The sequence below is a fragment of the Halichoeres trimaculatus genome, unplaced genomic scaffold (assembly GCF_033239565.1).
Source record: "Halichoeres trimaculatus isolate MK-OKI-2021-1 unplaced genomic scaffold, fHalTri1.1 fHalTri1_scaffold_7, whole genome shotgun sequence".
Taxonomy (NCBI): domain Eukaryota; kingdom Metazoa; phylum Chordata; class Actinopteri; order Labriformes; family Labridae; genus Halichoeres; species Halichoeres trimaculatus.
In genome coordinates, this window is record NW_027437185.1 from 502,501 (window position 1) to 772,500 (window position 270,000).

The following is a 270,000-nucleotide window of genomic DNA, read 5'->3' on the forward strand; positions in this document are numbered from 1 at the left end:
TGAGTACAACTATTTACAACTACTAACAGACTATCTACACAATTATATCCATATAATTACACAAACAACTTACAACTACAAAACTATTCAAACTAATAAACTTTTAACTATAACATTTTAATTCTGGACCTAGGGATAACCCGGCCTCCCCTCCTAGCTGGTGCATGTTTGAGATGGTCAGCAATGTGTTGTTTAATGCCCCCCCAGTGGCGCTGGCCTGAGCCTTCATGACAGCTGTTAGAGGAAAAATAAAAGTGTGCATACTCATCGTTTCTCTGTCACAAAGACACAGAACATGTTAGGCCAAATTGAAAGGATTGAAAGATTGACTGTTTTTTGTTAACATGAAATACTCAGTGATCCTACCTCACAGCCTGGTAGCATTTTGTTTTTCCAAGGCCATCTTTTCGTGTCTTCCCTTCCCTCTCTAAGATTGAACTTTGTCATCAAGCCATTGGTAAGAAGCCTAAAATTGGACTGTAAACATGTGAGTGATACACTGGGTATTTTAATTTAATATGGATAAAATAAGATAAATCAAAAAGCCATGGCAAAAAAAAAAAACAAGAAGAGCCAACCTCAGCTCATCGTGTGTTACAAACTGTCCCAAAATTGTGTTGAAACATACCTGTTAAGAACTTTGTGGACACAGTCCTTTGTGTCCCTCTCCCCAATCCTTGACAGGTGCAGGACCTGGAAAAAGTGAGAAGTCTATTTTTGAAATTTTGGGATACCAAAAACAACATTAGAATGAGTAGAGGGGTTTTCATTCATATTCTAACTCATCTTTTCTAATCTTATAGAATTCACGAGGGCATTAAAAGCCTCTTCATCACTGAGACGCTGTTCTTTTCTTTGGAAGTCCTCCATAGTCTCCATCATCTCCACCCTGGCTAAGGTAGCGGAGAACAAAGCCAATTCGCCCCGTCCAATTCGCCGAACCTCACTTCTGATGTCAATCAGAAGGTTCAGCACCCTCCTCTGATAGGAGGTAAACCAAAAATATTAGTCCGTAGTAGTCTGTCTGTTTTTCCTCAGTTCAGTTTTAGTCCAAAGGCTAGAAATATGTAAAATGTTCCCATCAGTTTACTTGGCCCCAACATGTACTCAGAATCTACCTCCTGTTGGTGAACTAATGATGATGCATGTGGTTAAGAACTTGACTAACTTTGAGAAACAAACACTTCGATAAACTGACTTTTAGAACTCGCCATGTCTTGAGCTCTCGCTGCTCCGCTCCTCGTGTCTCCCCTGGGCCAATCGTGAGCCACTAGGAGATCTGCTTCTGGACCCAGGCCACTTCACACAGAACAAGAAAAACCACTGATGTCTCCAAAATTTGCCCAATGACATGCTTCCTCTGTTAATGTTTCAACAGCCCTACACACAGACTTACTCAAACTATGGACCATACATATTTGATCTGAAGACCAAATGGCAGAAATTAGTTGATACAATATGCTGTGCCATAACCTAACACTGTACCTAGAGCGATGAGCATGCCTGGTTTGAGGTACAGCCTTGCTTGAGCCTAGAAATAGAGAATGTTTTAGACTCTAAATATTAATGTTCCTAAAAAAAAAAGGGTGGCATTTTTTCTTTGCTCTATCCGACGGGAGAAGTCGGGGGGAAAAAGAATACATTAAAAAAAATCTGATCATCAGTTCATGTATACGCACTGCGTTTAGACGTAATTTTTTCAGGGCAGTTGCACCGGGCTTGCATGTTGAGAAGATCCTGATAAATGGTTATTCTCAGATGAAAAACTTGTTATTTTAAATAAAGGTGTCAGTTCAGAGTGGCTGCACACTTACTGGGTGTTGCCTTCTCTGTGCCACGCTCCATTGGCCGTGGAAAGTCTGGAAGTTTGGAAGAGCCATTACTGTTAGTGCATCTATGCTTACTGGACGCAGACTTTGCTTGCATGTTTAGAGGATCCTGATGAAGGATTAATTTCAGATTAAAAACGTATTTTCCTCGCGGGGGGTCCGCCATATTAAGGGCCCAAACTGATCTGTAGGGGGGAGTAGTGGGCTATAAAACCCTCCACAAGTGAGTCTGCACAGATGCCGACCATAGACTGCGCAAAACATGGACGTAGCCTCCGCGACATCACCCGTGTGTTCCTAAAGCTGTAAAATTAAGTCAATCCATGGACACAGCCACATTCGCTATGACGCTGGCTGTGAGTTTTTCTTTGAGCAGCTACAGGGCTCCCGGCCATCACGTGACCTGAGCTGTGTCTCTGATTGGAAAAACAAATGATCCTAATTACTTCTTTACAGCAGTGATAGAGAAAAATTCACCCCCCAGTCCAGTGTGTGCTGGTAGAGAAATCAGTGTTTCAGACCCAAGCTGTTTTTGAACCAGGCTGTAAATGTGATTTTAATGCTGTAAAAGTCTGTTTCTTTGGTTGGGTGTGGACGTGACTTCCAGTCTTTCTGCAGCCAGACTCAAGAGGATTCTCGACGAGCCATGTGTCAGCCATGGAGGAAGCAACAGACAAATGTAAGTCACAGTTGGTGTTTATTTGAGTAAGTGTTATACTTTTACAGGGACTGTCACAAAAACCAAAAAAAATTGATTCAAGCAAGAGTGAAACATGAAAAGCTCTTTAATAAAAAACTAAATGCAGACAAAGAAGTGTGGGAGGAAGTCTCTTTTGTCTTTTGTTTATTTTATATCCTTTTTTTCTTTGTATATCTGAAGGCTCAGGCCTGCTGTGGATTGAGTGTAATGAGGCTGCCACCTCATGCTGTTTCTCTTATCAAGCCTATGAATAGTGGTCACAAGTCTCAAATACTCGCTTTTCAGTTGATGGTTTATCAAGGCCAGAACTGCCAAGATGCTGCTGTGTAGCCATGGCAACATCCACTTATGGTTTCCACATGAGAGAGGGAAGTTTCTGTCCCAAAGCTGTATTTATACCCGACACCTTGATGAAGTGAACTTTATTCAGTTGTGAGTGTGCAGTGAGAGTGCACTCCGTCATAGAGGGGGAGTGTGTAGGGGGCGGTTTGGACAGGCCCTTACAGTGGGAGCAGAGCAGTGCAGCGCTGACAAAAATACAAATGTTATTGGGGCTAGTCGCCATAATATGGGACCGATAGGGATGACTTAATAATTTCCTGTTAATGACCTGAAATTATCATATATAGCATGCCCACAGTCTGACAGCAGCACTGCACCTGAAGCTGCTATTTTTATTTACCTTCTTGACAGTGGAGGCACTCTGAGAGTCCAGGCTGCAGTGGAAGGGACCTGACAGTGGAGAACTACAGCCAGCAACTCTTGCTTTCGCTCACATTGCTTCCAAGCAGGAAGAGGTGATACGAGTGGTTCATCAGAAAGAGTGCCGTGGTCTGAGCTCCAAGTACGATCAAACACAACATTAGATTCCCCCTGTCGTCAAGGACGGTGTCTGTAAGATACTACAACCCCCCACCCCCACCCCATATGACAAATATTTTCTTGTAGGTACCACTGTAAAAATTGTACCTTTGGCGTACAACTATGGGACCCCTCTTTCTCTGTGTGTAGAGAAAATTAATGTCACTGACTAAGGACAAAATATCATGGCTCAGAAAGCTGACAGCAAAACAATAAAGGTGCATTTAGAAACATGAAGTGGTTCATTTGAATTTTGAGCAAACTCACTTTTAGTGTGAACTTGCACACCTGCAGTAGCTCTACATGAAATATAGACAGCTCAAAAAACCTCAAGTCTGAAAAACTTTACATTAGCTGCTGTCTCTCAAAGGTCCCCACAACACAAATCCCCCTGATTGGCAAGCCCTCTAGAAATAGTAAAGTTAGAAAAATTTAGAACAATGTGGGAGCAGTTATTACCGCCTTTATCATCACCATCACCAAAGAAAACCACACAATCATCTTCATCTCTAATGTACACCATTTGGGACACAGCTCTTTACCTTGTTCCTGATATTGAAGTTCAGGTTGCCCAGGTGTTTGGTCTGCTCTATCAGAGCTCCTAAGGGAAGCTGTGGATCCTCCAGCAGGGGGCACTGCTGGACACTTACTACTGCAGCCTTGTAGTTTTTCAGGAATGAGATGTCTCCAGCTCTCAGCTGGTCCTCTGTGGCTCTGACTGAGGACCAGCTGACTGACCAGCTGGCTCTGACTGAAAGAGCTGCTACCTCTTTGCTCAGATCCTCCATCTGCTCCTTCATCCTCTGACTCCTCTGCTCCTCTTCCTCCCTGGATTCTGGAATCTGGATTCCAGTTCCAGATATCCTCTCAGAAGGACAGATGGGAAGAGGTCCACTTCCCTGATAGAGACCGTGTGAGATAGTGGTTCAACAGTTTGATAATAGTGTTCTTCAGAGTACTCTGAGAAAAAATGCATTTATCATCTACACAACATTGTTTCATTAAAATATTCAGAGAGACCTCTGAACAGAAGGGACAAGGACCAAAACCAAGACTGGATGGATGCACAGGCAGAACTGCATCAAAACAAAACGTGATGGTGGTCACGTGATGGCTTTGGGAGAGCCCTGCACCCATCTTATACAGTACGATACAGTTTTCTCCTCCACTGCTGATACAGTAGTTGTAGTTTCTGGACAAATAGAACAATGACAGTGTCCTACTCAGAGGGCAAAAGTGTGGTAGATCAAGAGAACAGGTCACCACCACGTCTACAGTACATAATTAGACAGTGGCATCGATGTGAACATGAAGAAGCTGATGACCAGATTAAGCTTTTACCCAGAGTGGCTGAGGCATTCAAACTAGTGAGACAAAACAATGGTGGCCTCATAGGCGTAGGAACTGGAGGAGCTGGGTGGGACCCCCCCAATATTAGAGACAGGTGCATTTGTCCCCCCAAAAAATTAAACTGCAGAGGAGGAAAATATGTGATAAATAACTCACTTGCTTTTACTTTGAAAGCTCAACACAGCGTTGTGTCACTGGGACGCCCCCTCCCTCATCGTCTCTCTCCCTCTGAGTGTTTGAGAGGCGGGTGACAGCAGTGTGAAGGCAGTAAAACTGGCTGTCAGAAAATCTCGGAATGAGGTAAAACAGCCTGTAGAGAACTTTGCCCTTGGGTGGCTGTCAACAAAATCCACTACTTTGCTAAAACAGTCTTCTTGCAACAAATGAAAAAGGGATAATGACTGACTGGATGAGGTAGAAACGAGGCCGCAAAAACAGCTAACCAGCCCTAGGATGCTGGCCTTTGAGAAGAAAGTTGAACTTCTCACAGACCACACCGATGAGCTTGGAAACACAGTGGTGAAACAACATACAGATCTCTAACACTCCAGAGAACATGGAGGGAACGCTGGCTTCCAAAGTTCCTGGACATTCAAAACCAAATCGGAATCTTATATCTTATCTTAAAGATATTAGCACTGCAACTGGAGAGGGTTTTACTTTCCACCAAGAAGAGCAGACTGGTTTTATATTAAAGATAGACACTCCTGTCACAACATCAGGAGACTCCTGAACATTATTCACCTCTGCCAAACACAAGAAACTGTCACTAGATGCAGACAAGGCTTTGGATGATGTTGAATAGAACTATTTGTTCTATTCTTATCACAAATTAAATCTTGGGGTAAATTGTGTAAAATGGATTTCATCATGATATGACATTTGAAAACACTTACAGACACCAAATCCAATGAATCCAAGTCTCTGACTTAGGGCGTATTCAGACCTGGACTGTTTGGTCCACTTTAAACAGACCAGGGTTCGTTTCCCACGCTGGTGCGGACTTTTCATGCAGGTGTGAATAGACACAAACCAACCCTGGTGCGGACCAAACAACCGGACCTAGACCCACTTTTTGAGGTGGTCTCGGTCCGCTTCCAAACAAACTCTGGGGTGGTTCGTGGTTCTCCAGTGCAGGTCTGAATACAAACCAAGGTCCATCTGAACTAACTACAGGATACATGCTCCTTTTGGGCCTATAGAGCCACTGTAACCTAACCGTCTTTGGTTCATACCTGATCCTCCGTCTTCTGTTTAGCCACGCTGTTGCTAGCATGTTGTGGGTCAGGACACACAGAGCATAGCGCCTCCTTGCTGCGATCATTCGTCTTTGCTGTTCCAAAATTGTAAACAGTGTTGTTAAGCCTGCTTTGAAGGAGCTGCTCTTGAAACTGAAAATGATTTAGCAGCTCTAATAAGAGCACAAACACACATGTTTACCTCCATTTCCAGGTCTGTACTCTGTGTGCCGCCCTTTGTCAGTGCTGTCCAATGAGAGCACTGATCGTCACACACGTGGATGTGTTTACAGAATAAAGTCCACTTGCAAAAAGTACAATCTGAATACGAACCGCACCAAACAAAAAGAATAAGGTCCGCTTTTGGTCCGGACCAAACAAGTGGACCAAAGGACTTTTCTGGTCTGAATACAGCCAGAGTGTGTGCCAGTTATAGCTGGCTGAATGTTTGAATCCCTGCTGTGGGGTCAAAACAGGATATGACTTGAAGCTGTCTCAGGTCAGAAAATGGTTACTGGCATGGTTCTTGTCAGTTACCTCCAACATCGAGATCTCTTTGTGGGGGTCCCCTGGAGCTGGACTCCCTTCCTCAGTGGTAATAAGAGCTGCACTGAGCAGGTTCAGGTCCTGTGCATGTTTGTAACCCTGCACCCCCTGGAGAGCTGGAAATAACTACTCACCTGCATCAGGGTTGAGACACTGTCACCTAGTGTGGCCTGGAGTGAAACAGCCAGCATGTTGACATGCTGCTGAGGGGCCCCTTTAGTCCGTGTTCATGCTCCTGCTTGTGTTAGGCTTCCCAAACTTAATAACAAGGTCGGTCAGCCAGCAAGACCCTGCAGTCCTCCACGTGTCTGTCTCACAGAGGCTGCTGCTCACTTTCAAGGTGGCCAATACAGTCGCTGTGTGTGTGTGTGTGTGTGTGTGTGTGTGTGTGTGTGTGTGTGTGTGTGTGTGTGTGTGTGTGTGTGTGTGTGTGTGTGTGTGTGTGTGTGTGTGTGTGTTTCAGTCTGTGGGTGAATTAATAGTGTGGGTGAGGGGTTATTCAACCTGAGAGTGCAAGCTGTAATTTAAAACAACTAGAGCAAATCTCTCTCTCTCTCTCTCTCTCTCTCTCTCTCTCTCTCTTTATTACACACACTAGCAGGCATCTGATTGGTGGAGATTACTAAAACATCCTGCCTGTCTCAGCAGCACCCTGCCTACCCCATGACAGGGCTAGTGTGTGTTCATGTTTGTAAGTGTGTGTAGTTGGGGGTCAGTCATGCTCCATCACACAAAGTGACCACAGGGAGTTTGTCCCCCCCGTTCCTCCATTTTCATTCGCTTTTCCTCCTCAATGAATCGTCTCTTCTTCTTCCGTCTCCTTCCTCTGCCGTCTCATTCCTCTCTCTCAGGAACAAAGAGCAACAAAGACTCCACAATCCTTCGGATGTTTTTTATGGGTTTAGGGGTTGGGGATGGGACATTTCAAGCTTGATGTAGCTGTATGATCACTAACGTAAACTACTGATGGAGTGTCAAACATCTCACTTTCTGTATATCTTGTTACGGTCTTGGATTTTGGTTGTTTCTTTCTGTCTCTGTCTTCTCAGTGTTGTGCATCAGGAGGTGTGGCAGCAGGTTTTCCCCTGTCCCCTCTGAGGCAGCAGCTGTGACACACCTGTCTCCCATCACCTTAATCGACCTTCTCTGTACAGCTCTGGTCAAGACCTCATCCTCTGCCAGATGATTCTGTCTCATTTGGTCAGTGACTGTGATTTTCTGCAGGGCTTTCAGTCCCAAGGCTTTTCTGGTCTTTTTGTTTTGAACTTTGGTTCAGTGCTAACTGTGCTAACTGTTTTTTTTCTCTGGTTTTTGCAGTCTTTTTCCTGCTGCACCTTCGGCCATTTTGTTTCCTGCCCACCAGTCTGCCTGCTGCTTCCTTTTTTGCCACCATCTTGTTTTTTCTTCCTGGATTTATTACAACTCCAGACTGTTTCTTTGGTTTGCTTCTTGGCTCCTGCTCTAGCGGTCCCCTGGTTCAGATCCATAACATGTCTTGAAGTGGCAGATTTGAAACTTAAATGAAACATTGGATTAGATGAAAAGCATCCACAGGCAGTTTGTCACCAGGTCACCAACTTTGTGACAATAAAGTGTGTGATGAAGTCTGCGCACCTCAGCTGTCAAGAATATCCTTCATCATAGCAGATGGGGCATCGTTCATAGGCCAGACAAGGAGTGAGGACGAGTAATTCAAAGCACTTCCAGTTCATGGACACAGCTAAAAATTTGGACTGTTAGGGCGTGGTCACACTGGCCATCCAAGCACGATTGCCCCCCGCTGCAGCACTGTTCCCAACTGAAGAGTACAGCCAGCGGTCACACAACTCCAATATGAACCAGACTTTAGCAGGTATCACACACGTATGGCCCGCTTTTGTCATCGGGAAGTGTCTGTTTACATGAAGTGTGATCTCATCAGAGTCAGCACAATGAGACACAGAGAGCACTGCTACAACTTTAGAGACTTTTGGACTTATGGTAGGTCGTTTTGGCCACAGCCCTCTAACACCCTGCTTTGTTTAAAATGATTGAGAAGTGAATCATGCTCAAGCACGGCACGGTTGCGGTCACACTGGCCATTGGACACGTGCTTTAGGGCTGAAGCATGCCAGAGCACAGCACAGTTTGCCAGAGTGAATGCGTCCTCTGTCAGTGTTTTGGATAGGGGAGGGACTCACACACACTGACCATTGAGGAGAACACAACACACTTTACCTCAGATCCTCCAAACCCCTGAAAAGTCGCAAGAATTGACGTCTTTAGAAAATCTTGCCAAAGGGGTCTGAAAAGTCACTAAATGTGGTGACAAAGTCTCCTAGTTGGCAACGCCCAGTCACGTTTTTTCCTCCACTTTCTCACCGCCGTCATCAGAGCTCACACTGAATCTAGTGCTCCGTGACAGCAGAACGCTGCAACGCCACAGGTATACCCTTTAACTCTTCTTTGCTCGTCATGTACACAACACACACATTAAATATTTATCCTCCAAGAATAATTTGATGAATAATTGTAAGTATATTTGTTAGTATATATAACTAGAGTAGGTTGCATGCTTAAGGCAGGCAACTTCTGGCAGTCTAAGTCTGTAACAGTCTCAGTTTACAGAAGAATAACTAAGAGCTGGTCCAGGCCTAATCCAGCTCCAACTGTAAGCTTTATCATCAAAGGAAGATTTAGGTCTGCAGTTAAAAGTGCAGCATGTGTCTGCCTCCCAGACTCTGACCAATAGATGATTAATAAGAAGATCTGATCCAAGGTGATCACTGAAGGCTCCACTTCCCAGACTACTATTAGTAACCGTGACGAACAGGCTGCATGCTGGGAGCTCAGAGATCTGAAGCACTATGAGTTCTCTAAAACTGGATAGTGCATTACCATAAAAAGAGCTGAAGGTTTGAGGGAAGACCATTCTCTCTCTCTCTCTCTCTCTCTCTCTCTCTCTCTCCTGTGTTAGAGTTGACCCCTACATTAAACACCAATCTGTAATCATGGACTAAACTAAGTCATCCATCATCTGCTTGGCTGTGACACAGCTGTAACCTCAGCATAGCTTCAAACACACACACACACACACACACACACACACACACACACACACACACACACACACACACACACACACACACACACACACACACACCAAACCCTGAACCCCTGAAGAATGAAACCTCCTTGCAAAGCAGTAAAGTGGAAATCCAGTTGAACAAAGAATGTAAAGCTGTGTATGTCTGAACGTGTGTGTGTGTGTGTGTGTGTGTGTGTGTGTGTGTGTGTGTGTGTGTGTGTGTGTGTGTGTGTGAGTGTGTGTGTGTGTGTGTGTGTGTGTGTGTGTGTGTGTGTGTGTGTGTGTGTGTGTGTGTGAGAGTGTGTGTGTGTGTGTGTGTGTGTGTGTGTGTGTGTGTGTGTGTGTGTGTGTGTGTGTGTGTGTGTCTGGAAAAGCAACATCTGTCTGATTGCTGTAAAAGTCACCAGCCACCCCCACTGTGTGCCTTTGGTCTTTACTAAACTTCATGCATGCTTAGGGCAGTGCTACTGAAGGGTATTTGGTTCAAGTCTTTGGCCTGGCAGAAAAATGATGCATGTCTTCTCTACAGGACTACATGCAGACTTGACTCTGTGGCCTTCACGTCACCACTCTTCATTTCTCCCTATGAGCTATTGACCGACCACCTATCGATCTCCAAACAGTGTATCTCACAAATCATCTGTATGTCGATCAATAGAGAAATCTCCCGGAAAATTCATATTGAGAAGAGGTGTCTGCTCATTGCTGAACTGCTGAATGGGAGATATTGAATGTTTAGTTGATTAATCGGACTTGTTTGAATTTGGCCATGGAGCGCTCTATTTAAACTGTGGCTGGAGTAAATCAAGATGCTGCCATTTGTGATTGAAATAAGCTGAGCTGAGCACACGCTCTTCAAGGATGAATCAGTGGGCGGGTTTTCTATTTCCACTGGCAGTAATAACTTGTGATAACTGGAGGAGAATCTGACAAACCAAGGTCTCTGTTAGGAAGGATCATTTAGATTAGACTGAGTGGATATGATAGGAGTGTTTTGTTTTGAATCAGGACTGGGGACACTTCCTTCAGCTGTGAAACATCATTTCTGTGTTGAATAGATGGTTAAAACACCTCACTCTACTTCATGTGAAAAGTCTGATTTGAGGAACAGGATGTGCTTCACTTTGTTTGTCCACCTATGGTTTGATGTTAATGAACCAGTTTGACCAATTATGTTTTTATTGAACAGATCAATACAACACAGATTGCCTATGGCCCACCCTTAACCTGGATTGATTTCAGACAGTCTGTACGTGGATTAAATATTGTTTATTTCAAATCTATAAAAGACTAAACTTTTTGCACCTATCCAAGAAGGGAGATATTAAACCTGTTTTTTTCATAAATAATCTGATCATATTAAGGCTTTTTGACCTCATTCTGATAAAACAGTTGTTTAAAATAATAAATCAAAAAATTACTATACCAGAAATAGATCAAGTAATTTGGTCCTATTTTTATGGACAAAGCTTTCAGCACACAAAAAGTGAGCTAGCTCTAAGTTCAGTTTACACCAAAATGAATAAGTTCATGTTCATGGTTAATTAAAAAAAAAATTAAACTTAGTTTAGGGCCCAAAAAATGAACTAGTTGACATTAATTTATTTTGCTCAAAGTTCTCTTTTTCTGTGGAGCCATCCATGTTTTAATCCATGTCCCTTGAGCTCATTTCTAAAATATAAGAACCTCTGTATGCTGTTATAGTGCCACAGACAGAAAAAGGGTCACATACTGTGTGAACTGTCTGCAGGATATGCCATGCTGTATGCCTTTCAGTGTGTCTCAGATTGTGAGATGCTCACTGCCTCAGGAGTGAACTTCATTTACGTTCCCTTTTAATGAGTTATAAACTGAGCGCTGTTTGATGCCTATAGACTGTATAATAAATATAATCTCAAAGTACATCAACATAGTTTCATTTCTCAACTTGATAATACGAGTTTTGTTGTACTGAGCATGTCAGTATGCCACAGACACTGATGTTTTCTCTCTGATCAGTCGGTTTAAGTCATTTAAAATGTCATCATTCACTGTGTAATAGACTGATAAAATCACATTTACAGCAACTTTTAGCCCAATACCAGATTTTATCATTAGTAACATTGGTTACAGCAATTGACATTGTCAGCTGTTGACTGAACTCAGCACACTAAAGGTGGAACTTTTTCAGGCCCACAGATTATGAAATAAGACAACCCAGTCCTTTGTATGAGCTCCGCCTCTCTCTGACAATATTTAGTCTGACACTTATAGAATGAGTAATATATCATATAATGTCATATCATATCATATCATAAATGATTTTAATATATATTGTATCATGTCATGTCAAATCATGACATGATTCAACTACTATCAGATACTATACAATTACTAAGGGGGGGAATATAGTTAATTGTCCTCTGGAGAAAATGTTGGTTGGACTCTGGTGGTGCTCACACTTAAATGCCTCCAACCTGTCCCCAGCTGAGTGTAGTGGTTATCTGAGGGACACATCAGGAGAAAGTTATGCAATAATAAAACAATATCTTAAGAACCACATGCCGTAGACTCACTACAGGCCTTTACGAGTTTGAGATTTTCTTTTGTTTACGTCAGAGAATGTCATCCATTTATTTCTTTTTGATTTTAAAGACAAAAACAAAAAAACAAAACTCTAAAACATTATAGATCAGAACCTCTTGCTGCACAGTGGCTGGTTAGCACTGCTGCCTCACAGCAAGATGGTCACTAGCTTGAATCCTGATTCTGGCAAGAAGTTTGCATGTTAGCCCCATGCATGCGTGGGTTCTCAGAGTGCTCCTCCCACAGTCCAAACACATGCTCACTAGGTTAACTGGTGATTCTGAATTGCCTGTAGGTGTGGTTGTGTGTCTGTGTGCATCAGCTCTGTGATTGGCTGGCGACTAGTCCAGGGTGTACCCTGCCTTTTGCCCTAAATCAGCTGTGATAGGCTCCAACCACCTGTGACCCTGAACAGGATAAGCGGTAGAAGATAAATGAATGAAGGAGAGAATAAATAATTTTGATTTATATCTAAGTCCTGCTCCTTCAGTAAACCAAACACAAACACATTTTTGACTTGTTGAAATGAATGCCAAAGCCCCTTCAGGTGTGCCCAGTCCACAGCAAAACAGTTGCTTGGGCGAGGTGAAAGCAGACACTCAGGGCTGTGTAAAGTTAAATGATTCTTGTCTTAGTCTTTGTGTTTCCTCCCAAGGTTCTTCCCATACTCTAATAACCTGGTGCTACTACAATAATCTCATTGGCCAAAAGAGCTGCCGATCCTGATACCAGTACTCCTTGTTTTAAAGCAAAATAACAAGTTAAAACAATCTGCTTAGAAAAATGAACACTAGGACATGAATACACATGACAAATGTGTTAAATGACAGGGATACAAAAGTGCTGTTGCACTTCAACTTTTCAGTAACACTGAACTTAAAGAAGGATTGGTATATATGTAGTCACCTGGGCACCATGCTCTGAAGGAGTATGGACCTGAGTAAAGTTTTAGCCTGACCTATGTAGCAACCTTAGATGATGAAAAATAAGTCAATTAAAAGTCAAACTCCTCCCCAGTCTAATTAATTAATAAAGTTAGGTTAAGTTGAAAAGAGTACTAAAGCGGAGGTTGTGTCCTGCCAAACAAGTTCAGAGGCATCCCCCAGAAGTACCTATGGTGTCCAAGAAACCACCACAGTGGTACCTAGGAGCTCTTTGGAGCATAACTTCAACATCAACAACATCAAACAGGATTACTGTTATACACATTTTCTCCAAGAAACAAACAAAATTTTACTAGAGCAACTTTTATTTTTCTGTCATTTTATAAAATGTTAAATACTGACTATAGAAGCCATATAAAACTACAAGAAAACAAGATGCTTTATTCATCAATGCACATGTTTCAGAGCAACAAAATAACATTTCAGTTTCATTCCACCCAAGAAACATATAAGACAGCGACATATAACAGGGGGAAGACAGAGCGGGAGAAACCAATTGTTCACCATTGAGAGTTTTTCCCAGCCACTCTTCTCAGTCATGGAATTGTAATGGTGCCGGGAATGAACCACTTAATCCTGGACTTGTGTACCAGAACCTCCAGAACCAGCTCTGCCTAAGAGTGAGTATCAGGAGTGAGTGCATCTCCCAAGATAATGCAAATGTCTCTTGCGCCATCCCAGCAGCAGCAGAGCAGACAGCAGCAACGGGGCACACTGGCCAGGTGTGCCCGATCAGCCTGTCAGCTTGGCCCCGCCCACAGGAACTTGCACAGACAGAACAGAGAAGCAAGAACCACAAAACAAAAGACAGCTCTGGAGCTGTCAGTCACCACGCTGACATCAGAGCAGAGAAGCAGAGGAGCAGAGGAGCAGAGGAGGAGGCAGTGAGCTCCATTAATGACCTTAAGATTTATTCAATAAACCACTTGGCTCTTAATTAATGCTCTAATTAGACTTCCTTCCTCTGCCACATGCACACACTCAGATTCACAGACACAGACACAGACACACACACACACACACACACACACACACACACACACACACACACACACACACACACACACACACACACATTGACTTTAACCGTTGACTGTGCAGGTGTTTCTCCCTCTGCAGTAGTGCCATCCACGATGACTCAGATTGAATTTATCCAACAGTGGCTCAGCCCACACTGCCATAATGACCACTGAGAATTAATTAAAGGGTTTGAGGAGGGGGAGACCTCAAGGGGGGAAGATACAGAGAAACCAACCGTGACAGAAGGGGTCAAAGGTTTAGAAATCAGAGGAAAAAAACTGTTATAAAAATATACTGACTGAATGTCTTACTGGAGGTGTTTAGCAGACATAGAGTATAGTGCTTCATACCGTCATCCTGTCTACTGGCCAGCAGAGGGTGGAATAGGTCAGATTGCATAGAGTTGTATGAGAAATGAACCTGCTCCTCTCTTTACTTATTCAAATAGGACAAAATAGGTCTATGCACAGGCAAGTATGATGCATGATGTTAAATATCAAGTTGCATGTAAACTTCCAGTTACCACAGAGCGCTGTACTACTGTATAACAACAGTGAATGCTTGATGTAGAATCATTCAAAACAGCTATTTTTTGACATTGCTGTGTGGTTAATGGCTATGATGATGTTTTTAATTGTGGCCATTAATTTTGGCCCTTTTCTTTCAGCTATTTCCGCACTGCTGTTGTGTGGTTAAGGAGAGCGATATCATGTTCAATGGGTTGAAAATGAACTTCTTGTGAGGAATTTATGTCAATTTTTGTGTGTTCATTGATGAAAGTTGATATTCTGCTGGACAAATGAAGTTTTATCAATGTATGCTAACTGCTAGCATATCAATGCAATTTCCACTGGATGTTGGCATCAAGCTAGTGCCAAGTGCGCTATCATTTTTGGTACATTAAGAGCCATATAATGTGTAGAATGGATCAACAATGACCCTCTTGTGGGAGAGTATTACACTTCCCTGTATGTTCTGTGATGAAAATTGAACATTTTCTTGAAAACCAAAGTTTTATTGTTGAATGCTAGCGGCTAGCATATCAATGCAGTTTCCCTTTGTACCTTAGCGTAGTGCTAGGTTTTTATATTGGGGCTCCCAATGTACCAAAAATGATATAAAACCTATATCTAGATGTCTAACATGTTGAATGCCTGGGATAGGAATCTCTTGTCAGAGAGTTTTGTATCAGTGGCTCTCGGGGAGATCTCTAGTTGTCCTTTTTTTAGCTGATGCTTTGATAAAAGTACAAACACATGAAGTGAGAGGTATATACCCATAGTTAAACTTACTTTAAAATGTGATTGACCTGAAGCTCCTAACTTTGAACCAGAAAGCAAGTCTTTCAGCTCAGGCTGGTGATCGCAAATTACCTTCAAAGCGCCCAAAAAATAAAGACACTTACATTTTAAAGGCTTTATACAGTTTGCTGCATGGTGTTGTACTAGATAACTGGACAATTCTCCATATATCAGGCTCTTTAGGCAACTCCAGCAAGCACCGTATTCATTTAATCTCTGCCATCATAATACCATCTACTGTCACTTTCTAATATTTCTTTTGGTATTTAGAAATGCCCAAGCAACTTCACACCCTGCAGAAGTGATCTGTGCTTAGAGCCTATAAGCTAACAGTCTCTGTCTTTAAACATGAAGAAATGGTTCAGCACTTTTTGATTGATTACTGGTTTGTTTTTTGAGGTGTGGTTGTATGAGGCATTTTTCATGCTAAGTGTGTTACTCAAGGGATCGCTTCTCTTTGTTTGTATCTATCCATCTGGAACAAAAATTAGGCTACAAACAGAGTTACAGGCAACATAGTTTTTTTGTTTGTTTGTTTGTTTTTTAATTTAAATATAACTCAAAGTGAGATGCAGAAGTATCAAAATTTCAAATAACTGTGTGCTGGCTCAAAGTCAAACTGGTTTGTCGGGTCACTACACACAGGGTCACTATGAACTGGGAGACATGAAGGCAGTCCTGCTCTGCTGCAATGTTTCTGTTCTGTTATGAATTTACCTTTATCAGTATATTTATAAGTGTGTTGTATTCATAATGTATCCCTCCATGCCCCTGGTTGTAAACTGCTGTAACAAGTGCATTTCCCACAAAGCCAAATCAATGCAATATATCTTATCTTGTGTGTATGGTGTATGTCAGGCCTCATCTTGTGATGAACTTTTCTCACAATGCCAAGATTACAATTTTGTAGGTACCCAATTCAAACTGTTTTATTCATACTTTTAGCACTTAGACCGTAATACTGAGAGAAATATCTTATTTAAAAAGATAAAATAAAACAAAGTGTTTAAAATGATAATAATAATAATAATAATAATAATAATAATAATAATAATAATAATAATAATAAAAGTAAAAATAATAATAATAATAATAATAATAATAATAATAATAATAATAATAATAATAATTTGAAGTGAATGCAGCACACCCCAGTACTCAGAATCAAAAATAGCAAGTTTGTCCTGTCCTGGGTATCTTGTTGAGGTCTTTATGTAACACAGTCGAGTGCTGCCACCTAGTGGATCTCAAGAATGTTCAAACAAAAAAGATCAAAATAATAAAAGGTGTCACACTATAACTGTGAGTATAGCGGTAAAAATGTGTGTGTGTGTGTGTGTGTGTGTGTGTGTGTGTGTGTGTGTGTGTGTGTGTGTGTGTGTGTGTGTGTGTGTGTGTGTGTGCGCGCGTGCGTGCGTGCGTGCGTGTGTGTGTGTGTGTGTGTTTGTGTGTGTGTGTGCGTGTGTGTGTGTGTGTGTGTGTGTGTGTGTGTGTGTGTGTGTGTGTGTGTGTGTGTGCAGCGTTGTAGAAGTCCAGAATATAATTGATCAAATTGCATCTTTAACGTATGAACTGGCATGATTTTATTTTAGCAGCTTACCATTAGTAACCCTAACCTAACCCTAACCCACAACGACAACTTTAAAGTCAAAGCCTTAAAACCTAGGGCCTAAGGGCTTCACTTACAGCTGTAGGGCACCGTCACTCACTTGACCTGATGAGTGATAGTGAAATAAGTGATTTAAACCGGGGACGTTTTTTAAACAAGGCTTAAAATAGGTTAATTTCTGCTTTGAAAACTGCTTTTTTTGACTTGGTGTGTTTGTGAATTCCGGAGCCAGCCTCAAGCGGACACTCAAGAAACAGCAGATTTAGGCACTTCCACATTGTCTCATAATCTTAGACCTGACGTTGCCACTTGGTCCTTGCATGCCGCAGGAATCCTAACGTTTCTCGATGAAAGTGAAACTGGACAGAGGGATATTTTGGTGTGTGAGGTATGATCTTACTTTCATCAGGATCTTATTTTTCTGTGGTGAGCAGTGTTTCTGTTATAAAGGCTTGTCAAATTAGACCAACTGCAAAAAGCTGCAGTGAAGTTCCTGGCTTTCATAGACGGTGCTGTTTCACAAAAGGCAGGAATCCGGTGGAGAGTTAGAGCAGAAGAAGGACAATAGCAACAATTAAGAAATTAGGTCGTACATTGTGTTCTTTACTTTAAAAGAATTAGAAGATGCAGTGCAGCCTGGAGCAAATACCAGTCTGAACCAAGATGGAATAAGCTATGAAATGCTTGAGCTTTTAGATGATTCAGTATTTATGAGAACCTTACCCTCTGTAATTATGTTGAAATGCTGACTCAGCATTTCAACATATTGTTCTCCTGTGACTTTATTCTTTTGCTTCTTCTTCTTCTTCTTCTTCTTCTTCTTCTTCTTCTTCTTCTTATTCTTCCGTACGTTTTTTGGTTCGCTAAAACTCCTTCAAATTTTGTCCGATTTTCACCATTCAATTTTTAATCTATTCAGCTTCTTCTGGAGAAGCGTGCTATGACTCTTCTCATATGTAACCCTTAAACTTTTTGAATTATTCAGCTTTTTATGAAAATTATACTCCATCTGAAATGCATTGGAAACTTCAGCTTCTCTTGAAAAATCTCCTTCAACTTTCAGAAGTTCTAGCCTCCTCATACTTCCACTTACAGACTTCATTTAAACTTTAAAATATTCAGCTATCTTTTCACTCTTCAGGTTTTTGTCTGCTCTTAAATATCTTTTACAGTTTTTGAGATTTCACTGTTCAAGCAACATAAACTTTTCCCACGTTGCCCTAAAATCTCAGCTTCCTAGAGTGCAATCATCGTTAGCTAGAGTGCGACACACTCTTGCAGAAAGGTTGCTGCTGTCTTTGAAAGAATTGTCATAACTTCTGAAATATTCACAGTAGAAACTTAAAAAATACATCTAACAGTTGCTAGTCTTGTGCTGCTTCTGACAAAGTGGTTTTTAAAGCAAAAACATCAAGCACTTTATCACAAAATGACCAGCTGTCATGAGGTTTTTACACCCTGAAGCCATCTCCTCCAATGTTAATTCCTGAGGAGTTTTCTCAAAGATCAGTAGAATTTCCCTCATTTGCAAACTGCTCTCAATGACACAGTTCTGCATCTTCATACATGAAAGTTGCACCTTCAGCTTCCCCAGGATCTTGTGGTTCTTATGGTGTGTTTATTTTTATTCTAGCCCTCACGGTTTTGGCAAGATGACAGAAGATTCAGACTCTTGCTTCACCACAAAATGCCCAGAGTAACACATGAGCAGGGCAAAGTTCTGCAGCTGCAGCTTAATTGCATGTCTCCTTGACAACCTTTGATCTCATGCAGCTGTTTTTTACTAAGTAATCAAAACATCCAGGAACAAAGACACACATGTACTTCAGTTACTTATAAGACCATACCTCCCCCTTTGACTTAATCTACATGCTCCACTATTCAAACAACTTTTTCCCACACCTTATGATTCTCAAACTGCTACTTTTTCTTCTATTACTAGTGCTACATTAATCTCTGTACTGTTTTTTCCCCTATTTCTCCTACTTCTTCTCTCCATTCCACATTTTCAGCTCTGGTTCACATCTTAACCCCCCTTTTTTTAACTTTTAAATGGTTAAACTTTATTTAAAACATTTTACCAACAAAAACACAGACTCAAATAATCTCCTGATCCACTGCAACTCCTTCAACTTCAACTGCTTCTACCTTCTGCAGACTTTGACTTAAAGACCTCATTAACACATTAAACTGGTCCTATTACCCTTAATCCTATTTACACATTAGTCATAGATTTCTGCTTTCTTCTACATTTTTGAAGATTTCACTTTTTGATCTTTCTCTTATTTTTTTTCTTTTATTTTAACTCTTTTAGGATGATTTACATTTCCACTATATCTATTAAACCTTTCATCTCATGCAGCTGTTTATACTAACTCATCAAAACATTCAGGAACAAAGACACACATGTGTGTGTGCTCTTTCTGTCCCTCACACATCCCAGACCTTTACATGCAGTGATATTTCCATCTCTACTTCAGTTACTTAAAATACCATACCTCCCCCTTTGACTTAATCCTCATGCTCCACTATTCACACAATTTATTCCACAGCTTTAACTTGTCAAACTTCTGCTTCTTCTCCTAATATTAGTGCTTCATAAACCTCTGTATTTTTTCCTATTTCTGCTAATTGTTAATCTGTCCATTCCACATTTTCAGCTCTGCTTCACATCTATAGCCTTTTTAAACTTTATTTAAACAATTTTACCAACAAAGACAGACACTAAAATAATCTTCTGATCCACTGCAACTCCTTCAACTTCAACTGCTTCTACCTTCTGCAGACTTTGACTTAAGACTCTATTCACACATGAAACTGGCCCTATTATCCTTTATGCTATTTACACATTAGTCATAGATTTCTGATTACTAACGTCTGAATTACTACTCCTTCTTCTAATACTAGTGCTACATCAACCTCTGTACTTCCCCCCCCCCCTATTTCTGCTACTTCTTCTTCTCTCAATGCCACATTTTCAGCTCTGGTTCACATCTCAATATTTTTCTTTACATTTAAATGATTTAACTTTATTAAAAACATTTTACCATCAAAAGCAGATCCTGAAATAATCTGCTGATCCACTAAATTAGGGTTGCCCAATCCTGGTCCTGGGGACCCCCTGCCCTGCATATTTCAAATGTTACCCCTCTGCAGCACACCTGATTCAAATGAATGGCTCGTTATCAGGCTTGAGCAGAGCTTGATGACGAGCAGAGCTTGATGACGAGCTGATCATTTGAATCAGGTGTGTTGGAGTCAGGAACATAAAAAACATGCAGGGCAGGGGGTCCCCAGGACCAGGATTGGCAAACACTGCACTAATAGTCCTTCAACTTGAACTGCTTCTACCTTCTGCAGACTTTGATTTGAGACTCTGTTTACACATTAAACTGGTCCTATTATCCTTTATGCTATTTACACATTAGTCATAGATTTCTGATTTCTCTTTTTGAATTACTACTTCTTCTCCTAATATTAGTGCTACATTAACCTCTGTACTTTTTTTCTGCTACTTCTAATTCTCTCAATTTCCACATTTTCAGCTCTGCATCACATCTATAGCCATTTTAACCTTTAAAGCATTAAACTTTATTTAAACAATTTTACCAGCAAAGACAGACACTAAAATAATCTGCTGATCCACTGCAACTCCTTCAACTTCAACTGCTTCTACCTTTTGCAGACCTTGACTTAAGACTCTGTTCACACATTAAACTGGCCCTATTATCCTTTATGCTATTTACACATTAGTCATGGATTTCTGCTTACTTCTACATAATTGGAGATTTCACTGTTTGATCTTTCTCTCTTTTTTTATTTATTCATTTATTTAAACTTTTATAGGCTTATTTATATTTTCCGCTGTATCCACTGTATCCACTTTGTCTTCACTTCATTTTTCTTACCTATTCTTTCTTCACTTTCTCTCCACTTTTCTTTTACTTTCTTTCTCACTTTGTCCTCTTCTGCCTTTCTTCTTCACTTCTACATCACTTTTACCTCTCCTTTTTTCTTTACTCCTTCTTTACTCTGTCTACAGTATTTGTTCCCTTCCTCTTCCCTCCATCTACACTCCAAATTTTCAGTTCATACTTTGTTCAACTATTTAGCTGTTTTCTTTCAAATTTTCAGCTTTTTCCAATAGCATTTTCATTTCTTCAGCTTCAGCATTTCAACGCATTTCCTGCAAGGAAATGCAACTTCTCTAGTTATATTTGGGAGGCTGGTTATGGGGCGCTGATTGTTGCACACGCTACAAAAAATAACAACATTTTTCACATTTAGCCCTAAAACATCTCTTTTTATGCAGATTTATAGAAATATTTGTGAAATATGTTTGTCAGGTATTATATATAAATGTTGAATGTTTTATCTAAATGTTAAATTGGCTGTATAAATGTTATAAATAAATGTCTTGATTCTAAATACTGAGTTAAATTTCTAATCATTAAGTTTTCATTCTAGATATTTGGTTGAGATTTCTAAATATTTAGCTAAGACTAATTATTTATCTAGGATTTCTGAATCTTGAGGTACAATTTCTAAATATTTAGCCAATATGCGTTCACATTCCCGCCCTAGCACTAATATAATAAGCACTAATATAAAAGTTTGAGGAAGCAACCAAGCCAAGTGGGATTTTGAGAATGTCAAACCATAGACTGTACATAGAGTGGACAGCGTGACTCCACCGTTTACCGCTGTACGGTTTTGATGTCAAAATTCCCCCGTCACAGGCGCAGCCATTGGTAGCAGTTGTGGAGCAAGAGTCTGCACAGTAAAGACTGTGAGGGATTCTGGGAGAATCTGAGTGGAGCTGGGTGAAAAAAAATGTTAATATTAAAAGGATAAAAGGCTTGTTACTATTTTTATTGTTGTTAAATGTGACATAAAGCTTTGTTTTTAACCCCGTACAACTAATGAAAACTAAACTTTTCAGAAAAGAGAGAACTTGAATACAGGCAGTTAAATGTTATCTTCAAATCACCACAAAAATCAGACCTGAGAAACATTTGTACCAGGAGTATTTATTTTTTTAAAGCTTGATGACAGCCCATCTGGAATGACTGCAGAGCCAGATTTTTTGACCTGCAGACCTGATCAAAATCTTAAGACCAGTTGAAAAACTGCTAGAATTTACCTTTTGCACGTTTGGATCTCAATGAGGTTTTAAGCAGATCTACAATATGCAAAAGCAAGAAGGGGGAGTGTAACAAAAAGCACTTTGAAAAAGTTGTTCATTGAAAACAACAAGTAAACTGAAATAGGCTGTTTATCAGTTGATCAAAAGTTAAAGACCCTTACTGAAAAAATTACAAAAAACTCTTCAAACCAGAAAAAAATGTTCTCAGTAGGACTCAGTAATGAGTGGCTCCACCGTTCTTGTTAATCACTTCAAAATTTGTTTGGGCATGCTTGATGTGAGTGTTTCCAGGAAGTTTTTGGGAACATTGCTCCAAGTGGTGAAGATGGCTTCACAAAGGGCATCAACTGTCTGGAACTGACAGCCATTTTTATAAACTTCACTTGCCATCCATCCCCAAATGTTCTCTATTAGATTTAAATCAGGGGAACATGTGGGATGGTGTCATTTTTTTGGGTCTACCACTTGACTTTTCTGGTCCATAATGCTCAGGATCTTTCATGTTGGGCCCATTACTGAAAAAAAGTAATACATTACTCATTACTTGTTACTCTGTCTAAAAGTAATTTTATTACTTTACTTATTACTCCTAGTCAAAAATAATATATTACAGTACTGATTATATTACTTTTATTTACACCCCACAAAATTGGTCAGTGTGTCCTTTCTCCTCATGATTCTGAGTTTTTACAGGGCCTCTGTGTGAATGTTATAAGGAAAATTGCAGGCAGGTGCGTTTCTGCAGTCATGAAGGCATCAATTTACATTCTATATGAAATACACATGTGGTTAAACTAAGGATGAGAGACAATTTTCAAAACATCTTTTTTTTCAATAAAGCATTTATTGGTTTTTGTCAACAATAAAACCTGTAATAGGGCTTCTGACTGGCACTTTGTCAAGAATCTGTCTGAAAGATGGAGATTCGACCGTAGAGATAGGCAACATTTCGTACACCACATACTCAGCCACGAGTTTTATTAGTTCCTTTTTGTCATCAAGCTCTGCTGGAGCCTGATAACAAGCCATTCATTTGAATCAGGTGTGTTGGAGTGGGGTAACATCTAAAACATGCAGGGCAGGGGTCCTCCAGGACCAGGATTGGGTAACACTGATTTAGAATATAAACAAAATGTTTTGAAAGTAGCTAAATAGGCTATTTAGAGTCAGGACATTTATATGTAACATTTAGCATTAAGATGAAACATTAAACATCATTCATTTTCTGAACCGCTTATCCTATTCAGGGTTGTGGTTGGCTGGAGCCTATCCCTGCTGTCATTGGGCGAGAGGCGGGGTACGCCCTGGCCAATCGCAGGGCTAACACAGAGACAGACAACCAATCACGCACACTCACACCTAGGGACAACTTAGAGCAGGGATGTCAAACTCGTGCCATGGAGGGCCAAGAAGCTGCAGGTTTTCCTTCCAACCAAGAACTCCACCAGCTGATTCCACTGATTACCTCACCTTCAAGCAGAGCGCAGGGACTAATCAGTGAAATCAGCTGGTGAAGTTCTTGGTTGGATAGAAAACCTGCAGCCTCTTGGCCCTCCATGGCACGAGTTTGACACCTGTGACTTAGAGTGTCCAATTAACGTGATGAGCATGTTTTTGGACTGTGGAAGGAAGCAAGAGGACCTGGAGAGAACCCAAGCATGCACGGGGAGAACATGCAAACTCCACACAGAAAGGCCCACTGGCCAAGCTGGGAATCAAACTGGTGACCTTCCTGCTGTGAGAATGCAGCGCCACCCGTCGTGCCACCGTGCAGCCCAAACATTAATCATTTAATATAAAAGTTGTATTTTGCAAATATATCTTTAAATCTGTATAAAAAGTGATGTTTTAGGGCTAAATGGCGAAATGTTGTTGTTGTTATTTGTTGTGTGTGCAACTTTAGGAAGTACAGTAGATTCTATTGCGATCCTGGACCAGGATATGAGAAAGCAATGATAAACAAAGAAGCTGTGCTAGCAGTGTTTTTAGACATTGAAAAAGTATATATGACTCTATGTGGAAGGAGGGTGTGCTTTTTAAACTCCTTGATGCAGGTATTGAGAGAAGAATGTTTTATTGGATAAAAGGCTTACTTGATCACAGGTCAATTCAGGTGTGGATTGGGAGAGTTTATTCAGCAATAGCTGACATTGAAAATGGAATGCCCCACGGTTCAGTAATCAGTTTTTAATATCATGATACATGGTATATTTTTCAGAATCCCTCATGGCTTCGGCACATCCCTGTTTGCGGATGTTGGCACCATCTGGAGGCAAGGGAAAAACATGTAGCGGTCATTTGTGCAAACTCAGAAGGCTCTGGAGCATGTAGAGTAGTGTAGAGTAGTGGGCAGATAGGTGGGGCTTCAGGATCTCTGCAGCTAAGACTACACTGATGCTGATTTAAATCAGCTACTGCATGACTGTCCCTTGGAAAGGGTTAATGTGTCCAATTTTCTTGGAGTATGGTTTGAATAAAGGCTTACTTGGAAAACGTGTTGAAAAAAGTCGTCTGTAAATGTGGGAAAGTAAATATCATCCTCAGAAGCCTAGCAGGGAGTGATTGGGGATCTGAGAGGTGGACCTTGTATATGATCTATCAAGCCATTATAAGGTCTACACTGCATGATGGATGTGTTGTGAGGGGTCAGCTGCTAAAACAGTCCTGAGCAAGTTGGATAGAGTCCATTTGAGGGCCCTGACAATTTGCTGTGGGGCTTTTAAAACAACATCTATCCCAGCTTTGCTGGTGAAAATAGGGGAATTCAATCTGGAAATCTGAAGAAATAAAGTGGTGATCCATTAGTGGAGTAAATTAAGTGGATATAAGTACGGGTCAGCAGCTAAGTGTCTCTTGGAAGATAGTTGGGAACTCATCGATCAGGAGAGTCAAACTTTTTGCCACTGCAGACATTGGGCTTGAGCAAGACGAGTGTCTGGGTTTATTTGGTCGCTATGTGCCTTTCTGGTTTTTCCAGAACTGAGATTGATCTTTCCTTGCTTGAATAGAAGCAAACTAATATTGTCTCTGGGAGTTTAGGCGAGTATGTATGTCAGTTGAAGGGTGACTATATGCAGATTTTTACAGATGTGTCCAAGGATCCAGTCTCAGGGATTGGAATGTATGTTGTGAATCTTCAGATTTGTCAGAGTATCCGCATTTCTGATTATGTGTCTGTTTCTACCTTTGAGCTCTTGGCAATTTTATGGGCAATATGGTGTGTTGTGGAAGTGCAATCTTCAAATAATTTAGTCTGCTTGTACTCAACAGCTGGAGTAGGGGCATCAGTATCTCAGTCTGATTTGGCTCAGGAGATCATCTGTGGCTTACCTCAGGCTGATTAGCTGGGGTGCCGGATTAAGTTTCCATGGGTACCCGGCCATTGGGGGATTGAAGGGAATGAAGTTCCTGTGAAGCTTGCAAAGGAAGGAAGAGGGGTACATCACATTTTTATTTATTTGATTATTTTATTTATTTATTTTAATTATTTTATTACTATTTTTTATATTTTTATATTATACACATTTTTTCATTGCCAAGCGCTACCCAAGTAGCTGCCTGTTGCAGCAGCTCTCTCTTCTTTGTCCGTTTCTTGTAATTTTTTTTGTCTCTTTTTCGTCATCTTTGTATTTGGAGTGGATCATTACTTTGTATGGTTCATTCAACACCAAACTTTTTGTGGCTTCAGCGATATTTTTGCTACTTTTCTCCTGTGTTTGTCAGGAGATCCTACATGTAACCATGGCTGCATTGTTTACACGTGAAATTAGCTGTTAGCAGCCTGTAGCATGTCAATGCTAACTAGTGTAAGGCTTGATGATTTCCCTCGAGGTGAGGAGGAGGAGGTGAGGATGACGTGCTGGTTCTCAGGTGTGAGCTGGATTATACAGCCACGGATGTGTGAAGTAATTTTTGTTTTTAGACTGAAGAGGGCGGCATTGCACTCAACAGTGCACAGCCTGCCGGGACTCAACAGAAGAAGAAGAAGCAGCAAAAGAAGGAGAGGAAAACCATAGCAACCAGCAACGGTCAAACAAATATGGCTTCTGTAGCTGCAGTGTGGTGGTCCCCCTCGAACCTATTTAGTGCTTTTCTACTGCTATCTACCGTCACTGCCCAGGAAAATACGACCATCTTTGACTTTAATACCACTGCGTTTAACGACAGGAACGTAACATTTGACGCTGCCCAGGAAAATGTTTCTTCTACGCAGCCGACAGAGGTGGACTCAACTACACCGACACCGACCCCCATCAGCCCCGAAGAGCCTTTTCTGCCGACCCTGCTCCCTGAGCCCCTGCCTGTCAACGGCCACCTGCCCATCCCTGTCACCTCCGGTAATCTGTCATCACAGCCTCTTCACCATAAACCTGATTCTATTTTTGATGTGAAGTAAAACGCTTAGACGATCTGTTCCCCACAGGTAAGGCACCAAGGCCTTGAGACTTAGCAGTTCGTGTTTTAATCACCTATCAAAGTTCAGCCAAGTGCCACACAGCACTTAAAAACCTCCCATTTTGTTATAGGGTGTCAATAAGTGATTCATATCAAATCTAACAATCAGTGAAATTATTCCGAGAAAACTTTCATGAACAAGATAAATTACATTTCCTCTGAGCAAATGCGTTGAAATGCTGAAGCTACAGAGAGAAAATGTGAAATAAAAACCCTTAACATACCCTTGCTGTAATACTCTGTTGCCCAATGGAATCTGATCAGCCTTTAACCCCAGATCTCAAGTTGTGTTCTCTTCAACTGAATGGAGAGGAAGGGTCACTGGAAATGTCCTCCTTGTTGTCTGTGATTTTGGCACACTTCTGACAGACAGAGATGATCTCATAAGACTTTTTGATAAGCAACTTCTTTTTGCAGATGAATTGAAAACAGTAGATATGTGTTTGATCACATGTGGGATCAGGTTTTCCTCAGTAGAAGTGATAACCCTCATCACAGGGATAACCCTCATTTGATTGGTCAAATCAAAATCAATACTCAATAAAACCAAATAAAGACAGCTGGGTAGTGAGAATAATCCCTACCAGCCCATATACAGCTTCTCTGATACAGTTTGATGGGTTTGCTGTTGAATCCTACATGAAAATAATCTATCCTTTTGGATTTCATTCAGTAAAAATATCTAAAAGATGGTCTCATGAGAGCTTTAATGAGTCAATTGGTCCATAACAGTTAAAACATATACACATGACTCAGTGCATATGGACAGTTATGAACAACTGTTTCAAACACTCCTGTGCACATAGTGAAATTTTAAAATCCTGTTCTGCTCTGTAGTTTCATTCATTTATGTCACACAAGGAGACACTTGAGGAGGTTTCAGAAAAAAATGTTTGTTTCCCTTTTAAGATGGTGTCCTTGATCTGAGCTGTGTTTCTGCTTCAGTCCACAGGTTGTGTCCCTGTGACAAACACAGAGAGATGTGTGACATTAACTGCTGCTGTGACAGAGACTGTGGAGAGGAGGTGGCTCTGTTCACCAGCTGCTCATTTCAGACTGTCAGGCAAGCATGGCTCCTTGTTTCCCATCCCCTGAACTTTGACCCATAATAATAACATAATCCAATTAAGGACCATGTTGTTTAACCCTCTAGGATGATTTTATGCAAACATGCACTGTCATTTTTGTTTTGAGATGATTAAGTAAACTTGATAGCGCTTCTCACAGACAGATGTCAAGTGCTTCACAGTAATAAAACAGTATACGAATATATAAAAGTATATAAAATATATAAAAGATAGGTAAAATAAATAAAATATGTAAGAGTATGTAGAAGAATTATAGTTAAAAGAACAGGTTTCACGTATCAATAAAAGGTACAACAAAGTGCAGTGCTGAAACGTCTAGAACGGACGAAATAAATGGGTTTTAAGTTGCTTTTTAAAAACATCTACTGAGAACGCAGCTCTAGAGGAAGATGGTTCTAAAGGCAGGGTCCAGTGGCCATGAAAGAATGGTCCCCCCGGGTCTTAAAGTAGATTCTGCCCAGCTGACCTCAGGCTACGTGTTGAGCTGTGGACATTATCACGGATAAAAAAAAAATGTATGTGATGGAAGGTAATAAATCTTTTATTTCTGATCACATGAGCACACAGCAGAGTGATGTTGTCTAAAAGTCAGCTGGGTTATATCATGCGCAGAGGTCTCAGAACATTAGTGAGCTGGAGGAGCTTCTGTTGGAGGGGCAATATTTGGCAGCAAAAAAAATGTAATGACTGAAAAAAACCAACATATTCTGCAGGATCTTTTATCAGGTAGACAGACGTTTTTTTGGTACCTGTGTTAACGCAGGGTGTCCGCGGGGTCTTCAAAAGTATTAAAAGTTGATAAATCAATTTTGGGAAAATTAAGGCCCTTAAAAAGTATTAAAAAGTCTTAATTGTGGTTTTATGAGGCATTAAATTTTATAGGTATTCCAGCTTTGACTCCAGAAATATCCATGAATAATATTTCCTCCTTGCCACTGTCCCCTGATTGGGACGTTAAACATTCGGCCAATAAAATTATAAAACAGAATAGAATAGAATTACTTTACTCACTTAGAGTCAGTAGAAAAATACAAAAATTAAAAAGATAAAATAAAATTAATACATAAAAAATTTCAGTTACAATAAGATACAACAAAAGAGATTGTGAGAGGTATATACTCCAGCTATTAATCAACGTCACTACGAGTTTTAAAAAGAGAAAATAAATACAACAATAAAACAAATCACACAATCTCAGGCCCATGTCCTAAATTTTGACAATGATGAAATAATTTCTTGTTCCGTTTTTTTTTTTTTTTTTTGCAAGTTGGCCTTGAATAAGTCTTGTTACTTGTGGGAGTGTCAATAAACCTGCCTTAAGTTTCATTTATTCTTTCAAGCCTCATTTCTTCCCAGCTTACATAATTTCTGTAAAAATGCAAACTACAGCTGTTAAAGATGGGTTGCCAACAACAACTCAAAGTCACGAGGTATTAAAATTAACCTCAGGATTTTAGCATATACCCTGTAACAAATGAGGTCACAGCTTTTGTAAAAGCCGTATTAAAAGAGAGCGTGTATCATGGTGTATTAAAAGAGAGGTTGAGATCATAAGCTAATGCATGCAACAGAGAATATACTTTTTTTGCACAGAATTCTCCCTTGTATAACTAAGCTAGTGCACTACTCAACCACATAAAGAGACAGATATTCATTGAAACCTCTGATGTTTTTTCTTGCAGTGAAAACAAGAAGCTGTGCAGTCCAAATGTAGCATCGTACTTTTTACAGAGTACAATAGAAGGATTCTCAGACATACAGTCATCTATCAGAGAGGAGACAAATTATGACATTTTCTGCATACACTCACAGAACCGTAAGTGTGACATTGTGTTCCCATTGATGAAGTCCTTTAAGATCATTAAATCGTTACATTTTCCAGTTATTGTGTCTTCTAGACACATAAGGGTTGTTTTCAGGTTTCTGTCTGCCACAGTAACAGAGAACTAATGAGACATTTTTTTCTTTCTCTACAGGTGTTAATGCATTCTCTCATCCCTCACCTGCTCTTGCAACTGACAGCAACTTTAACTCCCTGTTTAAAGATTTTACTCACTTTATTTTTGGCTCAAATGAGAGAAGTGGTGATCTGTCTGCTGCAGAGCTCCAGGCCTCGTCTGGATACCAGGCGAGTCTCTGTTTACCTCAAGGCTCAACGTAGACGTGAAGTTGTTCTTATTTACGTGTAGTTCTCCTCAGATCAGTGATCTCATCTGCTCTGTTGGTTCATGGTTTCAGTATGGAGGTGTAATGATGACGGCAGCACAGGGTGGACAGAAAGAGGTGTTCATGCTGCCAGCTCCAGGAGTCACTGCTGACTGTGTGGACAGTCCAGCAGGTAACAACACTTCACAGGGATGTGGGCCTGAAGCATCTGTGATGACATAAAGCCTACTGATAATAGCTAAAATATATACTAAGTATGTAGAGCCTTTGCCTTAGTGACTGACAGTGTGGCCATGGTGTCCATAACACACCATAACACATAGCACTGTTCTTGCTTAGCCCAACATCAATATATTTTCACAAAACAGCATCTGCTTGGCAGAGGCCCTAAAGAGCCTAAACACAACTATCTTTGAAATTCTTTTTTAAAAAACAACCTACTGGCTGACAATGTGGAGTTACTGCTTCATGCAAACAATTTTGAATTCCCCCTGGTTAGCTAAATTCCCTTTCAAACATTTTGATACATCCTAAGACCCTCCCCTACCGTCCAAAGAGCACAGTGTCAGTGAAGAACACTGTTGTTGCAATGGATGTTCAAAAATTTAATGGCCATATTGGTACAAACATTTACGCAGTATGGGCTTTGAAATGCACTCACCCAACACAGAACCTGCCCACCTTTGACACTCTCAGAAATACAGTGTTCATTAAACAATGGTGTGCTGTAACTTCATACTTTACTGCTTTTAGTATCTTTAGTAGCTTGAAGATCTTAACTGATATTGAACAGAGTCAACTCTGTAGTCAATAAACCCTCACACTGGCTTCAAGAATTCAGGCACAAAATGCAGTGAATTTGTTTTCTGGGAGGTTTAAGCAAAATAAGTACACAAAGCTTTAGCCGAGTCAAAGACAGACCACATTTCAGACAACATGATGAACAAAAAGCAACATTTCTTTACTTCTTATGTCAGTTTACTAATTCTAACAACACAAGTCAGAGAGTTAAACTGATGATAGGACATGCAGAAATTAGTCATGGACCAGTCACCTGACTGATGTCATGGTGCATCCAAACCATGACCAACACTGTCTGAAGTGAAATAGTGAAGTGTGATGGTTAAGACTTACACCTTGTACCACTGAGACAGCACACTACTAGGAGGGGGGGGGCAGTGAAGATCCAATGACAGTCATTCTGAAAAAAAGGCCTCAGTTAATTTTACTCTGTTAATCCTTTTACACATCTTTCAAATTGCAGCTTTCCTCTCTTACTGTTTACAACATCTGATGCCTCTTTATCATGTGGTATCTGGTTAATCATTCATTTGAAGCAGTTTTTTCTTTCTTTGTTTTTCCTCCAGCATTCCTAAAGGATCAGAGCAGCCGGTGTTCCCGGCAGCTGGTCCTGGATCAGGACTGTGGTCTTCTGCCAGCCCTCAGTCTGGACACCTATACAACCATTCAGCTCTTATCTGTGAGTCCAACTATTAAGCTTTCTCATGCTGCTAGCACTGGAACATTCTTTCATTTCATTTTTACAGTCTATAAACCAAGGTAACTCAGGTGTTTAAAGAAGAGCATCACAGGAGGCATGATTATCTTAAAGAATTCAAGACACACAGAAACTCCCTGACAAACTTTATTTCTTCCTACTATTTACAGGGAGGGAGTGAGGATGCAGCAGTGAGTATGCCTCTTTGTTTTATCATTTATCTGAAGCAGGTAAGTTGTAAAATTGGCATCCTTTGCTCTTACAGAGACTTAATCATGAACATTTTGTATACATTCTTAACTGCCTCAGACAAAGTCCTGTCAGTTTCCAGTTTGTTTCAAAGTGATATTTCCTACCTTACACTGAGCTTCATTTTTCAGAAGAGGGAAGTTGTCACTGCACTTTTACTTTAAAGCACTACAAACTTATCAGCACCAACAAGCCTTTTTTAGATTTCTTCTGAGGTTTATTTCCACGTTTCACTAACATACCTTTATTTTCCATTTTATCAATTCAGAAGGGACACAAAACTTAAAAATCCAGCGTTTTTTTTTTTTTTTTTTTTTTAAGATATATCTGCTTTGAAACGTAGTTGTTGTACAGTGTAACTTTTTTTTAGTGACTTTATGTTATATCTATCCTGCACACTGCCTGGAGTAAAAGTCTGGTTGCTTTGAGAGAAAGAAGACAAACCCAGTACAGCCTTTTGAAAGTAGACAGTGCCTTTTAGTTCTACAAGTTCTGCCTTACAAACGACCAACCTCTGTAGTCGTTCTCTGATGTTTACAGCTTTCATAAGTAAGTGTGTCTGTAGAGAAGTCTGCAGGGTATCTTTCACTGGATTCATCTCATTCAACAGTCTTGATCTCTCCTTGTAAATACAGTGTGATGTTCAGACATTTTGTTCCCCCTTAGAATTAATCAGACAAAAGTCAGAAGTCCTCTGTTGATTTTTTATCATGGGCATTTTTAGAAGAAGAATAACGAAATGTCTCTGAAACATAGCAGCTGCTGGCTAAGACATGTTTGATTTGTTATAAGTCTGAACAGATTGATGTGGTGTTTCTTGTGTTTCTGGAGGTTGTTCCTGTGGAGGTGGCTTCACTCATCCTGCAGTCTGTCAATGGAACCCAGTCGGAGCTTCAGATTAGCAGTGGTGAAAACTTCAGCCCAGTTCTGCTGAGTCCAACCCTCTGTTCTAATGTGGTCCTGAAGGTGAGACTTCCCCTTCACTGGCCCTCATTTATCAAACGTGCATACACCTAAAGAATGGGTGTACGCTCTTTTCCACCCACAGATCGGCATTTATCATTCTGAAATGGGCGTCAGGTACGCTCAAATCCCACGCCAGGTCTGAGTTCATGTACGGAAGTTTCATGTCAGTGGAGAGCGGGGTGCGGCGAGGGAAATTCGTCTGTGGAGGAGAGTTATAAGATCATATGAGCACAAAACATTTTCAGAAATATAAACTGGTCTTCTTAGATATTTAGATCCTTGAATTACACCAAGAATGTTTCTAACATTTCACTGTTCTGCCAATTTATACAATCCTTTGAAAGAGCAGCGCGAGCTGTCAGCTGATTTCTATGTTTAAAAAATATGTTTCCTCTATCGGTTTACTATAAAAACAAAAAAAAGTAAAGAGGCGGTTATCAGTTCTTCATACACTCCCATGTCCATGATACTGTCTCCACAGAGAACATTCAGAGGACATTGGATCAAACTTTTAGCCTGGATTATTTTTAAGGAAGCTGTATTGATTACAGGATTTACTGTGAAGATGATTATTTCACTCCCAATATCATCATATAAACGTGAACTCTGTACGAAAAAGTGACAATTTTATAACAAAGGATGTTCATTTAAACACAAGATCACAACCTATGTGCTCGTCTTGTGGTACGAATAATCATAAACTCTGGTCTACCCGTGTGTAATTGCGCACAATCGACACTTCAGCTCCACTCCCTCCTCAGTCTGTGACAGGTTCAGGCTGGAGTCTGCAGCTTCTTTCAGAGCTCACACACATTTTTAAAAGACAACTTTCTACGTTTCTGGGCCTGAACGGAAACAATTAATAATATTCTAATAGTCAGACATCACGGATGAATTAATCAAGGTGTAAACGAAGGATGTGTAAATTAGGCTAAAGGGTTAAAGCTCTGCTGTATTTCACTTTGTCACATCCACGCTGCTGAATCACTGCAGTGATTTCTTGCAGGTGAGTTCTTTCTGATTCGCTCTACTTTCCCGCCAGTCAAACAACACAGTGTCATTTTCTCTCTGTTGCTATGGCGTTGTCGATTACCAGCATGGAGAAGTTCCCTTTTTCCTGTAATGCGTCCCTCCATGTCTTAGATTCAGTGGGTTTGGCCAGCTGAACCTAGAATATTTAGGGGCATGTTATATAGATTACGATTGTTTTCAGCCGCCACATTTATCAACAGCTGATCAGGCGTACGCCCTGATTGGCCCTGGTACGCACATTTCATAAATCACATGTGAACGTTGCCGTAGGATCGTTTTTATACCCAGATCTGCGCCAATTCCCACAAGACTGATAAATGAGGGCCAATGAATGTGGACATCTGTGGCATTAGAATTAGTTTGCCGATAACTGTCCCACTTTAATACAGAAATGATCTTGACCAAATGTTGGTGAGTCATGTTGGGATCATTAAGCTCACTGTCTCTTCAGGTCATCTACACAGTGAGGTACAGCCCATCTGGCAAGATCACCAATGTGACTGTTGCTCTGGTGCTTGGATTTGTCAGTGGAGCTGTGCTGAGCCTGGAGCAGGAGTTTCAAGTTGTGTTTGTCCAGGTAGGTCTTAAAAACACATCTGGAGTCCTGACCTGCTTGTAGAATATGTCCCTGAAGTTGAGTCAGACTTAACTTTAAACTGTGTTCAAAATGTGAACTTGGCTACTTTGAGGACTGTCTTGAGGGCTGCAAATGACAACATGTACATATTGTATGTAATTGTGTGTATATATGTACAATATGTATTACAATATAACAATTACCTCTATGTCATCAATGCACCTGAACTTATGGCAGCTATTTTGCACTTTGCACTGTTTTGCACTGACTGAAAGGCTTTTGCACTTTCGTTGTCAATCAATCAATCAATCAATCAATCAATCAATCAATCAATCAATCAATCAATCAATCAATCAATCAGCTTTACTTATTGAGCACTTTAAATACAAACAGAGTTTGAGCCAAAGTGCTGAACAGCGAGGAAAACCCAACAAGAGCCAAGAGCAGATATAAAACACCAAATGATAAGATAAAAACGAAGACAAGCGAACAGAATAAAACACTGTTGTGTCAGGGCAGCACAAACACATTACACACAGACTTCCATAGCCATTATTAGATGGAGTCATGGCCATCAACGCAAACAACCACAGGCAGCAGCCAACAGCACACACTCATAAACAGACATACACAGATGCATACATACACACAAGTTCTTCTACAGGAAGACATCATAATTCTGAGAGGAAATAAACTCATGAGAACGCAAGAGAATAAAAGTGAGTTTTAAGATGTTATTTAGAACAGTCCAGGGAGGTTGTACTTTGTCGCAATGACAAATAAAGTTCTATTCTATTCTATTCTATTCTATTCTATTCTATTCTATTCTTTTCTATTCTATTCTATTCTATTCTATTCTAAATAATCATTGGGAGATGAGCCAACCTTTAACTCCTAAGCCAACACCTGTATTGGACTAGGTGGGCAAGAAAGCTTGTGTAATGTTCATCAGTCACAGGCCTGTCTGGGGCCTTTACATTATATGCACCAGCAACAGGCTTTATTAATTAGCTGAAGATTGGAAAGCTGCATGGATTAGCATTAGTTTGCTCTTTTCAGCAACAAAGTAACTCTAAGTGCTGCACACATGGGGACCATGACCAAACAGGAAAAGACAAGAGTATTTTTACGACTCATCGCCACAATCTGGTGTCTGAGATACTGTGATGAAACGTTTCATTCCCTCACAAAGCACCTGAGATAACGAACAAACCTCTTAGACCTGTGGACCAACCAGCAGCCACAGGAGAGCAGTCCTGTTCAAATCTTCATCAAACTTCTCCCACAGCTGTATGCAGCTCAAAACATGTCTGCTGTCAGCACATTTTCACACTGGTGAAACACAAAGCAGCTGAGATCTGTGCTCATGTCGCTGGCTGAGTTAGCCTGGCTGAGTTAGCCTGGATGGTTAGAGGAAAGTTTTAAAAATGACAGCATTGCATACTCATAACAATGAAGGGAATCTTACCACCATAAAGAACCACAACTGGTCAAACTCTAGATGTAATAATTGTCAGTACCACTGAGGCTTTATTCACACTAAGTGTTTCCTGTGTGTGAACAGGAGGACCAAGAGGAGGCTGCTGTCCCCTCCAGTGGGAATCCAGGTTACGTTTTGGGACTTCCTCTGGTGTCTGGAACAAAAGTGGCAGAATATCCTTCACCTGCTTCATCTTTATTTTCCCTCACATTCAACACTAACCACTTTGAGCTACAGAAACGAAAGTATTTGATGGTATACGGAATAAAGATGATATGAAGTGTCATCACACACTCTGACAGATTGACCAAACATCCTGCACCACAGCTGTGCATAAAGAACAACAATGATGAAGACAGACAAACAAAACTGAAGGCACAGATGGACTGATTATATACTTCATCATAGTCATACTTCAGGGTCAGATTGAATTGGGTAGATTGTGTTGTGTAAACATCCTACGTGATCTCACTGACAGCTGATGTTAAGTTTCTCTGAATAAATACAGTCATTTTCTACTGTAACAGATTGGCAGGATGTCACCAAAAGAGAAAGATGATTAAAAGTATCTATCTTAACACCTGAGGCATGATGCCACTTAACCACAGAGTCACATTTCAGCACCTTAAGCCTAGTTGTTTGATTATATGCCAGTGATTCTTCTCAGTCTTTAAGCTTTAGTAGTCTCTTTGACTTCCTGTTGACTTCTTGCCTATCTGTAAAGCCAAACCCAAACAGCGTTTTCCCATTTCCCTGCTAGTATCCTGTCCCCTTCGTGTCTATCCTCTTCAAAGGCAACAAGCCTTTGATTAAGTTCAGGATTGCCCCTTGACAGCGGCCGTCACTTCGATCTCCAGGAGCATGGATCCAAGAGACACCCTGTCTCTCCTGTACAGCCCTCAGGACCAGGACTGTTTGCAAGGACGCCATCAGCGCTCTCCAGTCCTGTTCGGTCTGGACTCTGCGTCAGGCTGCACATTAAGGCATGGTGTCCTCACACTCACCATGCCTCATCCATGTTTCTCATAACACTGATTCCTGAGTAAATCTGTCATTGTCTCATCCCCACAGACTGGAGGACGCTGCAAACTGCTCCCAGATCTCCCAGGTGCTTCTGGACATCCTCCGAGGACCAAACTACCCTCAGTATGTGGCTTCATTTGGAAACTCCCCCTTAGACTCTCCACTGGACTGGGTGGAGGTCAGGAGCAACTTCAACCCTGGGGTGAGTTCAGATTAAAACAGGGTCAGAATGAAAGTTATGTTTACTGCACAGTGAAAGTCAGCACGCTGCTTTCCTTTGTGCATGAAAAGACGGCCATAAGTATACAATGAACGAGTCACATATGCAGCACAAGCTACAGAGAAATTTATAGCAGATGTAGCTCCCTATGGGAAGATTAAGTGTATAAGGTCTGACAACGGTACAGAATTTACCGGGCAGGAGTTCCAGTCCTTACTCGGGAGTAATGGGATAAGGCACGAGACGAGTGCACCCTACTCACCTCATCAGAACGGAACTGCTGAAAGGGGATGGAGAACCTTATTTGAGATGACACAATGCATGCTGTTGGAGAGCAACCTCTCAAAGCATTTGTGGACCGATGCAGTGCAAATTGCTGCTCAGATCCGCAACAGGTTTTGCAGTAAGCGCTCCCATGGACTGTGAGGATTATATTGAGGTCAATTCAAGAGCAGTTGAACACCTTGGGCTCTAATTTCGTGGCGCAGCGCAGGGGGCACAAGTCTGGCGCACCCCACGCAGTGTTCATTTCGTGCGCTGCACCGCCTTGTGCTGCCAATTTGACCAATATTTTGGTCTTTCCAGCACACTTTCCGCGGTGCTGTGGATCAGTCAGACCAATCAGACGCTGCGCCTCGGCCGCAGGGCATTTAAAGGCGAGGAGAGGCGCTCATTTGATCGGTGAAAACAGGGCTCGGCTGTGTTAAACCCACTCACGGCTCTTCGCCTCCCTCTCTGCCATTTGCACGGAGGGAGGCATGGACGCGCAGCTCTGCGCTCCTCTGCCCTTGACTGCGCCTCTCTTGGCACTGCAGGAAACTTGCAAAGTGCGCCAGTCACACCCTGTCCGCGCGGCGAAGGCCGGGCGCAGGGCAGGTGCGCCTGCGCTTGCGCCTGGTCTGTGAAATTAGAGCCCCTTGTGTGTAAACTCAACAAATCATTGTATGGGTTGAAACAGTCTGGTCGTAACTGGAATATGTTACTGCATGATCACCTTACAGAGAATGGTTTTGTGCAAAATGATGCTGACCACTGTGTCTACACCAGAAAACCTGGGGATGAGAAAGTTATACTGCTAGTGTGGGTTGATGATTTAACCATAGCCGCAAGTAACAACGCCATACTCAGAGCTGTGGAAGAAATACTGAGGAGAAGGTTTAAAATGAAGGATATGGGTCCATTTTAACACTTCCTAGGTTTTGATTTCGACTACAGTGATGGAGAAATCAAAATGACACAAAAGAGACACATTGAGAATATGTTAGCAAGATTTGGAATGTCTGAATGTAAACCCAGGTCTACCCCATCTGAGCAGAAATTACATTTTGACAATGATGGTGATGTCATTGATTCAACATGTTACAGAGAGATAGTGGGTAGCTTGATATATATCACGACATGTACCAGACCCGACTTGAGTTGGATAGTGAGTAAGCTATCACAACACCTGGCAGAACCAACGCAACAGCACTGGACTGCTGCAAAACACGTATTGAGGTACTTAAAGGGTACTATGCAACAGGAACTACACTACCAGAAATGTGAGAAACGCTTACAGTTCCAGGGGCGTAGTGACGCTGTTTGGGCAGCTGACAAGAATGACAGGAGAAGCACCACTGGATATTGTTCCAGTTTAACTGAGAATGGTGCAGTGATATCATGGAAGAGCAAGAAGCAGCCAACAGTGGCATTATCCAGCTGTGAAGCAGAGTATATGGCTCTAGCAGCCACTACTTATTTTTATTTCTATGTGTTTAAATGTATTTTAATGAATACAGACTTTTACTTATGTTTTAGATATTGTAAGCCATATGTGTTGTTTGTGTTTGTACAGCACTTTGGTCAACCTCAGTTGTTTTAAATGTGCTCTATAAATAAACTTTGAGTTGAGTTGAGACCCAAGCCGTTTGTTGAACCAGGCTGTAAATATGTTTTTTAATGCAGTAAAAGTCTGTTATTTTGGCTGGGGGTCTACGTGACTTCTGGTCTTTCTGCAGCCAGCCTAAAGCAGATTCTCGAAGAACAGCGACTTTTAGCACTTCCGCATAGGCTTCATTTTTACTAACCAGATGTTGCCCCTTGGTGTTGAGTCATATGACCGCTGCCGTATTGAAAAATTAGCGGCAGAATTTAGTTGACACCATTGAGTTCTTCTAGTGAGAATACATTCATTTCTATGTTTGGAACACTGACACTTCTGCTCATTCAAATTTTATCCAGAAAACTATTTTTTTGGCAGTCCAGAAGGCAGACATCTTGAATTTTCAGGTGGATAATGTATTTTTCTTTAAAAGCACATCTTTGACATCATTTGTGCCAAATTTGGTGCTTGTATGATGAAGTGAATGACTCCCCCAAAAATGTTGACTTAATCTGCTTCACTAAAATCAGAGAAAATAAACATGAGTCTCAAAACAAAACTATAAAAGCAACTTCAAAAATTTGTAAACATTTCACAAACACTTTGTTTTCAGCGGCAGCTTTAAAAAGGCAGATCAATGCTGAAGTTATGGTAGAATTGATTTCTTTTGGTTTTAGCTTGAAGACTTAATTCACTGTATGATCTTTGCCTTTGTCAATATTTTGATATCATTGTCATCTTATTCAATGTTTTATCTTTTTCTCTCTACATTTGTATTGCTCTGTGTTTACTCATTTCATTTTTCTTGACTTTAGTATTTAGTTTAAATTTTCTCAGCGTTCAGTCGACCCTGTGCATGTTTCAAAACTAAGGACACATGAAGTAATGTGTCTGTGTTCTTTCATTTTGTGTGTTCATGCTTCACAGGAAACCCAGAGTTGCAGCATTCCATTGTCTCGGCATTTAGAAATTGAATGGACTAAATATGGATCGTTGGTGAACCCTCAAGTTCAGATTGTGGGAGTCAGAGAAATCATCCAGACCAACAGCAGCAGTTTGGTGAGAGACAGGCTTTTTCTCAAACCTCTTCTTTTATCAGTTTACCAACAAAGAAACCTTCATCAGCTTCCAGAAGCCTCAGTTGAACTCTGAGACTCATATTAGATTTTCAGGACCTGCTGGCTGTTCTGACAATCAAAGAGTTAAAACTTTTTCTCCCTGGAAAGGGTTTTAGTTCAATGTTTCCCCTACTGTTACGTTAGCCGGACCCCCACCTCACCTGGAAGTCAAGTTAATTTGATATCCTTTATAGCGCCAGATCACAGCAGAAGTACATTAGGGTTACCTCTCAAAGAGGAGACAGATCTTAGTGAGGAGGTGTGGTTGACCCTGTTGCTAGGTAAGACGCAGTCTGCTAAAAGCTGTGATTGGTTGGTACTGAAGGGGAAAAGATGAGGGGAAAAAGTGCTCTGTGCTCCTAGTGATGAATGGACAGTAAAATCAACGCATCACTCTGACTGTTTTAGGAAATGTGTGATGGTGACATTAATTTTATATCACGATGATGAAACTCAGCTAAATTAAATTAATTGTGATTCAGCTTCAAAACGTTTGAACGTACCTGATTCACATGCCCAGTGTTTTGATTAGCTTATTGTTGTGTTCACAGCCCATGCTGCTCAAGTTACTATTTAATGTGTTTGTTATTAATGGTAGACGCAGCCTCAACTGTCAGCACTTCCTGTGATTAATGGCGTCCTTTTAAAAAGTGGTTTGATTTGGCGGAACTACCAAACAACAAACGCCATGGATAAAAAACAGAACTAGACAGAGCCTGCTGTTAGCTCAGCTTGTGGTGGAGAATAAAAAAGCATTAAAAGCGACACTGGGTCCCAGGATCACTGCACATGAGAAGAGGAAGACTTGGGAGCTCATTGCCCAACAAATCAATGTGTCAATCCCTCTCCTTGCACACACAAGAGTGTTACAGTGTTGTAGGCTACCATTCAGGTTGTGGCAGCTGACATTGGTTTCTTTAATATAAATAACTGTTACAGAACTTCATCTGTTCATCAACTGGACTGTTTAGGGGATGAATCGCCGTCTAAACAGCTGTCTCGGGTGGCAGAAACTGTTTTTTGGAAGTCTGACACCAGTATAAAGCTTCTTCCTCAGGATTCTTTAAGTCCTCCTCCCTACTCTTTTTCACTTCAGGGGCAGGGTTGAAAGCTAGACCCACATGTCTATGTTTGGTAGTTATTAAGTGCATAACCAAAGGGGAACCATCAGATCACTTGGTGTCTCTGTTCCATTACTTCATGTCCATTCCTAGCTTTGCTCTCTCAGCTAACACTGCTGTCTTTGAACACTTTGGATCAAATATACAACTGTAGATCTCAAAGTTTCACCACCTTTGACCCTTTCTGTACTGACTACCTTTTGTTATAATATTAGAAGTACTGACAGTACAACTCCTGGCAAAAACTATGGAATCACTAGTCTTGGAGGATGTTCATTCCGTTGTTTAGTTTTGTAGAAAAAAAAGCAGATCACAGACGTGACACAAATCAAAAAAAATTAAAGCTGCAAGCAGCGATAAGCGGGCTCTCGCCCATCAGTGCTTCCGTCAGGTTTGTTGCAGCCTTCCCATAGGAAGCAATATCTGGCTCACAAAGAAGTTATATTTGCAGCAGGTTGCAGTACTGGTTTTGACCAGAATTTATGGATATGACTTAAATATAATTATCATTGTCAGTATTATGGGTCAGAGATCTTCAGAGAGTGTGTAGGAGTGAAAGCATGCTCAAAGGTGTTAATTGAAGTAATTATCACTTGTGACCAACAGGTGGCGCTTTACCTATAACTGTATAACTGTAATGCATGTGTATACGAGTCCAGAGTGGGATTGTGATCATGTGTGTTAAATTTGGAACAGATTGGACAATATTCAAGGAAGAAAGTACCACTCCTTTCCAGGGGGTGGCACTACTGCAGTAGCAGAGATTTGAGGATGCAGATGTGTTGGTGGACCTTGATGATGTCTGTGAAATTTGAAGCAGATTGAACCTAAAGGTACAGTGGCCCTGAAAGCTCTCAGTGCAGCAACATAAGAAAGCACATGCTAAAAGACAAAACACAAGCAAATTAAGAAAACATCTTTATCGACGTGACATGTGCGCAGCATTTAGAAAACCCGCTGCAAAGAGCACATCACAACACATTCCAAAAACGTGCTGCAAAGAGCACATCACAACACATTCCAAAAACGTGCTGCAAAGAGCACATCACAACACATTCCAAAAACGTGCTGCAAAGAGCACATCACAACACATTCCAAAAACGTGCTGCAAAGAGCACATCACAACACATTCCAAAAACATGCTGCAAAGACCATAAAACAACAGAAGTGTTTCCAGAGGACTCTTAAAACTGATGCACATCTGCCGACACGCTTGTTGTTGCCGGGGATTTACAGTCACAGCTGAATGTTTGTCGTCATCATCCGAGACAGTGCATCTTCGTTGCTGTGTTGTTAATCTTGATAGTTATGTTGATGTTTTAAAATACGGCTTATTTTTTTACGCGCTGAAGGAGATTTGGTGTGATTGTACATAAGTGTCCTTTTAAAGACGGAATAACAGCTCTTCCAGCCTTCTCCACACCACTGTTGTGTGGAGTAGGAGAGATATAACATGCTGAATGGATTAACAATGAATCTCTTGTGATAAAGTTAAACATTTATTTGTTCAATAATGAAAGTTGATATTTTGCTGGAAAAACAGCTTAATCAATTTATGCTTACCGGTAGCATATTAATGCACTTTCCAATGTATGTAAGCATCAAGCTGGCGCCAAGTGCTCTATAGCGTGTTGTTAGATTAAGAGCTATAGAATATGTTGAAGGTATTAAATAGGAATCTCATGTGTGAGAGTTTTGTATTAAGCAGTTATGGGGCTTTAAGGGAGATCTCTAATAGCCCCATTTCTACCCTTTATTTTTATAAAAGTACAAAAACATTAAGTGAGAGGTATATACACATGATTTAACTGAAGCTTTTGAATTTTAACACAAAAGCAGGTCTCCTAGCTCAGGCTAGTCTCATCACATTACCTTCAAAGCTCCAAAGAAATAAAAACACAAACATTTTAAAGCCTTTATACGACTTGCTACATGGTGTTGTACTAGATACCTGGATGATCCTCTGTATATCATTGTCAGACACTTTAGGCCTCTCCAGCAAGCATCTTATTTATTTCAACTCGGTCACCATAACACAGTCTACTGTCCCCTTCTACTCTTTTTTACGGTAACTGGAAATGCCAAAGCCACCTTGCGTTAATGTGGAGCGATCCGTGCATATACTGTAATACATGTGTTGAATGTTAAATAAATCAAAAACACACACGTTTCCAATAAAACTGATGGAAAGATAACCATAATAGAGCTGACTGAAAATCCCCAGCAACAACAAGCATGTCAACAGATGTGCATCACTTTGAGTGTCCTCTGGAAACGTTGTGTTGTAGTGTATTTGCAACACGCTTACCTTATGTGTTTCTAAAGTGATTTAGAAAAAGGAGGAGCTTTTAATCACTGAATAAAACATTTGACTTTGTGTTGACAGTAGGGGGTGCCCAACTTTAATCTTAAAAAGAGCATATGGATGCATTGAGGGTGTGACACTGAACATATGTGTGAATTTTTGTCCTGAAGCAAGAATGCAGAAGATTGCTATTAAGGTTATCCTGATTTAGAAAAATGGTCAACTTTGGCAGCTGGTTGTGGCCACACTCGCTGAGTTGCAAAAAATCTCTTATTAACTTTTCATCCTAAATGTGTGTAGTATACACAAGCCGAGTTTGGAGTTGATGAGATGAAAAAGCTAGGGCTCGTTTGTTGAAATACATACCCAAAACTGTTATAACTTCCTGTCCCCATTTGGGGGCGCTGTACTTTCAGGAAAAATAATGACATAGATGCATCAGGGCTGTAACGCTGAACACACGTGTCCATTTCGTGCAGATCAGACAAAGTTGAAAAAATGCTGAACTTTGAGCCCTTGTCCTGGCCGTGCCCATTGAGTTGTGAAAATTCTTTTAATAACTTTGTATCTTTAATGTGTTGAGTATACACAAGCCAAGTTTGAAGTTGATTTGTTAAAAGAATACCTCCAACTAGTTAGTTCAAAAATACGTCCCCTATAAATCGTCAAATCCAATGTTAAAGTCCAAATTACAAATTTCCTGTTGGGAATTTACCATGGTCATAGGTGACTTTTTTGTAGGTCTAGGCATGATAGTTCTGGCCAAAAAATATTTCAGGGCTGTAGCTTAAAGTAGCCCGAGGGGCTGCAGTTTTTAGCCTTTAGGGTGCACTATAGAGTATATTTTTTTGCGCAAACACTGGATTCATAAATTTTTTTGCGCAAACACTGGATTCATAAATTTTTTTGCCATGACTGAATTTTGGGGCTAGGTGCATACGCGTTTATCTGAACAGGGCCTTCATCGCACCTGCGGTTAGTGGGCTCTGGCCCTAAATACTGTGGTAGTCATTAACGGTTTCCCTTATCAATCTCTGTAAATGTTCATTCCTAAAACTAACACAAGCATCAGATTGGATCCTCTCTTTAGTCTGCAGTTAAAAAGGAGTGCACACACTTTGGAGAACTGCTGCACAAAGTGAACTGACGTGAATCATGGCTCCAACACCAGCGATGTCAACTGAAGTAAAGGAGAGGATTATTAACTTCTCAAGAAGGTAAATCATCACACAATGTTGCAAAAGATGTTAGTTATTTACAGTCAGCTGTGTCTAAAATATGGGCCAAGTACAAACAACATGGGATGGTTGTTTAAGGCAAGCATACTGGTAGATCAAGGAAGACATCAAAGCATCAAGACAGAAAAGTTAAAGCAGTATGGCTTGAAAACAGAAAATGCACAGCAAAACAAATGAGGAACAAATAGGCATGAGCTGGAGTCCATGTCTGTGACTGAACTGTAAGAAACCGCCTCAAGGAAATGAGATTTACAGAAAGACTGGGAAAAAGCCGTCTTTAACACCTATACAGAAGAAAACAAGGTTGCAGTGTAGCTCACGGTAGCTCTGGGCCCAGCCTCTGCCGACAGGATTACTGCCTAGCAAGGTAGCTTTGAGGATAGGTTCAGGATTCCCTGGTCTACGACTCGGGATCACTCCTCAGCGAGGCGAGTCTCCATGGCAGCACACGCTGAACGGCTAACCTGCTCCAGGGCAGGTTAGGTTCCAGATTGAACTCGCGGACTAGAAAACCCCGCCCACTGACCAATGAGCCCTCATGAAAAAAAGGCTTGTCCGTTCTCAGGGGATCCTGTGGACATCGGAGCCTGACCCACTCTCTTTTTCTGATGACCACCTTTATGAAAGTTACCGGTTTTCCAGGGAGGGGTTGTTAGTACATGACACTTTCTACAGGTAGTTAAAGGAAATGAAGAACTCTCATTGCCGTAATAAGATCTTCAACACCAACACTTCTGTTCCATGACAATATTTTATCGCTCGTATTAAAATTGAGACAGGAATTCATGTAGGGCTCATGTGGGCTACATGTCTCACAGAACATGTAAACACGATAGGAATGAACAAATGAATAAATTCATCTAAGAAATAAATTAGATATGTTGCATGTTACAGTAAAAGTGCATGGTGAACAGTGCTATTTCAGGATGATAATGGCACAAAATATTTTTTTTTTGCACTACACTTGCGCATTTAGACTGTCAGCAATTTTCTGCCAGCACTCCTTCCGTGCTTCAGCAGCGGCGACAGTGCTGCTTTTAACGTTAATTACATGTTTCAGCTCGTCATACTTCCTCATGATCACCTCCTGCTCCTCCTGTGTGACGTATGCGGTCCTTCTCTCTCCGGCCTGCTCTGACGCTCCAGACTGCCCCATGATCGCGATTGGTCAGATGCAGCGGGCTCCGCCTTACATGCGTGCACGCGCTCATTGCCTAGCTGGATCCACTTATGAGGTTGATAACCAGCGTCGTGAAACTGTTTAAGAGACCGGCTACCGCGCTCAGTTCAGCGAGGTAGCTCCAAGGCTATCTCGCTCGGCTGAACTTGCTTCGTAGAGGGCCCTGGAAAAGCAACTGGGACTGTTGATGATTGTAGGAAGGTCATATTCAGTGATGAATGGTGAATCTGCACTTGGCAAGATAATGACACTGGAACTTTTGTTTGGTGCCGTTCCAATGAGATGTATGAAGACAGCTGCCTGAAGAAAACATTTGATTCACAGGGCTGGTATGGGGCTGCATGTCACGCAAAGGCACTGGGGAGATGGCTGTCATTACATCTCCAATAAATGCACAAGTTTACTTTGACATTTTGGACACTTTTCTCATTCCATCAGTTGGAAGGATGTTTGGGGATGATGGCATCATTTTTCAAGATGATAATGCATCTTGCCATAGAGCAAAAACTGTGAGACTTCCCTTGAAGAAAGACGCATAGGTCAATGTCATGGCCTGCAAATAGTCCAGATCTCAGTCCAACTGAAAATCTGTGCTGGAAGTTGAAGAAAATGGCCCATTACAAGGCTCCAATCTGGCATCAGCAATCAGAGAAAGTTGGAGCCAGATTGACGAAGAGTCCTGTTTGTCACTTGTTCAGTCCATGCCTAAAAGACTGCAAGCTGTTAAAAAGGCCAGAGGTGGTGCAACAAAGTCCTAGTGGTGTGCTGACGTGTTTTCTTGTTTGTTTTTCATGATTTAATTTTTTTTTCCTTCTCCTCGATCTAAAAAAGAAACTGTTACAGACTTGTTTTTTTTTCTTTAAGCTAGAAAGTTGCCATTTGAAAAAGCTTAAGTTTTGTGTCACGTCTGTGATCTGCATTTTTTCTACAAAATTAAACAACAGAATGAACATCCTCCAAGACTGGTGATCCATAGTTTTGCCAAGGGTTGTGTTAAAGTTGGTTGTGTTGTAACTGAGTTGTTTCCCCATTAGGCCTCCCTCTCTGCTGGAAGCCCCATCCTGTCAGTCAGAAGCTCAGTGAGATTTACACCTGTCTCTGCACCTGCTCGTCCTGGTTACAGAGCCACGCCCACCATCAACGCCAGGCTGCCCGTTGACTTCTTCTTCCCATTCATCTGACCTTGTGTACCTTGTGTGTGTGTGTGTGTGTGTGTGTGTGTGTGTGTGTGTGTGTGTGTGTGTGTGTGTGTGTGTGTGTGTGTGTGTGTGTGTGTGTGTGTGTGAATTGTGTAAATAATTGTAAATGTTAATACAAGTTTTTAAAGATTATTTAATAAATGTTTAGTTTTTTCATAAAATAAATGTCTTTCTTTGATTAGATCAGACTTTTACATGACAGGTGATGTAAACTTTAACAGTCTGAGGAACATGTGTAATATTTACAGGCAGATTAGAAGACCATGGCCTTCTTGCAGCAACATTCAGCTCAATGTAAATATGATTATATCAATACCAAGAGGCTTGTTTCAATCATCATGGACAGGTTTCTCAACAGGTCATGATTTCTCAAAAGTTATCATGAGTTGATGAGTTCCAGGTCTGTAAAGAAGCTGTGGGAATATTTAAGTCAAGGACTTCATCTGTAGAAACATTGATTAAAAATGGTGGTGATGTAAATGATGCTGAACAGAAGCTCCATCACAGTTATCCCAGGGGATCAGAAGTCTATTCCATGTTTCTTAAGCAGAGCTTGAAGTGTCTGGTTCTCTTTTTCCTGCAGGCACAAGACAAGGACAGAACTTTGAGTCGTTTTGCTCTAAAGAGAGCACTGTCAGTCCAGATGCTCACACTCAAATAGAACATTTCTATTTTTGTTTTCTGGCTTCTGGAGGTAAAAGTTAGATTGCAGTTCAGTATGACGACATCATAAACAGAGGAAATGGTCCGAACAGGAGATGCTCTTCAGAGAAGCTGATGAGCGTTTTGAAAGCCTGTGGGTCATAAAACAGGCTGCTTTACTTATATGCTGTCTGAAGTATTTAGAGCGGACTCAGACTACCATCTGTCGTTTTATTTGGGAAAGGACACAAAGTTTATTCACAGCCCTGAGGAAACCATGCTTGTTTGGAATGCCCAACATTCAACAGCCATTTTTGACTCTTTGAACTCTACAGTCTGCAGTCAGCGCTAAAACTCACCAGTTTGTCATTGTGCTCCTGTAGCTCTGTGACTCTCTGGACCAGGCGGTCGTAGCTCTCCTTCAGCTTGTGGATCTGCTGGTGAGCTCTGGTCTTTACTGATACCAGGATACCTGCAGCATGTTCAGTAACATACACATTACTTTTTAATGCATACTCCCCTGCAAAGTCTTCAAAGTTAAACCAACTACATTTACATCCATCATCAGGGTTTGAGCCGGGTCAACAAGAGGGCATCAGGCCAAAAGTCTAAAAAAATTAACCTATTGTTTTAACCCCTCTCTACCTGGCAAAGCATTTAATGGGATCTATAACCCCAACCCCAACTTGTAAAATCCCTGCCCATGAGCCAGCCACACAGGGTCCAGGATTCTGAAAAGAATGTCTGTTCATTAGATCAGTGGTTCTCAAATAGGGGAACATGTACCCCTGGGGGTACACAAGATTCAAAAATGTATCAAAAACAATAGCAACCAGGCAAAAACTTTAACACTATTTATTCAATCAATGTCTGAATCAAACATAAGTCTGAGTTCATAAACTGAATATTATATCCAGCAGGTTATTTAATTCCATTATACCCCCCCAAACACACACACACACACACACACACACACACACACACACACACCACTCACACACCCCACTTACACACCACACGCCGCCACCACCAAAAAAAGAAAAAAGTTCTCTTTATACTAGGATAACAACACAAATTACAGCAGCGTAGTTGAAGCGTAGCAGCAGTGCTTGAAAACACAGAGGGACATGAAATAAAGAAGGAATATCTAGAAAAAATCTGTCTGTATTTGGAAAAATCTGCTAATTGGGATTTCACAAGTTGCAACACACCCTAAGGCACTATGATTTTTTCTGCGAGGAGAACTTAGTGGACTGTAGCATGTAGCCAGCACATCTTCAGTGAGACTTACATTCTTTGAGTGAATCTTTTCTTTTAAATTAAGTTCAATCGATCAATCTTTATTTATATAGCGCCAAATCATAACAAATGTTATTTCAAGACACTTTACAAAAACATTTACAGGTCTAGACCCGTAAATGTTAATAAAATGTTATTAACAGAAACCCAACATCAAGACAAGATAAGGAGTCTTATCTTATCTTAATCCACCATGAGTACAGGACTTTGCAGCATTTAGCAAGTTACAATGGAGAGGAAAAACTTCCCTTTAACAGGCAGAAACCTCGGACAGAACCAGACTCATGTTAGACAGACATCTGAGGAGACTGGGATGGGGTTAGAGAGACAGATAGAGGAGAGAGAGTGGGAGAGAGAGGGGGGGGGGGTAGGGTAGGGATACACATACATGCACACAGACACAGACACACACACACACACTTACACACACACACACACACACACACACACACACACACACACACATTCACACACACACACATACACACACACACACACACACACACATTCACACACACACACACACACACACACATTCACACACACACACACACACACACACACACACACACACACACACACACACACACATACACACACACACACACACATTCACACACACACACACATACACACACACACACGCACACACACACACACACACACACACACACACACACACACACACACATTCACACACACACACACATACACACACACACACACACACACACACACACATACACACACACACACACACACGCACACACACACACACACACACAGAAAGGGAGAGAGAGAGAAACAGACGCAGTCTGAAGTTTGGCGCTGTGGTGACAGTTAAGGTGAAACCAGCAACAATTCAAAGCCGTAGCAGCTGGTGTTGGACAGGAGCACAGCAGCAGGGCGTCCACTTCACTACTTCACCGATCCCCAGGAACCTACAAGACAAACTCAGAGCCTCCCAGAGAGGTGTATGTCATGTCTTTTTGGGAAGAAAGTAAATAATTGAGGTTTGAGAACAGACATTGGGGCAGTTTTCCACCGTCTCTCAGTCCATCTTCAACAGACTCAGGTCCAAAGAAGCCTCCATTTTTTTTGGATTGTGTTTGTATCTGGTTTCCTCTTTGTATTGCACAGATTGAGCATGAATTTGGGGATAAAGTGATGAACTGTGTTCATGGACAATTGAACTCATGCTGAGATCTCCACTACTCAGTCATGTCTGGTTTTAATGTGGTGCTGGCTGATGCCCTAATTATCTCATCCTTCCAGTAGTGGTTTTGGTCCTTGTCCATTTTATACAGAGATTACTCCAGATTCTTTGAACCATTTGATAGAATTAAGTTTTGTTGTCCACTGAGGTTCTCTATATAGAAAGCCTAAGACTATACACTTGAGACTGGGCCTATGTAAGCCCAGTGTGGGCACAAACACATTAATATGGTCAATATAAAAAACAGTTGAATTACAGTGAAAAACCATCATTTTGTTGGTTAAATCCTGGGTATCATTTTGTGACATTAAGGGTATTTCCTGCACTTGGGATGAAAGACTTGTTAAACACATTTTTGCCTTTTTGGCAGCTAATACTCACAGTGATCACATTTACACGCTCCCACTGGTGTCCTGAAGTGTCTCTGTGGGGCAGCATGACAAAAGTTCTCTGATCCAGAAAATAAGCTCCCTTTAAAGTGATACTCCGGGATGGAACAAGTTGGGTCCTATCACAAGGTTTAGAGCAGAAATGACCCCTACAGCAGTGATTTTGTGCAGCAGAAGCCCAGAGCGCTCACACCAAACACCCCCTCCCTGCTCCTCTGTTGGTTTCCTCAGCACTCAGACGGGGCCATATTTTACTTGACCAAAAACACAAATAAACGGACTCCCACTGAAAAAATCTGATATCCGTCTGCATTCACGCTTTATTCAAAGTGAACGGCAGGTCGTCCTCTCTCTCATAATCACTCATCTTTATGTTGTTATTGCATAATTCATCCAGGCAGACTACATGCGTTTGTTTATATCTTGCACGCTGCGCGCAGACTGATACACTAAGCGGCGAGCGCCTCGTAGCCAGCTGTGGCTCTGCAGCGGAGGTAGCGCCGTTTTACGACACGATGAGAATTAGAGCCTTATTTAGAGGTGTTTTTGTGTGAAAGTAATGCGCTGAAAATTCTCTAAATAAAACATGAATGCAGACCAATATCAGATTTTTTCGGCGGGAGTCCGTTCATTTGTGTTTTTGGTCAAGTAAAATATGGCCCCGTCTGAGTGCAGAGGAAACCAGCAGAGGAGCAGGGAGGGGGTGTTTGGTGTGAGCGCTCTGGGCTTTTGCTGCACAAAATCACTGCTGTAGGGGTAATTTCTGCCCTAAACCCTGTTATAGGACCCAACTTGTTCCATCACTTTAAGTATTGAGATCTACCAGCCCTTTAGGAGAATTTGTAGCTGCATTGAGCTAAAAAGCTGATCTCAAACCCTTTAAGCTTTATAGGATGCATTGTGACTGTTGAGCAGGGTCAACACAGCATCATCAGTGCTACTATGTGCAAACTGGTGTGGGTCTAATCTAATAGGGTCCACAGAGTGAGTCAGGTGAGGTGACTAACAAATAACCTGCTCCATGGTTTCATACAGTTCAAAGCCCAAGTAATAGGCCAGAAATCATTTTTCATCACTCGCATTTGACATTTTTGAGCATAGTCTTTAAGCTGTGAGTCATCAGGACCAAATTTGGCTTTAGTTTAAAAAGACTTGCTGCAACATTGTTCTCTTGAATTAATAATGAAATCTGCACAAGATTTTTACGTAACTCTTCATTTCCTGTATTACCATCCAGTGTGTCTGATCTACAGTAAAAATCCCTCAGTGCATCCAGGGGACTGCCCCAGAAAATATTTAACCCTTCCCATGCTTTTCTTATTACCAGTTGGGAATTTGCCATCTACCTTATTCTTAAAATTAATTTTTGCCTTAAAATTGATTTGAAGCGCTAGCAGTTAGGGTTGTGCACTCCATGACGCAAGCCACTGAGCTGACAAGCCAGGTTCAAACAAACCAGTGGCACCATTCAAACCAGCAGCGTTCAATATCTTGTATCTTCCCAAACTTGTGATGTGATTGTGAGAATTCAACAAAAGAGTCTGTTTTTTATGCTCCAGCTGTGTCTGCCTGTTTCCTCACTCCTGGGTGAAACAGTCCACTGAAGCAAATTTAGGTTCGAAGATATTAAAAGTCATCTGTAACTTTAAAAAAGCAGGGCTACAGCTGGACACTGGGTACTAGATGAGTTTTTTTCCCTTTAGTGTTGTTAACATCCTCAACTTGCTCACAGACAAAAGTACTGACCGTTTATAATCCTGGCTACCCTCCAGAGCCGCAGCAAGATGAGGAGGCCCATCCCATCAAAGGCGTCCTCATGGAAGATGAAAACGATGTCCAACACGAAGGAAATGACCACCACAAAACCGTCAAACACCTCAAACTTGTGCTGAAAGAACTCCATGCGGTATGCGTACAGCTTGCCAGCCAGCTCCACCATGAAGAATGTGAGGAGAGCAAGGCTCAGGTAGTGAAATATCTGCAAAGATTCAGTGTATCAGTCAATCATTTCAGCGTGTGACCTCATGTAGAGTTATTTGACAAACCTGGGGCTCACCTCAGGAGCAATGTGGCCATGCTCCAGCTTGATGACAGACAGATCTATGAGCAGCTCTGCCAGAACAAAGAAGGCATCCAGGATTATCAAACCAACTACTGCCACCTGGAAGCAAAGGCAGACGATTAAAATACTGCATAATAGATCGTAAAAGTGATGAAAAACAAAATGCTGGGTCCTCTTTGGTCTGTCTCTGTCTGAACTATCTGAGCTTTTCTTTGTATCCTGTCAAAAACCTTGAACCATGGATTTGATCGGCAGGTCTCGCAACGCAATTGATCAAATTTTCTCAGCGAGGAAACTGGGCGAAGGGGAGCCCGCCTGTCCCAGCCGAACGTTTGCAGCCAGGTATATAATCGACTCCTGGGATGCTTGGAGGACCGTATGCCTGTCAATCCATTCCGTTGAGGATGTTGAAGATAGTTACATATTTTGTAGGGCTGGGCAACGATTAAAACTTTTAATTGTAATTAATCGCATGATTTCCCTGATTGATCATAATAGATCACATTGTGAAAGTGCCATAACATCTGTCATGCAAACACTAAATCAGTACTTGTTAAATGGTAATAGTTAAATAACAGTTAAAAGTAACAGTTAAATCACATATTTAGTGCAAATCAAATTTACAAAATGTAAATACAAAATTAAAGCTGAGTGATACTCCAGGATGGAACAAGTTGGGTCCTATCACAAGGTTTAGGGCAGAAATGACCCCTACAGCAGTGTTTTTGTGCAGCAGAAGCCCAGAGCGCTCACACCAAACACCCCCTCCCTGCTCCTCTGCTGGTTTCCTCTGCACTCAGACGGGGCCATATTTTACTTGACCAAAAACACAAATAAACGGACTCCCACTGAAAAAATCTGATATCTGTCTGCATTCAGGCTTCATTTAGAGAATTTTCAGCATGTTACTTTCACACAAAAACACCGCTAAATAAGGAGATCCAATGAGGACAACCATGCTGAACCAGCCATGTAGTCAAGGGACTCGTCTATACCCAGCAGTGGATAGGAGTTCTTTACAGTTCTGTCATTCAGTGGTCGGTAGTCTACGCAGAACCTTGAGACCTCATCTTTCTTAGGACCCATTACAACTTGTGACACCCACAGACTCACTGATAGCTCAATAATGCCAGCAACCCTCATCTCTTGTATCAACTGGTCAGCAACAGCTTGGCAGGCTTTGGGCAATCGTCTTGGCTGTTGGCAGACTGGCTGTGCATCACTTGTTTTGATAGTATGTTGCACCAAATGTGTTCTGCCAAAGTCACTGGGGCTAGTGGAAAAACTGTGTTGATGCTCATACAGGAGATTCCATCACCTATCCTACTGCTTAGAGTTCAGGCCCTCCCAATTCTTCTCCTAGATGTTTCGGACAATTGAACTGGCAGCTGACTCCCTCCCGGATGAATAGACCACACTTGCAGACTAAGCAACAGCAGGGGGATGTGCCGGGAATTGTGCATCCGGTTGTGGAGTCAGAGGTTGTCGTCCAGCAGGGGAAGAGGGCTTTCTGCAAAAGGGGCTTCTCATTGGGGAGGACCAGGGGTACATGGGGGTGTCTTCCTCCACATCACCTCTCTCATTTGTTCTGGAATGGGATGGATGCTCATCTTTAAATGTCACGGTACGTGCTTTGAAGTCTAGCATCACCCCTGCCGCACACAGAAAGTCCTTTCCAAGTAGAGAGTTTTCTTTCACTTAAGCAACACAGACTGGTTGGTGGTTTCAGTAGGTCCCTATTTCAATCAGTGCCTCCCAACATGGGAGCCTTCTCTCCCAAAACTGTGGTGAGCAGAACATTGGTGGCTTGGGTTTGAGTTCCCACTGGGAGGAGGAGGGATGCAGTCCAGACTGAATTCAGTACGGTTTGGGTACACTGGCCATTAACCAACACAGGTACTCCACAGCAGCCAGTTGTGAGTAGTTTTTGGTTAAGCAGGCATGAGTGATAGGGAGGTGGAGCGCTTTTGCAATAGGTTGTGTGTTGCTTTCCATGGGAAACTGTTGGTGGTTCGGGTCGTTCCCCTCTACACCGAGCCCTGGGCATTTCCCGACTTCGGCCCCTGCAGGGAACAATCAGGCACTGTACAGAGGCCCCATGTGTGAACCCACCAGTTGAGATGCACCATCAATATCAGGGAATTTCTTTTGGGCAAAGTAGTGCAGCTCAGCTGCTAACACCCCTAAATTTTCTCAATATTCTCGCACTCCCTCATTGAATCTCTGTCACATTGCGACTGCAGGAGTGTTGTTTTCAAAACGTCTCTCTAAGGCCTTGGATATAGCTAGTGGATTTTCTGGGTCCGCTGTAGTGCTGCACTATTTGGGGAAAAGGTGCGATTTGCGATTAGGTGGACAATATTGCGATTGCGATTGTGCTTGCGATTTAATAAAAAAAGTTGCGTCATAAGTCTACAGACTTGCTTGGTTATCATGGAGAAAAATCTGAATTGCATGTGCTGACATTGCGATTGCGATAACCTCTTCTGCGATTACGTAATTGCATGTGCTGACATTGTGATTGCGATTGTGATAATCGTGCAGCACTAGTCTGCTGTGGTCACAATACTCTTTTTGCCTCCCCTTCTAATGCAGAGATTAATTAAACAGCTCTTTCAGCTGGAGACCAGCCATTGGCCATTGCTAGGAGCTCAAACTGGGGTAAAATGTTCCCTGAAAGGTGAGACCATCATGACGTATCACTTTAATATGGCCGCTTTGGGGGAGGTTCTGGAGATGGTTTTGGCAGAGTTACTAGGGCAGCAGACAGTGCGGTACTCAGGGCTGGCACAAGGTCACTTTGTTTGTTAGCAGCAGCACTACAGGAAGTAGTTGTCCCTATCCCCTCGCCCAAATGGTGACTAGATTTTGAATACAGTACATGAACAGGAACATTGGTATCACTATTTTTAGCCTTGGTAGCATCAGTATGGTCTCCAGCTTCATGTGGTTTATCATCCCCACCTTTTCACCCCCCCACCCCCACCCCCACCCCACCCCTTCATTGGTATTATGTTGCCTTTAGAGCCAGAAAATGACCAAAAGCATGCTCCATCGCAATGCTCATTCTCTGCACAAAGTCATCTTCAATTTTAGCTGTGATGTTTTTTTGTTACTCTGAGATAGAACTTGGCTGGCCACCCAATTTACCTTGAGGAGCTATAAGGTCTTTCTGTAATTCTGGCTTAGGATTTGCTTGGCTGCCCACTCTACCTCGAGGAGCCCTCAGGGCAGTGATGCCATAGTTGTTGGAGTGGCTGACATAAGGTCTGCGTAAATTGGATTGGGTCTCTGTTGTCACGTGAGTGTGTGGTGTCATTTCCGGTTTTCATTACTCTGTCTACAGCACGGTTTGGTCGTTAGCTCTCAACTATCTTTGTAGTTTTCTCTGTAACAGACTTTCCCTCTTTTCAAACTCATCATCCTATCGCTCTGTAGTTGTTTGCACCAAGCACTCTGCCTTTTTTCCCACAAGGGTGTACACTTTTTTCTTTGCTCATTGCGTGGAACCCGTCAACTTGGCTGTCTTACCACAGGATCCTCTTCTGTCGGATCATTTCTTCATTAATTTTGAATTCTTGCTGTCAGATTTCTCACCTGTGAATCAAGTCATCTTGTCAAGGAACCTGTCTGACAGAGCCGTAGACATTTTCAAGGAAGCAATTCCTGCTGCCTTGAATTCTTGCTCTACCTTTGCAGAGAGCTCTTATGCTCCTTCTCAGCTTGATGCGGATACCACGGGTTCACTTCAAGCCGTCCTCGATTTAATTGCTCCACTTGGACAGAGGACTCTCAGACGACATAGTTTGGCTCCGTGGTACAACGCTCAAACTCATGAGCTCAAACAAAAATCGAGGAAATCAGAAAGAATATGGCGTTCAACTAAAACAAACAAATCCGGCTCGCGTTGGAAAAATAGTCTAAATGAATATAGGAAGGCTTTGCGACTTGCGCGTGCTAATTATTATTCAGCTTTAATAGAAGAGAATAAAAACAATCCTAGATTCCTTTTCAGCACTGTAGCCAGGCTGACAAACAGTTATAGCTCTACTGAGCCATGCATTCCTCTATCGCTTAGCAGTGAGGACTTTATGAGCTTTTTTAATGATAAGATATTAAAGATTAGAGATAAAATTAGTAACGTGTTACACGTTACTGCGGTAGAACTTTCAACCAATGGCGAAAATGTGGAAGTGTTGCTTAGAGTTAAGGGCTCCTGTTTCCCTCTCTGCCAATCTAACTTCTAGTCTCAGTGTCTTGTAGGTTCCTGGGGATCAGTGAAGTGGATGATCTGCTGCTGTGCTCCTGTCAGACTCCAGCTTCTATGGCTGTGGCTTATTGACAGGAATGGCCTGCTAGTTTCTCCTTAACTGCTGACTTCCAACTATGTCTGTGTCTATGTGTGTCTCTCTCTCCCTTTGCGCCTTGTCCCTCTCTGTCACCCCCCCTTTTTCTCTCTATACTTTTCTCTCCCACTCTCTCCTCTATCTGTCTCTCTCTAACCCCATCCCAGTCTCCTCAGATGTCTGTCTAACATGAGTCTGGTTCTGTCCGAGGTTTCTGCCTGTTAAAGGGAACTTGTTCCTCTCCATTGTAACTTGCTAAATGCTGCAAAGTCCTGTACTCATGGTGGATTAAGATAAGATAAGACTCCCTATCTTGTCTTGATGTTGGGTTTCTGTTAATAAAATTGTATAAACATTTATGGGTCTCGGCCTGTAAATGTTTTTGTAAAGTGTCTTGAGATAATGTTTGTTATGATTTGGAGCTATACAAATAAAGATTGATTGATTGATTGACTGATTTACCTTTGTCTGAATGGCACATGGCTTGGCTGAGACGGCAAAATGAAATGGGGTTTTCTTCACATCTGAGATTTCTGACAGCAGTGTGGCGAGTGGTGAGAGAAACTGTTTTCCTTTCTCCTTATAGCTCAGCTGGTATCATATGGCTTAGTCCTTAGTGTTTCTGGCAGCATGTATGAGTCAAAGCAGTCAGACTCTCTGATTCTTTCAGCCACTGCGTCCTTCGGCTAGCAGCTAGTGGTCGTAACCCGCTTTGGTGTGGAGAGGGGAAGCTCAGCAATCCCGTTTCTGTCACCAGTGCAGCATTAGTGGCCCGACACTGCAGGGAACTAGCTGGCACAACAACAAGATGGCGCTTTTACCAGAGAAACATCTTTTCAAAATTCAGCTGTAAAACTTCTTGAGTTTCTGCAGCTTTAGCTTCATACAAGTAGCCTATGCACAATTTCTGAGACATGCCTAGATAGACTTTGGTTTGGTTTATGACCCTGACAGAAACATGTCATAACAAACACATTGTAAGATGAACGCTGGGGGCCATGGGCCATGTGTGAACCCTAGGGCCTGACTTTGGACTTCATTGACTTAAAGTGAAGTTGTTTTCTTACACTGGATGATGATGAATTAAAGGAACAACAAAGCTTTCTCTCACGTTGACTGATCACTGATGTTACTGTGCTGCACAGATGCTGCTTACCTGGAAGCGGTCGGAGCTGTACAGTCTCCTCAGAGCTCCCCTGAAGGTCAGCGTCGTTGGGTAGGTGCCAGTGGCCGGACTCAGATCATCACTGACTGCGTGTAGCTCCTCCTCCTCAAACTGGAGTGGCTTCTCATCACCCACGGTGGTGAAGTACTTTAGGTACCGAGCCATGACTACAGGCTCTGCAGAAGGAGAAAAGCACCCCCTGCTGCAGTGGAAGGAAGGAGAGTGTCAGTTTAAAGGCCATCCAAGTGAAGATATCACAACTTTTTCTTTAAATTCATTAACAACAAATGTGTGCACACAGGTTTTTTATTTGTTTGGCTGTGCTGATAAATACACAAAGGTTGATATCTGAAATCATACTGACATTAATAAAGCTCTTTTTACCTGAGTCATGTGGGGCTTCACAGCTCAATACCCAGAGCAGTTTCAGAGGTCAAAAACTCTTGTATTGTTTCTAGTCTGAGCTGATACTATCTCTAATGTATGAAGACAAACAACCTAAGTCAACTAACACATGATAAACCAATGTGTTTCTCACTGATTGATTTAAGTTGATTTGGTTGGAATTAAGGTAAAAGAAATCTGAGCTGAATCAGTTTAGTCTGACATGTGTAGGGTCTTGACCTGATCCAACTCAAATGAAATCCCAATGAGACCAGAGTTCTATACAAAAATTCCCAACTCACTGTATCAAATGCTTTCTGAGTGTCAAAATGAATAGAACTCAGCAGTTTCTTTTTAGCACACTGTGATGTTGAGGGTCCTTCTTGTATTATTTGTTGCTAGTCCCATCCCTGCCAGGGATAAAACCAGACAGGTCAGGATGAATTAGTTTTGTTCTGTTTTTTTGTATCCTTATAGTAGACTGATAGGTTTGTATCTTCACAGCATGCTGGGTCTTTGCCCTCTTTGTGAATTACGGATATGGTATCCCCTGACCAGGAATCTAGAGGGTTGTTGTTGGAGAAGGTATAGTTAAAACTCTGGTTAGTACAGGAACAAGATTGTTAAAGAAGTACTCCGAGAAAACCATCCACACCCCAGGATTAGTTATCCTTTAGCATTTTTGCAAACCTGCTAACACTCCCAATCTCGCAGGAGTCTCCCGCGTTGAACCCGTCCTCCTGTACTCCTGATTTGTAATATACCCTGATTTGTAATATCCCCTGATTTCCTCCCAGTTTTTCACGTCCATACCAATGAAAGGCACGTTCACAAGTGCCGTATAGGATGTGTGTGATCAGACCTGGCAACCCAACTTGGATGGTAAAAGTAATGTTAGCAGGCATGTTAAATGTACCTAAATGTTGACAAAATGTCAAGACCTGATTTTTATGGCTTCTTAGATTTCTACTTCTGCAATCTGAGCAACCATTTGCACTGCCTCGTCTCCTGACAACGAAGCCATATTTAAACTTAAAAGGAAAGCCCTGGCATCTCTTGCTGTTCTGTGAGGTTCAGGTTCTTCAAAGTTTTTAGAAGAATGACGCAAAAGCTTCTGCTAATTATTTTGGTAGAGATGCTGGATGTCAAACCTTCTGTGAGTCTCACAGTTTCCCATGCAGTTAATGACAAACATCTCCCAGGAATGCCAGTCTCAGAGTGCATGAGACAGAGGACGGCCTGCAGCCAATAAGAGGGGAGACAACACCCGAAGAGCCAATGAGAAGATGACGCAAACAACAACCTTAGAATAAACGCTATCAGTCACTTTATATGGGTGCTCAGATAGAGAGATAGATGGATAGAATAGATAGATAGATAGAAAATACTTTATTTAGCCCCGAGGGGAAATTCAGGAGTCACAGCAGCATTAAAGAAAACAAAAGTAAGACAGTGTATAGAAAGTGCAAAAAGGTCCATAAGGTAATGACGAGAGCCCATCCACCACTCTCCAGCCCAGCCAGTCTCTACCTCCACAGGGTCCAGGACTGAGCCTCCCCAGCAGTCTGTTCAGTCTCTGGCCCCGTTTACATGACGCCGAAAACGGTCGACTCTGCAAACATTTCATTGCGTTTTTGCCTTCCGTTTAGATGAGATCACGTTGCGTTTTCAGTGAAAACGCAAACTTTTGAAAACGCTCCCCAGAGTGGAAAGATCTGAATCCGCTCCTCCATCCAGCTTCGTGTAAACACAGAGCGGTTTCAGGGTGAAACGCATGCGCACTCGCAGTTTCAGGTGAAGGCTGCGCGCTCAGCCACATTTCCAGTTGAGCCATTCCGGTTCAGTAGGTGGTGGTAATGCACGTTATGGTTGGATTGCCGACCGTCTCACACAACAAAACGGCAGAAAAAGAAAGAACAGAAAAAGTGACTTGCCCTCCTGGAGTCGTATGTGCGCGGATCATTTTTACGCCGTCCTCATGTAAACGCGGGTGGCTTTTGAAAACGCAAAGGAAGAATCGTTGCGGGAGTCTCCGTGTAAACGGGGCCTCTGTCTCCTGGATCCTGTCTGCTCACAGCAGGCGAAGCTCCTCCAATGTGGCGCCGGCGTCTGATGTCTGCTCCGTCAGCCACGTCTGTGAACAGCATGATGTCACTCTGCCCTCCTGCATCCCCTCTGCCGCTGGGCTAGCACGGCTAGCTCGTCCATCCCACCGGAGATAGATCCCACGTTCCCAACAACGATCGATGGAAGGACAGGTCCACGTCACCTCCCAGCTCACACCTGAGAACCAGCACGTCGTCCTCACCTCCTCCTCCTCACCTCGAGGGAAATCATCAAACCCTACACTACTTAGCATTGACATGCTACAGGCTGCTAACAGCTAATTTCACATGTAAACAATGCAGTCATGGTTACATGTAGGATCTCCAGACAAACACAGGAGAAAAGTAGTAAATATCACTGAAGACACTAAAAGTTTGGTGTCCATGACCAACAATGAACCATACAAAGTGATGATCCACTCCAAATACAAAGATGACGAAAAAGAGACGAAAAAATTACAAGAAACGGACAAAGACGAGAGAGCTGCTGCAACAGGCAGCTACTTGGGCAATGTCTCGCAACGTACATATATATATATTGTGACGGCCCCTGAAGCCGTCTATGCTTGTGTGTGGCACTGTTGAGCTGCCCTGCTCTCTCTTGTAGGTGACGTCTGGAGTAGGTGGAGTTGCATGATGGAGCAACCTGAAACACCTGGCCAGTGTGAGGGTTGGGCCTCCTATTTCTTCGAGCCTGCAGGGGGGCTGCGGGCTCTTGGGTGTGGACATGTTCTTTGTGCTGGATGTCTCCGCGCGGCTGCGTCCGAGTCGCTCTGATTCCAGACGCCATATGATGGACTTTGCTTTTTAAATAATAAAGAACAAATGTAAACCGGTTTAAACCTTGGAGTTGTCTCCTTCCTTTGGTGCGCCTGAGAGCCGGGCGTAACTATATATATATATATATATATATATATATATATATATATATATATATATATATATATATATATATATATATATTGACTGTTTTCCATGCTTATAAAGAAGAAGAGAAGGAGAAGGAGAAGGAGAAAAACAGGCAAAGAAAGATGGTAAAGGAAATGAAACAGCCCAAGAATTGTCTGATAAATTTATGTTTTTTCTTTGTAAATATTAGAAGTTATAGTTTTGGTGTGATGAAATGCTATTGTTGCTGTATTATTGTTTTGGGTGTTAATTTGTGAGTACATTGCTTCTAAAGGGGGCTTCACACCGACGCGCGGCAACGCGCCGCAACGCGCCGCCTCCAGTCATTTTAATGAGGGTCGGGCGGCAGGCGGCAAGCGGTTTTGGCTGCGGCGGTAGGACCCAGAAGCGGTTGCCGCCCACATGCACGCGCACAGATTTTCCCCTATCGCCTGGAGTCCAGCATGTTGAACTTTCTGGCGGCAGCCACCTGGGAACAGTCAATCACATCGAATGAAAAAGAAAACCCGGAAATAGCAGGCTTCGCGGGGCAGAACGAGCAATGGAGGAGCTAATACTGCCGGTATCTGAATATCCAGAGCTCTACAATAATAATAAAATCTTTCATATGCACATTATAGAGTAAACGGAAACTATAAGGTACTACTAGGGGGTACATGTTTTTGAGGAGGGAGTGTTGTGAAGGACTTTTGGGCGGGCTCTACTGTAACGTTCGCCGAATCACCTCTACGTCGCTGCCGCCTGTTACTCCATGCTCATGCCGTGGCGGCAGGAGCCGCTTTGAAAAACGCTCTGCATTCCAGGGGCCTCTGCCGGCAGAGGAGCGGTTTTCGGGGCGGTTACCGCGCGGCGGTATGAAGGGCGCTTAAGAGGTTGAGTAATAATAATATGATTTTGTGTTTTCATGTGTAGATCACAACATGGATGATGTGACTGAAGAGATGGATGCAGATGGAGAAATAGAATAAGTTAAAAAATGGTTATGTTCTTATGACAGTTTGAGTGGTTTTTGGTGGTGTGTGTGTGTGTGTGTGTGTGTGTGTGTGTGTGTGTGTGTGTGTGTGTGTGTGTGTGTGTGTGTGTGTGTGTGTTTAGGACACCAATTCGTCCACTAGGGGTCACTGTCATATTTGGGGCTATTTAGATCGGTGCTTCCCATCAGGAGCACCAATAGTTTTTTGACCGCCGTGCCGACACGCTGGGCTGTTTTGACTGATCTAAGGATTAAATGGACACCTTTGTGAGATTTCGGCATATGTTTCATGGTGAGAAATAAACATTTATAAATTGCAAGTTGGACTTTCGTTATTGGAATGCACAGGAAGCAGCGGAGCCGTGTGAGGCCAGCGCGTCAATTGAGTTTAGCCCGTTTAGCTTCTCAGTGGCTTTAAGTTATAGGCTTAGCCGCTACAGGTTTGTTTTCTATTAATATTTGTTGCAGTGTGTTTGAGTGTGTATTATGTTGATTTTAAGGGGGTTGTGTGGTTGTTTTTTTATATTATAGGTGTTTTTATATACAGTTTTGTTTCAAATGTTTGTGACAGGACACATGGTAATAAATAATTGTAAAAGAAATTGAGTTTTTTTTTTTTTAGCAAATAGGTCTTAGTAAGAGGATATTTTGAGAAGTGTTGATTATAATGAACTTGTTCCTGCAAATGAAGTTTGATATTTGATGCACTACTGCCTATGAGGTACTTCAAAAGGATTTCACGATATCAAAATGGTAAGTAAATGTAATAGAATTAAGCCATGAACTTGTTCATAAAGAAGTAAATAGCTGCATGTCAAATTTTCTTTAAACAAAGATACAAAATGACAAAATGAATGATTTAGATAAATAGGCAGGGATGATGTTATACACTAAATTACATAGTGTAATATATTGAGAAGGAGGTTTGGGTGACATGCTGGTTCTCAGGTGTGAGCTAAGAAGAGACGATATGGACCTGTCCTTCCATCCATCGTTGTTGGGAACGTAAGATATATCTCCAATAAGATGGACGAGCTAGCTGTGCTAACCCAGCTACAGAGGGAATACCAGAAGGTAGAGTAGCATCATGCTATTCACAGACATGGCTAACGGAGCTAACACCAGACACCAACACCATGTTGGAAGAGCTTCACCAGCTGTGAGCAGACAGGATCCAGGAGACAGAGACTGAACAGACTGCTGAAGAAGCTCAGTCCTGGACCCTGTGGAGGTGGAGACTGGCTGACTGGACAATGATGGACAAGCTGTCAGCATCTACACTGCTCACAAAAATTAAAGGAGCACTTTAAAGAAACACATTAGATACATCAGATCTCAATATGAAGTTGGATATTTTTACAAATGATGACAGGGCAATGTCTTAGGAACAAAAGGATGCCAAGTCTTTTAATGGAAATAAAAGTTTTCAGCCTACAGAGGGCTCAATTGTGTAGACACCCTAAAGTCAGAGTGAAATGAAGATGTGGCAGTCTAGTCCATTTTTTCCAAAACTTAATTTCTGCAGCTCAAAATGCTTTTCAGTATCTTGTGTGGCCCCATGGAGCTTGTATGCATGCTTGACAACGTCGCGGCACGCTCCTAATGAGACAACAGATGGTGTCTTGCGGCATTTCCTCCCAGATCTGTGTGAGGGCATCCCTGAGCTGTTGTACAGTCTGAGGAGCAACCTGGCGGCGCCTAATGGACCGAAACATAATGTCCCAGAAATGCTCTATTGGGTTTAAGTCAGGGGATCGTGAGGGCCATTCAATTGTTTCAACTCCTTCATCCTCCAGGTACTGCCTGCATACTCTTGCCACATGAGGCCGGGCATTGTCATGCATTAGGAGGAAACCAGGATCTACTGCACCAGCATAGGGTCTGAAAATGGGTTCAAGGATTTCATCTTGATACCTTATGGCAGTCAGAGCACCATTTTCTAGGCAGTAGAGGTCTGTGCGTCCCTCCATGGATATGCCTCCCCAGACCATCACTGCCCCACCACCAAACCTGTCATGTTGAACAACGTTGCAGGCAGCATAACGTTCTCCTTGTCTTCTCCAGACTCTTTCACGTCTATCACAGGTGCTCAGGGTGAACCTGCTCTCGTCTGTGAAAAGTACAGGTCGCCAGTGGCGGACTTGCCAATTCTGGTGTTCTTGAGCAAATGCCAGTCGGGCTCCACGGTGCTGGCCAGTGAGCACAGGGCCCACTACAGGACGTCGGGCCCTCAGGCCACCTTCATGAAGTCTGTTCCTGATTGTTTGGGTAGAGACATTCACACCAGTGGCCCTCTGGAGGTCATTCTGTAGGGCACGAGCAGTGCTCAGCCTGTTCTGCCTTGCACAAAGGAGCAGGTATTGGTCCTGCTGATGAGTTGAGGACCTTCTACGGCCCTGCCCAGCTCTCCGAGAATAACCACCAGTCTCTTGAAATCTCCTCCATGTTGTGGAGATTGTGCTGGGAGACACATTAAACCTTCTTGCTGCAGCACGTGTGGATGTGCCATCCGGGAGAAGTTGGACAACCTGTGCAACTTCTGTAGGGTTAAGGAATCGCCTCATACTGCCAGTAGAGATAATTACTCAAGCCAAAACCAGCACGAGTGGAAAACCAGCCAAAAAAAGATCAAGAGGGAGAAACTTGAAATGACCTCCACATGTTAAACCAGTTCTGTTTTGAGGGCTTTCTAATTGTTGCCACTGTAGTGCACCTGTTGTTAATTCCATGAACACCAATACAGCTGAGAGTGATTAACGATGCCTTCAGCTGCTTAACCAACCAGAAAGTTATCAGACAGGTTTAAATGATTTCATGCCAGGCCCATTAAAAAAAGTGTTCCTTAAATTTTTGTGAGCAGTGTATTTTCTTATAGACTTTTTTGCACTTTCTATACACTTTCTTACTTTTGTTTTCTTGATTGTTGCTGTGACTCCACCTGATTTTCCCCTTGGGGATAAATAAAGTATTTTTCAATTTTATTCTATTCCATTCTATATAGTTGTGCAAATCAACTTTCAATCTACTGACAAAACACTCTTTTTAACTTTCTGTTGTAACAGTAAGATATGAAGCATGATTCCACTGTGTATTTTATTGTAGCAAAACATTAACAAACAAGCATGTCATATTTAAAAGCTGATGACATTTAATGTTGCAAGTGGCATGTTTTTTGCCATCTGCAATGTTAATGTTCCAAACACAAAGTTGTGATATTTCAAATTCAGTATAAAAATTGAAATGATACAAGAATTCATTGTAATGGCATTAAATGTGTACAGTCAATACTGCCAAAAATGAAATCATAAGTATTCATTCTGTACAACAGAACAAGCGTTCAATGATCACATGACAACCAAAAACTACCTAAATGTTCTGTATCCATTTTGAACCATTTTACATTTAACTACCACTGCTGTACAATTTCATTTGATTGTCATGTATAAGGTTCTCGATAGCCCTGTAGATATCTGATTTCTCGGTCTATCCATGTAGATCAGGGGTCTCAAACTCGTGCCATGGAGGGCCAAGAGGCTGCAGGTTTTCTTTCCAACCAAAAACTCCACCAGCTGATTTCACTGATTAGTCCCTGCTCTCTGCTTGAATGTGAGGTAATCAGTGAAATCAGCTGGTGGAGTTTAAATATTTATTTTTTTAAATATAAAAGCAAATGTATTACAAAGATAGTACCCTGTAAATGAAAGACAAAGACAACAACAAAAACTAAAAAAAAGAAACTTACAAAAATACAAATTGGACAATGCATGTCTGAGTAAAAAAAAAAAAATCTACTTCCCGTTTCTCGGTGACACAAACAACTAAAGGTTCTTGCCAGAGCCATAGCCTCAGACTATCATGCAAAAGCTTTTGATTTCTTCATCACTAAGTAACTTCTACCTGTAAACTAATGGACCCCCAGAAATGACCCCAAAAAGTGGTGATTTTCACCAGTGTTTCTCATATATCTCACTTTCTGTCATTTCACCATGATGTTTAAAGATTTTTGTCCATCCTGGGTTGCTAAATATATGTACAAAAGGAAGAAACAAGTGGACTTTTCAGCCTGCTAGGGGTAACTATTAAACAAGGCTGTCCCCACCTATGTTTAGCTCCATTGAATTTTTAATTTTTTGCCAGGCAATGCAAACATTCAAGACTTTTCAAATACATTTAGTGCATAAAATCAGGGATTCACTGTTGAATTCAACACTGATTGACAAGATGGTCCTCGCAGCTCACTCCTTATGTGCTTAGCATAATAATAAAAATCATTATTATCACTACTACAATAATAATAATCATGATCATAATCATAATGTACTTTATGTGTTGGGAGGACTGTAAACTACCCAGTCAGGCTGCCATCTGCTTAGAAAAAAATCTATAAAATGTAAAACCATTTCAAACTATTCATTGAGTGTTTCTCTTTGCTCCCTCCAGAAGACAGCATTGATTCTACCCTGCACTATGAATGATCACAAAGTTGCATAATTAAATTGGTCGATTTATGCAGAAATCCAAGTTATTGCAAGGATTCGACCTTTTCTTGTAACTATAGAACACAAACATGACATAGGGTCATACATGCCTTGTATCTGCAGCTAAGACAGACCTATTCACCTTAACCCTTGTGTGGTATTAGTAATGTTGTTACTTAGCCAGTGTTTATGGGTCTATTTAAGGGATAGTGTATGAGAAAAAAAAAGTTTGGTTCCCGCAAGACAAAAGGGGAAAATGTGCGGGAATGTAAGAGTAGATGGTGTTTGTTGAAATTCAACAATGCTTCAACTTTCAAGCACGCATGCACGCACAAATACACACAGACACACACAGACACACAGACACACAGACACACACACACACAAACACACACACACACACCTTGTACAGGAACAGGAGGGGCAGAAAACACTATCAGGAGGCCCAGAAAGGAGGAAGACAGAGTGGGGGTACACAGGACCTACACGTTAGCCCTGGGTTCAGTGGATCCAAACACCCTGTATGTAATATAAATGCGTAGGGTGGGTGTATAGTATGTGGTCAGAGAAAATGTGTTTTAATTTATGTTCTTCACAGAAAATGAGCCAAAGCCAACGAATTTCAGGTTGAAAAAAATAACTGTTTCATTTTTCTTTTGATGAATACCATACAAGGGTTAAACAGTGTGTCTCATGTAAGCCTCTGCGTGGAAGGATTGCTCCATAAGGCATCAATACTTCTCTTTTCCGAGTTTGCAACACGGGATTGAGAAAGCAAACTATGTGACCATACTGTGTCAAGAGGAAGCTGTGGGCATCCTCTGAAATAGGGTATGGTAGGATAAACATCATGAGACTGTTCCATCCATCCATCCATCCATCCATCCATCCATCCATCCATCCATCAATTTTCTGAACTGCTTATCCTGCTCAGGGTCGCAGGTGGCTGGAGCCTATCCCAGCTGTCATTGGGTAAGAGGCGGGGTCCACCCTGGACTGGTCTTCAATCAATCACAGGGCTGACACAGAGACAGACAACCATTCACTCACACTCACACCTACGGAGAATTTAGATTGACCAATTAACCTGATGAGCATGTTTTTGGACTGTGGGAGGAAGCCAGGGGACCCGGAGAGAACCCACGCATACACAGGGAGAACCATGAGACTGTTCATTTGTATAAAATACAGATCAAACTGCTCCATCCTTACAGGTAAATATCTGGAAGAGACATCACCAGGGGACCTACAGCAATATAGCCAATAAAACGGAACAAGAAATAACACTAATGTCAACCCTGTCTCAAGCCGTGGACACAAGAATCGAAACGGTTAACTGAACTCTGAGAAGGTCTCAGCCAGCCTTACAAGCTGACAAAGAAGAAAATGAGAGAAGAAAGAGAGAGGAAGGGGTCGCAAAGAAATTTGCCAAATCTTGTTGATTCAATGATTGTTACCTCTCTATCTGAGCGTCTGTTTACCCTTTCAGTTATTGCGAAGATCGCAGCTGCAGGATATCAGGCTGAAACTCGTGATAAAAACATCCGTTTCCCAAGATTCTGCCATGCAAGCATTTTTACTACCATCCAAAGTTCAGAAATGCAAAGATCTGTCACGACAGAGATTTTCCACGGAGCACCAACACAGTTTTACTGACCTTACCTTATCTGCCTGTTAGGATCTTTAAAATCTCGGTCGTTCTCAGAGAAGGAGCAATATCTGTTGGACTTCTTGACTTGAAGAAAACTCCGCCTTTAACCCAGCCCCCTGTCCGGTCCACGGGAAGCGCCAGTGTCCTGTCAGACTCCGTGTACACACACAAAAAAGGTGCGACGGATTTAAAGAGATGAGAGAGAAAAATAAAGTAAATAAAGTGGTGTTGTGATTTACAAGGATGCTACAAAGCCAGAAGGTTTTTCTTTGTTTAGCCGTCTGTCATTTAAAAAAAAAAAAAAAAAAAAAAAAATCAGTCGGTACTCTGTCAGGCACAGTGCGTGCCACAGACCTTTTTCACTGACATCCTTCAGTCAGCAATCCTGTGGATGAAGGTGTAGCATTATTGTAAAGAGAAGCCAGGAGTTGATCATCAGACCGCACATAGATATACTCAATTTCAGACAGAAACCTTTTCGTGTGGTTCCGTTTCACGCCTCAATCATTTACATGGGCTACACAAATCCGTCCTCACCTTTGCAACGTCACCGCTCGCAGTCATGCGCTCACTTCCCAGCAGATAATATATGTTGTACTGCGGTTCTGTGCAAACTGAAGTTTTTTTTTTTTTTTTTGTATGACATCAGAGATGCTGAGAATTAAAGAAGGGCAACTGTACACAGAGCCCGAAACGGCTTTTATCAATCTTTATGGCTCCCTTTCTTTCTGTTGGCTGAGTAGAAGTCTGTGTTAGCAGGGCCGTATTTAGTCGTTTGGGGGCCCAAGGCAAACCCAGTCAATGGGGCCCTCCATGTTCTTGTAAGTCATCTTCCTCAGAGCTAGGCTGTTTCCCAAAGCCCAGGTACCTTGCCTTGGTCTGATGTGGGCGTGGGGTGGGCGTGGGCAGGCATCCACATCATCAGTCGCTGCCCAAGTGCTGTTCCAATGTTCATGTCCTCCGGAGGCATACGTCCTCCGTTTGGTTAGCATGTGGCTAATTGACCAAGGATACACAGGTGTATCCTTCGCTGCCTTGCCATGGCTATAAATACCCAACATGCAACGCGTGAATCTACAAAAAAAGGAAAAAAATGAAGGCAAAGACGCACCAGCGGAGGCGCATGGTAAATTCCAAATGAAATGTAAGTAACAAAATACACCTCTGAAAATAACAACTTATACCATGTCCACCACTTAACTCTTTTGTGTGTCAGTCACGTAACTATAATTACTGAGAAGCCGCACCTGCAGAGTGTCAATGATGTGACAGTGCTAATCTTGTACATGGTAACTTAACGCAACTAAATGCATTTCCTCAAGTTCTGTACTTTAGTTTGATTTAGAAAAAAGTGAACACATAATTTAGTCCACTTTGTCCTGGATTTGAAATCTTTTATGGTCCATTGAAGCTTATTTGTCCCACAGTGGGGAATTTACAGAGTAACAGGAACAAACAAGAAAGGATGAAGTGAAAAACATTACAATAGGTAAATATTGAAAAAATAATTTACTAAAGAAAAAATATGTAAATATCAAGTACAACATCAAACTGGAAAAAAATCTACTGAAAGAGGTGATATTTACAGTTACCATACTTTTTGGTACTATTATTTTAAAGTGAATGTATTTTTATTTGACCCCCTGTCCAGTGAGTTATGTTTCCAAAAAAGATATCACCAACTCAAAAAGTTTGATTTAGAGAAAATGATCCTGTTTCCTGGGCTAGATAAAGTCCTTAAAATCCTAAAGTCTGATATGTTTATCTCAGATCTCAGAGCAACATTGGTTTTATTTCACACTTGGTTGAAAATAAGAAAAAAGTGGGGGAAAAAAAAGGTTTTTCACCACTTTCTTCCTGAATCAAATTTTCAGATGTGTTGTAACATGGAATAGCCCATTGAATAAGAATGGAGGGGGAGGACCCAAAACCATTATTACAGATTAAGCCTTTTGATGGATTTTGAAGCATGTGAAGTAAGATTTAGAAAAAAAGAAATGCTTTCAGTTGAAGAGAACTTCATAAATCAGTTTTTAAGAGATGCTTTGGGGGCCCCTGGGAATCTTGGGGCCCCAGGCAACTGCCTGTGTTTGCCTAATTGTAGCTACGCCCCTGTGTGTTAGTTTAATTGGGCTTAGTTATTTAACAGAACATAATATTAATGAGAAACCCATTCATGTGAGTGAAAACATAATTTTTGGGATAAAACCACTGCACAGACAAACAGCCACTTAATATTTACTCTACAATGTGAAGCATGTTAAAATTGAGGTAACCCCCTCTCACACGAGATCATGCTGAGATTTTACCTGCTTGAACAATGTTATTATATTTCTTCCTCAGCTGCTGCTAAGTGTGCGTCAGTCCCATAGGATTGCATCTAAATCAAATAAATCAAACTAATTACTATGCACATATTAATAATTTTAATTCATTTAATTCAAACAGATTGTCCCTGTTATGTCATTGAGATTGCAAAGGACTACATTTATACTCACACATTGACCCAAGCAGCAATGTTCTCCATGCTGTCTCTCTCTCTTGCAGCTGTAGCTGTGTTGCTTTCTTTTACTGATAACATGTTCAAACTCTTCATGTGAGCGCATTCAAATTTCTGTTTGAATTGGGGTAAAAAAACACGTCCCTTTTCCTCTGTTGCGATGGTTCATCATTGAATCTGGGCTCCATTGATGATGGCTTTTTACATAAACACCTCAAATCTGCTTTGAGAATTGCCACTACAAAACAAACACCAGACTTTGACACACTGGCAAAAAAGGGTGATCAACAACACTGTGCAAACTGATAGTGAATGTCAGTAGAAGTACTGTAATGTTTTAATTATGTTTCTGTTTGATATGTACGTTTCTGGTGCAGGCCTGGCCCAGCTGTCAGTTTTTAAAAATCATTGTGGCCCCTCTGTCAAAAAGTTTGCCCACCCCTGGCCTACATCATAAATCTTTCTATTTAAAAAGCATTGAAGGAACCTTTTGGGATGGGATATACTCGTTTTATAATTGTTAATTTAGACAATATTGTCACCTTGTGACCAAAATCTGCAACATGTTAATGTTCAGCTCATCTAAAATATGCTTTACATTTTACTTCTTTCACAACAATTTCACACTCTAAAGAAAGCAAAGAACACAGACAACTTTGAGAACTGACACCAGAGGAAACACCTGTTTAAATAAATGAACAACATTGCTACATGTATTTGAGTCCTGAGTGTTAAGAGTTTCTGTCCATTTCCAGGAGTGAGAATGTAGGCCTAATGCAAGTATATTTTTAAGTAGCTGTGAGTGTTTTACATGGTATATTTTTGTTATTTTTGTTTTTTGGTTATTTTTGTAGAAAACCCACACTTCACCAGCTGAAACTGCTCTGCCTGTGTGCTGCTGAAAAGGAAAGGAAACATTGGGCATAGCCTGTTTACTGTATGATATTCTCCTCTCTTACCCTTGCTATACTAGACACTCCTAGGTTGGGCTTTGCCCAGGTAAAACAGTAAAGACCTCTAGGTTGGGCTTGGCCTAAGTTTAAAAACAAAAAACAAAACAGAAGCTTCCCAGTTGGACAAAGCCCAAATATTTGGTTAAAGGGAGATAGAAAGGATACAGCAAACAAGTGCTTGGTTCAGTCCTCTGACTCAAGTTTATTCAGGTTAACAGGGTATATACACAGTGTGACAAAAGAGACTGCATAATTATGCCCTTAAAGATAGCCTCGGAGACCACCAGCTGCAAGTAGTCTGGAGTATATGGTAGTGGGGGGTTACATATTAAGTCATGTAGAAGATGAACCTTGAGACAAGAGAACCCCTTCTTTCATAGTACATGCTGATGAAGCAGGTGACCCTTGAGACTGCAGAGCCCCTCCTCACATTGGGTCTGTTTTAAGAACTTCATTGTACCAACTCTGTTTTCTTCTTTATCTGCTGTTCTATCCTCTTATTAAAGGCATAAAAAGCCTGAAAATAAAATTGTTCTACTCTTCTCTCAGGGAGCAGAGTGTAGAGACAAGCCCGCAGGGTTGAGTTCTAGTCTAAAAATACTTCCTGTCCTAGCTCTACCTTCCTTGTCTTCTTTTCCATGCCTTGCAGTGTGTCTCTTCTCCTGCTTCATTAAATTTCCCTCTGTCCTCCATCACCAACTTTAAATTTGTTCTTTAAAGCTGCCGACTACAGATCTTCCTGGAAATCACTGTGCTGTAATCCCATAGGTTCCCCTGGATAGTTGCATCCTGCCTGTTGGATGGGACTGGGTCTTATCCAGTCAGCATGGTTACTGGGATCCCCAACTTCCCATCATCCTCCTTGGCCCAGACTTGGAAACCTCGGTTTCCTGCACAATGGCAATAACATTATGGTCACATACATGGATATTTTTTTGTACAAAAATGTGGTCAATGCACAATACTACACAGGTGCCATCACCTTTGAAGTAAAACAACTTGTGTGCACAGGCTACAGAAGCACTTGTTTAATTTTGATTAGACAGATGGGGGACATAATCTCTATGTTACCAAAGAAATATATTTCATGACTTGTACAAACAAAACCTACTGCAAATTTTGCCCAAATACTAGTAGGGCTATAACAGCTCCCTATTTAGTTTGTCGTCAAACATTTGAAACTTACTTAAAGCACATGAGTAAATGAAATTAGGAATGACTGTAGAGAGAAAGCAAGCCCTTCCACATATGACTCTTATCTAATAAAAAGTATCCTTGCATCTTCTAATGGGATATATCAAACTTCTTTAGGCTTTTCAACTTTGAAACTACCATTGCCAGAGGTTGTCAGTTGATGCAAGGTCTGAAAAAAGGTTGGTCCCCATGGTAAAATATATCATTGAGCTTATGACCTCAAAACCACATATATTTATACAAGAACAGCTAAAACAATAAGACAAGTGTTACCCAATCCTGGTCCTGGAGGATCCCTGCCCTGCATGTTTTTTTTTATGTTCCCGACTCCAACACACCTGATTCAAATGATCAGCTCGTCATCGAGCTCTGCTGGAGCCTGATAAAGAGCCATTCATTTGAATCAGGTGTGCTGGAGTGGGGTAACATCTAAAACATGCAGGACAGGGATCCTCCAGGACCAGGACTGAGAAACACTGCAATAAGAATGTTGGTTCCTCACAAGGATAATTGCAGTTTACAGTTCCAGTGATCCAGGTTAGGTCACCTACATGATACAAGCACCTGTATCATACAAAGGTTCATCCAATCATGTCCCAATTAGTATCTTAATGCTAAGGTTTTAACAAATCCCACTTTTTTTTTTTTTTTTTTTTTTTCAGATTCACTGAGCATCTGAGAGGTTGACAGATTAACAACAACAACCGAAATAGACATTAAGCTTCTGCAAATCCAAACTTGATTTGAATCTTGTGAAAAAGATCACAGCAGGTGATGTTTCATGAAGTAATTCTCAGGACACATTTCATTTACAGCCTAGGCTTCTTGATTCAGCACAAGTGGAAGACTTCCCCACCCAACCAGACAGTCAGCTTCAAAGACAAAAATGAATTTTAGACTGCTCACATCAAAACCTGACAGTTAATATTTTGATACATACAGCATGTTTCAAGCCTTCAGTCAGGTTCTTGTAAACTGACTTTACTGAACCTGTGCCAAAAGTCCTGATGTTTTTCTTCCAATCCAAAGATTCCAAAGCAGAGAGGAGGTCTCTGCCATGGCAGTACAGGATTGGTTTAAATGCACATCACCAAAAATATTGTGAAATTTTGCCTCACTGTTTGATGTGCAGCCTGTTTCTGCTCCTCCAGGTGACCACCACCTCCTACAGGTCAAACTGCCAGCTCCTATAAAGAAATGAGCCACCATTAGCACAGATCAGGACTCTGGTATTGGCAACAACCCATTGCAGGCTTTGCTCAGAGATCAAGGTTCACCACTGTTTTTGTCAGCATGATGTGTTTGATTTACATTCATCACAGCTCTGAGCCACAAAAAGAGAGAACAGGACAAGACACTCACCCCAGGTCAGTCAGCCTTCAGTACCACACCGAGCTGCTTAGGGCTCCATCTGAAAACAGAGGATTGAAGTCATTAAGCTGAAGAGATACGAGTCTGTTCCTGAATACAACTTAGTGCAGGAAAAAACAATGTTTGCGTTTTAATTTAACTGGCTGATTTTATTTTATAATATTATATTATATTACACTTTGAAAATATCATGAACTGAAGTTGGAGATATTACTTTTATTTCCATAAATCAGCTATCTGGATGATGTTGGTCATGCTGAAAGGACTCTAGTGACTTCTGTCTGAGAGCATGGACTCTGGTTGAATTGCATTGGATTTGTTTTCTGATAATATCCCAGCTTGCAGTATTTTGGTATTCAGTTGTAGAATAGTATCGGGGGGGGGGGGGGGGGGGGGGGGGGGGGGGCAGAGTCCGCAGAAAAGTCAAAACATGTTGCATTTCTTTCTCGTTGTGGAGAGTTTGGAGAGAATCAGGGGTCATACAGGCAGCAAAGCAAACCCACATAAGCAACTACACCCTAGAAAACAAGCCACAGGAACCCAGAATACCAAAACATGCATGCACGGGAGAATTTTTCTGGGTGGGCAGGAGAGCGTGGAGCTCACTGTGAGAGGAGCACCGGCTGAACAGCAGAGAGTAAAACGTGCAACTCGCCAAAGAGAATTATGTTCGGACGTCTGGAAACATTTAGGCTGCAGTTTATACTCTATGATTGCAATATAGTAATTTTATACGTCTCATGTGAAAAAAGCTGCCATATGAGCATATTGGATATATGTGAATGTGTGTGAATGTACAGCCCTCTACTAGGCCCATCCTGCTGCGTGCTCAAGATGGACCACTCTCAGTGGGCCGCGCTCTGAAGCAGCTCAGCAGGCACAGGCTCTAAAACAGAGCCTGCAACAGCCGAGACCAGGCACAGAGACACCATCTACCAGCGCTGTAACACTGAGCCAGGCACCAACAAAGCCTGGTTAGCTGACTGAGTGCTGGAGGGAACCACACCACGACCTGTGTCCTTCACGAAGCTCTCAACTCACCTTCGGGCCCACGGGTGTCACCAGCTGAGGTCCCCAGGTGGGGCATCAGGTCAGTAGCTCTACCCCAGTTAAGGAGCAACCATTCCGCAGAGGACAGTCTCTGAAAAAAGGACATGACACTATGAGCACTGAACATCTAGGTTTAAACAGTAATCATGTGTGATTCGGACAAGTTATAAGTAGATTTAAAGCAGCAATGTTTGGATGCACTCGATACATTATTCACGTTAACTGATGACGTAACGGCCCGTTACAGTCGAATGTTAAATAATATAGAATATTTATATTGGGCATAATACCAATTATCTATCGTGCTCTTCTTTGGCACTTTACCATTTGTACTACCCTTCATAAAGGATGTAAAAAGGTTGTAATGGTGTTAAGCTGTAATGCAGACAGAAGACCAGCTACCAGCAGAGCCACGTGCTCTCTACCTAGCACGTGGCTGAGGGTTTTTACCAATCATTTTAAACCGCTAAATAAATCATACAGACCTGATTGGGTGACGTTTGACAGAGAAAGAAAAAACGAGTGATCAAACTTTTCATAGAGGTCACTCCTGATGAGACGTTCGTACCGTTTCCAGCTGCAGTGAAACAGCTCCATGTTGCCGTTGAAATGCTCGCGGTGTACACACACAGGATGTGCTCACACGAGACTGAGAGGCTGATATAAGAGCCTATTCTGATTTATAAAGGCCAGTGTGCCGCTGTGCATTGTGGGGAGGCAACTTTCTTCTTCTTCTTCTTTGTTTCCGGCAGCGTAGACGCAGCAAAGGCGTATTACTGCCCTCCCCTGGTCCCTACTCATTTTTTTTTAAAACTAGATCTTATCATACACTCCCGTTCCATGCAGGAACTGCAGCACTACTTTGGTTGTCATTAGATGGTTCTCGTTATGGCTGAGTAAAGAAAAAAGAGATAAAACCTCCACTCCTATCTCTGTCCTTGTCACAAAAAGGCATCATCTGTCTGTTCTGTAACTGCTGCATTCTAGGAGGACATGTTTTACTGTCTCTGGTTGTCCACACTGACATAATCCTGTGCCATGTTTCCCTATTATGGACAAATAATGATTTAGTCCACAATGTCCGATTCTCTATCGACTGATCTTAACTTCATCTCTACGAGGCTTGATGTTACAACAGCACCTACTTTCCACACAAGGTTGAACTGTGAAATAATGTCTCCCCCTGTCCTCTCTCTCCCAATTTTGTAGCCACTCCTTTGATAATCCCTCCTTTAACAGTCCTTTTAGCTCCGCTCTCCCTAGGGGCTTATGAATACTTATTTCCTTTTTCAGGCTTTCCTTTGCAAGGTAGTCTGCTTTTTCGTTGCCCTCAATCCCAGCATGCCCTGGAACCCAACAGAATGTGACTTCATGTTCTGTGTCCAATCAAGAATAGAATAGAAAATACTTTATTTATCCCCGAGGGGAAATTCAGGCGTCACAGCAGCAATCAAGAAAAAAAAGTAAGAAAGTGTACTGAAAGTGCAAAAAGGTCCACAAGAAAATAGATGACAACAGCCCATCCACCACTCTCCAGCCCAGCCAGTCTCCACCTCCACAGGGTCCAGGACTGAGCCTTCCCAGCAGTCTGTTCAGTCTCTGTCTCCTGGATCCTGTCTGCTCACAGCAGGTGAAGCTCCTCCAATGTGTCACCGGCGTCCGATGTCAGCTCCGTCAGCCACGTCTGTGAACAGCATGATGTCACTCTGCCCTCCTGCAGCCCCTCTGCCGCTGGGCTAGCACGGCTAGCTCGTCCATCCCACCGGAGATAGATCCCATGTTCCCAACAATGATAGATGAAGGACAGGTCCACGTCGTCACCTCCCAGCTCACATCTGAGAACCAGCACGTCGTCCTCACCTCCTCCTCCTCAGCTTGAGGGAAATCATCAAGCTCTACACTAGTTAGCATTGACATGCTACAGGCTGCTAACAGCTAATTTCACATGTAAACAATGCAGCCATGGTTACATGTAGGATCTCCAGACAAACACAGGAGAAAAGTAGTAAAAATTTCACTGAAGACACAAAAAGTTTGGTGTCCATGACCAACAATGAACCATACAAAGTGATGATCCACTCCAAATACAAAGATGATGAAAAAGAGACAAAAAAAAATTACAAGAAACGGACAAAGAAGAGAGAGCTGCTGCAACAGGCAGCTACTTGGGCAGCGCCTAGCAACAAGAAATTATCTATGTATAATACTTAAGATTTCCATCACCACGTCTGGGCGAGCATTGCTTTTTCCTGCCCTAAGGCCTCCAGTGCTGCTGCAGAGTCAGAGCAAATGATGACTTTTTTATACTTACCCCTCTCCACCCACTTTAAAGCCCAGAGAATTGCCAACAACTCTGTTGTAAAAACTGAAATTTCATCAGATACTCTGATGCTACACTCCAACTCAGTCCGCTCTACAAAAAGCCCAAATCCTGCTTTCCTACTATCTGGATCCCTGGATCCATCCGTGAATACTATGATCTTATTCTTACTTGCTGCCTTCAAATATTCCTCCACACATATTTTAATGTCCCTCTTTCCTTCTTTCTCAAGTACAAGGGCTCTAGCTAGACTAGGGGAAGCTATAGTAAGGTCTAAATGACTTGAAGAGTTCCTAGCTATATCATACCTGGTTGGTCTTGCATCATTTAACACTACCGTCCCATACTTATCTAAAAAATCTTCTATAACATTCCCATTGCTATCCCTTTGCACACTACCCCATAATGCCATTTTGTGCATAAAAATCTACAGCCCATTATTGGTTGCCTTACCTTTTCAATTACTTCATCAAAGTCTGACATTGCCAAATGATTGCAAGGATTATAGAAATTAATCACGGTGATACTCTTTCTGTTGTTACTATCCACCCTTCTGTTCTCACCCTCAATATGATTTCCTACCTCATTCTCATAGTCCCTACAACGGGCTCTACCCTTTAAACTCTGACTATCCCACACCTCCACAGCAACACATTCAAGATCTTCCATCACTCCCACTCTCCTGTACTGCAGCCCGTTCTTAATAAAAGTTGCACAACCTCCATGAGTTCTGTCAGCACCAACTGCTTCCCTCCCTGCTGTTTCTGCCCTATCCTGTCTCAAGCTCTCATATCCTGGAATGACATCATTTAAACAAGGTCGCAACCATGTCTCCTGAATACAAATCACCTCTGGTTTATCCTCAAAACTATTAACAAACTTCTTTAATTCCTGTCCATTTCTCACTAAACTCCTGGCATTCCACTGAAGAACACAAAACATTTCAAAAATTATCCTTCCCCATAGTCAGCTATGTCTTCCTCCTCCTCTCTTTCCTCCCTCTGCTTCTGTATTTTTTTCCGCACCTCTGACATGTGTTGGAATAACTTTCCTGGTCCTTGTTTCGCTCCAAGGAATTTCTCGGCTGCCCCCACTACTCTCCGAATGATATCTGAGCTATTTGCAGTTTTGGAAGCAAACATTTGTCTTGCTGCTGCTAATACCTCAACCACAAATGACAGACATGACTCCTTACTCATTAGCAGCATGTCTGCTGGAGGGCTGATTGGCTCTGCTCTTGAATTTTCTTGCATTGCTGTCCCCCTCCTCTCTTCTCTGTACTCCCTTGCAACAGTCTTTACTGCTTTAGCATAGGACACTTGATCGCTCTCCTTTACAGCCTGCACCTGCCTGGCCTTGATGGTGTGCTCACATCCCCCATAAGCTGCTCCATGGTGCTGGATGCAAAACAAAAGTAACAAAAAATGAGTAATCCTTTCAACTGAAATCTCTTTAAGCACTGAATGTCTTTTCTGTAAACTTTGAAATCAACTGACATCTTTTTAAGCACCAAATATATTTTTCTGTAAACTCTGAAATCAACTCACTGCTCTTAAGCACCACCAAATGTATTGTCTGAAAAACTGAAATAAACTGACTGCTCTTTGAGCTCAGTTTGCCTGAAGCTAAAACCTATGCTACAAGCTGGACATCCTCATCATTATCACTGCTCACACTGCTTTCAACCATGTCCTCAATTTCAACCATGTCCACGGTAGTCTTGGTAGAGGATGTAGGCCTACTCCTCCCTCCCTGGTTGAGCCAAGTGCGGTGTTGCCAAAACTGTGGAGGTCTTTCATTTCCTGAGGCCAAGTTGAAGGATCAAAAATTAAAAATTGATCACACGATTTGAGAGATTCATATCTATTTTCAAACTCCCCAATTAGAGCTCTCAGTACATTATTTTTGTCCCTGTCAGCATCCACAATGCAAACAGCCTCTTTCCTGTACTGCTGGTCATTACTGTCCACTAAAAGTGTCAACTGTCCAATAGCTACCATGAGCTCATCTTTGCATTCACCAATAGTCAGTTTATCTTGCTGAAACTTGGGAGAGGGACTTTCCCTGTGTCAAGCATGTTGGCAAGGAAACAGTGAAAACGCTCTGTGCATATGTTTCAGGTCACTGTCAGCACTTGTAGCCAGATGGATTCTAATGGCAGGTAACAGTCTCCATATTTTCAATAGAGTCTCCTGTCTCCACGCAGACCACCTTATGTTGTGAAACTTTCCCAATGTCACAAAGGCAATGCCATTGTCATCACACAGTTTCTTTAGTTGTGCTAATTTTTTTGCACCCCCTTCTGTAAATAAAAGCTCAGCACCTTGACAACAGAGCGATTAAAAGACTCACAGTACGGCACCATGCGATCAGCTGATTTAGCGCAGTTCTCTAGGGTGTGGGCGGTGCACAGTATGTGCACAAGGGCATCCCCGATGACCACCCTCTGACGTAGTTTAGGAATGACGGCGCTGTATTTTCCCACGTTGACAGCTGCTCCGCCTGTGCACACTGAGACCAACTTCGTCCTCCACTTGTCCGTTAATCCACATTCATGGAAAAGTTGCACAAGTCCATCCACTACGTCCCCAGATTAATTAATCCAAGGAACTCTGAGCTGTACTCCCCGTCGCTTGACACCAAAAACAATGTACACAATTTCCTGCTCTGTTTTATTTATGTCCCCCAAAATTCCGATGCTTTTAATTTTTCATGCAGTTCTGAGCTGATTGTTTTAGCTATTGTCTCCCCCTCACGTGAGAGAAAGCCGTCCTGACACTTGGCGTTAACGCCAAGCCTTTGTAACAGCGAGCGTCTTCTTCAAAAGAGCACATAGGACGTGCATGGTTCTATTCCTACTTTCATCACAGTTATGTTAATGGAAAGGGTATCCCCAAGGTTCTTCCTTGGGTCCACTATTGTTTAGTATTTTTATTAATGACCTTCCTCAAGCCTGTTCTGATTGTCACATTCACCTTTATGCAGATGATACTGTAACCTATACTTCTGGGCTCAATATTTCACAAATAGGTACAACCAAAATTACAGTCAAATTTTGACAACATACAAAGATGTTTTTTTTTTCCCCCAATAAACTCCTACTTAATAAAAAGAAATCCTATAGCATGTTATTTGGTACTCGACAGAAACTTTTACACTCCGATTAACTGATTATATTTTACCCGGATGGTAACTCACTCGATACAACAGAATGTTTCAAATATCTTGGCATCTGGCTTGATTCCCATCTCACCTTTAAAACACACATAGAGTCTGTTATCAAAAAATAAAGTGCACCCTGGGCATATTGTATCGCTCAATAAACTGTTTTACTTTACGGGTTAGGAAAAAAGATGATTTTACAGCTTGTTCTTCCCTTACTTGACTATGCGGATGTTGTATACCAGAATACCTCAGAATCCAATCTGTCAGCCATTAAAGTTATTTATAATAAGCTTTGCAGATTTATTTTATGCCCCCTACAGAACTCATCACTGCACACTATATATTATTCTTTAAATTGGCTATCACCTGAGGCTAGAAGACAGTTTCACTGGCTTCAGTTTATTTTCAAATGTATTTATTATAACCATCCTCCATATTTTAAAAAAAAATAAACGGTTGCTAGGCGCTACCCAAGTAGCTGCCTGTTGCAGCAGCTCTCTCGTCTTTGTCCGTTTCTTGTAATTTCTTCGTCTCTTTTTCGTAATCTTTGTATTTGGAGTGGAAACTTTTTGTGGCTTCGGCGGTATTTTTTACTACTTTTCTCCTGTGTTTGTCTGGAGATCCTACATGTAACCATGGCTGCATTGTTTACATGCGAAATTAGCTGTTAGCAGCCTGTAGCATGTCAATGCTAACTAGTGTAGGGCTTGATGATTTCCCTCGAGCTGAGGAGGAGGAGGTGAGGACGACGTGCTGGTTCTCGGATGTGAGCTGGGAGGTGACGACGTGGACCTGTCCTTCCATCCATCTTTGTTGGGAACGTGGGATCTCGCTCCGGGGGATGGATGAGCTAGCCGTGCTAACCCAGCGGCATTGTGCTGTTCACGGACGTGGCTGACTGAGCTGACATCGGACGCCGACCCCACATTGGAGGAGCTCCACCTGCTGTGAGCAGACAGGATCCAGGAGACAGAGACTGAACAGACTTCTGGGGAGGCTCAGTCTTGGACCCTGTGGAGGTGGAGACTGGCTGGACTGGAGAGTGGTGGACGAGTGGTGGACGGGATGTCGTCATCTATTTTCTTATGGACCTTTTTGCACTTTCTATACTCTTTCTTACTTTTGTTTTCCTAAATGCTGCGGTGACTCCTGTATTTCCCCTCGGGGATAAATAAAGTATTCTCTATTTCTATTTCTATCTCTATATTTAAAACAATATCTGATTCCATATATATCTCAGCATAACCTTTGACACATGGATAATCATTTTTTTATTTGTTCCAAGAATTCACAAAGAAATTGGGATCTTTTCCTTTAAATATAAAGCTCCATCAGACTGGAATTCCATGCCTGATTTTCTAAAATCTATTAATTCCATGGTGTGGCCACACCAAACGCGAATTTGCGGCGCGATTACATACAAAGTCAATGCAAAGATGCGTTTAGCCGCCGATTTGCCTCTCGCGGCGCGATTCGCGCGTTTGGAGCGTTCACGCGTTTGGGCGGTAGACGCGAATTCGCTCGAGTTCAAAATATTCCCCCACGACGTCATTGTTTTGACAACGTTGGGGGGCAACTGCCGCCTGCTCCGGCTCCAACTCCGCCGCAGGATGGAGGAGAAAACAATCTGTGCGGTGTGTCATCATCCAGAGTTATACGATACGACGTGTGTACTCTACAGAGACCGGAAAAACAGGAGCAGGCTCGGTTGAAAGTCTCTGAGGAGACAGGTTTTGAATGTAAGTTCTGAAAACATTCGTTCCCAGCTGGATCTGCCTGCACGGGCTATCACTGAGTCCGACTGTGTTTTCCTCAGTGGAGTTTTGAGCCTGATAGAGAGGAGGAAAGAGTGGGGCAGGGGCAGAGCCAGGGAAAAGATGGAAGTTCTCTGTGCTCCTCTCTTTCCTCCACCCCTTCATTATCCCCAGGGAGACCTCCGGGAACATGGGTCGGGGGTTCGGGTGGTCGGGGGTACGGGGTGTCGGAGGTTCGGGGGATCGGGGATGAGATCGCAGGGAACAGCCAAGCAGGGCTAGTGGATTACCAGGGAGAGGCAGCAGGCCTTGATTGTGATCTCCAAAGCTTTCACACACTCTCCTGTCATGCTTTAGAAACCACAGCTCATTGTTATTCAGCTGCTCTTTTGGACTTTCGGTCTTTAAATGAATGAGCTCTCTACTCCGCATGCGCAGTACCGCGCATTCGCGTGTTCGCGCCTCAGGTTGTCAAAAAAGTCCAGCGGCGAGACTCGGGCGTTCACGCGGCGCGTGACAGGCCATTCGCGCGAGTAAATTCGCGTGTTCGCGTTTGGTGTGGCCGCGGCATGAAACTCCTTTGTATTTACTTATATAAGCCTTGTTTTTGTTTTTGTTTTTGACATTCAACTGATGGCAATATTGGTGTATGATGAACAGTGATAAACTGTTGTCAAATGTTAGCTTTTGTATTTGGACTGTATGTAAGATTACTGAGGGCATTGGGTAAGTATCATGATAGGTATATATCATTTTCAGATGTTATAAATGTGAATCATTATTGGGAGGGGTTAAAGGGAATGGTGGGGTCAGGAGTGTTGTCTATATGTTGTGTTTTGTAATGTACTGTATTGTCTTTGTTTTTTTCTGTTCAGTTCTGTATACTCTGTAATGTTTGGTTTAGTTATGTATTTATGTGAAGGACTCCCTCCAAAACAAGATGCTGCATCTTAAGGGACCATCCTTTAAACATTTAAATAAATAAAAATATCAGATTCATACAGAATTTATACCCACCACTACCTGGAGGTCTGAGGCCATGATGATCTGCTGGAGAACCGTCTGGTGAAGAGCAACTTTTTCTTCCCCAGGTGAGGGTGTGAGTGGAAACTGGATTGGGATTAGTACACATGAAGGACTTTAAACTTTACATTCAGACAGACATCCCCCTGTTCAAACAGTGTCAAAACAAAGTCCAGAGCCAAAGTTGATTTCCACAAAGCCAACAGAGGTTTTCACCAGCATGTCTGTGAGTACCTACACACTTCCTTTTTATTCTCTAAGACATACAACATGACAGTAGACCAGAGGAACATCTAGAGTGTTCTGAGCGCTAAACTTTGCTCTTCAGCTGTTTCATTATTTGGGCGTGTTGCAGTAGTCAGAGTGCTGTCTCAGTGTTAACTGTGTAAGAGTGTCAAAGAGGCTTGAATAACAATCTGAAAAGAAAACAACTTCTGTTCAAACAGTAACTGAAGGGACCTTTCTTCTCCAGTTCTCCAATCAAACCTTACAGCAGCAAGCTGTCTCTGTTGTGAGGAGTTATTTTTAAAAAGCTTTGAGCTGGTTTGAACAGAAAAACTTTCTGTCTTTCCCCCTTTCTCCTTTTCTTTTTTAAAGGTTGTTTAACACAGTGTTTCTCAGACATGGTCCTGGAGGACCCCTGTTCCCGACTCCATCACACCTGATTCAAATGATCAGCTCGTCATCAAGCTCTGCTCCAGCCTGATAACGAGCCATTCATTTGAATCAGGTGTGCTGGAGTGGGGTAACATCTAAAACATGCAGGGCAGGGGGTCCCCAGGACTTGGACTGAGAGACGCTGGTTTAACAGATATGCAGAACAGACTGAAGATTGTAATGAGGATTGGAAATATTTCCAGTGATGGACCAGAATTGTGATAATTTGTTACAGAGAATATTTTTCAGATTGTTCAAAACAGCATTAACCATTTGTCTCAGTTCAGGCAACCTCTGCTGTTAAAAATGAAACCAGTAGGATTTTTTTTTTAAAGACTGCAGTTCCTTAGAAATGAGTATTGTATGTTAAATGACAGTTTTTAAAGCAGAAATCAAAATGTTAACAGCCTGTGCAAATAAAAGAAAATAAACACAGTATTTTCCAAGCATTATTTACATTTACATTATTTGTCTTATTAAGGCTAAGATTTTTGCTGGATTGTACAAAGATTGGGAGCATGGCTAAATTAAATAACACTTGGGCCACCTCAGATATACGGATCTATGGGCTGAGATATCCAGAGTTTTTTCTTATTTTTATTTTGTTTTACAAAATGTTTACCGGCATTATTGCAATGAGAACTGACACAGGTCTGAGCATCACAGCCCCTCTTCTGAAACCAATGTGAGGTCCCACTAGGACTACAATTGTGTTGTAAACAGTCTGTGGTTTTCCAGGTTAGGCAGGCCTTGAGTTCCCTGTGCATCCTATGCAAGCTCCTGTCTCTTTATAGCTCCCTTTGTTCCAGTTTAAAGAAGGACCCTGTAAAGTAGAGCCCTTCAACTGAAGGTGTCAGAGGATTTCAAGTTGACGAAATCTGTTGAAACATAGAAGAAGTCCTCGGGAATACATCATATTTTTACATGCTGGAACAAAACTGCCAAAATTAAAGATAAATGAAAGTGAATATAAAAAAATAAAAATTATACACAAGTAAATAAATAAATAGGTAAAAAAATAAATAGAGAGAAAATAATAAAAAATAAATGTAGAAATAGAATTAAATATCAATTAACAAGTCAATAAAAGCGCTCAACTGTAGCAGACACTGCCAGCATAAAAAACAGCGGAAAATAATATTCAAATGAGGGGGCGGCCCTAAGTGTGTCTTGGGTTGCACTGTTTGCCTATTGGTTCAATAGTATCCCTGCAATCCGCAGTCTCACGGCTGCAGTCCCACGGTGCTTTTTTCTTTCAACAGCGCCACCCAGTGAATTGGAGTTGTCTTTCAGCTCATGGCGGTGATTCTCAAAATCGAACCCACTGGAGATGTCTGCGGCGTAACTGAGCAATATTTATGCAATAATAATTAGCAAAAAAATCTGTTGACTCATGATAACACATATTAAAAACAAATTTTAAAAAATCTTAACATGCACACATTAACTTAGACATTTCTATGTAGGTTTAGGGTTCCTCATCAAACTCACAAACTTTTTTTTCAGTAATTATATTCCCCCTCACCTGCCACCCACCCACCAACCAAACCCCCTCTCTGTACATTCACACACTTCCCCCCAAAAAACACACTCACACACAAAACACAACACAACACAAGAAAAAAACAAGCAAAATGAAAGGGTTCCCTCAGAAGATTCTTCATTGTTACCAAATTTCTTTGCTGATCTTCCTCTCAAATTCCTCTCTGTCACAGAAATCAAAGACATAAAAATCCCTGCTTAGTTAATGTAGTTAACACAGAAAACAGTACCCTAGAAAATGTGCCACAAAAATTAGCACAATTATACAATTCTTACTTAAGGTATAGTGTCTCTTTTTAACGTAGGTTAATAAAGACTTGATGTTATTCTGTTAGAAATACAGTTAAATTCTCTATTCTAACCTTAGCTGTAAGCATTGCCCAGTAATGAACACCTCCTCAGCCTGGGGCAGGGACATGTTGTGTACTATGGAAAGCCCATGAATGATAGCCTACCAAGAGAAAGTGATTTAGAGTATCATGAAAAAAAAAAATTTGTTTGTCTTACAGTGTACAAAAAAAAAAAAAACCTCCGGAAGCATCACATCCAAAATGAACTCTACCTCATCCGTGAGGTTTATAGATGTTCTTTGCAATATGTCCCTCAGATGGTTAAACAGGGTGTCTCTGGGTTCTTCAGTCCAAAGGTAGACCAGGACCTTAAAGCACTTTCTCTTAGGGATTAGGCTAAACAAGTTACTGAATGTGACCGCGCTCTAGGTTAGACCCAAATTATAACTTTGAGGAAATTACCAAGTTTCGATTTAACCCCCAGAAGACTAGTTTTACTGAGACACGGCAAAGTGGCAGCAAGTGAAGAAACCAGAGTCAGGAGTGATATTCAAAAAATATAGATTTATTTTGAATTAACTTTAGTTCTAATTTAGTTCAAGATAAAATGTATAATTTATTCAAACAGTTTTAAAACATTTGCAACAGCAACAATAAATCACCAGGGTTGGGGACCACTGCTCTAACGGGCAGAAACCTCATACAGAACCAGACTTATGTTAGACAGATATCTGCACGGTGCTCTTCACTGCTGTCTTACAGTGTAGTTTTCCGTGTATTAATGTGTAGTTTCCTCAACTGTTGGGGTAACTCTCACACGTGTACCATGACATTTTGCGCTATTTATGGGGAAATTAAACTCGAGTCTTACCCCTAAATTCCACCACAAGTGCCGCGCAGCGGAGCGCAGTGGTCTTGCTCAGATTGTCAAACCTCACAGGAAGCCCCTAGATTCCCAGGGGCCCCCAAAGCATCTCTTAAAAACTGATTTATGAAGTTCTCTTCAATTGAAAGCATTTTTTTTCTAAATCTTACTTCACATGCTTCAAAATTCATCAAAAGGTTTAATCTGTAATGATGGTTTTGGGTCCTCCCCCTCCCTTCTTACTCAATGAACTATTCCATGTTACAACACATCTGAACATTTGATTCAGGAAGAAAGTGGTAAAAACACTTTCACATTTTTTTCTCATTTTCAACCAAGTGTGAAATAAAACCAATGTTGCTCTGAGATCTGAGATAAACATATCAGACTTTAGGATTTTAAGGACTTTATCTAGCCCAGGAAACAGGATCATTTTCTCTAAATCAAACTTTTTGAGTTGGTGATAAACATTATTGTACAAAATCTCTTTTTTGGAAACATAACTCACTGGACAGGGGGTCAAATAAAAATACATTCACTTTAAAATAATAGGACCAAAAAGTATGGTAACTGTAAATATCACCTCTTTCAGTAGATTTTTTTCCAGTTTGATGTTGTACTTGATATTTACATATTTTTTCTTTAGTAAATTATTTTTTCAATATTTACCTATTGTAATGTTTTTCACTTCATCCTTTCTTGTTTGTTACTGTTACTCTGTAAATTCCCCACTGTGGGACAAATAAGCTTCAATGGACCATAAAAGATTTCAAATCCAGGACAAAGTGGACTAAATGATGGATTCACTTTTTTCTAAATCAAACTAAAGTACAGAACTTGAGGAAATGCATTTAGTTGTGTTAAGTTAGCATGTACAAGACATGTAACATAAATGTGAGGTGAATTTACCCCAATTTATCTAAGTACTTTATATCTTTTTATTCCAGTTAATTTTTTTCAATATCTATCCAAAAAAACTTGATACAAGTTGTTACCTCAGATTTATTGGATAAATGATGTAGGTTACTTATTACAGTGTGTTTTGTTCCTGCCTGTTATGAGTTGGCATGATCACGGCTGACAGTTTGACCAGTGAATAAAAAACCAAAGTTCATAAATCAGCATCATCATTCATTCATCATCAGTACAGCATCCGGACGGGCGTTAGGTTTTATTTTACTTAAGTTGTGCAAAATTCTAGTCATAATGAAAATGCCGGCAAGGCACAATTGTACTTTTTCAGAATTTCAGAAGTAATGCTTTGGTTTTACAGAAAGTTGTAATGGAAATGCAGCTAATGAGAGCTGTGTAGTGATTTCCTGGCCGCTGGCAAGAACATCTGGTCCATTTCTGTACTCACTTGTGGATCCACCAATAGGCAAACAGTTCAACCCAAGACACAAAACCTGTGTTCACACCAAAAGAGGCAAAAACGGCAAGCACGCTTGAGAAAGCCAACAGCGGCCAAAGTGGCCAAGCCGCTTTGGCCGCTCGTCACGTGACTGACGTCAAAGTAAAATCACGCTTGTCATTTAAAGGAGCCGCACAGCGGACTTCCTCACAGCTGCAGCTGCTTGCTGTTGTTCAACTCCAGTTTAAAGCATGAACATAAAGTAAAATCACCATCCACTCAGTCACAAACGGATTGACAGGCAGGAAGCAATTTACAAAGGTGTGTGTGTGTGTGTGTGTGTGTGTGTGTGTGTGTGTGTGTGTGTGTGTGTGTGTGTGTGTGTGTGTTCTATAATCCTAAAGAAAAATACCCAGGAGCCCGACTCAGTGTTAATCTTTTAATCAATAAATGAAACCCCTGCGCAGCCGGTGCGTATTCCCCGTTCCAAAATGAATAAAAACCAAAATAAAACAATAATCTCAATGTTCATAACCCCAAAATCATGAAACAGTTCCCAACTAACGAAAAATACAAGCTGTCCTTCTTCACACTATTTTAAAGGGTCCTTAATTAGCACGGAAAAGCACGCAAGACAATGTTAAAAGTTTATAAAAAGGAAGAAGACGAAAAATAAGAATGAGCCATGGTGAGATTATCATTATTATTATGTAAAAAATTAAAATGACGTATTTCTGTGTGTACTGCAACATTTAATAACTTTAATCTTCTTTTTGGACAGTGAATATATTAGGAATTTATTCTCATAATTATCTTATCTAGAGATAACGATTTTACACACACACACGCACACACACACGCACACACACACACACACACACACACACACACACACACACACAAATATATATATATATATATATATATATATATATATATATATATATATATATATATATATATATAGTTGTATTTTCACTTTTATTTGTTTTTAATTTTGGCAGTTTTTGGCCCTTCATAGGTGTAGTGCTCATCTCTCCATAAATTTTGACTCTCCCTTAAAATACAAATTAGTGCAGTAATTTAAGCCTAATGGTAAGAAAAAGGGAGGGTCTTTAAAATTTTAACCTCCTAGAAAGTTTGTACAGTTCACCAGTCAGTGCATTGTTCAGACTCACAGTTGAACAATGCCTCTGTAGCACTTACAATGTGGTGTTCAGTGCACTGAGAAGCCTTGCGCATCGCACTGACACAGAGTGGGTGTTCGTCAAACTAACCAGTTGTATGCATCTACTTCTTATTTTGTGTTAAGTATGGGTTCCTCCTTATTTTTTCATTCGGTAGGATAGCTTGTTTTGTGGACAGAAGTTTTTGAGAGCCACTTCTCAGTATTTTCAAGTTTTCCTTACATTGCCACAAAAGCATATATGAGAGCTGCCCCAAGAGTCATATTTTAACATCTTTCTGAGGAGCTAGAGTCAAATGTGATGACTGTGTCTCTACTTTAGTACATGGCACAACTGATTACGAGAAAGATGCTGCACATTTAGAAAGGATGTTAACCCAAAAACACTACACACTACATTTGCAACAAATAACTGAAAAGTTAAAGGTAAAGGTTAATGTCTGATATTGAGAAATGAGACATGTTGATGGACTATGCTATGTTGGCCAATGTTGAAAGGAAAGGAAAATAAAGATTCAGTTAACATTGAAGTATCACTACCGAGACAGTATCAATACCTGGAGCACAGACAGCCTGTGTGCCCTGCAGTGTAACATACCAGTGTTCAGCAGGGTCTAATATCCACTGCATACTCTCTTCACTCATGGTGACAAAACACTGTCACAACAAAAACACATTTCAAACCACTGAAAAAAAACTGCCTAAACACTCCTCTCTTTTGGTCAGGCTTGGTGCACTGCATTTGCTTTAGACTTTTGTGCGTTTTATAAATTAACAGCAAATTTCTCCTGATAGTGATGGAGCATTGTTAATGGAACAAGAAGGCTAAGGACACTATCAGTTATAATTACCAGCTTACTCTAAATTTACAATTGAAAGCAAAAGCTAAAAAGGTTCAGATGTTAACTAAAAGCCTCCTGCTTTTGATAGTGGCATTTATATGTTGGCTGTTTTCTCCCACAGTGTCCAGTTGCCATGGAGCTGTCTCCCCCTCCCTTGGGTTTAGAAGAGGAGTACAGGACACTTTTCCCCACAGAGTCCCTCCTTTTTCTCCACGAGCTGCTTTCCACATTCGATAAGGAGGTGGACGAGGTAGGAGTGACAGTGAAGCTGGGTGTGTTTGTAGCATGTCAGACTTGATTCAGTAGCTCTCTATCTCTGTGCTCAGGTTCTGCAGAAACGAGTTCACAGAAAGGCCCACTTGGACATTTCTGGTGACTCACCAGATTTTCTGGACACAACCTCTCATATCAGGAGGGACCCAGCCTGGAAGGTGATGCCCGTCCCCCTGAGGCTCCAAAGAAGATATGTAGATGTTGGAGATCTGGCTCCATGTGACACCCAGCGCTTCATTAAAGCCCTCCAGACCTCTGCACAAGGATTACAGGTACCTAAACATGTAAATAAAATGTGTGCTGATCTTCATCTCAGTCACAACAATCAACAAACAGTCTGCTTAAACTAATACACAAAGAAAGATATGGTTCTTTTACTGAGCACACCATGGGAACATTCTCAGTGCACGGTGGAAACGATGTGTAGTCGGTCATGTTTTGAAAACAGAACATGGACGAAGCATTTCCTTTCAGTCAAAGTGTAATAAACAGCAGTTATTCTTCTCACATGATTTTTTTTCTCCCACAGGTTGACTTTGATGACGGAAACTGCCCAACATTTTTCAATCAGATTAGAGGAATTCATAATGTTTATAAGGCCGTTCACAACCAGCTCAGCGGTAAGTGTGACTCATTGGTCATAGTTATGTATGTAACTGAGTAAGGACTGGTGAGGGGCTTCTGGTGCCAGGGATTAAAACTAACAACACCACCTTAGGACTCTCACCCAGAGATTAACAACAGATAACCTTTTTGTTGCTCCTGACCCTTCAACTGAGGGTTTCCCCTTTAAGACACAGGCAAGTTCCACAAATGAATACAAAGGCACCTTTTTGTGTTAAAAAAATATAAATACAAACTTTTTTTCACAAATGATAAAATAGTTATTTTTTTAAATGTATAATAAATTACAAATAATTGATAGGCACCTGCAGCAACCCTAAGGTGACACCCTGGACAAGAGACACAGAACGGTGTCTGACGGACTTATCAGGTCAAGCTGGAAAAAAAACACATTTCCTCAAATGTCAAATAAAAATGTGCTTTGAATCACAGGAAACAAAAACAAAACAAAACAAAAAACCTGAATAAATAAACTGCAGGACACCCAAGGTCTCCTAAACCCAGAGTGAACCCTAAATGTTACTGAGAAGCATCTTATAGCATCTTTCTGCAAACTGTTACTGTGCAGTGTCTTTCTGCAAAGTGTTACCGAGCAGCGTCTTTCTGCAAACTGTTACTGTGCAGTGTCTTTCTGCAAACTGTTACTGTGTAGTGTCTTTCTGCAAACTGTTACTGAGCAGTGTCTTTCTGCAAACTGTTACTGTGTAGTGTCTTTCTGCAAACTGTTACTGAGCAGTGTCTTTCTGCAAACTGTTACTGTGTAGTGTCTTTCTGCAAACAGAGAAAAACCAAAGAAACTAAACCCAAAACAGAAATCCAAAAAGAAATACTTATGTAACTTAGATGAAACAGAACTCTACGAAACCCACAGAGAAAGTAAGATAAACTAAGGTGCCGTTAAGTTTAAGATCCTAACCACAAAGAACGAAACACAAGAAAAAGGAACAGGAAAAAAACAAAGCAAAAGACAAGGCTTCAGTGGCAAACTGTAATGACAACATAGCATAATAGCCACTTCACAACACCAGATTAACACTCACAGTGATGCTTGGTGCTACAAACATTTCGGTCACCTTGGCTGTTCACAACCTCGGCACGACACTCCGCTGGTTATCACTCAACACGTTAACGATCTTCACTTCAAATTTCAAAGCTGAAACTCCTCGGGGCATGTGTCAAACTCATTGGGCTCTAATTTCGTAGACCAGGCGCAAGCGCAGGCGCATCTGCCCTGTGCCGGCCTTCGCTGCACGGACAGGGTGTGACCGGCGCACTTTGCAAGTTTCCTGTAGTGCCAAGAGAGGCGCAGTCAAGGCGCAGAGGAGCGCAGAGGAGCACAGAGGAGCGCAGAGGATCGCAGAGGATCGTAGAGGAGCGCGTCCACGCCTCCCTCCGTGCAAATGGCAGTGAGGAAGGAGAAAAGTCGTGAGTGGGTTTAACACAGCCGAGCGCTATATTCACCAATCAAATGAGCGCCTCTCCTCGCCTTTAAATGCCCTGCAGCCGAAGCGCAGTGACAGTTTAATTTTATCATGGACGACGACAGCAGCAGCACCAGGCGGCCTAACTCCCAGGAGGAACCTGATCTATTGGTCCGGGAGGTTCAAGTTCGCAGTACCAGAATATATGATACTGCGAACAGACCTCCACAGGCTGATGATGCAAAAACAGCCTGGGATGAAGTTACAGATACTGTTTATCAGGTTTGCCCAGATATTCTGAGTTATTCTTGTTTTTTTCAGTCTGGCCAAGTGATCGAGACTTACACACGCATAGAACGTAACTTTCTGTTCCACCCTTCTGCAGTTTGTGCCCTATCTGAAACCCCTCCCTTAAATGAATAAAGAAAGAAAGAAATCCACAGTAAAGTTAATGAGAGACAGAGCAGCAAACAGTGGCGTCTACAAGAAAGTTAATATTTCATGGTCTTGTTCTTCTGTGAAAAACCTGAAAAGGGTTATTAATTTATTATTGATTTCAAAAATAGTGTTATATATTCCATTAATAGTGTTAGTATTTATTTTCTGATTTTTTTTTTTTCCTGTCAAGATCCCAGAAAGGGTTATTCATTTTTGGATATGTGTGGCTTTCTGGGAAACAATAATTATTTATGTTTGGACACCTCTGCGATTGTCACACCTTTTTTTACAAACTGACTCAGGCCCCCCATCAGAGAAGGGAAATGTTGTTTGGCCCAGACGGGAGAAAGTTTAGGGACCCCCAATGTAAGGAGACGGGGCAAAAGAAAGCTCCGTGATCAAAAGAGCCACATGGTGGCCACGATGCGCGTCACCATGTCGACCACCTTGCGGGACAGATGTGATCTGTTCCTGTGTCATGAATAGGAGTGAAATGGAGACAGTTCAATTTAAACACTCAAGTGGGCAAATAGATTTATGATGCTTGTGATCCACCTGCATTCCTGGTCTGTCTTTGCCAAATAGCAGAGCCTTTGGTGATATATCCTCTCCCGGTACCTCCTCCTCCTCCTCATCCTCCTTGCAAAAATGTACTCCATCTATTTAGATCACGTTAAGAAGAATGATTAATCCAGAGATATATTGGCAATCACAGGTAAATCCTTCATACAAATCTGAGTGTCTTACCGTTATTCAGCAAGCAGTCTTTTTTCTTTTGGCTTGTGCCCCCTGGGCTGCGCCAAGAAATTAGAGACCACAGAGTGAAGCCCCATGTCAGTGCTTGTATCGCTTTGAGAAAGTCACGTGACCAAAACAGCTGGTGTGTCCCCAGTCTCACTGAGGCCCCAAACTGTGTTTACGGATTGCACCTGTCAACAGGATGCATCTTTGCCACTACAATCACAGATATCTTGAAGCACAATTCTTTCCTTAAATCTATTGTGATACAGAGCCAGAAAGAAAAGTAAGGTTCGCAGTGTGAGACCATTTTGATCTCATATCGGCAAATAAGGTTTTTCTTTTGATTTCATCTTTTTCATGCCTCAAAGATAAGTACAGAAGCAACACCATCATTCACGACATTTAACTTTAAGTCACATGTTAGAACTTGTGTTCACATTATTTATTGACTTTATATTTTAAAGATATAGAATAGAATAGAATAGAATAGAACTTTGTTGTCTTTGTAACAAGTACAACCGAATTGAAGTCACAGCAGCAATCAAGAAAACAAAAGTAAGAAAGTGTATAGAAATTGCAAAAAGGTGCAAAAAAAGTGAGAAAATAGATGATGACAGCTTGTTCATCATTGTCCAGTCAGCCAGCCTCCACCTCCACAGGGTCCAGGACTGAGCTTCTTCAGCAGGTGAAGATCCTCCAATGTGGTGTTGGTGTCTTGTGTTAGCTCTGTTAGCCATGTCTGTGAATAGCATGATGCTACTCTGCCCTCTGGTATTCCCTCTGTTGCTGGGTTAGCACAGTTAGCTTGTCCGTCTTATTGTCTTATTATTATCCAACTTATCTCCAATAAGATGGACGAGCTAGCTGTGCTAACCCAGCAACAGAGGGAATACCAGAGGGTAGAGTAGCATCATGCTATTCACAGACATGGCTAACGAAGCGAACACCAGACACTAAGGCCACATTGGAAGAGTTTCACCTGCTGTGAGCAGACAGCATCCAGGAGACAGCTGAGCGCTATGGATGGAAGGACAGGTCTATGTTGTCACCTCTTAGCTCACACCTGAGAACCAGCACGTGGTCCTCACCTCCTTCTCCTCACCTCCTTCTCCTCACCTCCTCCTCCTCACCTCCTCCTCCTCACCTTGTGGGAAATCATCAGGCCTTACACCAGTTAGCATTGACATGCTACAGGCTGCTAACAGCTGATTTCACATGTAAACAATGCAGCCATGGTTACATGTAAAATCCCAGACAAACACAGGAGAAAAGTAGTAAAAATATCACTGAAGACAAAACCAGTTTGGTGTCCATGACCAACAAATGAGCCATACAAAGTGATGATCCACTCCAGATACAAAGATGACGAAAAAGAGATGAAAAAAATTACAAGAAACGGACAAAAAAGACAGAGCTGCTGCAAAAGGCAGCCATAGCCAACAGGGCGGCGCCTATCATATGAAAGGTATTTTCGTAAACCATAAACCATTTAGATTACTTTACAATGTAAAATGTAATAATTTAAATAATTTAGTGTATTCTGGGTCATTGAATCAATATGCCAGTTGAGTCTCTCAACTGTGTTTCCTGCAATGATGTTTAAGATCCAGCAGGTGTTCTTATTGAGCCGACACAGTTACACAGTACCAACACAGTATCAATACAGTTTGAGAGATGTGCCGCAATGGTTCATGAGGCCTCATCTATCCATCACTAGCAGCCACACACACACACACACACACACACAAACACACACACACACACACACACACACACACACACACACACACACACACACACACACACACACATGAAACGGTCCTGGGATGGAAACATGTTTCAGTTGATAAATGCTAACCCAGCTACCACAAAGTGACCTGCAGCACAGCTCTTACTTGCTCTTAACCTGGAAGTATGAAGAGAGAGAAAGAGGAGCTGCTGCAGGTAAATATATCCTCCCTGGAACAACCAGGAAATCAATAGTTCCACCTACCGTCTCAGGGCTAACCAGCTGGTTACATATTTGAAATCACTGATACATCTGTATCCCTGTCACTGCAGAGCTCACACCTTGTTCTTTTGTCTATGTGATCACAGATACTCCACACATATCTCAAGCTCCAGTGCTGATGCTCCGCCCCCGCGCCTGGAACATGGTGGAGCACAACATGATGGTACCTCAGCACATGTACCTGTGAATTCACAGCCAGCTTATCAACCTGCAGCCGGGGTGGTCATAAGAGACTGATATAAAGAGAAAACTTGAAGTGAAGTTAGAAATCCAAACTGTAGCACCTCTCACAAAAAGTGATTTTCATCCAGAACCCACATGGTTCCTGTGGTATGTCTGCTTTTCCACCACCAAGACCAGGGTAGATTATTTGTGTGTTGACTCATGCATTAATGTTTTGTTACTCAGTATTATTTATAAAGATATTGATAACGAGCATTGAAAAAAACAGTTGAAGTTGCTATTGGTGGATTCCCTCACCACACACACACACACACACACACACACACACACACACACACACACACACACACACACACACACACACACACACACCATGAACCATTTCCAGCTAAAAATTATTTACTGCTGAAAAACCTCTTCCACACACTTTGGTGTGACATGCATGCAGAGATCTCAGCAGATCCCAAGCCTTGTTTTTCCATGTTAAAAAACATGTTAGGGTAAGGTTCCAAAGGCATTTCAGCCTGGGCGAGGGAGACCACAGGTAGAAGTCATGTTTCAGTGCTCTCGCCAGAAACACGGCACCGTTCTTATATGCACTCTTACTTGGAATTTGAAAAGGCAACTTCTGGTGGCAAAATGTGAAAAACCACATTTTTTTATTTCAAATGATAACCAATTTGTTGTTTAGTATCCTTTTCTGAGCAGAAAATCCAATAACCAGAAAATGCATGCATCAATATATCCACATTTACCCAAAATAACAAATCACCCGGTGCTTGGGGATATCAACTCAATAAGTGAACCCACTCTCTTACTCTTAGTCGGTGCATGCTTAAATAAAAAGGGTGGAGTTTGCTGAGTCTGACCAATCACAAAGAGGGAGAAATGAAAGAAACCCCACAGAGCAGCCTACTTTACCCTGGAGAAGCAGACAGTTATTCTCAAGAAATGTGGGGAACTCAAACTCATCATCCAGGACAGAAAGCAACACTGCTGCTGCCGAAAAAATCCAGGAAGGAATGCTGACGGAAAAGTACGGGCTTCCTTTATTTGTAAATGAATGAGATTATAGAAAAATGATTATCAGACAATATAAACAGACAGCGCTCTGATCACTTAGTTTCCCTGGGTGAAGCTCTCCCTCAGTGCGCTTCCTTTGGTTTCTATTTTCAGTGAGTTCAGCTCACTGTTAGGATAGCCATTCAGCTTCAGCTGCCATGTTGATTTATCCCAGCAAGAAGTGAAACAGCATTGTAGGACCGAAAATCCAGGGTTAGACCTGAAGTTACTTCGCTACGAGAAAATCCAGCTTTGTGGTACAGGCCCCTGATCAGGGAGTACTCATGGATAGAAAACAAGAAGTTTACAGAGTAAATTTGGTTTTCCATGTTTAGATGTAGACTCAGCAGTAAAGTCTGTATATAAACTATACATTCTCCATTGTGATGTTCTGTTTGTCAGGTGGAGGGAAAAGAAGCTCCTGGTCCTCTCTTTGACTTTGGACTCCTTATGTTTCACTGTGGAAAGACACTGTTTGAAAACAAGAGTGGGCCCTTTTTCTACCTCTCCAAAGTAAGACTCAGTCAGGGGAACAGATGACAGGTGTTATACTGAATTTGATCTTCAGCTCCTCTGTTCTCTCCTCTCCTCCAGGTGGAGAGCTTTATGGAGGCTCGACTATGGAACAAGATATTTGTGTGGACACAAGACAAGGTTTGTGTATTTGTTGGTGTTCATGAACACAGAAGTTCCCTCATTTCTGTCAACTTCAAGAGTTACAATTTGAATTCTTTTACTTTAGATAAGCTGATTGATACTTGAATGAAACAAACTCAAACTCAGTCCCCAGACAATGTTAAGCTCAGTGAAAAGTAAACACACAGATCATACGTCAGTGAATTTTTGTAAAGAGAGGATTTGACAGCTGCCAACTGACCAGTATCAGCCAGGTCATACCTGGGACAAAAGTGGTTCCTGCTGAGTGAGCCAGGGCCTTCTGACCACTCCTCTCCAATTAAATAATCAATAGAATGTGTTGATAACACAAGAGAAACAAAAATATTCTACTGATAGTAAATACACTACCATGGATGACAAGGGAGATCAAGATGCTTCATTAGCAGGAATAATGAGCTGCATACACAGAACAAAGCATCAATAAAGCACATGCATCAGTCAAAAGTGTTAGAGATGATCGGTGATAAAAGATTTTTTTTTTTTTTTTTCCCCAGAATTCTATTTCTTTCTTCTACATAATAAAAGAACTTTTAGACTGGTTTTATAAGGTTTTATATGGATAAGTGGTGTAAAGGAGGGTTGTCTTACGTCTTTGAATGCATCATTCCTGGAGCAGGAGCTTGGTTCCCTTTCAGACCCCATCGTACTCTAGAAAAGTGGTTCCAGCTGTGAAGGAAGGGGATTAATGGGCTGGACAAGCTAGATCAGACGACACACACTTTGGGACTACTGGTGAAAAACCCCTTAGTTTTCTTTGTTCAGACTCAACTTAAAAAAAAAAAAACTTTATAGAGATTCTCAGTCTGCATCATCATAAAGATGGGCACCCATTTTGAGCACAGAAGCAGCATTTAGCTTTATTCATTTAGATGAGCTAGCGTTCTGTAAATACTCAATTCAACCTGTTAGCAGCATCAAAATGTACGGTTGTTCTGTGGTCAGATGACACAAACCATCTTTACAAAAGAGTCGATTTCTATCATCGGCTATCAAGTTTTGACAGTTACAGAGCAACCGGTGTTTTGGAGTTCATAGAACCATGCTAACTGGTGACTATCAGTGATTAGTGGCCAGGAGTCACCAGTAAACAAGGTCACACTTTACTCTAAAACACCAGTGACATCTGTGGGTGTGTAATTAAATGTGTTTTCTTTATCCAACCTCAGGTAGTCAAGTTTGACCACAAATAAATAATATTAACTGATGATATTCTAAATCCACTTTGCTCATTTGATGAAAAAGTTGTTTTCAGGCCAAAGTTATTACCAAACATGAACTCAGTATGTAGTAAAACATAAGTGAACATAAATTGTGATTACCAGAAAAAAAATGCGTTGTATAATCAAACTATTTAATAGTCTTATTAGTAACCCTGAAATACACAACTATTAATACTCTGATAGATTTGGTGCAGTTCTCTGTCCAGAGGTACTGGCTCCTCTGTTATGAACCGGGTCTCATGCTCAGCTGTGTGCTCATTTTGGTTTGAAAGGGTTTCTGATTTATTGACATGTCTACTTCCTAGAATGTCACGGTCTGGAAAGTGTTAGCGGATAATGCAGTCATGTACGGAACCCCAAAAGAATAATTGAATAAATAAAGTTTTAATAATTAACACACAAATATATGATATTGCCATTAAATTGTAAAATAAGGCAATATTTTTTATGATTTTTTAAATTATTCTTTAACATTAAATTATTGTAACTAACTATTATAACTACAAATAGAATAGAAAATACTTTATTAATCCCCTAAGGGGAAATTCAGGAGAAGTCACAGCAGCAATAAAAAAAAACAAAAGTGAGAGAGGTTTTCTTTTACCTTAAAGCCTGAAACGAAGTATGAGCAGTGTTTGAGCTTTCCCTACATACAATAAATGTACAGTGTGACGGTAAGAAGCTGTTTTGAGTCCTGTGTGCAACTTTATTAACCTGTGGAGAACCCCCCTGGATCTCTACAATAGGCAACAACAAGCTCTTTGCAATCTTAGCGCTGGGCCAGCACAGAGCCAATGCTGTCCTCTGAACCATATGTGTAGAGCAAAAAGGGCTGTGTGAAGATGGGATGAGCTACAATCAGTGGGTGAGTGAGAGCATGTTTCAGTGGTTGAGAAGCATCCTCGCATTCTGCAGTCCACTTGAACACTGCTCATTTTGTGTCAGGGTATGCGGGGGTGCAGCAATGATAGACAAGTTCTTGGCAAATCTGCAATACTATGAACACAGTCCAACAAATGACCTCCCCTCCGTAGTTGTCCTCGGAGTAGGTCACCCACAAACTTTTTCAAGTTTCTTTGCATCTGGTTGGAGACAACTGTTGGAGACCACATGTCCGAGAAAAGTCACTTGTGTCTCTGTGAGCTGATGTTTCCTGGCTTTCAACTTGAGACCAGCTGAGCGAAACCTGCCCAACACCTCCTCTGGGCTCTTTAGGTGTTCTGAAAAAGAGTGGTTGAAAACCAGGACACCATCCAAAAAGATCAAACACTCTTTCCAGTGCAGGCCATGAAGCACCAGCTCCATCAGCCTTTATATGCTGTAACGATGCAAGTCACATCATAAATATCCCATGAGTCGTGGAGTAATCTTTTCGTTTTCTGCCCTGCTTCGCAGTGTTTCTATTCGTACATAAAGTCAGCACGAGCACAAATTCCCCCGTCACTCTGTGTGGTTTGTATTTACTTTAAACTTCATCCTGATCAGTCTGTGGGGAGTGTAATGATGATCAGTGCTGTGAATCCAGTGGCACATATTATGCACCAGCTGATTGATAATCCTCCTGGTGCTCCTACAGGTGAACCTGTTGCTACAGGAGTTACCTTCCTGCTGTCTCTCTGGGACAGAAGTTACAGTTTGTCTATCTTTCCCTTCATTCTTTAAATACCAACAGAGGAGTTTTCCTTCAGCCTTTCTTGAACAAACATAAAGGCCTGTCAGCTTTCATACCACTTTGACCAATGTTACCTCTGTACAGGGGCGTGTCCAGACTTTCAGAATGGGATGTAACAGTGACGGCAGTAACATACATAGGGGTGGCCAGAGTGTGCATTATTTTCACCATTTATCTTCTTTAACTTCACTTTCTACTTTAAAACTATGAGTCACTATGCTGTTTAACTATTATATTCCAGAGAATGATTTTACTATACAAATGTAGTATGTGCATCAGCCAGTCTAATCAATTTAAAGTACTTTTTAATAAAAAGATAGATCTCAGCATGGCTGCAAATCTGTGTGGGCTGAATCTGTGTGTTTGTGTGTGTCTCTAGCTGGGCCTGCCACTGGGCAGCATCAAGGCCACAGTGCTGATAGAAAATGTTCTTGCAGCGTTTGAAATGGAGGAGATTCTTTACGAGCTGCGAGATCATTCAGCTGGACTCAACTGTGGCATCTGGGATTATTCAGCTTCATTTGTCAACAAGTTTGGTAAGAGTGAACCCTCCTGGCTCTTATCTGCTCTTCATGTTCTCCTCTGCACCTTTTCACCTGTCTTCCAGAGTTCCAAGGTTAGATTTACCATCAAAGCTGGTTTCATAAAACCAAGATGTATTATATCTTCTCCAGGTCAGCGAAAGAACTTCCTGCTGCCTGACCGCAGTAAATATGTGAACATGGAGAAGCGTTTCCTGCAGAGCTACATGGACCTGTTGGTTCAGACGTGTCATCGGAGGGGAGCGCTGGCCACTGGAGGAATGGCAGCTTTACTGCTGCCTCAGGATCCGCTCAGCATTTCCCACCAAAGAGTGCTGGCCACCGTCACCAGGTAAAAACCTGCTCATTGAGCATGCTCTCATCCAGTATTTAAATATAAAGTAGTGCACATCAAGACGGGAGCGTCTCCATCAGCTTTTGTTCGAACATGAAGCCAAACAAAGACCTGCGATGAGTGCTGGTGTCTTTTACATTTGAGGTCCCGTTCTGAGCGTACATGGGGCTGTTTGAGCAGTGGAACGGTCCCGTCCTTTCGGACTAAAACTTGTCTATATTTATAACTTAACGCACACATAAGGAATGAAAAAATCTTAGCGGTTGTTGAAAAAATGAGACAGTCCACACATGACAAATATCACTGTTTTGGTCGTCTGTATTTTTTACCAATCACTATAGTTTACATTCTCCTATCCGGTAATCTCACAGATTCTTTGATTCAAAGGGACTTTTGAGTCAACAAGCATGTTGAAGGACGTGACAGTTGCTGAACAGAAAGTTTTTACATTTTGAATCCCTTATACGTCCATTATGACACCACACTCTGTTCAGCTCCTCTCTTTGATACTGTGATTGTTCTGTTTTTCTGGACCTGCAGTAAACTCTCTGCCGTCAACAAATCTCAATGTTTGATGTCCACCTAACATAATGCTACATGTTTACCATGGCTTCTTCCTACAGTCAGCTTGCTTCCTGCTTCCTATCCTTTTGTTACATGTCATAATCTACAAAGATTACAAGTACTGACGAGTTTAATGTTTATACTTTCACACTGGGTGAGAATGTTTTATGAGCAGACAGCACGATAGATAAACAACCCTCAACATTCTTCACAGCACAGGGAAATTTGGAGAGACAATCTCTGGAAGAATCAGGACTCGGTTTACGCTGTGAAAAGGGTGAACAGGGACTAACTGTACATTCACACTAGAAGCGGTCTGAGCGTCGGCGGCGTCCAGCTGCCATTCATTTTCTATGATCGCCGGCGTTGAGGGGCATTCGAGGCAGCGGCAATTACGAGCGGCGCGAGCGATGAGCTGAAGTAGGGAGAAACTCAACTTTATGCAAATGAGCAGCAGCGCGAACGAGGCATCAGCCAATAACAGGCCGATCTGTATTCCCGGGCGGGAGATTTTGAGAGGGAGAACGAGGATTAACAATGGAGAACAAACTTATAATTGCTGTGTCCGGCTTCCCGGAGCTGTATGATGTGTCTCTGTTTATCTACAGGGACATCAAAAAATGAATGATTCTTGGAAAAAGATATCCAACATTGTGGGAATACCTGTCAGGTTATAGGCTTCTGTTAGGTCATGGACAGAAATGCATATCAAGTAATCTAGCCTACAGTTTTAGATAGGAGACTGCCAGGGTGTGTTCATATGTAAAAAAGAGACATGGTGGATCCCGCTCTCCTGCAGACTGCTGTATATGTGTGTGATGTGATTGACAGACCTGTGAGGAAAAATGTGTTTACCCCTGATTTTGTATGTTGTTTGTAGTTGATGATTGTAGGAAGAGGTAGAAAAGCCTGTGGGACACCTACAGAAAGAAGAAAAGAGGGAAAAAGAGAGGTCTAGGAGCGGGTCTGAACGTCGTCCTCCAGAGCACAGCTGATCCTCCCAGGGGGACACATCTGCACCGCAGCTTGTAAGCCCCGCCCCTTCGGCAGGTCACAGCGCTTCCCCTGCCTGCGTGCTTCTGTGTGTTCCCAACTGTCAAGCAGCGCAATGAGAGCGGCCAGTGCGTCGCCAAGTGAATTTGACGCTTCTGGTCTGAATGTACGGTAAAACCAGCCATGTTATCTTGTATTGTGTAGCCTGCTTCCTCAAGTGGGTCCATCCACAACACAACTGATTCTTTCGAGGGTCTGGAGCAAATACTCACTTGTTGGTTATGTTTTTCTTGGTGTTCTTCCTCTATCCTGATAAGACCCACCAAACTAGATAAGAACCAACTATGAAGACGGAAACCATGTTTGAGAAACACTCATTTGACCTGAGTCCCATTCCTTGTACCCAGCTAACCTGGATGGCTAGATATTTTCACAATTAACCAGTAAGTCAGGCTTGTTACGTTCCTCACAGCAGGTTAAGCTAAATTACTATAGCAACAGATCAATAAACTTAAACATGCTCCAGGGCAGGTTTATTCAATTCCATTAAATTTATCCAGGATAGCTCCTTGGGATGTAGCATCTTGTTTTAAGGGGGTCCCATATGTAAGTAAGCGGGATCTAAAGACACAGGGTACATCCAAATAGTCCTTTTTTGATAAGGAACCTTCCAAACTGAAGAAATGACCTGGAAGCATTTCAGCGTTGTCCATGATAAGTGCTGTTCGAATTCTCCAAAAGTTAAGGAAAGGAGGGTCATTGCTTCCTTTAATATCTCCTTAGCTTAGGAAACACCGGACCATCCTTTTCAAGGACAGGAGAAGAAAACGCCCCATAACGCCTTGCGGCACCTGAGGTGTATAAATACTACGGCTCCTGCCCAAAGTTTACGGGAAGGGATGGAAATTATGCGAGCACTGTTGCTTTTCTAACATTTACCATCATGTGTCTGCCTGAATGTGTTTATTGTGTTCACGATGTATGAACGTCAAAATGATTTATAACCCCAAACGTTTGGTTGCAACTCCAAACTGAAACAATGAATCACTAGTGATAGAAGTAATAATGTTTATTAAAAATCAATAAAAGAAGGAGAAATGAGGATTTTTACAATACTCCAAATATAATAAAATGTTATTAACAGAAACCCAACATCAAGACAAGATAAGGAGTCTTATCTTATCTTAATCCACCATGAGTACAGGACTTTGCAGCATTTAGCAAGTTACAATGGCAAGGAAAAACTTCCCTTTAACGGGCAGAAACCTCGGACAGAACCAGACTCATGTTAGACAGACATCTGAGGAGACTGGGATGGGGTTAGAGAGACAGATAGAGGAGAGAGAGTGGGAGAGAGAAGTTTTGGGGGGCAGAGGTAGAGGGAGACACACACGCGCGCACACACACAGATACAGACATAGTCTGAAGTTTGGCGCTGTGGCGACAGTTAAGGTGAAACCAGCAGGCCATTCCAGGCAACAATCCAAAGCCGTAGCAGATGGAGTCTGACAGGAGCACAGCAGCAGGCCGTCTTCTTCACCGATTCCCAGGAACCTACAAGACAAACTCAGACCCTCCCAGAGAGGTGTATGGTCAGTAACTATAACAGGACAGTAAGACTAGAAGTTAGACTGACAGAAAAAGAGGGAAACAGGAGCCCTGTGTGTCAGTTCCCCCCGGCAGTCTAAACTCATAGCAGCATGACTAAGAGCTGGTTTAGACCTGATCCAGCTCTAACTGTAAGCTTTATCAAAAAGGAAAGTTTTAAGTCTACTCTTAAAGGTTGACAAGCAAGCAGACCTGCATGTTGAGAACGCAATGACCTAGACGGATAATACGGAACGATTAAGTCTTTAAGATAGGATGGCCTGATGCCATTTAGCACTTTGTAAGTCAGAAGAAGAATTTTAAACTCTATCCTAGATTTTATAGTTTACCAGTGTAGAGACGCTAACAATTTAGTTTAACTTAATTTAATTTATTTATAAAGGGACCATGTACAATACTCAACATAAATGTCACCATTTGATGCATTGTACCAGAGTTAGCTTAAAGCTACTTTACATCTGCAGGCCCTTGGCAGGTCACAATTAAAACATCACATTGTAGTAAAAACTCACACGCTTACACCCACACACTCACACACACACACATGCATGCAGCATGCACACACACACACACACACACACACACACACACACACACACACACACACACACACACACACACACATACACACACACACACACACACACACACACACACACACACACACACACACACACACACAATAATGTACAACAGTTAAGACTATCCTTTAGATCAGTGTCAATGGTTACAGGTTTGAGAGTCTTCTAGGAGGTTTTTCAGTTTTGTTTTGAAGCTGCTGAGGGAGTCACAGTTCTTAATATCATTTGGTAGGGCATTCCACTGAGTTGTGGCTCTCACAGAGAAGGCTGACTGCCCAAAGGCAGTACGACAGAACGGCACATGACAGTCTCTAAAAGAAGATATCCTTGTGGATTTGATGGAGTCCAATGAGCGGAAATGAACAAACTGAAGCAGCGGGGGCGGAGCCAAGCCATTTACAATCTTATACACCATGCACAAATTGGAAAGCAATCTGAAGTTCTCAAAAGATGATGTTTCTCCAGTATCTTACAGTGATTTTTTTATCCAAAACTTTTAAGGTTTGTTTATACAAAGACTGGTGGTTTAATAATGGTCTCCCCTGTCTGAGCCCAGCATGTGATACAGTATGATATATGGGAAAGGATCATAGCATGCACAAAGTTTTGGCTGCATTCACTGAAAGACAGCTTCTTATGTGTCTAAAGTTTGCCAAATTGTATTTGATGTTTTTCATTATTTTCTTAACATGTTTCCTCATATTAAGGTTTGGTTCTAAAACCACGCCAAGATATTTGAACTCACTAACTACTTCAATCTTCTCAGCTTTTATTACAATGGGCTGCATACTGGTCTTGGAAAAGAACATGCCTTTAGTTTTGCTTAAATTAAGGCTGAGACACGACTGGTCGAGCCATGCTGTGATCCTTTCAATGCCATTTGATAGCTTCTTTGCCGCTAACTCAGCTGTTTTTGCATGTGTAAACAACATGATCTTATTCACCTCTGTGGCGTCTGTCGGAAACAGATTAAAAACCTGATCTGTAGTAGTTACGGGAGCAATGTCCAACTCCTTTTCTTTAACATTTTTGCCTAACTTGCTTACAGACTCTAAAAATATTGGTTAAAAGTAGCAGCAATAGAAGATTTGTCATTAATAAAACTCCCCTCAACTTTGAGTTGTAGGTCTCCTAGATGAGGTGATTCCCTCCTTAAATGGTGATTGATTTGTTGCCAACATAGCTTATTGTTATTTTTAGCATTGTCAATTAGTTTAAGGTAAAAGTGAGATTTGGCTAGTCTTAGCTCACTAACCACCTTATTCCTCAGGCCTTTGATGATCATCATGTCTGTGTCCCTTTTTGTTTTATTGGCTTTTTTTCAAGCTGAATCACTTTGTTTCAAAAGTCTCTTTCAATTTTCATTTAGCCAAGGTATATTGTGTTTCCTTTTAGATTTTTTCTGGACTTCCACAGTAAATTTTTCTTTTAATGAGTTAATTTTACAAATGAAACTGTTGCAACAACTCACAAGGTCTTCAGAGGTGATCACATCATTCCATCTTAATCCATTTATTTCTTTCGTTACATTTTGGTTGCCTACAGCAAAAAGCATTAGTGCCGATTTGTGTGGAGTAGTGGAATCTATTTTTAGTCAACTTCCTGTCTACCAGGGTCATAATATGATCAGACAAGCCTGTGATCAAGTTGTAGCTTTTGGTAATTCTCTCTGGTTTATTAGTAAATATCAGGTCCAGCTGTGTACTGGAGGTTTTGAAGTCCTTGTGGGACCTTTAATCAGCTGATCTAAATTATATTTGTCAGTAATGATTTTTATCTTTTTCCTCTTTTTTTTATCACCCCAATTTAGATTAAAATCGCCCACCAGGATTAACTCTTTGTTATGATGACATTCTTTCATGATTTGTGTGAGTTGATCATAAATGCATCACCTGCTGATGGGGGTCTATATAGTCCAATGATGGTAAAAGACATTTGCTGGGACCGAATTATTTTTAGTGCTACATACTCTAATGTGTTTGCAGTTTTGAATATAACACGTTCACATTTGATGTTATCCTTTAAGTAGATAAGCACCCCTCCTCCCTTCCCTCACTTCTGTCTCGTCTAAAACACTGATATCCAGGCACCACAAATACCCTGTCCGGAGTCAATGGTTGCAACCATGTTTCAGAAAAGAAAGCTGATCACTCTTTGCAACAACGCTTCGGATGTTTAAACGTGCGCCGGTTCCCAGAGTACTCTCACATGATTGACAGTTTGGAAAGTTTTATAAATCCTCTGCTTTCTCACAGCCAATTTCTGACACACAGGTGGGTGTTGAGTATATTTGGACAAGCAGTTGGTAGATTTAATATTGCCAGAATCAAGCTGCGGTATATTCTTGACTCAATAGCCAGACCCGGCGTTGATTAAGTTCAGTCCGGTAGGGAGGCCAGATAAAGCAGGCTGTTGGTCACTCATCTCTCCGGGAGACCCACTAAGATGGAGTTCAGTGTTGGAGATATTCGATGTTCCTGGACCAGGATTTAGATGAACATCTCCAGAAAGCAGGAGCATCATCAGCAGGAACCCAGGTATCTGATCAAACGACGAGGCAGCTCTCCACAGCTCCGCAGGGGTCTTTTTCCGCATCGCGGCCCAGCCACAGTGTAGAAAACAGGAGTATATTGTATAATATCCAAATAAGCTCTGATGGAAGCCGATGGCTGGTGTATTTGGTTGACTTTTAAAAAATTGACAGTTTTCAACTGGTCAGATCATATGGAGATCTCGCTGACTTCCACAGCACAGGTGATCTGCATTTTTTGCTCCAAACAAGCAGGAGCGCACAGGTAGTGTGACAATAAGCAGCAGGTAGTGTGACAATAAGCAGCAGGTAGTGTGACAATAAGCAGCAGGTAGTGTGACAATAAGCAGCAGGTAGTGTGACAATAAGCAGCAGCAGTAATGTGAAAAACACAGGATCTTGAGCCAGAACTTCAATCTGCTGATTTGTCTGATTTTTAGAGAGCGACTATAGACTTTGTAGCTTTTACCAGAAGATGAGCAGCCTTGATGTGATAAAAAATGTGAATCTGCAGCACCTGCAGAGCTGCGTCTCCACCCTGCCGCCATCTTCAATGCAACACTGGAGAGATGTGCTCTCTCCTCAATATAGTGCCAAGAGGAAGCATATACAAGATGAAAAGAATCGGTCCGAGCACTGAACCATGAGGAACTCCATATTGCACCCTGGTGTGCTAAGAAGAGACGTTGTTCACATGAACAAACTGATGTCGATCTGAAAGATACGATTGAAGCCAGGCTAAAGCGGTTCCTGAGATACCAAGAAGACTCTCTAATCTCCGCAGAAGAATGCAATGATCAATAGAGTCGAAAGAGGCACTAAGATCAAGCAAGACAAGCACAGAAAGAAGACCACTGTCCGAAGCCAAAAGTAGATCGTTGGTTACTTTCAGCAGCGCAGTCTCAGTGCTGTGGTGGGCTCTGAACCCAGACTGAAAGACCTCAAAGAGACTGTTGCTATGAAGAAAATCACAGAGCTGACTCGCAACAACTTTCTCCAAGATCTTAGAAACGAAAGAGAGGTTAGATATCGGTCTGTAGTTGACCAAAGAGCCTGAATCAAGTGTAGAGGCTTAATAACAGCAACTTTAAAAAGTTGGGGCACATAGCCCGTCAGTAGGTACTAAAGTCACTGACGATGATGATTTTATCAGAAAGGAGAACGATGTTGGAAAGAAACTGAAAAATCAGAGAGATATTGAGAGTACAGGCCAGGAGGTAACAAAGAAAATCAGTCACGCAGTTTTTACAGCTGGGTGCAAGAAAGTAAGAAAAAGACTTTCAAAAGAGCTAAAGCTTAGTTTAGGTCTAGTGCTAATATTAAAGCTAGAGTTAAAGGCCAAGGCCTCATTTAATTGCAATATCTGATGAGACCATAAATCGCTGATACTACCTGGTGCAGCCGAGCACTTTGTGTGCAGGATCCTGTTCTTTTTTTCCCCAATCAGCACATCTTTATATAGTGTTGGGGATGCAGAGAACATCAGCACAGCTGCTGTTGGCTGTTCAATATGTAAAGTGTACCTTGCGCAGAACAAATTTATGAATGTCCCCACTGAATTGTTAAATTTATAAAGTAAGGCTTTTATGGAATACCGTAGCCAAGTTGAACTAATATGAAAACAAAACTATCCCAATTATTTTATAAAATAGTGTTTAATACAGAGTTTCCAAAAATGACCAGTGCAGCACCTTTGTTGGTGTTGCATCCTGATAACTTTATAAAAATGTGCCAGTTGCAAGTTTGAGTGACAGTAAGTGTGCTGCTGCACCAGGTAGCACTGGCAATGTGTGACCCTATCAGCTGGTGCAAATATAGTACCTTAGTTACTAAAACTGTAACGCTCACACATCAGTCTTCCCCTACTAAATGCATCTCAGTTTTTTATTGTTACTAAATTGTATGGGTCTCAGGAAGGTAAGATACAGCTTCCTGAAAAAAAACTGCAATGGAGCAAAATAGTTGATTCAAGAAAGTAATTAATACAGATCATTAGGTAACAAGGTTGCGGCAAACACTCAAATATAAATGAATAGCCTAGACTACAGCCTTAAACAGCAATGCATAATGATATATATTTCTCACTTAGGCTGGTCATCAATCACCAGCCAAGCTGCTTGTCTGTCTGGTCTTTGCTGCAGCTGAGGAGTTAGATTTCACAGTTATAATGCTTTTGTATTTTTCAAACTCCTCTAGAATTGTGAGCCGCGCTGTTTGTGTAAAAAACATCACTGTTTCCACTTACGAGGAACAGGGCTCTGTTCTTGTTTTTTGTTTTTCTCAGTAGGGTAAACTCTGTTGTTTTGGCTTCACTTGGAGGAGCTTTTATGTCATTCCCCTATTACCTCAGTTAATGTTATCCTCTCTCCTCCTAGACTGAAGTTGCTGGAGATCAAGGCCGGTGTGGATGGTTTCATGGTGTATGACCTGAGTTTGATTGAGCCCATGCAGAAAGTAAGTTCTGAGTCGTAACCTTTACAACCCTTTGATAAATCTAGAGAAGCCTCCAGCAGCGCAGTAGAGAGCAAAAAATGGTATCTGGTATACCACTTCTAGCTGAATGGAATTAAGGTAAAAGGATGTATGGAATATACGCTATGTATCGTGGGTTTTTGCACATGAGATGTATAAAATGACTTTATTGTGACCATTGAGGAGAAATACTGTGGTAAATGTTTTTTTTTTTTAAAAGTCAGTTTCTAATTCTTGTCAGATTTTTGCTTCTTTCACTCTCTGCCCTAGGTGGAGCCCAAGATAATAGGGGCTTTATTTGTGCTATGTTACAGCTGAATACAACAATACGGCACCCTGCAGTGTTACAGAAAACAAACAAGGTTCTGTGGCAACATCACTTTAGTTTAGGTTATTTTCAAAGTGTAATATAATTTAGTATAATATAATATAATATAATATAATATAATATAATATAATATAATATAATATAATATAATATAATATAATATAATATAATATATACATATCCAGGTATGGTATTATTAAGGTATTATTTTTCTGGAGCTGAAAATACTTTTGGAAGTCTGCTTGAATCATTACACTGGTGTCATTTTATGCATCAAAGGGTTGAATTTCACATTTTTGTAGTAACTTAGAGGAAAAGACAGTTGATGCTAAGAGTGTAAGAGTGTTTGCTGTTTTCTCTGACACAGATACATATGTAATATTACCATAACACAACACAAATAGATTTGATTTTATTACTGCTAAAATTATATTGCCAAGAAGAACAAACTACAAGACTAAGAAAACGGAATAAACTAGTCTAAAATAAGTAGTATGTCACTTATGGAAGTGGTGTGACGGTTTAAAAACTGGAATTTTCCAGTAGGAAGTGGTATATTCCATTCAGCCAGTATACCAGATACCACTTTTTTGCTCTCGCTGTCACTGGAAGTCTTTACCCTCCTTTTATCATCAGCTCTTCGAACTTCACACTGAAGGGGATAACCAACTGCAGCAGCTTCGACATGACGTCACAGTGACTCCTGAGGACTTGCTGTCCATGCCCTCGGTCAGTGCTGTAACATTTTACTATCACTGTGATGAGGTTCACCAAGGATGCTGAAAATGGGAACAAACAACTTTCTTTGACTACAGTTTATTTCAATACATTTTATGTTTCCACAGGGAGGGGTGACCCTCTATGGATTAAAGTACAACATTGAAGTCAGCGTCCTCTTTATAAATGCATGGCTATCAGGTGGGTACTGTCAAACACTGACTGGAGTGAGGCTGAAAACTCTCCATCTGCTCTGATGGTTAAAGCTTGGCTCTGTTTCACAGGGATTGGTCACTTTTTCTACAGAGGCCAGGTGGAAGATTCAGCCACAGCAGAGATCTCCAGATCACAGGTGGGTTTGATACGTTACAAGTTCAAAAAATATGGTACAGCACAAATATAGTACTGCAAGTGGGAAACTGCATTGACACCAAACCTACTCCCAAACCCAGACAGTTAAAGGTCCCATATAATGCAAAATTCACTTTGGACTGGTTTTATAACAGTAATATGTGTACCCAGCCTGTCTACAAACACCCCTGATATGAGAAAATTCTATTGTCTCCTTCTCTTGCTTGCGCCAGACAAAGTTTGCTTTCAATACATGTGTGCTCAAACACTTGGAGTTGAGATCTGCCGTGTATGTCGTCATGATCCTAAAAAAGTAACTCCTCCAGGCCTGCCCCTTGTACTGCCCTTTCTGTGCAGCGCGTTTTTCACTTTGGCTGCTCAGCTGCTTCAGTAAAATAAACATGGTGAAGGTACGGGCAAAGCACGGCGGTTGCTCTGTTGTTGGCTGCACAAAAGAGCACAGAAGTCTTTTTTTAACTCCATCTCATGAGGTTTTGAAGACGCAGTGGATTGATTTTATTTTTGATGGAGATGCACCCACAACAACTCCTAAAATGTTGAATGTGTGTGCTCACCAATTTACTTTGGACTGCTTTCTCAACGAGGGCCAGTACAAAGCAGGATTCACCAAGAACCTGAAGCTGAAGCATGGATCTGTACCAACTGTCCATATGCCCTACCTAGTGCTATAGCCTGATGAATGTGGTTTTAGCATGGCAGCTAATGTAAGTTACAGTTTGTAACTTAGTTTCCTTACACTACGTTAACACACATAAGTAAATAATATCAGCGGACATTAAAGAGAAGATATATGGACATATATTTCACGTGAAGTTAGCTTTACAAACACAATGTTATCTTTTGTTTGGACGGATGTAACTACTTGTCGTGGTCGGCGGAGCGAGTGTTGTGCTACAGGGTAGCGAACGCACTCTCAGCTGTTATTATGGACGCTAAGACCACAGTCACCACTAATGTGTGTGTTACTACAGCAGTTTAGTTTGCTTGATAGGTGTCTCTCATGGTACTGTCTGGAAAAACTAACGGTCCAGGCTGCACACAGTTCTTTCTGCTCGGTATGGTCATATAACTCTGGTTAGCACCAAGCTGCTAACATTAGCGTTATTTACCTGATTATAACTGCAGTAGTTACTAACCACTCAGAAACGTCCTGCTGCAGCCGTAGAGTTTGGATTTCTTCAGGTGCCTCTCCTTCTGGGTCAGACTCTGGATCAAACTGGTATGACTGAACCACAGCGCTTCTATGATCCATATCTACACACTCCGTGTAAACACTGCAGCATGGGACCGGAGCGAAAGCCACACCCTCGTCCAAAGAAGTTGAGAAGGAGGTGTGGACAAGGAAGCTCATAATCATGTAGAGCTACACCCACAGAAACAGCTTGTTCTCAGGAGCGCTCAGGAGAGGGGATTCACAGAGTGGCTAAAGTCCAGAAAATAACTGGATTTTGAGACAAAAAACTTTAAATTGACTGTCCTGGGACCTCTGAGACCTATTTTATCTTGTTGAAAAGTTGTATAATATGGGACCTTTAAAAAAATAGTTGTCATCTCTCTAAACCCTAAGTGAGGTGGCCACAAAAACAGGTGGCCCCAACAGTTACAGTTTTTCTCAGTTGCTTTCGTGCATTTCTCATATCAGAATTAAAATTCTCATAACTGTTACGGCTGAAATACACCAGATGCGTCTTCAGTTCGTCTTTGATCCGTTACAGCAAACGAATCAGATGGGTTTCCATTCAAGTCAATGTGTCAACTTACACTGGATTCATTCCATTGCAGTCTGTCTGCTTGGCTGGTCTGTTATGTCACAGGTAACACACGGACATCCTATTTTGCCCGGACACAGAGCTGTGATGCATAATTTCAGCGTAGGGAGATTGAGCGGGACAGGAAGTTGTGACCTGAAACGACCTAAAAACAGCCAGTGACTTTCAAAATAATACAAACCATGTCAATATCATATTTAGCTTGACTACAACAACAGACATAAAAAGCAGAGTCAGGCCAGGAGTCAACAGGTTTGAGTCATGTCGTGTCAGTCAAAATGAACTTTACTTATGAAAGATGAATAGGCATTCTGTATAAAATCAAAAGTCCTCATTTTATTGCTTGAGTCATTAAATACAAAAATGTTGAACTTGTCAAAATCTGTCAACATTTCTTTATGATTTTTCCTGAAAATGTCTCCTGAAATAAATCCTTTTTCTCAGGTGAACCTCAGATCACACTAATGAAGAGGGCTGTTGTGAAGACTAAGGGTCTTCGCACACTGAATCCATTTTTTTTTTGTTTGAAACTTACGAACGTTAAAAAATAAATGTGATCCCCGTCCAGCTCATTTCCTGGGTAGTTTGACTCTTCAGAGACAGTGTAGGCTACATGCTACATGCAACATCACATTTTCACATCTTCTGACATTTTTAACTACATATTTTGGCAATGTTTAGATGATGAATGAAGAATTGTGTGTGTGTGTGTGTGTGTGTGTGTGTGTGTGTGTGTGTGTGTGTGTGTGTGTGTGTGTGTGTGTGTGTGTTTAGGTGTGGCAGTGGATCCGCCACCAGACCAGGCTGGAGGATGGCAGCAGGGTGGTGAACAGGAGGCTGGTGACTGACCTGACCCATGAGGTCCTTACTGAGCTCAGCGCTCTGTGGCCCTCTGTGAAGGAACCTCCAGCGCGTGACCTCTGGTACATGCTATGATGTTTTTATGCTCTTTGGAAAACTACTGATCCATAGGTAATCAGTGTACTGCTGTTTTTACAATCTCAGAGCCCATTAGCTGTTGTCTGATGATGAGGAAACCTCTGTGAACTCTAGGACCCACTTGTCTGTTGTAGCAGGACTTCTTTCTTCTTGAGCACTGCGCTGTTTAAAGTCCAATCAGCAGCTGAACAGTGACGTGTATTCAGATGGAAGGAGAAGAGACATTTAGCCATACAGACACGTCCATCCTACAGAGGAGCACCTGTTTGTCTGTTCTGTCAGTGAGTCTCGGTTTCACTATGAATAGCCTGTTACACTGAGGCTTCACTCTGGCTTCCTTCAGCAGATTCTTGTGTTTGCTTCTGATTAACATCTTGTAATTTTGCTGAAATAGCATCATCATGCAGATTAGCAAAAGAAACCAAGCTTGATCAGGTCTTTCCTCCAAAGGAGAAGATGTTAATTTTTTTTTCCATGCTTGGGGGCCTGCTGGGGGGTGGGGTGGGGTGGGGGGTGGGGTGCTCTGTATTTAATGTTTTGAAATTGAATTTATTTTTTAATTGAGTCAATGTTTTATTTGAATTTGAAATTGTATTTCACCTATGAAAGTTCAACCCTTTTTATACTTTTAATTAAAAACAGAATTCAATTTCGATTCACAAAAGGCCAATTCAGTTTTACAATTCAGTTTCAATTTAGAGTGGCACGACCATTACGTCATCTTGTTCCCATTAGGGAGACTAATCGAGCAGATTCACGGACACCCTCAACACGTCCGCTAACTGTGGCGACATACCAGGGCTGTTGTGTTAGCTGTTGTTAGCACGCCCTGCGCTTAGTTCACAAATACCACACGAGGGATGTAAATAACACTGTGGTAGCATTTCTACAAATATAACTTTAACAATGCTATTTATCCAGCTGATTTAGTGTCACAAACATTTGTCAGAAGTGCTTATGAACTGATTATTACAGGAGCTTGATAACTGTTTCGAATGGGGGGCAGCCATCTTCGATTATCAACTCGGGGGTGGTGAGGGGCGTGTTTGTGGGTTATTCATTTCTATACAGGTGCTGGAGCCTATCCCAGCTGTCACTGGGCGAGAGGCGGTACCAGTCACCAGTTGATCGCAGGGTAACACAGTAGACAGACAACCATGTGTATAATGTGGTTTCAAATTTGATTATTCAGCCACTGGTCTTCAGCCATCGTTGAACTGACGACCGTCCCGCTCAGGGGAGGAGTACAGCTAGACACAACACAGGAGGGGTCGCGGATGTGTAGAGGGTGTCTGTGAATCCGTGCTCGATTAGTCTCCCTACAGGCACAAGATGACGTAACAGTCGTGTCACTTTGAATTGAAATTGAATTTTAAAACTGAATCTGCTTTATGTAAATTGAAATTGAATTCTGTGTTTGTGAATTTTAAGTTAAAAAAAGGTGAATCAAAGTATAAAAAGAGTTCAATTTTTATAGGTAAAATATGATTTCAAATTCAAATAAAAAAATTAATTCAATTTCAGAAAATTAAATTCCATTACACATCATGCTTTTCAAATTCAATATCTTAATTCAAATTCAGTTTCTGATGGCACAAATAAAACCCCATACTGGAGGGTGACAGCCGTTGCTAGTAGGTTGGTGAGGAACAGTTGACTGCTATATTTAAGCCACTACACCATGTGGGCCTCCATACAGCTCAATAGTGAGTTAGCACAGGGGTGGGGGTGGGGGGTGTCCATGACCCCCTTCTCCTGTTCAGGGTCCCGGGTGGCTGAAGGCTATCCCTGCTGTCATTGGGTCATTGGGTGAGAGGTGGGGTACACCCAGGACTGGTCCTTAGTCAATCACAGGGCTGACACAGAGACAATCCTTCAGGCACACACTCACACCTACGGGTAATTTAGAGTGATTAGTCAACCTAACAAGCATGTTTTTGTGTGTGGGAGGAAGCTGTAGTACCCGGACAGAACCCACGCACAGGTAGAACATGCAGACTTCACACAGAAAAGCCCACCGGCCAAGCTGGGAATCAGACCGGTGACCTTCTTGCTGCGAGGCTGCAGCGCTAACCGTTGCATCACCGTGCAGCCTGCGGTGTCTGACCTTAATACTTTGTGTGAAGTTAGCATGTTCTCTCCATGTGCTCTCCCCCTGCTGTCCAATTACACTCTTTCAGGAGAGACTTTGTCTTCACATCAGCTGTGAGGTGTTCAGCTCTTCTGTCTTCATGTTTTATTTTCTTTCAGGGTCAGACAGAAGTTACACACCGCTGCAGACATATTCCTGGAGGTAGTCCTGAAAAGAGATTTTCCAGAATTCATCACCTCCTACTTGAACCAGGACCACACCTTTCTCAGCTCTCAGGGAAGTGGATGCAGGGCCTTAGATGCTGGTGTTCCCCGACAGAAACTGTGAAGAGTCTCAGCTTGGCTTGGTTTCACCAAACAGCAACCTCCAGTCTTTAAATCTGAAGTGAACTTAAAGTCTACTCCTCTCAACCTAAAAACACACTCATAGTATACTCTTTATAAACTACAATGGGCCAAATCAGTCCAAAGAATTATTAAAAAGTACACTTGTAAGTAAACTACTGGTACATTGATATTGGTACTTGACACTGACCTTTACTGAATAAAATGAACTTGATGTTTACTTCATTCTTGTAAGTGGAGGCAAAATGTCAACCCATCAGAGAAAATCTGCTCACTTTTATGCCAGGCGGACACTGTGCCATTTGGAGGGGAATTCCAACACGGTTTTGCTGTTACAGACCTCGCTGCATCATCGTGGAAACATCGTAGCATCGGGATGTCCGGTCGGGAGGTCGTAAGCCGTACAGTGTGAGAACACTCACGAGAAAGGATTAATTGCTGCTAGGTTCTAACGATAATGCTACGACCTCCCAATCAAATTTCTGGCATGTCAGAAATTTTTGCCGTAGCTCGTACAGTGTGAGTGGTGTTACGTCACAATTCTACATTCACACCTCCGCAGAAGACACCGGTGGAGCTTTAAACAATGGCGGGCGGTCATAGGAACTAGGAACCTTTGTTTTTCGTTGTTCACACTCGAGCACGTCGTGCCGTCACACGCCGACTGACGCCGACAAGTAGTCATGGTTGTCAGTAATTGTGGCTGACAGCAGTCGTACAGTATGAGTACACACGTCGTGGGGTCAAACAGAGTACGAGAGACAAACCTGGTCGTGCAGTGGGAGCATTTCCCCGACAGTCAGATTTCTAGAATCGCACAGTGTCTACCCGGCATTACTTTGACAAGTTTACTTTTCAGAAGATTTTTCTCTGGAGGACTCTGGGGACACGCCCTGCACACATCCTGATATTTTGTACTAGAGATGCTTCTATCTTTTCCTGAATCTTTCAACAACACACCAGAGTTTTATTTTCCAGATAGAAAACCAGACTTTGCCACCTTACTTATTTTCAAACAATCCTCTCTCAAGACTTGACTGCATCTAATAGATTAGGGGCTTGTGTGTGCCAACCAAGACCACAGCCTGAACTTCAGAGGTCCTGCTGGTACCAACAAGATGATTCAAGGAGTCCTGTGGCACTTCTTCCTTTAGAAAGGAATGTTGAGTCTGAATTAGCAAATGTTAATCACAAAGCACATTAAACAAAAAGGTCATTTTCAATGAAAATTTAAAGGGAATTAAATGAACAAGTGTTGTCGACTTAGCTGTGGCTTCAAGCTAGGAACTAGTTCCCTCAAAGATCAGACAGAGGTACGTTCCCCTCTGTACAGACCATCACCATGGTTGTCAATACTTTAATTTGTCTCACCCCATTTGGAATTTGGTTGGTTTTTAGGTTTAGATGTAACTGACAAGTGCAGAAGTGTTTCAGAAGTTGAAACACTTTTACCAAAAAGCGCTGTGGCTCAGCTGAAGAGTCGCTGTTCCTCAATCAGAAAGCCAGGGGTTTGATCCTGGCTCCTGCAGTAGTGTCTTTGCTTAGCTTAAGAGCTGAGTGGTCACCTACTCAGTCTTGCTCTTAAATACCCCTAAAGGAGCAGTTCCTCTTCTTTGAAGGCAGCCAAGATGTTTATACATGCAGAGAATGAACAAGCTAGGAGCATATACATGTATGAAAGAGTTTGTATTTGGCAGGTGTTTGTGATGGTCAAAACTTGACAAGTGCAGGATTATACTTCAGCACCAAAGGAGCTTTAACTAGATATCTTTACAGGCCGGCAGGGGTTTCACACACAGGACAGGTGAGCAAGGAAGGCTTTAAACCAGGAACCTGACTGGCCTTGTTGAGGGGCATTGTCTTGTTGGAAAATCCAGTCATTTGAGGAAGGAAAGAGTTTTCCAGCTGATGGAAGGAGACAGTTTTCAAGAGTAGCCCTGTACTTGACCTGGTTCATTCATTCTTCACACATTTGTGATTTGCCCCTTTCCACCCATCCTGAAACAACCACGACAGACACACAGGTCTACACCACTGGTCTACTTGGTTCATTCGTATCAGACAAGTAGCCCTCCATATATCTCATTTCTTTTGAGGTAGCCCTCAGTCTCAAAAAGGTTGGTGACCCCTGGTCTACACACTCTACCTTTGATCCTCTGAGATAACTGAGCCCTGCTTTCATTCAGAAGTCCTCAGAGGAGGACTTCTGGAAACTGCAGACGCCACCAGGAGTAGGCAGGCACAAACTCTCTCCATCAGCACCACCACCACCATCACAACGATACTCTTTGGTTTAGCAAACAATGTTTTTATTAATCGATTTCTCAGTTTTTAATATATAAATTACTTTTAAAAACGTGAGAGGCAGATGCACCATCGAGGGGGACTTTGTATGAAAACACAGGAGTCGTAGAAAACCTGAACTGTGTTTACAGGATCAATCTCAGCCACCAGAGTCCACTTTTGGCCTCCTCGTCCTCTTCCCATCTGGTTTTGTTTTCAGAACATCTGTGGAAGGTAACTTCACCGTCATTCAGAAAAGTTTGTTTTCCTGCATGGGCCAGCTTCTGTTCTCGTACCTCTAGTCCATCCAGATCAGTGCAGTGCAACATGGGAAGAGGGGGTGTTCCCACATCCTCCTCCCCTTTCTCCTCTTGTCTGAGCTCACATTTCATTTGCCATGTCATCGAGCTCTCCTGCTGACAGGTCACCATTGGCACTGATTGTGGCGCTGTTGTCATGGTAACCAGGAGGCATGAAAGCCAGGCTGTAGGGGAAAATCTTATGGCAAGTTGCGCGGTAAGCTTCGGCCGCCTTCTGCTGGTCCTCACCCAGCTGCCCTTCACGCAGCGCCTCCAGCACCTCAGTACAGATCTGCAGGGAACACACACACACACACACACACACACACACACACACACACACACACACACACACACACACACACATTTAGCTCCATCCTGAGCGACTGATACCATGCCATGCTTTTTTTTTTTTTTGTAAATTATCATCCACCTGGAGACTTTTTCCAGTCAGAGACTCATCCAGGGCTGTGGCGATCTCACAGGCCATCTTATCAGAGGACGGCTGCAGGAGGACCATCATCTTAGCAGCTGCAGGCAGAAGAGAGAGTCTGACACTACTGTTCAGATATAGAGTCTACTTCAGACATGCAGCTTAGGATTCAGCTGAAAACTTGCTTATTTGTTGTAGTGGATAATAGGGCTAAACAATTACTTGAATAGTTGGAGTACCTCGAAAGCAAAAAAAGACAGAGGAGTTCCCTCCACCTCAGGAACCGTTTAATTTTTTAAAGCATGATATTTGGCCTGACTACTTTTAATGTGTTGCACATTGCACATCACGCTCTCAAAGGAAGAAGGAGGGGCAGTGTTGCCAACTTGGTTGCTTTGTCACTATATTTAGCAATTTTTCAGAGCCCCTAAATTGACTATAGCAACAAATGTAGCGACTTTTCCAGAGTCTGGAGACTCTGGCATGTAAGCGTGTATTGATCCAACACCTGTTGCTTCTTAACAAGCAGCAGCTGCTTAGCCCCTCCACTATTCAAACCACATCACAAAACTCACCCCCACCTCTCCTGCTTTGCTGGGAGTGTTGTTGGTCACACCAGCACACTTCTGAAAGGTTCCAGGAGTTTTGACTCTAGTTTGTGACTTAAGTCCTGAAAAAGCTGTTTACAACTGAGAGCAGAGGAAGAACGAGGGAGTTTTTATTTCTCTAAATCACGTTATCAGGCGCTAAACACCAGGAGCTGTCAGGCTTTCCAAGCTGGAGATGCAGAGCCTCTGTCAGAGCACGGTGCTGTCATGGCCGTGGAGATATTTCCTCATGAGTATTCCTCATGGATGAATTTACAGATCTTTCTCCATAAATGTAACACAGCACCTCATTAAGTTGATGCATATGCTGCACCTGACCATGAGTCTCAGAGCCAGCCAAACTATGAAAAAAGTGTGATTCATAGTGAGGAAAAGACAGTACTCGTCTCTGTTGGGTTCACTGTTGCTGGGCCCAAGCCCGGATAAAGGAGGAGGGTTGATATTTTGACACTAAGGAGGGAAAAACAAGAATCAACCAAAGAAAGTTCATTTATAGTTCTAAGCACACTTACAGTGTGTTATCACTAGAGATAGACCCGTATGGATTTTTCCAGGCCCATACTGATACCTATTATTTGTAGTAAAGGAGGCCGATATCCGATATTTGAAGATATTAATTTGCAAAGTGCAAATATTGGTGTCAAAATTTTGAACAATACAAACTCCAACACTTAACTTCATTCAAAAGCCATTAAGCATGAGTTTATTAAACAGCTCCCAGGCTCAGCAGCATGCTTTATAAAGTTAAATTAAAACTTAAAAGATTAAGTAGCTAAAGTTTTCTAAAGTAAATAAAGTTTCCAAAGTTTCAATGTAACTGCAATAAATGTAATAACTGCTCTGCTGATTGGCTGTTTACCAAGCCATGGTTCTGCTGGTAACCAGTCAGATGGTACTGTGGGTGGGACAGTGCTGGGGACTGAGTAGTGACTGCAGACAGCGGAGCGGCTGAATCAGAGCTGCAACAACAGATTTTTAAATTCATTTCTTATCGGCCGTTGGATTAATAAAACAGGTCCATGCAGATATGCCTCGAAATGCCAAATATCAGCCCCGATAGTGGGCCCAGCCAATAATCGGTCTATCCCTAGTTATTACATGCTGTCTGTCACTCCTATAATGTTATTGCTCTCTCCAAGTCATTAACATGCAAATGACTTATGCAAACTAGGCGATGATGTCATTTAGCAACTTCTTTAATCTGTAAACACACAGCACTGTAGGGGGAAAAAGATATAAATCAAAACCTCATAGAGCTAGCTGGGCAGTTGTCAAACTGAGCTCACAGGTGATTGATGGATCAAATATCAAGTAGCTCTGGAGCCTAATGTGCTCAAACACCGCAGGGTTTCTCATTTCAGTCTGAACACTGCAAAGATTCAGAATCTGATCCAGAACAAGTCTGAATCATGTTTACATGTCTCATTTCTAGTCAGACCTCATGAAACATTAAACAAATCAGCTCGTTTCTCACTTGTTTTAAACATTCTTTTTAGAAAAAAAAAATTGCTCTTTAACTAAACAATAAATCTTTTTATTCCATTACTAGATTGATGGATGGGGTTTTTAGTAGAATACTCAAATACTAAAATATTCAACAGCTGCGGCACTAGTCTATAGGTGCATTAATAAAGATCTAAACTAGTTCTTGGAAGTGATTGTGAGCACTCAGAACTACTCATAGAGAAATTTAGAAAGTGCAGTGTTTTCCCTAGATTTACAGCCTTGGCAGCCTTGGGGGCAGCAGCTTTGTGTGTGTGTGTGTGTGTGTGTGTGTGTGTGTGTGTGTGTGTGTGTGTGTGTGTGTGTGTGTGTCTCTTACCTGCCAGTCGGTGTGGGATGGAGTTGGAGTGTTGACTCAGGTAGTTCTTGTTAAAGCGCTCAGGGTTACTCTCCCCAAACAGTCTGGAGATCTCCCATTTTAAAACAGTCCTCACTGCTTCTGGCAAGTCTGTGCTCTCAGTCACTGTATGCACACACACACACACACACACACACACACACACACACACACACACACACACACACTTAGTCTGAGGCATGTACATTTAACAAAAATGAGAGTAGTACAGATCAAAGAGAGCTGTACACTTATTAATTGTTCAGACGTTCTCTCTCACATAAATAATGTGAGATGTTCTAGTCCTGGTCACTAACAATAAAAAAGCACATTTTACTCATGACGTGTTTTTATCCAGCTGCTGTGGATTACTCTACAACCTATCAAAAATGATCTCAGAGTAGGGGTGGGCGGTATACCAGTTTTGTTACCGTCACCAGTATAATTGATCACCATGAAATGAATTTTGTAATAGCGTAGTTGCCACGGTAAAGCATTGTTTCACATAATTCAGTCCAAGTAGTGGTTAGGCTGTGAGGGAGATCTTTTTCTCTCCACCCAGTGAGAGGTCACATCTTTGCCACAGCCATTCTTCAAGGCCCATTGAGGCCAGTAGCACTGAGTCAGTGACGAGGTTTACTAGATGAAGGAAACATTTACCAGCTGCAGAAAGCTAAGCAGCTCATGGCTGCCCTGTTTTGGACACAGGCTCCTCATCATTATTGGTAACTGTCTATGGTCAAACCTCAAAACCTAAAACATGATACCACCTTTTTTTTTTTTTTAAACAAAAGTAGTGGCATCAAAATAAACATTTTGAAGCAAACTGAATACAGTAGTTTGTGGACTATAAGGCGTAAGGCGCAGCATTTTTCACACGCTTTGAACCCTGCAGCTTCAACAATGGTGCAGCTAAATGAAGGATTTTTACGGTCTAACTATTCTCAGTGTCAATGAAATATGTGCCAATGAATAATATGAGTTTTGCCGAGCTTTGATGGAGTTTAGGGATAAATAGCCAGCCTGCTCTTATTTGTGGACGTTGCATCTGATGAAGTGGCTACTGTCATGTCAGCAGGTGTTTCTGTTGATGGGAAAGGGGAAACAGGTGCTGCTAGTTTGCTGTAAATTTGTTTTTACCCTTCTTTTTGTCCAATTAACATGTAGCTACAAAATGCCTTTGACAGATTCTTGCGTTTACTCCTTGTGAGTGATGATGATAAATATCTAAAAACAGCATCAAATGGTTTGGGAATCCTACCTCAGATTGCTAAAGCTGTCTCTAAAGTCTTTTTTTTTTGTTCAGGCTCAGAGTCAAAACTCTTGCCCTCTGTTCTTCAATCAAATCACCACCACCATCTGTCAGTATCTCTGTGTTCGTCTGTTTGTTGTCTGAAAAAACACAGTAGCGGCGGAAAAATCTTGTCAGCAAAATGTTATGTCTAATGCCACAGTCGTCTGTAGTACAGCAGTGGTGTTTGGAGGAATAAAAAATCTTGAGTGCTTCATGAGACAACCATACAGGCTTCAGAAAACATACAGAACATACATTTAGAAAAACTCAAAGGAACGACAAGCTAGTAATGTTAATTTAACAAATCTATTGGCATCCAAATGTTACTAGTTAATTGCTGAACCTTTTTCAATAAAATGCAAAAATGCATTTTTTGTCTGTATATAGTCTTTTAATTCCTCAGACCAGGGCTCCAGACTAACTTTTTGCATTGGTTGCTCAGTGCCCCATTTTTTTTTTTTTTAGGTGCACCAGCACAAAATTTAGATGCACCCAAATTCTTAATTGCACCACCTTAAATGCAATCAGGTCACCTTTTTATTGCTTTCCATGACGTTTCATATGTTAATAATTTTAAAACGTGAATAAAATGTATAGGAATTTTCGTCTTTATTTGAAGCACAATCATAAAGAAAAAGAAAATGTATCAAGTGTTTAAAGTGCTTCACTGAGCTGAAATCAAACATTTTAAGTCCAACCCATGAAGAAAAATAAAACATTTCAAAAAGAAAGTGCCTGTTCTAGTCCTGGTCTGTTTTTGTTGTAATTAAAAGATTTACTTATTTTATCTGGGTTTAAAAACTGTTTTACATTTATTAGATTGGCTGATGCACATTTATGTTTAATACATTTACACTAAAATCATTGTTGTATATAATTTCTATACAATCATATTTATTTGTAGCTGTGAAAGTAAGTTAAAGAGGAGAAAAGGTAATCATATGTACTGTGTGCACCCTGGACACCCCTACCTATGCTACTGCCCTCACTGAGGACGCCGTCACACTGGCCAATCGTGCCTTGCCTAAGCACGTTTCAGCCCTACAGCACATTTGGAATGGCCAGTGTGACCGCAACTGTGCTGTGCTCAAGCACAATTCCCTTCTGTGCTTGGGTATGCTTTGGAGAGGTGGGCTTCAGCACGGTTTACTTCATGCACGAGCACAAGCAAGTGGACGGCGCGTGTGATCCATGACATATGATCACTGCGAGCGCATCTCTCGACAATCATTTTAAACAAAGTTGGAGGGCTGTGTCGGGCAAAAACGACTTACTCTAAGTCTAAAATTCTCTAAAGTTGTAGCAGTGCTCTCTGTGTCTCATTGTGCTGACTCTGATGAGATCACGCTTCATGTAAACAGATGCTTCACGATGACAAAGGCGGACCGTGCGCATCTGTGATACCTGCTAAAGTCTGGTTCATATTGGGGCAGTGTGACCGCTGGCCGTACTCTACAGCTGGAGAACAGCGCTGCGGGGGGGCAATCGTGCTTAGGCACGGTACGGTTTGGATGACCAGTGTGACCAAGCTCTTAGCCCCCTAGTCTGAAAGTCTGGACATGCCCCTCCACAGAGGGACACAGTGACAGTTGTATGGAGCTGACAGACTTTCAGATTTGTCAAAGCTGGAGGAGAACTCCTGCTGCTTTTTAAAGAATGAGAGGAAAAACAGCCAAGCCACAACTTCTGTCCCAAAGAGAGCAGAAAGGTGTCTCCTGTATGAGCGCCAGAGGGATTAACAATCAGCTGATGTATAATGCCCATGATTGAATTCACAGCGCGAGAACCGCACTGATCATCATGACAATCTCCACAAAGTGATCAGGATGAAGTTTAAAGTAAAAACAAACCACACAGAGTGACAGGGGGTACCTCTGCTGGTGCTGATGACTTTATATGTGTGTTGATAAACCATAGAGCTTGTGCACTGTGTGCAGGCAGTGCTCATGGAACTTGTAGTTTTGTAGTCTCATATTGCAATAGCTTTAGTATTTCAGATGCAGTTTCAGAAAACTACAATTAAATAATTCAACCCCCCAAAGTGTCTATTAGGAGTGACGGTGTTACCAGGAGCCCTGCAGACCCAGTTTGCAAACCAGTACAGTACACTTTAAGCTTGAAATGGGATAAGCTACTTTTCCAAAAGCACATTGTGGGCCAAAGCCTTTTTCTAACACAGTATTATTTTGAATCTGCCTGATAGGATGTATACACTTACAACACAGTTCCAACAGAACTGAGTCAGAATCATGTTTTGAAAAGACTTCCCTTATTTCGTGGAATCCGTGATATAATACTGTTATCCAAATGTAAAAGAAAAATACTGTGATCTAAAATTGAGGTCATGTTGCCCACCCCTATCTCAGAGAGTTATCAAGCTGCATTATTTTTTTCATTCATTTATTGTTAATCAGAGTGTCTTTCTTCCTATGTACTTCATGAAGAAATATGCTGCTCTCTGGGTTTTGTTCTCTCGTTGGGATGGAGCTCTTCTCTCTCTGGTTGAGTCGTTTTGAGTAAAGGATTTCAGTAAATATCAGAAACAATTTAAAGCTCTTCTGGAGTCTTGAGGGTCTGCCGCTCATGCTGTGAGTAACACTCACCTCCTTTGAAGAAGCGAACCAAACACTGATGTAGCCATGGGTGGTCCGGCTCGATGGCCACAGCCCTCTTGATGGACTGCAGCATCAGCAGGTACTTCTCTGAAGAGGAGAGGAGTAAAACACAAATAAGATATTTGAAAAGTGTGGTTTTGTTAAGTGTGTGAGAAATGTGCTTTAACCCCCTTGGCAGTTTCAGACCGACCTTTCCTGAAGTAGATCTCAAAGGCCAGGAGGTGGGTCTCAATCTTGTTTCTCACCAAATTCTTCAGGGGGATCAGGAACTTCACAGCCTCCTCCAGAGGGTTGTCCGGCTGGGAGAACCTCAGTTATTTTTTGTGATAGTTCACTCTGTGAGTGTGACTGTTTATGTTATTCTGAACAGGTTACCACAACAGGACAGGTAATAATGACCCACCTTGGCTAGTTTCTCTGGTATAAGCTCCTCCTTTGGTCCTCCTACCTCCTCGTCATCATCCTCTTTCTTCCTTTTCTGGTTCTTCAGCTGCTTCTCCTTTTCAGCGTTCTTCTTCTCTTCCTCTAGCGCTGCCTTCTTCTGGGCTCGCCTCTGTTTGTTGCGTAGTTTCTTCAGTTCTTTGTCTGTCAAGTTTTCTATAGAGAGCAAAAAGCCACGCGTATGAGACAGGGAAAAAAAAGGGTTCAGGTTTTTCCTGGTGGACAAATGCTGCAACACTGTTATTTTGGTTGTTGGCATCAAAGTGACTGCATGGTCAGCGGAGCAACTGAGCGGAGGGGTGCGTGAACAAGCGGGAGCGGAGTGGCCAAATTTTGATAAGGGTTTTTTTTAAATAAATGGGGTGACGGAGCAGGGCACTGTCCTGCTTAATTTTCACTCATTTCTGCTCACAACAAGAGTCTGATGCATGCCCAAATCTGGGTAAAATCTATTTTTATATCCAAAACTCAAAAACCAGCCACCCCTCTCTCTTAGTTGGTGTGATCCAGAGACGCTGCAGGAGACGTCAGAGACAGGGACAGGTAACTGTGCTGCACTTGTTGATGTGGAGTTTATCAGAGCCTTAGCTGTTTTCTTTCTTTCTTTTTTGGCGTTGACATGACATGTTATGAGTCAAACTAACGTAGCTCTGCTCTAACGCAGCATCCTCTTCAATCAGGAGAGATTAGAGTAGTGTGAATCTTATAGTGAGAAGGCTGACTCTAAAATAGTGAAACGTGTGTCGTAAAGTTTGAGGAAGGAATTAACAAGAAATATGCACTTGCACAAGCCCAACCGTGTGAAATTTTTACTTGCACACGCTAAAAAAAGGTTGCATATGCGACCATTTTGGTCACAGTCTTGAGCCCTGTTCATACACGCACACAAAGGCAGACATCGCTTCTCAGGTATTTTAAACAATAGCGGGGGTGTCAGAGGGCTGTGTCGCACCAAAACAACTCAATATGAGCCTAAAAGTCAGTGAAGTTGTAGCAGTGTTCTCTGCGTCTCATTGTGCAGGCAGGTAGAGTATGGCACAGCTTGGATGGCCAGGGTAACCGCACAGGAGACTGTGTATGAATGAATGGTGGAGGAGGATGGATATTTTAACATCTTAAAAAAAAGAGTCAACCAGACAAAGTTCATTTGTAGTTTAAAACACATTAACAGTGTGCAGTGTTTCCACTACCATTATATGGGGGGGGGGTGGCCTGCCTCCCCAACGAAGGCGCCCGTCCCCCCTGAAAGTCAAGTTCATTTTATTTTCCATAAAGCGCCAGATCACAGCAGAAGTGATTTAGAGTTCCCTCTCTCATATATCAGGTCAATACCTCATTTTTAATCTAACAGAATAAATAGCCTTGTGTTATTTATCTCATTTACATGACGGGATGTCGTTTGTACATCATTGGGTTCACATCTCTCCTCGCAGAACTTCACCACGCGTGAAAGAGCACGTGATCTTTAGCGCACAGCGAAGTTCCACAGGCAGGCACAGTCACACCACCACCAGAAACATCTCCCAACACTTTCTCCATGAAGATGCAACGCTCACTCTCCTGCGCTCTCACCCCGAGGGACAAGCAGGAAGGACAATGAGCCCAGTTTTGGACAGATATAGCTGAAGGTGGCGTTCCTTCATCCATGCGAAGATATCAGCCAGACACACTGATATCCGAGCCGAGACAATTGTGTCATCAGGAGGAAAAGACAGAAAGCTGAGAGTCGCCAGTAGGGCTGGGGGTAAACAATTTTTTTTTAAACAATTCATCGGGCAATTATTTTATTGATCAGTCGACTAATCTAACGATTAATTGGATTAGTCTAACGATTATTTTTCTGTTCTTCAATTATTCTAAAACCATAATGTATCTCACATAAATGCCAAAACAGTCTCTCTCATAACAGAGTTAATTAAACAACACTATTATGCACAGCAAAATGCAAAATATAGAATAAAATTATGAAAAATAAAAAAGGCCAGTCTGTTTACTCTTACAGTCCAATAGGGCTGCAACTAACAATTATTTTTACAGTGGAGTAATCTATTGATTATTTTTTCAATAAGTCGATTAATCACAGGTATTTTGTGTTTCAAACTAATTTGGCCTTTAAATGTTCAGACCTTTATAATTCATCCTGTGTGTTTCATTTTCACTGCATTTACCCAGAGTTAGGTTCTCACCTCTGATTGGTCAGCCCTGTGTCATGTTTGTTTGTCTTCATTTCATTCATGATGACATAAAAAAATATCAGTCGCCTACTATACAAAAAAATTAAATAAATCTGAAAATGAATGAAGCAGGTAACAGGGAAATGAAGTTGTACGCAGTGTTGGACAGACCGCTTATTAGTGACTTTGAGCTTGTTTTCTAATGTTTATTTGTTTATTGGGGCGTTGCTCTCTGTATGATCCTGCCTGACTCTCTCCCAGCTCTCCATGACAATGCGTTTAGTTTGGTTTCTCTACATGCACTATTTCACTCATGTCCACTCCGCCCCTCCTCCTCCTCCCTGCTGAGTGTTACCGGTGCAGTGTGAGCTTGAGAGTGAGAGCTCCATCAGATAAATGTCCTCTCTTTTGTAAAGTTAGGGGAGTGTTGACACTAGTTTGTGACTCAGATCCTGAGAAACTGTCTGTAACAGAGAGTGAAGGAGACTCTCTAAATCACGTTATCAGACGCTAAACTCCAGGAGCTGTGAGGCTGTCCAAGCCGGAGATGCAGAGCCTCCGTCAGCGCACAGCGCTCTCTGGGAGTGGAGATTTTGTCTCATCAATATTCCTCACGTATGAACATGGTGATCTTTTCCCATAAACGTATCCAATAACACAGCACCTCATGCTGTGACCTGAAGTTACAAATCAGTATTACCACTGGGTATTTGATTTCACAATGTGACAACCACAATAAAAACAATAATACGAAGCATTGACTATTAAAATTTGCTTCAATACATTTGTATCGTCGACGTACTCGATTATGTGGACTAATCGCTGCAGCCCTAGCTAAGTGGGCAGTTGTCAAGTTTAGATCACGGGTCAATGAAGGGTACAAATATCAAGTAGTAATGGAGCCATATGTGCTCCAATACAGCAGGGATCATCCTTTTAGTCTGAACACTGCAAAGATTATAAATCTTTCAAGAATGTCTTATTCCTAGTTGAAATGTCTCATATCTAGTCAGATCACATGAAACTTGAAATTTATTACCCAAAGTCACTTGATTTTACACTTGCTTGAAACAAAGTTTCATTTGAAAAGTAACTGCTCTTTAACTGAACAAAAATGTGTTTAATTTGATTACTCGATGAATCCATACCAAAATATTCGATAGCTGCAGCCCTAGCTTTGATCGTTAGCTCTGCTCATCTTTCTTCTTTTAAAAATTCATTGTTGGAATTAATTTCATTCATTCATTCATTCATTCAATTTCTGAACCGCTTATCATGTTCAGGGTCGTGGGTGACTGAAGCCTATCCCAGCTACCATTGGGTGAGAGGCAGGGTACACCCTGGACTGGTCGCCAACCAATCACAGGGCTGACACAAAGAGACAGACAACCATTCACTCACACTCACACCTAGGGACAATTTAGATTGACCAATTAACCTGATGAGCATGTTTTTGGACTGTGGGAGGAAGCAGGCACACAGAAAGGCCCACCGGCCAAGCTGGGATTTGAACCGGTGACCTTCTTGCTGTGAGGCTGCAGCGCTAACCGTTATGCCACTGTGCAGCCCTGGAATGAATTTATCTGAAATATTATTTTACTTTTAATGAAAACTGGAAGTGAGGAATTATCCTAAAACTAACTGAAAGGAATGAAAGCTTTTGAGAGAATTCAGTCTTCAGTCTGTCTGTCAACAAGAGTCTACTGCTGCTACTAATTCTTTGAGTGGCTGAGAATGACAGCATTTGCAGTAAAGTATGGAACTTTTGGTCCAACAGGGTTTATTTTAAATCAAATGGGTTTCTAATATTTTCACAGCCCTGAGAATGCCAACAAAACATTCACATCTAGTACAGCCTTGTTGGAAAATTGTATGAATATATCATTATGTTGATTACTATGACTAACAGTTCTATGTTTTGATCATCACATGTTTAGTTCATGAGGAGCACACAGTCATCCGTTACATATTATGAGCACAGAAAGATATTATGTTCACTGAATAGCACCGTACTAACAAGAGAATTTACAGGTTCACTGATTGCGTTCAGGAGGTTAATCTTTGCTTGGCGGAAGTGTCCCCCCTCCGTCTTGTTGTCATACATGAACAGCTGTGCGTAAATCTATGTGAACTTTGTGTGAACGCTTCGACTTATACCCTGAGGAGAGTTTTCCCCCGGATGATGAGCAGCCTGAGGAGATGACCTTCACACCTCCTTGTATTTACTCTTGAGAGTGACAAAGACTCTTTTTATTACACATGATATAACTGAATATGCCTGTTGTAGTGTGAAATGTATTTGCATATGGGTGGACACCAAGTGGCTATAAAGATGTACACTGAGGATCCTGATCTTCAGTTAGAGGAAGTTGCCTTTGTTGTAAACTGCTCACTCCTTGCAAGCAAAAGTTCATTGAACAGACTACTCTGCTCTCTGTGAAGATTTCTGCTGCCGCCTGTGAGTCAGGGCACAGGAAGAATTTTCCTGACATGCCTAAATTCTCTGCATTTAATCTGTGAGCTGGTTTGGAAAATATGCTGTAATATGTAGGAGAGCAAGAAGCTAACACTAAAGAAGCAAAAACCTCAACATTTACTTTCTGTAATCACGCACAAACACAGAATCAACGAACAGAGAAATGGACACACACAGACACAGACTGACCCGTGTCTTCCTGGCTCTCCTTGCTGTTGTCTGTCAGAGGTTTGTCGTGCACTGTCAGGTAGATCTGGATGGCTGTTTGAGCTGCTTTACAATAGAATGGATGCTGCCGCAGAACATCCTCCAGCTTCAGCAGGTCCACGTATGAGCGCAGCGTCATTTTCCGCATGCAGTACGTGTGGAAGTCAAACTGGTCATCTGTGATCTCCACAAAATGCTAATAGAGAGAAGAAGGATGAGAAGAGCCAGCGTGAAGATCTGCAGCTGTCTGCTCAGCTAAGACACACACAAACTGTACAGTACACATACAGTTCTAAAGTTTGACTGACTGTTCAATCCAATTCAAAGCGTGAAGACATGAAGGCATTCCCCAAAAACACTCAGAGCTCCCCCTATTGGCTGATGTATAAAGCCAGCCTCCTCTATGTGAGCAGATGACACATGGGTCAAACTATCCAAAAACAGGCCAAAAACCTGCAAAAGTGTTCCTGAACCTTTCAATGGGCTTGGCAGCAGTTTCTCATGATAAATGTTTCACACAGTGTGGAATGAATGTATATCACAAGAGTTTCACTTTTCAAATCAGACTACTCTTCCACCGTGTTCTCATTCACTGAGATGTGTCTTTAGATTGTGAGATTAGCAAAGAAGAAGCTCACCCTCTCAATCTCGTGGCACTTCTTCAGAGCTTCTCCAAACTTGCTCATGTCTTTGTAGGCCAAGGCACACTCTGTCTGAAACCACATACACTGCATCTCATTCAGGTTCTCCACTGCAGACGTCCCCTCCTAGAGACACAGAAACACACTTTAACACACTATAACACACACTCACAGACTCCCTCATCAGATGGTAGCAACAGGAACTCAAATGCACCCAAGCACCTTCCTTAAAGTCCGTGTAAAGCAGAAATGAAATTGTGTTATTACTTTTTCACAGCAAAGAAACATGTGTCATTGACCAGAGGCAAATTTAAAAGAATAAAAAAATGGTTAAGCATATAAAGTTAGGTCTCAAAATCATGGAAAAACAAGCACTTCTCTCTGCTGTGAGACGCTGGGGGCGTGTCAGTTAGCAGCGCTGAAACCACGCCCACACGCGGGAGAGAGCCGCCTCCGTGTAACTGTGACGGTGACAGTTACAGTGACAATGGAAGCTAGCACTAGTATCCTCATCGGACAGATCCAGCCCTACCTGTTTGAGCCATCAGAGCCAGAAAGTGACTCTGAGTCAGACACTGAAAGTGCTCAGCCTCGTTCCTCATGCTGCATGCGCATAGAAAATGACAACTGACGGCACATTGCCTCTGTCTGAGCCAGCTGCTCCCTTTTCTCAGTATAAAAACAACCAACTACCTGGAAAAAGAAACGCGCTAATGGTGCTCATTTTTGGTGTCCCTCGGTCCATGTTCTACGTTACACACAAACATAACCCATGTTAAGGAGGCCTCTATCTCTCACCCTTGTAAACTTGGAGCACATCTCTTCTGCTTCTTTGATTAGGCCAGCTTTAAGCATGTACTTCGCACACTTTGAATTAATGAAGCGATCAGCGGTGTCCAGGGCCTGAGCCTCGTCCATCCACCGCGCTGCTTCCTTTATGTTGCCTGCATGCTGAGGGAAGGACAGAAGAAAAGAAATGTTGATAATCAAATAATAGGTTCTTACAAGACAAAGTAAGGGAACATTAAAAAAGCTTGTTTCATGGTAAAAGGAAGCCACATACAGTTTGAGTTTTTTTTTACTAAACATAGCTCACAACATGATAGGCTGACTGTCAGGGAAAAATGAAATCAATATGAGCCTAATGTGCTGTGTCTCTGTCATTAATCCTTGAGCCCAGGCTGCAGCCAAGCAGCTGGTGTCTGTGTTAGGAAACAGTGGTGCATGGCATTCCTGAGTGCATATGAAGGGGTTTCCCTGTCCATTAACCACAGGGGTGTAACAACATTTTGTAGTATGAAATTTCACAAACTAAAAAAACTAAATAAAATTCAAATAAATAAAATCAAGTAAAAAAATATTAAATAATCAAATTTCAGTTTGGAACTGCAGGTACTCTGCACAAAATGTTCAGTTCCAGCAAGTCTGGCGCTGATAATGTGGACATACGCTCACCGGCCACTTTGTTAGGTCCACCTTGCTAGTACCAGGTTGGACCCCCTTTTGTCTTCAGAACTGCCTTAATCCTTGGTGGCATAGATTCAACAAGGTACTGGAAACATTCCTCAGAGAGTTTGCTCCATATTGACAGCTTCACACAGTAGCTGCAGATTTGTCGTCTGAACATCCATGATAAGAATCTCCCGTTCCACCACATCCCAAAGCTGCTCTATTGGATTGAGATCTGGGGACTGTGGAGGACATTTGAGTACAGGGAACTCATTGTCATGTTGAAGAAAGCAGTCTGAGATGATTCCAGCTTTATGACATGGAGCGTTATCCTGCTGGAAGTAGCCATCAGAAGATGGGTACACTGTGCTCATAAAGGGATGGACATGATCAGCAACAATACTCAGGTAGGCTGTGGACTTTAAACCATGCTCAGTTGGTACTAAGGGGCCCAAAGTGAGCCAAGAAAATCTCCCCCACACCATTACACCAGCAGCAGCAGCCTGAACCGTTGATACAAGGCAGGATGGATCCATGCTTTCATGTTGTTGAGGCCAAATTCTGACCCTACCATCTGAATGTGGAGCAGAAATCCAGACTCATCAGACCAGGCAACGTTTTTCCAATCCTCTATTGTCCAGTTTTGGTGTTGCTGTGTGAACTGTAGCCTCAGTTTCCTGTTCTTAGCTGACAGGAGGGTCACCCGGTGTGGCCATCTGCCTCAAGGTTGGACGTGTTGTGTGTTCAGAGATGCTCTTCTGCAGACCTCGGTTGTAACCAGTGGTTATTTGAGTTACTGTTGCCTTTCTATCAGCTCCAACCAGTCTGTCCATTCTCCTCTGACCTCTGGCATCAACAAGGCATTTTGTCCCACAGAACTGCTGCTCACTGGATATTTTCTCTGTTTGGGACCATTCTCTGTAAACCCTCTGAAATACTCAGACCAGCCAGTCTGGCACCATTAACCATGCCACGTTCAAAGTCCCTTAAATCACCTTTCTTCTCCATTCTGATGCTCACTTTGAACTGCAGCAGATCATCTTGTCCATGTCTACATGCCTAAATGCATTGATTTGCTGCCATGTGATTGGCTGATTAGAAATGTGCATTAATGAGCAGTGTGCCTACTAAAGTGGCCAGTGAGTGTATATATTTATACAATAGCTCTGTGAGTGAGTTGGCGTAAGGTAATATGAAGTGCAGATCTACCAACATGCATCAGTCTGGATTAGCACTTCTCCACACACGCTCTCTTGTCTGTGTGCATCAGAGGCAGAGGCTACTGTCCGCACAACGGTTAGTGCTGCAGCCTCACAGCAAGAAGGTCACCGTTTGGATTCTCAGCTTTCTGTGTGGAGTGCATGCGTGGGTTCTCCGGCTTCCTCCCACAGTTCAAAAACATGCTTGTCAGGTTAATTAGTGACTCTAAATTGTCCATATGTGTGAGTGTGTGCCTGAGAGGTTGTCTGTCTGCAGTATGAAAAATAACTGAACATTAAAGATGCATGTTTGCCCTGCTTCTACATGATGTCTCTGTATCAGAGTTTGAGAAAACGCTGTCAATCATCCTCCTCCTCATCAGCTGGTGATGGCGTAAGCTGTGGCTACTTAAGCTAAACTATTAGCCCCTTACTGTCCTACTGTTTTTTAACAGCTGGTTGTTTGCATCATCAAGGTATTCAGTTGATTCTGTGGGGCTGCATGGGAGATATGACTTCACTGTTAGTTTTCAGACTAATCCACTAAGAGCTGCTTCATAATCACACACAGTGTTGGAAGGGTGTGTTTGATTTGTCCTCCCAGTTTGCCCTGTTTGTGGAAAAGTTAATGTGGATGGCATCATTTTTCTTTAGGATAGGACATTAATTTCACAGGTCAATTCTGAGCTATTTATTATGCTATAATAAAATTATTATTTTATAATTCATAATATTACTCCCTATTCTAAAGATGATGATGCCAGCTATGTCAGTCAGACAGAATCATCACTTTGAGGAAGTAGTGAAAAGACATGCCTTAGGAAAAAGCTGCTGTGTTTCTTAAGTATGCGAATCTTTTCGGGGATACTGTAAACCAAAGTCATTACACCCCTAATTGACTGTAAATGATCAGCTGATGAGAGCCACCCATTGGCCACAAAAACAGACTTCATCAAACCCACAAACATCATGTTGGTGAGATATGTGCAGAGATGACACCAAACCTTGTAAATTTTGGCCTTGATGAGAAAGAGCTCGATGAGCGTAGGCGTGCTGTCGATGGCTGCATTGATGTACTCCAGCGCCAGGCTGGACTGCTGTATGTAGTCAAAGTGCTGAGCCAGGAAATACTGCACCCACAATAAGGTGGTGGGAGGCTCCTCCTTCCCGTCATCTGTGCACACAGTACAACGGTCAGCGGCAGAAATCTGTACGTCTGAATGTGTAAACACAATAAACTATAGCAAACAAACTAAGATCAGAGACAAAGAAAGCGAGATCAGAAGTTACTCACCATTTTCACTGAACATTCTACAGCTTTTCAGACTCTTTTCAAAGCCAACTACTAACTCTTCAATGATTTTGACCTGTTGGTAAAGAGAGCTATAGGTTAATGGTTATTTTATGTCAGCATTGACTTGTGAAAACATTTGGATTCAAGACGTCTTCAATACAGCCTAAGATTCAGGCCAGGATTAAATTTATCTTAGATTTTTAAAAGGTCTCTTCAGGGCTGCCAACGCACACAGGTTCTGTGTTCTTTAAACCATGTGTATTTTTCCATTAGGGATGGAAAGGTTTATGAAAAAAAATCTGGACTGTTTGGTTTTCCTCACTTGGATCAGGGCCCGTGTGCTTCATTTGGTTTGTGTTTTCCTTTTTTCTTCATTTTACTACTCGGTTTGAAGGGAGTATGTAGCCATGATCATAGACACATGCAGTTCGAGGTAAAGGAGTACAGCAGGACCTTTGTGGGAAAGTGTGTGTTGTGTACATGACGAGCAGGGAAGACAGAGATAGAGGATGTACCTGTGGCGCTATGTTGTTCTGCTGTCTGGGAGCATTTTAGATTCAGTGTAAGCTCTGATGATGGCGGAAAGAAAATGGAGGATAAAACACGACTGAGTGTTGTTAACTTAGAGACTTTGTTGCTACATTCTAAGACTTTTCAGACCCCTCTGGCATTTTTTTAAAGACGACAATTCTTGCGACTTTTCTGGAGTTTGGAGAATCTGAGGTTAAAGTGTGTTTTGATCTCCTCAATGGTCGGCGTGTGAGTCCCTCCCCTAACAAAACGCAGACAGACTGTCCTCCTCACTCACAGCAGTCTCCTCCTGCTGCTCCAGAGCAGACAACTGCTTTCACATGAATCACGCAGGTGTGCCTCATTACGGTGCCCAGCCCAGATAAATGAGGAGGGTTGATGTTTAGACACAAAAAAACAAGAATGGACAGAAGAAATGTGTAGTTCTTAACATATTTATGATGTTGTGTTTTACCTGCTCTCTGTTTCTCACACATTATTTCTCTCTCCTACAGAGTCCATGACAATAACATGCAAATGGAATATTCTTCAAATTAAAAAGCAGCATCATTTAGTGACTTTTAGTGACTTCTGGGATAGACAATGGTGACTTTCCTTCCTGAGGAGCTGGCATGTTGAAACTAGCCATGTTTCACTCAGCTTTAATGATGTTAGAAATGACAAACAGCCTCATCATTTCAAGTTTTTCATGACAATACTTGACATAATGGATTAAAAATAATCTGTTAGAGGTGGATTATTAATGTATATGGTAATCGGAGGTGTTAAAAAACAACAACATTGTACACCAAACTGAACCGAAAACTGTGTGGTGGTTTTTGTGAATCCTTCCATCCCTAATATCCATGGAGCGACCCACAGCCCACTGTTTCAGTCAGGCTTAATGCCGTGATAAAGTGCAGTACCAAACGGTGCCACAGTGGAGCCTCCTTCTTGTGTTGCACATGGGACAAAGATGGTGACGTCCAGAGACTCCGCCCACATACAGTCCGTGGAGACTCCAAGCTGTTTTGCTCTGAACAATGACTGTGGCTCTGACATGGAGAGGACTCTGATCTGTGATGTCTGTTCAGCTTATGTATGATTTTCTGATGATGGTGCCGCAGAGACCAGACATTGTGAGGCGGATATTAAAACACAAGACTTAAACGAAAGCCTGCATTACCTTCTCTTTGTCAGTGTAAAGGGATTTGAGGGTGGTGAAGACAGGCGGGCAGCCCTTACTGAAGTTCATCCTCAGGTAGTTGTCCAAACATTCACAAAACTTCTCCCCTGACCGAAACAACACAGTAAAAGTACAATAAAATGAGGTTGAACTGATAGGAGCACATAGTGAGAAAACGGATTCACTGATGGTAGGCAGTGTGTGTGTGTGTGTGTGTGTTTTCCTGTAATGCCTCAAATAAACAAAATGCTTCTGCAGTCCGACTTTATTCCCTGTGTCTGTTCTGTGTTTCAGTGCTGCAGACTGCTCTGTGTCTGTTCTGTGTTTCAGGCTGCAGACTGCTCTGTGTCTGTTCTGTGTTTCAGGCTGCAGACTGCTCTGTGTCTGTTCTGTGTTTCAGTGCTGCAGACTGCCCTGTGTCTGTTCTGTGTTTCAGTGCTGCAGACTGCCCTGTGTCTGTTCTGTGTTTCAGTGCTGCAGACTGCCCTGTGTCTGTTCTGTGTTTCAGTGCTGCAGACTGCTCTGTGTCTGTTCTGTGTTTCAGTGCTGCAGACTGCCCTGTGTCTGTTCTTTGTGTTTCAGTGCTGCAGACTGCCCTGTGTCTGTTCTGTGTGTTTCAGTGCTGCAGACTGCCCTGTGTCTGTTCTGTGTTTCAGTGCTGCAGACTGCTCTGTGTATGTTCTGTGTTTCAGTGCTGCAGACTGCCCTGTGTCTGTTCTGTGTTTCAGGCTGCAGACTGCTCTGTGTCTGTTCTGTGTTTCAGTGCTGCAGACTGCCCTGTGTCTGTTCTGTGTTTCAGTGCTGCAGACTGCTCTGTGTCTGTTCTGTGTTTCAGTGCTGCAGACTGCTCTGTGTCTGTTCTGTGTTTCAGTGCTGCAGACTGCCCTGTGACTGTTCTGTGTTTCAGTGCTGCAGACTGCTCTGTGTCTGTTCTGTGTTTCAGGCTGCAGACTGCTCTGTGTCTGTTCTGTGTTTCAGTGCTGCAGACTGCCCTGTGTCTGTTCTGTGTTTCAGGCTGCAGACTGCTCTGTGTCTGTTCTGTGTTTCAGTGCTGCAGACTGCCCTGTGTCTGTTCTGTGTTTCAGTGCTGCAGACTGCTCTGTGTCTGTTCTGTGTGTTTCAGTGCTGCAGACTGCCCTGTGACTGTTCTGTGTTTCAGGCTGCAGACTGTTCTGTGTCTGTTCTGTGTTTCAGTGCTGCAGACTGCTCTGTGTCTGTTCTGTGTTTCAGTGCTGCAGACTGCCCTGTGTCTGTTCTGTGTTTCAGTGCTGCAGACTGCCCTGTGTCTGTTCTGTGTTTCAGTGCTGCAGACTGCCCTGTGTCTGTTCTGTGTTTCAGTGCTGCAGACTGCTCTGTGTCTGTTCTGTGTGTTTCAGTGCTGCAGACTGCCCTGTGACTGTTCTGTGTTTCAGTGCTGCAGACTGCTCTGTGTCTGTTCTGTGTTTCAGTGCTGCAGACTGCTCTGTGTCTGTTCTGTGTGTTTCAGTGCTGCAGACTGCCCTGTGACTGTTCTGTGTTTCAGGCTGCAGACTGTTCTGTGTCTGTTCTGTGTTTCAGTGCTGCAGACTGCTCTGTGTCTGTTCTGTGTTTCAGTGCTGCAGACTGCTCTGTGTCTGTTCTGTGTTTCAGTGCTGCAGGCTGCCCTGTGTCTGTTCTGTGTGTTTCAGTGCTGCAGACTGCTCTGTGTCTGTTCTGTGTTTCAGTGCTGCAGACTGCCCTGTGTCTGTTCTGTGTGTTTCAGTGCTGCAGACTGCTCTGTGTCTGTTCTGTGTTTCAGTGCTGCAGACTGCCCTGTGTCTGTTCTGTGTTTCAGTGCTGCAGACTGCTCTGTGTCTGTTCTGTGTTTCAGTGCTGCAGACTGCTCTGTGTCTGTTCTGTGTTTCAGTGCTGCAGACTGCTCTGTGTCTGTTCTGTGTTTCAGTGCTGCAGACTGCTCTGTGTCTGTTCTGTGTTTCAGTGCTGCAGACTGCCCTGTGTCTGTTCTGTGTTTCAGTGCTGCAGACTGCCCTGTGTCTGTTCTGTGTTTCAGTGCTGCAGACTGCTCTGTGTCTGTTCTGTGTGTTTCAGTGCTGCAGACTGCCCTGTGACTGTTCTGTGTTTCAGGCTGCAGACTGCTCTGTGTCTGTTCTGTGTTTCAGGCTGCAGACTGTTCTGTGTCTGTTCTGTGTTTCAGGCTGCAGACTGCTCTGTGTATGTTCTGTGTTTCAGTGCTGCAGACTGCCCTGTGTCTGTTCTGTGTTTCAGTGCTGCAGACTGCCCTGTGTCTGTTCTGTGTGTTTCAGTGCTGCAGACTGCCCTGTGTCTGTTCTGTGTTTCAGTGCTGCAGACTGCTCTGTGTCTGTTCTGTGTGTTTCAGTGCTGCAGACTGCTCTGTGTCTGTTCTGTGTGTTTCAGTGCTGCAGACTGCTCTGTGTCTGTTCTGTGTTTCAGTGCTGCAGACTGCCCTGTGTCTGTTCTGTGTTTCAGTGCTGCAGACTGCTCTGTGTCTGTTCTGTGTTTCAGTGCTGCAGACTGCTCTGTGTCTGTTCTGTGTTTCAGTGCTGCAGACTGCTCTGTGTCTGTTCTGTGTTTCAGTGCTGCAGACTGCTCTGTGTCTGTTCTGTGTTTCAGTGCTGCAGACTGCCCTGTGTCTGTTCTGTGTTTCAGTGCTGCAGACTGCCCTGTGTCTGTTCTGTGTTTCAGTGCTGCAGACTGCCCTGTGTCTGTTCTGTGTGTTTCAGTGCTGCAGACTGCTCTGTGTCTGTTCTGTGTGTTTCAGTGCTGCAGACTGCCCTGTGACTGTTCTGTGTTTCAGGCTGCAGACTGCTCTGTGTCTGTTCTGTGTTTCAGTGCTGCAGACTGCTCTGTGTCTGTTCTGTGTTTCAGTGCTGCAGACTGCCCTGTGTCTGTTCTGTGTTTCAGGCTGCAGACTGCTCTGTGTCTGTTCTGTGTTTCAGTGCTGCAGACTGCCCTGTGTCTGTTCTGTGTTTCAGTGCTGCAGACTGCTCTGTGTCTGTTCTGTGTGTTTCAGTGCTGCAGACTGCCCTGTGACTGTTCTGTGTTTCAGGCTGCAGACTGCTCTGTGTCTGTTCTGTGTGTTTCAGTGCTGCAGACTGCCCTGTGACTGTTCTGTGTTTCAGGCTGCAGACTGCTCTGTGTCTGTTCTGTGTTTCAGGCTGCAGACTGCCATGTGTCTGTTCTGTGTTTTAGTGCTGCAGGCTGCCCTGTGTCTGTTCTGTGTTTCAGTGCTGCAGGCGGCACTGTGGGTACCTGTTAGGAAAGTAAGGGGAAGTCTTCTAGGAACCAGGCCTTTAGGAAACTTTAGCCAGGACTCTGTGTAAATTTTCTGACGCTCTTCTATACTTCCTGGAAAAAGACATCAATACAAATTTTAAGGATCCAGACGGTTGGTTTTCATTTTACCACATATCTTCTTTCCCTTACTGTCAAGACAAGAATTTCGTACTGGATATTTTAGTTAAGAATTCAAGAACAAAAATTTTTAAAAGAAATGCAAGAAAGTAATTCAAAGACAAGAGGAAGAAGGGCAGGAGTATTAAAAAACGGCAAGAAAAGCAGACATAATAACGGGTTACAAAAACTAGGACTACAGTCTCAGTATTCACCTGGCTTTAAGGCCTTTTCTAGACCTTGATAGTAGGCCCAGTTCTCAGGGTTCCTCTCCTGGAGACGCTTGTAGACTTCACAGGCCTCCTCAGGTCTCTCTAGCTTCAGCAGCAGCTCTCCTGAAAACATACACAGGTATAAGTGCTAAGCTTCATTTCAAAATGCCCTGTGCACACAGCATTATTGCATTTTTTAAAGTATCGGTGATCAGGAATTCTAGCCAATCCTCTCAACCGATCATTCCTGTTAGAAGTCATAAAGCCAAAGTTGTTTCTGAACGCCAACGGATCACTAAAACTGAGCGATATAAGTGCGCCCAACCTCATATAGTTGATGAGAGAGTGATAAAACAAGGTATGGTACAGTGACGTAGAACAGCCACACTTAGCTTTATTACAGAACACGTGCACAACCAGATATGTTACAGCAATAATATCTGCTTTACAGCAACCTACGGTAACTCTAAAGGACAAACGGCTCAAAGGGCGAACACAAACAAACATGGTATAGTCTGTTAGCTTTGCACTGACAACTCCGTGGCTTCGGTGTCAGCAGCATGGAAATACATCAAACTAGAAAGTGGAGACAGTCCAACAGCCACATCTATGCTCTGTGATCTTTTAAAGAGGTTTTTAGCTCGACCAAAACATCCTGAAACACAATGCAACACAGTTCACTTCCAGAGGAAAGGCTGCTCTGCTGTTTTGGAGCTTTAACAGAACAGATAAATATCCACGGAGAAGAGGGTAGGACACAGGTTTATGCCATCTCAGTTATCCACAGTATGTCCTTCAGTTCACACACTTGGTTTATCAGCCTGCTTCACTGAAGCTGTACAGCACAGTCCATAGTAACATGGAAGGTAACAAGGCGTGATCAGTTTGACAACAGAAGTTTGTCCTGTATTTCAGCTGAGCCTCACAGGACACTACATGGATCCCTTGCCATGGATGGTTCAGGTCAGTTTAAGTTATAATCCAGTTTGTAGCAAAACAAATATTTCCATGAAAGGGGAAAAACATGGTGTCTAATATGTTCGAAGTCTCTCACTGCCTTAGGAGAGTTGCGTTCAGTGCAGCCTCTGATTTTAGTGTGCTGTATTACATACAAGTTGTCTTCCGTTCAGGGTTTGCTGAAAGCCATAAGAAGCCTTGTTTCTTTTTCAACTAAATCTAGTAAGCAAACCGGTCATTTTCTGCAAATGTTCTGAGAAGACATGAAATTGAAAGATGTTGATGAAATTCTACCCTTCTGCGTCACGTTAAGGCATGTTTCCAGCTTTGCATGTGATACATTCAGGTACCCTCAGAAACTTGGGGGTCTAACGATAACCCCAGCGTTTTCAGTTTTTGGATTGGACAAATGGCTTGAAATGCCAGTCATTTAAAAATAAGTGGTATTTTGATCCCACTGACGGGTTTGGGATCCAGAGGGTTAAACTTCAAAACTAGCTGGACTAAGTTAAATGGACTTAATAAGCTATAACTATTAGCCCATCAGCCCATACTCAATATCAAATAATCGGGATTGGGGGCAAAATGTGCTGATCAGGACATCCCTAATTATTTGTCTGGTGGAGCTGTCAATCATGGCTTTACAGCTCTTTATCAAATAAAAATGATGAGCACTTGGTTATAAATCAGTAGAAGACTAACTGAACCATTCAAGGGAACATTATGTGATATGTATATTGAGAATTATGTTTGAGCCATGTCCCATCTGTATAGAGTTTTTGTCCTATACTGCATACAGCCAGTAGAGGGAGCTGGAAATATTTTAGCTTCGTTTTAGGGAACTGGTGTGTCTACCTTTGGCAGGATGCACCAACCTCTTGTTTCCTCCACAGCCAGTTTGTCACAGATCTGTTTTTCATAGTCATTGAGATGATCCAGGGCCTCCTTGTCCAGGCCAGCCTCCCTCAGAACCTGGTTCTGATAGAGCAACAGTTCACTGTACTCGTAGTCTATCTTGTCTGGAGATGTCTGCCGAAAACACACACACAAACACAAGTAAGAGACCAAGGTTTCCTCTCAGACCGTACACATATGGAGGCATAACAGATTTAAAAACAATGACTGAATATTTGAAGAAAAGAAGAACAAATACTTGAGGATTTTAACAACTGATGGTATTTATTCCACACCTCTCCTCATGAAGTGAACCCATCCACATGGATCTTTGTGTTACTTGAGTAATCCACACAGCTCTGTTGACTCCTCCCTTTTACCTACCTGTTGTGTTTTACGAAACTCCTCCACAATCTTGGCTGCCATTTCAAAGTCCTCCAGCAGGTGATAGGCCACAGCATACCCAATCCATGAGGCCCTCTGGGCTGGACGCAGCTGTAGCAGCTGGTACCGGGTTTCCTGGAGAGGAACAAAACCACCACAAACAAACACACACACACGAGTCTTACTACTTGATGAAACTCACTGACAGCTGGGGGTTGCTTGATTTCTTTCACCTTGATGACATAAATGATGGCTCAGATTTCCAGTTGCAGGGAGGTAAAAAGTCCTTTTCTGTTTTAACTATGAGTTTAACTATGAGCAGAGTTTCTTTGAGTAAAAGGACCTTTAATCTTCACTATCATGTTTCCATGTTAAGCAGCTTGATCCTGGACTGCGCTCAGCTTATTTCACCTACTAAGGTACATTTGATTCCATCTGGTCTCTGGGGACCCTCACCCTGTATCCCTCCAGGTCTCTCATCTGAATCTGCAGCAGGGAAAGGTCTCTTAGGATCTGCAGGTTGTCCTTGTCCCACTTGAGAGCATTGCGATAACACTTGATGGCCTCGTCGTACTTTTTGTCTGAGCGCTGTAGGAGACCGTATACATGCCAGCCTGAGAGAATGACTTAGTTAAGGAAACAAACACACAGATAACATGACTACAAGATATCCAGTATCTCAAAAGTTTAGCCTCAGTTCAACCAAAAAAGGACTTCAAGAAATGCCCTACTTCTGTTTTTAAAGGAAAACAGTTGAAGTGTTACAAGTTGAGTTCAGCTGTTTTAGGACTTGTCTGAAAACTAAATTAAAAACTAGAAAAGCACTCAGAGAGAGCAGACTTCCACCAAGCATATTGTGATTGTCACACAACCCTACTTTAATGTTATACTCCCTTTCAGCAGACTGTCTGCAGCTAATTGGTGTTAGTTGCAGGTTTGTATGATAATTTGTTACCTGGCAGTGGTGGAAACTTATAATGACCTAGTACATATTTCATATTCCAGATCTTAGTATACAGAATATTGGCAGGATCTGGATCGTACTTTAACATCTGTCAGAAATTATTGTGACCTTGTCTTGTATTGTTTTGCAAAGCAATCCAACCATTTATGGTGGAGTTATATGCACATATGGTGAAAACGGCCCTATCTCATAGTGTTAAAGAAGCCTTTTAAAAAAAAAAAGTACTGGATCCACATGGTGATTCGGATCACCTCCAAAATTTAATCACTTTTATTCTAACCAATTTTGAACATTTCCTGAAAATTTCATCCAGATTTGTTTGTTACTTTTTGAGCTATGTTGATCACAGACAAACAAACAGACAAACTCTCCCAAAAACCTAACCTCATTGACGGAGGTTATTATAGTTTGGAGATGGTCAAGTGTGTGACTCTCTGGTCTGAAACTTTAATTTAATTGCATTTTATTGAATGTTTGTAGTACATTTTATTGCAATGTATTTTATAATGTGGATATAGCACTGTATTTTCTTTCCTTTTTTGATGCATTTTATTTATTGAAGTGCTCGTGTCAACCCCCAGAGACGTTGCAAATATGCCAGCTTGGCTAAACTGGCATATTTAAAGAAATGTTTATCAATGTGCATTGTCTGTGTATGAAACAAATAAGATAACTCCATCTAAACTGCTGTGTAGGATTAACTTTGAAGGAAGGATACAGACGTGACTCTTAAGGTCATTACGTAGGCCTCGCCTCACCAGTTCGTAGGCCTCCTCCTTCTTACCCAGACAGTTGAGGGTCAAACCCTTCATGGCCAGCGTCTCTGGAACACAGAGAAGAAACCAGAGCATTCATGACTCCTGGGTTATGCACAGGAACTATCACAACAAAGGAGTGGGGATGGGTCTTTTAAGGGTTTCATTAAGATTTTTTTTTTTATCTGGGTTTAAAAACTGTTTTAAATTTATTAGATTGGCTGATGCACATTTATGTTTAATACATTTCACACTAAAATCATTGTTGAATATAATTTCTTTACAATCATATTTATTTGTAGCTGTGAAAGTAGAGAACGAAGTTAAAGAGGAGAAATGGTAATCATATGTACTGTGCACACCCTGGACACCCCTACCTATGCTACTGCCCTCACTGAGCCCCCTAGTCTGAAAGTCTGGACACGCCCCTCCACAGAGGGACACAGTGACAGTTGAGTGGAGCTGACAGACTTTCAGATTTGTAAAAGCTGGAGGAGAACTCCTGCTGCTTTTTAAAGAATGAGAGGAAAAACAGCCAAGCCACAACTTCTGTCCCAAAGAGAGCAGAAAGGTGTCTCCTGTATGAGCACCAGAGGGATTAACAATCAGCTGATGTATAATACCCATGATTGAATTCACAGTGCGAGAACCGCACTGATCATCATGACAATCTCCACAAAGTGATCAGGATGAAGTTTAAAGTAAAAACAAACCACACAGAGTGACAGGGGTACCTCTGCTGGTGCTGATGACTTTATATGTGTGTGTTGATAAACCATAGAGATGAAAGTTTTCTCTGCGACTCATGGGATATTCATGTTGTGACGTGCACCGTTACAGACTATACAACCTAGAGTTAGATGACAACACAAGAGCCGCAGCTATTGAATATTTCAGTATTCGAGTATTCTACTGAAAATTCCATCGATTCATCGGGTAATCGAATTAAACACATTTTTGTTCAGTTAAAGAGCAGTTACTTTTCAAATGAAACTTTGTTTCAAGCAAGTGTAAAATCAAGTGACTTTGGGTAATAAATTTCAAGTTTCATGTGATCTGACTAGATATGAGACATTTCAACTAGGAATAAGACATTCTTGAAAGATTTATAATCTTTGCAGTGTTCAGACTAAAAGGATGATCCCTGCTGTATTGGAGCACATATGGCTCCATTACTACTTGATATTCGTACCCTTCATTGACCCGTGATCTAAACTTGACAACTGCCCACTTAGCTCTATTATGTTTTTTTTTAATCTTCTTCACTCTTCAGTGCTGTGTTTGACAGATTATCTACAACACTAAATGGCACTAAATGACCTAATCAACTAATTTGCATCAAGTCATCTGTATGTAATGGTCGTGGATGCTGTAGGAGAGAGGAATAACATCGTAGGAGGGACAGAAAGCGTACAATATCACATCAGTGTTTCCCCTAGGTTTACAGCCTTGGGGGGGCGACGCAATGTCGGCAGCGGGGGGTGGGGGTGCGAGCGCAGGAGAGGGAGTGTTGCATCTTCATGGAGAAAGTGTTGGGAGATGTTTCTTGTGATGCTTTTTCTCAGTCCTTTATGGCTACACGGAATGATATGGAATGAATATCCTATCTTATATCAAGAGCATTTTTAATTGATTTGAGAGCAGTATTTTATTGATTTCATGCTCAGATTTTGTGATATTTTCTCTCAAAACTCTACTCCACTAGTCATTCATACACAGTCTCCTGCGCGATCACTCTGGCCATCCAAGCCGTGCCATACTCTACCTGCCTGCACAATGAGACGCAGAGAACACTGCCACAACTTCAGTGACTTTTAGGCTCATATTAAGTCGTTCAGGTGCGACACAGCCCTCTGACACCCCCGCTATTGCTTATAATACCTTTTGTGAGAAGCGGTCGCAGCGATCGTATGTCATTGATCTTACGGGATGTCCGCGTTTATGCGTGTGTATGAAGTGTACCGCGCTGAATTCAACCTCTCCAAAGGTTCCAAAGAGAAGTGAGTCTTGTGGTCACACTGGTCAAACGAAATGGACTATGAAGAGTGAATGAAAACAGTTCAGAACCTCTGCGAGCGAGACGTCTGTCTGTAACAGTCTGTGTGTGATTTTGGATAGGAGAGGGGCTCAGCACGTGCGGCTCATTGAGAAGCGGCTCATTGAGAAGCGGTGCGGATGCAGATCAATAAATGCTCTCATATCAGTCTCCAAACTCCAGAAAAGAAGCTAGATTTGTTGCTAGTCGCTATTTTGAAAAAGAGGTAACTTGAGGGGTCTGAAAACTCTTAATATGGCCTCAGCTCTATTTGAAATACCACTCTTTGATCTTTTTTAAAATTAAATGGACAACACATCTGTAAACACTGGTAAATGATCATAGAAAGAGTGAATTTGTTTTTCTCCAGTTATTGTGTGTCTTATGTGTGCACAACGAGGCGAACTCTGCTGAAGTGTAGGGATGGGTACCTTTCACATTTGAAACTATACGGTGCTGATGCCTGGTACCTGGCAATCGGTATTGGTACTCATTGAAACCAACTTTTGGTACTTTTTTGCATTTGTGCGGTAAAAAATATCAAATTGTTTAATAATAAAATCAAATTTTTTCAGTATATCATATGTATTCTTCAATATATAACCTTGCAATGCTGTGTTCATGTTCAGCATGGAAAAATTGCCTACTCTTCCAGTCCCTCAGAGTCACAGGGATGTGTTTAGGTACCTAAACATGGTACTTTCAATTTACAATGAATCGGTTCCCTGGTACTTTTGACAGGATTTGGTCGGTACCTACAAAAGTACTTGTTTCGATACCTATCCCTAGCTGTGTGCCATGCAGAGCTGGGAACTGTAAACGCGCATACAACTCTGAGCAGTGAGTGAACAGTACCACAGCCAATCAGAGGAAAAGAACCACCTGAGCTCTGTCTCTTATTGGTTTAGAACACGGTGTGATCCTTCCCTGAGTGTGAGCTCAGACACAAGGAAGGATACAGACACAGAACACAGAGATGATGGGAGTGCGAAAAATAAAAAACATTTTTCATCTGGCAGCATCAGGTACAACAGTGGGACCCAGAAAAAATATTAGTCACACCCTGAACATTTTTGGTAGCACTCTGAAGCCCTGCAGTAATTTAGTGATAGGTGAGAAGGATACTTTATCAATTTGTTAATAACAATATAATGTCCAAAAACTTAATATTCATGGCAAATCAAAAAACATACAAGTGAGAAAAAGAAAAGAGATACACCTGTACAGATTTGATTTAACGCTGCCACTAGAGTGCAGTAGTGCTAGCTCTGTCCTTTGAAACTATGATTTAAACAGATGCAGACCGTCTGTCCTGAGATCTCAGAATGTTCTTTGATAGGTGGAAGCTTGATTTAGCACAGTTACTCTTTTTAACTTGAAAAAATACTGGTAGAAAGAGATTTAATAACAGGTGTGTACAAGCCAGATGGAAAAAAGAAAAAGTTTCATACTGGGGGTGGGAGAAAAAAAATCGATGTATCACAGTATAAGGGTTTTTTTGCTTTAAGATTTTAAATCATTCTTTTTAGCTCAAGAATCTTTCTCTTTCTTTTTCAAATTTAATTCCTTCAATTTTATCTTTAAGCTCAGTTGGAAAGCATTGAAGTGTCAGATCCCCTAAATAATATCCTAAAAACTGACTCACATGTGATGTGGTTTTTAGGGAAAATAGACAACATTATCATTCAACTTTTTCACTTGGTCTGGTGTTAAAAAAGCTCACAAAAATTGCACAAATTGAACAATCGCAATTTAAATTAAATCAGCACCCCAAAAATCGCAAAAGAATCGAATAGGGAGAAAGGGAGCAGCATTTTCAGGGAAATACTGCTCCATTACCTTCCTGTCAGTAATTAAAAAAGTTGTTCAGATCTCAAAGCTGGGTTTTTGACCCTCTTTGTCTCTCCAGACTCCAGCTGTTGTCTCCAAAATTGCAGCATTTCAGAATCACACATTGGGGCTGATTTCCTATTTGCACTTTTCGGGGCAACAGTACTTTGGACAGAAAAAGTAATGTGATCTAACTTGTGCTGATCCCCAGTATGACCCCAGGAAGAACAAGCCAGTAGTAAGTGCAGCATGGTGTTCCTAAGTTTTTGAAGGACTATATGTCTTACCTCCATGCTCTGCAAACTTGGAGTTACCCAGGATCTGTTTGCAGAACTTCAAACCATTCCTGTACTGCTTGTGCTCGTAACATCTCTGCAAGAAAAAAACAAAAACAAAAAAAACAGAGTAGAGTTTAGATCAGGCTTCTCTGTCTCAACAGTCTGCCGCTATCTGCTGATGTCATGCAATGTTAGTTTTCAGGTTCAAGCAACAATCGGGAAAAGTTTGATGACATTGCTGGTCAATCTGTCTGGGTTCACCAGATCAAAATAGTCTTACAGGCTGGTATCAGAGGAGATGAATGATGACTAAAATAATATGCTTGCATAAAAAACTTTTCTTTAATTATATTTTATTTTATTTCAAGGAATGAATAAGATTGGAGTTTTTTGCAGTGCGGACATCATCCTATCAGCTGGCTGTCATCCACTTCATGGATGGACCCTCTGGTAAAAAGTGCCGATTTAAGAAAAAACGGCTTAGAGAAGAATAATGCAGCTTAAATACCATCCATAATTGAGAAATGTCACATCTTTATTGTTGCAGTACATTGTGCATCTTGACAGTCCTATACCGTCTGGCTTCCATTGACTGCTACACCTACAATACACACTTTATTCCACCAAATGAGTTTAAAGGATTTTAACACTTTTGGGGCTTTAGAACAAAGTACAGTTTTCAAAGTGGCCTCGAATAGTTACAATAACTAAGCTTCGCTGTTTGTGTCTTGACAAGAGAAACATGGGTCGGTTAACCATTAAAATGCCAATTTCACAAATGAGACCGGGCGTTGCAACTAACTTACTGAACTAACCTGACAACCCTAACTCAAAACTACTGTTGACTGAAAATAGTCAGTGAAAATGATGTTATTTAGCCATGACAGCGCAGCAGAGAGAGTTAAAGAGCAGAAGTTGGAAGTTGTCTGCAATAAGTTTTGTGTGGCTGTCATGTGTCAGGCAGCTTTGTCATCAATATACTTTGACTCTGTTTCAAGGCCAGGGCTCAAATAAAACAGCACATTGTTGGTTACGTGCCAACTACACCTTTTCTAATTTCATACTCCAGTTTGTACAAACAGAGGGGCTTCAGCCTCCGTTCACAAAGGTAATGGACCTTTAGATCAGCGCTCCAGCTACTCTGATTGCTCTCATTGGCGGCTACTCTCTAACGAGCATTAGCCGCATGCTAACATTATCCTACCAGTATCCTCTTGAATAGAGCGTTCTCCTTCGGCGGAAGAGTGATTGTGGGCATTGTGCTGGCTTCCTACGGCTCTGCCGGTTTACACATGAATGGTTCCCTCTGGGACTCGGAGATCCTGAAATGTTGCTGTCTTCTCAGGCTTCTTTTTCTCACGTGTTGAAGCCGAGGCCCCCTTCCGAGGAAAATGGCCGACGTGCTTCTCCTCCGGGTCAGGCTGCTCACTGACCCTGCGTTCAGGGGGTGTAGGAATTATCAGAGAGAGCTGAAGGTAGATACTCAACATAGATTATGAAACTTTGGATTAATCTAGCGCCCATTTCTCGGAGTTGACAGTTAACTACGCAGATGGATAGAAGACAATGTTGGCTCTTTGATCAAAGTCTTTATAAGAATTTAAATACGCTTCTCAACTTTATTTTAGTTATTTTAGATTTTTTTTAGTGAACTATAATTAACTTGTAAACATTGTTTCGTATTACTAAAATCTACTGAAAACAAAATTAAAATGAAATAAAAAATAGTGCCCATGACGCCAAGACGTGTTTAAAATCCATCTGAGATTGGCTTAAGAACCGTTAAGAACTCAAGAAATTTAACTACCCGACGAAATTATACGAGGAGCACTTGAACGTTTCACGTTTTCTCACTGATGATAAAAAAAACTAGTCCAATTAAAAACAAACACACACACACAAACACACACACACACATATATATATATATATATATATATATATATATATATATATATATATATATATATATATATATGTGTGTGTGTGTGTGTGTGTGTGTGTGTGTGTGTGTGTGTGTGTGTGTGTGTGTGTGTGTGTGTGTAGTGCTAACGACCAGATGAAAATAAAATGGAATATGCTTCCAGATGTAAACATGTACAAGCCAAGACGATTGGGTCAAACTTTGGCTGTAAAGACTGTTTACTGTTTTCTCTGACACATACATGTAAACATTACCGGAACACAACATAAATACATTTGTTTCCTTACCAGTGAATTAAATTGTTTACATAAACAAACTACAGGACTCAGAAAATGGAATATACCAGTCTAAAACAAGTGCTCTACTACTTATGGATCTTGCATTCCAGTTTAAAAACTGGGATACTCCAGTAGGAAGTGCACTCCCTACTGGTATTATGGTATCCTAATGGAATATTCCATTTAGCCAGACACGATATACTAGAGACCCCTTTTTCCTCTCACTGTAAGAGGATCAAAACTGAAGGATGGTGATGAATTGAAAGTTCACAATAGACAAGAAGCCAAAAGTCTGAAAAAAAAGAGAGCAGTGTGGGTGGAGTGGCAAAAAAGTGGGATGTTGATGAAAAAGAGGCACTATCATAGTCTTCAAAAATCAAACATTAGATTTCGAATGACAGTGTGGAAGATGAAGTTATTTTCTCAAGATTAACATTGGGACCAAAGGTGTTTATTTTATGGCAAAATGGAGGTCAGAAAAATATTATGTGTGTTGCTGAAGAGGTGGAATGTGTGTCAGAGAGATGTGACAAAACAAAGAATACAAGCAAGAGAAGAGATGGAGTTTAGAGGGAATGGGATGGGACCAGCTGAATGCCATGAGGCTCTCAATTTTTCTGTAAGAATTAGATTGCAAAAAAAATGCTTTTAAGAGTTATCCATAGCGTTATGTTAATTTCTTTATTCATCTAATTAAATCTAAGTTATGTTATTTTCCTTTTTAAAAATTAAATTTAGTTATTTTCTTCTTTTGGATAGATAAGAGAGTACAAACCATGACATTACAGACTCCTGTACAGAAGGTGGCGGTATGCAGCACCTTTAATATCAGAGGAGAAGAAGAAACTCAGTCCGTGGTGTCGGTGACAGAGAGCTGTTCTTAAGATAAAATGTCTTTAAATCACTTTCTGACCCGAGCTGCTTATGTCAGCAAAGGTAAGCTGATGGTTTAATGTTATTTATTAGTGGTTCTGATTATGAGGACGCCTCTTCATCTCTCTTTTTGCATTTAGGACGGCGTGTTTATATAGGAGTCTGACCTTAGCTTAGCGGTAGTGTAAGCCTTGTCGTCACCAAAAGACGATGTAAAGATTCGTAATTCTGTGATTTATTGTAGTTTAAGACTAAAAAGTGTGCTTAATTGTAGTTTTTGTCTAAGGAAGGGTCACAAATTGTTAAAGTACCTCATTTTTTGATAAATCTGGAAATTAAGAAATCAATTCAAATAAGATATTTGTATTTCTTTCAAGCCATTAGGTTAACGGGCTACACTCCTCTGTACGTCTCTTGTTGTCCGTACAATGCTTGTGTATCATTTAAAGCGAGGTGGTAAAGCCTTAATATTCCTCTCTCTCTGTGTGTGTGTGTGTGTGTGTGTGTGTGTGTGTGTGTGTGTGTGTGTGTGTGTGTGTGTGTGTGTGTGTGTGTGTATGTGCGTGTATGTGTGTGTATGTGTGTGTTTGTTTGTTTTTTAGTCGGAACCAGGTCTGCATTCACAAGCTCCAAACCTGACGTGATGAACCCAAACTGGCTGAGAGTGGGACTTGCCTTTGGATCATCAGTCTTCCTCTGGGGCCTGGTAAGAAAACACCACATTTTAGTGGTTTTTAATCTGCAATGACGATGCAATGATGCTCTGAATTCACGACTCAGTAAAAATCACAATGCTTGGCTCTGACAATACATTAATCGAATAGTTCATTTGCCTCAACATGTGTTAGTGTAAAGTTCTATGGCTGTGTGTGGTCATACTGACGTAGAACCACTCTACCATATCTAAGACATTGTTCCAAAACTGGAACAATGTGTATGTTGGCGATGTAGATGAAAACTATGACACATTTCTATCAATTACAAAGGCTGTCAATGATAAAAAAAAAAAAAATGTCCTCTGCTAAAGAAACTGGTGAAACACAAACTTGAGAAAAAAACCATGGTTAACCAAAGTTTTTCTCAAGAAAAGAACAAGTGAAGCTAAAACAAAATATAAGACTTACAAGAATAAACTAACAGCAATTATGAAAACCAGCAAAAAGTACTACAGTACAGTAAATTACTAGAGGACAATAAAAACAATATAAAGAGTACATGGAAAGTACTGAATGACATCACCAAAAAAAGGAAAAACAAAAAGGGGTACCCAAACTACTTCATCATCACAGATAATATTACTAGTAATGACATAACTAAAATTGTAAACAGTAGTGATGTTCCATACCACTGATTTCCTTTCCGATCCGAAACCGAGTAAAATTCAGGCTGGTATCGGCGATACCGATCCACTACCGATACTTAGTGTCTGGTAAATCTAAAAAAAGAAAAAATGAGCGCATTTCAAACCATACCACTAAATTAAAATTACCAGTACACAACTAATTAAATAACTCAATGCTGTTTTTTTTTCACAAGTTTGTTAATACCTACACTTTGAATCATTTATTCAACAGGCAAAAACATTAGACAGGTTGTAAATTATAATGGATATATTTTATCGTTTAAATTGAATTTTTCATTCATCTTTTATAATATATATCTTAACTCACCATGACAATTTTATTGCAATTGTTCTGTCCACTTTTAATGATCATTTCTTTAGGAACCTTTCCTGAATTAATCCAGGCTGTTTTGCCTATGTGAGATTATCTCCCTGACACATATTGTTACTCTAGATGAGCTTATGCAGTTATCTATATTAGGGCTGGACAATTAATCGGATTTTAATCGTGATTTCAATTTTGCCATCTAACAATCATAAAAACAATATAATCGAAGAAAAACAATTAATATGCCACACAGTGTAGATGTATGCAAGTTCCTGTGTTTCATATCTCTTCTGTGTTCCATGTGCAGCCACAGCGAGTGTGTGTGACTTATGTGTATCAATAATACTGTATGTGCCACTTACTGGTTCTTTAAAGTTGTGTTTAAATCAGTACTGAAGTTTTTTAATAAATGAATAATTGTGTATATTAATCGTGATTTCAATATCACTTAAAATAATCGGGATTCTTATTTTTACCATAATCGCCCAGCCCTATTATCTATTGAAGCATATATATTTTGTTACTTATTTCATAACCATTTCTAATAATTCGAAGAATAGCAACAGTGCTTAGCAACTCTTACAGCCCCACTTTTTTTCCCTTTTACCTGGATGATGTCTTCAGCACCGAAAAACTCAATCAGAGACATCTGTCTCGCCATAGCAGCAGCTGGCGCTGAGCTCTCCTCCTCCTCTGTCCCTCTCATCTTAAATGAGTTGTATTCTTGGTCGTGATTCAACCCAAAGTGTTCAGCGAGGTTCACTGTGTCTGAAGTGTTTCTGCTGGCACAGTCCGAAGTTAAAATATCACAAACAGCATCTTGGCCGTTTGTGGAGCTAAAATAGCTCGCAACTTCTTTTGCACTTTGCCGTTCTGTCCTGTGACAGCGCGAGAGTGAGTGACAGACTGAGCAACGTGCAGCTGCACTTGGCAAGGCATTACGCACGGCGGAAGAAAAAGTAGTTCCCAGAGAACAGCGTATCATTTAGATAGGTTCTCAACAGTTTGGTGACTTTTCACTGTGTTCCTGTTCATGATTTACAGGACCTCAAATGACTAAAGTATCAAAAGTATCGATATTCTGGTTTGAGAATCGATTTGAGAGCACAGAGAGCTGGTAAATAGGTTTAATAACTTCTTTGTTGGTGTTGGTCCTGGTCTAGCTGGAAAGATTGCAAACACTGGCATTACAAATGAAGTGGAAAGTAACATCTAATAAACCAGTCCTCACTATACACCTTGTACTGTTCCTTCATTCTCCTGTACATCACCTACTGCGTGGGTAAACACATATTACACAAACGCAGAAACGACCTCCAAAAGAAAGCAATGAGAAAAGTAAATAACAGCACCAACAGAGAACAATCAAACCCCCTCTTCTTCAAACTGAAGGCACTAAAATTTATGGATTTGGTCAACCTCAAAGCACTTTTAATAATGCACAAAGCAAACCAGAAACAGTTACCGCTGGGCACCCAAAATTTATTTCAAAAAAGAGAAAATAAACACAATCTCAGAGGATTATGCTTTTTCAAAAAACAGACAGTTCTTACTGCCACCAAAACTCACTGTGTATCAGTTAAAGGAGTCAATTAGTGGAACAAATGCAGTGAAAAAATGAAAACATGCACATCACTGAAACAGTTCAAACAGATTTATATAAATCTTAGTCTAAGTAAATACAAGAGTGGGATGAAATCAAACTTAAACTAATAAAAAATGTGTTGTTTCTGTTATTTTTGTTTGTTTTATTGTGATGCACTTTCTTTTCTTCTGTTTTGGGTTTCGACACAGGCTGTAACAGATTAGCCTTAAAATATACAAAGACAAAGGGGTAGGAAAAGTTTCTGACTTCATCCTACACCCTTTTAAACAAGGTTTAAAGATCTATGTTATTAGAGTTGTTTCTTTAATTGTTTTTTTTTCTTCTTTTTAAACACATCGTACATCATATTTATTTCTGTTCTGTGGCCTTCATCAGATTAGACTGGATAGAAATGGGAACAAACACGTGTAGGGTGGTGCCACTTTAATCTAGAAAATGTTGGTTTTGGTGTCTTTTGTATTTATGTAGGGGTATGTCTATGTAAAAGGATCAAATGGTAAATGGACTGTTTTATATAACACTTCCTCTAGCCTTCAGACCACTTAAAGATGGAGGAAGTGTCCCACCAAATGCTCACACGTACAATTTAGAGAGGTTTTCATGTTGCAGATCATGGAAATTGTTGTTGTTTTTGGCATAGTAACCTGTAATAAGTTGGATCTTCACAGTGACAGAATTTCAAGTCAGGAAAGTTACTTTGTTAGTCACAATAATTGCTGTGAATGCAGTAATGCATTCACAGCATATGTTCTTCTGTGTCAAAAAATTTCTTCTTCTTCTTCTTCTTCTTCTTCTTCCGCCCGCTTTTTTGGACCGCTAAAACTTCTGCAAACTTCAACCGATTTTCACCGTTCAAACTTCAAAACGTGTGTTTCAGTGGGGACAAGGGGGCTATGATTCTTCAGAAACTTTTCACAAATACTCTCCGAGATACTCAACGTTTTACGAGATCTCGGTCCCATAGAGATGAATGCGGAATTTTCAAAATTTTCTCCCTTCAGGACATTTTTTCAGCCTTCTTCAAACCCTTCTCATTCAGTCATAAATTCAGCTACAAACTCCATTCAAACTTCAAAATATTCAGCTATCTCTTTGCTTCATTCAGTCAGTTTCCATATTTTCCTAGCATTCATAGTTTCTTCACAATGACCCTTCAAAGGTCATGATGCATTTCAGCTCTTCAAGCCATTTAACATTGGTGTGTATTGGACGGAATGTTTCAGCTCAGAGTGGGAGATTCAAACGACAGAGCAGGGAGAGGGGGAAACAAGACCTGGGAAACTTCTGGGTAAACTGCTCTCTTGGCCACATTTTTTGAGCTATCAACACAAATAAGCCCTCAACATGTAAGTAGTCTTGTCCTGCCTCTGACAAAGTGGTTTTTAAAGCAAAAGGATGGAGCACTTTTTCACAAAATGGCCAACTGTCGGGCAAAGTCAGCTCCGGCACCCATGTACCCCAATGTTAATTCCTGAGGGGTTTTCTCAGAGATCAGTCAAATTTCCCTCATCTATCTATCGCTGTCATGGGCCTATTTCTGCATCTTTAGACATGAAATTAACACAGACAGCTTCCTCAGGGTCTCAGGATTCCTACGGTGTGATCATTTTTCTTATCGGCCCTTTGGTTTTGTCACAGTTGTAGGCAGTTTGACACCCTGATTTCAGTGGAAATGTGTTGGGAATCAACAGACTCCACCAGCTCTCTGATGGCAGTTGGTAAACAAAGATCACCATGGCAACATCTGGCTTCAGATGAGCCTCAGCTAAAAGGCTTACATGATTAAAAACTTACACACAGGACACACAGAATTTCATTTTAACAGCGTTTCAGAGATGAGACTTGCATTTTCCCTCAGTCAGGTCATTATTTCCATAACTGTTCTTTAAAATTTAATTCATTGCTTCAAATTTCAACTTTAAATTCATTTATCCATTTAACTGATTCATCCATTAGTTTCCTTTCATCCAAGAGTTCATGGCAGGTTAATTTAGCATTCTGCATTAGCAGTTGAGTGCCAGCTTTTCATGAATTATTTCAACCATTTTCAGACATAAATTCAGTCATTCATGTTTAGCATTCTGCTTTTGCAGTTGAGCACAAGCTTTTCAAGACTTAATTCAAATGATTTCAGACATAACTTTAGCCATTCTTGTTCAGAATTTTGCTTTAGCAGTTCAGCGCAAGCATTTTAAGACTTCATTCAGCCACTTTCAGACAAACCTTCAGTCATTAATGTTCAGCATTCTGCATTAGCAGTTGAGCGCAAGCTTTTCAAGACTTTTTCAACCATTTTCAGACATATCTTCAGTCATTCAGGTTCAGCTTTTGTTGCATTAGCAGTTCAGCGCAAGCTGCTTCAGCATTCTGCATTCACAGCGCAATTTCTTCAGAAATTGCTTTTCTAGTTTTCTCTGCCCTTCTACCAACTTTTCAGCAGATCATCAAACTTTTAAAACGAGATGTGTTTTCACACAGATGTGTGTGATGCTAAAACAGCATGATGTTGAATGGACTTTGACACTCTTGACACTGAAGGTTGAGTACCTCTGCTTGCGTCTGTTTTTCGGAGTGACACTAGTTTTGTCAAAGAGGAAGGTCTTTGGTTTCAGCATCAAGTTCCTGATATCAGTTATCTTATCAAAGATCTGATTATTTATTTAAAAGAAATGCAAGTCAGTTAAATATTTTAGATTTTTTTGAGATGGAGTTGGATATGCTTGATCTTTAAATGAAAATAACTTTTGGTATCTGTGTTCTCCCTGCAGCTCTTCAAGCAGAACAGCACAGATTTGCATGAGTACAAAGTGAGGAATGGTCTTGAATAATCCACTACAGGTATGTACAGGTACTCTTCCATTGCTGGACTGTCTTCCTGGTCTGGTCTTAAGTTCTGAGGATGTCATAAATGTAAAAATTTAAAACCTGATTCTCTTTTTTTGTCCTGCGTAGGGGTTCCTGTCTGTGGAGGCCCTTCTGTAGTTTCTCTTGCCCTTGCTCTGTCTCTGTCCAAAATAAAATTTGTTGTGCAAAATGTGTTTGAGTCATGGTTATTCTGAATGCAAAAAGCTTACATTATTGAAGTAAGGAAAACAGTAAATCTGTCTTTTGGAAATAAGCTAGAAAAACCTTTTCCTTTCACACCTTTTTGCACTGATAGCTGTCCATGTTTCTTTTACATATAGACCTGATCAAAATCCTAAGACCAGCTGAAAAATTGCTATAATTTACCTTTTGCACATTTGGATCTTAATGAGGTTTTAAGTAGAGCTACAGTATGCAAAAGCAACAGGAGGGAGTGTGAAAAAAGCACTTTGTAAAACTAATTTATTGAAAACAAGTAAACTGAAATAGGCTGTTTATCAGCTGATCAAAAGTTTAAGACCATTGCTCAAAAAGTGACAAAAAACTCTTCAAACCAAAACAAAAGTTTTCCTCTGTAGGACTCAGTAATAATTAGCTCCACCGTTATTGGTAATCACTTCAAAATTTGTTTCATCCATCCCCAAATGTTCTCTATTGGATTTGAATCAGGGGAACATGCAGGATGGTCCAAAGAGTGATGTTATTCTCCCTGAAGAAGTCCTTCATCTAGCCAGCATTGTGACCTGCAGCGTTCCCCTGTTGAAAAACCAGCTGTTACCACACAGACCAGGGCCCTCAGTCATGAAGGATGCTCGCTACAACATCTGCACGTAACCAGCCGCCGTTTAACCACCCTGCACCACCTGAAGCAACGTTGTCATGCCAGGAACATTGGAAGCCATCTGGACCATCAAGGTTCAATTTTTCTCATCAGAGAATAAAACTTTTCTCCACCTTTCAGTGTCACATGATTCTCTCTGGCAAAGTCCAAACAGGCAGTTTTGTGGCGTTGCAGGAGACAAGGTCTTTGAATTCGTTTTTTTGTTTTTGAAACCCTTTTCCTGCAGATGGCGTCTGATGGTTATTTAAAAAAATGTAGAATGACTGTCGTACTGCGTCCAACCTCAGCAGAAATGGCAGTGGCACGCTGTGAGAGGCCTTGCTTATGCAGCTCGACAATCCAACTACGTTAAAGAAGAGACAGCTTCTTAGCTTTAGCCATCAGGAGGGCATGAACGTGTGAATGCCTGACAGAAAATGAACATTTGGAGCAGATTTTGGCTGTAATAGCCCATGGTGTTAAACTGTTGATCAGCTGATAAACAACCTATTTCAGTTTTTTTGTTTGTTTTGTTTTTTAATTATAAGTTCCAAATGTTGTTTGTCGCACTTTCCCTTCTTGCTTTTGTATATCGTTGCTCTTCTTAAAACCTCATTAAGGTCCATATGGGCAGATGCATATTCTAGCAATTTTTTAACTGGTCTTAAGATTTTGATCAGGTCTGTACACTCACCTGCCACTTTATTAGGTCCACCTTGCTAAAACCAGGTTGGACCCCCTTTTGTCTTCAGAACTGCCTTAATCCTTGGTGGCATAGATTCAACAAGGTACAGGAAACATTCCTCAGAGAGTTTGCTCCATATTGACAGCTTCACACAGTAGCTGCAGATTTGTCGTCTGAACATCCATGATAAGAATCTCCTGTTCCACCACATCCCAAAGCTGCTCTATTGGATTGAGATCTGGGGACTGTGGAGGACATTTGAGTACAGGGAACTCATTGTCATGTTGAAGAAAGCAGTCTGAGATGATTCCAGCTTTATGACATGGAGCGTTATCCTGCTGGAAGTAGCCATCAGAAGATGGGTACACTGTGCTCATAAAGGGATGGACATGGTCAGCAACAATACTCAGGTAGGCTGTGGACTTTAAACCATGCTCAGTTGGTACTAAGGGGCCCAAAGTGAGCCAAGAAAATATCCCCCACACCATTACACCAGCAGCAGCAGCCTGAACTGTTGATACAAGGCAGGATGGATCCATGCTTTCATGTTGATGAGGCCAAATTCTGGTTTGTGAGAATTAAAGGTCCAACTAAAACTTTTTGACCAATAGTGTCACTAATTTTGTTAATTATTGAGTATTTTAGCCACAGTTGATATCCATGTTCACTGAGCTCTCTGTTTTCCTGCTCCATGAGAGCTTTGATTGTTCTCAGCTGCTTGTTGTATGTCATCATATGGGACATATCTCACATCACAGTTCTGTGATGTTCTCACAGTTTAGTTTTGGTGTTGCTGTGTGAACTGTAGCCTCAGTTAGCTGACAGGAGGGTCACCCGGTGTGGCCATCTGCCTCAAGGTTGGACGTGTTGTGTGTTCAGAGATGCTCTTCTGCAGACCTCGGTTGTAACCAGTGGTTATTTGAGTTACTGTTGCCTTTCTATCAGCTCCAACCAGTCTGTCCATTCTCCTCTGACCTCTGGCATCAACAAGACATTTTGTCCCACAGAACTGCTGCTCACTGGATATTTTCTCTTTTTGGGACCATTCTCTGTAAACCCTAGAGATGGTTGTGGGTTAAAATCCCTTTAGATAAGCAGTTTCTCAAATACTCAGACCAGCCAGTCTGGCACCATGAACCATGCCACGTTCAAAGTCCCTTAAATCACCTTTCTTCTCCATTCTGATGCTCAGTTTGAACTGCAGCAGATCGTCTTGACCATGTCTACATGCCTAAATGCATTGAGTTGCTGCCATGTGATTGGCTGATAAGAAATTTGTATTAACAAGCAGTTGGACAGGTGTTCCCAATAAATTTGCTGGTGAGTGTATTAGTGTGTCATCCACACTAAACTGCAATTTTATGTCACTAAAAATGATGTTTTCTGAAACCCCGGCTTAAGTGAAGAGTTTTGGAAAACTCTGGTTGCGTGTAGATGCTGGATAACTGAGTTTTTGGTTCTCAAAAGTCACAGCTGAACAACAGGGGTTCTTCTTGATTGAATGGAATATGTTTTATGTCAGAAAAATACTTTCCATTATGGGTTTGGCCTGCTTCAAACCGCACTCACCGGCAGACTTGCCCGGTGCACGTGGACAACAGTATTTTTAAAAACGAATAAGGGTGGATTTTCCTCTTGAAAATACCTGGCTATTTAGCCTCCTGCCCTCCACCTCAACCCTGCCATACTGCTTTCTTCATTCTCTGAACACTCATGCTCCCTGGATTCATCCCCCTTCTCTTCAGTTTACAATGAAACTTCAAAAACAGCTTCCCCTGCCTCCGTCTGCTTTTGGGTTCAATCAATCAATCTTTATTTGTATAGCGCCAAATCATAACAAATGTTATTTCAAGACACTTTACAAAAACATTTACAGGTCTTGACCCGTAAATGTTAATAAAATTTTATTAGCAGAAACCCAACATCAAGACAAGATAAGGAGTCTTATCTTATCTTAATCCACCATGAGTACAGGACTTTGCAGCATTTAGCAAGTTACAATGGAGAGGAACAACTTCCCTTTAACAGACAGAAACCTCGGACAGAACCAGACTCATGTTAGACAGACATCTGAGGAGACTGGGATGGGGTTAGAGAGACAGATAGAGGAGAGAGAGTGGGAGAGAGAATAGGGGGGGGGGGGGGGGGGGGGGGATACACACACACACACAGAAAGGGAGAGAGAGACAGACAGACAGACAGAGTCTGAAGTTTGGCGCTGTGGCGACAGTTAAGGTGTAACCAGCAGGCCATTCCCGGCAACAATCCAAAGCCGTAACAGCTGGAGTCTGACAGGAGCACAGCAGCAGACCATCCACTTCACCGATCCCCAGGAACCTACAAGACAAACTCAGATCCTCCCAGAGAGGTGTATGGTCAGTAACTACAACAGGACAGTAAGACTAGAAGTTAGACTGACAGAAAAAGAGAGGGAAACAGGAGCCCTGTGTGTCAGTTCCCCCCAGCAGTCTAAACCTATAGCAGCATGACTAAGAGCTGGTTCAGACCTGATCCAGCTCTAACTGTAAGCTTTATCAAAAAGGAACATTTTAAGTCTATTCTTAAAGGTTGAGACCGTGTCTGCTCCCCGGACCTCAACCGGTAAGTTATTCCAAAGAAGAGGAGCCTGATAACTAAAGGCTCGACCTCCCATACTACTTTTAGAGACCCTAGGTACAACAAGCAGACCTGCATGTTGAGAACTCAAAGACCTAGACGGGTAATATGGAATGATTAAGTCTTTAAGATAGGATGGCCTGATGCCATTTAGCACTTTGTAAGTCAGAAGAAGAATTTTAAACTCTATCCTAGATTTTATAGGTAACCAGTGTAGAGACGCTAACACTTCAGAGATGTGTTCTCTCCTCCCAGTCCAAGTCAGTACCCGAGCGGCAGCATTCTGAACCAGCTGAAGAGTCCTAATAGACTTATTAGGACAGCCGGATAAAAGAGAGTTACAGTAGTCCAGCCTAGAAGAAACGAAAGCATGGACTAGTTTCTCAGCATCGCTCCGAGACAAGATGTGTCTAATTCTCTTGATATTGCGAAGATGAAAAAAAGCCGTCCTTGAGACCTGTTGGATGTGAGAGTTAAAGGACAGGTCCTGATCCAAAAGAACTCCCAGGTTCCTGAAAGTGGTGCTGGAAGCCAAGCTGATGTCGTCCGAGGTGGCGATGTTGTTCAAGAAAGCTTCTCTGAGATGTTTAGGTCCAAGAACAATGACTTCAGTCTTCTCTGAGTTCAGCAGTAAGAAGTTTCTGCTCATCCAGGACCTTACGTCTTTGAGGCATGCTTTAAGTTTAGATAAGCGGTTGGTTTCTTCAGGCTTCATTGACAAGTAAAGCTGAGTATCATCTGCATAGCAGTGAAAGTTTATGGAGTGTTTCCTCAATATAGTGCTGAGAGGAAGCATATACAAGATGAAAAGAATCGGTCCGAGCACTGAACCTTGAGGAACTCTATATTGTTCCCTGGTGTGCTAAGAAGAGACGTTGTTCACATGAACAAACTGATGTCAGTCAGAAAGATACGATCGAAGCCAGGCTAAAGCGGTTCCTGAGATACCAAGAAGACTCTCTAATCTCCGCAGAAGAATGTGATGATCAATAGTGTCGAAAGCGGCACTAAGATCAAGCAAGACAAGCACAGAAAGAAGACCACTGTCCGAAGCCAAAAGTAGATCGTTGGTTACTTTCAGCAGCGCAGTCTCAGTGCTGTGGTGGGCTCTGAACCCAGACTGAAAGACCTCAAAGAGACTGTTGCTATGAAGAAACTCAGAGAGCTGATTCGCAACAACTTTCTCCAAGATCTTAGAAATGAAAGAGAGGTTAGATATCAGTCTGAAGTTGACCAAAGAGCCTGAATCAAGTGTAGGCTTTTTAAGAAGAGGCTTAATAACAGCAACTTAAAAGAGTTGGGTTCTGTTATCACACATCATAACGCTGGGTTACAGTGTAACCTTGGTTCTCTGAGTGAAGAGACTATCTCTCCACAGCTACATATTCCATATGTACGGGGAACTGACCCACTGGGGCAGTCGACATGGATATTTCTTTAAGACACACCACTACGTGGCCCATGCGCAGGTATAAAAGCCCCAGGTGCGCATGATGTCACTGATTTACATTGATTGGAACAGTATCCAAGCGGCCTTGATCTGGAGAGATAGTCTCTTCACTCAGAGAACCAAGGTTACACTGTAACCCAGTGTTCTCTATTGTATCAGGACTATCTCTCCACAGCTACATATTCCATATGTACGGGGACACTGTAAGACACCCCGCGAGGAGACAAGGGAGACGGAGCAGATATCACGCCTCAGAAAGCCTCCCCTAGGGTTTGTCACTCTGGTTATCGAATGAGACGTCCCCGCCACCAGAGTGTAATAAACAGTGTACAATAAAACTGTCATCATGTGAAGTGCTATTTACAAATATACCTATATAAAAGCACACACCCCCACATCAAGTAGCTAGTGACACCGCCAGCCGCTAATGTCACTGCAAAGTACTTTGGAGCCCGATGCAGCCGAAAGCACCATCAACCCCGCAAGACGCTAGAGCTGTGTGTGTGAGGTGATACTGTCACTCAGTAGCCAAAGCTCATTGGCTAACTGACTAGTCATCCTGTCATCCCCTGAGGCTGTGCTAAGGCCAGCATGCTGCCTCAGGGGCAAAAGTTTCTGATCTAATCGGTGGTGGCTCCAAGCACCCGATCCCCAAAGGACAGGCTTGCAGCCACATTCAGGTTGTAAAATCTGGCGAAGGTGGATGAACGTGACCATGTTGCAGCCGCACAAATGTCAGGTAGGCTAGCACCCCGCCATAGGGCCCAGGAGGTTGCCACGCCTCTTGTAGAGTGAGCTCTCACTCCTGCAGGTACTGGAGCACCAGCCTGTCCATAAGCCTGCTGAATTGTTTCCACAATCCAATGAGACAGCCGAGGTCAAGAGACTTGCTGGCCGAAACATTGGGACTTAAAACAGACAAACAATTGGTCTGTTTTCCTAGACCCCTGTGTTCGTCGGATATAGATCCGTAAGGCCCTGTACAGTAGTAGTTCATCAATGTCCATTTCACCCTCTTTTTGTTCCAGGTGGAAAGAGTGCAGTTCCACCTTGTCATTTAGATAAAAATCAGAGAGCACCTTTGGCAGAAATGCAGGGTTTGATCGTAGGATGACCCCTGCATCGTCAGACAAGAACCTACAACACCCTTCGTGCATTGAGAAGGCCTGGAGTTCAGACACCCTCTTAGCTGACGTAACTGCTATGAGGAATGCCACTTTAAACGATCGCCACTTCATCTCAATTTGCTCTAATGGCTCAAAGGGCTCTTGTTATAGAGCGGCCAACACAAGGCCTAAGTCCCATTCAGGAATGGTCAATCTCCTGCGTGGCCTGAGCCTTTGGGCACCTCTCAGGAACTGAGAGATAAGGCTGCACTCCTCTTCTGGTGGCCTATATCTGCCTGCACGAGCAGCTTTGACTGCTGCAACCATGTCTCTCAGGGTTGCTGGTGACTTATTGGCATCAAGGAGCTCTTGAAGATACCTGAGGATATCCGGAGCTGAACATGACAGTGGGTCGACCTGGTTCGCCTCACACCATTACCTGAAGAGCCCCCAACGGTAGGAATAAACTTCCCTTGTAGATGGTGCTCGAGCACTCTGGATGGTTTGCACCACCGGGTCCGAAAGCCCCAGGTTTAGTAAGCTAGCCCTCTCAGGGACCAGGCCTAGACCTTCAGGCCTTGTGGCAAGGGATGGAGCAGAGCTCCCTCCCCCTGGCTCAGGAGATCCCTGCGAGCTGGAAGTTCAGGGAGAAGAACAGCGGGCATTGTGTGTTGTTCCTGGACGCAAAAAGGTCCACCTGTGCCTCGCCGAAGTGATCCCAGATGTCTCTGATCACTTCTGGGTGAAGACTCCATTCCCCTGGGCTCGGGCCCCCTCTGGAGAGCAGATCTGCTCCCTGATTCATCTGTCCAGGCACATGTCTGGCTCTCAGGGACAGAAATTTTGTTACTGCCCATTCCCACAGCCGGAGTGCTATTTTGCAGAGGCGTGGTGAGCTCAGGGCCCCCCTGCCTGTTGATATACGCTGCAGCCGTAATGCTGTCTGTTCTCACCTGCACATGACAGTCCTGCAGCTTCTGTGCGAAGTGCTGAAGCGCCAGAAAAACTGCCTACATTTCCAGGATGTTGAAGTGCTGACCAACCCATGGGGTGCACCATTCTCCTCCTGTGCCCTCCCCATTGTGGACTGCTCCCCATCCTGTCAAGGATGCATCTGCAGAGACCACTTCACAGCGAAGAACTGGCCCGAGTATGCTGCCCTTTGCAATATTGGTCGGTTTTTCCACCATCTGAGTGCCACACACAGCCTTTTGGTGACCTTTACCCTGGCTTGTAGGTGTTTTTGCGGGCATAGCCCCAAGCACCAAAGACACCTCTGAACTGGGCGCATGTGCAGAAGTGCTAGCGGGACCACTTGTACTGACGCTGCCATCAGACCTAGGAGGCGGAGACAAAGCCGCCAGGTCACACTGGCTCCCAACTGAAACTGTGAAAGGCACTGGAGTAGAGCATCTTGTCTCTCCTGCATCAGTGTCACAGTCCCAGCTCTGGTGTCCAGCTGCATTCCCAGAAACTGTGTCATCTATGAGGGTCGCAGCCTTTACCTCTTTTTTGATTCGTAGCCCCAAGCTCTGTATGTGTGACAACAAATTTGCCATATGGCTGTTGCACACTGCCTCTTTTTGTGCACATAGCAACCAGTCGTCGAGGTAATTCAGAATTCTGAGACCCCTGCAAGGTAGAGGCCCCAGGATTGCATCCATGCATCTGGTGAAAGTTCATGGGGCAAGAGGGATGCCAAAGGGTAGAACGCGGAACTCGAATGTTCTGCCTTCGAAGGCAAACCGGAGAAATCTCATGTGGCCTTCCCATATTGGTATTTGGAAGTAGGCATCTTGAAGGTTGATGGTTGCGAACCAATCCCCAACAAGGACTGCCCGTTTTACTCTCAGCACTGTCAGCATTTTGCATTTCAGTGGCCTGAGAAATTTGTTCAACCCCCTGATGTCTAGAACCGGTCTGAGAGTCTTGTCCTTTTTCGGTACAAGAAAATAGCGGGAGTAAAATCCCGCCTGTCGAATTGGTGGGTGCACCTCCCTGATGGCTGATTTTGCAAGGAGGGCTACAACCTCTGAGCGCAGGGCCTCTCTGTGCTGCTGATTTGCCATGGTTGTTAAAACGGGCACCTTTGTTACTGGAGGGGTGCTCATGAACTGTAGCCAATACCCCTTGGTCATCGTTGAAAGTACCCAGGGACCTGCCCCCAAAGCCTGCCATGATGCACAAGGGTCTCTCGGGCAGCAGCAGGCCTGGTGTGACATACTGTCAGGATCGGTGCGGGGGCTGGCGTGGCGCCTGGCCACTTCTACTCCTTCCACCCCGACTAGCCCGACTTCTTCGGGATGACTCGAGGTAAGCCCTAAGGTCTTCATGGCTTCTGGCAGGCTGAGGATGGCTGGGCTGAGGAGGTTGTTTTCCTCCTGGCTTACGCCAGTCCCTGTTTCGCCTCAAGGTGCTTGATACTTCATGGGCACAGGCTTCCTGTGCCTGCTGCAACATTTTGGAGGCATCTGGTCCAAACATAGCAGACGGCTCTACCAGCAATTTAAGCAGACAGGCCCTGTCTTCCTGCTGCAGCATTGACTGTGACAGCCAAAGGTAGCGCCTAACTGCCCATAAGCCTGTCATTGCCTTACCTGCTGCTACTGCTTGTTCTTTTGACAGCTTGGGGAGGAGTGAGGAGACCTGTTGTATCTCTGACAGCAGCTCAGTATCCCACTCACCCTTTAACTGTTGAATCAGCTGGCATTGGTACAAGGCTAGTATGGCTCCTGTATTAGAGCGTGGTCACACTGGCCATCCAAACCGTACCGTGCCTAAGCACAATTGCCCCCCTGCAGTGCTGTTCCCCAGCTGCAGAGTACGGCCAGCGGTCACACTACCCCAATATGAACCAGACTTTAGTGGGTATCAGACACGCGCACAGCCCGCCTACGTCATCGTGAAGCGTCTGTTTACATGAAGCACGATCTCATCAGATTCAGCACAATGAGACACAGAGAGCACTGCAACAACGGTTGGTCCAGACCAAACAAGTGGACCAAAGGACTTTTCTGGTCTGAATACAGCCTTAGATAAAGCATGCATAAACCATCTGCTCTTTAAAAAGTTAGCTCGTAACAGTTGGAGATTGTTATGCCTTTCAACATGTATGAATGTCATTAAATTTGGAAAAAATCATTGAAAACTTGGCTCTGAATTGATTGAGCTGTGTGTGTATGTATGTATGATTTTGTTTGTTTGTATTCGTCGGTGTGTGGGGATGGGTATCTTTCACTTTTGTGTCATAAATTTAAGCACAGAAATGGTGGACACAAATGCAGGACACCAAAACTAGAATTCAACAGACAAAGAAAGATTGTATAATTAGCGGCTTAGACAGGAGACGTTTTTTGAACCAGGCTGTAAATCGATTAATTTCTGCTTTGAAAACAGCTTTTTTCGGCTTGGTGTGTATGTGACTTCCAGTACCTCCGGAGCCAGCTTCAAGCGGACACTCAAGACACAGATTTTAGCACTTCAGCATTGTCTCATATTCTTAGACTGGAAGTTACCGCTTGGTCTTTAGGTGTTAATTTCATGCCTCCTCTGTCCTATCTCTTCCACGGCACCAGAAGTACTTTCTTCGTCGCTATTTTGAAGACTGTCCCAAAGCAATAATTGTGCTTGGAGGAGAGAGGAGAGAGGATTGAGGAGACTGATCGTAGGAGCTATGATCAAGGAAACATGAGAGCCGGCTTTGCGAAAGTCTTTTCACTGACAGACACACCCCCATATGGAATATCACTCTCTGATTGGATGCTGCAGTGGCTCAGACTTCTCTCCATGAAACTTCACGAACACAACAGAGTTTAATGAGAGAGAAAAGTCGAGCTGAGGACAGGCACTAGGATCATTCAGCAGCTGGTCATAAATCAGGTAATAAAGTGTTTGATGTGAGTTTAAAGCACAAAACACTGAACACAACCATCACTGACCCAAATCACCTGTGTGTTCCTGGTATGGCATTTTTACTGGCACATTTATTTACTTTTTATATTTAAAATAATGATGCCCCTGTAACCATAATGGTACGGCCCTCATCGCCGTATTTATGGATTGAATGTGATTTGGCCCAGATCCGACCAGCGCAGTACACGCTGATTTGATCTCTGTATTTGTCGCCTTCGGCTCAAGATCTGTTTAACATATTCAGGCCAAAGCTGGTTTGCCACACATATTCTCATTTAACCTCAGCTTTTGGCGCTTTTGGTTGAGGTCTGTATTACAAGTGCGGGCCACAACCGTTTTGCACTCACAAACTGAAAGGCTGTTTTACATGTTTCATCTTCTTTCGGACCAGATCTCGCAAGTCAGTTTAGCCCGTATGTGCATTACAGCCTGATCAGGAAGCTTTAAAACTGATCCGGCCCAAAGTCTCATGCTATCTGGGTACTGACCACGAGTTTGTCCAGCCAGAGACACACATCAGCCCACATGACTGATGGGTGCCCTGTATCCTGTAGAAAGGAAGCTTAAAGACCATGTCATATCCAGTATCCCTATCCATTACTCTGCACCAGATACAGACAGGCGACGTCACAGACACTATGTCCATATTACAGTCTCTGTGGTTTAGGAAGATGTATAGAGATAGCCCAATCAGATGCACAGTTCAGCTGACTGACTGACAGGCCCCCCTTAGCTGTTAGTGTGGATGCTCAAAGCCCGCCTCATTTCCAATATGGCCTCTGTGAATGATTTGCTTCAAAACTCTGTTTCAGAAACAGATGGGTGACATCATGGAGACTCAGTCCATTCATTATATGGTCTATGAGTTTGACAAACAATCTTACAAATTGTGTTTAAACACATCACCAAATGCCTGTTACAGGAATGCATTGCTGGTATTTTGATAGAGTAGACACATCAGGAAAAAAAAAAGAATTTTGGATGTCCTACAGTGCACAGGAAATATTCTTGTTATTGTCTGTATGACAAAAACAAAATTTGATTGTCACAGTTTTTGCAATCTATGAATTATTTTTGCTCATCATCTTGTGTCTTACTTGGAGAGAAAAACGAGTCATTGGTTTATAGTCATAATGTGACTGAATCAAATGAACTCAAGGTTATTGGAGGTTGAAATCCCCTCTTCAAACGTTTCCTTGTGCGGTTTTTTTTTTAACCCTCTTTTATGAAGGTAAATTTGGTGCAAAACTAATTCAAAGTCACAGAGAAAGATGACCATAAATTTGAGTATGTGTATCAGAAAAAAATGCATTCACAAATAAAAGTGCTTTAGGAGTTGTGCAGTCTCCTCTTCGTCCTGGCAGACTACCTGCGTTTGTTTATATCTGGCACGCCATGTGCGTGGACTGATACACTAAGCGGCGAGTGCCTCGTAGCCAGCTGTGGCTCTGCAGCGGAGGTAGCGCTGTATTACGACATGGCAACTGTTGAATTGTATTTGCAGAAAAAAAAAATATCTTCAGGTTTGCAAAAAAAAATTCTTCAACTACACAACTCCAAAAGCACTTTTATTTGTGAATGCAATTTTTTTTTTTGTTACACCTACGCAAATTTCTGGGTATCTTTTACTGAGACTTCAGATTTGTTTTGCACCAAAGATCTCAGACAAAGGGGAGCAAAAGTGAATGTGTGCAGGAAATGCAATTTGAGCACTCGCAGCAGTGGATTTGTGCACTTGCAAAAAAAAAAATCTGAAGACCTGTAACTGTTGAAATGTTTTTGCAGAAAACAAATATCTTCAGGTATGCAAAAAAAAAAATTCAACTACACAACTCCCAAAGCACTTTTATTTGTGAATGCAAATTTGTAGTTACACATACTAAAATTTATGGTCATCTTTCTCTGTGACTTTGAATTCGTTTTGCACCAAATTTACCTTCACATTCTTTTCCAGGGGCATGAACTTCCTGGCATTAACCACGCCCCACACAACGTCACCGCGTTATATATATTGCGCAATAGAGGGCGTGTCTGTGTTCCGCCTCCCTGCACGTTCAGGGAGAAGAGCATTCATCCAGCGTTCGCTCAGAGTGCGGTCATCCCGTCGTATACCTCGGAGAGCAGCGATGTTTTCCTGCAGAGCGGCCTGGCAGAGGTGTGGGCCTTTGGCACGGAGAGCAGCCTACAAGTTGCCCCGGGATGGTGAGTTTCCTCAGCCAGCAATAAAGAAGAAAAGAAAATGATTTCCCTCCTGTCCTCACGCTCTCTCAGCTTGTATGAGTGGTGTTCTGCGTTCCCTTCGCCGCGCTGGCTGCATGGTGTGTGTGTGTGGTAATAGTACACTCTGTCCTCGTGTGAGTGTCTGATGCATCCACGAACCGGAGGCTGGATATGGCTGCCCCGGGATGTGAAGGTCAACTTGGGTTTTAGAAGACAGTGTGATGGAGTTTGTTATTTGTTTTCAAACCATTGCGTACAAGAAAGGAAAGAAAGGTCATTGGGGTTAAACCTCGTGGGGATAAGTGCGTCCTGGATCTTTCGTAAGGGTGGTTATCGCACACTTCCCTGTCTTTCTGTCTGTCTGTCTTGGTATTCAGCGGTTTGAGGCAGCACCACGCTATTTGCAGGCTTCTTACCCGTCTTTATTTGTGACACTCATCCCTGTTTAACCGGTACAACATGAGCCAGTCATCACATAATGAAACCACGGATGAGGAGGTGAGGTGCTCGTTTTTCTAGAGTTCAGCCATTTAAAGCAGATGGCCCAAAACAAAGCATATATAGTCTTTATGACCTTCAGCACTCTGGAGATAGTATGGAAACATGGTTGCCGCTGTCAGTCACGTGGTGTGTACATACGTGTGACGATGTATAGAGTGCACACCAGAGACACGAGCCGTGTCACCTCCACAGCTGCTGAAGGCCTGCTCCACGAGCCGTCGGGTGAACAGGGCTGATCTGTGTTTTCATTCAGACCTCAGTGTAGAAACTTTAAATGGTTCGTAGAAAGCTTTTAAACTGCCGGTCGAAGGAAAGACGTTACTTAGCCTAAAGACTGCTAAAGAGCATACTCAATTTACCTTAATGCCATGTAAGGTCAGTGTGTTCAGTGTTAACTCTGTTTCTTAAGAAATCAACAGACGTTATCAACGTAGTTTGGGGGAAAACAGCAGTTGGCTACATGGGGCAGTCATTTAGCTGTCTAACTAAAAAAGTGGTACAAATGAATGATAGAAGAAACATAGATATGTGGTTTAAAAAGAAATGTTAATATTATCTTATGTTCTAAATTGTTTACTTGGCACTTTGTGTCTCTGATGAAGAGTTTTCAGCTGAATGAAGATCAGAGTGAGCAGCCTGGATAACTTTTCATCACTTGAAAATGCTGCTATCCCGTCAGGATGAACATCCGTCTGCGGTTCTGTTACTTGCCAGGTTATCAACACAGGGTCCTGTCAGCTTTGCCCCTCGGACAAGAAATTGACTAGAGAACCAGAACATAAGCTAGACTGCCAAATGCCGCGGTCAGTATCAGCACTGCCACATGAATGAGCTCATTTTTAGAAAGTCCAATCCAGACTCTAAAGTCAGCCAAATTTTTCACTCACTTGTTTAAAGAGTGCAACTGGTATGAGTTCTTTATTGTACTGATTGGCTGTTATGATGACTTACGGGTCCTATTGACTTTTTCCTCAGTGCTCTGATAAATTGTTAATTTTGATATCTGTGATTGTGTGTGATTCAGTTTGAGACATTTTAAAACACCAAGTCTGAGCATTATGGTGCTTTAGCCCCAATCTTTAGCTAATGGACCTAGCTGAGGACATGTGCCCATTCAGGTTTCCAGTCGTCTCATTGAACCTGTGAAAACTGGGGAAAGTGGTTAAACCCACAGCCTTTAGTGAGGCAGGGACTCTGGATGGTGAGCTATGCAGACTGCTGCTGTATGTGAGCCGCTGGTATCCTCTGATTCAGAAAGCCTCTGTTTCAAAAAGCCTCCGAAGAGTTAACACCAGAGAGGTGTCCACTCTTCGTCCAAATCTTGTTTATGATAAAATATTACAAGACTATGGCATCACAACCGCCTTCCTCTGCTGTTGTCCAGTCTAACAAGAGAAGGGTATCATACTCTAATCCTGCTACTTCCCGACTTCTGCTCTGTCCACTGGTCATGAAATGTCCCCTCCTCATCTCCCCAACTCAATAAGACTTGAGCCGATTAGCCAGTATAAATAACAAGGCTCCAGGGAGTCCTGTGTAAGCCCTGGACTCTAGATTTGTTCCTAAGAAAATGAGTGTAATACCCCCTGCACTGGACGTGACCTCAAAGGGAAATCCTAATTTTACTGAGCCATAGCCATGTTTCAGCAGTCTTTTTTTATTGAAATCTACATTTTTTTTAATTATATAGGTGTTTTTGAACTAGCTTCTAAATATAGTCCTGGACAGTAAATTTACCACTGAAAACAGCCCTTCCTGGGGGACTTTGGGGGGCGGGGCCTGCAGGTGAGGGTTTTCTGATTGGTGGAGCTTCCACTGTGTTTTTATTTCCCCCTCCCTGCCCCAGCTGTGATGGTCTTGGTTTATGTTGCATTCCATTTGTACCCGGAAGTCGGAATTTCTGATTTCCGAGTGGGAATGACCAGCTGGAACCCTCGCCGCCGAGGCCAGAATTTTCGACATGTAAATTTGGCACCCATACCATCCCTGAGTTCCCAGTAGGAAATTCTGAGTTTGGGGGTAAACCGTAATTAAGCTCCTATTAGAATCTTTTTATTTTAGAATTTCTGACTAGTGTTTGTTGCAATAAATCAGCCGGATACAGGAAATAGGATTATTGGATGTTTATGTACAGAAATACTGCTGTTATGGCAAGTTTTTCCGACTTTGCAAGTGGACTGCTAAACTCAGAGATGACGTCACTCCCACTTCCGACTTCCCAGTTCCGAGTACAAATGGAATGCAGCATTAGTACTTCCTAAACAATGGTCTTCTTTGAGCCTGTGAATGTGTCCCTGTCCCTGTCAGCTCCCAGTGTTCCAGTTTAAAGAGTGACCCTGTAAACTGGAGACCTTCAGCTGAACGTGTCGGTGGATATCCAGTTTACAGCAGCTGTTCAAACACAGAAGAAGTCCTGGGAAAGTCATCCTAGTTTAATTTTTATATAGATATGTATGTGTTATTAGTTGAAACACCTGTTGATCTCTGCTGTCTCCATGCTGACTGACTGGTCTTGTGTTTTGCCAGTTGAAGCTTTTTTTAGGCTTTTTTTTTTTTGAATGGTGATGTTCTACACTGCCCTCTACTGGTGTAGTGGTGTGTCGCATTGCCTTTGTTTTTCTTCAGTCATCATTGGCCTGATTTGTAAAATCTGCCCAGCTCTTCAGCACTTGGAGGGAACAGACAAACAGGGGACCAGAGGTACCACATTGCTTCTAGGAATGTTTTACCAGGAACTGCAATTAAAAAAAAAGCCTTTAGTGAATAGCTGGTTCCAACAAGTTTTGAGCTGCTCCTGTGAACTGAGACTGGTCAAGAGATGTGAGAATTGCTGCTGCTTTTGCATTTAACAAGCTACAAAAAGAGTAGAGGCTAAATGAAAATGGTGATAAGGTGATGCTGAACTGTTTGGAGGCAGACAGGTGGGGCTGCCTGATGTACTTTGATTTTGACATGTATGTAGATAAATGTTAAAATTAATAAAATGACGATTTATATCAATATTAATCTCAGTTGTTTATTTCCCAGTTAAGTAATGATAAAAAAGGATCTCACCCTTCTTATGGAAATGCTGTCAGACATTTAAATGACCTGCAAGTATTTTACAAACTTTTTTCCACAATGTTCACACTGTTGTGTTTAAGTGATGCTGTTTGAGGCAGCCAGTAAAACTACTAAGATCCCTAAATTGCATTGAAGAGCAAAGGGTCAAAGATAGCAGAGTTAACATTTAACTTGGTATCTTCTTTAGGACAGCAAAGCATAATGCACATTATTGTGATGTAAACAATGACCAAAATAACTAATCTGACTGTCAAATGATGTGTAATGATGTACAGTAAATGTATATCAATATGACAAATTGAAAGTACACTAAAGTAAACATGCAGATCAAAACTAGATAATAATAAACCAAAATAAGAGAAGAATAGCATCCCTCAACTACAAGCTGAGTATTAATCATGTTATGAAACAGGCCGACATGAAAAGATGGATTATTTCTATGCAGTTATTACGACCCATAAATTCTGCTCCAGAGTTGTCAGACGAAGAGAGAAACGACATGCTACTGAAACATAATTTTTCACAAATATTTTTGATCAGAGATACAGTTGAAATAAAAAATAATCAAAGAAACACTTGGGGGACATATTAGCAGTGAAAGGGAAGTACTGCTTTTTGATGAAGGGATGCTAAAATCAACAAAACCTGTTCAGGATAGGAGCTTTGAGGAAGTTGATGATGAGTGAATGATCAGCGTTTTTTTGTAGACAGTGGTGAGATCAGAACCTTTCACAGCCTGATAATGTGGTGTGATTTTTTTTCTGGGGCTTGTTTTGTGTAAAAAGGATCTGCTGTGCCAAACGAAGGATTCATGTAGCTAATATCTGCTCCAAGATGTCTAATGCTTGTGTTTAATTAATCCTTACTGCAGTACATGGCTCCTGACGTTTTCAAACTGTTGGCAAACCTCAATTAAAAAGTGTCTGTCTCTAATCTAAAGGGTGTGGAGTGCATCATCCTGCAGGCTCTTTAAATATTGAAATCTTCCTGTCTCTTTCTCTCTATCCATCTCCCTAACCCCAACATGACTTCAGCAGATGTTTGTCTAATGTGTGTCTGGTCTGATGAGATCAGCTATATTATAAAGATATAATAATGAATTGATGGTTTATGTGAATGCACAGTTCAGTTTTTTTTGTACTTGTCACTTTATGTAAAGATGTTAATTTTAAAAGCAAACTTGCACTAAAACTCTTGTCTTAGGCCTTAAGAGGATCTTTGACTGAAAAAAAATGATACTTTGTTTCACTCTGTGTGTATATGGTTGAGGAGCTCTTAATGGATGCAGAGCTGACTGTATGAACACCTGATAAAAGGTATGAGAAAGCTCTAACATGGGACTTTTGTACCTCTTCCAGCTGTGCAGAGGAGGCAGATGTCTTCAGTCCCTGGTGGCAGTGGGGAAAACATAGTGTACGCCATTTTGTGTGGAGGAGCCTTTGTTGGTGCAGTATCGTATGTAAGTTGTGCTTTTAGTTCCTGGTACACACTAAAGTGCTCTGTTAACCCTTTTGGACCAAGCTGGTGCTAGTGCCAGTTCCAGGCCATTCCTACCTAAATCGAAATTAGGATGACATTTCCTCAGTTACCTGGTCTTCATACCATCAGTGGTCATAGTCTGTTAGAAAGGACATTCACATTTCCCTCTCCCACAGGCTTACAGCACCGTGACCTCAGATAATGACAGATACAACCAACGTGTTGCAGAAATCAACGCTAGACCTAAGACGCCTTGGGTCCCAAAGCCATGGCCACCTAAGAGTGAGTATTCGCCACTGTCCTCCAAGAAATTCCAGAACCCCTCTGGGATGCTTGTTGAATGCTTTATTTTGTGATTGTCTTTATGTCCCTATGTTCATTCACTGTTGGTTGTACCCAAAGAGATGATATCGTAACACATTTTTTTCCCCGGAAATCAAAGGTCAAACACACTGTGTACCAGATGTTCAAGAAAACTCTTTGCAGGCTTCTTTTCCTCTGTTTTAAAGGCGACATCTCAGGGACACAAGAGGCCTGTGCTACAATTAAGGGTTTCCAAGTTACTTGTGATTGGGCTGATTGAAAACGATCCACATAATATCTCAAATAAAGGGTTCATGCATATCACAAGGTGGATATCTAAGTACTAGAGGGAAGATCGGGCCTTAAAAATCCACCCCGACCCAGGCCCGTGGTATTAAAGCCCGACCCGGCCCGAGCCCGATCAATTAACCTGATTTGCTGGCCCGAGCCCAAAACAAACCTGAAATTTTATATCGCAAGTTTTCTTAATGTTAAAATAATCAACACATTTTTATGCTCATTATAAATGCATTTACACTGTGAAATAACGCTGGAAAAGTTTAAGATATTTCTGTGTGTGATATTGTGCTCACATGGACACGCCTCTCTGACAAGGAGAGGAACAGCAGCAGGAGCAGGTCTCTGGGCCTCATTAGATCACAAGGAAAGGCATCTGAGATACACGTGGTAAAGCCTCCAGAGCGCAGCAGGTTCACTATAGTATTGGTTACGAAAAGGGGAAACAAACAGACTTAAAAAATACTCCACTGGAGACTGCGCGCACGGATGAATCCATTCATACATGTTTCTGGACCAGCTGCTGTTTGCAGAAGTCAGACCTGCTGATGTAGGTGGTCCAGGGTGGTCATCTCGGTGTAAAGTGCGTATTGTGCGGGTTTTCAGTCTCGGGTCTCTTCCTCTTGAACATCTGGTATTGAGCGCTGCGTAAAGCGCGCGCGTGTCCCGACTCAATACATTAAATATATATATATATATATATATATATATATATATATATATATATATATGAATACAACTAATATTTTCGCATCACTACAACATATGGATGAGAGAAACATTTCTACCAGGTTTTTATTTTTTGAAGTTTGAGCACAGCTCATTTGGAATAACTAGGGAGACAAGCGTTTTTGACCTGCCAGCCACCAGGGGAAACATTTTTTATTTTTTTATTTAAACAGTCTATGATTGATCACAGTCCTTGGCTTGTACTGTGTCCATAGCTCTTTAAAGCTACAGATCAACAGTAGAGCCATGGAAAAGGTTTCTTTGGAGTCACTTGTAGTAAGGCTCATTTTTCTATTACATCACGTTATCTGCATGTGACTTTTCCTTACTCTACAGATCAGCAGGGACAGCACAGCTACTTTACACTGAGGAGAGTCCAGGATCAGTTTTTACTTGATGGTCCATAGGGAGCATGAAAATTAGAACAATTATAGGCACAGTTGCCTTGTGTGTGAAGTAGATAATCAGTAAAGGTGAAGTAAGATGATTCCATGTTGATTAAGCTGGACAGTAAGCGAGCATTATTTGCTTTGACTGGTTGTACTGAAAGCTGACTATGGAGCGTGCTGCTGCTGTTTTGTGTGTGGAGTGACATTGACTCTTTGTTTGTTTTGGTTTGTTTTCAGGTCAGGATGAAGAAGAAGAAGAAGAAGGAGGTGAGTCCTTGACATCTGATTATCACACTGATTTATCATCGCTGCTTGACTTCTCTGGATGCTCACTGAAATGATGATTTGGGTTCATAGAGATGCTAACTTGACTTTGCTTGTGCTGCTATAACTTCACTGTCATGAATCAGGCTCTGTTTGTAATCAAAGAGAGAGAAAGTTCTTATCACTGTTTTTACCACCGACGGATCAAAAAGGAACAGCCAAATCTTTTTTTCCTGTTTTAGGGAGATAAATAGGAGGTTAGGGTACCTGGGGGTTACTGTAACAAAGTAGTGAGACACACAGGTTACATTTAGACCTGGTATTAACACACCCTGTGGGTGATCTGATCATTAGCTATCTGAGCATGAACATTCAAACTATCCTGCATCTCATCTGACCACTATGATCAGATCTTACCTTCCCGCTTTCTGCAAAATGAATCAGGGAGCTGATTTTATTTCAGTAGACCTCTAAAAAACATCACATAGACCTGTTTGTTTGTAAACCGTTACAGCTGCACGCTCAGACAGAAGTGCTGTGGAGTACAATTGTTTGTTAAGTGATGTGAGGGTGTTAACCACCTTGACACTTTTTTTTTACCTAAAAATAAAATTGACAACTTGACTGATGGTAAACAACTCAGGTTCCTGAGAGATCATTGATGGATGAAAAACGTTCAGGGGACAGACAGTCAGTGAACAGATGGTCGGGGGACAGACATTAGAGCTGCACGATTTGGGGAAAAGGTGCGATTTGCGATAAGGTGGACAATATTGCGATTGCGATTGTGCTTGCGATTTAATAAAAAAAGTTGTGTCATGATGAGTCTACACACTTGCTTGGTTATCATGGAGAAAAATCTGAATTGCATGTGCTGACATTGCGATTGCGATTGCGATATCCTCTTTTGCGATTACATAATTGCGTGTGCTGACATTGCGATTGCGATTGCGATTGCGATAATCGTGCAGCCCTAACAGACATTCAGTTGGTAGACGTTCAGTGGACAGACATTTAGAGGACAAATGTTCAGTAGACAGATGTTAGGGGGACAGACATTCAGTGGACAGACACTTGGACATTTTAGAGAAGAGTTTAGACACACATGTTACTCGATGCTTATGAGGAGATTATCAGTGGACACTTACCAGATTGAATATAAAGACATGAACTGGTGTCAATAAACCAGAAACCCTCCCAAACCAAAAAGAGGACACAGACTGTTGAGTCTGAGACCTGGGTCAAAATAAAGGATCCAGTAAACTACGTCCAGACAAAGAACTGCTCCAAATGGATCAGAACATTAATGATTTGTATTTTAGGATTACTAATAGGACTGGTTGACAGTTTGATAATATACTGTGGTTTCACTCTGAAGATTAACAGAAACAGATTTGAAGTTCACTTATACTGTGTATGTTCACTTACTATGTACGCTCCATATTAGATCCATGTTTGGTCATAACCCGAGACCCAAACCAACTTTTTTAATTAAATACACAAAGTAAAAACTGGATTTAGAATATCAGCAGATAATGATATTTATTTGTGGTCAAACCTGGTTAACTGAGGTTGGATAACGTTGCTGTTTCAGTGATAAGTGTGATTCTGTCAACAGGTGACTGTCAGGGACAGTCACTGACAAGTTTGATGACAAGAGTCATCAGCCAGTACTGTCGCTCTTTGCTCCAAAACACCTGTAGCTCTGTAGCTATCAGAACTGGATAGAAGTTGACTCCATGGTGTATTATCATTTCTGAAAGCTGACCACAGAACAACCAGACATTTTGATGCTGCTCACAGCTTGAATTTAGTGTTTATAGAACAATGACATGTCTGAACGAATGGAGCTGAAGATTTCTTCTGTTGCCAAAACACACACCATCTTGATGACATGGACTGTAAATTGGTCCATTAAGCCCCGATTCCATGAAGCAGTGTGGTTTAGACCAGTGCGGTTTGGTACAGGTTGGCTCGGTTTAGCTTGGTCCTGTTTGTGTTCCGCCAACCCTGCCCCATCGTGGTAGGTAGGGATGGGTACAGAATTAGGTACTTTTACAGGTACTTTTACAGGTACCGACAGAATTCTGTCAAAAGTACCAGGTACCAATTCACGTAAATTCATCCTTGTCACTGTGAGGGAGTGGAAGAGTAGGGGATTTTCCATGCTGGACATGAACACAGCTTTACAAGGTTATATAATGAAGAATAAATATGTTTAATTGAAAAAACATTAGTGGTGGGACTTGATTAAAAAATTAAGCTAATTAATTATGCCATTTGTAATTAATCATAATTAATCACATTTTAATCACATCAATATTTAACATCAGAAGCAACACTTTTCAAGCTAAACAGATTTTTGGTAGAAGACTAAATCATTGAATATTATCATACACAAGTTTAAACCACAAAATCCTGTTTATTTTGGTTAGAAGATGTTTTTTTGTGGACACTACTTTCAAGTGCATTCATCAGCCATAATGTGGTACATAGTGCTGTCAGGAGATTAAAAAATAATCAAAGTATTTACAGGGTTTGTTATTAATTGATCTAATTAATCACATTTTAATCTTATATCTGCTTAAGGTCCCCACATAAAGAATTTGAACTGTAGGGCATTACAAAATTATAGTGCATGGCTAATCAAATGAATTCACAAAAAAAAAATTTGTAAATCCTTTTTTTTTTTTTCAACTGGTCAATGTTAATTGTCTGTGTTCCCTGCCATTGACATTGGATTACTGTTTACTGCGTCTATAGAAATAAATTATATTTTACAGCGGAGAGAGGCGGGGTCTGGTGGAGCTTGTCAATCAAAATCCTGCTCGTAAACTACTGTGGGTGGTGCGCTCTTTGGACGAGAGCTCAGCATGGATATGAGGAGAAATGTGAGATGACAGAGACACAGAGAGACGCTGCGAGTCAGAAAAGTTCAGGCAGCTCATGCTCCAACTAAGGATTTGTCGCTGTAGCTCAGAAAGAGCGGCGCCATCGTGAGAAAAGACGACGGAGATCATGGAGAGGATCAAAGGATGGAGCGCCTGAGATGAACATGATAAAAAAAAAAAAAGATATTTCTATTTTTTGGACCAAAAACAGGAAGAAAGACATAAAAGAAGACAGTCCACTCTTCTTTAGTAACTTTGGTGTTTACATGGTCAGAGTATTTGGGTCTTAAAAGATCATTCAAGATGCGCTGAAAATGTCTGGCAGCCAATGAGTTAATCTTGCGTTGATTTTCATAACGCGTTAATGTGTGGTGAAATCAATTAATGTAATTAACATGTTAAAGTCCCAGCCCTAAAGAATATATAATTTATTACAAAATAAATTATTTTTTACCACATAAATACAAAAAAGGAACAGAAATTGGTACCGTTGAGTACCTATACCGATTGCCTATACCGTACATCAGTACAGTATCGTTTCAAATGTGAAAGGTACCCATCCCTAGGGGTAGGTGCCATGTAAGCTGGATGCAGTTACATAATACTGTGATGCCGTAGCAGCACGACACAGTGTACCCCGCTAATAAATACAACGAAGAAGAAAAATGCGACACAGTAAACAAAGAGCATAGATGGAAGACATGCAGCATTTCGTCCTCTCTGTGATTGGCATGTAGCTGTTTGATACAAAGAACAACCAAACTTTGTTTCAGAGAAGACTGTGTGCTGCCAGGAGAAATACAGCTGCTGTCACATTGTGAGTGACCATTCTTTAGACCAATCAACAGTCTGCAGTGTTGTAGCTCCACCTTCTGAGATTGGATCGGTTTAGTTTGGCACCCATACAGAAGGGTGCCAAAGAGTGGGATGGCTGGTCTCGGTCATTTGGGAGTCTGTCCTGGGATTAGTCAGTGGAAACGCTGTCAAATACGTGCCGTGCCAAGACAAACCAAACTGAACAGGTGGGTGGAAAGGGGGCTTTAGATTAAGAGCTTTCCAGAACCGAGGGAGATGGCTCCTCTCATTGAAGACTGTATAAAGGCGGCGATGGGTGAACCTTAATGTGGCCCAGAACACATGAACCTACACACTGCTGGACCTATATGGACAAAAGTAGGGCGTCCGATCAGTCTCAAATGCACAACAAAATTATTTTTGAACTGATCCGTAAATGTGAGTCAAACCAAAAATGTGTAAACTGATTTGCAAACATTTAAAACATTTACAAATGTGTGCATAAATCCACAAATAAATAGAATGATTTGCCAATAAATATATAGTCTTAAATGATCCAAAAGAGCCAAAGAGGATGTGGAATGCATAGTGACTTAGGCATGGTGCTAGAATAATAGCTTCATACCTGGCAGCCTGCGCCTGGGAGCCTGAGCTCAAGTCATACTAACCCTCTCTTTTGTACACATTTGCAGATCACGCAGGACAATCTCTAAAGTCACTTCTACACAGACAGCCAATTGGGAGGCCTGCCTCAGCTGTAAATGATGATTTGTGTGTAGGTCTTGTAGAAAAAAAAACCTTAGTAGTTTCCAGCCATGACAGACCAGATATTTATTTGCAAATCAGTCTACAATTCAGTATCATTTAGCAGATGCTTTTGTCCAAAGCTGCGTAGAACACAAGCAAGAATTTTGAAAGAAGGGAAAACCTAGATAGTGAAACAAAGAGCTACAGGTTATTTGGCTGCAGGTGCTGCCATTTAGTGCAAAAAGAATTGTTTTTCTCTCGTTCTTTTCTTCCTTTCTTTCTTTTCTTTAAAATTAATCACTGCAACAATATAGTTCAACCTTTAAAGGGGACATATCATGCTGATCCTCTGTTTAATACTTACATATATAATAATAAAGTTGAAAACAAGACCTTACACCCCCTGAATTTTCAAAAAATGAGATGTTGTATTTTTTCTATCCTAGAACGAGATTTGATGCCTCTGAAAATAGGTCATTGACATTTGGCTTCGAGATTTTGACCTTGACATTTGACCTTTGACCTTGAGATTTTGATCATGACGACACGAGGATCCTTTCTTCTTATTGGAGTAATCTGATAAAGCAGCTCCTCCTCTGTGATGTCAGTTAGTCACACAACCGCCACCGAGGGATACACCCACCAAGAGCAGAGTATAAATAAAGCCTCCTACTAGCTCTGGCTAACTTGACTGAGTGCTGGATGCAGGGACTCTGCTCTGCTGAGCAGCTCGGCTTTACATGGTGAATTAGTGGTTAAAGCACTGTAGTTTTAGCAGACGTCGTAATACTCGTGAGACCGTGATATTTGCATGCTTGTTCTGACATGCACTGTGAACCTGGACCACAATAATGCTACGGTAATAACATAGTGAGGAACTGACAGTAGAGGCGATCTTTAGACTACACTTTCAGCATGATGGATAAAACAGACAGAGAAAAGTGAAGGAGCAGGATGGAGCCCTGTTATAGAAATAGTTTATTGGTGAAGTCTGCCTATAATTCCACATATTAACTATTCATGTTACAGTACCGGTTTGACTCACCACACTGAAGCTTCCTGAGATGATCTGTGTCCAGGTGGATTTTCTTCCTCCTGAGCTGCAGAACCGTCCAGGTCTGACTCGGGGTCCAATACAAAAGGACGTATCTTACACTCTGCCATTTAATTAGTGCTATCAATGCCTTACGGTGAAGTTTTTCAATCCAATATGGTGATTTTGTAAATACTGCCATGCTGCAAAAACTGCCCCCTGGCTCTACCCCCTCCGCCCCTCTGATAGAACTGACCAATCAGAGCACAAAGGGCTGTGACGTTGCGAGGTTACTTGAGGTCATTCTCCAGATGGAGCGTTTCAACAAGATCTTCAGAATGGCCTAGACTGAGGACATTGAGAACGCTATTGTGGGGCAATGAAGGAACTAAATGACTTGTACTGAGGGCAGAAATGCTTTACAGGCATCCTAGTCTGACATAGTAAAAAGGAGAAACAAGCATGATATGTCCCCTTTAACAACATTCAACCATACATCCAATAACCAGTGCTAAATATTGACTAAGAGCTGGGTCTGAGACCTTCTGACTCATTCTCCTCCATGAGGACAAAGAGGAGAGGGCTCAGCTTAAGGGCGTTCACACTGCAGTCTAGAGTGACCTGTATCTGATTTTTTGGCTCAAATGTGACCTGTATCTGATTTGTTTCTGACAGTGTGAACAGCACAAGTCACATTGAATCTGACCTTTTCAAATCAGATTCAGGCCACTTTCAAAGGTGGTACTAAATCAGAAACATATCCAATTTTCTTGAACGCGACCACGGTCTGAACAGCCAGGTCGCATTTAATGCGACTTTGACATCATTCTACAGCAGCGGTTTACCTCAGGGCAAATGTTTTCAAAATCACTTCATGAACAGAACATAATTAGAGGTTAATATAGACATGATTATTAAAAAGTGTATGCTTTTTTTAAATTAAGAGTTTTAGTTATTTATCCAGCTACAAGCTTGATTAAACGATGCATAAAAGGGCGAGTGATGAGAAAAAGTGAGAGAGCGCTGGGGCGATCGACTGGCGTCTCTATTACACACACAATAAAGGATAAAGGTGAATGAATCGTACGTTTGTATCGAACAAATTTAGTTTAACACTGCGCCGACTTTTTGAATGGATTAATCAGGCTAAAATACCAGTTTACAGGAGGCAGAGACATCGAAAATCCACTGCTGTCCATCTCATCCATGCGCATTTGCGCGCTGCTGTACTTTCCTACAAGACAATCAGTCAGAGATCCGTCTGCTCCTGTCTGATCTGCCCTCAGACTAACTACGAACATCAGAACAGATGACAAAACTAAGTTTTTGCCTCTTTGTTCACCTGTTCAGTGCACTATGGCTCTGAGATGTTTGGCTATCTAGCAGCGATCTGTCATCAGCAGGGTGACCCTGCTGTGGGAGAGAGTGTCCTCCTTAAGGTTTATAAGAAATAAAGTATGGCCATAATTTAATAAGAGCTCACTCTAGGTGAGCTGCTGTAACATCAGGTTTTGCGTTGTGGAAACAAACTTTCCAGCATTGTGAAGCACAGTTTTGCTCTGTGTTTGTTGCTCCTCATCACACCGTGCTGTGTGTGATGTCATTAATGTTAAACTGAGCATGCATGTCACTTCTGAAGAGTGAGCTGTTCACATCACAGTCTGCAGTCAGGTCACATTTACAGGTGTAATCTGAACAGCCAAACACAAAAAGTGGATTTGAGCAATAAATCAGAATTGAGCCATAAGGGCTGCAGTGTGAATGGAGCCTAAGTTTTCCCTGAACAGATGAGTTCTCAGACATCTCTTAAAGTAGAGAGAGACTCTGTGGATTGTGTAGTGAGGTAATTCATTCCATCATTTGTGGATTTGCATACACATTTGCAAATCAGTTTACACATTTGTAGATTTATTCGCACATTTATGGATCAGTTTTCATATTTGTGGATGCATTTGCACACACAATAATTTTGCTGTGCATTTGTAAATTTCGAGACGTCACTGACTCCAAAGACAAAAGCCCCTCAGACCATTCCCACATGAAGTCCTGCCTCCTCCTCAGGACACACTGATGTAGGTAAAACCTGTAGCTAAGGCAGTCACCCAGTGGGTGTGTTGATACCAGCTGAAGGGGTTTTTAACCAGTGATGTTGAATGCAGATCAACAACATGTTATAACACATCACTTGCATCGCTGTAGATTCTTGTGAGGTTGCTCTGCATTTTGATTAACAGAACGATTCACATCAAACTCCAGGGGTTTTCTCAGAACAACTTAAACATCAAAAAAAGTTCATAGACCATTTTTTTAGGACTTTTAAACTGAACTCACTTTGTCTCACCTTTTCACAATTCACCCAACTACAATATGAGTCCCTTCATTTGAATCTCACCCTCGCCTTCTCTCTACCTCACTCTTCATCACCTTATTATGAACCTGTGGTATAAGCACAGATAGGCTAGCCCTCAGAGGAGTCTGCATCTTTACTTCAGTGTAGAGAAAATGCCACATTCATTCATCACTGATTCAGAGAAAAATTAAAACTGATATTGATGTGTAAATTTGACTTTTCTGTTTTAAGCCAAATGTCTTCTTCCCCACTCTCTAACTCTTTGTGTCTTTACTCTTCCAGTGTAATGCTAAACTAAGGTCCTCTGTGACCGCTTGGATATTCGTCCTAGAACTGGGCTCTTTGGATCTGATCCCTCTCTCCTCCTATCTCCTCTCCTCTACCACTAAGAATGAAAAAGATCCACCATAAGCCCCTGGACAGTGTGGAGGATACTCAGTCTGTGCTGCTCTTTTACTCTTGGTGCTAAAAATGCGAACACGTCACTGTGATTTGGATAAATGGACTCTAAAGTCTCAACAAAGTTTTTTTCTTCTTTCTAATGGACTCAATGATTGTTGAACTCCACTCTGAGTTTGGGTGTTAAAAAATGCTGTTTTGTGTGGGACACTTGCTATTTGGTCAACTTCACTTTTGAGTATCTATGCTAACATTAGCATTGTCGCTACATGCTGCACTGCTGTGAGTGATGGCATCTGACAGATGTCAGAAACGGGTATTTTGACCATGCAGTCATGCTTGAACCACTTACTTCCGGCCTGACCCCTGTGGTCTCATGCACTGCTTTGTTGTATAATGTTTTTTTGAGTTTGGTATTTTTACCATTGAATATAATTATATTTAACCTGTCTCTTATCTTATAGTGCTCACGGGGACCCCCTGCTGTATTAAATGTGTATCGCTCTGTCAGGGAAACAGTTAATGAACCAACAATGCATCAGTAACCAAACACAGGCTGCTCAGTCCATATAAAGGATTCTAATGACTTATTCCTATCAGCTCACAGTTTTTAAATGTCAACATTCAACCATCTTTATGATGATAGTGTTGGGGTTATAAAAAAAAGGTTAATTCATGCTGATTATCTAGTTTTTTATTGATTGCTATAATGAGCTGTCTGAATAAAGTGTCAGTCCAAAGTACATCATTAGATAACTAAAAACAGGTGGTTATGTTGCAATGAAAGGTGGTCAGGTGTCTGTCTGGGTTATTATTGTCATTGCTTTTTGATTTTTCTGGTAGAGTAAAGAGAAGGAAAATGACAAAATACCAGATACATTTTTCATTTTTACAAACTGGAATACTGTGGTGTAACTTCAAGGTGATCATAAACCTCCCACTTGAGCCTTAAAAAGAATTATTGTTGTGCTTCCTTCTTTGGACAATGGGTCACCACATTGGCCTCAGTCATAATTGTCAGCTCTCTTTAGATGGGACTGAAGTATACAAAACAAACTTCATTCTGCATTAAAAACTTTGAACTCAGACCTGACACTATGAACCCTCAGTAAAAAAAAAGAAACTTCTAAAAACTGCAGTGTTTGTGTATCTGCCCCCATGAGAACCCAAATTCAGATGTCAACTCTTTCAACAGAGAGATGCATGCTACCTGATTTTGAAAAGAGTTTGGTCACTATAGCCCCTTTATTAGTCAAAGCTGTCCAAGTGGTTGTCTTTGAACGGCTATATTTTGGCTATGTTTCAGGCTGTGAGCTGCGCAAAATGATCCATATGTATATTTGTAGCTGACTGACAGAGTGGTGTACTGATTATAGCTTTGAGGAGCATCAACTTGACTCCTTTTCTAAACTCTAATAAAACTGGAAACTGGCTGAGTCTGCGTTTCCAATAAGATGACTGTCAACTTCTGCATTGTCTCTACCCATGTACCTCTCAAATGCATGTCTCATGATACATAGTTATATATAGTCTTACATAGCCAGTGAGTGTAGTAACTACAGATTCACCTGGTGGTCAGTAACATGGGCATTTTGTATTCAGCCCCACATTCACTGCATGAATAGAACTTTCTCCATTTGCTGGGGTTTGGCTGATGGCCTTTTAGTTAGTGAACAATATAATTAGCACAAAGATAAACAACTAGATTACTCACAGATTAGCAGATAAGATGGATGCCAGCCACCTGCTTTAATCCTTATCCCCAGTCCCTCAGCTTTGTGAGCTGGCAGTCCATGAATCCTGAGGCTGATGGAGGAAAATCTTACAAATCATACTCTTTTTATTTTTCTAACCCTACTAAACTTCAACTTAAACTACAAAAACAAGTTTTTGGACCTGCTCTGTATGAGTTTGCAGAAATAGCGTTTGATTGGTAAATTCAGAGACGATCAAATTGAAAAGGATCTTTGGATGTGAAGAAAAATCATCCCAAAAGTCAAAGAGCCATGGTACAAAGTCCCGCTCATGATCCTCATGTGTGGTCATCACTTCCAGCAGTGCATGCAGGAAGGAGAAGTTGATCTTAAGGCCAGTCTCCCACAGTGTCTGGTTGTAAATCTGTTGATGGTTAACGTGAAACAAATGGTGGACAGCATCTCTGTTAAAGATTAAAGACGCACAACCTACACAGACCTTCTCACTGTCAGTGTCTGACTCCCTCTCACTGCTCCAGATTACTGATAGCTTGTAAATATGATGGTAAGAGCCAATATCATTGCACTCCTACCCCTTCCTTCCTTCCTTCCTTCCTTCCCTTTCCTTCTTCTTGTGTCTTTGTCATGCTCCTCCTTGTCTTTACGTTTGCATGCAGTGTGTGTCGTATGTCTGTGGAAGAGCTTTTCTCCCAATATACCCCGTCCATGCTGTAAAAACTGAATGTGTGGTAGAAAACACACAGTTGCTTCATCAGTCAGGAGCAGTGTTATGCTAGCTACAGGTGGGCTTTAGCAGAGCAACCAAAGAAACATCTGACTGTGACAGATGAAGAAGTACTGGAGCTAATGCTCCTCCTCTTGTTCTTGTGTTTCAGGTGGGGAGGAGGCAGAGGAAGAAGCTGCAGCTGAGGATGCTGGTGGAGAGGCAGAGGCTGGTGAAGAGGAAGAGGTGGCTGCAGCTGCTGATGGCGAAGGCGAGGCTGAGACCGTAGCAGAGGTGGTTGAGGAGGTTGTAGCTGAGGCTGCGGAGGTGGCTGCAGAGGCTGCGGAGGTGGTTGCTGAGGTTGCAGAGGGCGTTGCAGAGGCTGCACAGGAAGTGGAGATGGTAGCAGATGAAGTTGCTGAGGTAGCCAGAGCTGTAGAGGAGGCCGCTGAGGCCGTCACAGAACCAGCAGCAGCAGCAGAACCAGTCGCCAGCACCGAAGAGCCTGAAAGCAACGGTACGACTTCTTCATCTGAAGAAGGGGCCTCTGAGATCTGAGGTTCCACACATTCACTGCAGAGAGCTCACACATGCTCTTCTAACCTTAACCACTGTCATTCATGAGCTGCAGGTCTTCTCCCTCACAACACTGGCAACAGTGAAACAGCTCCCAGTCACTCACTCACTCACTCACTCATTCATTCACTTACCACTAGCTGCTTCTCCTCAGGGTTCACCTCTTGGTTACCTACCTCTGTGTCTGCCTAGAGCTGTATATTTTCTCTTATTTATTGGAGTGGGAATTATTGACGTATTGATGTGTGTATCTCTATGTATGATGTGTACATTTGTTCCAAATATCATGGGGCCTGGAGAGAAAAACCAGCAACTTTTCCCAGTTCACAGCTGCACACTACAGGGAGACATTTCCAAAGTGGTAGTGAAGTTATTTGATGCTCCTGTGCAGTTATGGGTGAAATAAATGTGATCACACCATGTATTCAATCATCAAATCTGCAGATTGGCCTTGATCAGTCTGCTAATAAAAGAAAAACCTGCTAACAGTCATTTCCATCAAGTTACATCAAACACACTTCAAATTCTGCCTGAAAGACATCGATGAACCTTTCTTTGGAAGTTCCGAATGCAGTTTTTAAATTTGACACTACTTTGCATTTCTTTGATATAAACCTCTGTTTTGTACCACTTTGTCAGAAATCAGGACAGGTTGGCTCTGTTTATCCTTCAGTAAGGTGAGACTACTCTAAGAATGTGTACAAGATCTGTAACTGCTGCAGTGTGTTATTTGACTTCATCCTCAGCTAATTTTAACCGTCAAATAAAAAGATAGGTGATTCAAACCATGTGATCATAAACTTATTTTGCTTATAACTGGATAACGAGCACTGTGAACAGTTTCAGCTAAACTCATTGAGCCAGAGAATAAAGATGTTATCAAACTGGAAAGGTTTACTGCACTCTTTAATTTGTCTGATTGGATCTCAACATCACAACACGTCTTTGGATGTAGTCCCAGCCTCAGATCTCCCTCAGATCAACTCTTTGGGATTATTAAGGTGCCAGAAAGTTAAGACTGATGGCCTCACATCATTCTTCCTCTCTTGAGTCCAAATGGAAATGCTCTGAAACATGTGTTCTTCAAGGTCCAGCTGCTGTTTTGCACATTGTGAAGCTTACATGAGGCACACTGCCATGTGTTTTTCTGTGTGTTGTAAAAGATGCCTGGTCTGCTTATTAGGTAGTGAAGGAGGCGTGGCACTGCTGATTATTCTTTTCTGGGTTGGTTCTCCTGACCTTTGGCTGTCTTGGCCCAACATTGAACAAAAGTTCACTTGCTGGTGCAGTGAACTCAGGTGGTTGGTGTCTGAGACATCCTAGCACCATGCTGAGTAGTGACTGAGCAGACAGGACCTCAAACTGGGCACTAATCAACCTTAAGTAGCTTTTGTGGCTGTAAACTAAATCCAGTGGCTGCAGAGTAAATCCAGGCAGTTCTCAGAGAGGGTGGAGAAATGACCAAAGTTACGTGCTTGTAATTAGATGTCTTGAGTGTTTGACTCTCTGACTTTCTGACACTTGTAGAAGAGCAAATATCAGCAACTTGTATCGTTCTAATTCAAAGATGATGAGTCATGATCAGAACAGTACGAGTAAGACAGATTCTACTGTCTTTTTTTTTGCTGAACCCCAAATAGTTAAGGTTTTGTCCCAGCTCATGCAGCAGCAGGCCAAAGTGTCCTCGAGCAAGACACTGAAGTCAGATCTGCTTTCACTGTTGTTAAGCAGTGTGTAAACGTGTATGGATAAGATGAGCTCATACTGATGGGTCTACTGTAGCAGCCTCTGCCATCAGTGTGTGAACAGGACTTGCATAAAGCTACAACAGCACCACTTACCATCTCTCCCAGTCAGTACGGTCTGTGCAGGATTTCTCTGAGCTTTTTATTGTCTTGCATTAAAAAACTTCCAGTAGCACTGCACTGAGGTCAGCTAAGGCTAAGAGGAGCTTTCCTTTAAAACTCTTTCTCTTCATTTTCTTCAACTGTTGGCTGTTTCCTGGCACCTGCAGAAAGTCACAGTCTACTTAGGGATATTCCTGGCACTAGATCCTCTGTCCTTGTGGGGTCACCCAACACATTACCTTGGTTAACCACCCCTGGTTGTTGAATGTGGAAAACCTATAACTGAAGCATAAGTGATGTTTGGATGGCTGGATTTTGTGTTGCAGTGCCGCTGGCGGCTGCCTCTGCTCTAAAGTTACCGAAGATAGGCCAGGAATTGGAGGAGCTGACTCCAGCTGTTGAAGAAGCAAAAGAGGAAGAGTCTTCTGTCCCTGTAGAGACTGCACCTGTGCTAGAGGAGGCCCCAGCACCTGTGGTGGAAGAGGGGGCCCCAGCACCAGTGGTGGAAGAGGAGGCCCCAGCACCTGTGGTGGAAGAGGGGGCCCCAGCACCAGTGGTGGAAGAGGAGGCCCCAGCACCTGTGGTGGAAGAGGAGGCCCCAGCACCTGTGGTGGAAGAGGAGGCCCCAGCACCAGTAGTGGGAGAGGAGGCCCCAGCACCTGTAGTGGAAGAGGGGGCCCCAGCACCAGTAGTGGAAGAGGAGGCCCCAGCACCTGTGGTGGAAGAGGAGGCCCCAGCACCAGTGGTGGAAGAGGGGGCCCCAGCACCAGTGGTGGAAGAGGAGGCCCCAGCACCAGAGGTGGTAGAGGAGGCCCCAGCACCAGAGGTGGAAGAGGAGGCCCCAGCACCAGAGGTGGTAGAGGAGGCCCCAGCACCAGAGGTGACAGAGGAGGCCCCAGCACCTGTGGTGGTAGAGGAGGCCCCAGCACCTGTGGTGGCAGAGGAGGCCCCAGCACCTGTGGTGGCAGAGGAGGCCCCAGCACCTGTGGTGGCAGAGGAGGCCCCAGCACCTGTGGTGGTAGAGGAGGCCCCAGCACCTGTGGTGGTAGAGGAGGCCCCAGCACCTGTGGTGGAAGAGGAGGCCCCAGCACCTGTAGACATTGCACCTGTGGTAGAAGGGATACCTTTAACTGTTGTGGAACTGGCTGAAGTTGTTGAGGAGGCCCCTGCACCTGTTGTTGAAGAAGCTTTGCCAGCAATCGAGGATGGACCAGCAGAGGAAACCCATGCAGTTGTTGGAGAAGCTGTTGCGCTGCAAGCACCAGGTCCAGTAGAACCAGTAGAAGTCCTCTCGGCTCTTGCTGAAGAACCTGTGAACACCTCGGTTTCAGAGGAAGTTGCTGCAGCTCCTGCTGCAGAGGCAGCCAGCACTTTGATGGAAGAGGCAGTTGCAGCCCCTGTGGAGGCACAAGCAGAAGCTCCTAAGAGGGAGTACATTGTAGTGGTTCTGGAAGGTGCACCCAAAGCAGATAACCGTCCTAAGGTGCTAGGAGTGGGGCCCATGACTGGAAGAATCATCCCAGCTCCAGACGAAGATGATGCCCCTTCTTCTGAGGTATTAAAGCTTCTTTTAAAGTGGTTTCAGGTTCATTACTCCAGGCACAGATGTTGCTTTTAACATGTTAATCACTGGTTGTCTGTTTTGTCACTTAAATGGAGCCTTACTGGGATATCTGAAACCAGTTTCTCATTTGACAGAGGCATAAAACCAGCATTTGCTGATATTTAGCCCAACAGAAGTGAGTATTCAGGTTGGACCAAATCAAACATGTCAGTTTTATTAACCTTTACATCTGTTTTCTGCTATTCCCCCATGAGCTTGAGTGACATAACTCTTTGAGCTTGAATAATACATTTTTTGATGAAAGCTCTCTGAGTGCACTGTGCGGACTAAGCTTTGAGAGGAATCCACAGATGTGCTGCAGAGGCTGCTTTCTTTAAAAGCCTGATAGGTAAATTACACAGTGTTGGTGACTGTCAAACAGTTGTGATCTGCCTCAGTCTGTTTGACTAACTATGGGCTCAGAGCACCCTCTCCTGGACAAAATGTATGATTACACCTTATTTTGACTGGGTAGTATTCTCAGTAAAACGTGTTAGTTTCTAAGGTGGTCAAGACTGTGCTCTTTGTGATTATCATCGCTCTTTTTCTTACTGTTAGGCAGCAGCAGCTCCTTAAAACTGGTGTTTAGAGAGAAGTGTAGATGGTAACTACATGGACAGATAGGTTTTAACTTCTGCTTGTTTTAACACATCGGCCTTTTGAAAAGAGATCTAACTTAAACTTTAAACTCTGCCATTCAGGGTAGGCGCCGCCTCCTTAGGATGCAAATGCAGTAGTTCCAGCTAAGGTACTGAGGCTTTGTTTACTATTACCCTGGCAGTGTGGGATTTTGATGGAAGCTAAATGTAAAGTCCACATTATTAGACTCAGGTTTATACATTGTCACCTTCATAAAATAAATGCTTGAGTCAATTTTTGACAAACGATTTTTGTTTTTTACCTGAATCAGCTCCTCATGACACACGGTTCAGGTTTTTGTGTTTCTGAAAAAGCTTGAAAAGATGACAGGCAATTATTTCAAGAAGGTGATGAGTTGGAAGTTTTGATGTTTTTTAGATGGAGATACTCTGCAGCGTAGTTGACTCTTGTTTGTCTTTTCACAGTAAACAGCTCCTGAATGAAGACTTTCTTTCCTGCAGAAGAAGAGGATGTGCCTTTCTCCAACACTTTCCCTCCCCCCTCTCATCCGCAAACCACAGCCAGCTAAGGTGTCATTCCTCTTCCAAAGCGCTCATCATTGACTGTTTAGATCAACCTCATCTCCACACTTGGTGGCTGAGCTACGTCTTTATAACTGTGAACCCTGACTCTGATAACTTTACTGTTCTACAGATCCTGTGATAATTGTTACATCTTTACCATGTCACCACCTGTTTACTGCTGAGGACAACACTGAGCCACATGTGCATCCTTTTCTCCTACAGTGTCCAGAAAAAAAATACACATTGCCGAATCACTGCCCAGCCATCCGTGATATGAAACTCCTGTTCTTTCTCAAAGCAGATTACCAGCAGCATTAGCAATACTCTGCCTCAGGTTTTTCCTCCTCTACCTGAAACACACGCCAGATATTTATGAAGAAACATTTAAAGCTAGCTGGTTCAAGCTGTAGGGTTGTCACTACCTCAGTTTTCCTCACGTTTCAAGTCTAAAATGACACGACAGACCTCTTCTTGGTGCTACCAGTGCTGCAGCTCCAAAGCCGCTTACTTCAATATGCACTTTGAGTCTTTTTTAAGCAACTTTTCAAATATTCAGGGAAACTTGTCCTGCAACTTCTCTTTTCTCGCTCAACACAATAAAACAGGTGTTTGTGGTTTTCTATTTTTAAGCCCTTTTACTGGGGTTTAAAAAAGAAAGAGGGAAAATAACTGTGTGCAAACCTCACTGATAAGTGGACATTGGAACTCTACTCCCATCACTCAGTTTCTTTTTTCATCACTTCTTCTAAACTTTACGGTATTATCAGCCCATTGACTTAACATCATGAGGTCATAAATCTAATGTGTGTTTTATAAAAGTCTGGCTTTTTTAGGTTTAAATTACGATTTAATTTTTTTTTTTCAGTTGCTTGATGACACCAGTAATGAAACATTTGAACTTACGAAGCCAGAAATAAAACAAACTTTGAAGCTTGACCCAAAGGGAGCAGTGCTGCAGGTGTTTTTATCCCAATATTTACAGTTTAGTCACACATGACACTGACCTTATCTTTGTCCAGACAATCTACAAGCTCACATCTTCCTAATCTTCAGCTGCTCAACAATAAATCTGTGTGGTCAAAAGATGACATCACCGATGCGCTGGTGTAACGTGAAACGTGTTGTGAAAGCCCTGCAGTCTGTCTGAAGAAGGTCTGTGGGTGTGAAATGCTTTGAAGGCTGTGTTGTCGTCCTCCCTCTCTCTCCGCTGCACTCTTTTAGATTGTCCCTGCTCTGTAGCATTACTGTCTGTTTTTTAGCTTGACTTATGCTTTATGGAGACAGACCTGGGATGACAGAGGGAGATCTGAACATGACTGTTAGAATGTATTTGAATGATGGGAATTAGATGTAAAAATGACACTGTTTATCCTTGGTGCTCACAGGCAGATTTCTGGACTATGATGTAAGTGAACACTTTTGACTTGACAGAAACTGATTGCTGCAAACATTTCTGTGTTCCCTAATTTTTCAAAATAAAAAAGGGATGTTATGTGATTTAGCTCTCATGTTTCTTACATTTATATATTTTAATCAGAAGACACTGGACTTCTTTTCTTCAAACAAGATGACAGAATATTATGTGCCATAAATTCACAACACACACAGTTTTAAGTTACTTCTATGAACCAAATACTTCATTCATCACTGGAGGGAATTCTGGTTAAAACAGTTGTTCTATGCACAATTCAAGGAAAGGTAACAGCATGTAGGGATAACCATAGACTGTATATAGAATGGACAGCATGGCTCTGCCTTGTACCATTGTATGGTTTGAAGCCATAGTACCCCCTAAGGACTCGCAGGCCAGAGTCTGTGCAGTAAAACTTTGAGTGAGACTGAAAGAGACTGAGTGGAGCCAGGTAAGAAAAATACATTTGTTTTCATTTCTCAAAAGTCTAATCTCTTCTTCTCTTTCCAGATGTATTTTACTAATCCTGAAAAAAAAAACTATGCACATAAGAGGACTTGAACACAACACAGCACAATAATGTCTTAATAATGTCACCACAGCATATTGATTAGAGAAACCTTTCGAGCAGGTGTAAGTTAGCCCACTTTGGTTTTAGGTGTTACCTATGTTGCTATGCTTGCAAATATGCAAGTGAAGTATTTGAGGATGACACCAAGCTTTGGGATTCACCCAGGCAGGAGATGTAATGGTTAAAATACAGAGGAAGAAAAAAAAATGATGTCAAACCAGTGGCAGAGCTAGGCTTTGATACAAGGGGTGGACAGGGCTTTATCAGGGGGTCCATATAAACAAAGGAACATCCTGAAAGGACAAATGCATAGAGGAATGAAAAGTGATACTGATCATAAGAAACTGGAATAAATGGTATAAAAGGCATAAACCACCCACCTAATCTAATCTAACACACCCAAGATCTCTTGGGCATTGACCAGGATACACCAGTAAATGCAAGATTGTCTTACACAAGCTCAGAGGGTCAGCAGCAGCGACACAGATGACAGAGTCCTGCTACAGATGTCCGTTGAGGGGTGATGGAGAGGCTGGCTGTGGTCACAGACCGGAGGTCCGCTGCAGGTCAGCTGAGTGTCACAGAGGTGATGTCCGATGAGTCCGTAGTGTCGATTCTCACAGCGGCAGTGGCGGCTGGAACAGCAGCAAGGATGGCAGTCCAATGGCTCAACTCATTACAAAGTCCAATGCTTTGAGGAGAAGCCACAAGGAAAAACTAGAGGAGCTCAAAAACATTGTGGAGGAGACTGCAGCAAAGGGAAAGGAGCTCAGATAATGTTGAATAGTTCTTGCACACACACACACACACACGCACACATACACATACATGCACACATACACGTACACATACACGCACACACACACACACATACATGCACAAACTCATTAAAATACACAAGTTAATGTTCTCTTTTTCCCTCTAATTTACACACTCAAAAAACAAAACACTCACAAAACACACACAAAACACACACACACACACACACACACACACACACACACACACACATACATACACACATGCACGCGCACACACACACACACACATACACGCACACATACACACACACATACACACACACACACACACACACACACACACACACACACACACACACACACACACACACACACAGAGCACAGCATTAAGATAAAAGGGAATTCATCTAAATCTTATGATTTTGAGCTTAGATAGGGAATCTACATAAAATTTCTCCTTTGACTAAAACAGAACTAATTACATGAGTTTGAGAAATACATTAGAAACTACAACGTTCAAGTGTTGAGTTTATAACAAAAGCAATTTAATCTAGATTTTATGATTTTGTACCACAAATCACAAGGAATGAAAAGTTGTGGTTTGAATGGGCATAGATGAGGCACTTTTGGTCACTTTTATTAAGACAGGGATTTTTTTTGTGTGTTTTCAATCACTGCACAAAAAATAAAAATGAAATTAATCAGTATTGTTGTTAATCAATTACATATTTCAGACTGTATTATAATTTACATTAGACTAATCGCTGGCACGCAGAATATATAAAAATGTTAACTTTGAGGGTCTTTCATTTCAAGGATCATCAACACAGCTAAAAACATCACAGACTGCCCTCCCCTCACACTGGAGGAACTGCACCACCCACTGCCTCCGAAAAGCGGGAAAAATAACCCAGGACCCCTCTCACCCCAGACACCACATGTTTAATCTGTTACCACAGGTACAGGTCAATCACCACAAGGACAAACTGGTTCAGAGACAGTTTTCTACCCAACAGCAGTAAGGGTCCTGAACAAAGGCTGAAAAAAATACCTCATGTGTCATGTAATTACATAACAATTACCTCATTGATGTACCTGGACATGGCAGCTACTTTGCACTTTTAACTGTTTTGCACTGACAAAAGGGCTCTTGCAATTTCATTGCACTGGTTGCAAAGACAAATAAAGCTCTATTCTATTCTATTCTTTTCTATTCTATTCTATTCTATTCTATTCTATTCTATTCTATTCTATTCTATTCTATTCTATTCTATTCTCCAAGAGGTGCATTGTGTGAACAAACTGGCATTTGAAGGGTTAAAAAATAAAAAGTTGTGGATATTTTATACTTTATGTCAAGCACAGATGTTGGTTAAAAACATTATGCAGGAAAAGTAAAAAAAATCAGACAAAATAAAAAAAATTCTGGGTCATGGTGTAGTTGGGCATTTTCTGCAACAATGATGAAGAGAGGGTAGTGTGTTGATTTACAGGGCCAGAGGGTTAATGATCTCTTGTTAAATCTGGGCTCTGGTAACTGTGCCATTTGAATCCGTCTTGTCCTGACAGCAGCGTTTGACATGGATCACACGCTCCTCCTGTCACGCCTTAAGCACTGCGTAGGCATCAAAGGCACTGCTTTGAGATGGTTTCAATCTTACCTCTCCAAGAGATCATTCTCTGTATGAGCCAGTTTTCCTCCACAGTGGCCCCTCTGACATGCGGGGTTCCCCAAGGGTCAGTCCTGGGCCCTCTTCTGTTCTCACTATATATGCTATCCCCAGGATCAATCTTTAGGTAGCACGGTGCTTCTTTCCACTGTTTTGCTGATGATGTTCAGGTGTATTTGCCTTTAAAGGCCTCAGACAAAGACTGTCTTCAGGCCGTACTAAGCTGTATGCATGATGTAAAACCATGGATGGATAAAACTTTTTGAAATGGAATGAAGACAAAACTGAAATATTCCTGTTCAGTCACCCTGACCTGGTTCAGGCCCTTTCCAGTTGGTTTTGATCTCTAGCACCGTACATAGGGTCCCATGCCAGGAACCTTGGTGTAATAATTGATGGTGCTTTTAGACTTGACAGACAGGTCAGCTCAGGTGTTAAGGCATGTTTTTTTCAGCTGAGGCTTCTAGCCAAAGTGAAGTCATATTTAAACAAGAAAGATCTTAAGAAAGGTTATTTATGCTTCTGTTACATCTCGCCTCGACTACTGTAACTCCTTGTATGTGAGCATTGAGCAGTCAGAGCTCAGCCGCCTGCAGCTCATACAGAACGGTGCAGCTCATCTCCTCACTTGGACTAAGAAACGCGAACACATTACCCCTGTAATCTCTTCTCTGCACTGGCTTCTAGTTAGGTGCTGGATCAGTTTTAAGATCCTTTCATTTGTTTTTAAATCCCTGAATGGTCTGGCCCCTGACCACTCACTCACCTTATTAAGCTGCAGTGCACCAGCCCTCCAGAGCCCTTAGGTCAGCTGACCAGATGGTTTTAGATGTTTCACGCGCTTTTTTAAAATCCAGAGGAGATAGAGAGCATCTGCTGTTGTGGCTCCCACTCTGTGGAATGCACTACCTTTACCTGTATGGACTGCAAATAGCCTCTCCTTTTTAAAATTCTTTTAAAGACTCATTTGTTCACTTTGGCTTTTGGCACAGGATAGCCACTTTTATTGAGTCTATTATGTCTATTGATATAGTTGTTTTATGCTTTTGATATTTGAAGTTTTATTGTTTTACGTTTTTTTTGTTTTTATTATCTCTGACTTTTTAATGTTAAAGCACTTTGGTGGGCCACTAGCTGTTTTAAATGTGCTATATAAATAAAGCTGACATTGACATTTTCTCTACTAAACCTCCTCACCGACCTGGTGTTGTCATAGAGACTGAGACATGCTGGAAATCAATTGGGTCCTGCTTGACTGGCAGCTAAGAAGTAGCATTTCTGAATAATCTATATCAGTTCTATATTGGATCAATATATTACATTCTATTTAATTCTATTCTATGACAGTAAATGTGATGTAAAGCTTTATTATGTGACAGCTCAGTCTATCCATGTGACTACAGTGACGTCAGAAGAAATTGGACTCAGAAACAGGGACAGACACACATACATAAACATATATACTCATCGGCCACTTTAATACGGTACACCTGTCCCACTGCTTGTTAACACAAATTTCTAATCAGCCAATCACATGGCAGCAAATCAATGCATTTAGGCATGTAGACATGGTCAAGACAATCTGCTGCAGTTCAAAGCCAGCATCAGAATGGAGAAGGTGATTTAAGGGACTTTGAACGTGGCATGGTTCATGGTGCCAGATGGGCTGGTCTGAGTATTTCACAAACTGCTGATCCACTGGGATTTTAACCCACAACCATCTCTAGGGTTTACAGAGAATGGTCCCAAAAAGAGAAAATATCCAGTGAGCAGCAGTTCTGTGGGCCAGAATGCCTTGTTGATGCCAGAGGTCAGAGGAGAATGGACAGACTGGTTGGAGCTGATAGAAAGGCAACAGTAACTCAAATAACCACTGGTTACAACTGAGGTCTGCAGAAGAGCTTCTCTGAACACACAACACGTCCAACGTCCAGGCAGATGGCCACACCGGTTGACCCTCCTGTCAGCTAAGAACAGGAAACTGAGGCTACAATTCACACAGCAACACCAAAACTGGACAATAGAGGATTGGAAAAACGTTGCCTGGTCTGATGAGTCTGGATTTCTGCTCCACATTCAGATGGTAGTGTCAGAATTTGGCCTCAACAACATGAAAGCATGGATCCATCCTGCCTTGTATCAACAGTTCAGGCTGCTGCTGCTGGTGTAATGGTGTGGGGGAGATTTTCTTGGCTCACTTTGGGCCCCTTAGTACCAACTGAGCATGGTTTAAAGTCCACAGCCTACCTGAGTATTGTTGCTGACCATGTCCATCCCTTTATGAGCACAGTGTACCCATCTTCTGATGGCTACTTCCAGCAGGATAACGCTCCATGTCATAAAGCTGGAATCATCTCAGACTGCTTTCTTCAACATGACAATGAGTTCCCTGTACTCAAATGTCCTCCACAGTCCCCAGATCTCAATCCAATAGAGCAGCTTTGGGATGTGGTGGAACCTGTATGTTACTTTATCAGCTGACATCAGCAGAAAAAGACTCCACTGCACCATCAAGTGGAGAAAACAATCACCCCCCTCAAACAAATGTTCACCCTGACTGTAAGTGAGGATCAGTTCCCACAGTTTATAATAGATCAACAGCAGGCTTTTTAATAGGTCAGGTCTGTCATCACTGGAGCACACAGCAGGAAAGCCATGCTGTCCTATTTGACCAAACAGAGAGAAATGAGCTGACATGAAGGTGACTGACTACTGTCTGCACTGATGTCATGTTTGTGTGCAGCTTCAGAGAGCAAACAATGTGGACGGGATCAGGAGAGACAGAGTCATCAGATGTGTTGTCCTGCCTCCAGGTGCTCTGCTGTGGCAGGTGCATCGTGTCCATGTGTCCGGTGTGTCCACGTGCTGATTCTCACGTTCGTCCCTCTCCCCCTCCACCCTCCAGCCCTCCCAGGGCTCCTGTCCCCCTGAAGGAGTAGACAGAGACAAGGAGAGGTCTATCCCCACAGGTGAGGAGTAGGAGGAGGAGGAGGAATCTGAGCAGTCCAGCCAGTCTGCACCCGAGGATCTTGGGTAACCATCCAGCAGCTGGGAGCCAGGGGAGGAGAACTTCCAGTAGAGGTTGTCTTTGAAGAGGTAGACAGAGCCTGGGGGGTGGAGAGAGAGAAACTCTGAGGGCCTCATTCACTAAGGACTGATCTGGTTCACAAAGCACGCACAAATGGTTAAATGCTCCACACACTGTGTCCAGAGCATCAGTGTGTCTGTGCACCACGCTGTTTGTTAGAGCTGTGACGCTCTGACTCTAAGAGATGAAAACAACAGTTCACCTCTGGAGGAGCAGGAGGCCATGTCTGCTCATCAAGTGTGTTCATACACTGACTGCTCCACCTTGGTTATGTTCAGCTGGGGGCTGGGTGATCAGAGGTGATGGAGAGTCAGCCAATGGTTAAGAATCAGGTCCTGAGAAGTGAGACATGACTCCAGCATGAAGCTACTTCATAGTTTAGCTCATTAGTAAGGGGATTTTATCCGATATTTGACAAATCTGGGAACTAAATCGTTACCAAGAAATTTCTTCACCGATGTGTTTCTAAAGGTGTCTTATAACATGTACTAAAAGTTTGAAGTTCAACTCCTGTGGGAAACCTCTCAAAAAACTTCTCAAAGTTTGGGTACTGATAACCGATTTTCAAAAATTCAAAAGTGCTTAAATTGGACTTAAGTAACTTGTGAAGGCTCAAACTAGGGATTTTTCATGATTCTGAGCTGATTGCAAACAATTATTTTTCAGCAATGCAACTCCCTAGTGAAAAAAAACTCCCAATAACACACACACACACATACCCTGCAGGGTACACTGAAATTAAAAAACAGCATTTTTTAAAAAAAATGGTAAATAGACCTAGTTTCTGTTTAATGGTGATTGCTGTAGTTGGTTGACATTCAAGTTAACATTAACACCAGAAGTCATTTTGGTCCTTTTTCCCTGTTGATCATGGACAGACAAATCTACTGCTTTAACATCCGATAGCATGTTTTTAATGCGTTCCTTAGAAGTAAGTGATGTTGTTTGTTTCCTTATCTTCATATATGTAACGTGTACATTCTATTGTTTATTCGAGTTTCATATATATTTTGTAAGAATGTGTTTCATGTTTGAGTTATATTTTGAAGTTTTCAGTGATATTTGGTGTTACTGAGACATATTTATATTACAAAATATTAAATCTATACTTTCATTTTACTTTGCATGCTTTGATAGTCTAAGATAAGGCTATAATTGCAGTACTATGGATGAAGAGGTTACTCCAGCTCTGCGTAATTGTTTCATCTGTTAAGGCCCAGATACACCAGCTGAGAGGCTTATACAAGGAACTCCCTAAGGCTACTCTACTTTTTTGAAACATGTAGAAGCAGTTGGAAATGCTAGGATTTTGGAGCATATGCAGGGGTATGACCAAGAAGGAAGACTTAGGTACCACAAAAAGTAGAGGTGTCCCAATCCGATATTGATATTGGATATCGGTCCGATATCAGCAAAAAAACAAGTATCGGTATCGTATCGGAAAGCATCTAAAATCTCTGATATAAGCAGTCCGATATAAGCAGTTTCTGTTTCCCATTGGTCAATAATAAATGGGTCAGTTTTTCCTCATAGCTACTGTTGCTGACTACTGTTCTTTGTTTGAATTATATCACTTAATCAAGCCTTTTCTAAAATGACAGACATACTACAGAATAAGTAATAAAAGTATGTATGTTTAATGCTGATATCGTATCAGATTAATATCGGTATAGGCCAATACTCAATGCTGCTGTATCCGTATCGTATCGGAAGTGAAAATGTAATATCGGGACATCCCTAACATAAGTGTCAAAATAATTTGTACAACAAGTTTGTCAAGGTCACGAAGAAGTCAGCTAAAGCATCAAAGGCAGAGAAAGAGTCAGCACAAAGCTGCAGCGAAGACTCTCTCTGAAAAACAGAGACAATGATCTTTTCTCATGCCTTCACTGGGTGTGATACAGTTTCTATTGCTGGCCATGGGAAAAAACCTCTGTTTAATACTAAAAGGTCTGAAACAAACCTGAAGTGCTTTCCTTTGCAGATTTGCAGATTTGAAGCCGGCTGTGTAACTGTCTCTTATTTTTGAACTTCTATTAATGACAAAGGAACGAATTAAATCTGTCCTGGGAGCTAGCTCACACGGTGACGCGCTTCGTGTCCTCCGATGTGCCCCGCTGTCCATTCCCCTGCTGCAGGGACAGCGGCTCTGACCGTCTCCGCTACCGGGTCTTTCCAGCACACTTTCCGCGGCATCTAGGATCAGTCAGACCAATCAGACGCTGCGCCTCAGCCGCAGCACATTTAAAGGCGAGGAGAGGCGCTCGTTTGATTGGTGAAAACAGCGCTTGGCTGTGTTAAACCCACTCAGGCTTTTCTCCTCCCTCTCTGCCATTTGCACGGAGGGAGGCGTGGACGCGCAGCTCTGCGCTCCTATGTGCTCCTCTGCGTCTTGACTGCGCCTCTCTTGGCACTGCAGGAAACTTGTCCACACAGCGAAGGCCAGCACAGGGCAGGTGCACCTGCGCTTGCGCTTGGTCTATGAAATTAGAGCCCTAGGTGTTTATGGTTATGGGCCAGTTCCAGCTCTAGACCCCATAGCTCCTGAAGAGCTACTCCAGTTTACAAGCTGCAATTGCAATTCTTCTTGCAGTAACCAGTGATGCAGCTGCAAGAAGGTGTCAAGTGAATCTTAGCTTGTGGAGTGTGTAAAGGCATTATCTGCAAGAATGCCATTCATGATGGTTTTGATGATTTAGACATCAACACCTGAAGCATTTCAGAGCATGGATAAGTATTTGCTCTAATTATTGTGCAACTAATTGAAATAAATGCAACTTTATATGTAAATGCAAAGGTGGGTGTGTCATTTTTTCCACTGAGGAATGGTTGTGGTGAAAAATAAATGATAGCAATCAACTCAGAATAATGAAAAACCACTTGTTTGAGCCTTCACAAGTTACTAAAGTCCAATTTAAGCACTTTTGAATTTTTGAAAATCGGTTATCAGTACCCCAACTTTGAGAAGTTTTTTGAGAGGTTTCCCACAGGAGTTGAATTTCAAACTTTTAGTACATGATATTAGACACCTTTAGAAACACATTGGTGAAGAAATTTCTTGGTAACGATTTAGTTCCCAGATTTTCAGATCTTTCCCTTACTACATGAAAAACCACCCCTCTGTTCTGGTGACGCAGTGTTTTCATCCCAGTGGTCTGACCAATGAAACTGTGTGCTGTGACTTCATCCTTAAAACAGTGAGTACACCAAAACTACCTGTTCTTCTTATTTCAGTTTGTCTTTGAATGCATTAAATCAAAGATGTATTTCAAATGTATTTTATTGTCTTTAAACAGTCATAGCAGCTTTAAAGTGAATTATCTGAGCCTCTCCTCCTCGTCTTGTTAAGCCTCCTTTCTTAATCTGGTGCCTTTGTGCTCTGAGCGTCATCAGATCTGTGGTGTGTCAGAAGTGAAGCTGCCTATTGAAGCGTGTTACTCTTTTATTTGCTGGAATGTGTTGAAGCACAGGACTTCCTCAGTGGAGGTGTGTGAGTAGCAACAGCCTTTCTCTGCCCTCACCGTCACTCTCTGTGGTAATGCCTCCGACTCCCTCCATCAGCAGCTGAGTCCAGGCATCTCCCTGCTTGTCACCCTCAGTGTCCTCCATGTTCCCCCACAGAGGCCCCTGCTGTGGGTCCCAAACAAGACCCCACCGCCTGGCTGCCTCCTGCACATCATTTTCACCAGCAGCTGGTGGTGAGCTCATGCCCCTCCTGAGGGCAGACAGGGGCTGGGGATAGCCCTCCTGCAGAGACAGATCCCTGAACAGCCAGAACTGTGACCCTGCAGGAGAACAACCAGGAGTGGTTAGTTTCTCTAAAAAAAAAAAAAAATCTGTCAGTGGAACAAGAGAAAAGTTTTAAGACATTATTCTACTTCCAGGCAAATTTTCTTGCAAAATTCTCTTGTTCCATTGGAAGATTTATTTTTTACTTGTTACAAACAATCCAGACCTCAATTTGGCCCTTAAATAACTTGAAACAAGACATTTTTCTGGACTGGTCAGTTGACATGGCTCATATCCAGTATAATAAGAGGATTTTCCCTGAAAATAAGACAAAAACACTCGATAAGATTTCAGGGTTTTTTTGCAGTGTACAGCACAGAGGGAGGGCGTTTATAGGGTTAAAAAACACAATACCCAATAACCAACAATACCCAATAGCTTGTTATAATCTTAATTAGATCTCATTAGCTGTAATTTATGCTCTTTTGGGGGGTGGGGGGTTCAAACCATTGCTCTGAGTTTGGCCTCTGAAACACACAGACACACAACAGACCATCAGCAAACGCACTCAGAACTCATTCACTTTAAAACATGAAGTGAAACACAGAGCTCAGACTGTCTATGGACCCACCGCTGACAGCATCATGACCTCATAAAACTTTGATACAGTTTGTAAAAATTATCAAAGCATTTGTAATGACTTATAACAGAACAGTGAGGGGTTTCTCCAGGAGACGTGGGATGCAGAGGATCAACTTGCTTACTGCCCTCAAGTCATAAATTTACATGAATAAAGGCGTAAATTTATGAGAATAATGCGACGACCCCTGATGCTGGTGGTCTTGGATTAATATGTTTTGAGCTGGGCTCTTTGCTCCACCCAGGATAAAAGGAAGCGTTTCCTGTTTCTCTCCCTTTTCTACTCTGCCTGGGCCGGGAGCTGGAATCGCTGGTCATTTTAGTTTGGGTTATGTTAGCGCAACTCCTTAACCTCGATACACCATAATGCCTTCACACGCACACACGTAAACTAGTGACTTTACTTGACTTCACCAGGGCTGGAAGGATTACTTCCAAAATGTAATTCAGTACAATTACAAGTTACCTGTTAAAAAATGTATTCAGTCACTTACTCTAAGCATCACAATATTAAAGTAATCTACCAGATTACTTATCGTTACTTTTGGATTACCTTAATACCAAACATATAGACAAGAGAGTATAAAAGATGTGTCATCTGCTCAGTTTTTTTTTTTTTTTTTGTGAAAAACTTACAATGATAAAATCTCCTTTTACACTGCATACAGGAAATGCTGTTTTAGTTGAGCACATAGACTGAGATAACCCACAGTATTTTTAACAATTCAAGTGTCCATATACTGTATTTTAAAACAGTTTTAAAAAAAACATCTTAAAATAATTTTTATGAATTTGGTGATTTCCAAAAACATCACAGTGTTCCAACATCACAAATACAAAAAAAACATGTCTCTATTTTTTCTTGGATGGAAGGTTAAAGGGTAAAAAATTAAACAGAAGTCATACCCCTTGAATTTAAAACATGAGAGTTCAAAGGGTTGAAAAGGTTAAAGAACACACAGGTGTTGTCAGGAGATGACCCAGCAGAAACAATGTTCTTTCAGTTTCTGCTGACTCCCTGGACTTCACCTCCTGGACTTCACCTCCTGGACTTCACCTCCTGGACTTCACCTCCTGGACTTCACCTCCTGGACTTCACCTCCTGGACTTCACCTTTGCTGATCCCAACATAGTCTCTGCCAACTTTACTAATTACTGACACAACATTGTTATTTTTCCCATGGTTGCTGTCATTAACTGTGATCCTCATTTTGGTCTGAAAACACCTGTAGTGAAAAACCTGAGTGAGGATATGGTTGAATAAGACCCCCCAAACGTTAGTACTAGCTTCATACTCAGGCTGACAGAATGTGAGGACTGTACCGCTGATGAAGATGATGGCATGATCAGACTGTCTCTCCAACACGGCTTGAAGACGAGGCAGGTCAGCAGGAAGACCCCGCCACAGTCGCCTGACTGAAGCCCCTCTTGCTGACACCAAGCCCCCAGCATTAACTCGCCACATCATCAGACCTGGAGGGAGGACGAGATGCAGCTGTGAGCATCTGTGTTTCATTTCACTGGAGCCCAACAGTTTCCACCCTGCTGTGTTCAGACCTTTGAAGAAGAAAGTCTCTCCTCTGATCTTCGCCACCACATCAAAAGTGGTGTTACAGCGATCAATGACAGAGCTGAAAACACACACACACACACACACACACACACACACACACACACACACACACACACACACACACACACACACACACACACACACACACACATTGAATTAAGCAGCTTTATGCCTTCATTTACTTTAACTGCTGAAAACAAAACATGGGAGGAACTGTTCTGTAAATCCTCTTGTCCCTCTTGTGTCAGGGATAGTCCAGTCACAGTACAGTACATGTTGCCTTCTGCGTCCTGGGGTTTGGAAAGGATGGTAGCTGCCCAGCTCACAACTGCTGTCAATGACCATGACAGACAGAAGTCTCCTGTTATTGTTATACTGATGACATTCAGATACCTGTGTATAAATCTTTCTCTGAGTGTCTCCACGTCATCTGTTGCATCATGTGTTTGTTGTTATTTACAACTGTTACCTGACAGTCCCTCTCTGCTTCTGAGCATCACGTGTGGAAGACAATCTTAGTTTCTCATCTCCAGCCTTAAAACCTGGCCTGTGATATCCTGGACCTGGACCTGGCATGTATGTGGCTCAGGTCTAGTCTGGTTTTATTTGTGTATTATTTTAAACCTCAGTCTGATCATGTCCAGAGCTGAGTCTGAGAGCTCCCTTTCCCTTCCTGTAATCTTTTTGGATGTTTGTAATTCCAAGTTCAGGTCTGTGAACAACCTACAAATAATCCAAAACTCTAACATGACTGACAAAAGGATCAAGAAGGTCCTATGTGACCGCCATCCTCAAATCTTTGCACTGCCTCCTCATTAAACAAGAATCCATCAGAGAGCTGCTGAAATTACACTCTACACTCTACACTCAGGACTCTCCAGCTGGAGGACTCTCCATCAGCAGGAACCCAGCAGCAGGAATCCAGCAGCAGGGCTGTCCAGCAGCAGGACTCTTCAGGACTTTATGGTTGAGTCCCCTGATCAGGGTTTGCTGTTTTTTCACTGTTTTGCTAGTGTCCTTTGTTCCCACTTTGAAGCCTGTTCTGCAACTGAAAGATGCAACACAAACAAATGTTGTACTCCCTGTCAAAGTCTTACCTGTGGCTGTGGCTGTGATGCTGATGATGACGATGGTGATGATGATGGTTGGATCCTGTGTGGTGTAGCTGAAGCTTTGGGGCAAGCTGGGGAGCGTCTGTAGCAGGCAGCTGGTTTCTCTTACCTTGAAGAAAATCAGAAGTGTTACACCCAGAAAAAACTGACCAATGTCTGATTAAAAAAATGAAGGTTTGTCTGTCTAATGGCCAATCTGTGGGTCAAAACCTGACTCCTTATATAATCATTGGGCTGCAAAAAAAAAAAAAAAAAGAACAAGACACACCAGCCACCACTAAAGTGGAGCCAGTACATCAAGTCCATCTCTGCTTGCAGATGAAATGAGGAAACAGGACTAACTGTTTAGTTACTGCCATGCTGATATGTGTTCATGTCATGTCTGTCTGGTCACACCTGCTCCCTGATTGTTCCTCCCCTCCTGTTTCCCATCTCCCTCATTACCTCTTGTATTTAACCTCATGTCTCTCACTGTCTTGTTGCCAGTTCGTCACACTTCTCAGTCTTCGTCCCAGCCTTCTTTCACAGCCATAGTTATTGTCTTGTCGTGTACGGAATCCTGCCTGCCTTTTTGAACCTTGCTTCTTGGGGCGCATGTGGCTCAGTGGCCTCTCAATTGGAGGGTCAGGGGTTCTATTCCAGCTCCTGCAGTCACATGCTGAAGCCCCTTGAGCAAGACACCAGAAGACACCTCAAATTGCTCCCACTGTTGGTCAGTGGTGTGTGAATGCGTTAGCTCTGATGGTTTCCAATAGGAAACCCTCACATCAGTGTGTGGCTGGGTGAATGTAAACTTGCAGTGTTTAGTGCTTTAAGTAGTCTGAGAGACTAGAAAAGCTCTATATAAGTACTGGTCCATTTACCATTCTTGCCTCAGGTCTGTCTGTACCTCTGCCTGTTTCAGATTGCCTCTCTGTGTGCTGACCTTGTTTGGATTTTGATTGAACGTTTTGCCTTTGAACTCTGATTTTGGGTGTCCTGCATTTGTGTCCACCTTCTGAGCTAAAGTTCATGACAGTTCAGTAAGTGAGTTGATGCTGTAAAAATGGCTGTAACGCTATCATGGACAGGTCTGTTGACCACTAGGACTCCTGCAGTCTTGGCTGCACCAGGGGCCATTTGTTCAAAGAGTTTAATCCAGATCAAAATGATCCTGGATTTAGAAATCCCATTTCTTGCTATCCAGGATCAGGTAATCCGTCTCAGTTTTATACCAGTTTTTCAAAGCAGCACTGAATTGGATCACCCTGATCCAGATACAGTTTTCAAGATTACCAAATCCGGATTACCAGTGCTCTAAATGGGACAATGTATCATATTGTGGGCTACCAGCTCTGTGAAGAACAACAAGTAGAGGAGCCAACATGGGGTCATTGAAGGTGTTTTTTTTTATTTTGAGAAAAAAATGAAGTAAAATAAAATAACAAAAACATCCCCTTCTATTATCTCTTCTATCTATCTTCTATTTGATTTCTTTTATGACCCCTCATCTGAGCCACAACAAATATATAAAAAATAAAAAAAATCCAAAGTGGATATTTTGAAAACGTCTGAAATGTTAGAAATCAAAGAAAGAGGCTAAATGTCCAATAGTTAGCAAAATAATAATAAAAAATGTTCAGGGTTGTTCTTCATCTGTGAAGAAGAGTCCATCATTTCTAAGCTTTAGAAGATGAGATTTCCCTTCTCTGGTTTTTCCCTCTGGTTTGCTGCAGTTTGCTCAGCTTGATTTGCTCCTCTGCCAGGAGTTTCTCTGCTTCTGCTCTTTCAGTTTCTCTTTGTTAACTATACTGAAAGGCTTCATTGGTAGCCCAAGTTAACTTTATCTACTTTATCACTTTGATGGTTAAACAAGTGAAGTGCAAAACACAAATAAAAGTAATGACACCAAATTCTACAATTTTTTTTAATTTTTTGACCAATTTTAAAGTTTTTTAATGTTTTCTTCCTGGAATCCACCTTGAAATCCTGCCCCCTAATGAGATCGGGATAATCCTGATTTTTTTTGGATCAGAGTGATCCAAGTCTTACTGAAAAGTTCTGAACAACACAAACTGAGGGTTTGATCCAGATTGAAACTGGGTTTGGATTATGTGATTTAATCTGGTTTTGAAATCCTTCTTTCCCTTTTGAACAAACCATTTTCAGGAGTGAATTCAACCCGATAACCAAACTCCGATTGGATTACCTTTGAACAACTAGCCCCTGATCATCATGAGGGACAGTGAGAGAGTCAGTTCTGAGAAACAAAGCCTGTTCTGTACAGAAGTGTGTCTGAAGACCACCCACTTATGAAAGCCAGAGGATGAATGTAAAGTAAAGCAGCTGGTTCATGCACACAAGCGCTGTGATCTTAAAGGATAAGTTTGGTTTATACAGTTTTTACATTGTTTATAGAATAAAGTAGAACAAAATACTCACCCAGAAGGTTTTCCTGATCCAAGCAGTGTTTCGGGAGATATTTAGATCCCAAATCGAGCAGCGGACGTCCGTATAATGGGATCCATCGGGACATAGACAGCGCCGCTCCTAAAACTGCATTAATCGTCCAAAAACTTGTGTTTTTCACCAATATCCCATCTTAGTCTGCTCATGCGCATGCGCAGTACTTTCTGGAGAGCTGACTCCTTTCTTTGAGGGGCAAATGTAAACAAAGTCTTCATCAGTTCAGAGGTCATTACAGATACACAGCACTGTCTGGAGTGAGACAGATTTCAGCAGATCATCGATATCTAAGCCGGAGCAGACCATGATGGAATATTGGTGAAAAACACAAGTTTTTGGACGATTAATGTAGTTTTAGGAGCAGTGCTGTCTATGCCCCGATGGATCCCATCATACAGACGTCCGCTGCTCGATTTTGGATCTAAATATCTCCCGAAACACTGCTTGGATCAGGAAAGCCTTCTGGGTGAGTATTTTGTTCTACTTTATTCTATAAACAATGTAAACGCTGTATAAACCAAACTTATCCTTTAAGGAAACATGCATGGCATCATACAAAGGAGGCCCTCCGTGAACCCTGCTGCAGTCACATTTTCTTACAGATTCCCATTCTAATCCTTTGATTCTTTGCAGCATGAGACTTAGATGAGTGTGTGAGCCCAATGTGGAGGATAAACCCAGAGACAAACAGCAATGCCTGTCTTCACTTTCTTATAGGAGCAGCAGAGGTCAGCCAAGGCGTCACGCTCCCAGCTGTCCTGTTGGTCACAAAGCTTCAGCTGCACGCCTGCTCGCAAATCTTGTGACATTCAGTCAAAGTAATAAAGTCTTTCTGCTGTCCATAAGGATTCAACATCTGACCCCAAACTGGAACAGGAGATCCTTCAGGCAGGGAGGTGCATCAGAGCCTGTGCAGGGGGAAAACAAGTCCTGGCTGGCCAAAATGGAGCCACCAGAAGTAGTCTGCTGCCCTCCTGAAGGACCTCAGGAGCGTTAAACATATGAGGGTAACGCATGGAGTCAGACGTTCGGTTACTTGTGAGCTCAGTGGCTCTAGGAGTCGATGATTTGTAGTTAATCAGAAAATCCAACTCCCACTTTTTGTCCTTTTATTGCTCAGTTCTCACTCAGCTCTTAGCTCTGCTCATGGCAGAACTTTGTTTTGAATGACAGCCAATCACACATCTCACACCATTCTGTGATGGCCAGTAACGTGCGGTGAGGTCCATGACGAGGGAGACAGGCAGCCAGCTAAAGTTGAAATTTCTATATGTGTGTTATATGCACGGTGCACTGCTCACATTTACTAATACAAACTGTTACTGGCCAGCCCTGCCCCTTTAACGCGGTGACAGTCTGTGTGTGTGTGTGTGTGTGTGTGTGTGTGTGTGTGTGTGTGTGTGTGTGTGTGTGTGTGTGTGTGTGTGACATACCAGAAGGAGAGACGGTCTGAGTGCATGCAAGGTGTGTGTGGGGCGGGAGTACATTATTTTGGTCTTTGTTTCCTCAATCAATGTGCGGTTGTGCACAAGGTGCACCTTTTTTTCCTCCTCTTTAGTCTTTTCTCTCACTTTGGCCCAGACTCCCAGACACTAGTTACCAGCAACGAGCCAAGTAAATAAATGTTAATCAGCTTTCCCATCTACGGTTCAGAGACAGACTGAAGTCCCGGAGTTAACAAGACGAAATGCCAATTAAAACCCGAAACATACGTTCACCTGCATTTCTACAGGATTTACATCACAGGAGAAAGAGCAAAATACGAACAAAAATAAGCCGTATCTCAACAACACAAGAACACAGGCCAGGCACCTCTGGTATACTCTATTAAACGTCTGCACTAACAAACTATCGCCAGTGAAGTGTGTATATATATATATATATATATATATATATATATATATATATATATGTGTGTGTGTGTGTGTGTATGTATATATATATATATATATATTTTTTTTTTTTACATATATATATACACTTACCGCCCACTTTATCAGGCACGCCTGTCCAACTGTTTGTTGAGGCAAATTTCATGGCCCAGCCTTTTTTAGCCAGCTTTGTGGAATACCCCTCCAACCCCCCTGCAATCTGTCTTTTCATGGGGCCCAAAAAACTGCTGTTGGCGACCCTGGCTTCAGCTACTGACACTCTCACCATTATCACCATCATCACATCATCACCATCATAAACAGTAGTATTACCGTTTTTTTACAGAAACCTTTCTCACTCTGTAACTCCAACAGCAGATCTCTTTCTAAGTGAGTCTGGTTCTGCTCCAGGTTTCTGTCTGCCTCTTGAGGGAAGTCTGTTCTTCCTGTAACTCACTGAATGCTTTGAATGGCTGTACTCATGTTGGGTTGAGATGAGATCACACTTTTTTAATTTGCCCTGATGTTGGATCTCTGTGTTGTGATTTAGTACTGTATAAAGAAAGATGTATTGATTGGTTGAATAGTTGTTGTTTTTGTTTTTTTTAACTTGACTTGCCGTGTCAAGCTAACAAAAAGCAGCTGTGTGGATCTTTGTGTTCATGTGTATTTTGAGGACAAAGTATGGAGTCAGAAATCCCATGATGGCAACAATAAGCTGGATTCACTGAAACTCTGTGCCTGGTTCATTTAATTAACCATGTTTGCACTTCCAGTGGACCTCTGTCTCCCTTTCTTCTAGAAAAACGAGGACAGACGAGAGCTGTGGGTCAGTATGCGGAACAGCTGAGCCCTGATGGTTCATCGTGTCATGGTGTACAGTCGGTCTTTGTGATACAGATTTTTTTTGTTTCAGCTCACCGTAGAGCTGGGTTATGTGCTCCAGGTCTTGGGGTTCCAAACGGAAGTGTAGTGGGTCTCCTACCGGTCCCTGGTAGTACGGTCTCATCACTGAGTGCCGGGATGAGGAGTGAGTTAATCCAAGAGCATGTCCGAACTCATGGACTAGCACGGTGAACAGGTCAGTGCCCTCAGAGGCTAGAAAATGAAAAAGAAAAAAAAAGGAAAAAAAAGAAAAATAACCCAGACCTTTATTGTCTTTTCAAACAAACAGTGATAATCAATGATTTCAATCAGGACTTTATTGTGACATTTTAATCTGACATTATTCAGAGTCAAATTTGTTTTCTGTGGAAGTAAAAACTAATATTTTTACTCATTTAATTCATTAGTTTTTAACTTTTTTTTCGGTTGCATTTGAAAAGTTTTGGCTGATGAGTTATTTCAGACAGTAATGTTAAACTGAGAAACTTCTGCTGATACTGAATGTGTTTAGTATCAAAGAGCTTGGCATCCATGGTGTGAACTTTGCCTTTCTAACCATCAGAGCTGGACTCACCTGAGGTTACACACTATGAGAAAAGATCTGAGGGTTTTTGACTGGTACTACCTGGCTGTCTGAAAGCCCAGGCCTCCTCTGCATCCAGGTGGACTACTCCAGCCCGAGCAGGGTCTGATGGGAAGAAGGCATGGCCAACTGCACCACCTGCCCCATCGAAAGGATAGCCATCACCGTGGTAACCACCTAGGAAGTCTACCTGTAGGTCTGCTGCCTCTGGATTCCCCACCTGAAGACAGGAACGTTATCCTTGGAGCCCTTCATCAGAAGAGAATGACTCATTAACCCAGCCCCAGGCGAACATACAAACCTCATGAAACTCCAGAGGAGTGGGTTCCGCCCAGACCCTCAGAGCATAAAAGACCAGAGAGCGAATCATTTCACGGGACAGATGGGAGGAGGACAGGTACGAACGCAGCCTAAGGACAGAAGCACAGAGATAGGGACACCACAGAGTGTTTGAAGTTAATTTCATTCTTGAGGAAGACTCACACAGAAGTGACTTTGTGAAAGTACCCTACAGCCTCTGGAGCAGTGCAGGTTAATCCACATGTTCCCAAAGCATAGGAAAGCTCTTCACAAGAGTGCACTGGTTCTTCTACAAACTTATATGAGAACAAATACACTGCAGAATCTGAGATCTGAGCAGGTCTTTGTGTCTAGTTTTTAGTATAAATGGTCAAATCAGAGTTAATATAAACCTGGAAAGTCCCAAAAAATGTCTGATTTCAAGATGTTTAGGAGAAAAATGGCACCTGAATGGTAGAGAGTAAAATAATAAAGCTCAGTATTTTGATTCTAACATGTCCCTGGCCACCTGTGAGTTTGATACTAGAGAGATAAAACAGATGAACCACTCTGAAAAAGAATCTGCTGACAGATTCGATCTGACCTCCAGTTGATGTTCCTGCGTTTCCACATTGAGACAACTCTTCTTCTTCTTCTGCTCCCCATGTCCCTCCCCTCTCCACCAACCGCTGACCTCAACAGCTCAGTGTCTGGAAGTGAGCATCGTGGACCTTTCATCAGTGCTATCGTGTCCTCATCTGATGTCACAAAAACACAAACGTTTAAGATCCCCGGTTAGAGATGTTAAACCCAAACCTTGATTAACCATCTTTTCACAGCCACACTCTGTGGTCCTCACCCACAACTCCAGTGTCCTTTAGGCCTGCAAACCTTTGCATGGCTCTGACAGCATTGGTTACAGCTGTCCATGCCTGCAGCTGACCTGCAGAGGGGTCAGGGGGTGGGAGGTAGCCATACATTATCAACCAATCCTGTGACGAGAGGAGAGTGTCACCACTGTTACCATGGGTAAATCATGTAAAACTCTTACATTGTCAATGACCCATCTGGATTGTTGAGCAAACAGTGAACACACAGCATGTGGACTGGTCATTACAGGGGCTGGCCATGAGTCCTGGCTCAAACACTGGTAGTAAATGTTTGGTGGCACACTAAAATGACAAACCAACACTATTGTATAAACTATGTGAGTAAGAAGCCACTTGATGGCAACAGAAGTGCATCAACAACAGGAGCTGGATGGGTCTACTGATGTGAGGTAACTATGCTGGCCAGGAGGTGTCAGACGGTTTGGATGGTTAGAGCACTCTACAAAATGGAAAACACAGACACTACACCGCAACACAAACACACGTCCTGGTTGCTAGGCGCCACTCAAGTGCTTGCCTGTTGTCGCAGCTCTTTCTTTTTTGTTCATTTCTTGTAATTTTTCGTCACTTTTTTTTGTCATCTTTGCATTTGTAGTGGATCATTACTTTGTATGGTTCATTGTTGGTCATGGACACCAAACTGTTTTTGTCTTTAGGGATATTTTTACTATTTCTGCTCCTGTGTTTGTCTGGAGATCCTACATGTAACCTTGACCGCATTGTTTACATTTGAGATCAGCTGTTAGCAGCCTGTAGCATGCCAATGCTAAATGGTGTAAGGCCTGATGTTTCACCACAAGGTGAGGAGAAGGAGATGAGGACGATGTGCTGGCACTGAGTTGATGAAGTGATGACATTGATCTGTCCTTCCATCCATTGTTATTGGGAACGTAAGATCTATCTCTAATAAGATGGACAAGCTAGCCATGCTAACGCAGCAAAGAGGGAATACTAGAAGGCCGAGTAGTATCGTGCTATTCACAAACATGGCTAACAGAGCTAACACCAGACACCAACGACACATTGGAGGAACTGAACCGTTGATACAAGGCAGGATGGATCCATGCTTTCATGTTGTTGAGGCCAAATTCTGACCCTACCATCTGAATGTGGAGCAGAAAACAAGACTCATCAGACCAGGCAACGTTTCTCCAATCTTCTATCGTCCAGTTTTGGTGTGTCTGTGTGAACTGTAGCCTCAGTTTCCTGTTCTTAGCTGACAGGAGGGTCACCCGGTGTGGTCTTCTGCTGCTGTAGCCCATCTGCCTCAAGGTTGGACGTGTTGTGTGTTCAGAGATGCTCTTCTGCAGACCTCAGTTGTAACCAGTGGTTATTTGAGTTACTGTTGCCTTTCTATCAGCTCCAACCAGTCTGTCCATTCTCCTCTGACCTCTGGCATCAACAAGGCATTTTGTCCCACAGAACTGCTGCTCACTGGATATTTTCTCTTTTTGGGACCATTCTGTGTAAACCCTAGAGATGGTTGTGGGTTAAAATCCCAGTGGATCAGCAGTTTGTGAAATACTCAGACCAACAACCATGCCATGTTCAAAGTCCCTTAAATCACCTTTCTTTTCTATTCTGATGCTTGGTTTGAGCTGCAGCAGATCATCTTGACCATGTCTACATGCCTAAATGCATTGAGTTGCTGCCATGTGATTGGCTGATTAGAAATTTGTGTTAACAAGCAGTTGAACAGGTGTGCCTAATTAAATGGCCAGTGAGTTTATTTTCTTATGGCTTTTTTAGCACTTTCTGTACACTTTCTTATTTATTTATCTATCTTTTTGTAATGCTGCGGTGACTCCTGAATTTTCCCTTGGGGATAAATAAAGTATATTCTATTCTATTCTATTCTATTCTATTCTATTCTATTCTATTCTATTCTATTCTATTCTATTCTATTCCATTATATTCTATTCTAACCACAAAAAAACACATCACAAATACAGACACTCGAATATAACAACAAAGAGCTACAACACAAGTAAAAGTGGTGTTAGGTTGAACATGGACATATGTCAAATATGCTGTGAGGATGATCTGTTTTAATTGGACTGCAGTGCCACCCTTTGGCCCTGAGTCTTACATTTCTGTCTGCTTGTCCTTTTGTTTGTTTGTCTGTCTGTCCATCTGTTTGTTTGTTTCTTTGTTTGTCTGTATTTCAGTCAGTTTGGTTGTTAGTTTGCTCATCTGTCTGTTTGTTTGTCTGTGTGTTTTTCTGTCTGTGTCTGTGTCTGTCTGTCAATCTGTATATTTGTCTGTAAGTCTGTGTGTTTGTTCGTGTCTTTCTGTATTTCAGTCTTAGTCTGTCAGTCAGTCTGTCTGTCCATCTGTCCGTTTGTTTCTTTGTTTGTCAATATTTCAGTCAGTTTGGTTGTTAGTTTGTTTGTTTGTCTGTTTGTTAATGGTCTGTCTGCATGTATTTCCATCTGTCTGTTTGTCTGTCTGTCTGTCCATTTGTTTCTTTGTTTGTCTGTATTTCAGTCAGTTTGGTTGTTAGTTTGCTCATCTGTCTGTTTGTTTGTCTGTGTGTTTTTCTGTCTGTGTCTGTGTCTGTCTGTCAATCTGTATGTTTGTAAGTCTGTGTGTTTGTTTGTTTGTCTTTCTGTATTTCAGTCTTAGTTTGTCTGCCTGTCTGTCTGCCTGTCTTTCTCTCTGTCTGATCATTCGTCCGTTTGTTTGTTTTTACCACCAGCTGTGTGCTGTCATCTTCAGTTGGGCTCACAGGTGCAGTCAGGGGTAGGCCAGGTGTCACTTGGGCAGTGGCAGATGTTGGCTTCCATCCTTGGCTCAGGAACAGAAGCAGGACCCAGATGCTCATCATGGCTGCATCCTTTAGGGACGATCACCTTGGAGAAATCTTCAAATCTGGAGCCTCAGGTGATTGTGTCTTACTGGAGGAAACAACTCATTTAATTGAAATTTGAGATAAAGCTAAACTTTGAATCATTTCTGACCTAAGAATGAACAGAGTGAACCCTCTTGTCAGTCAACCAAAATGATTGTCTCTGGGGGAGGCGGGGCTGCGTCAGGCTAGCGTCAACACACAGAGTGCAACAAGTGAGCCTTGTGAGCTCGTCTGGGGCAGCACAGGTTAACATGGAACTTGGGAGGAAAAGAGATGATTGTAAAGCAAATTGCCACACCCCTAGAGTAGAATATTTCCGCTTAGGGCTGAACGATTTTAAGAAAAGATTGAATTGCGATTTTTCTGGCAGATATTGTGATTTCAATTCGATGCACAATTTTCTTCAAATCAAGCTTTGGGATATTTACATGTAGGGCTGAGCGATTTTAGGAAAAGATCTAATTTTTCTGGCAGATATTGCAATTCAGGATTTTTTAATCATCAATAGTGATGATAAATAACCTGTTTTCATCAATTTCTACTCCTAAACAGAGGCTTTGTGTTGTTGACCTGCTTACCAGCACTTTTAACACATAGATTGTCTACAAATTTGTAAAACAGAATGTGTATAATACTTGACACAACAGATCCTGGGTCAGTCAGGAGCGCTGTAAAAAAATTGCTGCTTTGGCGATCTCAAAATTGCATTGTCTAAAATTGCGATTTCGATCTGAAAACGATAAATCGTTCAGCCCTATTTCAGCTTCAAACGAGCCCATCAGCACGGGCGAGCCAGTGTGCAGCAACAAAATAAGGCAATACAACAAACTCACATGTTCACCTAAAACACAACCACCTGACCCAGTTTTCCCAGATGGGGAAGAAACAGCACCTGCAGATGCAGAGTCTTTGTCCTGACAGTTGACACTCACTGAGGTGTTTGATCCACAAAGTAAATACAAACAGTCTGTGTGTTCTCACAGACAGTGGATTCTGAACGCTTCAAACTCAGACAACTGGACTGTTTATGGTTTGGGCCTCATGGATGAAAGGAAAAACACCTTCACAAACTCTGAACAGTCCAGTTGCCTCAGTTTGGAGCGTTCAGAATAACTGACCTGGATGATGAGAAATTACATGGACATAGAAAGTGCAGTTTGCTACATCAAAAAGGAATTGTTGCCCTTTAAAACAGTTTTTTGTTCAAGGGAAATTTTTGACTGAGTCCATTTTATTTTTATTTTTATTTTAAACTTATTTATTTAGGATATTTGAAACTTGTTGATTTTCTAATTACAATAGTGAAAAAAATACTCATAAAAATGTATTGAATTTGAATGGATGTATTGCATTTTTATCATATAGTAGTTTTATATATGTGGTTAATTTGGCTTCAAATATTGTCAATAATACTGTTTGTTGTCAACAGTTGTGGTACAATATATCGTCCAACAAAATTTGTTATTGGCAAGGCCCACGGTTTTCAGGTGTTTCCAGCCTCAGACTGAAATCCTTTCTGGATCACACCTCCATCACACATCAGCTGATGCGCTCCTTTCATTGGTGGTTCAACTGTTTTCATTGACATAATCTACAGAGACTCATTACCGCAGAGGTTTGTACAGAAACATATGGACCCTCTCTGGTGACAGTGGAATAAAATAAATAAATAATATGTGGCCACGACTTATTTACTCATGGCTACAAGATAAAAAATAATAATAATGCGTGGCCACAAGATAATTCTCATACAGTAGTGTGGTCACATCTGTGACAGATTGTTGCTGGTCATTGTTTGTGAAGAAGGTAATTGTAGTCTGCTTTTGTATTTAAGTGTAGCTCTGTCATTGTTGTCATGACGGGTGTAATGTAAGTAATGATGTAAAGGAAAGGGAGAGGGCCTACAACCATGTGATGCCAGACATGTCGGTGTTAATGCTAAATGAAGATGATATAAAGTGCCAGCTGAAAAGTGTAACAGTTGTTTTTTAGCGCTGATATCTCATATCTTAATATTTGATTAGCTAAGTATTATGTTAATGCAGCATGAGGGTCATTTTCAGATAATAAGACAACAACGATATTTTGTTTCCTTGTATATATTTTTTTATTTATATCTATAATTATTTATTTATTTATTTTTGTTACCATGGCGGCGCTTATAATAGCTGCAGCTTATGGCTCTCTCAACCAGTGTGTTGAAAACAGACAAATAGACAATCTTAAAACTAGATATGATAGACATGAACTGCTCCGGATAGGACAGGAAGTCAAACAGAGCATCACTTCTGACTTTATTAGCTCGCACAACATCCCGACGGACATAGCAAGAACTCCTGGGTCTTCGTGGCTCACTACGCCGACGAAGAGGCGACGTAGGCAGCGTCGAGAGAGAACGCAGAAGCGGGGCTGCAGGGCCGGAATGCTTACATGGCTAAGGAAGTGAGCACACAAACCACCTCTCCCAAGCATCTTTCTCTCGAATGCACGATCCCTCGCCAACAAAATGGATGAGCTGAGGCTCCAGGTTGTAGTTAACAACATCGTTAAGGACAGCTGCATTATTATGATCACGGAATCTTGGATAAACTCATCCATACTGGACTCGGCTATCAAGCTAGCAGGCTATATAGCATATCAACAGGATAGAACGGATAAACAACAACAACTGGTGTACTGACGCAGTGACTGTGGACAGCCAGTGCTCTGCGGAACTGGAATATATGACTGTTAAATGCAGGCCCATCTATCTTCCCCAGGAGTTAACGGGGGTGTCTGTGACTGTTGTTTACATCCCACCCGATGCTAGTGCTAGCGTGGCTAATGGACTACTCCACATCAGCATTAGCAAGCAGCAGAGCTGACACCCCGAAGCAGCAGCACACATTGTAGCAGGGGACTTCAATCATGTGGACCTTAAAACAGTGCTCCCCAGGTTTCATCAGCATGTTAAGTGAGCCACCAGAGGAGCTAATATACTGGACAAGGTGTACTCCAACATCAAGCTGTGTTACAAAGCTAAACAGCTAGCACGCCTGGGCCAGTCTGACCACATGTCCTTGCTCACGATCCCTGCATACACCCCCCTTGGGAAAACTGCCCCTAGCACCAGAAGGAGGATCACAACCTGGTCTGATGATGCCTCTGAGTAGCTACAGGACTGCTTTGAAAGGACTAACTGGGACATTTTTAATACATCAAAAACTGCACAGACAACGTCACAGTGGATAAGACTATCCGGGTGTACCCTAACAGGAAGCGCTCTGTACAGTGCAGCCAGAGCCAACCTGAAGAGGGGTATCAGAGAGGCCAAGAGAGACTACAGCAGGAGGATCGAGGACCACCTAGAGAGTAACAATAGCAGACAGGTGTGGCGGGGGGTCCAGCACCTCATGAACTACGGGGACAACACTGGAGCTGCTGAGGGAGGAGCCTCACTGGCAGAGGAGCTGAATAACTTCTTTGCCCGCTTCGAGACAGGATCTCAGGAGGCAGCTACACCACACCCTGCGGTCCAGAGCAGCTCCAGCCTCACACTGGAGGAGCATGACGTGAGGTGCACGCTGAGGGCGGTCAACCCATGGAAGGCAGCTGGACCCGACGGTGTCCCTTGACGAGTGCTGAAGGACTGTGACCAGCTGACCAGCTGGCTGGAGTGTTCACTAGACTCTTCAACCAGTCCCAATTCATTGTTCCACCGTGCCTGAAGTCCTCCACCATCGTCCCCCTGCCCAAGAAGCAACACATCTCCAGCCTCAATGACTACCGGCCAGTAGCTCTAACTCCAGTGGTGATGAAGTGCTTTGAGAAACTGGTACAGGGTCACATTACCTCACTCCTCCCCGAGAGTCTCGACCCCCACCAGTTTGCCTACAGGTCAAACAGATCAACAGGGGATGCTGTAGCCACAGCACTCCACATGTCACTGTCCCACCTGGAGCAGCAGGGGACCTACACGCGGATGCTCTTTGTGGACTACAGCTCCGCGTTTAACACCATCCTTCCTCTAAAACTGGTGGGTAAACTGGAAGACCTTGGACTTCCAAACTGTATCTGTACATGGATCTACAGCTTCCTGTTGGACCGTAGGCAGGGGGTGAGCGTAGGAGACCACACATCCGGGTTCGTCAGCCTCAGCATCGGCTCCCGCAGGGCTGCGTGCTGAGCCATCTGCTCTACACCCTTTACACATCGGACTGTACTTCTGCACATCCCAGAAACACCATCATCAAGTTTGCTCATCTCTGGGGGGGATGAGCCTGCATACAGGGCTGAGGTGGAGCAGCTGACTGGGTGGTACAGTGATAACAACCTGCTCCTCAACACAGGTAAGACCAAGGAGCTGATCATCGACTTTCGGAGGACTAAGACAGACATTACACCCCTACACATCAAAGGGGAATGTGTTGACAGGGTAGAGGACTTCCATTTTCTGGGAGTCCACTTAGGGAAGGACCTGACCTGGACAGTGAAAACCTCTGAGCTACTGAAGAAGGCCCAGCAGAGACTGCACTTCCTGAGGGTGCTCAGGAAGAACAACATCCCCCAGAGACTGCTTGTGTCTTTCTACAGGTGCACCATCGAGAGCATCCTGGTGTACTGTGTGTGTGTGTGGTCCACCAGCTGCACAGTGGCTCAGAGGACGTCACTACAAAGGATTATCAGCACAGCTAAAAACATCACAGACTGCCCTCTCCTCACACTGGAAGAACTGCACCATTCCCACTGCCTTTGAAAGGCGGGAAAAATAACCCAGGACCCCTTTCACCCCAGACACCACATGTTTAATCTGTTACCGTCAGGCAGGCAGTACAGGTCAATCACCACAAGGACAAACTGGTTCAGAGACAGTTTCTACCCATTAGCAGTAAGGGTCCTGAACAAAGGCTGAAAAAAATACCTCATGTGTCATATAAATATGATATAACAATTACCTCATTAATGTACCTGGACATGGCAGCTATTTTGCACTTTTAACTGTTTTGCACTGACTGAAGGGCTCTTGCAATTTTGTTGCACTGGTTGCAATGACAAATAAAGTTCTATTCTATTCTATTCTATTCTATTCTATTCTATTCTATTCTATTCTATTCTATTCTATTAGATTCTATTCTATTCTATATAAGGCCGAGCCCCAAGAATCGGGGCGAAGCCCTATTTAAACCCTTGCCATTATTCTTCTTCTTCCGTGTGCGCCTTTAACCCCAAATTGCGTGCCTTTTGCTCGGAAAAAAAGGCAAACACACCTAGCCCATAAATTCAATCCTAGTAAAAAATTTATGATTCCACTGCTTGCCCAAAAATAAATGCTCCATAGCACCACCAAGGGGCTCAAAATTTCAATCCCTCTGGCTACTTTGAGTTTCAGGCCTGAAATTTTGTGGGCATGACAATCATGCCTAGACCTACAAAAAAGTCGCTTACAACTATCATGATATCTCCATGAACAGGGACTTCTTTATTTGGACCTGAACATGGTAATTTGGTGATTTTTTTAGGCTACATATTTGAACTAACGAGTCCTAGGTTTTTTCACTTATCAACCCCAAACTTGGCCTGAGTATGCTAGAGACATTGGAGATAAATACTCATGATTAAATTTTTATAATTTTTATAATTTTTGGGGGTGTGGCTACAACACTGGCTCAAATTTCAGCATTTTTAAACTTTTTTAACTTCGTCCAAATCTTAATAGCTCTCTTGTACAATGTTGGATCAAGACCCAAATCCTGATTCCATTTCTATTACTAGTTGCACAAACAATAATGTTCCATAGCACCACCAAGGGGCTCAAAATTTCAGTCCCTCTGGCGAATTTGAGCTTCAGGCCTGAAATTTTGTGGGCATAACAATCATGCCTAGACCTACAAAAAAGTCTGTTATGACTATAGTCAATTTCAAACAGGAAGTTCACTATCTGGATGTAAACACTGTATTTGGGGGATTTCTAGCCTACGTTTTACATGGAACAATTCCTAAGTTTCTCATCTGATACACTCCAAACTTGGCTTTAGTATACTACACACATTAAAAATGAAAGGTTACAAATGGATTTTTGCCACGTCAATGGGTGTGGTCACAAATGACTGTCAAAGTTGACCATTTTGGCTGCTTCATGAAAACCTTAATAGCTGTCTTGTACATTGTTGGATCAGGACCAAAATGCACACAGAGGTTCATTGTCACAGCCTCAGTGCATTTCTATCACTGGTTGGGCTAACATCAATGCTCCAGAGCGCCACCCAGGGGCTCAAATCTGCAGCCTGTCCAGCTACTTTCAGCTACGGGCATGACATGTTTTGGGCATAACTACCATGCTTAGACCTCCGTTCATGCCATATTTTGCTGCACTGGCTAGGATATGCTCTGATTGGCGGGCACCAGGCGAGGGCTTGCAGCTTTAATTCTTTATATATTTGATTACATAAAAGTACCTGGGATCTGGTTGCTGTGGGAAAACTGCTAGATGATGTTTGTGTGTTGGCTACTTGGTAACAAGTTTCATACAGATTTTTGTTATTTTTACAGAATTGTTTTCTGTAATATCTGTAAATTGTTAAGTTTGGATGTTCTAAAGGCCTTCCTGCAGTTTCTGCAGGGCCGAGGAATTCAAGAAGAAATCATAAAAAATCTAAAAGATGACAAGGTGAGCTATTCCTCCCCCAGATGTTGGAACTATGCAATTAAGAATGTTTTGCAATGGTTAATTGTTATACCATAGCCTTATAAACAGTGTTTTTATTCCGCTTCACATGGTCACACTCACAGTTTTCTTTAAGGTGAATAGGTCTTATTCCAACCCAGAATAGCCTAATTTCAAGTTTATATGAATATTACCAGGATTTTCTGTTTTACTTGCTGAACACCTTTTTTTGCCATGGGTAATTGTTCACCTTATACCTTATCAATGATCTTAGGCAGAAGACGCTCGAACACATTAACATGTTTCAGTCTATAAAGCCAGTTAGTCATCTGAACAATCAGGTTAGTTGTATTTGTAAATTGCAATTTATTGTTTAACATTATCATAAACATTTAAATTTGTTCAACAAATCTGTGACTCAATAAACCTATAGATGTTTGCATTGATTCTGTGGATTAACGAACTCCATTGCTGCAATATCAGTGTACCATGTCTCAGTCCAGTGAGTAATTTTTTTTTGCCTGTTTAATTAATTAGATGTGTCAAGTGTCATAAAAGAATAACTATCCTTGGATGAAATTTAAAGTCTCAGGAAGCCCTGAGATGCCAAGTTGACTTGAAAACACCTAATGTAGGTTATGCCATGTTTTATCCAAAATGTTCACTGTAGCTGGCACTCTTTGCTTTCATGTTCAGCTGAATGGGTGTGTGAAGTGAAGATTCAGGCTAAAGCATGGTGTGAATAAAATCTTTCCCAATCAGCTTGGCATTGCTGGGCTTCATAAGACTAGGACCTTCACCTTTGAGCTAGTTCCTGCTGTAAAATGTAAAATAGTAAAAAAAAAAAAAACAAGAAGGTAAAATCGATTCATATTCCACAGCAAGAATCTGTAGAAAAAAAAGAATATTCATATGAAGCTTATTGAGCTCTTTCATTTAAAACATATATGAGTGTCATAGAGGTAAAGACTGCACAAATATACAGTGGTATAGCCAATAGGAAAGATGTGCAGGGCAGAAAACAGAGAAAAGAGGAGGAGGAAAGGAAAGCCCAATTAAGAGGATGGCTATGTCAACAAAGTGCTGTTTAGTGTTTCTGTGTTATTTTAGGCTGACTGGCACTAAAGCTATCGTTAGCTAAGTAATAAATCTAAAGGCAAAGCTAGCTAAATAATGCAATGTTATGATGAGCTATTGATAGATTCATACAGATTGAGATGAATGCTCAACCCTCACTTTTGGGCTTAGTAGTTTTATTGCTATAGGTTACTACTTTACACCTGCATTGCAGGGTTGCAAAACCCAAACCCTTGTCATGCTTGCCGAATTTGCCTTGAGTCTCAAAATTAGTAGCAGGCTGCCCCATTATATCAGTGATAATGTGGCTACAGCTATCAATTAAAAAATCGATTTAAATTGTTTGTCCTGTGCAGCCATATATGCTTTTCGTAAGCTAATAACTGTACCCGTGCCTGTACAGACACACTCAGCAAATTCTTAAAGCCCCCAACTCCTGGAGGAGAAGGGACTTCTACACCACTCTCTGAAGCATGTAAGTAACTCAAACCAATTATTTCTGGACTCTATGTAATTCAAAATACACTGCTGTGTTGAAGATTGTTTGATTGTTTTGTTTTGGGTTTTTTTTTCTTACCTCCTTAAAGGAGTAAAACTGGCTTTGTTATGTGAGCCGGGGGGCACCCAATCTCGCTGGGGCACCAAAATGTGTAGGACCTGCCCTGCCTAATATTGTCAAAGTGCATAAATTTATTGAAGTAATCTCACTGTTAATGCTTCTGCTTTAACACAAATACACTAGTTGAAGGGATGGAAGAACAGTCCACTTAAGATAGACTTTCAACCTCACCTGAATAATGTGCTGAAAGCAGAGCTGCACAAGTTATTTGTCCAGGTAGTCCCCAACACACAGGCCCTCATCTTTCATTTCACCCAGAAGATGGATCCAGTACTCCATGCCTTCTCTGCGCAGCTCACCCCACCAACTTTCAGTCCTCTGATTTGTCGTACTTGCTCCTGTAATGTAGCTTTGCTCACCAGCTCTGCTGTCGACATCAATGCAGCGAAGGTTGGTCTGGATGTCTTGGATAACCACGTTCTCTGTTCCTGCATTGGTCCCGATGATGCGGGGACAGCCACCAAACTCCTCAATGGCCTGTATGAAGTAGCCTCCTATGACGTATGGGTCGCTGCTTGTGTATCCAGCTTCCAACCAAATTACATTGCACCAATAACCATCTATGCGTCCACTGATGCAGATTCTGTACGGTTTTAACTTGTCATAAGAATCTACATGCCAGATATAGTTGGGTGCTTGAGCAAAATACTGCCTACGATTTAATATTCTGAAACAACGATTGACTGATGCATCAGGGTCCAGAGCTTCAAGAATCAAATGAACACCTTCCTTTTTTGCACATATGCCATTTTTCAAGCACTTATTGTGCATCCACCTGTAGCCATGTAGTCTCCCAGGTCCTTCCAGTTGGTGAATGATGAAGTCTGTGACCTCCCAACATCTGCAAATTCCTTGCGTTCAAGACTGTGCTATTTGAGCAGCCGGATTAAATGTCTCTTGCTATGTATCAACCCGTATCCAACCGCAATCGACAGAGGAATGTCATCGTAATTCATTCCCAAATTGAAATAAATTGAGATTATTTCAAACTTGTCCATAACCATTAAAAGTCTTGATATCACTGTAAAAGTGACAGATCCCGAATTATCTCATGGCCACACATCATTATTATTATTACTTTTACAGCAAGTTATTATTTTTCTTTTTACACCAGGTGAATTATCTCGTGGCCACACATTTCTTTTCTAATGTCACCAGGGGGGCTTTATAGGAACAGGCTCAGTATGCTTGAATATTCCACTCCTGGTGACTGAGGTCTCTCAGGAAAAATTTAGAATGAACCCATGACAGCTGATGTGTCACAGCATGAATGAATGAATGAATGAATGAATGAATAAATGAATGAATAAATGAATGAATGAAAATAATGGGAAACATGCTCACTAAAATTCCCACAGGGAAACACTAAAGCAGACTCAATCAGGAGATGGAGGAACATTACCATAAAGCACAAAGAGGAGGAAACACTAACAGGACATCCTGGATATCTGTGTGTGTGTGTGTGTGTGTGTGTCTGTGTCTGTGTGTGTGTGTCTGTGTGTGTGTGTGTGTGTGTGTGTGTGTGTGTGTGTGTGTGTGTGTGTGTGTGTGTGTGTGTGTGTTTGTATGTGTGTGTGTGTGTGTGTGTGTGTGTGTGTGTGTGTGTGTGTGTGTGTGTGTGTGTGTGTGTGTGAGACATGGAAGGTGCACCATTTAATAAGTCAGAGTCCAGCGGGCTAAGGAAGGAGAGTAATCAGAGGAAAGCGGTGAAAGCGGTGAAGGAGGCTAGAAGGTGATACTACAAACAGCTAGGGTTGTAGCTGTCATAGGAGTTTAAGTCCTGACAGGAAGCAAAGTGTGGACTTTCCACACACAGTGGATATCTTTTGCTGTCCCTAACACCTTCATTAAAGTTATCAGCGTGAGCAGCAAACCCTGGGTGTCACACAAAGAACCATAGAGCTCAGATGGCGTTGGATCAAAAACCTTGTCTCATTTTCAGTATAAGATGTCTTTTTAGTCTTAAAACAAGCCAAATTCACCTGACCAGTCCAGAAAAAAAGTCTTGTTTCAAGTTGTTTGAAGGCAAAAATGAGGTCTGAATTCCTTGAACAAGTAAAACAAAATTTTTCATTCAACATGTAAATGACCTGCAAAAAGATATGTCTGAGGAGGACCAAAGGGGCGTGCTCAAAAGCTCTACTCCCAACAATGAATACCTATCTCAGACTGATTAAATACAACAGGATTCAGAGAATTTGACACCCTGGATATACTGAACAAGATCAGTCAAAGTATTCCTGATATCTGTGTTAAATGCAATGCTGAAAGGGGCACCTTATCTCATTGTTTGTGGGACTGTTCTGAGATTGGAAAGTTCTGGATTGAAGTCTCAAAATGGAATTCTCAGATGACTTTGATTCCAGTACCTGACTGTCCTATGGTTGATATTTGTAGATTGTACCCAGAGGACTGTGTGCTAAGCATCAAAGAGAGGAAAAGTACAGACCTGTTCAAAACAAAAAACCCTTTTTGTAGCATTGTGTCATTTGACGTCACAAAAGGGACTGGCATTTCTGTGCTCTACTTTGAGCCAATGTGAATAACAGGTGGTCATGAGCGAGGTCGGGCTTTACGGGTCATGGTTTTTTTTGTGTTTCTTCCAAAGTATTATTTAATTTGACCATCCATTAAGATGATTAAAATGTGTTTGGATGAATGAATGCAGAAATATAGCTTAACAAGACATGGATTCCACTTTTTCGGACTCAGTGAGTTAGCTTTCATGCTCTGATTTGTTTTGTGAAGCTGACAACACAGGACTTTATTTCTGCATCGGTCACAAATAACCCAGTAATCTGTGGAGCCCATTTCTTAACAGGAAGATTGATGTGATGGAGTCAATTCTATAAAGTGTATGGATGGAGTTCAGGATGGGATACCGCAGCCAGGTCCAGGTGAGACTGACGTGGCTGCTGTCCCATCAGACAACTCCAGCTTCACCGGCAGCAGCAGCCTCTGGCCATGCTCCTAGTGGCAGACGTAAACAAGGATTTGTCAGAGATTCAACTTGAGGTTCAACCCTATGGAAACATGAGCTGGCCAAGTCTTGGTTTTCTGACTCTGGATCAGTGGATAGACTCTGATAAACCTCTCTGTCTTTCTCTCTATGGGTTTTATCATGACGGTTCAAAGCGCGTTGCTTTATGATCAGCTCTTACACATACTACATATTTTGAAGTTAGTGTATCTGATTTCAAACTTTAAATACGCTGATGTGAACACAGCATTAGGCTACATATCTCTAGCTAACAGCGCTCACTCACTGGAACACCTGCTCTGTTCTCCTCTGGTTCTCCTCACACCACAGCTCCACTGCTCTCCTACAGCTGTGATTCCACCTCATCCTGCCCTGTTCCTGGTCTCCATCTTTCTTAACAGGCTCATAATTATAACCCTGAGGACCATCATATGGATAGAACACAGGTTTTCTGTGGTGATCTGTGTTGGCCTGTGTGGACTTTCCCTGGTCTCCCCTGCAGAGCCTTGGCTCTGCTCTGTCTCTCACTCTGCGCTCATGACTTCTGCACACCTGATTATGATCACAATCACCTGAAGGCTGTATTAAAGCTCCGTGGAGGGAGGACTCAGTGCCAGATTATCCACCAAGTGGTACATCCGCTGACTTAAGAGTATCTAAAACATTGAAATGATCCTTGTAGTGATTGTGCTGCTTGTAACTGCTGTTCTCCTTTGTTTCCTCCAGTGTCTTCATGAGCCTCCTGTCTCTTTGCCTCACTCTGCCACGCTCTCCCACAGTTTCCCACGCTGCCTCATGGACTCTCACCTGTCTCACCCTCCCCACACCCTCAGCACATTACCTGAAAAATAAAATTCACTGTAACTGCTTCCTTTGCCCCTGCCTGCTTTTGGGTCTGACATTTATTACCAGTCGAATACCGTAACATTTTCTTCCTCTTCCCTGACAGGAGTGACAGTCTGATCCATGTTAATTAATGTTAAACAGAGGCAGAAGCAGTGGGGACTCCCTCTGTGACGTTACGTTCAAATGCTGGTTTTTAATGTGAAAGTACAAAAACCCGTACTGAAATGACTCCAGGAGACAATGTGGCTTATTCATTAAGGAATTTATTTCAGGATATTATTTTTAAGTTGTTTTCCTGTTAATTTCCTAACATTTGTCTTTCATCTGCAATATTTAAAGCAATGTGAAATTGAATAAGCTTTGGTGACGTGAAGGTGAAATGTCCTTAACTTTCTTACCTTAACCAAGGTACCAGCTATGCTCTGATTACTAATGTCACAACCCAGTCTTTACATTTGATTCTGCTTTAGCTTTTTTGTTTGTTTCCCCTCTGGGACAGGGGGACTGGATATTACATAGTTTTATGGCTATAAGTTTGGTTAAACATGTTTAAAGGTATTTTTGTAAACTTGTGAAAAAACACAATAAATAATGGTGAATTTTAAGAAATCCCATGACTCTCATCTACAGGCTTCTTTGAAGTTGCATCAATTTCTCTGGAAAACCAGATCTAAAATTGTTTTACTGAAGCTCTGTGACTTTGACTTCAAAGTGAAATGATGAAAACAAGCCCAACCCACGCTGGTGAGGAGAAACGTTTGGGAAACTCACATTCACAGAGCGATGGACCAGCAGGCTTAAAGTGATACTCCGGGATGGAACAAGTTGGGTCCTATCACAAGGGTTAGGGCAGAAATTACCCCTACAGCAGTGATTTTGTGCAGCAGAAGCCCAGAGCGCTCACACCAAACACCCCCTCCCTGCTCCCCTGCTGGTTTCCTCTGCACTCAGACTGGGCATATTTTACTTGACCAAAAACACAAATAAACGGACTCCCACTGAAAAAATCTGATATGGGTCTGCATTCACGCTTTATTTAGAGAATTTTCAGCGCATTACTTTTACACAAAAACACCGCTAAATAAGGCTCTAGTTCTCATCATGTCTCTTGGTCCTGGCAGACTACCTGTGTTTGTTTATATCTGGCATGCCGCGCGTGTAGACTGATACACTAAGCGTAATACACTAACTCGATACACTACACTAACTCGTAGCCAGCTGTGGCTCTGCAGTGGAGGTAGCGACACAGTTGTGTTGTAAAACAGCACAACCATTTCAGTCTCTGCCTGTTTTTAAATCCCTTCTTTAGACCCACTTTTTCTCCCTGGCCTTTGAAGTACAGTAGCTGGCGGTTGTATTATTATTATTATTATTATTATTAATTTTACTTATTTTATTTTGCTTCTTCTGTGTTTTTATTCATTTCAATTTGTTTTATGTCTTTTATATTGCTCCTTGTCTTTGACAAATTCATTTTATTTGTGTTTTATGTCTATTCCTTTATCTTGTATCTTATTCACTCTCCTGTACAGCACTTTGTTTTAACTATGGTTGTTTTTTTAAAGTGCTTAACAAATAAAGTTGGATTGGATTGGAGATATTACGTTATGGGCCCATTACATTTTAAAAAGGCCAAATTTATTATGTTTATTACGTTATGGGTCGTTATTACGTTATGGGCTTCTACGAGGGGTAATTTCTGCCCTAAACCTTGTGATAGGGCCCAACTTGGTCCATCCCTGAGTATCACTTTAAGGCTCCTCCGCTGTCAGCTCTTGATTTAAAGGGTTCTTCCTCTGACAGGTCCTCTGTGTGAAACGTCTGAACATTAACGAACATAAAAGCTCCATGAAAGAGCAGCTCCATGAAAGAGCAGCTCCATGAAAGAGCAGCTCCATGAAAGAGCAGCTCCATGAAAGAGCAGCTCCATGAAAGAGCAGCTCCATGAAAGAGCAGCTCCATGAAAGAGCAGCTCCTAAAACCAGAAAGTCTTCAGCCACTGTAATTGTGATCCGGTTATGAAGTGCTGTTGTCTAAGTGTGACGCTGATTTTTATGCCACTGATTCAAAAATCATCTTCATGTCTCTGTGTTCAGGATTTGTTTTTTTAATCTTTCCAACCCTCAAGGCTTCTTAAACCTTCCCAGACCTGAGCTTCTTGTGAGCATTTTGTATTTCTCATTTGTCAGACCTGATAAAATATAATATCTAAACTCAATCTTTGTACAGGATTTTTTTTCTGTTAGATATTTGTTGTTATAGATAAATACACTGTGTCACTGTATTGGGTCTAATGTTGTGATATCAAAAAAAGTTAACATGAGCAGGGTGTCTAAATGTGGCTGAGGGATCAAAGTCTCTGAAGGGGCATTTATGTCAGGAGGTTGAAATGTGACTCTGGCATAAACGCTTCATTCAGAAACAGAACGGAATATGGAGGAGACTGATTAGGATAGAACCCAAAGGAAACAGAATAGAATAGAATAGAATAGAATAGAATAGAATAGAATAGAATAGAATAGAATAGAATAGAGGGACTCTGTAATGCCTCTTTAAACTCAGAGGATGGAAATGTTTTTGCTTCGAGGCTCTGAGCCGAGGTCCCCGTCTTGTCAGTATGTGCTGGTTTTTGTGGTTGGGCCATTATTTTTCCTGTCATTAACACACTTTGGACCATTTCTTCTTTCTACTGTAGTTTCAGTGAACATTTCAGGCAGGAAGTGAATGCTTAAAACACAACCATCAGAGATTTTTAGTCCCATTGGTTTGAATTCGGGTGTTGTTGTATTTTAGTATTTTTGTATCTTTGCAGTGACAGAGAACAACAAAAGAGTATCAAAGCTGAGACAGCAGAGTGATCACCTGAAAGAGGCTAAAATATGACAGAGCTAGGAGTGTTTGGTTTTTCCTCACATGATTCATTTTCCCTGAATTTTTATGTTTTACAAGCTTTGCATGAACAGACCAGCCTCTGTATTTTTTGAGCAGCGAGCTTTCATTGGAATGAAAGAATTTTATAAATCAAAAAACCACGAGCAGATTTTATTCCTGCCTCGTCTGATGGTGTCTGTTAGTCAGACCTCAGTACTGTTTCAGGTGTTCTATGAAATCACCAACAGCTCTTGTTTTGTTGGGCTGTCACGCTGCAGTTTTTTCATGGTCGACCCCCCCTAACCCCCACGACAACAAAGCATGCACCAAACAAGCTTCACACCAGGTCTCAGTCTGCAAAGAGAAGAGGAGTCAAAGCACACAGAAAGAAGTTCACTTCCTACCTTTCTCTTCCTCCTCCTGTGTGTCTGTCCTCTCTTCTTTCTATCACCCACTGAACGAACAGATGGGTCTTCTCTTCGCTCCCCCCCTCCAGCCTCCTCCTACCCCACCCTCTGACACTTGTCTATCAGGAAGAAGTCCCTCTGTCTGCCTCTCTTCAGCAGATCCTGTTTTCTTGTCTCTTTTTACCTCTGCCACCTCCACTGATGTTTATAAAAAAAAACAACGTGACTTTCTTTGACTCAACACTCACATTTAAACAAAGACTCCAGCCAGCTCTCTCTGGATCCAGATTCTTGTCTCTAACCGGGTCTGAGGATTAGTGAGAGACCCACAGCAAAAACAGATTTAGATTTTCTGTGTTTGCATGTGTGGAACAGCTGCATGTTCATGTGGATCTTCACTTATATGGGGGCATTAACATTTACACACAATCCTCTTAACACACAGATTAAACTCAAATTGAGGAGATATGCTCAGCACTTCCTTTGAGTCTTTGTTTCCATTTTGCTCGTGCCGTATTTCTGTGGTAAGCCTTTGGATCAGCTCCTACGGGGGTCACGCAGCCAGCAGTTTGACCCCTTTCCTGGACTGACAGCCTTCTAGTATATTCTGCTGGTGCTGCAGAGGGAGAAGCCCTCTTTTGAACACTGACCACAACCTTCTGACAGTCTGCACTAACAATCTGCCGTTGTGTGTGTTAGAGGCTGCAGCTCCCACTGGGATCATTTAGCTCCAGCTTATCTGCTCTCTGAGTGGGGGGCAGGCTGAGCTTAAAAACACTTAGAGCTGATGTGTTTTGGAGGAAACCTGAGTCTTCTGATGTGTTTCTGCTGTCAACCACATTAATCACGTTACTGACTGATGCTCCTCGCACTCCAGAATCTGAAATATGAGTTTTTCTGTCTTAAAAATGATATAAGATGAGCATTTACATGTAGCATGCCAGTAGGTTAACATGCCACCACCACCACCACCCTTTATATTTGTTTAAAGGTGGACGACATGCACATGGGCCCATGAAAAGAAATAGTGGGCCCCTATTATTTTTTTATTTGGGGCCTTTCTGGGGCCCTCTCAGTGCGCCCGGAGAATCCTTGCCCTATTCAGCACCCATGATCACGGACTTCATTAATACTTCAGTGGTTTCTCTGTCACTGTTTTTCTTTGAATAAAAGAGGAAACCTTCATATAAGCTCTGTTGAAAACCTCAGAGTGAAATGCAGATGAAATGTTTCCTCCATCACCAGGACAACAAGGGGACTCCCTCAATCATGCAGCTGCACGGGCAGGTCAAAGGTCATCTGGAGTAATGGCTGATGGATGCTAGGGTGGGGACCCTTTAGAGACATGAATTGAGTTGTGTGTCTGGGGGCTGTGTGGGGCTTATTTTGTTGTTGTCTATAGCAACAGAGGAGCTCTTTTTGGAACTCAGAGTGAGTCTGTTGAAGAGGCCTGTCTCTGACATCCTGCACCCATGATGGGACCCTAATATCATACTGGGACAGGAGAAGATGCTTTCATCTGGAACTTATGGAACTGAAAAAGGCTCCTCCTCCGTGAATGTCTGATGGTGGACTGTGAGGTGAACACACAGCGAAAGTGTCTTTGATGAAGAACGACCTCGTTGGACCTCTGGCATAGGTCCACCAGTGGAGCTTCAGCTGGAGCACAGGCGTCCCCAAAAAGAGCACTGTTCAGCTCCAGACCCATCACAGGCTCCAGACTCTGCAGGCAGGGGCACATATCACCTCAGCCTGACTACTCCATTCATCCAGCGGAGGCAAACAGCTGATCCGCGGGGATTCCCTCACATTCTGACATCAGCCATAGCATGGAACTATGTGGTTGTTTACAGCCTAAAACAGCCACACTCCTCTCCCCGTTGCTGAAGAGATTTCTGTCCAGATGCAGGGAGGGGAGCAGGCGGGGAGGGGGTTTGGGGGTATTTGCTCCGGTGGACCAATCAGGTCAGACTTGCTCCTAAATATTCAAAGAAGGGAATCGCTGACGTCGGCAAACCCCGGAAATTCCAAACAGCTCGTTTTAGGTCTGGATTTTACATTTACAAGCTCTACTAAGTAAAGGTTTTGTCATTAAATGTCACATTTTGTGGGCTGGGAGGAAAGACAAAGAGCCACAAATTTCACTAAACAACTTAATAAAGGGAGTTTTGCATAATATGGGACCTTCAATAGGTAACCTGTAATTGTACTGGATTACATTTTTAAAGTAACCTTCCCAACTGCCTGTGAACCACAGACAGTTTAACGCACTTTTGGAGGAGCATGAGACTGAGCGTCGTCATCAAGGTGATTTGAAGATTTCAGATGTATTGAGGATGAAATGCACCTGAGTTCCTCTCCCTTTACCTGCAGTGTAAATAATGCTCATAATTATATAATATCATAATTATAATTATGTCATTCTCAAAACAGTTCAGTGATCAGTTTAGTAACAGTTCAATATGATGTATCTTGCTTAATATTTGGATTACAAAGAAAATATTGTGATGCCTTTAGAATGCTAAGAACCAGTGGTGTGTGGTCAGGGGAGGCAGGGGGGCAGTGCCTCCCCTAGGCTAACAAGAAAAAAAAAAAAAAAAAAATAATATATATATATATAGATATAAATATATATATATATATATATATATATATAAATCAGTTGTTCATATACAATTTGTCATAATTAAAAAAAATTAAAAAAGGGAAATTGCTGATTTGTCAATAAGAAGGAGGCTAACAGAGGGGACAGCATTTGGCTTCATGCTTGTAATGTGCGTCAAAGGCAGAGACTCTGAGAGAGAGAGAGACCGTTTACTTGAAATCACATCGTTTTGCAGGTTGGTGCATGAGTACTAAGGTCTCACACTGATTAACGTGGGCATTGATGAGGCACAGCGCTTCTCTGCCTCCGCAGGTTGTAATACCCCACCCTCTTTGAGGTCTCGCGATAGTTTTAGTGCAGACGTTTAATAGAGTATACCAGAGGTGCCTGGCCTGTGTTCTTGTGTTGTTGAGATACGGCTTATTTTTGTTCATATTTTGCTCTTTCTCCTGTGATGTAAATCCTGTAGAAATGCAGGTGAACATATGTTTCAGGTTTTAATTGGCATTTCGTCTTGTTAACTCCGGGACTTCAGTCTGTCTCTGAACCGTAGATGGGAAAGCTGATTAACATTTATTTACTTGGCTCGTTGCTAGTAACTAGTGTCTGGGAGTCCGGGCCAAAGTGAGAGGAAAGACTAAAGAGGAGGAAAAAAAGGTGCACCTTGTGCACAACCGCACATTTATTGAGGAAACAAAGACCAAAATAATGTACTCCCGCCCCACACACACCATGCATGCACTCAGACCGTCTCTCCTTCTGGTATGTCACACGTACACGTACACGTACACGTACACACACACACACACGCACACACACACACACACACACACACACACAGACTGTCACCGCGTTAAAGGGGCAGGGCTGGCCAGTAACAGTTTGTATTAGTAAATGTGAGCAGTGCACCGTATATATAACACACACATATAGAAATTTTAACTTTAGCTGGCTGCCTGCCTCCCTCGTCATGGACCTCACCCCACGTTACTGCTAAGAACCTCTTTCCAACAGTAAATGAAACTCATGTTTTAGAGTGAATGTAACTAAAAATATTCACCAATATGTCACAAATTGTGACATTCATATTCATTAATTTCCCTTCAGGGATGAATAAAGTATATTTTATCTTCATCTTTATATTGGTAAACTGAGCCACTTTTCCATTGTTTGACCTGTAGGCAAGAGGAAATGAAATTAAAGTAAAATCAACACATGTACATTAATTTCATGATGTCTCACATCAATGGAAATAATCAGAACACATCCATAATGATTGTTCATGGAAATATAGCCTGTCAAAAAAAAAGGTCTTTGTGGCTCAACTTGCCCCAGCCAAGGGGTAAATTGCTTCACCTCAAAGGGTAAATTGAACCACGTGGGGGTAGGTTGACCTTTTGACTTTTTCAATTTTCAACTTGAGCAGAGTTAGAATATAACTAAATAAACAACAAACAAAATTGAAACTCAATTTCAGTATTCAGAATATTTTTTTATAGGCCAGCCTTTCAAGAAAAAACAGCAACAATACAGCTGTAAAGTAACTGTAGCCTTCAATGACTAAATAACTTCTGCTTATTCAAGGTAGATGAGTCTTGACTGCAGGGGTGCAATATGTTGCTTCGCAACAAATGTGGGCTACTACATAGTATTTGAGGAGCAATGTTAATGCCAATGTAACACTGTAACAATAGTTGGCTTTTACCTCAAGTTGAACTGTAACCTGACCCAAACTTAATAAACACAATCAACAGGGCTTGAGTCATCGTACTTAACTGTGGAATTTCCTCTGTGTTCTTGCTTGTCTACAATGTTACACAAATTAAAAAAAAATATATATATATATATGTTTTACCTCTGACACTTTAGTGACTCATTGTGGGGTAAGTTAAATCACTGGGTCGATTTACCCCAAGCAGTTTGGCTCACTTTACCCACGACCCATTTTGTTAAAAACAACCTAGCCTAGCAATTCAGGCTAATACCTAGCTACACGATTCACACAGTTTTATACATTGATAGTTCAGCAACACATTCGATGTATGTTTTTTAAATATAGTTAAAATTATTCTGAGTTTATAGTCATTATTCGTGATGTGTTGAAAATTTACTTTGACATGCCAAAAATGATTTTTGGAGAATAAAAGTTACTTAACCTTTCAACTTGTGTTTCTGTTCACCACAGAGAGCTTGAAATGAGGCGGACTAACTAAATCCAGAGTCATGTGACCACTGATGCGTACCGTTTCCCAGAGACAGGGGGTGGGTCAATTTACCCACAGGCTCAACTTCCCCATGCTCCCCTATTTTGTTTACCATTGTTTTGGTGAAATTTGATGACTTTTTTTAAGGCCACTTCTCTCACTTTTTCATTGCTTAACTCTAACCAGCTTGTCAAAACAAGCTGGTGAGAGTATATTTACTGCGTTTTATAAATAAATACATTTTTTTTTATGCTGATCTGAGCTCAGCCTTTTGGCCCTGCTCTCCGCCGTTTTTTCAGTTTCTCATGTGGCCCGATTGGAAAAAAAATAATTGCCCACCCCTGATGTAAACAGATGCTTTCACGGCGATGTAGGCGGGCCATACGCGTGTGAGATGCCGCTAAAGTCTTGACAGAGTCTGGTAGAGAAGTGTCACTGCTGGTGTACTCTCCAGCTGGGGTACCGCGCTGTGGGGGGCAATCGTGCTTAAGCACGGTATGGCTTGGATGGCCAGTGTGACCATGCCCTGAAGCGTGCCAAAGTAGAGAAGTGAATCGTACTCAAGCACCTAACGGTTAGATAGATAGATAGATAGATAGATAGATAGATAGATAGATAGATAGATAGATAGATAGATAGATAGATAGCAGGAGCACAACAGGAAAACAACAGTAAAATAACAGTGACGAATATAAAACAACAACACAAAAGTCATTCATTTTGCCATTGCACAGTCCCATAATTGTGTAAAGTGCTGTTAATGCTTGTTTTTTTGCGGCATTGACGGTGGTTAATGCTGTTGGATAGAAACTGTTTTTTAATCTGTTTGTTCTTGTTTTAATTGTCCTGTACCGTCTGCCTGATGGCAGCAGTTCAAACATGGAGTGGCCTGGGTGAAAAGTGTCCTTTACAATTTTCTGGGCTCTATTAAAACAGAGAGCACTGTGCAGTTCGTCCAGTGAGGGGAGGAGGCAGCCCACGATTTTCTTGGCTGTGTCAATCACCCTCTGAAGCACAGTTCTCTGGGCTACTGTGCAGCTGGTGAACCAAACAGTATGTCAGTACTGACTCAATGTAAAAGGACACAAGCAGTTTCTGTCCGGTGTTGTTCTTCCTCAGAACCCTCAAGAAGTGAAGCCTCTGCTGCACCTCTGTGCTGTTCACGTTCCAGGTCAACCCCTTCCAATGTGGACCCCCAGGAAACGGAAGTGTGACACCCGCTCCACTCTGTCCCCTTTGATGATGAGTGGTTGAATGCCGCGCCTTCAGTCTGATTCCAGCCATCATGAACAGCCGTGGTGCTCTGTATGATTGAACTTTCATCAACCAGTTTCATTCAGGAACACACTGGTGTCTTGTCTGTGATGCGGATTTGCGCCGTCATTTATATAATTCAAAGTTGAATTTTTAGCACCAAGAATTAATAATGTAATCCATGTCTGCACAGACAACAGGGGATGTAGCTCAGTGGTAGAGCGCATGCTTTGCATGTATGAGGCCCCGGGTTCAATCCCCGGCATCTCCACTTTTCGTTCGTCATGTGAAGTTTTCCTGCATTGATACGAACCGCCGCAGTCGCACAAAATGCTTTCAACGCTGTCTCTTAATGCTTTCGAAGTCAAACATTGATCGGTACTTACGAGCAGGGCACACTCGCAAAATCCACACACATCTGCAGGTCCCTGTCCCTAAGTGTGGAGCGAAGAAGGCGCATTGCGCAAACTCTGAAAGGCCTCCAGATTTATAGCAGACGAATGACGTTGTTAGAAAATGAATAAATAAGTTAATTCACAAAGAAATACGTAAGCCATAAATAAATGATGAAACACATTATACGTTTATATCTTCATGATTATTTGTTCCCTCCCCAATGCATGCCTTTTGAAATGTATGTAATTATCTTTATATTTGTGAATTCATATATTTTAATCTATTTTATTTTATTCTGTTGCATGTACAGTTTTATAACTATTTTTCCAAAATGTAATTCTGTCTCTTTGGTCAGAGGAAACTATGCATGTGGGACATTACCTTCTGCTTCATATCGAATGAGGACATTTGTGTTCGTTACTGTGTACATGGTCCTTTCAGTAAGAAAAATCAAGCCTTCATTCATTAAACAAAACAAAACAAAACGATCCTGCTTGTGTTTGAGTTTAGGGTTGCTGGTCTCTGATCTCTGGAGGTCCTGCTGAGAGCTCTCACCAATGGATCCATAGACATTTGGGCTCTGGGCTGCATTACTGCTGAGCTGTTGATGGGCAATCCTTTGTTTCCTAATTATGATGCATATGATATGGTATATGATACCGCACGTATCTATACATATACATACATATTATATTATATTATATTATATTATATTATATTATAAAATATTATATTATATTATATTATATTATATCATATTATATTATATAAAATCTGGACATTGATTTTGTGTGAGGTAAGTTGAAGTTAGGTTAGTCCTAATGTTTGGTATTTGCTCTTTGAAAAGTTTTGTAAGCTTTAAAGTGTGCTGCTGTGTATCTTTGATCATATTGCTTCAGATCTATACACACCGCGTTTGTTTTAAGCCGCCAGGTGTCACTGTTCCCTCGTCATGAATACTGCACCTGCCTGTGGAACTGACACCGGGTGTCACCCTGCGGAGCGAAAAGGTGAAGGCGTGTTTTACTGGTTTCTGTGTTTGACGGGAGGGGGATTTTTAAGATGTTCGTTTCCAGAGGGACACTGGGACACGTGCTCTGTACCTGCGCAGCTCTCATCCACCTGTGGACTTGTTGAGAGTGGCGGTGAACCAAAGCGGACGGACTGTGTGAGATATGAGGTGAAATGAGGCTTTCCTCCGTAAGGTTTGGATGTCTGCTGGCTTTGGTGTGCTTTGTGTCGCTCAGCTGGATAAAATCAGTCCCCCAGCATGAAGGTGAGTTTCCTAAGAACGTCACTTTGTCCCACCGTTAACAACTATTGGTCTACCTGTGTTATTCTTACCTTTGGATAATCTGAACTCAGAGAAAAACTCATGAAGTAAAGTATCACAGTAATTACAGCAAGCAGAACACATAACCAGCGCCAACATCAGCCTCTTATTAGAGATAAGTTACAACGATCTTTGATCAATTTGAAAACGAACTAAAACTCCAATCGTCCTCAGTGTTTGTTCAGTTTGTGTTTAGAGTACCTTTGTGCATGTGATATGGATACATTTATGTTAAGAAAGAGGTGTTAATCCCATTTCAAGCCATAATAACTGTACTTAGTGTACACAGACACGTTCAGTGGGGGTTAGTCATTAACATATTGGATCAAAGGTTTCCTAATCATATTGAATGGTTCAGATAACACTGTCTCTGATTCAGAGTTCAGTGTAATGGTGATTTTTCTGGCAACAAACCACTTCCTCATACAGCTGCCTCAGTGGTTTACCAGTGACACACACACACAAACACACACACACACAGACACACACACACACACACACACACACACACACACACACACACACACACACACACACACAGACACACACACACACACACACACACACACACACACACACACACACACACACACACACACACACACAGAAGAGCAGACACGTTGTGTTTCACCTGGCAGGTGTTGTGGGGGGGTCTCTGACGCAGCAGTCAAAGGTTTACAGAGTGTTTCTGTTTTAGTGAGTTTACAAACTGCAGTGCTGACCCTGCTCAGGAGCAGGATTCCTGTTTAGAGTCCAAACTCAAAGTGATGCCAGGAAACTGCATGGCTGGGGAATATCAGGACCAGAAATACCAGTATTGGGACTGTCAATCCTTCTTCAGCCACGATTCCTGTCACAGGACATGGAGGCTCAGTGTCCACAGCATCAGCTGGGCAGTCAGTGGACTGAGGATCCTCATCATAGATCGTAAAAAAAAATGGACGTCCACTTGCTCAGCTCGAATTGAGGTCTCAACAAAAACTGCTCCCTCTGGTGGCTGGCTGCAGTATAGGTTAAAAAATCTGGCTTTCCAGCCATTCCAGATGGGCTGTGGTCAAACTCGTAGAAATGTTTCTCACGTCTGATTGCTGTGGTGATTTGAAGATAAAATTTGGCTGTCTTGTATCCAAGTCCTCTTTTTTCTGGAAAGTTTCATTTTCATTAGTTATACGAGGTTAAAAACGAGGCTTTATGTAACATTTAAAGATGATTGACAGCTGACATTTTCGTGTATTTTTAATCGGGGATTGTAAAATATTTTGGGAGGTAGAGTTAAGAAGTGATTAGACTCAGGTAAGAAAAAAAAGATTATTATTTTTGTCACCCAGCTCCACTCAGATTCTCCCAGAATCCCTCATTGTCTCTACTGCGCAGACTCTGGCTCCACAACTGCTACCAACGGCTGCGCCTGTGGCGGGAGTATTTTGGCTTCAAAACCATACAGTGATAAATGGTGGAGCCACACTGTCCGCTCTATTTACAGTCTTTGATCCTCATCTGCCTTGTCTGATTACACCTCAAACCTCTGTTTGTATTATTTAACTTCAAAGGCCCATTTACACTCCCTTTATGTACGAAAAATGCATCAGTCAGTTTCAAATGATGTTACAGTCACTGCCCACTTAGTTCTGTGCGTCCTTTGCGCTGGCATTGCAGTTAACCAATACATCCACCAGCCCAGAGTCAAAAGTTTATGACAGTGAAACTCAAAATCAAGCATGGTGACTGTGCAGGAGCTATTAATAATGTTCCGCATAAAAGACAAAAACAGAGGCAGCGTTGTAGCAGGCAGTGGTCAGTGAGGCACTTAAATGCATCGCGAAAGTTCTGCCATTGTTATTTCTTCTTCATGTCTCACTAAAGCTTTGTATCGGGTAGTAACAGCAACACTGCCCCCACGGTTTCCAGCGGTAATGCTCTGTTTGGTCTGTATCTGTAAGCTTGGAAACGTGCAGATATATGGATGAAATGAACGCAGAGCATGAACAAAAGGCACTGTCTGTATCCGTATACCTATCTGAATGTGTATGGGCCTTAAGTCTTGCTCTTTTATCTACCTGCTTTTATGACTGTGGAGAGCACCTCTTTGCTGTTGGCATTCTGATATGAAATACACACACACACACACACACACACACACACACACACTCACACACACACACACACACACACACACACACTCACACACACACACACACACACACACACACACACACACACACACACACACACACACACACACAGACACACACAGACACACACACACACACACACACACACACACACACACACACACACACACACACACACAATTAAACTTGTGCATGAGTATGTGTATACAAATGAGTATGAGTAAATGAGTAAACCTCAGTGCCTTCAGAACTCTGCCACCTGCAAGGTCACATCCCCCCAGTCCTGATACCATAGTCTTTAGGGTTCTCACCAATCTACAGTGAAGCGCAATTGGTGAGCACACCTTGATTGGCTGGGTTCATATGTTCACATCATATGAGTGTGCATGTGTTAGCATGTCCACACAAGGGGGAAACAGGAGTGTCCTGTTTGGTCGCAGAGCAGAGTTGTTCTTTGGTCCTGTAGCTGTGTGCGTGGTCTCATGTCCACACTGCTCCTCGCTCAGTTCCGCCAAAAACACAGGGACAAGCACACATAACATAGAATAACAAAGTATGCTGCCCCCCCAACACACACACACACACACACACACACACACACACACACACACACACACACACACACACACACACACACACACACACACACACACACGCACACACACACACGCACACGCACACACTCCAACCCACCGCAGGAGTAGTCCCCCTGATCATGGCAGGTTATTTTGCACACTGCCTACATCAATTTGATGTTATAAATTTGCAACAGTGGGCCTTGGAGGGATAAAGTGTTGTCACCATATCTATCTATCTATCTATCTATCTATCTATCTATCTATCTATCTATCTATCTATCTATCTATCTATCTATCTATCTATCTATCTATCTATCTATCTATCTATCTATCTATCTATCTATCTATCTATCTATCAGGAGGAGTCTGCACTTCCTTTTTGTGTGTGCTTTCCCTGGTGAGGAACTTTTAGCAAGGCCTCTGGACACGGTGGAACATTGGTTAATCCCATGGCTGGTTTAGTCCTGTGTATGTGGATTATAACTACCTAACCCTAATGTCTCTCTGCTGACTTTCCCAGTGTCACAGCGTTTTAGAGAACAGCAGAGTCATTCGGATGGTATCAGTTGTCTGTCAGTAACCGTGAGGCAGCAGTTTCAGACCTCACGCTGACCTGCAGAGGAATATCCCGCCCCTCCATGGAGGAGTGGAGGCTATGTGGCTCATGGGAAAACATCAGTCTGATCTAAAAGCAGCTGTTTTTTTCCAGCTCATGTCAGAATGATAAGCAGGTGTTGGGGGTGATCTTGGTTGTGAGCAGAGGTCTCACTCTGACTCTCAGGTACCTGTTCCACTGAAACAGGTTGGTTAATAGGATCTGTGAAACACAGCCCAGTCTTGTGGGCGTAGCTGCTGGCCTTACTTATCTCTTCAGAGGGTAAAGACAGATCCATATCTGCCTTTTGCCTCAGGCTGGTGACAAGAACACTTGCTATATGATATGGTGTAAATATCTGATTTGACCGTTATTTGACAGTTTGGTAAAAGAGATTAAAAACATCTGATAGTATGTGTATAAAACCCTTTAAGCTCTGTCATCTTTTGGATCTCTGCTAGAAAAATGAAATACTCACATTAGAAAGAGTAAATTTCTGCAACTGCTTGGTCTTTTTGAGTCATTCTAGTGTCATGATAAAGAGATCACCTGTGCAGTTTGTTCAGAGGTGCAGTACTGGTCTTTAAGTCACTGGCTCAGAGTAATAACTCAAGTATTACTCAAACAAAAAGTTCGGCTGTAGCATGACTTTACTGTGTGTGTTGCTGAGTCTCTCCTCTTTGATCTGATGTGTGGTATGACAGACCTGATTAGCGCTTTGTTATATGCCTTTTGATGTGGAGCCACCTCAAAGTCCCCCATATAGGATCCTTAGGTTTTAAAGGGTTAAAATCATGAAAAATGACTTTTGCCAACTTTGATATGCAAGTCACTTGTTACACTGCATCTGTTCATAGTTTCATGTGGGTGCAAGAAGACAGTGGTGGAAAAAAGATTTGGTTGACCCCATACATTTGTGAAACACCCCTGAAGATATAGCCATGGGTGATTATTGCATCATTCTAATAACTGGTCTTCATCTGTTGGTAGGACCAACACCACGGCTAGACCTGCAGACCCTGTACGAGCGCCTCATGTTGGCCGAGCAGCTGGGTGGGCAGGTCAGAAAGGAGCTCAGCAACATGCTGGATGAGCTGAGGAACCTGTCCAGAACTATGAACAACACCAACAGCATCCCTGCAGGTACCGGTCTGAGCAACCCAGGCAGGAGTCCTACTGAGAGAAGCCGATCAGTGAAAACACATATCATTCAGACCAATCCAACACTGTGAACTTCACTTACTGGACAAACACATCACTGTTCACACACTTTACAGAGTGTTTCAGTTTGAAGAGTGTAAAACAGAGAGGACAGAAACCAGGGCCCTGATAAATAAGCTGTATTATGGGTTTGATCGGTGTGGGTAGCTAACAAATAACAAAGTTAATGACACACCTCCACTCTCCCCTCCCAGCGACAGAAACAACGAAGGATGATTTCTTCAAACAGGCCATCCTACAGCCCAACATCTTTGTCTACATGCCTCATCTTCGAGAACATCCAGAAAGCCTGACAGCCAATGTGGTGCTGGGACAGGGACGCAGAGGAGGTATGGAGCGCCCTTCCATGACTTGTTCTTTGTCCATAGTTATCTGAAGAACAAAACATTACCTCTCAAGAAGTGTCACTGGGGGAGGTAAACAGGTATAGCTGGCTTAAAGCTGGCAAAGAATGGGCTTTTGAAAGACAGACGAACCAAAGTGAGAGACAGCCCCACCACACAGCTTCATTCTGGACCTTCAGGTCTGGCTGCCAGACACTGGCTGCAGTACACTGTCTGCTTGAAATACTCTGAGGGGTAGACATGTTTTAGCACAGTCATGACAGACCTGAAACAGACAAGAAAAACCTGACAGACCTCCTTTGCGTGTCAGGTAACAAATTGATTCTGAATTCCTTCCTCATTTAGCTGATGTCTCCAGGAAGACCTTTTCTCACAGCCCCCTGTCTTTTTTCTGAGAAGATCTAAAATGGATCCTTTCAGAGGTTCTGCTGATGTTACATCTGACAAAAGATTCTCCTGACAGCTCACACAGCCACTTTGTTCCCCACTTCTTAGGCCCTGTACACACATGGCCAGGTGTTTTCAAAAACCAACATCCCCCTCTCACTCCTTTAAAAAAAAAAACGTTCTTCCACACGCAGCTGGTAAATCCACCAGGTTGTACTGCTAACGACATGCCAAACCCATATGTGACTGTGTTTTTAAGACATGAAATACATGTTATTCAATCAGAATGAATCCCTGTCATTCAGCTGTATTGTTTGAAGGTCCCATATTCTGCTCCTTTTCTGCAGTTTAATCTGGACCATTGATGTCTTCATGAAATGGTAGTCACATGTTTTGGTCCAAAAAGCCAATAAATCAAGCACAGCAGCATTGTTTCCAGGCTCTCAAAGCCCCTCTGTTCAGAACGCTCTGATTTAGTGGGCGTGGCCTTCATATGTAAATGAGCCACCGCTGATACTGCCCTGCTCTTCCACGTCACTGAGAGCGGCGCCACGAGCTCCGAGTGCACAATGTTTAGAAAACAGCAAAGCTTGTTTACCATAACATTACAGGCTAAAACAACAGGCTAACCGCAGCTAGAGTTAGCATCCTGAAGCTAACACAGAGACAGGGGGAATACTAAGGAAAAGCTCTTACATCTGCTCCACAGCACACAGCATTTAAAATACAAAAGCAAGAAGGGAAGTGTGACAAAAAAACACTTTGAAAAAGTTATTTATTGAAAACAAAAAGTAAACTGAAATAGGCTGTTTATCAGCTTATCAAAAGTTCAAGACTATAGCTCAAAAAATTACAAAAAACTCAGAATATCTCCACCGTTCTTATTAATCACATCAAAAATTAGTTTGGGCATGCTTGATGCCCCAGCTGACCGCAGTAAAAGCACCTGCCATCCCTTAGTCAGTGTTTGCGCTCCTCCGCAGGGAGACGAGTGTGACCCAGCTGCATGGTGTCCTCCACACTGGTTGGAGTATGATGGTTGTGTGATAGTTGTACTATGGTTGTATGTAATGGTTGTATAATGGTTGTGCGTCTCTCTTCAGTGTCCATGGTGATGGGGATCCCCACTGTCAGGAGAGAGAAACAGAGTTACCTACTTAGCACACTCAGCTCTCTGCTAGGTGGCCTGACTCCGGCTCAGAGGAGAGACATACTCATCATTGTCTTCATTGCTGAGGTAAAGTTAACCCAGAGAACAGCTGCTTCTGATCCCTGGGGGTAGGTGTGCTCTGGTAAAACTTCAAGTCCATCTCAAAGAGGAAAGTCCTGACACTCTGAAGATTCAGCCCAGTGCACCACTTAGACTGCTTTGTATTCTTACTCTGAGGAAGGATCTTGGCTCAGTCTTTTCAGTAAGACTCTTCTGCCTGCTCAAGGTCAGACAGTGGAACAGCAAGAAGCAGGGCACAGAGGTGATGGCTGTGTGAGGTCTTTCCAGGTAAAAAGACACTGATCGAACAGTGAGCTGATTCCAAAGTTTCATCCCCATTGACTGTCCCGTCTTTCTGACCACTCAGAGCGCTTTTACACCACCAGTCTTATTCACAACACATCCACACACTGACGTCAGAGGCTGCTTCTGTAAGGGACCATCGCATACCTCTAACCAACAGGGGGAGCAGTTTGGGGTTCAGGGTTTTCCTTGAAAACTAAGGCTTGACATTAACTTTTTTGCTCAATAGCCACTATGGCTAGTGGTTTCCCAGAGTTACTAGCCACTCAGCATTTTCACTAGCCACAATTTTGTTGTTGGATAATTATGTTTAATGTGATTAAAGCCAATGATGACATGCTAAAGTTTACTTCAACTAAATTTACAACCTTTTTAAATATAAATAACCCCTGTGCACACTCAAATAAAGACTACATAAATATTTGATGCCACAGGTCATTATCAGGTATTCAGCTCTGAAACGGTCCTGTGGAAGGTTGTGCTTTTTTAATATGAAAATATGCAGACTATTGAGACAACATTATAAAAGTAGTAGTTTATTATTGCATTTAATTAAAGTTGTGAAGGCTGAAGATATATATTTATTTACAACCGTCATTTTTCAGTAATACGCTAAGTACCATACTTTCTGGACTATAAGTCACTTCGTAGTATCAAAACTTCAAAAAATGTATGATTATACATTTTTTGAAGTTGTATCAGTCAAAAAATGTGTCATGAGAAGAGGAAGAGGAGGAAACAACAGATTTACTAAAGTCACACTGGACTATTAAGTCATTATTTATAATGATTTGGTTTGTTTACAGTATTTCCAGAGTGATTTTTTTACTTATAACTTTGATAAATGTTTGTATATTAGGAGGTTTAAATATTGTTCCTACAGCTCCTCATATCTGTGACCAGTTTCTCTTCTCTATGTGCGCTTCTCGATGCCCACGCACCCCTCTCCTCATAGAGAGCCAAAAAGACGCGAGTGAACTTTTAAATGAAGTTGTCAGGCGCTTAACACCAGGAGCTGTCATGGTGTCCAAGCGGGAGGCTGGAGATGAAGTCTGAGCACCTCTCAGCAGTTATGTCAGCAAAAGACTTGGCGAATGGACCAATGAGCAAACACTGTGTGTAGGCAGTGCTCATGGAAGCTGTACTGTCATGGTCTCATATTTCAATAGCTTTAGTATTTCAGATGCCGTTTCAGAAAACTACAATTAAATAATTCAACCAGCCAAAGTGGCTAGTAGGAGTGACGGTGTTACCCGCCACAGCTGAAATCCACCTGCATTTGGCAGGTTGGCAGGTGTTAAAGGGGACATATCATGCTTGTTTCTCCTTTTCACTATGCCAGACGAGGATGCCTGTAAAACATTTCTGCCCTTAGAACAAGTCATTTAGTTCCTTCATTGCCCCACAATAGCGTTCTCAATATCCTCATTTTAGTCCATTCTGAAGATCTCGTTGAAATGCTCCGTTTGGAGAATGACCTCAAGAAACCTCGCAACGTCACAGCCCTTTGTGCTCTGATTGGTCAGTTCTATCAGAGGGGCGGAGGGGGTAGAGCCAGGGGGCGGTTTTTGCAGCATGGCAGTATTTACAAAATCACCATATTGGATGGGGCAGACCGAACGAGTTTGCTGTTTGCCAAAACTTCACCGTAAGGCATTGATAGCACTAATAAAATGGCAGAGTGTAGGATACGTCCTTTTGTATTGGACCCCGAGTCAGACCCAGACGGTTCTGCAGCTCAGGAGGAAGAAAATCCACCTGGACACAGATCATCTCAGGAAGCTTCAGTGTGGTGAGTCAAACCGGTACTGTAACATGTATAGTTTATATGTGGAAATATAAGCAGACTTCACCAATAAACTATTTCTATAACAGGGCTCCATCCTGCTCCTTCACTTTTCTCTGTCTGTTTTATCCATCATGCTGAAAGTGTCGTCTAAAGATCGCCTCTACCGTCAGTTCCTCATTATGTTTTTACTCAGTCAAGTTAGCCAGAGCTAGTAGGGAGCTCTATTTATACTCTGCTCTTGGTGGGTGTATCCCTCAGTGGCGGTTGTGTGACTAACTGACATCACAGAGGAGGAGCTGCTTTATCAGATTACTCCAATAAGAAGAAAGGATCCTCGTGTCGTCACGACGGTTGAAATCTCGCGGTCAACTGGCAATGACTTATTTTCAGAGGCATCAAATCTCGTTCTAGGATATCAGAAAAAATACAATATCTCATTTTTTGAAAATTCAGGAGGTGAAAGGTCTTGTTTTCAACTTTATTATTATATATGTAAGTATTAAATCAGGGATCAGCATGGTATGTCCCCTTTAATGTCAAGCCCCTCAGCATGAAACCTGAAGGAGCCGGGGTCGCACCCCTGACTTTCAGACTGAGGGATAATCGACTCTAAGCCACAGCTGCCCGTTCGGCCAGTGATATGTGTCATTTGGTGGATTCATGGATGACTTGTACCAAATGAAGAGCTTTTCCCTTGAGTTTGAGCTCAGACTAGAGTGAGGACAGAAGGGGGTAGCTGGGCCCAGCCTAAGACCCACCTCTGACCTACAAAAACTCTGATTTGGCATTATGCTATCAGCATCCGGCTTACATGCCCCCTATCAGGAGGGGGAAATGCAAACAGGACCAGGCTTGACTGAGCCAACCTGTACCAAACTGTGCTGATCTCAACTGGACTGCTTAGTGGAAACGGGGCTAAAGATCCACCAAACAGTAAATGATCTCTATGTCTGTGGGGATGATGGTCAGCTGGCTGGTCTTCTACCATGACCATTGGATTGCATCTCACTGATCATGATGACAGGCTGATGACAAGAGCAAGAAAACACTTTGCTTCGCCTTTAATACACCCATGGGTATGCATGACAAACAGTAACACAAAGCAGCTCAACAGGCCTGTTCACACACTCTCTACACTGCCCAGTCAGACTAGTTTGTGAGCATGACTAATGTGAGGTTAATTTAACATGGAGCAACAATTGACAAAAAATCTCCCCAACATTATTAATACATGTATAACTGGAAAGGAGGGAGTGTGTGTGTGTGTGTGTGTGTGTGTGTGTGTGTGTGTGTGTGTGTGTGTGTGTGTGTGTGTGTGTGTGTGTGTGTGTGTGTGTGTGTTTGTGTGTGTGTGTGTGTGTGTGAACACATCTGGGTGGAACTCTGCCGTGAGTGAGTAAGAGAGAGAGAGACACACATGAACACACACACACATTAACATCAGACAGAAATGGCATCCAATGATGTAAATAAGGTAAATAACAGGAGGCTGTTTAGTCTGTCTGATAAAATAACAAGGTATGGACTAGGGCCTGTATCCACAGAGCTCCTCAGAATCCTCTCAGAAAAGAAAAGAAACAGTGACAAAGGGAAAGAGTGTAGAGAGAGAAGAGACTAGACAGAGAGGGAGAGAGAAACAACAAAACAACAGTAAAAAGCAACCACAACACCTGGGCAAATGACTACAGACAGGAGAAATAAACAACCAGCTACTGAGCCTGAAAAGAGACAGTATCCTGAGGTCTTTGACATCATAATCACAAGAAGCACCTGTGGAGAGATGAACTGGAGAGATCATGAGCAACAGTGAGCACAGGCAACAGTAGAATTTTTGTATATAAAATATATAACAATATACACCTACGCATAACCGATGCATACACTGACCTACACATGTAGGAGCACCAGTGAGAGTGCAGATTATTGGAGGTTAGTTTTGATTGATGAGTCATCCCCAGAGCCCAGGGTTATAGCAGCCAGCTAGCCCAGCACACCCCAGACCATCCCCGTCAGCCACATCAGAGAGAGGGAAGGAATATTAATAATAATTAAGATAGAAGATATTACTTTATGAATTAATTCTAGTAAAAATTAATTAATTAATATTGAATATGATCATATAAATAAAAAATAATAATAATGAAGTGATGGTTATTATACTTTCATATTATCTATGTCTGTACATAAACATACATACACACACATTCTTATAAACATATTTAAACACATATACACACACACACATACACAGACAATTACATATATATACACATACGCATATGTGCATACACACGTGCACTCGCATTCATGTACACGCACACACATGCATGTGCGCATGTACAGACACACACCCACGCACTTATGCACACACACACACACACACACACACACACACACACACAACATACAACACACACACATACCCAACAGTGCAGGGGCTTGGGCCTACTAGACACCCACCTCAACCATGTCTCAATGCCACCCTCACCACCCCCGCCATCCCTCTACCTAAGCTGTTGGGAGCTCTCTTAAGGCTAAAGACACTTTGTGAATAGCTTTTATCTGACCGAGGGAAATTTCTGCAAAAAAGCTTAGAACCTGATGAACGCGTAGATTTTTCTAAGATTGACGTCACCAAGAGCTACTTTTAGCCTCAGGATGCTTTGTGAACACAGGCCCTGATCTACAGGAGATGCCAGGCATGGCAACTCACTCAGCAGCTTTCCTCTTAAACAGTGACATTTTTTCAATGCTGTTCATACATCATAGTAACCACGAGAAAGAGGTGTGTTTGTTGAGTGGAGGTGAAGCCATCAGTTCTGATTCATTCAGGAAGTCAGAAAATCAAAGCGCTGGTTGTCTTTAGTGACTCAGTATCAGGTTAGATGCTCATTGTGCAGATATCTGTTTATATAGAGACAGAAAGCCTCTTCATTTTAACAACCAGAGCAGAGCTGTCACATCCACCCTTTCCTCTTGGATCCCCTGTCTAACATGAACCAACCACAGTATTAAAAAAAACATCACTGGCTAACTTTTCGTCTCTCTCTCTCTCTGTGCAGACAGACTCAGACTACGTCAGCAGGGTAGCAGACATCATCTCTGAGAAGTGAGTGCTTCTTAACTTCCTCCCATGTTTGGTTTTTGTTTTGTTTTGTTTGCTCTGATTTCCTGAGCTCAGCTTTGTGCTCTGAGTCCACGGCTTAAGTACCCCGCCTTTTTATTATCCTGCATTACAAAATGCTGTACTGGAGACGCACACCTTGCCCCTCTCCACCCCTATGATTTTCACCTGAATCTGATCTTCAGCACATTCACTTGGATTTCCCTTCTCGTCCTTTACTGGGTTTCACATTTAGTTGCGTGGGAAATTTTTTAAAACTTTTTTGCTTCATAACCGACTTCCTCGAAATGCATCTTTAGGTACCAAACATTCCAGAAGGTTTCCATTTTACAAGTACCTCCTCTCTATTGGGGTCACAGAATTGTTTTTCTGAAAGGGTTTTCCTTTTGTCACATCCTGAGGTTGAGGGTTTAGGAATTTGTGAAAATTGTTGGGTGAATGCAGAATGTGTTATATATGAGTTGCAGCTTACGGTAACAGGCTTTAATGTCATTGATCTTTAAAAACATGCTGAAGCAGCAGGTTTTCTTTCTCGTGCTGCTAGAGAGTGAAACGTGCTTAGGATTTCCCTTTTCCATCTCTGACACCACACTATGAACCACATTTACATGAAGTCTTGTAAAGACCTGATCTGACCTGTCATGTGTTTGTCCGTTCTGAATGAAATGCTGATTTTGTGTGTTTGGAAGCTCAAGTCTGAAACCTGTTCCTATGTAGTTTTGCCAGAGAGGTGCGGTCTGGATTGTTGGAGGTCATCTCTCCGTCCAAATATTACTACCCAAACTTCACCAACCTCAAGGAGACATTTGGAGACTCCAAGGACAGAGTCAAGTATGTCTGAAGTTTCTGTTTTTATTGCTTTTAAATGCTGGGGCTCCTGTGTGGATGTCCTAATGTTCAGTATCATCAGTCTGATACCAGCTGGCTGGGTTTACTCAGTCTTCATCTCTAGTTTCAGATTCTAAATCAAGTTGTATATAAAAGGGCAAGGTTTTGAAAGAAAAGTTTTCTTTTTTTTTTCTGTGGTCAGAGAAGTATCAACCAAATAGGTGACAGCAGGCTGTAGTGTTTACACCAAAAACAATCTATATGGAGAACAAAAGCAGGGGGAACACCGTCCAGTGTAATGTCAGCTAACAACCTGTCCTTCATCAAACATTCACACTGAGCCACTGATCTGCCTGATGCTGAGCCACTGAGGACAATCGGCATTTAGATTTCCTGACTGCCTGAATGCATCAGAAATGATGGCTCTATCTCTGTTCAAATAAAAATGTCTTAAAAGTCCCTGTGAGGAGTTTGTCAGTGATCTAGGAAAAGTTTCCCTTCTAGATATATGCCTGATCCTAATCCACTTTTTAAAATGAGATTGTCAGCACTAACATAGGTTATAGAATAGAAGAATAGAAAGAGAGAGGATAACTAAAAGGAAATCAGCTTGTGTTTCAGCTTCATACCACTGAAGGAAGACAGAGTGAGGCGTCTGTGGAACTTAATGCTTACGTTAAAGCTCAGACTCACCACAGACTGATAAACAGGAACATATCCTCTTCTCTCATGAACCAGACACACAGCTGCTGCTCAGGCCAGTTAGAGACCTATTTGTTAACAACAGCCAGAAATGTAATAAAAAAGATGCAATAAAACACAGAATATAATAACTGGTTGATGATGTAACAAAAGGTCTAAGCCTAGAGTTCAATAACTTTTGGGTTTTATCACATTTCGGGTCATTGTTACAAATCGTGCTCTAACACGCCTGTTGTTTGGATAGTTCATCATCAGAGATGACTGTAAGATACAGTAAGATAAGAGGAGATGAGACTACTGTTCAGACATGTGGGAGGAGTCAGTGAGACTAAAGCCATGTTCCATAGTCTATGGCAGGGGTCACCAATGTGGTGCCCATGGGCACCTGGGTGCTCGCAAGACCCACTTAAGGTGCCCGCAAGGCATATTCCAAAAAACAGCACCACTCAGCTCCCTCCTACCATCATTGTTCTGTAAATTATTAATAATTGTGACATAATTAACACTGACCTGTGAGCAGTCTCTTCACATAGTTTTACCACTTCTACTATGATTAATGTTATTAACAAGTGATCTGTGCAACTTTGTTCAGAAAGTTTTATCATACCAGTAGCCCTTCGTGCTATTCATTTCCCATGAGGTAGCCCTTAGTCTTAAAAAGGTTGGTGGCCCCTGTTCTATGGACTGACGGAGGTCAGAGGTCTGGATAGATGTGTTAACAGTGGTTGTACATTCTCTATTTTTTTGGAACTTTAGGTGGCGAACAAAACAGAACCTGGACTTCAGCTTCCTCATGCTCTACGCTCAGGACAAAGGCACCTATTATGTTCAGGTAGGGCTCCAATGTCAACCCACTGCAGATAATACTACTGAACTGTACCCAGAGGCAGTGGGTTTAGAGCTGCTTGTGCTGAAGAGACCTGAGAGCACAGTAACGTACAGGTTACAATAGAACACACCCAAGACTATCTCAGAGGACTTTCTGATTTCTACATCTCAAACAGCCATCCTCCTTTGCTTTGTAGTAACCTCTCTGCAGTTAGGCTTGAATTATTGGATGCACTAAAAAAACAATGCCTCAGATGGATCTCACATTAGATTTCAGCAGATTGGAGTCTTGTCACTTTCTTGATGCCCTAGTAATGGTTTCAAGGCCCGTGCATCTTAGTTAAAGCAGTGAAAAAGTAGGAAAATGGCAGGAAGAAACTCAGGTCCACATGGGACTGGGATTTCACAAACTGCTTGTCATTCATTCAACACTCCAGTCTCACTAAGCGCAATTGTACAGCTTCTTCTCACAAACATGAACAAAATAGTTGCCACCTTTAACCATCACCATTTCCCAGAGAAACACAATAAAAGAAAAATTATGTCTAACCAGAATGGTGTGTCCCATCATGAAGTAAAACAGAAGTGGGCACTGCTTGATGGCGCCGCCACCAGGCGACACAACATAGACCTTGTTAAAGGAACATTTCATAAACTGGACTGTTATACTCTAAAGAACAAATAAAGCTTGTATGTCACTGTGACTGCATCTCCTGTCAGGTTTACCTCACAGGAAAATTTATCCTGGGGGATGAAACTGATTTCTTTGGACATTGTCAGACATCATGTGTGTGAATTTAGCTGAGCATATCATCAGCCCTGTGTTCAGACACAGCCTGGAATGACAGAGATGCAAAGAGAGTTGCTGTCTGCAATGAGCTAAGAACTTTTTGTGTTTCTTACTTCAGTTAGAGGATGATGTTATCGCAAAGACAGACTACCTCAGCGCCATGAAGACCTTCACCATGCAGGAGGCTTCCAAAGAATGGCTCTACCTGGAATTCTCTCAGCTGGGGTTCATAGGTGTGTGTCCACAGTGTTAAAACACTCAATCCTAACATGAAGCCCTGAATGTTTGATGTGAGCTGATAATCCTGTTTGGTATGACTGCTTTGTCTTCCAGGCAAAATGTTTCGAACTCGAGACCTGCCGATGATCGCAGAGTTCTTCCTGATGTTCCAGAGAGACAAACCCATCGACTGGCTGTTGGATCACATCTTGTGGGTCAAAGTTTGTAGCCCTGAGAGAGATGCAGTAAGTCTGTTCCACCTAAGAGTTTTTCTGGTCCTTTCTCTTAAATTAAGTGTATTTTAAATATGAGGTGATTCTTGCTGTTTCTTATGACAACAGAGGGGTTACCATTCCTCACTAGAACTCAGAAAGGTCAGTCCTTCTAAACATGCTTTAAGAAACTTGGAGTAACAGTCTGAGCCAGTCTATGACAAAAATTAATACTTTTTTAGGAAAAAAAGAATGATTCGTGAATTTACCTGTAGGTTAGAAGTGTGTATTTAGAAGTGCAAACCAGACAAAACTAACAATACAGGAGAAAATGATGTAATAAAATACAAATATTGAGGCAGTACAGTACTCCACCATCTGCTAAAGATTATGTGCTCTTTCATGCACAGTGAAATTCCGCGTGCAGAAATGTCACGATGTACAAACAACATCCCATCATTAAAACAGAATAAATTACAGAAGGCTGTTTAGTCTGTTCGATTACAAAAACAAAGTATAGGCCTGATTTATGATAGAGGTTACTCTAAATTACTTCTGCTGTGATCTGATGCTTTATGGAAATAAAGTTAACTCGACTTCTGGGGGCAGGTGCCTCAGTTGAGGCAGGCCACCCCCTATATAGTGGTGGGGGAAACACTGACATGACATGACATGACATGACACAACATGATTATAGGATTTAATTAATCATGATATAACAGGATAATTCACAGATTGATTTCCTCTCTACTCACTGTTCCATGGAGATCAATCCATAGTCCTGACATAGATGATAAATCAGTTGTCACTGGATCATGATGAGTCGTGAAGGTTTGCCAGTCACTGTGGGAAATGCTTCTAAAGAATAGAGAGCAGGAGTTATTTCATCTGGTTGACAGGACTATAGAAAGAAGAGAGGATGATAACCTGTGTGGCATACTGTCTCATAATGCCCCCTCTTTCTCACATGTTTGTCTTTAATGCAGAAAGACTGTGAGGAGCAGAAGGCTTCACTGAGGCAGAGGTACAAACCCTCCCTCTTCCAGCACGTGGGCCTGCACTCGTCTCTGTCAGGGAAACTTCAACGCCTGAAGGTGAGTGCAGCTCTCCTTTCTGTGAAGGTTCATACACTCACTGCTCATCATGCTGATGTCTATGTCTGCCTGTGTCTGTGGACCTGTCAGGATAAGGACTTTGGGACTATAGCTTTGTTCAGGGCCCACAGGAACCCTCCTGCAGAGCTGAGCACTAGTTTGATCCACTACCAGCGGCACAGTCTGAAGCGGGCGTATGGGGGAGAGGACTTCTTCTGGGCCACAACGCCTGTTAGAAATGACTACATTCTGTTCAACTTCTCACAGCCACTCAACATATCCAGGTCAGTCTACATTCAGTGTCTGTCCCTTTGGGAACGATCGCAATGCCGAAAATTAGTGATCTTCAGTAACTACCCAGGTCAGAGATATGCACACTGGTCAGTAGGCTTTCATTTAGAAGGTTGGAGGTTTGATCCCAAGTCCTGCTGTCCACCTGCCCAAATGTCCTTTGTCAAAGCATTTGACCCATAACTGAACTCACTGCTGTGTCATTGATCTGTAAATGCCATCCATCCATCTTTCATCCATCCATCCATTTTCTTTCAGAGAGTGATTAAAGAGAGATTTGATGTTTTTGAAATTATATTCAAATTGAAACTAAGACCTGACATGTCCATCAGTATTCACAGCCTTTAACCATGAAGCTCAAACTGAGCTCAGGTTCATCCTGTTTCCTCTGATCCTCCATGAGATGTTCCTACAGCTTCACTAGAGTCAACCTGTGGTTAATCCAGCTGATTGGACCTGATGTGGAAAGGCACACACCTGTCCATATTAGTTCCCACAGGTGACAGAGCATGTCAGAGCACAAACCAAGCATGAAGTCAAAGGAACTGTCTGTAGACCTCAGAGACAGGATGGTCTCCAGGCACAAATCTGAGGAAGGGTCCAGAAGCATTTCTGCTGCTTTGAATGTCCCAATGAGCCCAGTGGACCCCATCATCTGTAAATGGAAGAAGATCAGAACCACCAGGACTGTTCTAGAGTTGGACTCCTGCCTGAACTGAGCCATCAGGGTAGAAGGGCCTTAGTCAGGGAGGAGACCAAGAACCTGATGGTCACTCAATCAGAGCAGCTGATCTGAGCTGCATCATAGTGATAAGACATTTCAGTCACTTTACGTTTTCACTCTCAGCCTAATCAGCCCCACCTCATTCATGAACCACTCTGAATACTTCTCTCTGATTGGTCTAAACCCTTTAGAGGTCACATGTGCAGTCCATAAGGACAGGCATAGATGGGCTTTCTGGTCAGGTAATGAGAATGACGTGGTTTACACAAATGGTGTGAGTTAGATACCTGATGGAAGGCCTTTGTTCAGCCAATCAGCGTGGAGGGCCTCCAGTGAGCTATGATGTGAAGAACAGACCAGAAGAGTTTCAACCAATTTCGATGGATGGATGAAGAGATGATGGAGTGAAAACAACATTAGTCTGTTCCCAAGCTCTGTTAGGAAAGCTGTATGGAGAGACATGCTGACGAGACGTTTGGCCATTATGCTCACCTTGATGAGTGGTACCTTTACTGGACATGTTCAGTTTACTCCAAGTGTGCCCCTTTCCCGGGCTGAGAGGGAACAGTTTCTGTGAAATCAACTGTGGAATCTCAGGGACATCTCAGGGTTTGATGGGATGCTGTTTATCTCAGTGAGCGGATCTTCATATCAAAGTCTTGTGACAGCTTGTTTGAAGTTGTAATGAGTGTGAGGTTCTGTGTAAAGAAACAAAGGCCAACTCCACAGTCAGAAGCTGTTTGACTGCCAGCCCCGGGTCCTTGTAAGTTGTGACGGATGCTAAACCAGTGAGAAGATAAACCGGGGCCGCCGCAGCAGAGTGATCTCTGAATAAACATGCACAAAGAAAGTTAAATGATGGTGCAGACCTTCACTGAGCAGGCAGGATCTCACAGGTATAGGATCTGATACCTTAGACCCAAACACTTTCATTTCATTTAAAAACATGCAGTTGAAACATTAGCAGTGCAGTATAAGCATTAGTGCACCATCCAAACTAGGAAGTTACATTCACTTTTTGAGACCAAACTTAACTACTACTACATCAAACTGTGAGGAAATGTTTTCATTCTGTCACACAGACACACACACAGACACACAGACACACACACACACACACACACACTCTGTCTGGTATCAGAACTGTGACATCCACCTGTGCTCTTTTCTCCTCAGGTACCTGTTTCACAGTGGAAGCTCTGAATACCCCGGAGATAAATTCCTCAACACAACAGTGGAAGTGTTACCTTACTATGTGAGTGACCCGACTCCTCTGAGTGTGTCTGTGTGTGTGTGTGCGTGTTGATGTGTGTGTAGTACTTCAACAGTAGAACTTAGTTTCGATCCCAGATGTTGGTGCCTGGAGAAAGAGTGGCAGGGCAACAAGGAACACAACAAGCTGTTATCTTTCCACAGTGTATCACACACATGTATGGCTTGCCTACGTCTGTTTACATAAAGCGTGATCTCACCAGAGTCACACAATGAAGTAAATCGTGCTCGAGCAGGGCACGGTTGCAGTCACACTGGCCATTTGAAACATGCTTTAGGGCGGAAGCGTGTTTAAGCTCGGCATGGTTTGCCAGTGTGTCCTAACATAAGTCTGGTTCTGTCTAAGGTTTCTGCCTGTTAAGGGGAAGTTTTTCCTTGCCATTGTAACTTGCTAAATGCTGCAAAGTCAAGCACTAAGTACAGGTTTTGTCATTAAATATCACATTTTGTGGGCTGGGAGGAAAGACAAAGACCCACAAATGTCACTAAAAGACTTAATAAAGTGATTTTTACATAATATGGGACTTTTAAGCTCTTTCTCGGATGAAACACTTCAGTGTCTCCTGTAGGTTTCTATCATCATTAAAGTTAGAAAACTACTTGTCACTTATTTGAACTGTGTCAACACTACAGCTCTGTGACTCAGGGCTGCGTGTGCTCCACACAGCTCATGTATTTATGACGCTGATTATTTGTCATACCAACTACAAGCAGTGGTGAACTCTGCTGTGCTCCTGTCAGACTCCAGCTGCTACGGCTTTGGATTATTGCCAGGAATGGCCTGCTGGTTCCACCTTAACTGTCACTACAGCGCCAAAGTTCGGACTATGTCTGTGTCTGTCTCCCTCTCTCTTCATTTCTGTGTGTGTGTGTGTGTGTGTGTGTGTGTGTGTGTGTGTGTGTGTGTGTGTGTGTGTGTGTGTGTGTGTGTGTGTGTGTGTGTGTGTGTGTGTGTGTGTGTGTGTGTGTGTGTATCTCCCCCCCTTTCTCTCTCTTTATACGTCTCTCTTCTACTCTCTCTCCTCTATCTGTCTCTCTCTAACCCCATCCCAGTCTCCTCAGATGTCTGTCTAACATGAGTCTGGTTCTGTCCGAGGTTTCTGCCTGTTAAAGGGAAGTTTTTCCTTGCCATTGTAACTTGCTAAATGCTGCAAAGTCCTGTACTCATGGTGGATTAAGATAAGATAAGACTCCTTATCTTGTCTTGATGTTGGGTTTCTGCTAATAAAATTTTATTAACATTTATGGGTCTTGACCTGTAGATGTTTTTGTGAAGTGTCTTGAGATAACGTATGTTATGATTTGGCGCTATACAAATAAAGATCGATTGATTGATTGATTGATTGAACTAGTTTGCTTGTCACAAAGTAGTTGTTGCTCGTTTGCTTTTTGTGTTTGGGCACGTCTGTCACTCTTGCTCTTTAAGGAGGTGAGGATGCTGAACGGTGAGGTGCTTCTTCATGTTCGTAGTGTTTCCTCCGTGTGTGTCAGTAGTAAGCTTTATAAATGGACTTGGATAGGTATATTGGCTTACGAAGCCACCCAGCTCTCGGCTTTGTAAGTAAAGTAATGCCTAATTTTGCACCGGCTTTTTCGTCAAGCTGCAGCCGGTTCACAGGAGTGCTGGAGCTTAAAGCTGATGTCTGTAACACTGTCTGAACGTTTGCATGCATCTTAAGAAATCAAACTGTGAGCTGGTCAACTTGAAATCAGATGATTAAGATGCAGAAAACAGACAAGCATAGCTCAATCGACACATGTAGCCAATACTGGCTCACTGTTGAACTTCACAACAACACACACACTTTGGAGAGAGAGCAAGTCTCCGCCCACTTTTGAGAGGAGAGAGGACCCAGCTCCGTGGCTGCAAACCAAGCAGAAACCTCCTGTTTAAGAATATGAGACAATGTGGAAGTGCTAAAATCTGCTGTTTCTCGAGTGTCAGCTTGAGGCTGATTCCAGAAGTACCAGAAGTCACATACACACTAATCCAAAAGGGATGGATGATAAGATCGCAAGCTCGCTCAATCAGAGGCACAGCTCAGGGTCACGTGACTGACAGGCGCCCTATAGCTCTTACGTGAAGCCCTTGCCACTACCAAAATGGCCGCTATAGCCAATGTGCTTCATTTTCTGTTTCAGAAACAGACGGGTGATGTTGGGGAGACTACGTCCATGTTTTATACTATCTATGCTGCAGACTCACAAGTGGCTTGACTCAAATTGTCTCTGATTCAGATGAAAAAAAAATGCCTTGAAGTATCGATACTTAAAACACATGGTATTGTTTACTTTTTGAAAACATAAATACTTTCTTAGTATCGGTTTGTCATGCAACCCTACTCAGTAGTCACAGTTCAAACATGCTGTGAAAAAAAAGCTAGACAAGGCTGTCTTATAATATTCTATAAAGCAACTGCTAATAGAAAACACTCTAAATAGAGAAAAAGACTGTAAAGACTGTATGGTTAACCCAGAGATAAGTAAACAGCTCTATTAAACAAAAAGAAAGAGAGACAAAATAACGTAAATGGATGGATTTAGTTTCCTCACATCCTCAGAGATGACGTCTGCTCTATCCAGGTGACAGGCTATTTCTGTTTCAACAGAAGTCCAAACAATTCAGCGTTACATATATAGGCATATCCATGTCCAAAAAAAAAAAGAAAAACAAGAACAGAGAAAGAGCTCCCAAAAGCGTTGAGTTAAAAATTAAAAGGCGTCTTTAATAAACAGTTCAATGATGTCCAAAGAAGACCAGTACTGCCTCTTGCAATGTTCATGTCTCCAGAGACGAGCGATTCAGTTTGAAGAGGAAATCTTCCACTGCTGCAGGTGTCATGAATGAGTGTGAAACACAGTTACAGGTGAGGAGCAGCTCTGCTGGATGGTACTATGGTGTAGGAAAGCTGTCAAAAAAGACATATACATAATTAATGATTCGTATTTGTAATTTTGACTTTCTCTGTGCCAATAATGTTTTTGCACAAAAATCTGCTGTCATATGCTTGAGTCGTGAAATTTGATTCAGGTTACAGTTGTTTTTATACAAGTGCAAAGTTAAATGAATACAACTCACTTTTCTACGACTATGAATTATTCCCTATGAATACCATTCCAAGATTACAGGTATGAATCAAAAAGTGCTGAAATGACGTCACTGAGGCCACAGGTCGCAGGGAAAGCAATCAACCTCCTCTATCTTCACATGCCCAGGTCCCAGAGGCAAACATGGAGGGAAATACGGAGGGAGATAGCCTCCTGGGTGTCGCTGTCCCGCTTTAACTGGTGTTAGGTTAACTGGTGACAGTCCAGACAGATGCTTTGGAGGCACAGTCATGAAGGACCCCGTGTCGGGAAATGAAAACGACGGGAATATGCCGCTTGTACACTTGTGTTGTTCATGTTGACATGGTTGGCACTTCATGACCAAGACTGTAAAACAACACGTTGTTAGAAGGAACATGCAAGAAATGAGAAATATAACACAAAATCAAATTCAAAGATCGCTGCAATGAACTGTTGTATCCCTCATCTGAAGACAGCTGGAATATATTCCAGCCACCCGCGATCCTTCACAGAATGAGCTGCAGAAGATCGATGAGTGAATGAATGAAAGAGATCTCACATTCAGTAGTGTCATTTTGAGGCTGCATACAGGTATGGTGGACTCTGACTTATAGGTAGCAGTTTTAATTTTAATTTGGTTTTCCAGGTGAATACCATGGTTGTTCACTGCCAGTTTTGATTTCAGAGACATCCTGCTGCTGATCCTGCAAGGAATCAAACTCTGATAGGAGGATGAATGGCTCAGGATATAGTCAGGGGCATTTGTGTTTGCACCTGTTTGCAGGCTCTCAATGCAATGCATGTTGTTTTTAAAAGCTGGTTATGAAGGAGCCTGTGGTGACCACAAGGGGGAGCATAGTAAAGCAGAAGGTAAGGACAAAAGTGCCCCTGTGGAGGACCATTGACGCATGCACAAGGATCCGTGGAACAGCAATAGTAGTCAGATTGGTCTGAGGGAGTGGACAACGTTGAATTGTTTTGGTTACCTGGGAGCAGAACATGTGGATGGAAGACACCATAAAAAATGTTGCCTGTAAGCAGTTTTGCTCCTAACCAGTTCGGGTGAATACCATCTTCCCTAATTGCTCTCTTCAGTTCCAGAAGAGGTTAAAGTTGTCAATGAAAGCGAAAACGTAATCAGCCAATGAGAGCCAGGTGTGCAGCGCCAGCAGCTGGCTGAAACGCCCACACACGCATCCACAGGAGGGTACTGGACCAGACAAATGAATGTCTCTCACGGATTATTGTGCATATTGCATCTCAACATTGCTAAATGAAGTAGCAGGAGTTGACCAGTGCAGTAAAAATATGATTTCACTGTGCCAACATATAAGGTAATGTTAACTTTGATTCTGTGTTTTTCAAAAAATGGGAAAAATTTGATTGACTTGTGTGTTATTTGAGTTGAAAAAATGACTTCTTGTTGAGGTACAGCTTTGGTGAGATCTTATTTTAGTCCTCACATTTACAGGCACCAAACTGTGTCCACTTCAGGCTGAAGCATTTGCATTGTCCTCTGTGTTCAGTCTTGCCGCTGAATTTGGGCAACTGCTCACAAGTCTGAGCTATGGGGGGAAGGGTTGTCCTGTTCCATTTGCATTTTGTATACTGTTGGCTGGCCCTAGGCCTGCCACAATAACAAATTTTGCTAGAAAATAATTTTCCAAAATATTATTGCAGATAATGATATTATTGTCAATATTATTTGGAATTTTCTTCCATTTTTTCATTGATGTAATTATGATGAACGGAATAACAAAAGTGAGTATTCACCATATCAAAAGCAAGAAACTTTAATTTCTTAAGAGTATTTAACCGTAATTAAAAGGTCAGGATCTTTTAAATAAAATAAACAAAAAATATAATAAATTTAACAAACAAGAAAGAGAAAAAAATACAATGAAAATGAAATGGACTCTCTTTTAGAAAAAAAATACATGTCAATGAAAATATTAATACTAATCAAAAACAATGTAACATAGACCCTGTCTCTTAAGAAAAAAAAACTCAAAAAAAAAAACAGTAAAAACTATAGCCTAAATAAAAGGGAGTTTATACAGTTCCTGAATTGTGTGTAACATGTACTTTTTCACAGTCAATCCATACTGTCTGTCATACATTTTTAACATTTCTGGCTTTCAACCGTATTGAAGGGCTGCATTTCTTTGGCAATGTAGCTGTCTTAGAGCGCCACCATTTGGAGCTTTTATTTCTATTTACTTTGCCGACCAAAAGCCTCAGTAAGAGCGGATTGTCAAAGAACAAGGCTCCGCTGCACCTCCCCTTCTTCTTCTTCGTCGCCACTATTTTCAAACAAATGCGACATATCAGCTCGATGGTGTTCATGAGCTCACACTTTGTTCATTCTGATAAAAACAAAATATTCCCACACTGGGACTGTGGCAGGCGGCTTAAGAACCGTATCTTTGGTGCCATCACTCATATTAGCGTGTGTTTCCTCCTTACCCCTCAGGACGCTTGCTTCAGCTCTCTCCGTGTCTACACGCGAGCAGCCCCGTCTTCACCCCAAAGATCGCATTTTTTGACAGATGCTCACTCCGCTATAATTCTGCTAAATCTGCTATAGAACCTATGCACCCTGATGTTAGGAAAGATAGACGTAGTGAGCCATCTTCTCATTCAGCCTCTTTGGTCCAAAGAGAGGAGGAAAACAAACATGCATGCTCGTGTCAGTTCATCGAGGCTGGCAAACTTACCGAGGACGTTTTTATTTGTCGTTGACAGGCCTAGCTGGCCCCATATGCAGGCACCTTGGAAGGCAGACTGCTTTACAAGTTAAATGAGGGGTTGCGCCTGTTGGTGGGTTGGCATCAAAAGAATTTTGCTTCTGAACAAACAAGTCCAGTCCTGCCTCATCAACCTTCCCTGTTGGTCTGTGCTTGTCAAACATGGTGATGACAAACTTCTCAAGGTTGTTGAGGTCTGCATTTTCTATGATAGGTAGGTATTGACTGAGCTTTTTGACGACAGGGCTCATTTCAGGGCAAACCTCCCATGTTTGCCATGCAGTTTTTTTGCCTTTACCACGAAAAGCTGACACAACATCATAGTCAGTGGAGGTGTGAAAGAAGAGCATGCCACTGGATTTCTCTGGGTCAAGATTCACCACCATGTCATGAACTGGCAACCACTGGACTGACCCTGGCCAAATTCTACCCAAACTAATTCTTAGATTGCATCACAGAGAGTTGCAGAAACACTGAATGCAGCAACAACAATGTCTGTGTTGTATGCCTTAATCAAGAGCATGTGTAAAGATTCTGGAGTCATCTTCTTCATGGTCTCAAGGACTTAATCCTTCAAAGCTGATATGTTTGTTTGAAAGAGCCTGTTCTCCTTTAGTAACAACTACGACGTTGTCAGAACACAGCCTCACTTTGTTGTCAGCTAGGAACCTGAAGAGCTCAGTCTTGTTGCTCTCACAGGAAGATTTTCCAGTTGGGCAGCAGTTTGGTTCTGTCTGTCACTCTACACTGATCTCCCTTATCTCTCTTTGACCTTGTTTCAGGCTTCAGGCTTGAAGTCCTGTCTCTTGGCTCATATTTTGTTGAGTATGTCTGGATCTTTGGAACTACATTCTGGACAGCATAGACCTCAAAGGTCTTCGATGTCTTTGGAGACAATGAACACAAGTGAGGAACCATCAATGATAATGACATCACATTCTGGTTGTGTGTCAGGAGGAGTAATGGTAGCTTCCAGAATGTTTGCAGGGCTGAGACTTCTGTCCAGACTCTGTGTCACTCAGTGATGCAAGGAAAGAGTGTTTGTCATGCCTAATGAACTCAAGCAGGTCACACACTCGTGATTTGCCGGCTACAAAGAGTTATGTTCAGACTGTTGTCTTTGAGTGCCTGTTTCTTCGTGTCACTGGAAGCTGCAGCTGCCTCTTAGCAAAAGGATTCAGCTTTGTTCTTTCTGTTGGGCCTTGAGAAGGAGGCCAGACCATTGAGAAAGTCTCTGAAGGCACCTTGACCTTTCTCAAAGTGAGTTCTTACTAGCTCAGCAGCACTGGGGTGTTTTTGGGTCCAGTGGGAGCAGATCTTTTGACTCTTGCTGGAAAAGGATTGCCCAGATCCATCATCACTCCGAACAATTTCTGGACCTTGTCAGTGGAGGACCTCTGAGACTGACTGGTCTACTCATGATGCCTGATATCTGCTACTTTGACCTGGAAGCCAACTCATACTAGTTGATTCTCATCTCATCACACCTATAAAATAAAGCAAACCATAGAGATTGACCACAAGCTTTCAGTGATGGATCCAGGATGTTGCCTTTCAACTTAATGCAATATCTGTGACCAGACAGCTTCCATAAGACACAAGTGTTGAGTCAAATGATCGCTGCCATCTTGAAAACTGGTAGCTAGATTAGAATTCAGTTGACACCATTGAGTTCTTCTAGTCAGAATACATTCATTTTTATGTTTGGATCACTGGCACACTTCTGGTTATTCAAGTTTGATCCAGAAAACTGGCAGCCATCTTGGATTTTCTGCTGGATAACGTACTTTTCTTAAAAAGCACATCTTGGACATCATTTGTGCCAAATTTGGTGCTTGTATCACCAAGTAAAAGATTCTTATGAAATATTGACTTAATCTGCCACACTATTACCCCACAGGTGTTTCTACTTGTTACAGGAAATTCAGAGCTCATTTTTGTCCTTAAATTACTTGAAATCAGACATTTTCTGGACTGGTCAGGTTGATTTGGCTCATAAAAAAGACAGTTTTTCTTAAAAGTTAAGACAAATGAGATTTCAGGTTTTTGAGGTGCAAATAAACATTTATGAGAAGGAGAGCCTGACATTCAGCAGAGATTAAGAGGACACAGGTACATGACAAACTGTAGACCCCTTTACTGCTCCACTTTTACCAGAATAATAAGGATTCTGAGGACTGATATCAGCATAGTTTGACTGCACACATGAAATATTCAGGATTTACTCTTTCACGGTCAGACCTGGTTACCTGAGGCTGAACACATTCAGTAACTCAACACAACAGATGACTCTGGTGTTTCAGAGTAAAGTGTGACCCTGTTAACTGGAGACTGTCAGCCCACAGTCACTGACACGTTTGGCTGTAGGTCTCCATTTAGCATGTTCACTTTTAACGCTCACTCACCCAGGCTGCTCAGTAACAGTCCTGATCCTGTCAGAGTTCAGCAGAACTTGAGTCCACAGTGGATTACTGATTCTGAGTGTGACCACATAATAACCAGACATTTTTTTATGCAGCTGACAGTTTGAATTCAGAGCTTAAATAACGTCAACTCATCTGAACGCGTGGAATTGGCTTCTGCTGATCAGCACATCTTTGTGAAGATGTAAAGGGCTCTATATCACTGGGTGTCAGAGGTGTGCTGGTTGGTTTGCTCAGCTCTTCACTGCTGAAACATCATTAACCTCTATCCTATCACAAGCTCTGATCAGCAAGCAAAGCATCAGGTGTACACACGTACTGACATCATTACAGGTGAGAGCTTTAGATGATGGTTTTTGGTGCTCTGTGGAAAAAAATCTTGATACATGCGTCACGCTCTCTCTTTCTTTCTCTCTCATGGAGACACACAAACACATATGGACATACACACACACACACACACACACACACACACACACACACACACACACACACACACACACACACACACACACACACACACACACACACAGACACACACACACGGCTATCTTTGGTCCAACATGTATTCATTCAACACTTCCTGAATCCTCTAATCCTCTGTGAATGTTTGTTTTTGTTTTGCTCATGCAGGCAAGGGCACACGACAGACCAGAAAACAGCTCTGCTTCTTCTCACCAACTATCTGATAACGGCTTCATCGTATTAGGTACAAACGATCACCAGTAAACATAACTCTCTCTATCTCACACACACACACACAAATGTACAAACACAGGTTGACGATTGGGATCAACATTGAGTCAGGCTTTGTTAAAGACATTTAACTGTATATGCATTATACATTGAAAAAGTGTTATTAT

The 270,000-nt window shown here is 42.1% G+C and overlaps 8 protein-coding genes, 1 long non-coding RNA gene and 2 other non-coding genes across 15 annotated transcripts in view; 6 read left to right on the plus strand and 5 right to left on the minus strand.

The window, feature by feature from the left end:
- The first annotated feature begins 12,681 nt into the window (after window positions 1-12,681).
- Window positions 12,682-46,969, plus strand: LOC141793863 (tectonic-1-like). Its single transcript, XM_074674733.1, has 15 exons — window positions 12,682-12,765; window positions 26,099-26,513; window positions 27,577-27,694; window positions 29,402-29,535; window positions 29,696-29,847; window positions 29,958-30,057; window positions 31,253-31,365; window positions 31,554-31,574; window positions 32,464-32,598; window positions 34,082-34,207; window positions 35,772-35,860; window positions 36,533-36,670; window positions 36,759-36,912; window positions 39,719-39,850; window positions 46,788-46,969. Exons 1-15 carry the CDS (start codon window positions 12,682-12,684, stop codon window positions 46,932-46,934), a joined length of 2,058 nt encoding a protein of 685 aa, XP_074530834.1. The 3' UTR covers window positions 46,935-46,969.
- Window positions 46,970-47,101: 132 nt separating this feature from the next.
- On the minus strand, window positions 47,102-68,726 carry hvcn1 (hydrogen voltage-gated channel 1). 2 transcript variants are annotated; one of them, XM_074673288.1, is made up of 6 exons: window positions 68,578-68,726; window positions 58,063-58,273; window positions 52,555-52,659; window positions 52,245-52,476; window positions 47,954-48,066; window positions 47,102-47,529 (listed from the first exon to the last, which is right to left on the minus strand). In XM_074673288.1, the coding sequence occupies exons 2-6, from the start codon at window positions 58,234-58,236 to the stop codon at window positions 47,473-47,475; spliced, it is 681 nt and encodes a 226-aa protein (XP_074529389.1). In that variant the 5' UTR covers window positions 58,237-58,273; window positions 68,578-68,726; the 3' UTR covers window positions 47,102-47,472. The 2 variants fall into 2 exon arrangements, with proteins under 2 accessions (XP_074529389.1, XP_074529388.1); XM_074673287.1 differs by having other exon boundaries at window positions 68,583-68,725.
- Window positions 68,727-72,218: 3,492 nt separating this feature from the next.
- Window positions 72,219-75,647, minus strand: LOC141793519 (uncharacterized). The gene is made up of 4 exons (XR_012598413.1): window positions 75,631-75,647; window positions 74,581-74,629; window positions 74,337-74,405; window positions 72,219-72,914 (listed from the first exon to the last, which is right to left on the minus strand). It is a non-coding gene; the product is annotated as an uncharacterized LOC141793519 (long non-coding RNA).
- On the minus strand, window positions 75,381-75,584 carry LOC141794041 (small nucleolar RNA SNORA74). Its single transcript, XR_012598488.1, has one exon. It is a non-coding gene; the product is annotated as a small nucleolar RNA SNORA74 (small nucleolar RNA).
- An 8,214-nt stretch (window positions 75,648-83,861) lies between the features above and the next one.
- ugl (ureidoglycolate lyase) lies at window positions 83,862-117,326 on the plus strand. Its single transcript, XM_074674527.1, has 16 exons — window positions 83,862-83,969; window positions 84,060-84,127; window positions 90,756-90,884; window positions 90,961-91,179; window positions 91,437-91,527; window positions 96,229-96,305; window positions 97,790-97,900; window positions 97,982-98,041; window positions 101,337-101,493; window positions 101,632-101,830; window positions 110,485-110,563; window positions 111,546-111,638; window positions 111,755-111,827; window positions 111,911-111,978; window positions 114,542-114,690; window positions 116,957-117,326. The coding sequence occupies exons 2-16, from the start codon at window positions 84,122-84,124 to the stop codon at window positions 117,123-117,125; spliced, it is 1,680 nt and encodes a 559-aa protein (XP_074530628.1). The 5' UTR covers window positions 83,862-83,969; window positions 84,060-84,121; the 3' UTR covers window positions 117,126-117,326.
- A 2,095-nt stretch (window positions 117,327-119,421) lies between these two features.
- On the minus strand, window positions 119,422-151,234 carry naa15a (N-alpha-acetyltransferase 15, NatA auxiliary subunit a). The gene is made up of 20 exons (XM_074674371.1): window positions 150,995-151,234; window positions 149,800-149,884; window positions 145,611-145,715; window positions 144,385-144,542; window positions 143,929-144,063; window positions 143,526-143,679; window positions 141,697-141,816; window positions 141,341-141,436; window positions 138,092-138,198; window positions 136,396-136,468; window positions 136,106-136,275; window positions 133,252-133,404; window positions 132,451-132,579; window positions 131,795-132,008; window positions 126,918-127,111; window positions 126,705-126,813; window positions 126,503-126,601; window positions 122,588-122,731; window positions 120,158-120,255; window positions 119,422-120,016 (listed from the first exon to the last, which is right to left on the minus strand). Exons 1-20 carry the CDS (start codon window positions 151,046-151,048, stop codon window positions 119,807-119,809), a joined length of 2,607 nt encoding a protein of 868 aa, XP_074530472.1. The 5' UTR covers window positions 151,049-151,234; the 3' UTR covers window positions 119,422-119,806.
- Window positions 151,235-152,790: 1,556 nt separating this feature from the next.
- Window positions 152,791-159,177, plus strand: ndufc1 (NADH:ubiquinone oxidoreductase subunit C1). The gene is made up of 4 exons (XM_074674573.1): window positions 152,791-152,928; window positions 153,468-153,571; window positions 158,910-158,979; window positions 159,094-159,177. The coding sequence occupies exons 1-3, from the start codon at window positions 152,883-152,885 to the stop codon at window positions 158,967-158,969; spliced, it is 210 nt and encodes a 69-aa protein (XP_074530674.1). The 5' UTR covers window positions 152,791-152,882; the 3' UTR covers window positions 158,970-158,979; window positions 159,094-159,177.
- A 12,443-nt stretch (window positions 159,178-171,620) lies between these two features.
- mgarpa (mitochondria localized glutamic acid rich protein a) lies at window positions 171,621-196,152 on the plus strand. Of its 3 annotated transcripts, XM_074673487.1 has the most exons (8): window positions 171,621-171,797; window positions 176,738-176,838; window positions 177,035-177,140; window positions 178,814-178,843; window positions 189,646-189,990; window positions 192,223-193,451; window positions 194,201-194,247; window positions 194,564-196,152. In XM_074673487.1, exons 1-7 carry the CDS (start codon window positions 171,722-171,724, stop codon window positions 194,234-194,236), a joined length of 1,923 nt encoding a protein of 640 aa, XP_074529588.1. In that variant the 5' UTR covers window positions 171,621-171,721; the 3' UTR covers window positions 194,237-194,247; window positions 194,564-196,152. The 3 variants fall into 3 exon arrangements, with proteins under 3 accessions (XP_074529588.1, XP_074529589.1, XP_074529590.1); XM_074673488.1 differs by lacking the exon at window positions 194,201-194,247; XM_074673489.1 differs by lacking the exons at window positions 189,646-189,990; window positions 192,223-193,451; window positions 194,201-194,247; window positions 194,564-196,152 and adding an exon at window positions 186,939-189,639 and having other exon boundaries at window positions 171,622-171,797.
- Window positions 196,153-197,104: 952 nt separating this feature from the next.
- On the minus strand, window positions 197,105-234,494 carry mmp17b (matrix metallopeptidase 17b). Its single transcript, XM_074674734.1, has 12 exons — window positions 234,461-234,494; window positions 216,139-216,271; window positions 215,884-216,037; window positions 215,302-215,410; window positions 215,043-215,220; window positions 214,454-214,630; window positions 209,202-209,325; window positions 208,089-208,162; window positions 207,855-208,004; window positions 205,685-205,948; window positions 201,834-202,182; window positions 197,105-197,279 (listed from the first exon to the last, which is right to left on the minus strand). The coding sequence occupies exons 2-12, from the start codon at window positions 216,257-216,259 to the stop codon at window positions 197,105-197,107; spliced, it is 1,875 nt and encodes a 624-aa protein (XP_074530835.1). The 5' UTR covers window positions 216,260-216,271; window positions 234,461-234,494.
- Window positions 234,495-240,725: 6,231 nt separating this feature from the next.
- On the plus strand, window positions 240,726-240,797 carry trnaa-ugc (transfer RNA alanine (anticodon UGC)). The gene has a single exon. It is a non-coding gene; the product is annotated as a tRNA-Ala (tRNA).
- Window positions 240,798-242,000: 1,203 nt separating this feature from the next.
- The window catches only part of LOC141793370 (alpha-1,3-mannosyl-glycoprotein 4-beta-N-acetylglucosaminyltransferase A), a 35,056-nt gene continuing 7,056 nt past the window's right edge, over window positions 242,001-270,000 (plus strand). For both annotated transcript variants that reach the window (XM_074674017.1, XM_074674018.1), the window contains exons 1-13: window positions 242,001-242,198; window positions 246,551-246,703; window positions 246,976-247,110; window positions 248,616-248,749; window positions 253,877-253,923; window positions 254,656-254,769; window positions 256,225-256,300; window positions 257,205-257,319; window positions 257,420-257,550; window positions 258,504-258,611; window positions 258,702-258,895; window positions 260,803-260,881; window positions 269,771-269,846. In XM_074674017.1, coding sequence (XP_074530118.1) covers window positions 242,108-242,198; window positions 246,551-246,703; window positions 246,976-247,110; window positions 248,616-248,749; window positions 253,877-253,923; window positions 254,656-254,769; window positions 256,225-256,300; window positions 257,205-257,319; window positions 257,420-257,550; window positions 258,504-258,611; window positions 258,702-258,895; window positions 260,803-260,881; window positions 269,771-269,846 — 1,453 coding nt within the window. In that variant the 5' untranslated portion in view covers window positions 242,001-242,107. The remainder of the gene's footprint in view (window positions 242,199-246,550; window positions 246,704-246,975; window positions 247,111-248,615; window positions 248,750-253,876; window positions 253,924-254,655; window positions 254,770-256,224; window positions 256,301-257,204; window positions 257,320-257,419; window positions 257,551-258,503; window positions 258,612-258,701; window positions 258,896-260,802; window positions 260,882-269,770; window positions 269,847-270,000) is intronic.

Excerpts from the sequence above, each read along its gene's own strand:
- LOC141793863 (XM_074674733.1), top strand. The coding sequence starts at position 12,682 with ATGAATGCCAAAGCCCCTTCAGGTGTGCCCAGTCCACAGCAAAACAGT. Across the intron at positions 12,766-26,098 it reads AAGCAGACACTCAGGGCTGT|ACTGAAGAGGGCGGCATTGC; the intron begins GTAAAGTTAAAT and ends TTTTGTTTTTAG. Across the intron at positions 39,851-46,787 it reads AGACCAACAGCAGCAGTTTG|GCCTCCCTCTCTGCTGGAAG; the intron begins GTGAGAGACAGG and ends TTTCCCCATTAG.
- hvcn1 (XM_074673288.1), bottom strand. The coding sequence starts at position 58,236 with ATGGCTCGGTACCTAAAGTACTTCACCACCGTGGGTGATGAGAAGCCA. Across the intron at positions 48,067-52,244 it reads GGTAGCCAGGATTATAAACG|GTATCCTGGTATCAGTAAAG; the intron begins GTCAGTACTTTT and ends AACATGCTGCAG. Across the intron at positions 47,530-47,953 it reads AGGAGCACAATGACAAACTG|GAAAAAGAGAACCAGACACT; the intron begins GTGAGTTTTAGC and ends TTGTGCCTGCAG.
- ugl (XM_074674527.1), top strand. Across the intron at positions 101,494-101,631 it reads TTCATTTGTCAACAAGTTTG|GTCAGCGAAAGAACTTCCTG; the intron begins GTAAGAGTGAAC and ends TATCTTCTCCAG. Across the intron at positions 110,564-111,545 it reads TGATTGAGCCCATGCAGAAA|CTCTTCGAACTTCACACTGA; the intron begins GTAAGTTCTGAG and ends TTTTATCATCAG.
- naa15a (XM_074674371.1), bottom strand. The coding sequence starts at position 151,048 with ATGCCCACAATCACTCTTCCGCCGAAGGAGAACGCTCTATTCAAGAGG. Across the intron at positions 145,716-149,799 it reads CAAGTTTGCAGAGCATGGAG|AGACGCTGGCCATGAAGGGT; the intron begins GTAAGACATATA and ends TCTGTGTTCCAG. Across the intron at positions 132,009-132,450 it reads AGTGCCACGAGATTGAGAGG|CATTTTGTGGAGATCACAGA; the intron begins GTGAGCTTCTTC and ends TCTCTCTATTAG.
- ndufc1 (XM_074674573.1), top strand. The coding sequence starts at position 152,883 with ATGTCTTTAAATCACTTTCTGACCCGAGCTGCTTATGTCAGCAAAG. Across the intron at positions 152,929-153,467 it reads AGCTGCTTATGTCAGCAAAG|TCGGAACCAGGTCTGCATTC; the intron begins GTAAGCTGATGG and ends TTTGTTTTTTAG. Across the intron at positions 153,572-158,909 it reads CAGTCTTCCTCTGGGGCCTG|CTCTTCAAGCAGAACAGCAC; the intron begins GTAAGAAAACAC and ends TTCTCCCTGCAG.
- mgarpa (XM_074673487.1), top strand. The coding sequence starts at position 171,722 with ATGTTTTCCTGCAGAGCGGCCTGGCAGAGGTGTGGGCCTTTGGCACGG. Across the intron at positions 178,844-189,645 it reads AGAAGAAGAAGAAGAAGGAG|GTGGGGAGGAGGCAGAGGAA; the intron begins GTGAGTCCTTGA and ends CTTGTGTTTCAG. Across the intron at positions 189,991-192,222 it reads CGAAGAGCCTGAAAGCAACG|TGCCGCTGGCGGCTGCCTCT; the intron begins GTACGACTTCTT and ends TTTGTGTTGCAG.
- mmp17b (XM_074674734.1), bottom strand. The coding sequence starts at position 216,259 with ATGTATGGCTACCTCCCACCCCCTGACCCCTCTGCAGGTCAGCTGCAG. Across the intron at positions 215,411-215,883 it reads CGCAGGAACATCAACTGGAG|GCTGCGTTCGTACCTGTCCT; the intron begins GTCAGATCGAAT and ends TTCTGTCCTTAG. Across the intron at positions 205,949-207,854 it reads TGCCATCATCTTCATCAGCG|GGTCACAGTTCTGGCTGTTC; the intron begins GTACAGTCCTCA and ends GTTCTCCTGCAG.